Source organism: Dendrobates tinctorius, unplaced genomic scaffold (genome assembly GCF_039654945.1).
Source record: "Dendrobates tinctorius isolate UK_male_01 unplaced genomic scaffold, ASM3965494v1 ptg000062l, whole genome shotgun sequence".
NCBI classification, from domain to species: domain Eukaryota; kingdom Metazoa; phylum Chordata; class Amphibia; order Anura; family Dendrobatidae; genus Dendrobates; species Dendrobates tinctorius.
This window is the reverse complement of record NW_027361730.1, coordinates 27,311,362-27,555,154: the sequence shown is the minus strand read 5'-3', so window position 1 is coordinate 27,555,154 and position 243,793 is coordinate 27,311,362. Positions and strand designations below refer to the sequence as shown.

General features: G+C 43.8%; 1 protein-coding gene across 11 annotated transcripts; it reads right to left on the bottom strand.

Moving 5' to 3' along the window:
* Nucleotides 1-20,033: 20,033 nt before the first annotated feature.
* NEO1 (neogenin 1) lies at nt 20,034-205,112 on the bottom strand. 11 transcript variants are annotated; one of them, XM_073579448.1, is made up of 29 exons: nt 204,845-205,112; nt 102,539-102,856; nt 83,261-83,536; nt 80,326-80,479; nt 63,597-63,733; nt 57,354-57,508; nt 56,165-56,285; nt 54,828-55,044; nt 54,297-54,451; nt 54,028-54,176; nt 53,562-53,700; nt 53,417-53,466; nt 46,877-47,021; nt 46,699-46,809; nt 40,059-40,256; nt 37,140-37,235; nt 36,538-36,761; nt 36,282-36,420; nt 36,089-36,196; nt 35,791-35,985; nt 34,014-34,043; nt 32,601-32,657; nt 32,362-32,506; nt 31,939-32,177; nt 31,311-31,403; nt 30,747-30,848; nt 25,789-26,046; nt 25,584-25,714; nt 20,034-21,069 (listed from the first exon to the last, which is right to left on the bottom strand). In XM_073579448.1, the coding sequence occupies exons 1-29, from the start codon at nt 204,954-204,956 to the stop codon at nt 20,986-20,988; spliced, it is 4,338 nt and encodes a 1,445-aa protein (XP_073435549.1). In that variant the 5' UTR covers nt 204,957-205,112; the 3' UTR covers nt 20,034-20,985. The 11 variants fall into 11 exon arrangements, with proteins under 11 accessions (XP_073435549.1, XP_073435550.1, XP_073435553.1 ...); XM_073579449.1 differs by having other exon boundaries at nt 25,584-25,696; XM_073579452.1 differs by having other exon boundaries at nt 36,538-36,713.
* Nucleotides 205,113-243,793: the final 38,681 nt, after the last annotated feature.

The window sequence follows — 243,793 nt, the reverse complement described above, 5'->3', positions numbered from 1 at the left end:
GGTTTTGGAATGCAGACTTTGATGGAATGGTCTGCGGGTGTCATGTCGCGTTTGGAGAGCCTCTGATGTGCCTAAACTATTGAAACTCCCCACAAGTGACCCCATTTTGGAAACTAGACCCCCTACGGAATTTTTCTAGATGTGTGGTGAGCACTTTGAACCCCCAAGTGATCCACAGAAGTTTATAACGCCCGGGCGTGAAAATAAAAAAAATCATTTTTTTCCACAAAAATGATATTTTTGCCCCCAATTTTTTGTTTTCCTAAGGGTAACAGGAGAAATTGGATCCCAAAAGTTGTTTTGCAATTTGTCCTGAGAAGGCTGATACCCTATATGTGGGGGTAAAACACTGTTTGGGCGCATGGCAGAGCTTGGAAGGGAAGGAGTACCATTTGACTTTTTCAACGCAGAATTGGCTGGAATTGAGATCCGACGCCATGTTGCGTTTGGAGAGCACCTGATGTGCCCAAACAGTGGAAACCCCCAATTCTAACACCAACCCTAACCCCAACACACCCCTAACCCTAATCTCAGCCCTAACCCTAACAGGAAAATGGAAATAAATTCATTTTCTTTTAATTTTATTATTTTTCCCTAACTAAGGGGGTGATAACGGGGGGTTTGATTTACTATTTATGGCGGGTTTTTGTTTGCCAGCTGTCACACGCTAAAAGACGCTTTTTATTGTAAAAATAGTTTTTGCATCACCACATATTGAGAGCTATAATTTTTCCATATTTTGACCCACCGAGTCATGTGAGGTCTTATTTTTTGCGGGACGAGTTGACGTTTTTATTGGTACCATTTTCGGGCACATGACATTTTTTTATAGCTTTTTATTCCGATTTTTGGGACGCAGAATGGACAAAAACCAGCGTTTCATGAATTTCTTTTGGGGGATGCGTTTACACCGTTCCACGTGCGGTAAAATTGATAAGGTGGTTTTATTCTCTGGGTCAGTATGGTTACAGTGATACCTCATTTGTCTTTTTTTATGTTTTGGCGCTTTCATGCAATGAAAACTATTTTATATAAAAAATAATTATTTTTGCATCGCTTTATTCTGCGAGCTATAACTTTTTTATTTTTTCGCCCGTGACCGCCCCTGACACATTGTGCCGGGTGTCAGCTGTGATAATTAGCTGACACCCGGCCGCGATCAGCGGCGCTCACCACATGGGCGCAGCTGATCGCTTTGACATACTATCCCATCCCTGGGAATTAAGTCCCAGGGCACATGGACAGGATAGTACATCACATGGGATTAAGGGGTTAAGATTTGAACTTTTTTTTTTTTTACTGTGTTAGCCCCAATAGGAGACTTGAAGCTGCGATCATCCAATCGTCTGTGGCATGTATAGCAAAAATCATAAATGCTGGTCAAGGGCTGGCGTTCACAGGAGGATTGTGATTGCAGGCACAGGGGTCTTCTGCAGACCCCGGCTGTAATGACAGCCCATCGGTGTCTGGCGATCACATGACAGGGGCGCCAATGGGTGGGACTTATGATGACTTTCCAGCCAACACGTTAAATGCCACTTTCAGTGATTGACGGAGACATTTAACTGGTTAAAAGCCACAGTTTAATCCCTGATCTACCCACTGCTGTTACAAGCACTTGATAGTTGATTAAAATCAGCCATGAAGTACGTGGAAAGATGTGAGCTCAGCGCCAGAGCCCGCATTAAAGGCAGGGACATGGCCGGTGACGTAAATATCTGTCGTGAAGGGGTTAAAGTAGCAAGACATAAAAAAAATATAAATTTGGTATCACTGTACGCACAAGTGCTCTAACCCAAAGAAAAAAGCCATCTTATCACATATACCATATGTTGAATTGTGGGAAAATAAAAAGAATTGTTGAACTGATGTTAGTTTGCTCATTCTGTCTTCCAAAAATCAGTATAAGACCCAGTTCACATTTATCTGGTGCACTAGACTGATCACTTACATCAGGAATTCTGTCTTAAATTTCTGAAAAGATTCAGATGAAACACCTGATGGAACATTCACCGAAAGGAGGCAGATGAAGTCACTCATCTTCTAGTGGTTTCTTTCCCGGCAGTATCCCATTTCTTTGTAGACATGCGGAAAAGCGCTGTTGACTATGCTTCTGTGCAACTATAAGAAGATGGTTATTGGCAATACAGAGTTTATGGTATGTGTGCCTCATAGTGCATGTTCTGTTTGAAGCATGTATTCCCCAGATTTAGATGGAAACTCTGATGCAAAAAGCCCCCCCCCCCCCAATGTCCATCATCTGTCAACGAAAACATAGTGGGTTTCCACATTATTGGTAGCCACACAGCCACAGTGGCAACATCCACATACTGTATGTGGCATTACTCTAACAGGAGAGCTCACTTAAAGTTGTGCCACAAACAAAGGTATATTTTAACCCCTTCATGGCTTTTGACAAATCCATAAGTCCAACTGTATATTTATCAAACCTGGAACTGTGGATAATCATGGCGATTTTGCGTGCACAGGACCCGTACGTGAACACAATGCATGATCTAACTAACTTGTATCAGTGCAGCACTGACAGCTATAAAGTATGGCAATATCCCTGTATTGTATTGGTCTTTTCTTAACACTCCTTTCAAGGCTGCGGTTATCCCTTTGCTTGTGCACCTTTTCTACCACACTTTTTCCTTCCACTCAACTTTCCATTATTATGCTTGGCTACAGCATTGTGAACAGCCAGCTTCTTTAGCAATGACTTTTTGTGGCTTACCATCCTTGTGGGGTGTGTCAATGACTGCCTTTTGGACATCTGTCAAGTCAGCAGTCTTCCTCATGATTGTGGAACCTACTGAATCAGACTAAGGCACCTTTTTAAAGCTTAGGAAGCCTTTGCACGTGTTTTTGTTGATTATTCTAATTTACAGAGATGACTTTTGGGTTTTCATTGGCTGTAAGCCATAATCATCCTCATTAACAGAAATAAACACTTGGAATAGATCACTCTGTTTGTAATGACTATGTAATATATAAGCATCACTTTTTGCATTGAAGAACAGAAATAAATTAACTTTTTGAAGATATTGTAATTTAGTGAGAAGCATATGTATATATTTGTACCCATAAATATTTTTATAAAAAGTACACATTTCGTATCGCTGTAATCGAACTGACCTGAAGAATAAAGCAGTCTAATCAATTTTACTACACGCAGGACAGCATAAAAAACAATTCCTGAATTGTTGGTTTTTGTTTAATCTGCCTCCCAAAAATCAGAATAGAAAGCGATCAAAAAATGTCATGTACCCGAAAATGGTACCAATAATTACGTCAACTCATCCCGCAAAAACAAGCCATCACATGACTATCAGCAAAAATATGGAACAATTATAGCTATCTAAATATGGTGATGTTTTTGCAAAAAAAAATGTCTTAGTGTGCGACAGCAGCCAAACAAAAAAAAAAAAAATAATACAGATCAGGTATCGCTGTAATCTCACCGACCCAAAGAATAAAGTCGTCTAATCACTTATACAGCAAGAGAAATGGCGTAAAAAAATCAATAAGCCCAATTCTTCACATGCTGTATATTTGTTCATGCTATCTCCCACAAATCGCATTAAGGCTTGGCTCATTTATCCTGTGCTCTACAATGAGCGCTTATACCGGGATTTCCATGTAAATTTCTAAAATGCATGATTCAGACAGAAGGCCCAGCGGAAGATGCACTATAATGAGGCAAATGGAGGCACTGTGGACCCTGTCTGATTTGTGACCTGGCGGTGTTTTAGGTGTGCACAAAAGTGACATCAACCACAGTTGTGTGCACTTCTGAAAAGAACATTGCTTAACAAAGGCCAGATGGAGACAAGAGTAACTCTGCTTCCCCACTATAGTGAATGGATGCCTAGGGGGTTTCATCTGAATCACATCACTCAGAGATTTAGATGGAAACACTGATGTACGTGCTCAGCGTAGAGCACCATATAAATGTGATCCCAAATGTTCTGTAAAATGTTCCCAATAAAAGCTTCAACTCAAGTCACAAAAAAAAAGCAAGTCTTCACTCATGTCCATCATCTGTTGATGGAAATATAGGGGGCTTCCACGTTACTGGTAGTACAAAGGCTTTGGAAAAGTGCTATGACTCAAGAAATTCAGCATACTCTGTGCTCCCAAATGCAAATGCCCCCTCCCTTCTGAGTCCCAGTGTATCTAAACCACATTTAGCATCCACATGACTGGCATTTCTGTAGCGATGAGAGCCCTCCTAATTTACGGATGCATGCCTCCATAAGCATGAGCTGGGCACTACCACATACTGGGGACTACAACGGCAGCTTGCAACTTTCACTCAGCAACATCCACTGCTCCTTGTTTCTGGAAAACAACCATCGAGTCAAAATTAATAAGAGTCAGTGAAAAGCGCTCATAAAGGAGCGCTTAGGAAGCAACCCAGTGGCAGACAAGAATGTCAGTTCTCCACCACAGCTCCAGCCGAAAACCTCCAATGGAGGATAGTAGCAATGAGAAAATGGAAAACGGTATTAGGAGCGCAGGAAAGGGACTCAAACAAGAGATGGGTTTAAACCACAAAGCGTTTCGACGGAGGATCCGTCTTCATTAGGTGGAAGTTTCAAACTTTTACCTGATGAAGATGGATCCTCTGTCGAAGATATCCATAAAAAGTGTTGTTTAAAGTTTGCAACAAGCCACCTGGGAGACACACCAAACATGTGGAAGAGGTGCTCTGGCCAGATGAAACCAATATCAAACTTTTTGGCAACAATGCCAAACGATATGTTTGGCGTAAAGTTAACACAGCTCATCACCCTGAACACACCATCCCCACTGTCAAACATGGTGGTGGCAGCCTCATGGTTTGGGCCTGCTTTTCTTCAGCAGTGACAGGGAAGATGGATGGAGCCAAAAACAGGACCATTCTTGAAGAAAACCTGTTGGGAGTCTGAAAAAGACCTGAGACTGGGACAGAGATTTGTCTTCCAACAAGACAATGATCCCAAACATAAAACCAAATCTACAATGGAATGGTTTCACAAATAAACGTATCCAGGTGTTAGAATGGCCACGTCAAAGTCCAGACCTGAATCCAATCGAGAATCTGTGGAAAAAGCTGAATACTGGTGTTCACAAACGATCTCCATCAAACCTCATTGAGCTCGAGCTGTTTGCCAAGGAAGAATAGGCAAGAATTTCAGTCTCTCAATGTACAAAACTAATAGAGACATACCCCAAGTGACTTGCAGCTGTAATCGCAGAAAACGGAGATTAGACCTACCGGTAATGTTATTTCCAGGAGTCCATCCTGACAGCACCATGGGGGTTGTCCTTCCATCCTTCCAGGGACAGGAAATGCACGAGAGGTTAAAAGGTCCCCTCCCACACCACACTCCAGTGATTTTTCCAAGTACCACACCAGTATGATGCAATTAAATTTTATTTAGATTTAGTACAAGCATAATGATACCAATACAAATCATAGGGAGGGAACTACCAGTGCTGTCAGGATGGACTCCTGGAAATAACATTACCGGTAGGTCTAATCTCCGTTTTCCAGGACGTCTTATCCTGACAGCACCATGGGGAATACCAAAGTAGGAATTCGCTTAGGGTGGGATTACTGCTTGTAGCACTCTGCGACCGAAGGTCACCTGGCTAGCTGATAGAGTGTCCAACTTATAGTGTCTACAGAAAGTATTTGGTGTAGACCAGGTGGCGGCCCTGCATATCTGTTCTACTGAGGCACCCACCCTCTCTGCCCATGAAGTCGCTATCGCTCTGGTGGAATGAGCCCTAAGCCCTTCAGGTACCAGCAATCCCTCTGCCTTGTACGGCGAGATTATTGTTGTTATCCACCTCGCTAGAGTCTGTGTAGCCGCACTTCTACCTTTATTTTTGCCGCCGTACTGGACAAATAGTTTTGTGTCCTGTCGCCAGTCCCGGGTGACTTCCAGGTAACGGGCGACCGTGCGTCTAACATCCAAAGAATGAAACAATTTTTCTTTATCATTCTTTTGGGCTGGACAAAACGAGGGCAGGATTATTTCTTGGTTTAGATTCTGCGGCGATACTACCTTAGGGAGAAATCTTGGATCTAGTTTGAGCGTTATGTGGTCCTCGAAGATCTGAATGTAGGGATTCTGGATTTAGAGGGCCTGGATCTCACCTAAACGTTTAGCTGAGGTGATAGCTACCAAAAAAGCAGTTTTTTGTGTGAGCTTTGAAATGTCTATTTCTGAAATTGGCTCATAAGGGGGCCTACACAGCACGTTGAGTACCAGATTTAGGTCCCCTGGGGGGACAGTTTTCCTCAATGTGGGTCTTAGCCTCTGGGTGGCTTTAGTAAATCACGCTATCCAAGGATGGGAGGATAGGGAGAAATTAAAGAAGGTACTCAAGGCTGCTATCTGGACTTTGAGTGTGCTCGGGGTCAGGCCCTTATCGAATCCGGCCTGTAGGAAGTCCAGGATCCGAGGGATATCAGGCCGAGATAGGTCTAGAGGGGCACTACCACTTTCTGTACAGAATCTCTTCTAGATTTTACAATATATCGCTCTTGTCACCGGTTTTCGGCTGGCCTGCAATGTGGAGATCACCTGGTCCGAGAGGCCATTGGACTTTAGGATGTCCCTCTCAGGATCCATGCTGCCAGTTGCAGGCTTCCTGGGTCTGGGTGTAACACTGGACCCTGGGAGAGCAAGTCTGGTATTGTTGGTAGGTGGAGTGGCCCCCTCTGAGCCATCTTTCTGAGGAGGGAAAACCAACTCCGCCTGGGCCAAAAAGGTATGATCAGCATCACCCGAGCTCCTTCCTCCTGGATCTTCCTGAGGACCCTCGGTATTATGGCAATCGGTGGAAACCCGTATAGGAATCCCCTTCCCCAATTCTGGTCCAGGGCGTCGATTTCTTCCGGATGGTCCGCCGGGTTGAGGGAGTAGAACCTCTTCAGCTTGGCATTTTTCCTTGTCGTGAAGAGGTCCAGCTGGGGTGTCCCCCAGCGATGGCAAAGATCCTTGAAGATCTCCTCTTTTAGCTCCCATTCGGTGGTTCGGACTTCTTGTCTGCTTAGATAGTCGGCTATCCTGTTTTGGGAGCCCTCCAGGTGCACTGCTGATAGGGAGCGAGAATTGTTTTCTGCCCAGGTGAGGATGCGAGCTGCTAGCTTCTGAAGTTTCCCGTGCCTTGGGCCCCCCTGGTGGCGTAGGAAGGCTACTGTGGTCACATTGTCTGACATGATCTTTATATGTTGGTTCTGTAGTCTTGAACCGCTTCTCTTCAGAGTCTCCCAGACTGCTCGCAGCTCTCGGTAGTTTGAGGACTGGAAGCTGATATTCCTGGGCCACGTCCCTTGTAAGAATCTTCCTTCTAGGTGGGCTCCCCATCCTTCCCTGCTGGCATCTGTAGTGATGGTCACGCATGGAGACAGGATCCAAGGAACTCCCCGGCTGATGTTTCTGTTGCTGATCCACCATTTCAGAGATGATCTCAGCGCCGGAGACGGTCGGAACTTCTTGTCCAGCGAGGACTGCCGTCTGTCCCATTTCGTAAGGATCTCCTTTTGTAGGATTCTTGTGTGAGCCTGGCTCCACATGACACAGGGTATGCATGCGGTTAGGGTGCCCAGGACTTCCATCGCGGTCCTTATCGAAATCTGGTGTTGGCCGAACTGCCGCACCTTGTCCATGATGGGCTTCTTCTTCACCTCCGGCAAGAACGAGACCCTTTTTCTGGAGTCTAGCATTACCCCTAGGAATTTTTTCTTGGTGCTGGGCCGCAGATCTGATTTTTCTCTGTTTAGGATCCAACCTAGGCTCTCGAGGCTGAAAATTATTGAGCTGAGTTGTTCTTTTAATTCGGACGCTGACCGGGATATTACCAAGAAGTCGTCTAAATAAGGCACGATGATTATGTCTCTTTGTCTTAAGTTTGCCACGACTTCGGCCACCAGTTTTGTGAAAACACGAGGTGCTGATGCCAAGCCGAACGGAAGAGCCTGAAACTGGAAGTGGTAGTGTTTGCCTCTTTTCTCTAGGGTGAAACGCAGGAACCTCTGAGATTGAGGATGGATGGGAACGTGATAATATGCGTTCTAAAATCTATAGTGCACATGGACGCATTCTGGTCTATTAGCGGGATGGCGGTTTTCAGGGATTCCATTCGGAACCTTTTGTAACGAACCCATTGATTCAATGGCTTTAAATTTATGATAGTTCGGCTTTCCCCCGATGGTTTTTTTATTGTGAAGAGTGTAGAATAGTGGCCCTGACCTCTCTCTACCTTTGGGACAGGAATTACTACTTCCGTTTTTAACAGGTGTTTTATGTCTGCCCATATAGGGTCTACCATGGCTTCGGAACAGGGTTTTGTAACCACAATTCGTGCTGGAGGGGATCTTGTGAACTCGAGGGTATAGCCCTGGGCAATTGTACTGAGGACCCATGGGTTCTGGGAGATGCGCCGCCATGCCCCTGCAAAGTGTTTTAGGCGCCCCCTACCGGCATGGCGTCATTGCCTTCTGCTCCTGGAACTTTGTCCGGAGCGAGACGGGAGAGCTCTACTTCTTCCCCCCTCTCGAGTACTCCCAGCGAGAAGATTTCCCTTTCCCTCTATATTCCTGCCTCTGGTATGGGCGGGATCTCTGAAAGGGAAATTGCCTTTTTGGTTTTTCCTCTGGAAAACCTTTTTTGTCGTCGGAGGCACTCTCTAGAATTTTATCCAAAGCTGGCCCAAATACCTTCCCGCCTGAGAAGGGTATGGAACATAATTTATTTTTAGATTGGTAGTCCCCCGACCAGGTTTTCATCCATATGGCTCGACGGGCCCCGTTGGATAGGGAATTATTTCTGGCCGCAAACCGTACCGATTCTGCAGAAGCATCTGCCAGAAAACCGGTCGCGATTTTCAACAGGGGAATACTCTCAAGGATATCACCCCTAGGGGTTTTATCCTTTAACTGTTGTTCCAAGTGGTCGATCCATAGGTGCATGGATCTAGCGACCGATGTAGAGGCAATATTTGCTTTTATCACTGCCGCTGAGGCCTCCCAAGCTCTTTTTAAGAGCACGTCGGCCTTTTTGTCCATGGGCTCCTTGAGACTGGAAGAATCTTCAAAAGGAATCGAAGTTTTTCTCGACACCTTGGCCACCGGTGAATCGATCTTAGGCACCTCGTCCCAAGTGCTGATGTCCTCCTGGTTAAATGGAAGTCGCAGCTTAAAGTCTCACGGCACGATCAGTCTTTTCTCCGCATCTTCCCATTCTTCCAGGATCATTGCCCGGATATGGTCATTAACTGGGAAGACCTGACGAATCCTGGCTCTAAGTCCCCCGAACATTGTGTCCTGGATGGATTGTTCTTTCGGGGTTTCCTCGATCTGCATCGTACTTCTTATTGCCCTGAGCAGCTCTTCCGTGTTTTCTGATGTGAAGAGGTACCTCTTCCCTGTTTCTAGGGGTTCCGAGGTAATCTCGCCCTCTTCCTCCGAGTCCGTGCCCCGTATCTCTTCTTCCGATGATAGGTCGGACTCCCATCTAGGTCTTTTGGACTGGGACCGGCCGGAAGACTGAGTAGGTAGTATTCCGGAGACCGAGGCTTGAACTTCATCTCTGACTACTGTGCGCATCTCCGTGAGAAAGGCTGCCTGCTCGCCTCTGACGACTCGGAGTGTGCAATCTTCGCATAGGGGCTTCTGGAAACAGAGGAGGCGCTGATGAGAGGCAGGAAAACAGGGCGAGCGGCGAGAGGACAGCGGAGGCCTCGTACCTTCCATGCGCTCGGCAGTTTGCTGGCACAGATGGGGCATTTAGGCTTGCCTGATGTCCTGGCTGTTGCTGGCGCTGGTGTCGCTTTATCCTAGAAAGACAGGAGACCTCCTGGCCCCGGTAAGATCCTCTAGCTTCTTCCTGTATGCCGCGGCTGCGGCGCTCCCGTGCCTGTCCTTACAGGGCCAGGAAAGACACTGGAGTGTGGTGTGGGAGGGGACCTTTTAACCTCTCGTGCATTTCCTGTCCCTGGAAGGATGGAAGGACAACCCCCATGGTGCTGTCAGGATAGGACGTCCTGGAAAAAGGTGGCGCAACAAAGTATTACGTTAAAGGGACCGAATAATATTACACTCCCCACTTTTCAGTTTTTGAATTTCCACAAAAATTTAAAATAACCAATAAATTTTGTTCAACTTCACAATTGTGTCCCACTTGTTGATTCTTCACCAAAAAATTACATTTGGTATCTTTATGTTTAAAGCATGATATGTGGGAAAAGGTTGAAAAGTTCCAGGGGGCTGAATACTTTCGCAAGGCATTGTATACGCGGAAAATCTATGCTCCAAGAGGCAAACAGCACTCTATCCTTATTTTTTTTTCACTGACCAATGGTATAAAATTCTGTGAGGCACATGTAGTGTGAATATGATCACTGCATCCCTAGATTAATTCATTGGAGGATGTTTTTTAAAACCACATATGGGGTATGCGTGTACTCAGGAGAAATTACACAACAAATTTTGGGTTCCATTTTCTCCTGTTAGCTTTGTGAAAATGAAAAATATTGAGATCAAAAACATTTTTGTGGGAATTTTTTTTTTTCATTTTCACAGATCACCACTGTAAAATTCTACGAAGTACCCGGGGATTCAAGGTGCTCACCACACATGCAAATTTTTTAAGGGGTCTAGTTTCCAAAATGGTGTCACTTGTGGGGGGGGGGTTTACAATGTTTAGGCACATCAGGGGCTCTCCAAAGGCGACATGACTCTCGCAGACCATTCCATCAAAGTCTGCTTTCCAATTCATCACTCCTTCCTTTCTGATCCCTGTTGTGCGCCAAAATGGTAGGTTTCCCCAACATATGGGGTATCTGCGTACTCGGGAGAACCTGCGCAACAAATTTTTTGTTCATTTTCTTCTGTTACCCTTGCCAAAAAAAAAATTGGGGCTAAAATAAAATGTGGGAAAAATGTGATTTTTTTTATTTTCACACATCGTTATAAACTTCTGTGAAGCACCTGGAGTCCAAGGTGTTCCCTACACCTCCAGAAAAGTGTCACATGTACCTGTCCTGTGTGAAACGACCCACAGGTCGGTAACTAAAACAAGACTGTCACGTATACCTGTCCTGTGTGACATGACCCACAGGTGGGTAACCAAACAACAAGACAAAAGGGGAACACCGGGGAAAGTTACAACAGTGGGCCCTGCAATAGGGAACGGGGACGTGGAGACCTCCTGCACTCCCCTGAGGCAGTGTCCCTGAACACCCCTAACGTCCCCTATACAGGCTCTTCACCTGTCGCCGACCAGGATACCTGAATCCCTCACTAGGCCTGCACCTATCCCTTACTAGGGAACTGGATAGTGCGGACACTGGTCTCACCGCTGCACTAATACACACGAAGGAAAATACACCAAACGGGGGAAACAACAAAACACTTATCTTTCTCTGCTGCAGTCACCGGGTAGCAGAGTTCATCACCGGATTAGCTTTCAGCAGTGGCTCGACACCTCAGAGCCAGCTGCTACCTTCACCATCTTTCTCTGCTGCAAACACCGGGCAGCAGAGTTCAGCACATCAGCTTTCAGCAGTGGCTAAACACCTCAGAGCCAGCTGCTCACTTGACTGTGGTTGGAATCCACCAAGGACCTGCTATAACCAACACTAGCTGATACACCAGGTGACCTTATATAGCAAAGGAGGAGTGGTCACCATCAGCAGAGAAACCAAAGACATGTAATAACCCCAGTGACCACCGGGGTAAAAGGTAAAGCAAAGAAAACTATCAGACATGTAATAACACCTGTGGCCACCAGGGGCAAAAACCCATTTTAAGGCCCCAAAGACCTGAAAGGAAAAAAAAAAAGGTTTAAATGAGGGAATCCAGAATCTGACACAGATCCAAGAATTGGACTGTGACAATAAGTTCCTTGAGTATTCTAGTTAACAAAATGGGGTCACTTGTTTGGGTGTTTCTAGTGTTTAGGCACATCAGGGGCACTCCAAATGCGACTTGGCTTCCGCTCTCGACTTCAGCCAATTTTGCGTTCAAAAAGTCAAACAGTGCTCCTTCCATTCCAAGCCCTGCTGTGCATGCAAACAATACTTTTCCCCCACATATGGGGTTGCGGCGTTCTCAGGAGACATTCCACAACAAATTGTGGGGTTCATTTTCTCTTATTACTCTTGTGAAAATAAAGAAATTTAGGTCTAAAATAAAAATTGTGAAAAAAAGGTAAATGCTCATTTTTCGCTTCCAAATCTCAAAAATTCCTGTGAAGCACCTGAAGGGTTAATAAATTTCTTAAATGTGGTTTTGAGCACATTGAGGGGTGAAGGATTTATAATGGTATCACTTTTGGGTATTTTCTGTCATATAGGCATCCCAAAGTCACTTCAAATGTGATGTGGGCCCTACAAAAAAATAGACTTGTAACTTGAAAATTTAGTTGGAAAAATGAGAAATCACTGGTCAACTTTCAACCCTTCAAACTTCCTAACAAAAAAAAAAATCAGTTATTACAGAAGGGGATCACAGCCGATTCTGTTTGTCAGTAAAACAATTCCCTTCCTGGTTTAAACAATATTTTACCTCAAAGAAAGAATCACCTGTGATCCCATGCTGTTCTGTCTGTATACGCTCTTTTTCTCCCTCCCCTGACAAGTAGAGCTGTGGTATAACAGACTTATTCCTGCACGATCAGACACAGCCATTATACAGTACACAGCAGGGGAACATTTATAAGGTTACACGGTGTTACCAAAGTTTTGACCCTCTGACAATTTTGAGTGTTCCTAATAGATTTTTTCATGCCGATTTCAGAAATGACTCATTCGGTTGACCATGTACGGAGCATACCACATTTCCTGGGCAGGGGAGGAATCAAAAGACAATACTGACATACTTAGAACATAGCTGAATGGATCACGACCTTCAATGCCGTTCGCTGTCCCAATGATATGGAGAGAGCAGAGAGATCATGTAACAGATTGCTACTTCTGCCCTACAAATGTGACAGGATATTCAGCAAAGAACAAGAAATCAATAGAATATCCTAATCTTCCTTCAGCCATAAGACCAGTGCCACAAGATGAAAGTCTTCGTGTTCCAAAGCCGCCCAAAGTATGGACAATGGAGGACGACGAAGATGAACTGACAATTTCAGTGGAAAATGAAACTGCTGCAGACCCAGACTTTGAGCCTTCTACATCTAATCCACATCTGTTCAGTCAAGCTGATCTGAGTGACTTGGATGTTTGAAATTGTCAAAGAGGCAGGCAGAGTTATTGGGATCAAGGCTACAAGAACAGAATCTCTTATTACCAGGAACAAGAGTTTCTGTTTTTCGCAGTCGTCAAGACCTTAATCAATTTTTCAACCATGTCGATTGTTTAACCTTTTGCAACAATGTCTTGGAGTTGTTTGGTGCTCTTGGATGCGAATATGACATGAAGGAATGGCGACTGTTCAATGACTCATCAGTTTTAAGTCTGAAGGCTGTTTTACTACACAATGGAAATAACTATCCTTTTATACCTATTGGACATGCAGTACACCTGAAAGAAACGTATGAGAATATGGAGTTACTATTGACCCACATTAATAGAAATTATAACTGGAACATATGTGGTGACCTACAAGTTGTTGCACTTCTTCTTGGATTGCAGCTTGGATATACCAAGTATTGTTGTTTTATTTGTGAGTGGGACAGTTGTGCATGAGAAATGCACTTTCAGAAAGGACTGGCCACTCTGCGAAAACCTGCTTGCTGGACAGAAGAATGTTAAACATAATTCTCTTGTTGATCCAGCAAAGATATTTCTCCCTCCTTTGCATATTAAATTTGGGCTTATGAAGAATTTTGTCAAAGCAATGAACAAAGAATCGGAAGCCTTTTATTACTTGCGACAGAAATTTCCAAAAATAAGTGATGCAAAGATTAAAGAAGATATATTTATTGGCCCACAGATCAGAGATGAAATGAATGACAGTAGCTTTGATGGTTTTTTTGCAAGGTGCTGAACAAGTGGCATGGAGAGCCTTTAAAGATGTGACCTTCAACTTCCTTGGCAACAGCAGGGCACCGAACTTTGAACAACTGGTGGATAACATGCTCACAGCATATCATTTGATGAAATGCAATATGTCACTAAAAATGCATTTTCTACATTCTCAAACTCTAATGTAATTGTCTTGTTGCTCAGTTGTACAGAGGGGCCTCCCACTTCTCTTTCTACTCGGGTTAGAGCCTGTTCGTGCTCTCCTCTGAAGGGAGTAGTACACACCGTTGTAGGAAACCTTCAGTTTCTTGGCAATTTCTCGCATGGAATAGCCTTCATTTCTAAGATCAAGAATAGACTGTCAAGTTTCACATGAAAGTTCATTTTTTCTGGCCATTTTGAGAGTTTAATGGAACGAACAAATGTAATGCTCCAGATTCTCAACTAGCTCAAAGGAATGTCATTTCTATATGTATATTTTACATTGACAGCGGGCATTTAAATGCAGTTCCAGATGCCGGTCCGTCACGTGATTGGGGGTCATTGCTGTGCTGCCATCACAACCAGAGGTCTCCTCGAGACCTCTATGGTTGTTGATGGCAGATTGCTATGAGAGCCACCGTGTGGTCGGCGATCATAGCAAGCCTGTAATTCTGCTGCATAGAGGTGATCTGAGCATCACCTCTATGTAGCAGAGGTGATCGTGCTATGGCAGCTATTGAAGCATGCAAAAAGTAAAAAAAAAGTGTTTAAAAATATAAAAAAAATTAAAAAAACATAAAAGTTCAAATCACCCCCCTTTCGCCCCAATCAAAATAAAATAAAAAAATCAAACCTACACATATTTGGTATCGCTGTGTTCAGAGTCGCCTGATCTATCAATAAAAAAAAAATATTAACCTGATCGCTAAACGGTGTAGCGATAAAAAAAAAATCAAAAAGTCAGAATTACTGTTTTTTGGTCGCCGCGACATTTCATTAAAATGCAATAACGAGCAATCAAAAGAACGTATCTGCACAAAAGTGGTATCATTAAAAACGTCAGCTTGGCACGTAAAAAATAAGCCCACACCCGAACTGGGATCACGAAAAGTGGAGACGCTACGGGTCTTGGAAAATTGCGCATTTTTTTTTTTTTAGCAAACTTTGGAATTTTTCTTCACCACTTAGATAAAAGAGAACCTAGACATGTTTGGTGTCTATGATCTCATAATGACATGGAGAATCATAATGACAGGTCAGTTTTAGCATTTAGTGAACCTAGCGAAAAAGCCAAACAAAAAACAAGTGTGGGATTGCAATTTTTTACAATTTCACTGCACTTGGAATTTTTTTCCCCGTTTTCGAGTACACGACATGGTAAAACCAATGGTGTCGTTCAAAAGTACAACTCGACCCACAAAACACAAACCCTCACATGGCCATACTGATGGAAAAATAAAAAAAGTTATGGCTCTGGAAAGAAGGGGAGTAAACTAAAAAAAAGCTCCGGTTATGAAGGGGTTAAAACCTTACGTGATACAGAGCTTTGGAGCACATATTTGTGTTCAGCATATCAAAATCTATAAAATACAATAAAATTTTCTCAGGGGACAAGAACTTCCCTGAAATTTGTTGCACAGTGTCATCTCAACACAGGAACATTTTTTTTTTTAAACATCCAATTGTGGAGTTTATTTTACTCAAAGATCTGTTGATTAAAATATACTTTCGTGGTACAACCCCTTTAATGTACAGGCTGAATGTCTCCAGAAGCATAAGCTGGGCATATTTGCAAATCTCAATCTGAAACATCAACTTGTGTTTATTTTTGGAAACCAACTGAGACCAAAATAGTCACTGCCCCTGTATATGAATTCATCGAGAGTTGCAATTTCCAAAATGGGGTAATTTTTAGGGATTTTATGCTGTTCTTGAACCTGAAATTCTGTAAATCACCTCTGGATTCAAGATGCTCACCAAACATCAAGATGAATTCAAGATTAATTCCTTAAGGTGGGGCTTCCAAAATAAGGTCACTTGTGAGAAATTTCTGCAGCTTTGGCATGCCAGGGGTTCTTCAAATGCAACATGGAGCTTGCAACCTATTCCAGACAAAATTGTGTGCCAAAAGTTAAAAAGTTCCCTTTCCTTTTCAAACTCTTTCGTGTGGCCAAACAATAGTTTATAAAATTCTGTGAAGCACCCGTGGGTTCAAAACGCTTACCACACCCATAGATTAATCCCATGACACGGTTATAATTTCCAAATGTGGGGTCACTTCTAGTGAGCTTCTGCTGTTTTGGCACCCCAGGGCTCTTCATATGCGAGATGGCATCCACAGTCTATCACACTCAAAATTGCATGCCAAAAGTCAAACTGAGCCTACGCTTCAGACCACTGTGTGCCAAAAATGTACTTTTTGAACACGCATGGAGTATCTGTGGACTCGATAGAAAATGGATCCAACAATTTGTTGTGCAAACTGTTCTGTTACCGTTAGGAAAATTAAAAATTTGGGGTAAAGGAACAGGTCCATGAAAAATTTTTTTTTTTCTTTTTTTACATCTTAATTTTATAATCTTTGATGAAGCACCTGTGGGCCCTATAATGTTGGCTACACCACTTGATGAATCCCTTGAGAGGTGTAGTTTCTAAAATTTCTTAATTATGCATCATGCCTCCCTCTGAAGAGCGGCAACGTCAGTAACGTCTCTTCTCAGACGTTCCTGGTCACTCTGGACTACGTCGGACATGTGGGGGAAATTTTTTTTCTAATAAAGAACGATGGATAGTGTCCAGTTTTTATTTCTTTGTTTTTCCAGGTTTCCATTTGGGGACTAGGACTCCATGGACTGTGATGGACTTGCTTAGGAAATGCTTTTAAATAAATTGGTGAACAAGGGATAGTGTGGGGGAGGGTTTATTTTAATAAAGTATTTTTTTTTCTTTTTTTTAGTACTGGGTTAGTTATGGGTCTGTCTGATAGACACCTCTCCATTACTAATACCAGGGCTTGATGTCAGCTGTTTTTGGACAGTACACCGCTGAAATCAACCCTAAGCCCTATTACCTCGATTGACACTGCACCAGGGCAATCAGGAAGAGCAATGGCAAAGCACCACAATTAACGCATCTAATGCGATGCCCCACTTATGGGGCGGCTGCGGACTGGCATTTTTAGGCTGGGAAGGGACCAACAATCATGATATTTCTAAGCCTGATAATATCTGCACTCCGTTGTCTGCTTTATCTATACTGGTTACAAAAAATGGGAGGGACCCCAGGTTATTTTGTTCTTTTTATTTAATTATAAAAAGCTGTCCAATAAGCTCAATATGGTGCAATTTTATAATATGTCGGGGGGTTGTTCAATTATAAGTTTGTCTCTATGTCTGTCTATATCTATTATTTACAGTGGGTACGGAAAGTATTCAGACCCCTTTAAAATTTCCACTATGTTTCATTGCAGCCAGTTGGTAATTTCAAATAAGTTCATTCTTTTCTCATTAATGTACACTCTGTACCCCATCTTAACTGACAAAGAACAGAAATGTTTGCAAATTTAAAAAAAAATGAAATATCACATGGTCATAAAGTGCTCACTCATATTTAATAAGTCACTTGCTGTCCTTTTCCTGGTGATCCTCCTTGAGATTGTTCTACTCCTTCATTGGAGTCCAGCTGTGTTTAATTAAATTGATAGGACTTGATTTGGAAAGGCACACACCTGTCCATATAAGAACTCACAGTGCATGTCAGACCAAATGAGAATCATGAGGTCAAAGGAACTGGCCAAGGAACTTAGAGACAGAATTGTGGCAAGGCACAGATCTGACCAAGGTTACAAAAGAATTTCTGAAGTACTCAATGTTCCTAAGAGCACAGTGGCCTCCATAATCCTTAAATGGAAGAAATTTGAGACCACCAGAAGTCTTCCTAGACCTGGCTGTCCAGTCAAACTGAGCAATCGTGGGAGAAGAACCTTGGTAAGAGAGGTAAAGAAGAACCCCAAGATCACTGTGGCCGAGCTCTATAGATGCAGTAGGGAGATGGGAGAATGTTCCACAAAGTCAACTATCACTGCAGCCCTCCACCAGTCGGGTCTTTATGGCAGAGTGGCCCGACGGAAGTCTGTCCTTAGTGCGAGACATATGAAAGCCCGCATAGAGTTTGCAAAAAAAAAACATAAAGGTTCACCTTCCAACAAGACAATAACCCTAAGCACACAGCTAAAATAACATAGGAGTGACTTCAGAACAACTCTGTGACCATTCTTGACTGGCCCAGCCAGAGACCTGACCTAAACCCAATTGAGCATCTCTGGAGAGACCTGAACATGGCTGTCTCTCCTGGAATATGACTACTGTACCATGCAACTACAATAACAAAAAAACTGGAGTAAATCGTCCACGTAAAAAGTATCACAATTTTTTATTAAGTTAACAAAGTACGTAGCCAAACAAATATAATACATAATTTGCCACAATCAGTAGCATGAGTCAGGTGTTAGAAAACATGACACCAATTAACCATTCTAATCTGGGATGAGATGAGCATAAACTATACTAAAGTGCTAAAAGATATTCAACTACCATACCTGCTATTTCTGCAGTCTGCATTGTGCTATCTTTATGCACTATGCAGATTGCATATATAGCAGTTATGGTAGATGAATATCTTTTAGCACTAGCAATTTAGTACAGTTTATACAGGTTTATGATCATCCCATCCCAGATTACAATGGTTAGTGGATGTCATACTTTCTAACACCTGATTCATGCTACAGATTTTGTTTAAATATATATTATATAGCTGAAGAGCCCGGCGCTGCCCGGGCATAGTAACTAACTGTGGTTAGTTATAGCAAATTATAATTATCCTCCATCCCATAGTCCAGTGCTCATATACCCATCATACATATCCACGATCCCATAGGCCCGTTCCCATATACCCATCATACATATCCTCCATCCCATAGGCCCGTGCCCATATACCCATCACACATCCTCCATCCCATAGTCCCATGCCCATATACCCATCATACATATACGCCATCCCATAGTCCCGTGCCGATATACCCGTCATACATATCCTCCATCCCATAGTCCAGCGCCCATATACCCATCACACATCCTCCATCCCATAGTCCCGTGCCCATATACCCATCACACATCCTCCATCCCATAGTCAACCATTATGACATGAGCGGCGGAGCTTGCAACCTATGAGATCAGTGTCGCCATGGCAACCATTATGACATCATAATGAGGGGGTGGAGCTTGATACACACACTTTTTCCCCATTATGTAGAAGGGGCAAAATTGTTTGAATTGGAACGCGCGGGGTTAAAATTTCGCCTCACAACATAGCCTAGGACACTCTCGGGGTCCAGACGTGTGACTGTGCCAAATTTTGTGGCTGTATATATTAGATTGGTCTATGTACTTTGGTAAGTTAATAAAAATTGTGATACTTTTTACATGGACAATATACTCCAGTTTTTTGGTATTGAAATTCAAGTCTGGAAGTGTTCATGACCAATATCTATTGGCCCTGATACAGTTCGGAATAGGGCCTCATTTACGTGGTTGTACTACTATGTACTCTGTTGTATGGATATTGTTTCAAAATTTGCAATGCAACTACTTGCTTATTTTCATGCTAATTGAAGCAATTGAACAATTTGAGAATACCCCTTAGAGAAAAGTTTGAAAATACTGCAAAATGTCAAATTTCTGATATTTTCATAAATAAAAGTCAAATCAACCTACAATTTACCACATAAAGTACAATGGCTCATGGAAAAATTCTCAGAATAATTGGGACATGTGAAGATATTCTAAAGTTAAAGCCACGTCACATTTAATTTGAAAAATTTGGCCTGGTCAGGAAAGTGAAAACAGAGTTTTGCGGGAAAGGGCTAAACTAGCCACTTATAAGCTTATGAAGTTGTTTGGCTCAAGAACTATAGGACATACCTAATGCTTACCTTGTAGGTACGATTGCTCCCGATAGAGGATTGTCCACATGTTAGGCTGTCATGATACAACAGCATACAAGAACATGGAAATCAATTTGATTGAATAAAAAAGTGTATTGAAATCCAATACCAAATAATAATCATGATGTTATAAAAAAAAGTCACAATAAAAAGATACATTCTAAACACTACAGAGAAAGCAATAAAAAAATGAATTTCTGTACAGAAAAGACAGGGTGTAGTAGAGAATAGGACAATATACAGCAGGATATGTGGGGATGGTGGATTTCATTTACAACACAAGGAAGTCACACAAGATGGAAAATTTGATATGCGAAAGTGCTGAAACCAGCTTTGTTAAAAGAAGGCTCCTTTATGTCTCTTCGCGAAGCCACTAAACATGTATGACCAAGGGCTTCTCCGTGTTAACAAATGAGGAAACCGTTCCGTCTTTAGAGCTCACATGTTCTGCACAGATCTGAGCCTCCATATAGCTGCAGCAGTTCAATACAGTTACCTCATTAGGTCTCAAGCCTTCGAAATGGACGGAGATGTGGAAAAAACATCTAGCCAAAATTCAGGAATGGTGGGGGAGTAACACTGTTTTAAGTCTCACAGAGGCTGGAGGGGGAGTTGCTGCCAACTGATGTGCTCTGCAGCCTAGAAACACTGCACAAAATACAACCGTCCTTTTGCATTCCTGCTGGCCACAACGTGGGGCGTAATACTGAGCCACAGCAACAGGGTGATGACCCATCCGCGGTAAAAAGAACAAAAGCAATGGCAATACACAATATTCCTCCATGGATTACATAAAATTTCTCTTTTTTGTTTCATATAAACCCAGCAAAAATCTTATAAATCAGAGGAAATAAGGTACAGAATACCAGGCCTCAGCCCTTGGTGGTTGCCACAGTAGAAACTGCCTGGGCTCCCCACTTGCTTCTAGTCTGTACATTTTGGTGTGGCACTAAAGGCCCTTGAAGGGCTGAACTGCCTCTGTCCATACAGTGTCAAGTATGCCTCTGTGGTGGGGATGTGTTCTTTCATGCTGTGGTTATGGCATTCAGATCCTTCATCAGGCCTTCAAGGTGAGCCATCTCTTTGCTTAACTCGTCTGGTTCATAGCTCTAAGAGGAAAAAAACAACAAATAACCCAATGTGGTTTGGTCACATCTTAGTACTAAACAAGACGCAAGCATCAGCAACTGCAGGGAGAAAACTTTTCTAGTACAATACTAAAATTTTACACAGTAGTGGTAACAATGGTATAAAGTAAGAATGCTTTAAAAAATAGAAGTTAATAGATTATTTTTATCAGTTAACATAGTGCAAAATGAATGAACCAAAGAATATAAATCAAATCAATATTTGGTGTGACCACCCTTTATCTTCAAAACAGCATTGATTCTTGTAGGTACACTTTCATATAGTTTTAGAAGGAGCTCGGCAGGGAGGATGTTCCAAACAGAACTAACCACAGATCTTGTGTGGCTGTAGGCTTGCATAAAAACTTCTGCCTCTTCATGAAGACTCAATGATGCTGAGATGAGGATTTTGTATTGGCCATATCTTCACTTTTAGGACTCCTTGTTCTTTACACTGAAGATAATGTAACAAAATTGGCTGTATGTTTGGGGTCAATGTCCTGCTTCAGAATAAATTTGGAGCCAGTCAGATGCCTCCCAAGTATCTGCCTGTATTTCTCAACATGGAGGACACCAACAAAATGGCAACGTTCAGATTCAGTGGTCGGCCAAAGAAGAATAGTGAAACCAAACTTAGGCATGTGCTTAACTTCCCTTGGACATCAGAAGATGCCCAGCTCAGAACTGGCAGCAATCATTGGGACCCAACTAAACCAATTTACTGTTCGGAGAAATGATTTTATGCATCTGGAGTCCTGGAAGTGATGATCTGGCCTCCAAACAGTGCTGAACAACATTGAGTTTGTGTGGGATAACATAAAGAGACAGATGGATTGGCACAAGTCTTCATCCACAGAACAACTATGGTTAGTTCTCCGAGATATGTTTGGAACAGCCTTCCTGCTGGATTAATTCAAAAACTGCGTGCACGGTAACCTAGAACAATTGTTGCTGTTTTGCTCGGCAATGGTTGGTCACATTGAATATCAATTCGATTCAGAAGTCTGCAACATTCTTTACACATACCCACAAATTTAAATTTAAAAATTTTAGAATGTTAAAAATAATTTGTCAACAGCAGTTAAGAAAATGAAAAAAGTGTCAATGGATAAAAAAAGAATTTGAAGAAAATTTGAAAGATACTAACTACACTTCCTACATTTACTATTGAAGAAAGGAAACACATTTCATTTTTTTTTACGTTAATTATATAAGTATTACAAAAGCATCATTTAAAGAGAATGCATTTTTTTCAGTTTTTGCAAAAAAACCAAAAAAACAAAGTACTAATGTTTTAATAGAAAAAACACAATTTTTTTAAATTGTATAAAATACAAAAACATTTCTATATTTATCTATATTTATAATTGAGGACTCTCAATTCTAAATATTCTTCTATATTTTCAACTTCTAAACACTAGGGGGAGCAGCTGTTGAAATTTGCCATGAAAACCTAGTGTAGTGCCAGCTCGCATTATCCCTTCAATCAAAGTGGGAACAGATCTGTTCCATGTGTCTGATGTCACTACTCCCCTCTATTTCTGGGTGTTTGCAAAAGGATAAGGGAGGATGAAGTTTAGGATCACAGTGTGGAGCCATTTTGTAAAGTGATAGTCTGTGAAACCACCAAGTCCTTTTTTTAATGGATACTAAATAAAAAAAAGTTGGAAATTTTACAAGTGGATGAACCCGCTGTTTTCTCTGTATCCCACAAGGCAGGATTACCTATACGGCTTGTGTCACGCGATAGCTTAGATACAGTCATATGTAAAAGTTTGGGCACCCCTATTAATGTTAACCTTTTTTCTTTATAACAATTTTGGTTTCTGCAACAGGTATTTCAGTTTCATATATCTAATAACTTATGGACTCAGTTATATTTCTGGATTCAAATGAGGTTTATTGTACTAACAGAAAATGTGCAATCTGCATTTAAACAAAATTTGACCGGTGCAAAAGTATGGGCACCCTTATTTTCTTGATTTGAACACTCCTAACTACTTTTTACTGACTTCCTGAAGCACTAAATTGGTTTTGTAACCTCATTGAGCTTTGAACTTCATAGCCAGGTGTATCAAATCATAAGAAAAGGTATTTAAGGTGGCCACTTGCAAGTAGTTCTCCTATTTGATTCTCCTATGAAGAGTGGCATCATGGGCTCCTCAAAACAACTCTCAAATGATCTGAAAACAAAGATTATTCAACATAGCTTTTCAGGGGAAGGATACAAAAAGTTGTCTCAGAGATTTAACCAGTCAGTTTCCACTGTGAGGAACATAGTAAGGAAATGGAAGAACACAGGTACAGTTCTTGTTAAGCCCAGAAGTGGCAGGCCAAGAAAAATATCAGAAAGGCAGAGAAGAAGAATGGTGAGAACAGTCAAGGACAATCCACAGACCACCTCCAAAGACCGGCAGCATCATCTTGCTGCAGATGGTGTCACTGTGCATCGGTCAACAATACAGCGCATGCATAACGCCTTTTTGTATGACCAAGCAACTCAATCTTTGTTTCATCAGTCCACAGGACCTTCTTCCAAAATGTAACTGGCTTGTCCAAATGTGCTTTTGCATACCTCAGGCGACTCTGTTTGTGGCGTGCTTGCAGAAACGGCTTCTTTCGCATCACTCTCCCATACAGCTTCTCCTTGTGCAAAGTGCGCTGTATTGTTGACCGATGCACAGTGACACCATCTGCAGCAAGATGATGCTGCAGGTCTTTGGAGGTGGTCTGTGGATTGTCCTTGACTGTTCTCACCATTCTTCTTCTCTGCCTTTCTGATATTTTTCTTGGCCTGCCACTTCTGGGCTTAACAAGAACTGTACCTGTGTTCTTCCATTTCCTTACTATGTTCCTCACAGTGGAAACTGACTGGTTAAATCTCTGAGACAACTTTTTGTATCCTTCCCCTGAAAAGCTATGTTGAATAATCTTTGTTTTCAGATCATTTGAGAGTTGTTTTGAGGAGCCCATGATGCCACTCTTCATAGGAGAATCAAATAGGAGAACTACTTGCAAGTGGCCACTTTAAATACCTTTTCTCATGATTTGATACACCTGGCTATGAAGTTCAAAGCTCAATGAGGTTACAAAACCAATTTAGTGCTTCAGGAAGTCAGTAAAAAGTAGTTAGGAGTGTTCAAATCAAGAAAATGATAAGGGTGCCCATACTTTTGCACCGGTCAAATTTTGTTTAAATGCAGATTGCACATTTTCTGTTAGTACAATAAACCTCATTTGAATCCAGAAATATAACTGAGTCCATCAGTTATTAGATATATGAAACTGAAATACCTGTTGCAAAAACCAAAATTGTTATAAAGAAAAAAGGTTAACATTAATAGGGGTGCCCAAACTTTTACATATGACTGTACATGGCTCGGCAGGCTGTGTAACATGACAGGATTAGATACATGGCTCAGTATACGGCATGATGGGCTTGGGTACACTGCCCAGGGGACTGCATCACACACAACAGACTTCGATACATGGCTGCTTCACACATGATGGGCTTAAATACACGGCTCAGCAGACTGCATCACACATGACGGGGCTTAGATACGTGGCTCTACTCAGTCAAAGTAAAACCTCATTTAGAGGTCTAATGTAAAGATTTCTGATTGAGTTTTTACATTGACTGAGCATAGCCAAGTCAGTGATCAGGGCACAGCAGCATGATCAATTTTTTTTTTTTACTGTGCTCTGAACACTGTGGTGAGCACAGGTCAGCAGTCTGACATTGTACCGCCAGCGTCAGGCTATCAAGCTGTCCTCACTCTGGTAGAAGTGAACACCGTAGCACTGTTCTCACTTCTCAGAGCAGCTCACTAGCCTGACATTGTACTGCTAATGTCAGACTGCCAACTTGTGCTTAGCACTCTAATGCTCTGCTCACACCACTGTCCTGCACCACCTGTCACCGCTCTCTACTGAACCCTGAGCAGTGACAGGGGGAAAATTGTATCAGAGTACAACTCTGGGCTCAAAAAATGGCACCTGGCTCCCCCCAAGCTTTGGGACTGGACAGCCCAGTTCGCAGCTAAGGCGGCCACAGGGTATGAGGTGCGATCAGATGCTGCAGGCAGTCTCCTATGGCCTGGGGCTGCTGGATTTGCGACGTGTGAGTGACGTGGTCAGACAATTAAACACCAGTAGATAAAAATGGCAGCCTCAGCGGCTGCAGAAAGATAATGAATGCATGTGTATTATTGTGTTTAAAATAAATGATTATATAATTATTAAAGCAAAAATAGAAATTGTAATATTCCTTTTAGAGTGAAATCTTATCAATAATTCTTTTTATTGCTATTGACACTTTTTTGGTTTTCTTTGCAAAAACCTGTTGTTGCCATCAAGAAGTACTGACTAAAAGCCTCTGAAAGATGTTATTTTTAATACAATGTGACTCTGATTTGTGCAATTTTTTAAATATGCTTAATATTTAAAAAAAAAAAAAATGCTCTAATTAAAAGGTAGTGGTGGAAGAATATACGTACACATTCTGATCCCTCAAGCATCCTGCTGGTCTCTAGTGGTTCAGGTGCACTGGGCACCGTAACCTGAAGTGGAGGACGTACTCTTCCCAGGGTCCCAAGAGATGCAGTTTTCACTGAGAGAGCAGAGGGAGCTGGAAATACAGCAAAATGAATCACACAAAGACACAACTGGATAAGCAAGCATTTGGGAATTCTTTCAATTTACCTTGTTGTGCCAAAAGTGGAGAACTTGGCAATGGTTCATAGGCTGAGCCAGGCACTGGAGCAGGAACAGCTGGCACTGCGAAGCTCTTCAAGGGATGAGATGGTCTGATATGTGCGGTAGGAATACCGGGACCAGAATCCTCATCCATTGAACCAGGCAGAAAACTCCCTCCTGGGGGGTCTGGGTCTTCAGGACCAGTCTGTGAAGAGGATGATGCAGCCACTACTGTATCACAGCTGGGAGTGTGACGGACAGACTCTAAATAGTTAAAAGAAAGGCGTGTTAGTCCAACAATATGACAACAGGTATATATTCCCAAGTGTTGTGATGTAGATTTAAAAGTGGTATAATTGTCAAACACAGGTGGGGAAAAGTGGAGGCATAACAATACTGAGAAACTGACTGCAACCAGATCCAGAGGAGAAGGAAGCCCACGGGATTTCCCAGGAACATATTGCCTTTAAAAGGGGCTGTCAACTACTATTATTTTATCAGGGCCAGGCGAGGGGTAAATCAAGAAGTTGTCCAAGTAGTAGACAACTTCTAACTGTAGCTGTATTGTCAGAAAGTTGACACAGTTAAAAACTGTTGCAGACCAGACAGCCCTTGGTGCCTCTTACTCTGGTAAGTCATAGACTGCTTTAGATCTGCGGCATACCAAAGGTCAGGAGTGCACAGGATTCAGAGAGGAGGAGGAGTACCTCAAAGATTGTTGTGGAAGCTTGTTTTTAATTTTCCTTACTAAAAATCTGAGCATGCAAGGACTCAAAGGGAGACGATCATTGTGTGGGGGCATAAGGAGGACTTACATATGGTATGGGTGAAAGAAGGTGAACACGAGTATTGTATGGAGTCACGAAGGAGACAAGATTATTGCATGAGAGCACAAAGGGGACATGATTTTTGTACGTAAATTAGTAAAAAAAAAAAAACTAAAACACAGCACCAAAACAATTGCATTAAAAAGTTGAAGTTACTTTGCATGTTTGCGTTGGATTGCATACACACAACATGACACACAAGGTGTGTCATATGCAGTCTCCCCAAGTCTGATGAAAGCTCATGATGATTAATTTAACCCCTTTCTAACATCGGCCATAATAGTACGCCAATGTTGGACACCCTCCATTTCATGTTGGCTCCGGTGGTGCACCCACATCTTTTCCGGCACATGTCAGCTGATTTGAACAGCTGACATGTGCCTCAAACAGCCACGGGTGTAATCGCAATCCACCTGCGTATGTTAACCCGTTAAATGCCGCTGTCAATCTGACTGCGGCATTTAACACGCGCTTCCTGCAAGCACGCCGGAAATCCATCCATCGGTGACCCCCGTCACATGATCACGAGTCACCAATGGGTTGGCATGACAACCTCTATGGCAAGTCTGCTACATACAGGCGATCTGATCATTGCCTATAGCAGAGGCGATCGGGTTATGGCAGCTCCTAGTCTCCTAGACTATTGAAGCATGCCAAAAGTAAGAAAGATTTTAAAAATATATAAAAAAATTTATAATATATATATATATATATATATATATATATATATATTCTAAGCGCCCCCCTTTCGCCCCATTCAAAATAAAAAAAAAAAAAAAATAACCCAACCCGGGATCACGAAAAATGGAGACACTATGAGACACTACAGGTATCGGAAAACGGCGCAATTTTTTTATTAACAATCTTTGAAATTTTATTTCACCACTTAAATAAAGAAACTAGACATGTTTGGTGTCTGTGAACTTGTAATGACCTGGAGAATCATAATGGCAGGTCAGTTTTAGTATTTAGTGAACATGGTAAAAAAACAACAACCAACAACTGTGGAATTGCACTTTTTTTTCCACAATTTCCCCGCATTTGGAATTTTTTTTCCCGTTTTCCATTACAATATATGTTAAAACCAATGCTGTTGTTCAAAAGTACAACTCGCCCCGCAAAACAAGCCCTCACATGGCCATGGCTCTGGGAAGGGAGCAAAAAACGAAAACGCAAAATCAAAAATACCTCCGGTCATGAAGGGGTAAAATTAGCCATCATCGTCCTCTAAAGGAAGAGTCAGAAAGGAATAGTACTCGGGGATGGGCAATGCTCGGACTGGCCAGCAGCTATCCCCACCCGAGCGACAGCATGTATTTCTATGCAGCTGTCATGTTCTGGTCGCGATAGCCGCTGGCCAGTCAGAGCACTGAGTTGTGATCCTTGTCTGAGTTTTACTCTTTCCCAACATCTGCCGATTAAGCAGAGCTCCCCCCGCGGCTGTTAACTTGTCAAGATTCGCTGTCAATCTGACAGCAACATTGACAGCATGCCTGTAGTGGGCAGGCTATTCTATGTGCCAATTGGTGTGTCAGTGACATGGTTGCAGGGCAGCGATGGGTTGCCATGAAGGCCATGTGTCTGCTGAAGAACCCTTTGCTTGTCATGACAGTGCTCATGTGAAAGCCAGCTCATGACTAGCCTTCATAGGAGATCACAATTTTTACTCTGCACAGCAATACCATAGTATTGCTGGGTACAGTACAAGTGATCAGGCAATCGCAAGGTCAACTAACAAATACTGTGAAAAGTTGTTTTTTTTTTTTTATCTGTGAACTAAGGAGTGGCACACGACAGTTTTATTGTGTCAGCTAAAATCCGCGAAAATGGCGGAAAGCAGATCCGTTGTTAACTGATGCCAACGGACCGTTTTTTTGACGGATCCGCCGAATGAAGAATTGGAAGGGAAGGGAAGGGAAGAGAGAGAGAGAGAATTTTTTCTGTCCGCCAGAAATGATTTCAGGGTTAAATTTCCTCCTGACTTCATTCCTCCGGGCATGCACACTGTAAAAATGTGGATCCTGCAGCACAAAAAAACATTACATGGTCCGTCCAGGCATCTCGGCGGACGCAAAAAAATTGACGGATCCGCAAAAAAACGGATCCAACGGATGGCCATCCGTCAAGATCCGCCGGTAATTCAAGTCAATGGGGGGAAAAACGGATCCGCCAAAAAAAATGGCGGATCCGTTTTTTTGCAAAAACGGCGGATTTTGACTGATGGTCAAAAACGGAAGTGTGAAACAGGCCTTACCGTGCACCCTTGCATATATACACATGGAGTGCCATGTTGCTTTTCAGCATGACATCTCAATGGAGGCACAAAAGGAGACAATTTTTGTGAGGGGGCACAGAGGGGACATGAATATTGTATGGGTGGGGGCACTAAGAGGTCATTATTATTGTGTAGATACACAAAGGGGAAACTTACAGTATGAAGCAATAAAAAGAGGGAACTTTCTGTATGGGGCACAAAAGGACACCACTACTTTAGAGGGTGACACAAAAGTGGGGTACTTTCATTGTGTATGTAATAAGCTTGGTTTATTACGGCTAGATTTGCATAAATACATGGCAGGCATCAGTGGATGAGAGCTGGATCTTTGGTCTGTGCCGTGGATATGTTGGTGGATCAATACAAGGATTCTCCTAACTCTGTGGTTTTGGATGAAGCAAATTTGCAGCTTTTCTGTTTCCATCGTAGAGAAGAATGAACAATATCTGTTCTCACAAATTATTTTTTGTGGTGTCTTCGGTAGTTACATAGCGTAGGGCTCATGGCTGCGTGGTTACACGGGTTGTCCCATTTGCCTTTGGGAACCGCAACCATCTAAAGAACGGCCAGGTCGCCTGCTGTCAGGAATATGGAGGTGGCAATACAGGTGTATAGTTTTAGAATGTAGTGCATCATGATAACTGCGGAGCGTATAGGTATCTTTAATGTGGGCACAGTTAGGATTACTGCCTAGGTAGTAGTGTGATATACAGGCCTGGCTGCCACATGCGTGCCCAAGGGAAAAGATATTTAACCGCTTCCTAATTTCATTTTCTAAAGCACTGCAGGCAAAATGGTTGGTGACAATAAGAGGCTTATAGTTTTTGTAAATCAGTTTTTCTTAAATCCAGATCTCAAGTAGTTTCAATGAATCATTTATAAAATCGGAACTGTTATACTCCGCTGTTGAACCCCGTCTGCTCTGTGTCCTAATACATACAATGATCTCCCATTCCTTAGTCTGCTGTATTCACGTGGGGACGAGCTTCCCATCCCAGCAGTCATTGATGGCTGCCACGTATACATGCAAGCCAGCAGTCACCGGTGAGAAGGAACCACGACATGAACATGGCACATAAATATCGAATACCAAGCACAACACGATCCGGAGTCATTTACCATTTTTACAGAAATATTAAATAACTAACAACTTGCTTCCAATAAAAACATTGGTCCTACTAGTTGTTTCTAACATAGGGAAGGAAACTAAAATGTTACGAAAAGTATTGCAGAATTTTCAGCAACACAGTTAGCAACCAAATACATGATTCCCTATAGTGCTTTTTTTTTTTTAAATACTTCTCACCAAATTTTCAGCCCTTAAAGTAATCTGTCACCAGGCTTTTGCTACGCCATCTGGGAGCAGCATAATGTAGGAGCAGAGACCCTGATTCCTGTGATGTATCATTTACTGGGCTGTTTGATGTGACTTTTAAAAGATTACTGTTTATCTGCTGCAGATCTAGCAGTTCACTGAATGCTGAGCTCTGTATAACCCTGCCCACACCACTGATGGGCAGCTTTCTGTGTACACTGTGAATAGGTAGAAAGCTGTTAAACAGATGGAGTGGGGATATGCAAAGCTCATGAATGTAGAAGACTAAAATGGCAAGAGATTTACTAGACCTCTAGGGAATATCTTGCTGATAAAGGTTTGTTTTTTTCAAAACTAGAGTAAGCAGCCCAGTAAGTGAAACATCACTGGAATCAGGGTATCTGTCTCTACATGAAGCTGCACTCAGATTAAATAACAAAAACATGGTAACAGATTCCCTTTAAAATACAGCGGAAACCCTCAAACGCCATGTGCGGAATCCACAAAAAGGGATTCTCAACTAATATCAGTATTTTTTTTCTCTCACCTGTAGCCTGAGGAGCACCACCCAGCACGTGCAGCATGAACCCAGGTACAGAACGGAAATGAGAATTATCGATGGAATGAATGGGATGGGCACTGACAACCGCTGAAACAGAGACAGAATGGTGAATGCTTGCATAATGCAGTGATGTAGGGGATGGTAATATGGTAACCAAGACAATAGGAGCTGGTGGTTAGAAACTGATAGTGAAAATCACACACAAGTATGGGATCAAAGACACAAGAGGGAAACAAGAATATATGGAACTATAGATGTAGACGACCATATGGTAGGATTTGCAGATGACCCTATGACTGTAAAAATATGTGGAAGACACGATCATAATGGAGAACATCCAACACCAGTTACACAATAATGAATACCACTATCTATTGGAGCGTCTTTAACAACTGCTTATCGACGGGCAAAATTTCATATATCACTTTTCAACTCCGGATCTGAGAATTAGCCTGATGTTAGACAGCTGCAGTTTAGAAGCAGATATTTGACAGATGACTGCGGCAGGCATAGCAAACTAAGAGACGTGTGCCTTATCCAAGTACTAACGTTGAGGAGGTTGCGAGTCAAACGGCATCATTATTTTAGGTCTCATCCCTCGTCGGCCAGCAAGTGAGGACACAGAATCCTCAGATTCCAGGCCTAGAAAGAAAAATTGGCCTACAATTAAACATCCATGTAGCTCTACGTTTTCATCACCATCATCCTCATCAGAAAACACAATGAGGCTTATTTATCAATGGTCTAATCCTCAGACAACACAATCAGACAAGAGAAGTCTTAAAATGCACCATGTTATTGGATAAATTGGTCTAATTTTAAGAGTCTGAAGTCTAAGTTTACACCACTTTTTAGTTGGCTTACTATGTCCTAGAAATATGAGCCACAACTCTGGCGCACATTTTTGTGCACCATATCGCCCATTAAGCTCCGCCACATTTCCGATCAGCCATAACTTTTTCAGCACGACAATGTCCTTTGACAGACAAGTTGTAAAAAATGTCTAACACATGTCATAAATAAAGTGCCTGTCATGAAAGACTGGTGCATTTAGCTTGATAAATATGTCTCAATGTGCGCCGTGTTCATAGAATAATAGAGTTGGAAGGGACCGCCATGGTCACCGCGTCCAACCCCTTGCTCAATGCAGGATACTCTAAACCATGTTTCTCATCACCTCTGTATGAATTGCTGTGCTGGTGAATGCTGCCTTCTGTGGTGCTGTCTCCTGGGGTGAGGTCCTGTGGTGATCGAGGCAAGGTGCTGTCTGTCAGCATTGGGTTAGTCTCTGGAGATTTATCCACTGGTTTTAACTCCAATCTCTCATGGTGAATCCAGAGGTCAGGAGGCTTTACATCCTTTGAGTTACCCTTGTATTTATGGGATCCATTCACCGATTTACATGCCGCCCTTTTCCTTATAATCAAAGTCAATACGAAAAGTTAAGGGGTTCAAGAAATGTACTTTTCAACAAACGTAAAATATATAGGAGCACATTTCGGAGTTGTCAAAAATATCATGATTCATAACAAAGATTTAGAAATGACTGCAGTCCAAATGTACTAATTATGGATCCATACAAAGTAGCTATATAACTCACTTTTTATGATGGGAGCTGGAGCGCCGAGAACATATGGCTGCGATGACCACAGCAACTAAGACCATTATAACGCCAAGAGATACAATGATTGTCAGCAGCATGTTCTGATCCAAGGAGGTTGGACTCCCATGTGGACTATTATTGCCTGTAAAAGTTTAAATATGGTTACTTCCAGAGAATTAGGACTTCTGTTCTAGCCTACTGGTTATAAAAAAGAAAAAAGTCAGATAAAATGCTACCTCCAGGAGGGGGTCCCAAATCAGGAGTACGGCTTCCTTTTCCAGGTACACCTGATGCTGAAAGAAATAATACCACTATGAGATGAGGCATAAAAGGGATGGTTCAAGATGGTATATTGTAGAATATAACAAAAGTCTTCTCTCGAGCACTTGCAAGCACAAAGTGAAAAGTGTGCAAATAAAGTAACAATTGGTCTTTGAAAACTAAGACTCAGAACATAGTTTTAACTTATAACACGAAAGGTTATTAATAAGAAAACTTTCAATTTTCAGTTTTACTAAAATTAGTTGATGGAAAAAATGAATACACCCCACATCAAAAACATCTCCATCTAGTATTTTGTATAGCCTCTCTAATTTTTAAGGAAATCACTAAGCCTTCTAGACATGGAAAGAACAAGTTCATCTTTTAGGAATAGAACAGTTATGTTGTTATGTTGGAAAACTGCACGTCTACCAAGGATATGGGGTAATGGTATCATATTCTCTGTCAATATAGAGCTGTACAGCTGTAAAATCATGATGCCATCAATGAAATGTAGCTCACCGACACCAGCAGCACTCATACAGCCCCACATAAGGCCACTGCCACCACCATGTTTCACTGTAGGCACCATGCATTTAGAAAATTTAACATGGTGGTGGCAGTGTCCTTATGTGAAGCTATATGAGTGCCGCTGGTATAGAGCAGCTACATTTCATTGATGGCATCATGAATTCATAGATGTCATGCTCTATATCGATAGAGTCGATGCAATCATCACTCTGTGCACTTGGTAGACGTGCAGTTTTCCAACGTGACAATGATTCAAAATGCACTGTTGTATTTCTGAAGGGTGAAAGTGATTCAGTGGCCAAGTATGTCTCCTGTTCTGAACCCAATCACTTATGAATTCTGAAGAGACAAGTTGTCATCACTCTCCATCCAGCATTGAGATTGTTCTTGAAAAATGGAAAAAATATAGATGTTACAATGTTGACAACTTGTTGATTCCAAGCCTAGAAGACTTGGTGCTGTCCTTAAAAATCTTTGAGGTCGTACAAAATACAAGACCTAGTAGTTTTTGAAGTGGGGTCATTCATTTTTGCATCAAGTAACCTGAGCAAAACTGAAGATTTTGTAATGAAAGCTATATTTCCTTATTAATTTCATGTTTTCGGCTAAAAAAAGGTTCTTTGCCGCTAAACTCAATCTTGCCAAAATTTAGCAAATTGATCTTGCATTCAGTGAGATATTAAAATCTTATAAATCTTACTTTTCATAAGGGGTGTACTCATTAATGTTGAGCACCATAGAGATATATATATATATATATATATATATTTTTTTTTTTTTTTTTTCTAACTATGAAAAGCTACACAACAATTGCAGCAGGATTTTCCATTTCTCATAATTTACTAACAACCTTTTACCTTGATTATTAGGAATGTAGGGTGTTGATTCTGCCATAGGAAGGCGTTAATAAAAACAAGCATAAAATGTCAGTAAAGGTTTAAAAGACAATTCAGAGTGCGATACACAAATCGGATAAGAAAATGTCTAAAAATCTGATATATTTACATTTCATTTAAACATTAATAAAAAAGTTTTACTATCAGGTTTTAATTTTTAACTTATTAATTTTCAATAAGTAATTTCAATTTTTTTATGAATAAGAAGACTGCCATCGTGCCTGCGCCGCTCGTAGCATCAATTAGAAGTATGAGTTGTAGCAGCAGCTGCAGTCTGGAAATGACCATGGAAGAAAAAAAGCTGAATGCATGCTGTGTGATCTGCGCAGGCTCGCTGCGCAGGAGGGGCGCTGTAACCCCACCTATTGAGAACGGAGTGATTCTAGATTTTCTATATCTTGGCGATACATTTCCTTCTAGTATTGCACGTGATGAAGTCTACTGTTGTGAGCTCTACAGACTAGGAAGGATCAGCTAATTAGGCCTCATTCAGATTTCTGTTTTTCTCATGAATAGGACACGTCCCCTTTATAATCTTTGCTGCTAATCACATGTTGGTGTTCCTCCACAGACTGTGTGCCATGCAAAACCATGCAGACATGACAGTTTTTTCCCAGCAGAATGGCTGAAAAATTCCAATATAAGTCTATGGGTCCATGAAAAACGAGTATAGCACACAGATGGTGTCTGTATGCTGCAATGTATTTCACATTACAAAGGTTAGGAAAAGTCAACTTATTAATATGTGAAAAACTTTGATACTGACCAAACACAGATGAAACAAGTTCCATTTTTTTTTTGCATATATAGATATAAAGCTGAGTGTGTATCAAGCCCCACCCACTCTACATAGCCCCGCCCACTAGAGAGCAGGGTTGCAGAGGGAAAGTGCGGGACACAGGTGGAGAGCGGAGCTGCGAGGGAAAGAGTAGCGGGAGAGAGTTGGGCTGCGGAGGGAGAGAGCGGGACGGCCAGTGGAAAGCGGGGCTGCGGAGGGAGAAGGCGGGGCAGTGGATGGAGAGTGGGGCTGCTGAGGGAGAATGTGAGACGGCAGGTGGAGAGCTGGGCTACGGAAGGAGAGAGCGGAACGGCGAGTGGAGAGCAGGGCTGCGGAGGGAGAGAGCGGGACGGCAGTTAGTTACTATGCCCGGGCAACGCCGGGCTCTTCAGCTAGTACTTGATAAATACTGACGTCTGAATGAGGCCTTATTAGAATTAGTAGTCAAAGTGACAATTGCAAGATTCCTTGATGTCTTTTTTCTTTTTAATATTTAAATACAAAACTGTCTTACTAGACGCAAACATTGTTACATGCATTGATTTATCCCAGTAACATCAGGCCTTGCATATGATCACTGAACTCTAAGGGTGTGCGCACACGCTGCGGATTCTGCTGCGGATTTGGCACCGCAGATCCGCAGCAGATTCTGCTGCGTTGTACAGTACCATTATAATCTATGAAAAACAAAAAACGCTGTTCACATGCTGCGGATTTTTCCGTGCTGATTTGCTGCGGGTTCAAATCCACAGCATGTCAATTGTTTGCGCGGAATCCGCAGCGGTTTCACACCTGCTCCATTGTAGAGGTGTGAAACCGCAGGGCTAAACCGCAGGCTAATCCACAGGTCTTTTGACCTGCGGATTTTGAAAAATCTGCACGGAAAAATCCGCAAACCAATCCACAGCGTGTGCAAATAGCTTAACACACAGAATTAACCACAAGGCTGACACTTCTCACCTTTCGGAGTGCGAAATGCAACAGCTTCGGACATGGGGCCCATTCCTTTGGAGTTTCGAGCCTGGATCTTGAAGTAGTAAGGAGTGTCTAGTGTCAGCTCCTGGATTTGGTGCGTCAAACGGTTACCAACAACTGGTTCTATAACCCAATCATGAAGCACTGCTTGAACGTCAGTGCTATAATATATAATGTAACCTAGAGAGAGAAAAACATAATTCAGGCAGCGGAATGCATGCAATTACTTCGTAAAAGTTAAATAAATCTAGAAGAAAAAAAAGTTTTGTTCCTAATTATTCACCTGTAATCTTGCCGTTGGCTTCAGATGGAGGCTGCCAGTTGACAATTATGGTACGTGGTTTCCCTTCTTTGCTTACTACAGTCACATCCTTAGGAGGAGAGGATGGCACTGATACAAAAAAAATGGAAGACAAGGTTGATCTTGTGCTCTCGATTAGGTACATTCCAAAGAAACCTGAGGATTGATGACATACTTGACTCAAAGGTAGTGCCATGAGCGGTCATGCTCCATGTACTAGACCGTCGACCTTTAGTGACCATAACAGAGAATTCGTACAGTGTATTTGGTTTCAAACCAGTGACCAGGTAAGAGAGCGTGGTGCTGTTGGCCAGCTAAGAGGAGAAAGAAAAACGTTCAGGTAAACCTTAAATTATATGACTTGTTCACTTATCAACCATCAAGTCAAAAAGTGATATCTGAAGAATTCACAGGCCCTCCTAGGTGCTCACCTTATACTTTGTATTAGCAGGAATATTCGTCTTCCACCTTGCTGTGTAGTATCTGGCATCTGTGATCTTTTGGTTCTTAGGTAGGGAGTTGTCGGCCCAGGTAAGGCGCACTGCATCACTGCTGAGGATAGCAGCTTGTACCCCCACAGGGGGCAACATAGGGGTAGGCTCTGGAACTGGGGTGTATGAGGCATGAACAACATAAACGTCAACCTCAGAAGTGTCTAGGTCATAGAAATGTTGCAAAAACAAAGTTGGCGAACGCAATATAACAAAGGTGAATAGAAAAGGAATGAGGAAAATAAAGAGTGAAAAGGAAACAAATAGATGCAAACAAGGAATTAAGAAAAAAAATCAATGGTACAAAAGGTATAAACAAAGAATTAAATAAAACACAAATTAAAAGATATAGAAATACAGAGATGTAAAGGAGAGAAATATCAATGTAAGAAAAGGGGAAAGGAGAGAAAGAGAGAAGATATTGTTAGTAAGAAAAAGGCTCATTATTAACATCGAACAAAATAACCACAGAGACTAAGTCCACGCAGCAATGGCAATATCATTCAAAGTCCGCAATGCACAATGCATAAATTGGTGATTACCTGTGTGCTGGCGAGTGACGGCACTTTCATATAATGGTATACCTTCTCCCACATTGTTAAACGCTTTTAGGGAGATGACGTAGTGTGAGCTTGGCTCTGCAAACAAGAAGAGTATGTGAGTGTAGTGAAACATTTACCCAGTCCTAGTTTACAAAATCTACATAATCACATTAGTTAAGGTTATAATACAACAAAATCGGTAGCACTCCACAGGAGATAGCAAACAAACTGCGGTCTTTATTCATCCGTGTATGTGTGCCGTTTCAGCTCTTCAAACTGTGCGTCTTTCTTAAGCCAAGAGTTGTGGGTAGAGAAGAGAGAATAAAGGTACTGTCACACTTAGCGATGCACCAGCGATCCCGACCAGCGATATGACGCGGTCAGGATCGCTGGTACATCACTAAGTGGTCGCTAGTGAGCTGCCACACAGGCAGATCTCACCAGCGACATCGCTGGGGACGGGGATCGCTACTTACCTGTCACACTAGGCGATCCTGCGTCCTCCCGCCCGACTCCATTCTCGTCTCGCCGCAGGAAGCTGATGACGAGAAACAGTCCTGGACGTTCTCGCGCGATTAGCGATAACCAGCGGGGGAGCGGGTCGTAGGTAAGTATCAGACACAGCGATATCGCTAGCAATATCTTTATAACGTCACAAGTTATAGCGATATTGCTAGAGATATCGCTTAGGCCTGTTTCACACATCAGTTTTTTTTGTGTCAGTTAAAATCCGCCAAAATGGCGGAAAGTGGATCCGTTGTTAACTGATGTGAACGGATGCCATTGGACCGTTTTTTTTTACGGATCCGCCGAATGAAGAATTTTAAAGGAACCGCTGCCCGGGAAAAGAGAAAGAGAGAGAAAGAGAGAGAAAGAGAGAGAAAGAGAGAGAAAGAGAGAGAAAGAGAGAGAAAGAGAGAGAAAGAGAGAGAAAGAGAGAGAAAGAGAGAGAAAGAGAGAGAAAGAGAAAGAGAGAGAGAGAGAGAGAAAGAGAGAGAAAGAGAGAGAGAGAGAAAGAGAGAAATAGAGAAAGAGAGAAAGAGAAAGAAAGAGAGAGAGAGAGAAAGAGAAAAAGAAAGAGAGAGAGAGAGCACTATAGAAATGTGGATCCTGCAGCGCAAAAAAAACGTTACTTGGTCCGTCCAGGCATCTCGACGGACGCAAAAAAATTGACGGATCCGCAAAAAAATGGATCCAACGGATAACCATCCGTCAAGATCCGCCAGTAATGCAAATCAATGGGTAAAAAAACAGATCCGCCAAAAAAAAAAATGGCGGATCTGTTTTTTTGCAAAAACGGCGGATTTTGACTGATGGTCAAAAACGGAAGCGTGAAACAGGCCTTAGTGTGACAGGCTCTTAAGTTTACAGAACACTGTTCCAGTGTGGACGTTGCTGGATGGGGAGCCCTGTGAACCGCCTCCTACCTGTTGGAATCCCCAAAGTCTTTTCTGATATGTAGGCCCAGGGCAATGACTGTTGTTATGGTCTGATACACCCATAGTGTCACACAGGGCCTACTAATTAGATGTGCCAGGAACGCTGGTAGGTAATAGGCAGTTCGCAGGGCCTCTAGTCTGACGCTGGTAGGTAGGAGGCGGTGCGCAGGGCTCTAGTCTGACGCTGGTAGGTAGGAGGCGGTGCGCAGGGCTCTAGTCTGACGCTGGTAGGTAGGAGGCGGTACGCAGGGCTCTAGTCTGGCGCTGGTAGGTAGGAGGCGGTGGGCAGGGCTCCAGTCTGACGCTAGTTGGTAGGAGGCGGTGCGCAGGGCTCCAGTCTGACGCTGGTAGGTAGGAGTCGGTGCGCAGGGCTCCAGTCTGACGCTGGTAGGTAGGAGGCGGTGCGCAGGGCTCCAGTCTGATGCTAGTTGGTAGGAAGCTGTTCGCAGGGCTCTTGTCTGACCATGTTAGGTAGGAGGCGGTGGGCAGGGCTCCAGTCTGACGCTAGTTGGTAGGAGGCGGTGCGCAGGGCTCTAGTCTGACGCTGGTAGGTTGGAGGCGGTGCGCAGGGCTCTAGTCTGGCGCTGGTAGGTAGGAGGCGGTGCGCAGGGCTCCAGTCTGACGCTGGTAGGTAGGAGGCGGTGCGCAGGGCTCCAGTCTGACGCTGGTAGGTAGGAGGCGGTGCGCAGGGCTCCAGTCTGATGCTAGTTGGTAGGAAGCTGTTCGCAGGGCTCTTGTCTGACCATGTTAGGTAGGAGGTGGTGGGCAGGGCTCCAGTCTGACGCTAGTTGGTAGGAGGCGGTTCGCAGAGCTCTTGTCTGATGATGGTAGGTAAGAGGCTGTGCGCAGGGCTCCAGTCTGACGCTGGTAGATAGGAGGCAGTTCGCAGGGCTCCAGTCCGGAGGCCACGGAATACAGAAGTGGACACTGGACCAGGTTCCTGCAAATTGATTCTATCATCTCTACTTGTGACTTTTCACATAACATGGTAAAAACGTACAGAATTTTTATTCACATTTTTGCATTAGACAGTTTGTGAAAAGTGACCGTGACCTAAAATGAACTACAGATAACATTTTTCAGACAATAGTAGAATATGTGATTTTGGGTTAAACATTCAGGTTACTATAAAAATTGCTCTAACAATGCCACCAGCATTTCAATAAGATGGCAAACTTGGTGACAGACTGGACCTTGTCTTATTTCTAGCACACTACCGTCTAGAACACAAAAACTATATCATTTTCCTGATGAGAGGACAAGTGTGGGGCTTCATTTTGCATCACAGGTAATTCCATGCTGGATGGCAGACACTCACATGTCCACAGGAGGGCACTGCTGTCTACACCATTTAGTGTTACATTACAGTCTATAGATATACACATATTCTGTATATCTACACTGTGACACCCGATAGATGAACTTTTGATTTGCCTCCAAATAAAAGCAACTGTCAAAATACAGGTAAAATAGCACTTACCTAAGTTTTCAATGGTGTAGTAGCGTTGCTTATGGTCAACACGAACCGTCTGGGCATGAGGGCTCCCAAGACCATAACCTATGGCATACCCTCGGACCACCACTTGATGCTGATTTTCAGGGGGTGTCCAACTTACAACAATACTTGTCACCAATGGGCGCACATGGAGAGAGCTTGGCACATCTGGAACACGGGACTCTGTAATACAATTTATCAAAAAGCATTATTAGTAGAAACTCAAATATCAGGAATAACCACAAACTGGCTCAAAAACAAGACCAAAGGCTTAAAGGGATCCAGCCATCTGAATAATGGTGCCCTTACGCTAAAACACTGCAGCCGTGCAGTGTACGTACTGGAAAGCAGGCTTGGGACTGTGTGTCTTGGTTGACGTGGCAGAGGCTGACCTCCAGCGGCTTCTCCCTGCCCCACAGGGTTCTCTCTATGCAGACATATTCAGGGAGATCTGTCAATCTAAGGGACCAGGGAGGAGGAGCAGCAGTCGGGGACCAGGGAGGAGGAGCAGCAGTCGGGGACCAGGGAGGAGGAGCAGCAGTCGGGGACCAGGGAGGAGGAGCAGCAGTCGGGGACCAGGGAGGAGGAGCAGCAGTCGGGGACCAGGGAGGAGGAGCAGCAGTCGGGGACCAGGGAGGAGGAGCAGCAGTCGGGGACCAGGGAGGAGGAGCAGCAGTCGGGGACCAGGGAGGAGGAGCAGCAGTCGGGGACCAGGGAGGAGGAGCAGCAGTCGGGGACCAGGGAGGAGGAGCAGCAGTCGGGGACCAGGGAGGAGGAGCAGCAGTCGGGGACCAGGGAGGAAGAGCAGCAGTCGGGGACCAGGGAGGAGCAGCAGTCGGGGACTGGCCTTAGACTAATCAGGTGAGACACACAGCCCCCTCAGCATTGCAGAGGAAAATACATACAGATGCAATACCACAGCCTCACTCTGTCGCATGCTCATGGCATGGGCTGCGTGAGTCAGACAGCTTCCCCTTAGGGCCCCCATACACAGACTAAATTTGTATGAAATCACAGTCTAATCTTTGTGGGGGTCTCTAAATTTTACCCCCGACAGAAGATGTCAAGGAAGAGAAGGATACAGCTTGTTTACACAAAACACAGAAACTCTTGGATGGCGTAGCAAAACCATGACGACACAGACCCTGATTCCAGTGATAAATTACTTATTGGGCTGCACGGTATTTTGAACATAATCAGTTTTCTCCGCTGCAGATCTACCTGTTCTCTAAATGTGGAGCTCAGTATAACCCCGCCCACACCCCTGATTGGCAGTTTTCTGTGTACACTACGCACAGGCAGAAAGGTACCAATCTGTGTCTGGGGTGGGGGTTACACAGAGCTCAATAATATGGAGGTGTACATGGCAGCAGGTCCACTAGTCCTCTAGTGACAAAAATCAGTATTTTATCAACAGAAAATGATCAAAAATACAGAAAGCAGCCCAATAAGTGACATTGCAGAAATCACAGTGTCACTAGATTATGCTGCTCTCAGATTAGGTGGCAAAAACCTGGTGACAGATCAAATTTAAGAATTTTCCTCAAGATTTCAGGATTAGAGTTTTAAATACAGAGTGACAGACATCTTGAAAAAAAGTGCTAGTAAAGCAAAAAAAAAAAAAAAAAAAAAAAAAACCATACTAAAACAAAAAAAAAACCTTGTTTGCAGAATAAGTAGTCAACAAAAAGCTAGTGTATAGCTAGACAAAGGTTTCTAATGTGGCGCCAAATTTTTTATCCAGCATGTTTTACCGAACTGCTAGATGTTACAAAGCCACCGACCATCTATTTGGGTTCCCAAGAGAGAACTAAAGAGTGGGCATATTGAATTTCAACAATTCTATGGTTTACAAAGGAGATGAGGATGCCACCAAAGATCTCTGGCAGATCACCACCCTCTTCATTTGGTAAACACATGCACGCTCAGGTAAATCAAATGTGCATCTGTGCGAGAGGCTCGCTAGAAATAGCTTTCTGCCTTCTGAAAGTGCATCTCCAGAATAAGATTTGCTGCTATTGTGTTAGAAATGTCAGAGGGGGTTATGACCGTAACTTTTATTATGAAAAATGTAGCTTAACCCCTTAACCCCCAAGGGTGGTTTGCACGTTCATGACCGGGCCAATTTTTACAATTCTGACCACTGTCCCTTTATGAGGTTATAACCCTGAAACGCTTCCATGGATCCCGGTGATTCTGACAGTGTTTTCTCATGACATATTGTACTTCATGTTAGTGGTAAAATTTCATTCAAATAACTTGTGGTATTTGTGTAAAAAATGCAAATTTGGCGAAAATTTTGAAAATTTCGCAATCTTCCAACTTTCAATTTTTATGATCTTAAATCATAGAGATATGGCACTCAAAAAACTTAAGTAACATTTCACATATGTTTACTTTACATCAGCACAATTTTGGAACCAAAATTTTTTTTTTGTTAGGAAGTTATAAGGGTTAAAAGTTGACCAGCGATTTCTCATTTTTGCAACACCATTTTATTTTTACGGACCACATCACATTTGGAGTCACTTTGAGGAGTCTACATGATAGAAAATACCCAAAAGTGACACCATTCTAAAAACTGCACCCCTCAAGGTGCTCAAAACCATACTCAAGAAAGTTTATTAACCCTTCAGGTGCTTCACAGGAATTTTTTGAATGTTTAAAAAAAATGAACATTGAACTTTTTTTCACAAAGAAATTAATTCAGGTCCAATTTTTTTTATTCAACCAAGGGTAACAGGAGAAATTGGACAGCAAAAGCTATTGCGCAATTTCTCCTGAGTATGCTGATACCTGATATGTGGGGGGAACCACTGTTTTGGCGCATGGCAGAGCTTGGAAGGGAAGGAGCGCCGTTTCACTTTTTCAATGCAAAATTGGCTGGAATTCAGATCGGACACCATGTCACGTTTGAAGAGACCCTGATGTACCAAAGCAGTGGAACCCCCCCCCCCACAAGTGACCCCATTTTGGAAACTAGACCCCCAAAGGAACTTATCTAGATATGTGGTGAGAACTTTGAACCCCCAAGGGCTTCATAGAAGTTTATAACGTACAGCCGTACAATAAAAAAATCATATTTTTTCCACAAAAATGATCTTTTCACCCTCAATTTTTATTTTTCCAAGGGTAACAGGACCCCAAAAGTTATTGTGCAATTTGTCCTGAGTACGCCGATACCCCATATGAGGGGGTAAACCACTATTTGGGCGCATGGCAGAGCTCAAAAGGGAAGCAGCGCAATTTGACTTTTTTGGCTGGAATTGGACGCCATGCTGCGTTTGGAAAGCCCCTGATGTGCCTAAACAGTGGAAATCCCCCACAAATGACACCATTTTGGAAACTAGACCCCCCAAGAAACTTATCTAGATGTGTGTTGAGCACTTTGAACCTCCAAGGGCTTCACAGAAGTTTATAATGCCCGGGCGTGAAAATAAAAAAATCGTATTTTTTCCACAAACATGATCTTTTAGTCCCCAATTTTTTTATTTTCCCAAGGGTAACAGGAGAAATTGGACCCCAAAAGTTGTTGTCCAATTTGTCTTGAGTACGCTGATACCCCATATGTGGGAGAAAACTACTGTATAGGCCACACGTCGGGGCTCGGAAGGGAAATAGTGATGTTTTGGAATGCATATTTTGATGGAATGGTCTGCGGGTGTCATGTCACGTTTGGAGAGCCTCTGATGTGCCTAAACTGTTGAAACTCCCCAAAAGTGACCCCATTTTGGAAACTAGACCACCCACGGAACTTATCTAGGTGTGTGGTGAGCACTTTGAACCCCTAAGTGCTTCACAGAAGTTTATAACGCCCGGGTGTGAAAATACAAAAATCATTTTTTTTTCCACAAAAATGATATTTTTGCCCCCAATTTTTTATTTTCCTAAGGGTAACAGGAGAAATTGGACCCCAAAAGTTGTTTTGCAATTTGTCCTGAGTAGGCTGATACCCCATATGTGGGGGTAAAACACTGTTTGGGCACATGGCAGAGCTTGGAACGGAAGGAGCACCATTTGACTGGAATGGAGATCAGACGCTATGTTGCGTTTGGAGAGCACCTGATGTGCTCAAACAGTGGAAACGCCCTAATTCTAACTCCAATCCTAACCCCAACACACCCCTAACCCTAACCTCAGCCCTAACCCTAGCCCTAACCCTAATGGGAAAATGGAAATAAATACATTTTTTTAATTGTATTATTTTTTCTTAACTAAGGAGGTGATAACGGGGGGTTTGACTTACTATTTATGGCGGGTTTTTATTTTTGGCAGCTGTCATACGCTAAGGCTGTGTGCCCACGATGTGATTTTTAAGCGTTTTTGCAGCGATTTTCGGCACGAAAACGTTTAAAAATCTTGTAAAGAACGCACCCCATGCATTCCTATGGCATTCCGCACATGCTGTGCTAATGCTGCGCTTTTTTCCGCGGCGGAATCGCATCACGGAAAAAAATCGCAGCATGCTCATTCTTTTGTGCCGAATCGCAAAGAATTGTCGCGATTCCGCACCCATAGGAATGCATGAGAATCGCTTACTTCCCGCATGTGGCTATGCCCACCATGCGCGAAGTTAAGCGTCTCATGTGCGGTTGGTACCCACGGTGTGGAGGAGAGGAGACTGTCCTCCAGGCCCTGGGTACCATACCCCTGTAAAAAAAAAAAAGAATAAAAAATAAAAAATCGGGGTACATTTACCTTACGGCTTCCCGCACTGCCATCTCGGGCCTCAGTGTTCCCAGTAATGCCTTGCAGCAAGGTCCTGTCATGACAGTGTCGCGTGAATCTAGCGGTCTCGTGAGATCGCTATAGCAACGCGAGACCAACGTCATCACAGGTCTCGCAAGGCATCGCTGGGAACGGGAGCGTCGCTGAGACTGCGCAGCACGTCGGAAGGTAAATATACCCTGATTTTTTATTTTTTATTATTTTTTACATTCTTTCTTTTATTATTGATGCCGCATAGGCGGCCTCAATAGTAAAAACCTGGTCACACTTGTCAAACACTATGCTTGACGAGTGTGACCAACCTGTCAATCACTTTCCAAGCGATGCTTCAAATCGCTTGGAAAGTGCTTGAATATCGCACGCGAAAATCGTGGCAAAATCGCAAACATAATCGCAGTAAAATCGCGGGGGAAAAAAATGCGATTTCTGAGAAGGAGTCCGGTTTTCAGTGTCCGGATTTAAACGCAACGTGGGCACATAGCCTAAAAGATGCTTTTATTGTAAAAATAGTTTTTGCATCACCACATTTTGAGAGCTATAATTTTTCCATATTTTGGCCCACCGAGTCATGTGGGGTCTTATTTTTTGCGGGACGAGTTGACATTTTTATTGGTGCCATTTTCGGGCACGTGACATTTTTTGATCGCTTTTTATTCCGATTTTTTGGACGCAGAATGAACAAAAACCAGCATTTCAAGAATTTCTTTTGGGGGGTGCGTTTACACCGTTCCGCTTGCGGTAAAATTGATAAGGCGGTTTTATTCTTCGGGTCAGTACGATTACAGCGATACCTCATTCATGTCTTTTTTTACGTTTTGGCGCTTTTATGCAATGAAAACAATTTTATATAAAAAATAATTATTTTTGCATCGCTTTATTCTGCGAGCTATAACTTTTTTATTTTTTCACTGATGACGCTGTACAGCAGCTCGTTTTTTGCGGGATAAGATGACGTTTTCAGCGGTACCATGGTTATTTATATGCTTCTTTTTGATCGCACGTTATTGCACTTTTTGTTCGGCAGTATGATAATAAAGCATTATTTTTTGCTTTATTTTTTATTTTTAAAGGGGTTCGCTAAGGGTGTTAACTAATGGGACAGTTTTATGGGGCGATTCGTTACGGACGCGGCGATACCAAATATGTGTACTTTTGTTTTTTTTTATTTCTAAAAAATGAATTTATTAGGGAATTTTTTTATTTATTTATTTAGCGATTTTTTTAGAAATTATTTTTCATTTTTTTTTTTTTAACAACTTTATTACAATGTCCCAGGGGGAAAATAACTGTCATGTGATAGATCGCTGATCTGTCACATCACAGATCGCCGTGACAGATCAGCGATCTGTCACAGGCAGTGCTGCAGGCTTCCCCGTGCCTGCGCTTTGCAGGCACTAAGGAAGCCGGCACCCTGCAGGCCCCCGAAGGTCCCCGCCGCCATTTTGGATCCGAGGACCTGCAGGGAAGGAGACCCCCGCAGCGGCGCTGCACATTGCGCTGCTGCGGGGGTCGCAGGGAAGAACAGAGGGAGCCCCCTCCCTCCCGATGCTTCCCTAAACCCACGGTACACAGCGATAATGTGCCAGGGGTTAATGTGTCGGGGGTGGTCCGTGACCGCCCCTTACACATAGTGCCGGGTGTCAGCTGTGATAATCAGCTGACACCCGGCCGCGATCAGCGGCGCTCACCACGTGAGCGCCGCTGATCGCTATGACGTACTATCCCGTCCCTGGGAATTAAGTCCCAGGGCACATGGACGGGATAGTACGTCATATGGCAGAAAGGGGTTAAAAAGCTATGAGCTACCCGCAAAAAAATCAAGAGGGAACTGAACTTTCCAAGTCTTTTAACGAGCAGAGAAAGAATTTTTACATACTGTAGATAAACAAGACCTTACCGTCAAGATCATTTTCAAAAGTTTCTGCAGCTAGCCAATCTGTAGCTGGCCCGCTCCCATTTACAGTCATGGCCACTACCCGGAAACTGTATTCAGTGTCACGATCAAGTCCTGGAGAGAAATGGGTCATTAAAAGTCAGAAATACAATAAAAACATCTCATATGTTGTGTCACTCACCATTGACAAGTTGGGACAGCTGAGCATCTACCAGGATCTCATTTGTATCAATCTTCCTTGCAGTCTTGCGGAAACGCAATTTATACCCTACAATCGGGCCATTCTGGGTTCCTGCAGGAGGCGGTTGCCACTGCACGAAAATACTCTGTGGAGGTAAGGTAATACAAATCTAAAGTAAAATATCAAGCACTGAATGCCTAACACAACTTCCATCAACAATGAACTAACTCAAGAAGGCCTGATTTAGATCTGAATGCTTAAACTGAAATTATAAGAACTAGCTTGGCCCATGCAAAATTTTCGCACATTGATCGTCGGGGCTGCAGGCAATTTCAGAAAAAGCAAGCTGGTCAAATGTAAATGCATTTCATGAGCTGATGAACACAGACAGGTATTTATATATGTAGATTGGTAATACAATAAATTGTTTTGATAAGTAGAGGCCAAAAAATGTTTTCCGGTTGAGGTGCCACCTGCAGGTCATTGTGTCTTTCTGCAGTTTTATGAAAATGAATGTTTAAACTGTATTTAGTGATAAAATCGTGAATGTGTGGTTTGTTTGGCTGTTTTCTTCCTGAAAGGAGCAAGTTTACCTTTCAAATGGTGTATCCTGTGTGTGGAGCGAAGTAATCAGCTAAAAAAGCAGTGCATGCTTACAAATGTATTGGTAGTGTGCTTTGGGATACTGTGGTGCCACCTGCAGGTCATTTTTCCTTACTGCAGGTTTATGAAAATGAATGTTTAAACTGTATTTTGTGATCAAATCGTGGATGTGTGGTTTGTTTGGCTATTTTCTTGCTGAAGGGAGCAAGTTTACCTTTAAAATGGTGTATCATTTGTGTGTGTGAGTGCAGTATGAACGGGGATACAAAGGAATCACCAAAAATCAGTGGTTAGAAATAATAGAATAGATTTTCAGAGCTGTACTTACACCGGGTGAAATAAGTGTTGAACACGTCATCAAATTTCTAAGTAAATACATTTCTTAATGTGCAATTGACATGAAATCCACTGATTCTGCACGTTCTATGAAATCAAACTACAGATGCCCATAAATTAAAGGGGTATTCCGAACTCCAAGATCCTATCCCAATAAGTGGAAGGTGTAATAATTAAATTAGCAAATATCTCCAATTAGAAATGTATAGTGTTTTTGTATTCGCTATGTTTCTTTCCTCAAGTACAGGCATTGCAGGACCCTAAGTACCCATGGTTATGATCACTATCAACTAGCTGTCACGTGGACACAACCACGGATACATAAGGTCCTGCAATGCCTGCACATGAGGAAAGAGACATAGTGAATAAAAAAAAAAAACTAAATTAGATATCTTATTGGATGTATTTGCAGATATTATTACACTTACTATATATTAGGATAGGATCATAGAGATGGGAATACCCCTTTAAAGTTGTGTGTAATAATGAGAAATGACATAGGGAAAAAGTATTGAACACACTTTCTGAAATTTAATTGAATACTTTCTACGAAAGCCTTTATTGATGATGACAGCTTCAAGACACCTCCTGTATGGAGAAAGTAGTCACATGCATTGTTCAGATGTGATTTTGGCCCATCTTTGCTGGCCGTGAGATTGGGATCATTGTGTTGCTGAAAGGTGCACCCTGGTTTTAGCATCATCCTGGCAGATGTCAGCAAATTTTTATCAAGAGTGTCTTGGTACATTTGTCCATTCATCCTCCCCTCAATCATATGAAGTTTGCCAGAGCCGAATGCTGAAAAACAGCCCCACTCCATGATGTTTCCACCGCCAAACGTCACTGCTGGTATGGTGTTTTGAGGGCGACATGCAGTACCTTTTGGGCTCCAAACAAGGTCTGTACTATGGCATCCAAAGAGCTCAATTTTGGTTTCATCTGACCAGACTATATTCTCCCAATATTTTACAGGCTTGTCTAAATGTTTTTGAGCAAATTTTAAACACACTAGTACAGGTTTTTTGTTCAGCAATGAAGTCGTCCGTGGTGAACGTGCATACAGGCCATAGAGGTCGAGTGCATGACTTGTTTTCTTTAATACAATTGTAACTGCGGATTACAGATTTTTTTCTGTAGCTCTCCAGAGGTGGTCCTTTGCTCTTGGACAGCACTTCTGATAATTAATATTTAAACTTTTCTAGGAGCACCTGGTCGTGGGCGGTTTACTGCAAAATTATTTTCTTTCCACTCCCAGATTATGGCCCCAACAGGGCTCAATAGAACCTTCAGTCATTTTGAAATTTTTCTGTAACCAATGACATCAGTATATTTTGCAATAATAATGTTGCGAATGTCTGGAGAAAGCTCACTGGTTTTACCCATCATGAGATGTTTCTATTTTTTATAGTAGAACCAGCTGATATTTTTCACTAAGTGGCAGGATTGCTTTCTAATTGCTGAGAGATTTCAGCTTGCTTCATGACTTTCCAAGGCTATTTGTACCTCTCTTTCTTCACATGTTCAATACTTTATCCCTTTGTCATTTCTCATTATTACACTTATCAATTTATGGACATCTATGGTTTGCTTTCTTTGCCTGTGCCTGTGTGGATTGGATGGGTTGTTACAGACATCTGGTGAGAATTTGATATCAATAGCACCTTTAGAAATATATTTGCTTAGAAAATTGGTGACATGTTCAATACTCTCTACACCAGCTGTATAGCCATAGATTTAGTGAATAGAAACAAGAAACCTCTTACCTACCCAAAAATAATTTAGAAATTTTAAACAGTTAATAAAATGATCGGTTTCAAAAAGCAGCCATGTAGTGATTAGTACTATCTAACAAATTATTCTAGTAATCCCAGTGTGAACTGAAAAAAGTATGTAAGCTGTACGAAAGCAAGAGCAATGAATAATCAAGGCAGAAGATCAAAAGCAATTAACAGCTAACAGCAATTTTGTGTGAAGAAAACTTCATAATGGAGTCAAAGTAGCAGATTTATTGTGGGTACCAACCTTCTAAGAGTACACTTACTAACATATTGGCACTTACAGACATGGCTATAATTGCCACTCTTCTGGTAAACCCGCAACAATCTTTGAAATAACTTGATAAAAGTATTTTTTCAATCTAAATGTATTAAATATCAATGAATGAATGAAAATGAGACATTACTTTTGAATTTTGGTTCAACTGAAAAATTGGGACTAAAATGATGGAGCCCTGAACTGAATTTTTCTGCACAACGATTTCTGTAACTCTCAATGAGACTTCTGCACCTGTCCATAGATATTTTGGCCAACTCCTTGAGAGGAAACTGCTCCAGCTGTCTCAGGTGTCAAAGTTGCCTTCTACAAACTGCAGGTTTTAGCTCCTTTCACAGATGTTTAAAAGGGTTGTCCGGGCTTTTCACATAATCTCAGTACATATCTGGGCTGCAGAATTATGACAATAAGTAATTTACTTTCTGTCACTAGTTTGCACGGTTTTCTAGATATTCTTAACAGAACGTCCAAGGGGGGGTGTTATGGCATTGAAATGAGAACTAGTCGTAACCTCCTACTCTACTCCAAACATGCCCTCTATAGCAACAACCCCTCCCTCCATAGCTACACACCCTCCCCGTCCACATGAAGCAGCCCTCATCACACAGTAACAAATTCTTCCCCTCCAGCAGCCTCAGTGCAGAGAGCTGCTCCTCCCCCAGACACACGCTGAACAGTTATCTATGGAAAGTGAACCTAGTGAGGAGGAGGGAAAATCGTCCTGTATTCTGGGCCACTCCATGATTAAAATACATAACTCATTATCAGTAATTCCTTCCCTCACTGTCCCAGGCTGCTGGCAGCAGTGAGAACAGACTGTGTGATGGCCAATGATGGGGGTCTGCAGATTCTAATCTGCACAGGGGATGGTAGTCACTGATGTAATCTGTTGTGTGACAAACCCTCTGCTGTGTGAATGAGACAGCTCTGTGTCACTGATGTCTTCACACAGCAGCAGATTTGGTGCAGTGTATGTGAGCACTGTGTCTCTAATAATAACAAATACTGATGGGAGCTGCCTGTCACAGAATACAGGATGATTTTCCCTCCTCACTAGTTTCACTTTCCATAGAACACTGTCCAGCGTGTGTCTGGGGGAGGAGCAGCTGGGTGGTCTGCTCTCTGCAGTGAGGCTGCTAGAGGGGGAGGATTTGTTACTGTGTGATGAGGGCTTCTTCATGTGGACGGGGAGGGCCTGTAGCTATGGAGGGTGGGGTTGTTGCTATAGAGGACATGTTTGGAGTAGAATAGGAGGTTACGACTAGTTCTCATTTCAATGCCATAACACCCCCCACCCTTTGGACGCTCTGTTCAGAATATCTTGAAAACCGTGCAAACTAGTGACAGAAAGCAAATTAGTTATTGTCATAATTCTGCAGCCCAGATATGTACTGAGATTATGTGAAAAGCCCGGACAACCCCTTTAATATGACTTAAATCAGGCAACTTTAGAATAGTCGAATGATTTGCTCTTTGCCATTCTTGGATATTCTTAGCTTGGGTGTATTGGGTTATTAACCTGTTGGAGAAACCATGACCTGCGACTCAGACCAAGCTTGGGGATACTGGGCAGCACATTTCACTCCAACATGTCTTGATGGTCTTGAGATTTCATCATACTCTGCACAGAATCAAGACATCCTATGCCAGATGCAGCAAAGCAGCCCAAACCTCGTCCATGTTTCACAAAGGTACAATGTTCTTTTCTTTGTATGCTTTATTTTTGCATCTGTGAACATAGAGCTGATGTGTCTTGCCAAAGTTCCAGTTTTGTTTCATCTGCATCTGTCCAAAGGACACTCTTCCAAAAGCTTTGTGGCTCGTAAGTATGCATTTAGGCAAATCTAGTATCACTTTTTTTTTTTAATTATTTGCTTTCAACCATTGTTTTCTCCTCGGTTGTCTTCCAATGAAATCCACTTTGTCCAAGATAGCGACGGATGGTGGGACTGAACACAGACCTCGGAGTTCACTGCAAACCTCTTTGGAAGTTACTCTTCGTTCTTTGGTAATCATTTATATTATCAGCCCCTTGAATTTGACATCAATTTTCCTCTTGCAGCCACATACATGGAGGTGGCTACAGTCCCATAGACCTTTAACTTTTTAATAATGTATGCAACTGTAGTACCAGAAACAGCGAGCTGTTTGGAGATGGTCCACTAGCTTTTACCTTAAACGTGTTTGTCTATAATTTTCTTTCTAATCTCCTGAGACAACTCTTCTTTGGTCCATATTCACTGTGGTACACACCATGATAAACAGCACAGTACACACTTTTCATCTTCTATGGGTCACACCACAGTTTAACATGCTCCTATGGTCAAATAATTTTCAATCTTTTCTAGGGGTACCATCATTTTTGTCCAGGCCATTTCCTTCAATTTAATATTCTGTTTTTCTGTTGAACCACAATGTAAAAGCAATTTCAGGTTTTTATTTGTTGACAATCAGCTAATTTAGACTGAAAAAGACTTTTGCTCGTTTTAAGTTAATTTAGTGACCATTGTGGGTTTTTCTTAGTATTTAACAAAAGGGTACTAACAATTATGTCCACATCTGTGTATGAAAGTATGATATTTTTATTTAATTTTTATTACCAAGTACAGTGGTGCTTGAAAGTTTGTGAACTCTTCAGAATCTTATATATATCTACATAAATTTGACCTAAAACTACATCAGATTTTCACGCAAGTCCTAAAAATAGATAACCAAGTAAAAAACGAGTAAAAAATATTAAACTGACTTTTTTACTGAGAAAAATTATCCAAAATCACATATCTGTGTGTACAATAGAAAATGAACCTTTAGGAACATAAAATAATTTAAAGATGAGATTTCAGACTGGTGTTTTCAAACAATGGGAAGTCAAACATAGTGGAAGACCGGTTTTATTTAAAAGGACAAGAATGTATCAAAGTCTGATCAAGTGGTCTGCGAGGTCAAAATGGCACCCTGCATTACAACACAAAACTTCATGGGAGAAAATCCACCAACATCACAGCATTGAGGCAGTGTTGTAAGGCGGAATGGTGTATATCATCTCCAAGCCAACGAGCAGGACTATCAGTTACTGGAATAATTTAGAGGCATTTATTGCTGCACAATGGGGTCATTCAATACAGGTTTAAAATCCCACTTTAAAAAAAAAAAAATGATAAAATCTAATATTACTCATTTACTTGCTTTATTTTTATCTACTGTATATTTAGGACCAGTGTAAAGAATTATGGTAGTTTTGGGTCACGTATATGCAAAAACTAGTATTTAAAAAAAAAAAAAAATTCTTTACCATTAAGAGGCATAACGAAAAAAAAAAATTGCAGTAGTGTAATTAAACAGATTGTCTAAACCACACATGAAGGGGGGGGGAGGTGTATAGGACTAGTTCACTCAAGGGCTAAACTCTGGGCAGGGCTTTAAGCTTAGAAAAAGAGACAAAATGTATTTGTAAAAGCCAGGACTCTTCAGGCAGAAAGAACAAGTAATCTAGATACGATGTAGCATTTAGAAATCGGTGACCTTAAGAGCCTACAATATAAGCCGTACCTGAGAGCTGCGCACCTCCAGGGTGAGGTTCTGAGGAGCGGCGCTGGGCACTGAAATGGAAAAAAAAAAGATTGCCAATGAGGGACTGAAAAGTGACTGGTGACAGCATATTTGTAATACATATCACAGGAAGCTGGATACAAACCATCAGATAGCGTCCTGACTATAACATCGTGTGTTGACACTCCAGGCCCATGCTTATTAATTGCTACTACCCGAAACGTATACTCTGTGTATTTCTTCAGATTATTTACAGTATATGAAAGCCCCGAAATGTCAAAATCCTGCAGATAATACAGAATAACATCAGAAAAACATTTAAAAACACATATATACCAATGGCGGCATACATGAGATGACAAGCAGCTAAGACTTTTCAGGGGGATTGCACATTGTACTCATGTCTTTGAACCTGAGGTTTCATTCATTTCGAAAGCTCTGTGGATAAGATTCTAAAAAATTAAATGGTGCTATGCTGTGCAAGTGCATTATAGTCACATACCAGAATACAGCGCTAATCCTGTAACTCGGAGTAAACGCGTCTCTTTCAGATGTCAATTTAAAAAAAAAAAAAAGGGACTCTAAAGTACAGCTAGATCAGATGGGTTTACCTGCTCGTTTCCGCCTCCTTTCTCCATATAATAAAGCTTATAGTTCTGAATTTCCCCATTTCCAGAAAGCGGCAATTCCCAGCTTACACTAACAGATGTAGCGGAAATGGCTGTAGCTCGGAGATTTGGGGCTGGACCAGGAACTTGAACTGAAAAGCGACAAATCAATGGACTCAATACATGCTATCACCAGACACACTGCATTCTGAAGACATGGCTATGACGGATTAAACGCTTTTTGCTTAACAAACCCTACAAAATTCTCTTACCCTCAGGTTGAGTCTCCACCTTGAGAGGAGGTGAACTTTCACCAGTACCATAACTATTATGAGCCACCACACGGAAGTAATAGACAGTTCCTGGTAGCAGGTTCTGGATGGTGACCTGCAATTCTCCTGGACGGCTGGTGTTCTCCACACGCTCCCTTTATTCAATACAAAAGAAAAATGCATCCGTGCAAAGATCAGGACTACATGTACACATCAATGAACTGCTCTAATAATAAATGTAGATGTTTTCCACTGCAGCCTTCCATAGACATGCCACAATACTAGTGTAAACCACGAACACTAAGGTGAAAAGGTTTTAGAATAGTGACGTATATTACATTATATTACGTTACAGGAAGGTACATTTACATAAATTAAAGGGTTTGCTTGCTTCGAATTGTGTAGGTCCAACCATTCTACGGATAACATGAGTTATGCTTTTCCTATACAACATATGTCGAGCAGGGTCTTTACTATATGTTTTAGTGGTAAAACCTCACATCAATACATGATCCAAATTGTAAGGCTTACCTGTTCATTCCCTCTTTGCTGTAATATACTTGGTAGGTAAGATTGTCTCCATGGGCGTCAGCAGGCACACGCCAGGTCAGCTTGATGAAGCGCGTTGACACCAAAGAGGCCACAACATCCCGCGGGGATGAAGGAAGGGGACCTCCTGGTGTGGCAGCTACATGGTGAGCAGTGGCACGGGTCAGTGAGGGGGCAGGAGAGGTTGGGACGGTAACACCTTGACATGGTTGAGTTGGGAAAGGTGGGGGGAGGACAAGCACAGGCACACAGACACAGAGCGAAAAACAAGAACAGAAAATAAACAAAACAAACCAAGCACGGCCTCCATGCAGACATGGGCCACCTAACACCCAGAAGGACACCACTAAGATAAGGAGTCAAACAGCAATTCATTGAGACTGTGATGAAATCTGAACCTTGACCCTTTGAGCATCAAATGGTATCACCTCTGGCTGGCAATGTAGCTCACAAACATGCAAAACAGAAAATGTATCCCACAAAATAACCAAGAGACCAGCAGCGCACAGCCACAATGGAGGTCTCCTGGCTGTAAAGGGGTTCACTTGCTTAGTACTACATCCTGAAATGATAGAGCCCTTCAAAATTCCAATATATAGAATTATTTTAAGATGTCAGAAGAAAATCTTTTAATGCGTCTGAATGTTTTAAACTTTTTTTTCTGTATTTTAATGAATGTGCAAACCTACACAACGTGACAGCAGGAAGGACTGTATCATTGGCAGTCATATAACATTGCATGCAAAACCTGAAAATGTAGAACAAAAGTCAAAACACATATGGATGGGCAGAGCTGCAAGGCACACTTTGGGTAGAAGGTAGATATTAGTTTAGGAAATTTACAAGACCTCTATGTTTTCATTGGTTTGATAAAACTATCTATTCAGGAGACCTGCTGCGACATAAGATCATAACCTCAATGTCAGGAAGCTATGGGGCACTTTCCATGACATAGAAAGCAGCAGGCTACATGACGCATGAAGAGAAGGACGCTATGCAGGGGGCACTGGAAAGGAGAATCAGGAAGAGACTAGGTGGGGGACACCAAATAAGGGCCAGTGGAACAATACCCTGCAGGTGGGACTACAAGGGAAAGTCCGCTCTCAGATTAATTACAGAACAAAAGGTCAATGCTTTTTAATGGCCAAATTGTTCACTAGGTCTATAAAGTCTGCCAACAGCACACCCTCAGTTACTAAACTATGGAAATATTATGATATGATAACTATTGAAAATCTGATGCGGGACACTGGGAAGGGACAGGGAGAGTAAAAAAAAAAAAAAAAAAAAAAAAAAAGTTTTTTTTTGACACATCTTACCAGGTTCTACGATAATGAGCTGAGCTGCTGCCTGCACATTTCCCACCTCATTCTCAGCGATACACTGATAAAATCCTTCATCTGAGCGCACAAGACCAAGAACCTGAAGATTATGATCGTCCTGAACAAGAGAAAACGGTGGTGAACTTTTACCCAGAGCAGTGTGGTTTATACGCCGTTTCTATGCCATTCAGCGATTGCCTCTACTCAAAGGGAATCTGTCTGCAGTTTTTTTACACCTCAAACTAATGTCTATGTAAAGTTGCTTTAATGTTGATTAAATCCATAGATCTGTTGTAGAAAACCTTGTTTCAAGCTTTGAGAAATCCATCAGCAAATTTTTATGCAAATGAGCCACAAGCTCAGTGTGCTTGGCACTGCCCTTACAGTTCTCCGGCCTCTCTCCCTAGCTCTCGTCCGTCTGTCACTCTTGCACCCATTAAAGACAGCGGTCTTCAAATCTCCCCATTAGTGAGGAGCTAACGTGCTCAGAAAAAGCATTATCCGAGCATGCTCATGTGCTAACTGCGTGCTTGAATATATGTTCAAGTCCCGGCGCCTGTTCAAAGCCGCAACACGATGGGATTTCCCTTTTGTTAGTTAATCCCTGCATGTGTTGCAGATGCCGAAAAGCCGTGAAACATGCAGCTGCAGGGACTCTAACATATTATTCGAGCACGCCAAAGTCACTTTGTCAGTACACGAGCATGCTCGAGTAACACCTTGTCTTATAACACCTGATCATCACTAGACCCCATATAAGTAAAATGTAGAGACGTTTCAACCTCTCTGGTTTTTCTCAAGGTACCAATGCAGCGTACTGATGCAGTGTTTATAAAGGCAACAGATCTGTCAATTAACCAATCACCACAGTTAGATATGCCACAAAAATTACATCATGTAATATATATTCTGAATATCAAAACTATATTTACAACATTATATACATGGAGTCATTCCTTTAAAGATGATGTGTAGTCAAGAACAACTTTTAATATGACTTGCTAGTATATAGTTTTATGGAAAGAGGGTCCTCGGTTCTATGTGGCACAGGTATTATAGAGATCCTGCTCCAAGTAGGTTAGATGTAAGGAATAGAAATGCATACAGTAACACATTAAACATCTAGATTACCATGAAATCCTTACTGAACCTCCACACTACGACTGCACTCCACATGTTCACTTACCACTATTTTGAAGTAGTCACTTGGGATGACCACATCTCCATTCTTCACCCATTTGACAGTAGGGGCAGGTCTTCCTCTAACTTCACACTCAAACACAATATCCATAGATTCATGAGCATGTGTGTTTGATGGTTTAACATAAAATACAGGAGGCACTGCAAGAGGGAATGCGTTATATTTCTTACATGGGTGCATACAGATGTGCAAATGTGGAGATGCAAATACATTTCTAAAGAGATACTTGAAACTAGATTATTAAACCTACATATGTATGGTAAGCATGGGGTACCATACTCCATGGAGTGGCCTAGCCAGTCTCCAGACCTTAATCCCATAGAAAAATTATTGAGGGAGTTGAAGCTCCGAGTTGCCAAGCAACAGCCTCAAAATCTTAATGATTTAGAAATAATCTGCAAAGAAGAGTGGACCAAAATTCCTCCTGACGTGCTCAAACCTCATCATCAACTACAAAAAAAAGTCTGACTGCTGTGCTTGCCAACAAGGGTTTTGTCACAAAGTATTAAATCTTGTTTGCCAGAGGGATCAAATACTTTTTTCTCACTGCAAAATGGAAATAAATTTATGTAATTTATACAATGTGATTTTCTGGATTTTATTTTTGATATTCTATCTCTCAATGTTAAAGTTAACCTACCCTTAAAATTACAGACTGTTCATGTCTTTGCCAGTGGCCACCCTTAGCAGTAATAACTGCAATCAAGCAGTTACAATAGCTGGCAATGAGTCTTTTACAACACTCTGGAGGAATTTTGGCCCACTCATCTTTGCAGAATTGCTGGAAACCCTCCAATGTAGCTGAAGTACGAGCATGAGCTGCCTTTTTAAGGTCATACCACGGCATCTCAAAGGGATTAAAGTCATGACTTTGACTAGGCCACTCCAAAGTCTTAAGAAAAACAAAATTAAGCCATTCAGAGGTGGAATTGCTGGTGTGTTTTGGATTATCGTCCTGCTGCATAACCCAAGTGCGCTTCAGCTAGAGGCCATGAATAGATGGCCTGACATTCTTCAGGATTTTTTGGTAGAAAGCAGAATTCATGGTTTCATTTACGACAGCAAGTCTTCCAGGTCCTGAAGCAGCAAAACAGCCTCAGACCATCACACTACCACCACCAAATGCTATGTCACTTCTATGCCAGATGTAATGGGACATACACCTTCCAAAAAGTTCAATTTTTGACCCATCAGCTCACAGAGCATTCACCCAAAAGCCTTGCTCAGCAGCAGTTTTCATCTTTGAACTCTGCCATGCAGGCCATTTTTCCCAGTTTCTTTCTTATGGTGGAGTCATGAACACTAATCTTAACTGAGCCAAGTGAGAATCATAGCATCGTAGAGTTGGAAGGGACCTCCTGGGCCATCTGGTCCAACCCCCTGCTCAAAGAAGGATTCGCTAAATCATCCCAGACAGATGTCTGTCCAGCCTCTGTTTGAAGACTTCTATTGAAGGAGAACTCACCACCTCTTGTGGCAGCCTGTTAAGGCCCCTTTACATTTAGCGATGCACCAGCGATCCGACCCAGTCAGGATCGCTGGTGCATCGCTAAATGATCGCTAGTGAGCTTCCACACAGGAAGATCTCACAGTGATGCAGCAGCAACGCAGCGCACGATACTCACCTTTCACACACAACGATCCTGATGTCCTCCCGCCCGCCTCCACGCGTCGCTCGTCGTCACAGCAGGAAGCAGACGACGAGAAATGGAGCCGCGCGATCAGCAATGGACAGTGGGGGAGCCGGTCGGAGGTAAGTATCACACATAGCGATATCGGTTGCAATATCGCTATAACGTCACAAAATCAGTGACGTTTTAGCGATATTGCTAGCAATATCGCTATGTGTAAAACCCCCTTAACACTTAATAATCACTCTGTCAAAAAGTTTTTTTTAATATCTAATCTGTGTCTCCTCCCATTCAGTTTCATCCCTGAAGTTCTTTGGATGTTGTAGTGGGATCTTTGGTGATCTCTTTGATGGGTCGTTGCTGCACTCTTGGAGTACTATTTCATGTTTTCGCCATTTGTAGATAATGGATCTCACTGTGGTTCGCTGGAGTCCCAAAGCTTGAGAAAGGGCTTTATAACCTTTTCCAGACTGATAGATCTTTGTTTCTCATTTGATCCAAAATTTATTTGGATTGCGGCATGAAGTCTAGCTTTTGGGGAGCTTTTGGTCACTTTGTCAGGCAAGTCCTATTTAAGTGATTTCTTGATTGAGATCAGGTGTGGTAGTAATCAGGCCTGGGTGTGGCTAGGGAATTTGAACGCAATTTCCAAAAGATGTTATAAACCACAGACAATTTATGTTTTTTTTTGGGGGGGCAATCACTTTTTCACACAGGGTCCTGTAGGTTTCAATTTCTTTTTCCCTTAATAAAGACTTTCATTGAAAACTGCATTTTTCGTTTTATTTTTTTTTTTTAATTTAAATTTGTTTGGTGATCTGACACTTAAGTGTAACAAACATGGAAAGGAATAGGAAATCAGGAAGGGGGTAAACACTTTTTCACACAAATATATAGTGAAGATGCACAGTGGCATAGAGTTGCCTCACCAGTCAGGAGAAGAAAAGCATCCGACGCACTTTTGCACCTAGCGTTATCTTGTCCATCATTAAGTTGTCATTCATCAGTCTTAACAATTTGGGGTCTCACATGTTATGTATACCTTTTTAGTCATTTAATAAACTACTTTTTTTTTTTGTCTTATTGTGCCTTGCACTTATTCTTATATGTTTTCTTTGAAACTGGATTAGCAGATTAAGAAATGGGAGGAAGATTATGAGCATGGTTCTTAATTTACAAATGATACAAGGCAAAGAATCCTATTCAACATCATTAGTAATATGGTGCATGTTACCTAGAAAATGGAAAAAAAACAATATAAGGCAGGCCCTGATTGACTATCTGCCTCACCGGGCAGATTCCTGGTGGGCTGATCGAGTCTGGGCTGCTCTGCTTGGCAATTATTTGTGCACAGCACCACGTTAGCACCGCCTTCCACTGTTCACTGGATTGCAAACACAGGCCAGGCAAGTACAGCGGAGCTTGTAATCGACACTGGACATGCCTATACATCAGCTAGTAGGAAATCAAGGAGCTGAAGAAGAGAATACTCGTCGTCCCTGCAGGAGCAGAGGGAGGAAAGGAGAAGATTGAAAATAACTAGCAGAGCAAGAGAGAAACATATTAGGAAAGCTAGGAGGGGTGTAAATTAGAGTAGAGAAACAGTTGTATAGGAATGGGCAGGAGTTTGGAGCAGACAGAAGAAAAGAAACACTTAGGCTGCGTTCACACGTCGCGTTTTTGCCGCGAAAACACAAAAAAACAGCATCACAGGGGGTGTTGGAGAGGAGACTCTCCACCAGGCTGTGGGTACTATATCCCTGTAAGGCTATGTGCACACGTTGCATTCCGATTTTTCATTTTTTATTCTATTTTTTTACAGGGATATGGTACCCAGAGCCCGGAGGACAGTCTCCTCTCCTCCACCCCCTGGGTACCATCCGCAAATGTTCTGCTTACTTTTCGCATGGTGGGCACAGCCACATGCGGAAAGTAAGCAGAACAATGCATTTCTATGTGGGCGGAATCCCCGCGATTCCGCAAAATTAATGAGCATGCTGCGTATTTTTCCACGATGTGATTCCGCCGGGGGAAAATCCACAGCATTGTGGAATCCCATAGGAATGCATGGGATGCTTTTTTGCGTTTTCGCGGCAAAACCCGCGTTAAAAACCGCCGCGAAAACGCGAAAAAACCTCGATGTGTGAACGCAGCCTAAAAATTAGAATAAAAAAATCGGGTTATATACACCTTCAGGCGTCCCGCGCAGCCTTCCCAGGCCTCAGCGATGCTCCCGTTCACAGTAATGCTTTGCAAGACCTTTGATGACATCGCGGTCTCGCGATACTGTAGCGGTCCCTATTCCTCGCGAGATCGCTACAATATCGCGAGACCGCGACGTGAATATAACACGATTTGTTATTTTATTATTTTTAACATTAGATCTTTTTACTACTGATGCTGCATAGGCAGCCTCAATAGTAAAAAGTTGGTCACAATCATCAAACACTATGATGAGTGTGACCAACCTGTCAATCAGTTCTCCAAGCGATGCTATAGATTGCTTAGAAAACGCTAGTATTCTGCAAGCTAATTACGCTTGCAAACCGCTAGTTTTTCTGCGGGAAAATCGCGGGAATTTAAAATGTGATTTTCCCGCGGAATGGAATTCCCGCGGAAGTTACCGCGGGAATTCAGCAACATGTGCACATAGCCTTAAACACAGTGGTGCAAAGCAGGGGTGAGAAAGAAGAACGTCAAGTACTGGGAGCATAAGAAGGGAGCAGTTACTGCTCACAAGTTTCTCTAAACCAATCAGTAAATGTTTTCTTATTTTTTCCCACTATTGGGACTGGGGCTTATGTGAAACATGGGCAGAAAATCTGGGATCTTTTCACTGAATCAGTAAGTGAGCCCATTTTTAATGTAATTTTGAATTAAATGTAATTTTTTATATAGTAGCATGGACTCTATCTTCTTTTTCTTCATGATTCTTTGAGTCACTACACTTATTATCTCCTGATAACTATGTTGACCTGGAATACTTTAAGAAATATTTGCAAAGCCTAAGTGGTCTGTGGGCCTGGTGATTATTATTGCAGGGGCAGTGAGGGGGGAGGTTGCTAGTGTCATACCAGCAAAAAAAACAGGTACTATGGGTATTGTAGCATGGAATGAGTTTGGATTTTGTACAGCAGGTGTGTGATGTGTGTGCCATCTGCTCATCTTCTATGCGACCCATTAGGGCACCGCTGTACATGTGAAAAGGGGTTACATGCAAAATACAAATATAAACTACAATGAGTAAACTAACAGTGACATAACAGAGAGGAGAGAGCCCTGACCTTGCGGGCTTACAGTCTACAGGATGAGGAGGAAGGAGACAGCAGGTTGGGGATATATATATATATATATATATATATATATATACATATACACACACACACACACACATATATACATACATACACGACATGTGACACAGCACTATATGTAGGTTTCGGAGCCGGAAGTGATACAAATATCTAATGTGTGAGTGACGTGTGTATGTCGGTCGGTCATGTATCTAATGTGTGAGTGACGTGTGTATGTCGGTCATGAAACCAATGTGAGTGACGTGTGTATGTCGGTCATCTACCTAATATGTGAGTGACGTGTGTGTCAGTCGGTTATGTATCTAATGTGTGAATCACGTGTGTGCATCTATTTTATGTGTTAGCACTGTTGCTTTGCAGCGCTGAGGTCCTGGGTTAATATCCCATTAAGATCACCATCTGCAAGGAGTTTGTATGTACTCCCCGTGTTTGTGTGGGTTTCCTCCAGGTTCTCCGGTTTCCTCCCACACTCCAAAGACATACTGATAGGGAATCCAGATTGTGAGCACCAATGGGGACAGTAATGATGTATGTAAAGTGCTGCGGAATATGATAGAGCTATATAAGCAAAGCATAATAAATAAAACTAACAAACTAAATAAAACAATACAGAAATTGCAGATTGGGAGTTTCCTTTCAGATGTAACAAAGTAAAAGGTTAAATGATTCAAAATATGGACAGCAATAAAACACAGGGTGATACTAGAGAGAAGCACACCACCCGATCAAATATGATAAAGGTTTAATAAAAGGCTGGTCCAGCAGTACACCATAGGGGACATCCTGAGGATGTGCAATCAACAAAACCTCTGTTGGACATGGAAGGGAGTGACCCAATTCATCTCTATCTGCCCCTCTTATCACCTGGAAGGAAGTGGGACAGGGAACACAACATTACATCCCTCTTCAGAAGGGCAAGAGAAAATAATTGAGCGTCCTAGTGTAAACTCCATTGGGAGATTTCATTAGGAACCTACATGAACCATAGAACACAATACAAGTCCAAGTGTTTCATATGGTTCTGTGGTATAAATAAGTGTTTTATATGAGAAATGATATAGTATAGTCCAATGTCATTACCAATATTCATGTATTTTAATATTTTTAGATAATATGTACAATCCTTTAAATGGAAGTCATGTTCTGTACCAACTACAATATTATTTATAAAGGTCAGAATTCCACGCTTTCCCAACAATAGGGTGCAGTTTGTTTCCATACACAGGTAAAGCATAATATCTGTGTCAGACACATTTCCCACTACAATTATTTTTTTTTCATACCTTGCACAATGAGCTCAGCCTGGGCACGGATCGTTTGGTTCCCATTGTCCGCCGTACATGTATAGATCCCAGCATCTTCCTCCGTGACATTGCTGATCTGCAGGCTGCCTCCCGCCAACAATGCCAATCTGTCCGAACTGGAAATGGTGAGCACAGTCAATGGACACGGAAAGTCAGGCCATCAAGGTATGCATTGTACCTAACAATGACAGCTACAGGATAGTGGTGATCTTAGCTGTATTGATCTTCCTATATTACTGAATGAAGCTTTGTGGAACAATCTCACCACCCTACAGGGTACAAGTGTTTGTCTGATAGTAACAATTCCATACACGCCATAGTAAAGAATAGAGATGCCAAAAATGTCTCTCTAAAAGAATGGCCGCTACAACGGAATATTCATTTAAAAGAACAAAAAAACAGTAACATAGGAAGAAGGAATCAGAGATGATCAGTCCATTTTCTATTCTAGTATGCTACATCACACGGCTATAGACTATGAACATGTCGGGCACCAAGTCATCCACTTATTAAATAAAAACAGGAATTTTAAATGTAGCAATCATGAAGCAGATCTGGAAAAACACTCAACGATTACAGGGCTCACATCAAGAATCTACTGATGAGAGCGGAGGAGGACAGATAACTCATCAGCCCATTCAATGAGAACACATTTAGCATTTTCTAACTGATTGTGTAATATAAAATAAATGTAAATATCTGGCATTTTACCATATTCTTCGTATTTTAGCAAAAATCCAAGAGTCTAGCAGAATACCCAGATGTGTGTCTGGTACAAGAAACTAATCAAAACGTAAGGGTCCCGTTTCACATAGCGACGCACCAACGATCCCGACAATGATACGACCTGGTAAGGATCGCTGGTGCGTCGCTACATGGTCGCTAATAAGCTGCCAAACAGGCAGATCTCTTCGACGTCCCAGCGATCCCGACAACGATACGACCTGGTAAGGATCGCTGGTACCTTGTCACACAGCAGCTATTCTTAACTATTCCAGCCTGCCTCCCTGAGTTCTGCGTCGCCAACGCTGACAATGAAAAAATGGCCCAGGACATTCGAGCACGATCAGCGATATCCAGCGGGGGGAGGCGTCGCCATTATGTCCACATGTAGCGAGATCGCTGACGAGATCGCTGTTGAGTCACAAAATCGGTGACGCATCAGTGATCTCGCTATGTGAGACGGAGCTTAATACACGAGTGCGCTAGCGAATTGCTACTTAAAGTTTCTTGCTGCCGGTTATTTCACACCTATGCTAATTAAGAGACAGATGTTCTCCAAAATTAGAAAGTTTTTTAGGCTCTGCCATTGCACTACCTTCCTTGATTAACGCCAAGCATCATCTCCTGCAGTCTAGTAGGCAAGATACAGAACGGTGGTGTACATGATTGGCCATTATTGGCCATTTATCAATTTACAATGGGGACTGCAAAGCTGCATTCTTGGGATTCGTAGGAGTCCTGGAGGTGGGACCCTCGGCAATTAGCATGCTACCACCTATGCTATGGATATAGTTTGACAACGATCATCAACCCTAGTTAGATTTTCCCATTAGCTTTACCAGGTATAGGAATGGTTTTAACTAGAGATGAGAGACTTTGCCTTTTTTCTCAAAAGTCGGGTCGAACGAAATCGGCCGATTATCATGAAAAGTCAAAGGCCGACTGAAACACGAAACCCAATGCAAGTCAATGGGGAACCAAGGTCGGCAGTGAGTGGAGGACAGGAAACACACCTACAGTGCCCATTTTAATGCCAAAAACGTCAATTCTTATTACTTAAGCTTGTCAACCTTAATTTACTTTATAATAGTTAGGCATTGAAAACTGGGGGTTATTTGGCTAAAGTTGTGGGGGGGAGTAGGGCTGGCTCCAGATTTTTGTGGGCCCTGGGCCAAAGATTGTCACTGGGCTCTTTTAACACATGCCACAATTCATGATCCTCTGATACGGCAGAGAAATAGCTGTATAGTACAATGAAAAATACTTCACTTCTTACATCTCATGACTGATATCCATTTTAAATTCTCCAATAGCTCCAAAAACGGACAGTATATTACTCCATACAGTATTATGGACACCGCATAGTACGCTATACAGAGTAATGAGGCCCATATATTTCTCCATACAGAACCATACAGAATCATTGGTCCCATATAATGTTTGAAACAGTATATGATGAGCTCCACATAATGCTACAGTATATGTTGGTCCCCATGGATGAAGCTCCACTGTGTTATGGGCCCAAATAATGCTCCATATATAATGGGCCCCATTTCTATTGCTCCAGTGCATAATGGGCCCTGTAAATGCTGCTCCAGTGTCTGATGTCCACCTTTGGAATGCTCCAGTGTATGGTGGGCCTCATATTCTCCAGAGTATAGTGCTCCCCAAAAATAGCTGTCCCAACATTGAAAACAATTACATAAGTCCCCTCGTTAGGGAATCCCTGTACTAGTCTGGACTCTTCGTCGTCCCCATCTTCTATCTCACTGCACTTGGACTGTTTAGGCAGAGGGCGTACAGACGTGATGTCATCGTGCTCTCTGACCAGAATGTCACTGTCAGGAAACACAAAAGACGTCACGGCGGTGGAGCAGGGAGAGGTAAGTATTTCAACTTTGCAAGTGCTGTGATCCTGAGCAAGCTGGGGGGGCCCACTCATTGGCGACGGCTCTGGCACAGGGCCCCTCATAGTACGGCGATGTGTCTGACAGCGGGTGGGCCCGGCCCTGTGTCTGACAGCGGGTGGGCCCGGCCCGGCCCTGTGTCTGACAGCGGGCCGGGTTGGGTGGGGTGGGCCCGGCCCTCCCACCGGCAGAGACACTTTTGCTTACTATGAGGGGCCCTGTGCCAGGGCCGTCGACCATGAGTATGCCCCCCCCACCTGCTCAAGGAACCTGCACTTTCATCTGCACCTTCCTCTTTGTCACCGTGTAAGGTGGTATAGTATGCGGGAAGGGGAACCTGAGTTTCATCAGGGTCAGATTCTGGCTGTGTAGAGTGCGAGGGGAATGTAGTGGTCTGGGTCAATGTACCAGCAGAATCATCTAGCAGTGGCTGGGCATCAGTGCACTTGTGGCGCCCCCGGGAGTACGGTCGCCACAGTGGCACTACCTTCCTCCTCGGGAGTGTGATGTCACGCTTGGGAGCAACGAAGGATCTCTCTAGCAGTTAAACCAACACACAACACAGTTCCCACTCCAGGCCAGCAGGGAGACCTCTGAACTTGACTGCTGAGGAGCTGCTCTCTGTGGTCGGGAGAAGGTAAGTTAGGGCAGTCTGTGAAGGGAAGGGGAAGTGGAGGATGAGCAGAGTTAACGCTCACTCCTACCTGGAGCACATGGCCGGGATTCCGGTCTCCGAGTTTGTAGGGACACTGAAGCAGAAACCGGAGGAAGTAGCAGCTGGAAATGCTCTGTTCCCAACTAAGGTTCGGAGGCCCCAGCAGCGATGTGTGTGAGCCAGAAGGAAAAGGCTATGGCTGCCTGCCATACGAGAAAGTTCCAAAAGAGAGTCAACAGGGGGAACTTCAGTGAACTCAGTACCGCGAGTACCTCAGATAAGCGCTAGAACGGAGGCCACACTACCTATCTGCAGAGAGAATTCCAAATTTGCTTCCAGGCTGACCAACTCCTTCTCCATCTGTACTCTGGGTCCTGGACGGCACTTACCAAGTACAGGTAAAGTAACTGCACGACTGTCTGTCATCTTTCTCCTGCGCACGGCTCTGCTACATCCTGCACTGCACACCATCTACCAACTCTTTCATCTGCCCTGCGACTACGGCCCTACCTGCGCAGGGCTTCTACATCTTAGCTGCACCACAACATATGCCCCAGAGAAGCGACACTGCAGCGCGGGTCAATGTGATCAGAAACCACAGGTGGCGTCATGTATCATTCACCTAGAAACGTTATTCACCCGTTTGCATGGACGCCCAGGGCCACGGAACGAGTCATCACCACCGACGTGACACATCCCTCTGAGACACCGGCCCGGTACCGATTACCCACACTGCCCTGGCTGGCCACCCACACTCCATGTTAGATTAATCTTGGACTGGGGAATTCACGATTTGACTTGATAACCCAGGCATGGTATGATAGAAAGAGCTACATGGACTAATGTGAAGTGTGGCCTGCTGCATCATTCACTTTTGGTGGGGGTGAAGGACACAAGGAAAGGGGTTCTTCCCGACCAGGAGCCAGCACTTGACGACTCAGTGCTTGCATTTTTTGAAACTTCAGAAGAGGAGTGCATATTTGCTGGAGTCTGTTTCGGCAATGTAAGCCAAAACCAGTTCCTGATGCTCCGGCTTTAAAAGCGATTAACCTACTCCCAGAAAAGGTAGCCTTTCAGGCGTTCCGGAGCCAGACCATGACGCAGGCTCAACACCTCCTGCCTTAGCTGCTATTGTGCTTTTGCCACTACCAGCAGATGCACCACCACCATCAGCACCAGCTGGCCCCCCCACGTCCACATCCGCGGCCTCTTGCACCAAACTTCAAAATGTTGCAGAACATGAACCCATAACAACATCAGATATATGGTACTGTATCAGAAGCGTACAGCTCTATACAGTCAAAGGATGATTGTCAATCTCCCTATATATGGATATGAAGAGTACTGGATAATGGATCTGAAGAGTACAGCTGTAAACAGTGTATGGGTCAATGTTGTCAATCTCAGTACTTATTTTCACAGTCAGAAAATAACACTCACTTGGTCAGTTTGGATTAGACCAGAATATAAAAAGCAGTAAATGGGTAATGTATCAAAAGCGTAGAGCTGTATACACTAGTGTTGGGGTAATTTTTAAATGTACATCTAAATTGCAGGAGTAACCCACAGACTGTCACACGCTCAGGATGGATCACACCACAATATAACAAGAAGATGCGCAAGAAATAATCACACATGTGGGACAATGTTCCAGGTGTCATTGATACACTTAAGAGTGGTGGGTGGAGGAGGCAGAAAGGGTAATAATAATAATAATCTTTATTTATATAGCGCCAACATATTCCACAGCGCTTTACAGTTGAACAGTTTCAAACACAACAGTCATAAGTAATAACGTTAACAATACAATAATTAAAGCGAAATAAGACGACCCTGCTCGTGGGAGCTTACAATCTTGAATCTACAATGAGGTGGGGGCGATACAAAGCACAGGTTTATATTTACAATGATGGTCCAGCCATCTTCAGGGGGTGGGGGATAGATGGAGATAGTGAATGGGCTACACACACACAAGCATAAAGTGACTTTGATTACTGAATGTGATAGGCCGCTCTGAACAAATGTGTTTTGAGCGAGCACCTAAAACTATGCAAATTGTGTATGGTCCTAATATCTTGGGGTAGAGCATTCCAGAGGATTGGCGCAGCACGGGAGAAGTCTTGGAGTCGGGAGTGGGAGGTACGGATTAGGGCAGTGGTTAGTCGAAAGTCATTTGCAGAGCGCAGTGGTCGGTTAGGCCGATAGACAGAAATGAGGGAGGAGATGTAAGGGGGTGCCGCACTGTGGATAGCTTTGTGGGTGAGAACAAGTACTTTGAATTGTATCCTGTAATGAATGGGCAGCCAGTGTAACGACTGGCGAAGAGCGGACGCGTCCGAGAAACGTTTAGCCAGATGGACAACCCTGGCTGCTGCATTAAGGATGGACTGGAGAGGGGAGAGTCGAGTGAGGGGGAGGCCAATTAATAGAGTGCTACAGTAGTCCAGGCGGGAGTGGACCAGGGCGACAGTGAGGGTTTTTGTTGTTTCCATGGTGAGAAGGGCGGATTCTAGAGATGTTCTTTAGGTGTAAGCGGCACGAGCGGGCAAGAGATTGTATATGGGAGGTGAAGGAGAGATCGGAGTCAAACATAACGCCCAGACAGCGCGCCTGCTGTCGGGGTGTTATTATGGTGCCACCCACAGAGAGGGAAATGTCAGATTTAGGGAGGTTAGTAGATGGCGGGAGCAGGAGAAGTTCAGTTTTGGAGAGGTTGAGTTTCAGATAGAGAGCAGACATGATGTTGGAGACTGCAGACAGACAGTCAGTGGCGTTCTGTAGTACAGCGGGGTAAGGTCAGGGGATGATGTGTATAGTTGTGTGTCATCAGCATAAAGATGGTACTGAAAGCCAAATCTGCTGATGATCTGTCCAATTGGGGCTGTGTAGAGAGAGAAGAGAAGGGGGCCAAGGACTGAGCCCTGAGGTACCCAGACAGTGAGAGGAACAGGAGATGAAGTGGAGCCAGAGAACAGAACACTGAAGGAGCGGTCAGAAAGATAGGAGGAGAACCAGGAGAGAGCAGTGTCCTTAATGCCTAGTGACTGGAGCCTAGAGAGTAGGAGAGGGTGGTCAACAGTGTCAAAAGCTGCAGAAAGGTCGAGAAGAATGTGCAGAGAGTGGTCACCGTTACGTTTTGCTGTCAGAAGGTCATTGGTCACTTTGATGAGTGCAGTTTCTGTCGAATGTAGGGGGCGGAAACCGGACTGTGAAGGGTCCATGAGGGAGTGAGTGGAGAGGTTACGGGTAAGGCGGGAGTATATCAGGCGCTCCAAGAGTTTAGAGATGAAGGGGAGATTGGAGACTGGTCTGTAGTTGTTTGTGCAGGATGGGTCGAGGGTGGGTTTCTTTAGTAATGGAGTAATGATAGAGTGTTTGAAGGAGGAGGGGAAAATGCCAGAGGAGAGGGGGAGATTAAAGATTGTAGTTAGGCGAGTTGTGACGACTGGAGAGACTGGAGGAGATGTGAGGGAATGGGGTCGGTTGTGCATGTAGTCGGACGAGAAGAGGAGCCTGGAGACGACTTCTTCTGTGATGGGATCGAATGTGGAGAGTGAGCCAGGGGAAATGTAGGGAGGGATGGGAGTCACTGAACTTGGTGATTGGGAGCGGATTTCCTGGCGGATATTGTCTATTTTATCTATAAAGTGGGAGGCCAGGTCATCAGCACAAATGTCTGATAGGGGCTTGTGCTTTTGGCCGGAGGAGGGAGTGAAAGGTGTCAAAAAGTTTCTTGGGGTTGTTGGATAGTGAGGAGATCAGGGTGGTGAAGTAGGTCTGTTTGGCGAGGTGAAGGGCAGAGTTATATGTCCTTAACATAAATTTGAAGTGTATGAAGTCTTCTGGTGTGCGTGTTTTCCTCCATAAGCGTTCAGCACACCTAGAGCATCGCTGGAGAAATCGGGAGAAATAGGGTACAGTATCACCAGATACCAGGTATATATAGCATAGTTTAAACATTAAAAATGTACGTCTATATATTCAGAAGTAGTGTTGAGCCACTCTGCTAGAGTTCCAATTCGTTTTGGTTCGTCGAACATGAGGCAAGTTCGTCGAATGTTTGTCGAACGTTCGACGAACAATGTCGAACACCATTGAAAACAATGGCAGGCAAACACAAACACATACAAACACATACAAAACAATTACAAAACACCTTAAAAGGTGTCCCAAAGCAGACAAAATGCTCAGAATACAAAAATAACACATGGAAAACGGCAACTACATATAGAAAAGAGGTGGAGGAGGAGGAGACACAGATATAGGCATGTCATGCCCTTATGAAGTCAAAAAAGGCTGGAATAAAAATGTAAAATACCAAAAAAACAGTAAAAATCTGAAATCGAAGACGATCATATGCCGTCGGACTTCCCACCATAAATTAGGCCAACTGCTGATCGGGCGGCGTTATTCCCACGAACCACCGAACAGCGTCCATGAAGGCAAAGTGTTTGGCTTCCGGGGGCAGTATAGTTGCAAAGCTGAACCTTAAAGGAATGTCTAGAAGGGCACCACCAGGAGTGGAGCCTGTGGCTTAATTCGACTCCACCCGGGAAACCTCAACCATGCCAGCTACAGATAAGATTGACAGATTGCAAGCTTTGTTGATTCTGTGGGTGGTGGTGGATGTCCGTTTTTAGTTGTGCTAGCGATTTGTCAGCTCAATTCCGTTAACGAACGAGACTCCGGCATGCCCCCGCGGTACGGGTCAAACTTACTAGATGGACACGCGAGGCTCTCGCACGCGAGATCGATCAATAACAGGTCTGTCATGCCCTTACATGTCCGGGGCTGCATGCGTGCTACACTGAAAGGTCCAGCGTGTGTCACTTACAGGTGCAGATAACCCACTGAACCCCGTTAGTGATGGGGATCTGGGATTACAATTCTTCCCCGCGAACGAGGATTTCCCAGTAAGTGCAGGTCAACCGGAATTCCGGAATTAGGCCTAACCACAGGTGCTGTAGCTTGCTTAACAGCTGGGCTCCTATGCTGAGTAGAACGCAGTTCTTACATAAACAGGCATCATAGCTTGGTTCACTGGTGGGCTTCTCTGCTGAGTAGCAGACAGTGCTACAAGGCCCAAAAGGATTTTCTGGACAAGATGCGGTAAAAAATAATTAGAAACACACACGGTGTAGCTCCTTGACAGGTGTACTACACCGCTGGTTACCAGACACCGCTACTATGCCATGAATCAGTCTATTAACATTGAAAACCATTATTGATGTGAAAATGAAGTTACGCTTTCGGTGAACGAACCGTTCTCGAACGGAACCTCGAACAGCCGAATTTTAAGCAAAGTGTTCGAGTTCGATGAACGACTCCAACACCGCCCAAATAGCTGGAATTTTAACTTGGCGAACAGGTCGACTCGAACACCGCTCATTTCTAATCAGGAGGCAGACTCAGACATTCTCAGGCCCAATATGGATTCGACAAGATTGTAGAGAGTTGAGAAAGGGTACAGTATCACCCGATAACAGGTATATATGTAGCATAGTTTACACATGAATAACCTATGTCTATATATCAGGAGGCAGACTCAGAGGGTCTCAGGCCCAGTACGAATTCGACGTGATTGTAGAAAGTTGAGAAAGGGTAGAGTAACACTAGATAGCAGGTATATATAGCATAGTTTAAACATTAAAAATCTGTATGTATATTTCCGGAGTCCGACAAAGACACTCACAGCCTCAGTATGGATTAGACAAGAATCTAAAAAGTAGAAAAAGGGTTATGTATTCGAAGCGTACACCAGTATACACTGTTGGGGTATTTTTCAATCTTCATATATATTTCAGTCTCAATAAGACAGTCCAGACTCTCCGCAAGAGGAAACGAGATGGATACAAGTACAGACGGAAAGTCGAGTGATTGCAGAAATTTTAGAATTACTAATCATGGTAAAAACTCCCGGGAGAATTCTCAGAGGCGATGCTGACCCTCAATTACTTTGTCTGTGGAGACAGCGAAAACAGTTCTTGTGAAGAAAGGTTTGCTGTATCGCAGTACCGTGGAACCCATCACCGTTACTCATCTCCATCAAATTGTGATCACAGGGACAGATGTAGACATTGTCCTCACTGCCTATCATGATTTGTCAGGTAACTTTGGAGTGCAAAAGACACAAGCCACAGGCCATATACGATTTATTGGATTGGCATGAGAGGACACATTTAAAAATGTGGGCAGGAATGTCACACGTCTGTGAGTTGGAAAACCGTGAAAGCTGATGATAAACCACCACTGCATCTCATTGTGAGTCGACGTCCATAACAAATGGAAGCCATTGATCATCTGAAGATAGAGCCCAGCAGGACAGGGCATAGCTACGTCTTAACCATCATCTATCAGTTCACCAAATTTGTATTGGCAGTCCCAGTGAAGTATTAACAGGCCAGACTACACAGTGGTGGAGCAGGGAGAGGTAAGTATTTCAAGTGCTGGTGCCCTGAGCAAGCAGGGGGGGTCCACTCGTGGGCGGCGGTAATGGCACAGGGCCCCTCATAGTACGCCGATGTGTCTGACGGCGGGTGTGCACCCCCACCGTCAGAGACACTTGCTTCTACTATGAGGGACCTTGTGCCAGTGCCGTTGCCAAAGAGTGTGCCCACCCACCTGTTCAGGGCAACGGCACTCGCACGGGTGCGTGCGCCAGGTGGTGACCCCGGCCCTGTGGGGGGAGGCAGCCCAGTTAGGGAGGTGGAAAAAAAATGGCATATGTTGATGTTGGACATTCAGCAGCTGAAAATGGAGTAATTGGAGATGTCCGCGGAAGAGGAGGACAAAAGCAAGCTATTTTTCTGGCAACCTACGTGTCAGCAGGGGAGGGTGGGACAAAATCCTTTGAAACCCATGCATGGTTGATTTTAATGAAGGTTAGATCATCAACATTTTGGGTCGACAGACGGGTCCTTTTTTCTGTCAGGATTGATCCCGCAGCACTGAGGACTCGTTCAGATAACACACTAGCAGCAGGGCAAGCGAGCTCCTGTAAGGCATATTGTGCCAATTCAGACCAGGTGTCAAGTTTACTGGCCCAAAAGTCAAAGGGGAATGACCGGTGAGGGAGAACATCGATATGGGAGGAGAAGTAGTTTGTTACCATAGTTGACAACTGCTGTCTCCTGTCACTTTCGATAGATGCAGTATTACCAGTCGTGTGAGCGGTACTTGAAAAATCAGTCCACAACATGGTGATGAAACCCGTGTCCAATGCCACTTCGGCTGTGTGCACCACGAACACCTCTTCCATGTTGCCCCCTACGGCTCGTTGGAAAAACATCACCACCGCTGTGTGCTGGGAATGCCGCAAACAAACAGTTTACCAGAGTTGCTTGTTTGTTAGCCAATATTAGCTCTAGGTTCTCCTGTGGCATGATGTTTTGGAATTTGCCTTTATAGCGTGGATCCAGGATGCTGGCCAACCAGTAGTCATCATCGTTCATCATTTTGGCAATGCGGGTGTCCCTTTTTAGGATCTGCAAGGCATAATCACACATGTGGGCCAATGTTCCAGGAGTCAATGATGCACTGCGAGTGCTGGGTGGAGGAGCACTTTCTGGCAAATCCAGTCATGCACAAACCCTGTACCTGACCTTGCCACGCCATCATTTTTTCTTGCCCCCTGAGAAGCATCCTCCTCCCCAAAATAATCATCCCCATCATCCTCCTCCACCTCGTCCACGAGACTTCCCTGAGCAGACAATGGCTGACTGTCATCAAGGCTTCCCTTCTCCTCTTCCTCCTCGGCTGCAGACGCCTGCTCCTTAATGTGCGTCAAAGTTTGCATGAGCAGACGCATAAGTGGGATGCTCATGTTTATGATGGCGTCGTCTGCGCTTACCAGTCGTGTACATTCCTCAAAACACTGAAGGACTTTACAGAGGTCTTTCAGCTTCGACCACTGCACACCAGACAACTCCATGTCTGCTTGCAAACTGCCTGCCCGTGTATCCTCCCACAAATGAATTACAGCCTGCCTCTGTTCGCACAGCCTCTGAACCATGTGCAGGGTGGAGTTCCACCTTGTTGCAACGTCGATAATTAGGCGGTGCTTGGGAAGGTGGAGCAATCGCTGCAGCTTCTGCATATGACTGGAGTGTACGGGCGACCGGCGGATGTGCGAGCACAGTCTTCGCACCTTATGGAGCAGGGGTGTTAACTCCAGGTAATTTTTGAGGAAGCACTGCACCACCAGGTTCAAGGTGTGAGCCAGGCAAGGTATGTGTCTGAGTTTTGAAAGGGCTATGGCTGCCACAAAATTCCGGCCGTTTTCACTAACTACCTTGCCTGCCACAAGATGTAGACTGCCCAGCCATGACTCAGTTTGTCGCTGCAAGTAGTCGGCCAGTACCTCAGCGGTGTGTCTGTTGTCGCCCAAACACATCATCTTCAACACAGCCTGCTGTCGCTTACCACTAGCTGTTCGATAGTGGGACAACTCGTGTGCAACATTGGCAGCTGCGGATGGAGTGCTCGTGCGACTGCGATCTGTGGACGAGCATTCGCTTCTGGAGGAGGAGGATCGAACGCCTACAGCCAACTGTTTCCTATACCGTGGGCTAGGCAGCACTGTCCCACCGCTGCTGTCCCCTGTGGACCCTGCATCCACCACATTAACCCAGTGCGCAGTGATGGACACGTAACGGCCCTGGCCATGCCTACTGGACCATGCATCTGTTGTGAGGTGCACCTTTCCACTCACTGATTGCTTGAGTGCATGGACAATGCGGTCTTTCACATGCACGTGGAGAGCTGGGATGGCTTTTCGCGAAAAGAAGTGCCGACTGGGTAGGTCATAGTGTGGTACTGCGTAGGCCATGAGCTCGCGGAAAGCTTTGCTTTCAACCAACCGGTAGGGCATCATCTCTAATGAGATTAGTTTGGCAATGTGGGCGTTCAAAGCCAGTGTACGCGGATGAGAGGATGAGTACTTTTTGTCCTACTCAGTCTCTGGTAGGGTGAGCTGGACTTGAGAGCTGCATATGATGAAACTAGCGGTGGACATGGCGGACAGACAGGGTTGGTGACGGTGTTGGTGGTGTTGCAGATGGCCTAGATTCAGTTTTTCGTAGCAATAACATTGTGATTCCATGACGGCTTTGCCCTTGCGACGACACCTCGACATTTGCTGCTGGTGGTGTGCTAACCGGTGGGCTTACAGTGGGGGAAGCGATGTAGCGTTGCTGACTACCTTCATTCGGAGCAGGTGCACATGTGGTACGTGAAGTTTGGTAGTCCGTCCACGCTTTTAAGTGCATGGTGGTTAAATGTCTAAGCATGCAACTGGTATTCAAATTTCTCAGATTTTTCCCTTGGCTAAAGGTCTTTGCGCACTTCTTACAGATAATCCTAATGATCAGGCAAAGGTTTTGTTCAAAAAAGTGCCACACTGCACTCTTCCTACTAAGGAAGACATTTTGAGACCTTGCACACTGTGCTAATTTGACCGTCTGGCCAAGCTGTCCTGCAACTCTTTTGGTTTTTGTAACACGTTTTTGGACTGCTACGGTCATGACAGATAACAGCTGTTGCGATGTTGTTGCCTGCTGCGGATCCTCCTCTTCTCAGCTATTGGCAGCGGCACCCTCTTCCCCCAATGGATGCCAATCTGGGTTAACAACTGGGTCATCCATCACCTCCTCTTCAATTTCATGTGCACCTTCCTCTGTCACCGTGTAAGGTGATATAGTATGCGGGAAGGGGCACCTGAGTTTCATCAGGGTCTGATTCTGCCTCAGTACACTGCGAGGACAATGTAGTGCTCTGAGTGAATGTACCAGCAGAAAAATCTAGCAGTGGCTGTGCATCAGTGCACTCCATGTCAGATTCATCTTGGACTGGGGAATTCACGATTTGACTTGCTAACCCAGGCATGGTATGTGAAAAGAGCTCCATGGAGTAATCGGTAGTGTGGCCTGCCACATCCTTCACTTTTGGTAGGGGTGAAGGACACAAGGAAAGGTGTTGTTCCTGACCAGGAGCCTCCACTGACGACTCAGTGCTTTTATTTTTTGAAACTTCAGAAGAGGAGGCGAGAGAGCTGGAGGCTGTGTCAGCAATGTAAGCCAAAACTTGTTCCTGAAGCTCCGGCTTTAAAAGTGGTTTACCTACTCCCAGAAAAGAGAGCCTTTGAGGCCTTGTGGAGCCAGACGATGACGCAGGCTCAACACCTCCTGCCTTAGGTGCTATTGTGCTTTTGCCACTACCAACAGATGCAACACCACCACCACCATAGGGACCAGCTGGCAAACCCCGCCCACTTCCATGGCGTCTTCCACCATACTTCCTCATTTTTGGAAAAATGTACCCAAAATACCACCAGCTATATGGTACTGTAAAACAAGGTAGAAGGTGTATCTACTATTGGTGAGAATTTGAATCTCACTAGAGATTTGAGGACGCTGAACTATTGTCTCAGGCCCAGTAGAGATTACACCTCAATTTAACAGGCTGAAATTGGATGGTAAAAAACAAATCTGAGCTGAGAAAAGTAAGTTAATGTGTATGCACAATGTAAGTGCATTTTAACACATGACCATTAACCAGAGAAAACAGAAAGCAAAAAACACAATTATCCTGAACTAAAAGTAAAAAATATACTGCAAATAATGCATAAAGGTAATAATAATAATAAGGGTATTTGGTAAACAAACATTATTTGCAGTATATTTTTTACTTTTAGTTCAGGATAATTGTGTTTTTTGCTTTCTGTTTTCTCTGGTTAATGGTCATGTGTTAAAATGCACTTACATTGTGCATACACATTAACTTACTTTTCTCAGTTCAGATTTGTTTTTTATTCATTTCATTGTGCATTCAGTGCATATAGGGGTGTGACCGCCCTTTTTCTGAGCTGGGAAAGCCATCCAGTCTGGCCTAAGCTGTTACAAGTGGTTCAGCCGCTCGACCCTTATTCACATTCACGCCACTTGGCAAGTGATAAGGTTTTAAATACTAGAGTAGGGACTGTCCCACAAGGGTTGCCGTGACGTGGCGGGATGGCTTGTACATTATTTTGATCAAAATTATGTTTACTAAATACCCTTATTATTATTATTACCTTTATGCATTATTTGCAGTATATTTTTTACTTTTAGTTCAGGATAATTGTGTTTTTTGCTTTCTGTTTTCTCTGAAATTGGATGGTGTATGACAAGGTGGAGGGTGTCTATAGGATTGGTGAGAATTTGGATCTCACTAGAGATTTTAGGACGCTGACAATGATGCTCTCAGTCCAAGTATGGACGCAGGCAGCCTAATAAGCAGGACTGCTGCACACAAAAGGGTGGAAAAATGAACGCTTGGTTACTGTGCAGAAAAGAGGAAGAAAAGTATTTTTGCTTTCAAAAAAGCAGTTTGCACAGCAGTGTGCAAACAGCAATGCAGCTATCAGAGAGTCTTATAAGGCAGCCTAATAACCAACAGAGATGATGCACAAAAATATAGCTTCCCCTGTCACTGCACACAAACGGTTGTGCTGTACAGTGAAAATTGCTACCAGCAGAAGCAGTTTTTTTCTTCTTCCCTGCCTAACGCTCTCCCTTATTCTGAATCTGCAGCAGCCAGCAACCTCTCCCTAATGCTAAGAACGGCAGAAGTAAGATGGCGGTCGGCGTTCACGCTCTTTTATAGCCCCTGTGACGCCACTCAAAGCCAGCCAATCACTTGCATGCTCTTCTCAAAGATGGTGATGACCGGTGCCTATGTCATCACGTTGCCCACAGTGTGCGTCTTCCATCAATGGCTGAAAAAGGGGGCTGGAAGCATCATTTGAAACACGACTTTGGCGCTCGGGTCACCGACCTCGTGGCCGACCTCACGCTATGGTCGGGTTTCGTTTCATGAAACCCGACTTCAGCGAAAGTCGCCGACTTTTGCATTTGACCGACCCGTTTCGCTCAACTCGTTTTAGGCTGTGTGCACACGATGCAGAATTCCTGCGGATCTGCAGCGGATTTAACCGCGCAGAAATGCTGCGGATCCGCAGTGTGATTTACAGTAGCATGTAAATCAATTAAAAACAAAACCGCTGTGGAGACGCTGCAGATTTTTCCGCGCGGTTTTCCTGCGGTACAAAATCCGCAGCATGTCACTTCTTTTTTCGGCGCGAAAACTTTTAAAAAATCGTGTACAGAACCCCCCCATGCATTTCTATGGCATTCCGCACATGCTGTGCTAATGCTGCACTTTTTTCCACGGCAGAATCGCATAGCGGAAAAAATCGCAGCAGGATCATTCTTTTGTGCGGAATCGCAAAGAATTGCCGCGATTCCGCACCCATAGGAATGCATGAGAATCGCTTACTTCCCGCATGTGGCTATGCCCACCATGCGGGAAGTTAAGCGTCTCATGTGCGGTTGGTACCCACGGTGTGGAGGAGAGGAGACTGTCCTCCAGGCCCTGGGTACCATACCCCTGTAAAAAAAAAAGAATAAAAAAATCGGGGTATATTTACCTTCCGACGTCCCGCGCTGCCATCCCGGGCCACAGCGTTCCCAGTAATGCCTTGCGGCAAGGTCCTGTGATGACGTGGTCTCGCGAGATCGCTATAGTAACGCGAGACCAACGTCATCACAGGTCTCGCAAGGCATCTCTGGGAACGCTGAGGCCCGGGATGGCAGCGCGGGACGTCGGAAGGTAAATATACCCCGATGTTTTATTTTTTTATCATTTTTAACATTCTATCTTTTACTATTGATGCCGCATAGGCAGCCTCAATAGTAAAAAGCTGCTCACACTTGTCAAACACTATGTTTGACGATTGTGACCAACCTGTCAATCACTTTCCAAGCGATGCTTCAAATCGCTTGGAAAGTGCTTGAGAAAATCGCGGCAAAATCGCAAACAGAATCGCGGTGAAATCGTGCGGAAAAAAACGCGCGATTTCTGGGAAGGAGTCCGGTTTTCACTGTGCGTTTTAAAATGCTACGTGGGCCCTTAGCCTAAAAATGGAAGAAATCCGCAGGAAAAATGCAGGTCATTTGACCTGCGGATTTCTTCAATTCTGAGCGGAAAAATCTGCAGGGCAAAAAAGTATGTGTGCACTCAGCCTTAACGTTTTCTTACCCCACCTGAAAGAATCTAGCAGGAAAATTCATCTCCAGCAACCCCATAAACAATATGAATAACAGGGAGAATGAGTCTGCCATAAAAGACATTTACATCATTGAATAGATCTTGAAATATTTGATTCTTCATCAATGAGTAACTCATAAATAGAATAAATTATTAAAATCAGATAAAGGTATGTAACCTATGGTAATATTAAGAGCATAAAGACTCCAAACTATGAATGTTTTGTCACAATTACTACAGGAAAACATTAGTGACCAGTCACTGGCTCAATGAAAAGATGGATTAACATTTTGCATACTGAACATTATTAAACAATGTAGAGAGAGAGTCAAGAAATTACCTCCCAAAAATGATTTCCTCTTTATTATGACTCCAGACCACACCAGGGGTGGGGTAACCAGATAAAACACAAGGAAAGACTGCCGTTTGTCCAACACTGCTTGTCAAAGTGTAAGGCTGACGTAGAAATATTAAAGGGCGATTCTCTCCCGTTTCTGACAGAGGGTCCAGTTCATATGGGAAAATGGGACAAAATAAATGAACGTTAAAGAAAAACAGGAATAGGCAATTTTTTTTTGTAATTCGAGATTTAACATTTCTATGAATGCTAAAATCATCATCACCCCATCAACATCAGCGTTTTGCATTTTTCACAGTCATTGAATTAGGGAAGGAATGCCGTATAAGAATCTGTCCATGTACTACCAACTTCAGTAGCTTCCCTTAAGACATGGCTACAAGTAGCTACATATGGACAAACCTGGTCAAGATTTTGCATCCTTCCTTTTACTCGATATGCAGTTTAGAAAATTATACCTGATGTTACCAGGTATGGAAGAACATACAGAGGGGAAAAAAGCTTTTAGTCAGCCACCAACTATGCAAGTTCTCACACTTAAAAATTTGAGAGAGGCCTGTAATTGACATCATAGGTAGACCACAACTATGAGTCAAAATGAGAAAACAAATCCAGAAAATCACATCTTCTGATTTGGCAAGATTTATTTTTAAAATTATGGTGGAAAATAAGTATTTGGTCATTAACAAAAGTTCATCTCAATATTTTGTTATACATCCTTTGTTGGCAATGACAGAGGTCAAACGTTTTCTGTAAGTCTTCACAAGGTTGACACACACTGTTGGTGGTATGTTGGCCGATTCCTCCATGCAGATCTCTAGAGTAGTGATGTTTTGGGCCTGTCGCCGGGCAACACGGATTTTCAAAGCCCTCCAAAGGTTTTTCATGGGTTTGAGATCTGGAGACTGGCTAGGCCAATCCAGGACCTTCAAATTCTTCTTACAAAGTCGCTCCTTTGTTGCGCTGGCGGTGTGCTTGGGATCATTATCATGCTGAAAGACCCATCCACATTTCATCTTCAATGCCCTTACTGATGGAAGGAGGATTGCACTCAAAATCTCACGATACATGGCCCCCCCATTTATTCTTTCATATTCACAGATCAGTCGTCCTGGTCCCTTTGCAGATAAACCACGCTAAAGCATGATGTTGCCACCCCAATGCTTCACAGTAGGTATGGTGTTCTTTGGATGCAACTCAGCATTTGGTCTCCTCCAAACACGACAAGTTTTGTTTCTACCAAACAGTTCTACTTTGGTTTCATGAGACCATATGACGTTCTCCCAATAATCTTCTGGATAATCCAAATGCTCTCTAGCAAACTTCAGACGGGCCTGGACATGTACTGGCTTAAGCAGGGGGACACGTCTGGCACTGCAGGATCTGAGTCCCTGGTGGCGTAGTGTTTTAGTGATGGTAGCCTTTGTAATGGTGGCCCCAGCTCTATAAAGGTCATTCACTAGGTCCCCCCGTGTGGTTCTGGTATTTTTGCTCACCGTTCTTGACACCATTTTGACCCCACGGGGTGAGATCTTGCTTGGAGCCCCAGATCGAGGGAGATTATCAGTGGTCTTGTATGTCTTCCATCTTCTTATTATTGCTCCCACAGTTGATTTCATCACACCAAGCTGCTTGCCTATTGCAGATTCAGTCTTCCCAGCCTGGTGCAGGTCTACAGTTTTAATTCTGGTATCCTTTGACACCTCTTTGGTCTTCACCATAGTGGAGTTTGTATCCTTTGACACCTCTTTGGTCTTCACCATAGTGGAGTTTGGAGTGTGACTGAGGTTGTGGACAGGTGTCTTTTATACTGTTAACAAGTTCAAACAGATGCCATTACTACAGGTAATGAGTGGAGGATGGAGGAGCCTCTTAAATAAGAAGTGACAGATCTTTGAGAGCCAGAAATCTTGCATGTTTTTAGGTGATCAAATACTTATTTTCCACCATAATTTTAAAAATAAATCTTGCCAAATTAGACAAGGTGATTTTCTGGATTTGTTTTCTCATTCTGACTCTCATAGTTGTGGTCTAGCTATTATGTCAATTACAGGCCTCTCTCATCTATTTAAGACAGAGAACTTGTACAATTGGTGGCTGACTAAATACTTTTTTCCCCACTGTACCATCTTTTTCAGCAGATGATTGCTTAAAGAGGACACTTCTGTTCACAGACTTTGGAACAGTTTTTATTTTTATTTTCTGTGCCCAACCACTCCAAAGATCTGTCCCCAGTAATAAAGTAGTAAATGTTCCCTTGAACCAACTGGGGACATACCACTGCACGTCTGTCAGAGGAAAAAAAGCAAACCACCACACAAAAGTGTTATAGTATACGCCCAGTTGTTAGAAGGAAATTTTACATCTTTAACACTGGTAGAGGGATAACTTTGAAAAAGAGGGGCACGGTGGTGGGGGGGGGGGGGGGGGAATAGTTCCAGGGTCAGTGGAAAAGTAGTGATTGGAGGAGATGCCAAGTTTAAAGGGACTGCGAGTACAAAATGACTGTTCAAACCAAGTACAGATGCTTGGTGCACCTTTGTTGTGGCCAAACATTTAGGTGTGCCATCACACCAACTTGTTTTCCCTCTACCTTCACCCCTTCTTTGATTGACATCTCTGGCTTTAAAAATCCAGAGAAGGGTGGAGATCGATGGAAAACAAGTAGGAGGGAAGGTGCACCTAAATTTTTGTCCCCAACATGATGTACCGAGTGTACTTGGTTTCAACAGAAATGGAAAACTATCTACAATATGAGAAATCTACAATTAACAGGTCTTTAAAGACCCTACTGGATCTTTCTCTAACGGCCAATCGGCTTGTACAATAAAGCTACTGAAAGAAGAAAAATCAGCAAGTGAGTGCCTATATAGCTGAAATCTCCCAGCATTTATAATATGTAATGCAGCCTTTTTACCTGCTAGTATTTTGACTTCCGCCTCTTCACTGTACTTCAAAGCTGCTCCGCTGCCCACACCACAGCGATACAGGCCAACATCGCTATCATTGGCATTGCTTATAACCAGGCTGCCATTCGTCAATATAGAGATTCTATCGTCTAACTCCCTCAGCGAACGATTCTGCTCCCAGTGAACAAATGGAACAAGTTCTGGACTGATATCACAACCTAAAACAAAAATATCACCAACATACACCGATGAGGCTTCAGGCTGGCTGGCAAATCTGGGAAGGCCTAAAATATGAAAAAAAAAAAAAAAAAAGAAGTTATTAAGGAAAACTATTGACAAACAAAATGCATTAAAAAATATAAACGTTGAGATTTTCCAGTGGTTGATATCTTTTCATAGTGACCTAAAAAGGAGACAAATAGCGAGTTTTCAACATGACGTAGGTCTACATCAGCATAAGCGGAGCCTGACAGCAGATACATGCCGATCCATGGGCAGCATGTATCACTGTGACTGCAGGATTCCAGCCATACATGTCCGACTCTGAAATGATGCGGCGTTTCAGACAAAGGTAGAGTTTAATACCCGCCGAGGATCGACTTGCGCTGGAGACTATACAGACAGGTGGGACCCCAGCGGCTTCATCCCGCACGCTGCCCAAGAGTGACAGGTCTCTGCCTAAGTGACCTGTCAAATTCAACACTGTGCAAAGATAAATCTCAAAAAATTTAAATCACTGGAAAGCTTATAGGAAATATTCTCATGACGACTATTTGGAATTCACAGAATCTGTATTTTGGGGGTTTTCATTTGTAGATATAATGTAGAACAGACAACTGCTTTTTCTTTTCTCTTATCTAAATCATACTGTTGAGAAGGAGGTAGTGAAGAATTTCCCACAGGAAGCTTGAGTGCCTGCCAACAAAACACCTTTCTTAATTCATGCGCGCCCACTTATTATTTCAGACTTGGCCTATAGGCCTCCAATCTTGCTCAACCCAGAAAAATGTTTACTTGATACCAATACTATCAATTTCTCAAGAATCCTCAGTACTTTGGTAAAATATCATTATGGATGGTTATTTGGGGTCATTCCCCAAGGACCTAGTAAAACTTAGATGCGTACGGTATTTGTGCTGTCACCACTCCATTCTTTTGTGCTTGTTGGTTTTCGTGGTAGCTACAATAGTGGTCTTGGATTAGAAATAGCATCACTCTTACCGAAACACTAATATTGCATGTAATGCCTCTCATGCCAATCCTATGTCAGGAAAGCAGTCGCACAAAAAAATTATCAAAACAAAACACAGTCAAACTATTTCGGGGCACATTTATTACTGTATTGTCTGTATATATCCAAGACCATTGCTAGGATTTTTGCTGAGAGCGTGCAGTTTACTGGGCATCTGTGCACAGATTATTCCCAATGTCACTCAATGAGCCTAAACCGCAGTTTTTCTTAGAAGATGCTACAGAAAAAAATTGCATGCCATTTCTGTTTCTTCTGGGGTGGTGGTAAAAATCTGCCTGTTATTTTTCCCTCGCATGTAAAGGCGGATTCAAAAACTTCACTAACGAAAACTAAGATTGTAATCGACATCTCCCTTAGCACAAGAACTATTTTACAAAACTGTTTCCTAGAACTTTTTTTTAACCCATAACATGAAAGTCAGGCTAATATATGCTTCATTACAAAATATGCCTCTTTACTAAAATTAGTGAATGCAGAAATGAATAAATCCCACATCAAAAACTACATCTAGTATATTGTATGACCTCCTTGATTTTTAAGGACAGCACCAAGTCTTCTAGGCATGGAATGAACCAGTTGGTGACATATAACATCTATGTTTTTCCATTCTTCAAGAACAAACTCTTTTAGGGCCTGGATATTGAATGGAGAGCGATGGTAAACTAGTCTTTTCAGAATTCCCCATAAGTGTTCGATTGGGTACACATCAGAAGACATACTTGGTCACTTAATCACTTTCACCTTCTTTTTAAATAATGTAATAAATGTGTGTTTTGGTTCAGTCATGTTGGAAAACTGCACCTCTACCAAGACCACAGTTATGGTCGCAGTTTCTCTTTCAAAGTAGAGCACTACATCTGTGAATTCATTAATTCATGATACCATCAATGAACTGTAGCTGCCCGACACCAATAGCACAGACCCACAAAAGGTCAATGCGACCATGTTTCACTGAAGGCACCATGCATTTTAATGTGTACCCCTCACCATTGCGACACTGTACAGCTTTATTATTTTATTCACTTACAGAGAGGAAAATAAGTATTTCATACACTGATGATTTTTATTGTAGGTACACTTCAACTATGAGAAACAGAATTTAAAAAAAATAAAAACAAGAAAATCACATTATATGATTTTAACATAATTAAATTGCATTTTATTGCATGATATAAGTATTTGACACAATAGAAAATCAGAACTTAATATTTGATACAGAAATCTTTGTTTGCAATTACAGAGGTCAGACATTTCCTGTAGTTCTTGACCAAGTTTGCAAACACTGCAGCAGGGATTTTGGCACACTCCTCCATGCAGATCTTCTCCAGATCTTTCAGGTTATGGGGCTGTCGCTGGTCAACATTGAATTTCAGCTCCCTCCAAAGATTTTCTATAGGGTTCAGGTGTGGAGCCTGTCTAGGCCACTCCAGGACCTTGAAATGCTTCTTACAGAGCCACTCCTTAGTTGCCCTGGCTGTGTGTTTAGGGTTATTGTCATGCTGGAAGACCCAGCTATGACCCATCTTTAATGCTATTACTGAGGGAAGGAGGTAGTTAGCCAAAATCTTGCAATACATGATGCCATCCATCCATACATACTCCCTTCAATATAGTACATTCATCCTGTTCCCTTTGCAGAAAAGCACCCCTAAAGTATGATATTTCCCCACCATTCTTCACGGTTTGGACAGAGTTCTTGGGGTTGTACTCATCCATCTTCCTCCAAATACGGCGAATGGAGTGATAGGAGTCTTAAAGTTCTATTTTGGTCTCATGTGATCACATGACCTTCTCCCATGCCTCCTCTGGATCATCCAGATGGTCATTCGCGAACTTCAGTTGGGCTTGGACATGTGCTGGTGTGAGCAGGGGACCTTACGTGCTCTGCCGGATTTTAATCAATGAAGGCATAGTATGTTACTAACCGTATTGTTTTAAACTGTGGTCATTGAACAGGTCTTCCCGTGTAGTTCTGGGTTGGTTCATAACTTTATCAGAATCATCTTTACCTCACAAGATCTTGCATGGAGCTCCAGACCGAGGAAGACCGACCGTCATCTTGTGTTTCTTCTATTTTCTAATAATTATGGGAAACAGTTGTTGCCTTCTCCCCAAGCTGCTTGCCTATTGTCCTGTAGCTCAACCCAGCCTTGTGCAGGTCTACAATTTTGTCCCTGGTGTCCTTAGACAGCTCTTTGGTCTTGGCCATGGTGGAGAGGTTGGAGTGTGATGGATTGTGTGGACAGGTGTCTTTTATACAGGTAATACAGTAATTCAAACAAGTACCATTAATACAAGTAATGAGTGCAGAGTAGGAGGGCTTCTTAAAGGAAAAATAACAGGTCTGTGAGAGCCAGAATTCTTGTTGGTTGGTATGTGATCAAATACTTATTTCAGGTTATAAAATTAAAATTAGTTATATAAAAATCAAACAATGTGCTTTTCTGTTTATTTTTAGATTTTGTCTCTCCCAGTTGAAGTGTACTTACAATAAAAATTACAAACCTCTCCATTCTTTGTAGGTGGGATAACTTGCAAAATCGTCAGAGTACTTTAGAACATTTTTACACATATTTGAAACATGGACCATGCTCAGATCACAATGTCCAAACAAGCCTCTGGGTCTACCAACCTGATCTAACTACTTCATAGGCATATATGAAATGGTTCTCTCAGTTAGGCTAGTTTCACATTAGCGCTTTTGAGCGCAGCGTCGGCCTGCGCACGGCCGCCGCTAAGCCACGCCCCCTGCAGCACCTCCGCCGGTAGCTCCGCCTACCGGCGCATGACGCTGCATGCGTCCTGCGTCCCCTATCACTGGGGGAGCAGGCCGTGCGCAGTATGCATTTGGCGGCGCATGCATCCTTTTGACGGTGCGCCGACCTGCGCCAAACGCAACCTGCTGCAGTTTGGTTGCGCTCGGCGCACCGTCAAAAAGGCGCATGCGCCGCCAAACGCATACTGCGCACGGCCTGCGCCCCCAGTGATAAAGATAGGGGACGCAGGACGCATGCAGCGTCATGTGCCGGTAGGCAGAGCTACCGGCAGAGGTGCTGCAGGGGGCGTGGCTTAGTGGCGACCGTGCGCAGGCCGTCGCTGCGCTCAAAAGCGCTAATGTGAAACTAGCCTTAAAGAGGTATTTTGTTAGACCTGTTTCACACATCAGTTTTTTCCCGTCAGTCAAAATCCACCAATTTTTTAAAAAATGGAGACGCTTTTTCCCCCATAGACTTACATTATTGGCGGATCTTGACTGACGGCCGTCCATCCCACCCGTTTTTGTACGGATCCGCCAACATTTTAGCAGCTCCCGGGCGGATGAGACGGTCCCCTGCAACGTTTTTTTACTTTGACGGACCGCTATTCCGAGGTGCGCATGCCTGGCCGGGAGGCATTTTAACCCATACATGCCGTCCCGGGAGCCGCTAAAATCTCTCTCTCCCTCTCTCCTACCGTCGCCCCGCTCTCTTCTCGCGGCTCGTCCCGGTCCCGCGGCCCCGCTCTCTTCTCGCGGCTCGTCCAGGTACAGCGGCCCCGCTCTCTTCTCGCAGCTTGTCCCGATGCCCCGCTGCCTCGGCGGTACTTTTTTTTTTTCATGCCTGCGGTCCCTTTAACATCCCTACATCGGCGGATCCCGTCAAAGCAACGGTCCGGTGGCACGCGTTGGTGTCTCGACGGACACGGATCCGTTCTCCGCCTTTTTGGCGGATGGCAACTGACGGGAATAACGTAAGTGTGAGACAGGCCTTATCAACATTTAGCGATGCGAGCCAACAAGCAACAGTATGGCACATGATGTCTAAGGCCACTGACCGGCTGCAGCAGCCACAAGCCGCCCCTTGTAAACAAAGCAGATTATAGAACGGAGCATAATTTTGTATTTTGTAATTTTATACCTTTTGCTAAAGTTTTTTTTTGTTGGGTACAAGGCAATGGTTAGTGAGGCGTTTGCGTTTAAATATTCATATAGGCGACTTAAACCCTGTAAAAATCATACCAGTTATATACTTTTTAGTGGTGGAGCTAACTTTTAATCCTCTTTGTACACCCTCCGATTAGCATATCTATTATTGTTATTATTTTTTTTTTTTTTAGAGTGCCGTTGATTCCATGGTGCCATACATGAGAAGGAGACAGAGGCGTAAGTAGGAGAGGCAGCCGAGGCATGTGCCGGGGGCGCAGTTGGGCCACCTAATGCGGCGGTCTGCAGTGCGCCGGCTCCCAGGGAACAATTGTACTCGCATCTTAAGGCCCAGTCACACCGCGAGATCGCTAGTGAGATCGCTGATTTTGTGACGCCACAGCGATCTCGCCAGCGACATTGCTGTGTGTGACACACATAATCGACCGGGCCCCCTGCCGGGTATCGCTGATCATGCAGGATCGTCCTGGGCCATTTTTTGATCGTTGCTCTCCCGCTGACCAGCGCGCATCGCTGCATGTGGCAGCGGGAGCCAACGATCAGCGAGGCTCCCAGCGCTCTACGCAGGCGCTGGGAGCTGGTATTTAAGGTAAATATCGGGTTACTAAGCGGCGTGCGTCACTTAGTTACCCGTTGTGTACCTTAGAAACCTTCGTGCTCGCAGCTCCCGGAGCTAGCACGCAGGTTTCTAAGATACACATCGGGTACCTAAGTGACGCGCGCCGCTTAGTAACCCGATATTTACCTTAGATACCAGCGTCGTCGCTGGTGCTGATCACTGGTGAAGCTGTTTGGCAGCTCACCAGCGATCATGTAGCGATGCACCAGCGATCCTGACAAGGTCGTATCGCTGTCGGGATCGCTGGTGCATCTTTAAGTGTAACTGTACCCTTAGACGCGAGTACAACTGAAGCTATGACGGCCGGGTCAGAGCGATGCCAGCAGCGTGATCAGGTCATGTGATCATGCTGCTGACGTCACTCGCCCATGCTGCAGAGGTGCACATTGATGGTAAGACACCGAAGATTAAGTGCATGGGGGGATTTAATGTGTGTGGGGAGATTTCAAGTTGGGATGGGGGATTTAATTTTGTGTGCGGAAATTTTGAGTGTGAATGGGTGGAATTTAATGTGTTGGGGGAGATTTGGAGAGGAGTTGGGGGATTTAATGTGTGGAGGGATTTGAGGACACAAAATGAGGAGCAAATGGGGAGATGCAGGGCATGTATGAGGAAACAGTATGGGGGAATGGGGGGCATGTATGAGGAAACAATATGGGAGATGGGTGCAGACAGTATGAAGAGCAAACGGGGGAATGTATGCCGACACAGTATGAGTATTGATGGGAAAAATGTATATGGGCACAGTATGGGGAGTGAGGGTGATAGGATGTGTGCAGACACAATATTTGGAGTCGGGGGTATGTGTGAGCAGGCAGTTTAGAGAGTGAGGGGGTAAATACATTAGTTTACAGTACGGTGAACAGGGGGATGTGAGAACAGACAATATGAGGATGGAGGGGAATAGTGTGAGAAGACAGTATGGGGGAGAAAAGTGAGTGGGCAGAAAATAGAGACTGAGAAGTGGGAGCGTAGCATGGGGGACAGTATACTGAAGTGTGATTAGAGGACACAGTATAGAGACTGAGCCCTATAGGGAGGACACAGTGTGAGAGGACAGTGTGAAAAGGGGTCCCAGCGTGGAAAGGAGAGGTCAGTGTGAAGAGCATGTACTATGAGGGACAGCGTGAGGGGCAATTATTATAGGCACCGTCACTCACAGTGATATCGCCAGCGAGATCGCTGATTTGTGACGCCACAGCGATCTCGCCAGCGATATCGCTGTGTGTGACATGGATCAGCGACCGGTCCCCCTGACGGGTATCGCTGATCGCGCTCCATCGTCCTGGGTCGTTGTTTGATCGCTGGTCTCCCGATGGCCAGCGGCCATCGCTGCGTGTGGCAGCTAGAGACCAACGATCAGCGACGCTGGTTTCCAATGTAAACATCGGGTAACTAGGAGCCGCGCGGCTCTTGGTTACCCGCTGTTTACCTTGGAAACCAGCATGCACGCTGGTTTCTAGGGTAAACAGCGGGTATCTAAGAGCCGTGCAAGTTCTTAGTTACCCGCTGGTTTCCAAGGTAAACAGCAGGTAACCAAGAGCCGCGCTGCTCCTATTTACCTGATGTTTACATTGGAAACCAGCTTGCTCACTGGTCCTGATCACTGGAGGGGCTGTCTATGTGACAGCTCAACAGCGATCAGCCTAACGATGTCCCAGCGATCCCATCCATGTCGAATTGTTGGTGGGATCGCTGGGACATCATTATGTGTAATGGGGCCTTTATTCAGGGGCTCAGCGTACAGCAGATATTTTTATTCAGGAGCATTATAATGACACTTCTATCTTTTAAGGGCATCATATGGAGATTTGCTGCAGAAGACCAGAGAAGATGGAAGTCTGCAGAGACGGCTATGAATGAGAAAACTCATCATGGGGTCTGGACAAGATGAAGAAAAGAAGGGAGATTGACTCCAGAGACGACGTCATCTATAAGGTACCTGGATGTGAATTTTATTAGGGATACTGACTAATTCTCATGCTTTTATGTTAGGAGCATTAAAGGGGTTTTCCATGTTTGTGCTGAGTCTACAGTCATTCTATGTGACTGCAGACTTCTGAATTCTCACAGTGCTCACTGCACTCTGTTAGGATTCTCTTGTGCTGATGATTTACATACATGCGGTCACATGCTGACTAGATTTGTGGCCTCACTCAATGAAAATGAACTGATCGAGGCCGAGCATGTCTAGCTGGAATGTGGCCAGAAGTATATAAATCACATGCTTGTGCTGACATGACCGTGTACTCTTGCCACCGGCAAGGGAGAACCCTAAAAAGTGTGCAGTGCCTTCCTTGTGAGAATTCAGAAGCCTGCAATGTCAGGATTCAGCTCTGCAGGTTCCAGTAGTCATCACATGGACACTTCACTCATATGCGACGTTCATACTTGGGGTATGTGCACACGTTGCGGATAGCTGTGCGGAATTTTCCGAGCGGAATCTACATATTTTGGCAGAATCTGTAGGTCAAAATCTGCGTGTTTTTTATGCAGATTTACTACTGATTTTGTGTGGATTTCACCTGCGTTTTTACACCTGCGGATTCCTATAATGAACTGGGTGGAAAAACGCTGCGGAATCTGCACAAAGAATTGACATGCCGCAGAAAATAAATCGCTGCGTTTCCGTGCGGATTTTTCCGCAGCATGTGCACAGCGGGGTTTTTTTCCCTCATAGATTAACATTGTACTGTAAATCACTAGCCGATCTGCAGCAGTAAATTTACAACTTGTGCACATACCTTTATGGTCCTGTGATAATGAGCTTCTCTTCCTGCTTCTCTAAGCTTTTCACTGAACATTGAAAGTATTAGGGAGAGCAGCTCGCTGGTACAAGACTAAGGGTACTGTTACACTTAGCGCCGCACCAGCGATCCCGACAACGATACGACCTGGTAAGGATCGCTAGTGCATCGCTAGTAAGCTGCCAAACAGTCAGATTTACCCAACGACGCAGCAACGATCCACCAACCCGTATAACGACCTCGGCGGTCATTGGGACCTTGTCACACAGCAGCGATTTTAACGACTCCCGCCTGCGTCCATGATTTATGAGTCGCTAACGAGGTCTGTCGTCAGTGTGAAACACAGCGATGCGTGCTGACCAGCGGGACACCAGCGCTCAAAAAATGGCCCAGGACATTCGAGCACGATCAGCGACATCGCAGCGGGGGCCTGGTTGCTGCCAAGTGTCACGCGTAACGAGATCGCTGGCGAGGTCGCTGTTGCGTCACAAAATCGGTGACACTTCAGCGATGATCTCGCTAGCAATCTCGCTATGTGAGACGGCGCCTTTAGTGTGCAAATTGCATATGTGCTTGGGATGAGGGGGGAAACACCAAACTGAATTCTTGCCCCGGGTGCCTGAAAACCTAGATACACCTCTGGAAGGAGTCACATAAAGACGAATATAGATTACAATGAACAAACTAACAATAACAGACTGGTACATAAATGAGAAGGTCCTGCCCTGATGGGCCTCCAAGTCTAAAGGATAATGGGCAAGGACACAGTAGATTGGGGGATTGTGACATTTCCGGTGGTGGTGAGGTGGCAGAGGATCATTGCAGACTGTAAGCTTGCTTAAAAAAATGGATTTTCAAGTTCCGTTTGAAAGTTTTGATCGTGGCGGATTATCGGACACAGAATTCCAGAGGATGGGGGATATTCGTCAGAAGTCTTGGAAGCAACTGGGTGAGGAATGTACAAGTGTAGAGGAAAGAAAGAGGTCTTTGGTAGGACTGGAGATTACAGATGGGAAGATTTCGAGAGATTAGTTTAGGCTGGTTTCACACTTGCGTTTTTTTACGCTGCTTTTTAGAGCAAAAAAAGCATGCGTTTTTCCCCCTATACTTGGGTATATACATATGCGCACGTACGTGTTTGTATGCGCATGCGCTTTTTGCAGTATGCGCTGGGCGCACAAAATGCATCCTGTTGCATTTTTTGTGTGTCCGAGTTGCCCCAAAAAATGCATGCGCACGCAATGCGTTTTTTTACAGCAAAACACCCATTAAAGTCTATGGGTGCGCATACGTGCACATTGTAATGCGCACGTATGCGCAAAAAAACGCATGCAGTTTTTTTTAAAAAAAATGCACCAAAACCCGCAAAAAAAACGCACACAAACGCATGATGCGTTTTTTACATGCGTTTGTGCGCGCAAAAAACGTGCAGCGAAAAAACGCAAGTGTGAAAGTAGCCTTACAGATATATTGGGGAGACAGGTTATGAATGGCATTGTAGATCAGTGTTAGTAGTTTGGAATGAATAAATTGGGGAATTAGGAGCCATTGAAGGGGCTTGCAGCAGCGAAAAGGAGATCAGTAGTGAGGAGATAGGTGGACTAATCATTCAGCAGAGTTAAGGATGGACTGGTGAGGTGCGTGATTATAGGAAAAGGAGGATATTGCAGTAGTCGAGGCAGGAAATGACGAGAGCATGCACAAGCATTTAGTAATTTCAGGATTGAGGAAAGGATGGATTCTGTAAATATTTTTGAGTTTGAGGCAGCAGGTGGGGGAAGAGCTTGGATCAGCGGTTTTAAAGACAAGGCATGTCGAACACTTTCCCTGAGCTTGATTAACAGTCCTCATTTTCTCATAGCAATCACTCCCTAAACTCAAAGCCCTGTTCTTACGCTTGCAAAATGACACTGGAAGAGCCTGGCAGCATGTTCATTGTGTCAGGGTGAAATCTCTTCTCTAAAGCCGCTCGCATGCTACACTTCCATGCACGGTGAGCGGCATCCACAGACTAGCAAGATCTCAGAGCATGCGGTGTGACTCTGATCTGTCTCTTGCATTTGACGGCAGCTGCTCAATATATCCATAAATTTATGAAGACAGTGGCTTCAGAGAGAAGTCAGAGATCAGAGTGAGCTCGCGGCAGCAGAGCCACCATCAGGGCATTACTACCCTTTACTGCTGTATGGGGCCTAGAGAGCAGAAGCAAAGAGGGGGGGGGGCGACCTGGGTGAGATTCTATGGCAGCAAGCCTCCCCCTCTTCTGCTTCTGATCCCTGGCCCCAGGGGAAGCGTCAGTCAGGGGCGTCGCTAAGACTGGGCTGACAAGAGGGCTCCCTGCGCTGCTGATTCCTAACTACATGACTCCCTCTTTTCTGTGTATGCATCTGTGTATAGTGTATTTGTGCAAGTTGTGTGTTGTAATGTGTGTATTGTGTGTGTGCTGATACAGATAGATAGTAATTTATAAAGTATGTCCTTTTCCGAGTTGCGCAACTGCGATCTCGGTGAGCCAGAAGTCTCTTTTACAATGTAAGTCTATGAAGCCTCATTCTGACCCTCCATAGACTTACAATGTAAAAGTCATTCCGAGTCACAAAACATCAGCGTGATGCAGAGAGTTGGCAGAGGGGTGACGTCACTGAGAAGGGGAGTGGAACTGTGCTAGATATTGGGGAAGATGCCAGTAAGTGTATTTAATACAGTGATCGCACACTACAATCACATACACAAAGGTTTAAGAGAAAATGTTATTGTGAGGCCTCTTTAAAGGGGTGGTCCAACGACAAAGTCATTTTCTTCCTAAGGCCGGGATCATAGTAGCGTATGGTATCTGATACAAGAGCACCAGATACAATATCTAATGACACTCGTCTCCAGCTCTGCTGGTGAGCATGAGCCGAGTATCATGCTACTGCAATCCAATCCTCTCACATCACAGAATCGTAGCACAGGTAAGGAGAAGGAGAGATTAATTTCTCCATCTTCGCCATTGCCGTCTTGGCTTACATGAGACTGCACTTGGATGACATTCAAGTGTAGTCCGATGTTTTGCACACACCCATTAACATTAATGGGTGCACACTGTGCGAGATACGTGGCTAATTGCAGCACGCTGTGATTTTGTTTCTCATGCAGAATGGGCATGAGAAAAAGAAAATCACTGATCTGCTCTGCCTCATTGAATAACACTTGTCAGAGTGAATGTAAGATTTACTCGCATTGCACTCCTCTGCATTATACACCAGTGAGAGAGACCCTTAATCCCTGTCTTTCTGATGCCTTAATCTAAACAATTTTCTAACATACTTGCATTAATAATTCCCTGTCCTTCCCTCACTACATTAACTGGTGAGTCAGTGTGCTACCTGTACACTAACATTATACACTGTATACCATATACAGAGCTCCTGTGTATAATGGCACCTATGGTAATATTAGTATTGTGCTTTTTTATTACAGATCAGTAATGTAGTAATCTGTCTCTATGTGGTGGTAATATGTGGTCCGGTCATGACGTGGAGGAATTTGTCCCTTGTATACAGCATTATTCAGTCACTATGTGGTGGTAACATAGTCTGATCATGGTATGGTGGTATTTGTCCCTTGAATCTGGTACTATTCTGTCACTATATGCTGGTAATGTGTGGTCTGGTCATGGTGAGGCGGTATTCCTTGTATGTGGTATTATTCTGCTGCTATGTGATAGTAATATGTGGTCTGGTCGTGGTGTGTTGGTAGTTATCAATTGTATACAGTATTATTTCGTCACTATGTGCCGGCATTAGTTCCTTATTCAATCACTATGTGGTGGTAATACATGGTCTGGTCATGGTGTGATGGTATTTGCTTTTGTACTTGGTATTATTTGGTCACTATCTGGTGGTAATATATGGTCTGGTCACGTGTGGTGGTATTTTTCCCCTCTATGTGGTATTATTTGAGTTTGGGGTGGTAATATATGGTCTGATCATGGTATGGTGGTATTTGTTCCTTGTATGTGGTATTATTCAGTCACTATGTGGTCTGTTCATTGTGACGGTATTTGTCCCATGTACGTGGTATTATTCGTTCACTATGTGGTGGTAATATGTGATCTGGTCAAGGTGTGAAAGTATTTATACCCTTGTATGTGGTATTATTGGTCATTTTAAAAAATGTAAGTGACACATTCCCATAAAAAAAGTATTGGATATTTTAAGATATTTTTAATAGGTTAGAGTAGAGTAGAGCCCTGCGAAAAGCGTCTACCTAGTCTTGGTGGCAGGCTTAAAAAAAATCTTCTGGCCAAAACAAAAGCTGATAGCTGTGTATGTGGTATGGGGTTCAAACTATTAGTGTGAGATTGGTGAGGATGTGGTGCAGAAGTGTAGTTTATCCAAGAGTGGGTGGTGGGACTGTGGAAGGTTCGAATAGTGGAGCTTGATTGGAGTCTTAAAGGGGCCTGAAAATTTTGCCACTATGGGGCACTGAAATTCCTGGTGGCAGCCCAGGCTGCCAGCACTGACACCAAACACACCACTTCAAGTGTCAGTGAGCAAGAGTAAATAGGATATTTTGAGTTTAGGGAAAGTTCGTTGCGAGAAAGTGAGCAACGTCAATTAAGCTCATGGAAAGGGTTAGGCCTGTTTCACACTTCCGTTTTTTGCCGTCAGTCAAAATCCGCCAATTTTTTTTAAAAACGGATCTGCCAAAAATGGAGCGGATCTGTTTTTTCCCCCCATAGACTTACATTATTGGCGGATCTCGACGGACGGTCGTCCGTCCCACCCTTTTTTTTAAGGATCCAAGATTTTAGTGGCTCCTGGGCGGATGAGACGGACCCTGCAACGTTTTTTTTCTTTGACGGTCCGCTATTTTGAACCGCGCATGCCTGGAGCCGTAACTCTCTCTCCCGCCCGCCACGCGATCTCGGCTCCAACTCACACCCGCCGTGCGATCTCGGCTCCAACTCACGCCCGCCGCGCGATCTCAGCTCCAACTCACGCCCGCCGCGCGATCTCGGCCGACACATGCCTCGGTCGCTTTAAATCTCGCCACTTGCCTTCTCCCACAGATCCTTACTCCAACGTGGACCGCTGACATCCATCCGTCACTCAACGGAGACGGATCAGTTGCTACTAACCTTTGGCGGATTTCAGCTGACCGCCAACGACGGAAGTCTGAAACAGGCTTTAGATATGCAAATCGAAGAGCGCAATGGTGCATTGAGACATTGGCAACTCCAAGAATGCACCGAAGTGCATATGGCTCACACATGAATTAGACTGCAACTACACAGCTAAAATATAGGTTACTGGAAAGTTTTTATTATAGGGGCCAAATCCCATATTTAAATGTTTAAAAATCTACTTTTGCAGTTTGGAAGGACACAAACTCCCTTTAAGAATCCATCAAACATGATATAACAAAATCAAAACGACGATGATGGGATTTATTTAAGGAATAATACATGTATGCCTTCAAGGGACCGTTAGAAGTGAAATCGCACAGGAAAAATGGAGGGGGTGTATAAATCAGGATTATGGCATAAAAAGCAAGGCAAAAACTACAGAAAGGATGATAAAGCTGAAAGAAGTCAATGACAGATTTAGACAGAGAGGCCATACAGGGTGTGAATGTGTAGTCTCTTCACTGACTTGTAGCCGTAACCCTTCACCTTGCACAGCCCATACAATACAATTAGTGACACCAACACATCTTGTCGAAGATCAATGTTCTGTTCATTAAGAGCCTGCAGGCAATGCACCCCCAGCCTCCCCCGCCTGCTTCTCAGCTCCCAATGAATCACTCAGCGGCAGTGCCACATTCTTCTATCGATTGCACCGCACTGTGAATAATCCTGCACCGAGCGATAAAGGAACAAGAATGAGCCTTACCTACAACTTCATTTTATAAGTAAAATCAACCCCTTGATGAACAGGAGAGGGGTCCTGTATGTAAACCAACCATTGACCACATTGATGTAGATGGGGAATAAAAGCACTATGTTTAATAAGCCTAAGACTGCCACAAAGTACCTGCAGAAAGCGGCCATGTTTATGCAAATAATGATCTTAGAAAGAAGAGAGCGCAAATGTCATTGAATAATCTATCTTACAACACAAATTCTGTCTTCATTTACACTTTAGATATTAGAAGGGACTGTAGATACGTGCCCTATGGGACATACAAACGCTATACATATACATATATATATATATATATATATATACACACACACACACATACATACATACACAGTACAGACCAAAAGTTTGGACACACCTTCTCATTCAAAGAGTTTTCTTTCTTTTCATCACTATGAAAATTGTAGATTCACTCTGAAGGCATCAAAACTATGAATTATCACATGTGGAATTATATAATTAACAAAAAAGTGTGAAACAACTGAAAATATGTCTTATATTCTAGGTTCTTCAAAGTAGCCACCTTTTGCTTTGATTACTGCTTTGCACACTCTTGGCATTCTCTTGATGAGCTTCAAGAGGTAGTCACCAGAAATGGTCTTCCAACAGTCTTGAAGGAGTTCCCACAGATGCTTAGCACTTGCTGGTTCTTTTGCCTTCACTCTGCAGTCCAGCTCACCCCAAACCATCTCAATAGGGTTCAGGTCTGGTGACTGTGGAGGCCAGGTCATCTGGCGTAGCACCCCATCACTCTCCTTCTTGGTCAAATAGCCCTTACACAACCTGGAGGTGTGTTTGGGGTTATTGTCCTGTTGAAAAATAAATGATGGTCCAACTAAACGCAAACCGAATGGAATAGCATGTCGCTGCAAGATGCCGTGGTAGCCATGCTGGTTCAGTATGCCTTCAATTTTGAATAAATTCCCAACAGTGTCACCAGCAAAGCACCCCCACACCATCACACCTCCTCCTCCATGCTTCACGGTGGGAACCAGGCATGTAGAGTCCATCCGTTCACCTTTTCTGCGTCGCACAAAGACACGGTTTTTGGAACCAAAGATCTCAAATTTGGACTCATCAGACCAAAGCACAGATTTCCACTGGTCTAATGTCCATTCCTTGTGTTCTTTAGCCCAAACAAGTATCTTCTGCTTGTTGCCTGTCCTTAGCAGTGGTTTCCTAGCAGCTATTTTACCATGAAGGCCTGCTGCACAAAGTCTCCTCTTAAGGCAAAGTTCACACGTAGTGGAACACTCGCGGAAATTACCGTGAGAATTCCGTAATTCCATTTCGTGGGAAAAATCGCATTTTAAATTTCCGCGATTTTCCCGCAGAAAAACTAGCATTTTGCAAGCGTAATTAGCTTGCAAAATGCTAGCGTTTTCCAAGCGATCTGTAGCATCGCTTGGAGAACTGATTGACAGGTTGGTCACACTCGTCAAACATAGTGTTTGACAAGTGTGACCAACTTTTTACTACTGAGGCCGCCTATGCAGCATCAGTAGTAAAAGTTAAAATGTAAAAAAAAAAAAAAAAAAAAAAAAAAGGTGTTATTCTCACCTTCTGACGTCCCGCGCAGCCTTCCCGCCTCTCTCCACGCTCTCGTTCCCAGTAATCCTTTGCGAAAATGCCCGCGATTACGTACTTTCTCGCGGGATCGCGACGTCTCGCGGTCATTCGCGATGACGTCGCGCGAATGACCGCGAGACGTCGTGATCCCGCGAGAACGGACGCCATCACGGGCATTTTCGCAAAGGATTACTGGGAACGAGAGCGTGGAGAGAGGCGGGAAGGCTGCGCGGGACGTCAGAAGGTGAGAATAACAATATTTTTTATTTTAAATTCTATTTTTTACAGGGATATGGTACCCAAAGCCCGGAGGACAGTCTCCTCTCCTCCGGACCGTGGGTACCATCCGCAATTGTTCTGCTTACTTTTCACATGGTGTGCACAGCCACATGCGGGAAATAAGCGGAACAATGAATTCCTATGGGTGCGGGATCGCCGCGATTCCGCAAAATTAATGAGCATGCTGCGGTTTTTACCGCGAAACGATTCCGCCGCAGTGAAAACCGCAGAATTAGCACAGCATTGCGGAATCCCATAGGAATGCATGGAATGCTTATTTTTTGCGTTTTCGCGGCAAAATCGGCTGCGGAAACGCAAAAAAAATGCAACGTGTGAACTCAGCCTAAAAGTTGTTGTAGAGATGTGTCTGCTGCTAGAACTCTGTGTGGCATTAACCTGGTCTCTAATCTGAGCTGCTGTTAACCTGCGATTTCTGAGGCTGGTGACTCGGATGAACTTATCCTCAGAAGCAGAAGTGAATCTTGTATTGCTTTCCTGGGGCAGTCCTCATGTGAGCCAGTTTCTTTGTAGCGCTTGATGGTTTTTGCCACTGCACTTGGTGACACTTTCAAAGTTTTCCCAAATTTTTGGACTGACTAACCTTCATTTCTTAAAGTAATGATGGCCACTCGTTGTTCTTTACTTAGAATTTGTATTATGCCAAGAAAAAAGTAGCCAACAGTCTATTCAGTAGGACTATCAGCTGTGTATCCACCAGACTTCTGCACAAGACAACTGATGGTCCCAACCCCATTTATAAGGCAAGAAATCCCACTTATTAAACCCGACAGGGCACACCTGTGAGGTGAAAACCATTTCCGTTGACTACCTCTTGAAGCTCATCAAGAGAATGCCAAGAGTGTGCAAAGCAGTAATCAAAGCAAAAGGTGGCTACTTTGAAGAACCTAGAATATAAGACATATTTTCAGTTGTTTCACACTTTTTTGTTAATTATATAATTCCACATGTGTTAATTCATCGTTTTGATGCCTTCAGAGTGAATCTACAATTTTCATAGTCATGAAAAGAAAGAAAACTCTTTGAATGAGAAGGTGTGTCCAAACTTTTGGTCTGTACTGTATATATAGCAAAAAAAGCATGGGGCGAGGCTTCACAAAATGTCTATTTCAACATTTAGCCTAAATACTTTCCTTCTCTATAGAGGATAAAGAATATTCAGAAGCATTCCACTACAAAGTAGCCACCTGGGAAGAACATGCTCTGCAACAGGGTCACCTTTAGGCTGTGTGCACACGCTGCGGATTCACCTGCGGATTTTTCCGCATGGATTTGCAGGTAAAACTGCAGGTAAAGCGACCTACAGTTTTCCTGCGGATTTGCCAGCGGTTTTCCCCTGCGGTTTGACACCTGGACAATGGAACAGGTGTCAAACCGCTGCGGAATCTGCAGAAAGAATTGACATGTTGCGGAATTAAAACCGCAGCAAATCCACACGGAAAAATCTGCAGCATGTGCACTGCAGATTTGAAATCCCATTTGCTAACATGGTACTGTACAATGTCTGCGGAACTGCTGCGGATCCGCAGGGCCAAATCCGCTGCGGATTTGCAGCAGAATCCGCAGGGTGTGCACATACCCTTACAAGTGATGCAATTTTTGCTGCCTTTATTTATGTCTTTTTATTTCCAAAAAAGCTTCTCTAGGGCAGCTGTATTGTTCTGCATTATCTGTACAGACATAGCAGCCGGCAGAAAAGTGCTGTATGGCGGCAACTATGAATCAAAGAAATTCCAAAGACTGACAGCTTCCAGGAAGTGATGGACCACCAGTCCTCTCCTCCAGAGACCAGGGAGTGCCAGGGAAGTCGCAAGCAGAATCTTATCTGTGTGCATCGTGTTCTCATCCTGACTTATTTTGGTCCTCTAGCATTAAAATCCCACCTCAGATACTCATGTTTGATATATGCGGGTTCTGTCTTTGCTCAGTTGTTTATGGAACTCCCTTAGGCCTGAATGCAGAGAGAGTGTATGCAAGACCACCTCTGCACAGCCGCATAAGACGGAGCTCACTTCTATGGATAGGTGGGGGATCTTTAAGGTGGTATGTAGAAATGTCAGTTGAGAATACCCCCAATCAATACCACCTCCCCTGGCTGACACTTCTACAGTCTACACAGCAAACAGAAGTTGCAGATTACAGCACATGCCAATCTCCTGGAAAGACACTTGGTGCAATATGTTGTGTATAACACAGGGAAGCTTTTTTGGGTTTTCTTGATTTTTATTCCTTTACACTGTCTTCCATTTCTTTTGCTATATAAGGTCTCATTCAGACGTCCGTTTTCCACATACGTCTTCTCTCACTGTGACTTTCATGGATAGAACACTTACCCATTCGAGTTTATGGGGCTGTTCACCCTTTGTGGGGTTTGGGTTTTTTTGCAGACTGTGTCCATATAAAAAAAATCATGCAACATGTCTATTCTTGATTGGTATTGTGGATCAAAATTACCACAGCCTATGGGTCTGCTAAAATCATGGACTGCACCAGTAAATAATATAGGAACTGTTCATGATTAACACGGGTATGGATAAGAGAAGGCTTGTATTTTATTTTCTTCATATGTGAAAAAGCGCTGATGAAGCGCGGATTGCAACAATGGATACACTGATCAAATGTGGATCCAAAACACTGTTGAAGCTTGAGCCATTTATTGCATACGTGAAAATCACTGACGTCTGAATGAGGCCTAATGTAGAAAAATGTAAGGCATAATGGTGGGAATAAGGACGCTTTGGATACTGTTATATTATACCAATTTTCCCTATCAATTCTTTGCTTTTTACCGTACACCAAGTGATCATCCCACAATTTTTTCATTAGCCAATATTTTGGGGGGCCCCATATTCTAGAATAATTCAGCAAAACCAATGAAAGAAAATATCATATATTATTAAAAATTTGAGCAATGGCACACGTCACACAAAATCAGTATCACACTCTGCGCTTTGCGATGTGCAGCACTTACCTGCGACAGAAAGCCGTGCTGTACGGCTTACTATACTGCCTAAGCTGTCCACTGTTGCCACACACTGATAGATCCCCTCATCTGGCTTGTTGTGCTTTGAATGCACCACACTGGTGATGAACAAAGACCCATCTGGAAGTAATCTCCGCCGATCATCTGATACTAAATTAAGAAAAGTCCCATCTTTCTTCCATTCAATTTTTGCTGCTGGCTCAGCATACACGGAGCAGTTTAAAACAGCGGGCGTTCCACGTAGTGTTACAGTGTCTGCCGGTTCCGTCAGGAAGTAGAAGGGGGTGAACGTCCTGAAAGCTGAGCCTGCAAATGATACAAAAAAATGTTTAGGAGATCGCATTTTTAAAGCAAAAACTCTAAAATATTATAAGAAAGTGCAGTAGTGACTATACTCCTCGGCAGTAAGACCTGTGTGCATATTTCTGCCCCCAGCGACCCTATATGTACGATCTTAATAGACACCAGCCAGCCATCTGCAATGCATTACAATGACCCTATGACCCCTACTCACTGCCCATAACAAGTACACAATCAGGGATCATCAAGTCCTCTTCCATGCTTTAAGCTAGCAGCAAACATTCTCAATACCAGTACTTTGCACAATACAACCTATACAACAAACCCTACAGTAAGCAAAAAAAAAAAAAACCCACAGTGTACTTTATATCAAGTGTAAAAGCTGACTCACTGAGACAAGGTGTACCCAGTCAGGATGGGCCCTACTCTAGTATCTCACACCTTTGCGCAGGCCTCAAAATAGAGGGACCTGGGCCTGACCGTTTTAAACCTGCCAGTAGAAAGCTGGAAATGTAATGGTGCACCGAAAAAAGGAGACGCCACACATTCAAAATGTACAAGAAGCTAAAGGAAATCCAGAACTTGGGCCAGCAAACCTGATAGTATGTTAATAACCACATTGTGAATGTATACCTACATGTTAAGCTTAAACTAACAGGTATGCTGGCCCATGTTTTGGGTTTAATATCACACATTAACCTACTAGGTCTAGTTAAACATTCAGAATTTAAGAATTACTATTTTTTTTTCAAGACGGACATTAAAAACTATTAGAAATCAGATCACAAAACAAATCTGGATAATCGAAGTTCTGCATTTCTTGAAAAACTACATCCTTATCAATAACTTTAGCTGCATACATTTTTTAAATAAGGGCGGCACGGTGGCTCAGTGGTTAGTACTGCAGCCTTGAAGCACTGGGGTCCGGACAACATCTGCGAGGAGTTTGGAAGTTTTCCCCATGTTTGTGAGTTTCCTCCAGGTTCTCCAGTTTCCTCTCACACTCCAAGACAATACTGATGGGGAATTTCATTGTGAGCCTCATTGGGGAGAGCAATAATAATGTATGGAAAGTGCGGCAGAATATGATAGCGCTATATAAGCAAAGAATAATAATAATAAAGGGAAGTATTCCATTCTGAGGAAACCATTGGTTCATATTAAAGCCAATTTCACATGTTCAGTATTTGGTCAGTATTCTCAGTATTTGTAAGCCAAAACCAGGAGTGGAACATTCAGAGGAAAAATATTATGGAAACCCGTCACCACTTCTGGATTTATCACCCACTCCTGGTTTTGGCTTACAAATACTGAGGTAAAATACTGACCAAATACTGAACATGTGAACGTGGCCTAACACAGATGCTCAAAATATTGCCCCAATCATTCTTTCTTGGTGAAATCAGATAATATCATTTGGACTATGCCACATTAAGGCTATGTGCAGACGTTGCTTTTTTGAAGCAGAATATTCCTGAGCGGAAATGCACACCCTCATCCCGGGAAAAAGCATGCGTTTTATGAAGCGCTTTTGTAAGCGCTTTTGTGAAGCATTTTAGCTTGCGTTTTCCTAAGCGTTTTTGCAATATAATTGTATGTATGTGGAAACGTGAACATGCTGCGTTTTTTTCTGCTAAGCGTTTCCGCAGTGGAAAAAAACGCACCATTAGCACAACATGTGCGGATTCAATTATGATTACATGGGATGCTTTTCTTAAGCGTTTCCGCGGCAGAAGCGCTCGTCTAAAAGCGCTGCGTAAATGCTTAAAAAAAGCAACGTGGGCACACAGCCTAAGGCCTGTTTCACACATCAGTTTTTTCAAATCAGTCAAGATCCGCCGTTTTGCAAAAAAAAACGGATCCGCCATTTTGCTTGGCGGATCCCGTTTTTTTTCCCCATTGAGTTTTGGCGTTCGCCGACATGCCTGGACGGACAATGCAACGTTTTTTCGGGCGGCCGGATCCACATTTTACATTGCGCATGCCCGGAGGATTTGCCTCGGCCGCAAATTTAACCCTAAACCCAGATCTGGCGGCTGAAAAAAATTCTCTCTCTCTCGGCAGCGGTTCCTTTAAAATTCTTCCTTCGACGGATCCGTTAAAACAACGGTCCGGTGCCAAACGTCGTGGTCAGTACAGGGACGGATCCGTTGTCCGCCATATTAGCGGATTTTAACTGAGGAAAAAAACTGATGTGTGAAACAGGCTTAACACAACAGCTTGAGTTCCAAAGGAATCCAAATGAAGGAGGAAGGAGAAACAGGAGAAATGAGGAACAGATTCCTCTTAGGACAGGACAAGATTTTATTCTGTATGGCCTGTCTGCAGAAAAGCACCATATGTAACTGAACAGTCCCAGCATGAACAGAATGGATGAGAAAGGCTGATGTTGCTTTTGGCATTCGGAACATCTGTTCAGCAAGGAAAGTAGGAACAGATAACACTTAAACAGTGCAATCAACAGCAAAGAAAGAGGATGGTACAGCGGCACAGCGCCAACTCACCTCTCCCCACCATGAAAAATCCGCTAACTCAGCAGCTCGCCCATAACCAGTCTCTGTAAGCGCAGGCACACCGTGTCCCTTCCTTCCTCACCCGCTTTCCCTCAGCATTTCCTCTCACCAGCATGACAGTGGTTAGATAGATCTGGGAGAAGAGCTGTCACACTGGAACATGTCACATAATCAATTCTTATTTAATAAGACAAGTAACGGCAACGTCTCAAAAACTGCTTATTTAGACAGAACAATAATCATTCAATCATGCCATACAGTTATAGCAATAGCCTCTCAAAATCCACAGGGTGACACACAAAGCCCCGTGCAAGTACCACAAAGACATTCATGTGAAGGTCACATAAGCACATTTCACCTCACATAATAATTACGGTAATCATTAAAGTCTTTTTAGGTGACCAAGAAAAGGGGAAAATAACAGAACAGCTGAAGACTCCATTGTCCATGGTAAAAAGCATGCTGAGAAATTCACACATTATCACATTTTTTTCTGACATTGCTACAAGAATTTGTGTGTTAAAAGTAAGGCAACCATCATGAAGGGCTTTTTCCAGGTTTACTCCTCATAAATTGAAAGTGCAACACCAAGAAGAAATCGTCTTGGAGCTGCAAACCTTGCAGGATCGACAGACATGTAAAAGATAAGAAACTGCTAAAAAAAAAATGGAAACAATATTTTCCAAGCATCTCCATTTATTCAGTATATGTATGCGCCACACGCAGGCAACTGCCTTGGCATGTCATCAATCTCGGTTCCCTCAGAATGGACGTTCACCATCTATTCACAGTGGGACTCCACCAATGACTAGGATGGGAATGCCGATCCCAAACGCTCCTTTACTGCATGGTAATGGGCTGTAGGAGACAGCCAAGTGATGTACTCCGCTATAGCTGCCTGCTCAATGGGCAATAAATGAAGTGCAAGCTTGAGTGCCACTCAATTCATGCTTCTTTTCATGAAGAACGGTTTCGGGACGTCAAATATAGTGATTAGCGGGGATCCTCAGCAATCAGATATTTATCAGTTATCCTGTGGATAAGCAATAAACGTCCATTGTGGGGAAAAGTATTTGCCAAAACGGGTAAACAGGTATGACATCGATATCCTCTCCGGCAAAGTTCCATTGTACAAGAAGTTCATTAAGCGACAAGCTTTTTTAAGGCAAACCACCCGCCATTCATTCTCATCCACTTCTCTTGCTGTTGCTTTAAAGACTCAACATTTTTAGGTACCCTTATAGAAGACGAAAGGCGAAAAGTTCCCCAGAAAACCCCTAATCAATTTTTCGATCTTGTAAGACTGTATGCCATGATTTTTCCATATATACTTTTCTCCGCATATATTATGCCTAGCACATACTAGACTACTTATCAGTGGAGAGGTCACCTTCATCCCAGTTTATGATGGAAGAAAACTGCTTGTAATAACGCGCTTACATATTTACAGATGATATCAACACAACGTACATCAAGCATTTCATTGCACTGCTTAATGGCAGCTCTGAATGCTCTGCGACTGTGTGATAACTAAATAAAGGAGACCAGGAATTCAGGAGAAAAAAGCCAAGGAGCAAGAAGGAAAAACTGCACTCCAGCCTCTACGCTTGCCTTCAGGAACACTCGGCCGACCATCCCCAAGATGATAAATGCTAAGCTGGTACACATATCTTGGGGTACGGCCTTCTCATTCACACAGCAGATACTGAGGCCCACACAACATCAAGGTAGAGAGGAGAATGAGATCCGGCAATGGAGAAAGAAGGCAATCATGGAGAGCTGAAGCTTGTTTCGACAACCTGCTGACAGAATACAGGCACCAGAGAGAACCACCACAGGGAACTTCGCTTCCCAAGGCCTCTCTCCTTAGTTGATAGATCTCTCCAGCTTGATAAGGGAGTGGATGGGCCACCAGGTGCCTATTACGGAGTCGGTGTGCATTCAATCTTCATATATAAGCAAAGGGATAGAACAAGTATTATAGTGAAGAGAAAATTATTACCTCTCGTTATACACGGTGCCGTATTCTGGGTATAAATAACCTAGCGCGCCAGGAGAATACATTATATGGGCAGATCCCGATATATAACCGCGTCATGAATATGACAAATGAGATATCCCCTGCACCATAATAAGGTGTATGGTAGCCCCTAAATATGGATAGGGTTTGGCTGACTCTTGGATTTCCTTTACCAGTTCCTGAATAAAATCTTTTCACCAAGCAGGTAGGACGCACCTTATTGTAAGATCAAAGCGACAAACCAGCACATGGCCTGTAGTCAATATGGAAATGAAACCTCAGCACATTAAAAGGGACAAGCAAATAAATGCAATCCTGAGGCCCAGCCGGACTGGTTGATTCCTGGTGATATATGGCGCTTCTTCACCCTGTATAATGTGTCAGCTTCCCCCCATCCATCAGAGAGCTGTTGCATACCCCCAAAGCACAATAACAGCCCCCCTGCTACCAGCTACACGCCACAAATCACACGCCCCCTCCTCAGACATGTGTATAATAGAAGGGGGGAGGGCAGTCAGGAGTCCCATGCCACTCGTTTCCATGGATACCCAGGGCTCAGCAAGTTGCATTTCTAAGGAGCACACTGTGGGTATGTACAGTGCTGCACAGTGGGGGAGGGCGAGGAGCACATGGTGTCAGGAGGGTCCTGGGCCCTACTGTAGAGTCAGCAGATAGTGAGGCACAAGTTCAGCACAGACCTCCAGGATCAGTGCCACAGCAACTCCAGGGCTATACAGAGCCACGTCATGGCCAATGCTTCACGGTATGGGCCCTTGTGAGGAGCCTCCATAAAAATCACAGGTACAGGACCACAGAGCTGCAACAACAGCACAGAAACGCTAAGGCCTCTTTACAGATGGGTTTTTTCAGCAATAATGCCTGCAGCTTCCGAGGATTCAAGGCTTTATTTTATAATTCAACTAAAATATTTGACACTACAGGAAGGTAGTTGTGCACGCACAATCGCTTAGCAAATAAGTTATCGAACGACACATATAGAAATCACAATGTAGTTTTCCTCCATTTCCCGTCCTATGTAACAGCCAGCATCTACAGCATGTGGTGAGAGCTCAGCTCCAAAGACCCCACCGCACACCACGCCGTGACCCCTCCGAAAAACGACGCCGTGACCCCCTCCGAAAAACCACACAAAAAAAATAAATAACTAAATATGTTCCATTAACAAATCACAATAGTTTTGTCAGTGGCTGCAGTTACTTTAATACAGCATAATGGCCACGGTCTTGGCATTTTTACAGAAAGCTGTGCACAAATTTTAATACAACAGGCAGATGTCTGGGAGCATGTGCAGTAGGAATATTCCACGGCTTCATGCGTGCTTCCAATGAATAATACTAGAGATACTAGGGGCACTTAGGTAAGGTAAGAAGAGGCCGTTCGAACTGCTGTCCACCCTGTATATCTGATCTAATACTGGGTATACCAGGGTGCGGAGTTAAGAAGAAACTGCTCACACACTGCTGTCCACCATGTCTTTCTAAACTAATACAGGAGATACCAGGAGTACTAAGGTAAGAAGAAGCTGCTCACACTGCTGTCCATCTTTTCTTTCCGACCTAATAGAGAAATATGCAAATTGACTCCCAGAGGAGCATTGCGGCTATAAGTATCCTCATCTCAGCATGCTTTGCATGTCAATCTCCATGCATGTGTTCTGACAGCGAAACAACCACGACACATGCAGATGCAGTGCCAAACAGCTTATCAGGAGCGCTCCAGGTATTCAGGTTACCGATGCAGCTGTTCGGGAAACGCTATAGCTATTCGGATAAGCACTTATCAAAAGGTATTTGATCATCCCTAGTGCTGAGGTATGAATAGGCTGCTTACATTGCAGTTCACCATGCCCATCTGTTGTAATGCTGTAGATACCAAGGGTGTTGCAGTATGAAGAGCCAGCTCACACGGCTTCTACCATTGCTTTCTGAGCTAATACTGGAGAACCATGAAGGTACTGAGATAAGAAGCTGCTCACACCACAAAGTCTGTCTAATCCAGTACTGGAGATATTAGAGGTTCTGAGGTAAGATTAAGCTGCTCACACTACTGTCCATTCTGACCATTTGATATAGTACTGAAAATAGCAGGCGTGCCAAAGTAAGAAAAGGCTGCTCACACTGCTGTCCATCTGATCTAATACTGTACCGTAGTTAGCACTGTTGCTTTGTAGTGCTGGAGTCCTGGGTTCAAATCAACCAAGGACAACATCTGCAAGGAGTTTGTTTTTTCTCCCTGGGTTTGTGTGGGTTTTCTCTGGGTCCTCTGGTTTCCTCCCTCAATCAAAAGTCATACTGGTAAGGAATTTAGATTGTGAGCCCCAATGGGGACAGTGATGTCTGCAAAGTGCTGTGGAATTAATGGTGCTATATAAGCATAATAAATACTGTACATACCAGGAGTGCTCTGTTAAGAAGAGGCTGCTCACACTGTAGTCTTCTAGATCAGAGGAGCTGAGATAAGAAGATGCCCCTCACATTGCGGTTCATGAAGTCTATCTGATCCAATACTGGAGAATGATCAGGTAGAAGGCAGAAAGACATCCAGAAATGTAATGGAAAGGACTACAAAAACCTTATTTCTTATACGAAGAAATAATGTTTCTATAGCCTTTCCATTGCGGTTGCTGGAAGTCTTCCTGCTTTCTACTGACCTATAGTCTCTTTTTTATGAACCACACCGTTCTACCCGGACAGGGTGATCTCATGTCATTTTTTTTGCCTTGTTCAAAACTGGAGACTACCAGGGGTGCTGAGCTACTGCTCACACTACTGTCCACCCAGCTTTTTGTTTTTTTCTAATGTAATACTGGAGATACCAGGGGGTGCTGAAGTAAAAAGAGGCCACTCTCACACTGTTGTCTACCCTGCCTTTCTGATCTAATACTGAAATTCCCAGGGATACTGATTCAGAAAACACCCTGTCTGAGTCTAATGCTATGAAGAATATCTTTGCTTCACAAGTCATCAGGGTTTCTCAGCTTGTGTCTAGATTTCTGTCTTATACATGGCTACTTTTTTCCCTTACAGTAATATTATGATGGGACTTTAACCACATATTTTCTCTAGGCACACTTATTTCCTCACACACTGCAAAGACATACTGATAGAAAGATATGAAACCTAGCAAACAGGCAATTGGTCACATGTTACAGTATTTTAAGTGGGGTAGTTGTATATAATTTCATGATGTTCTATCCCTGGTAGAATTTACAATCCACTTCCCGGAAAGCAGTACAGACTAGAGCGGGGTTTTACAAAGGATAACTAAAAAGTAACATACAGGTTTATCCATAACCTCTCAGTATGTTAGCACATTTTACAAGCCTCTAGTAGCTGGAATAACCATTGCAGTGTGACTCGGTGAGCACAACTAAGCGCTACATCCTATGACCTAACCACATACATTTATGTGATTTATAGCAAGTACAACACAAGTCCTTCAAGCATTGCTGATGATAAGGAAGAAAAATAGAGTATGCTAGAGGACTAAAATAAAGACTTCACACTTAATGAACCAAGAGTTCACAAACAGAAAAGGACTGTAAAGTTTTACTACACTGGCCCATCGTTGAGGATAAATGTCATGACCAAAGGAGCCTTTTACCTTTTTTTTTGGAAACAATGTGTGAAAATCCTTCAACCCCATAACCCCTGCAGTGTGGACTTGTATGTCTGTCCATCAGCCCTTTAACTGACTTACAAGGAAAGAGTCTCATCCTGTCTCATGTGGAGGAGACTATCCATGAAAATTCATTGGAGAATTGGCGCCAGGAGTTTTTTCCCAACTCCTCTATAATACAAGCAGAGAACAAAGGGAAATAAGAATCCCTAAGGGTATCTGTCCCCAGCGACAGAATGGTAACATTCAATATCAGTTTGACTGCAGACAAAACTAAGAGGAAGAAAAAGGCTAAGACTTGAGAGACCTTCACATACCGTAGGTCTGGCCATAAAGTCACTCATTTTATTCCCACTCCAAGTCAAGCAAAATCGAGGTGGTAGTGGTGGTGGGGATGGTCAAAGATCAAAATATGCTAACCCTGTATACGAGGACAGTCGAGCAGCTGCTCTCATACACATTAGGCCTCTTTCACACTTCAGTTTTTTGCATCAGTTATAATCCGCCAAAAAGGCGGACAAGCGGATCCGTTCTCAACTGATGTGAACGGATGGCACAGGATCCGTTTTCAGACGGATCCTGAAAATGAAGAAATTTAAAGGAATCGCTGAGAGAGAGAGAGAGAGAGAGAGAGAGAGAGAGAGAGAGAGAGAGAGAGAGAGAGAGAGAGAGAATTTTTTTTTTTTTTGTCCGGCACCCAGAAAGAAATTCGGGTTAAATCAGTGTTTGCAGGATCCGCCAGAGAAAAAAACGTTACAAGCTCCGTTTTGAAATTTTTGAGGATGGTGACGGACAGCAACTTTTGGCGGATCCTCACAAAAAACGGATGCAACGGACAGCAATCCGTCACAATCCGCCATTAATGCAAGTCAATGGGAAAAAAACGGATCCTCAAAAAAAATTTGAGGATCCGTTTTTTTCAAAACCTGGCGGATTGTGACTGATTGTAAAAAACGGAAGTGTGAAAGAGGCCTTAGACTACTGACAAACCCTACCAACATTTATCTAGCGTGTATGATTTGTTCTAGGATTTACACAAAGGATTACATGGCTACAGGAGATCAAAAATTACAGGCGGTATTTATTGCATTCTAAAGACTACTAGGTTAGTCGCGGAGCATGATACATGATGATAACCCTACTAACCGCAAATCAAAATTAATAACGCATTCATTTAGAATGGTATTTTATGTATTTCTTATATTTGCCATTGAAAGACATGTATGTATCTTTATTAATCAGTACACACAATATGTGCTGATTTTACATTGGCAAGAGGTGAGCTGGGCTCATGCCTTTCACCGGCCGACCATCTATGGGTGATTTACAGATGGTAAATTGGAAAAAGGCAGGGACTAGTCTTTAAAATATCACAATTTTATTAACCTATTTGTTCTAAGCACACACAAAAAAACTTCAAACTGAGAACTTTTCTAAAAAAAATAAAAATAAAATAACCCGTTAAAGGCTCACAGGATTGATAGAAATGTTAGATATGCAAATAATCAACAAACTTTTCCAAACATCAAGCGCCACACGCAGAAATAAACAGACTCGCACATCTTTGCATGCTATGAGGTTATTAGTTGTTGTCTGATGAATGTTCTACCATGCTGAATGTACTTGGCCCCACAAATCATCAAGATCCACTGCTGGCAGCTCCCTTTGCAATAGCTGACTTATGGCACGATGGGAGACAAGTCTGGAGAGGCTGCAGGCCATGCTGGCATTTTTAGACCACACAGGCTGCTCACAGAAGCATGAGGAACATGGGGGCCTAGCACAGTGTTGAAAATTGGGAGAAATGGCCATACTACTGGCTCCATGACCAAATCAATTTAGCGTCGAGCTGTTAGTGTACCTGGAATAAAGACTAAAGATGTACCATAGATGCCACCGCACACCAAAACCCCAAGAGTACGACCGGTGTGACTTCCCTCATGAAGGCCTCTTAAAAGGAGTCTGTAACCAGGTTTTAGTGAACTTGTCAGGGTTATGCATATTAAACTAAAGGCATACTCAAAATGGTGCTGCCATGCTGATTTAATACATATATTCAGTTAAGAAATCATCATTAGAAATTTGTCAACATGCATTGGGGTGGGACTTGGTGTAAGGTCTTCGGCTCTGCCATGGTCCCGCCGCTGCCTCTGGTGTCTTTAGCCTTTTCCTAATTTAAATGTCACGCCTGTGCCATCCTAGCCGCGGGCTGGACTTGCGCAGATTGATCTCTGGTAAACTTCAAGAACGATTGTCAAAAATTATATCAGTTTTTCTCTGACACACAGGAAATAATTTTTTCGACAGTCAGTGAAAAATAGACAGTACACGGATAGCATCCGAGTGGTTTGGTTTTTTTTAATTGAGTCATGAACTTGCATTTCTGATATCAATCCGACACTTGGATGTATGTCGGACATGTCTCAGCGAAAAGAAAAATAAAAGGATGTTAAAAGCCACATCAACTATACTACTTGTGAGTGATATCCGTGAAAAACTCTGATCACACTTGTACGAGAAAAACTGGAGTCTGAATGAGGTCTAACTAGGCTTTGTGAAATTTTGAAAAAAAAAAATAAAAATCACTGTTTTATCAGTAGGAGATCATTAGAGAACTAGTGAACCTGCTGCCATGTAGTCCTCCATATTCATGAGCTCTGTAACCCGTCCTCGTCGCTGATTGTCTGCTTTTCGTGTACTCTGCACATGGGCAGAAAGCTACCAATCAGTGATGCCGTGGGATTATTCAGAGCTCAGCATACAGATAACGGCTAGATCTGCAAAACAGTGATTTTATGAAAATTGCAGCAAGCAGCTCAATAAGTGACACAAAACTAGAATCGGGGTCTCTACCCCAACATTATGTGATTCCCAGATGGAATAGCAAAAACCTGGTGACAGATACCCATTAATGGTGCTGCCCACATGGTCTTCACATCAATCTCCAATTACACAGAACAATAAAAAGAAAAAGAAAAAAGAAAGAAAAATACAGATGCCAAGGTTTTAGAAAGGATATAAGGGTATTTTTATTGTGATGAATTAACAAATCCTATTACTTTGGCTGAATTGGTTCTAGTCTTTCACATAATTCATCCATGACAATAATGCTTTCCTCCAATGTGACTTGTGAGTGACAAATGCAATAGCTTTTGGTCTGTCTTTTGACTCTTTACTTTAACAATGTTTAAAGTATTGAAATATCCCAAATAAATATTTTGTATTGCAATCGGAAGGCTTACAGTGCTATAAAAGCAGTTTTTAAGCCATAATTCTACTGTAATTAAAGGGAACCTGTCAGCAGGATTGTGCACAGTTACCTACACACAGCGTCAGGTCGGCACCATTATACTGATTACAATGATACCTTGGGGGTGATCACCGAGAGCTGCTACTGCGCAGGGGGCCCCAGCTTGGAGGAGCAATTTTTTTTATCTCAGAAACTAGAGCCAATCTGGCAGAATACAAAGTCATATTCTTAATCAACACCATAAACTTGATATAAAACTGTTCAGACATTGTTGGCACCAAAATGACTCTATACCAGTGTTCTCATTGCATCCAAGACAAAAGCAGGGCTCACCACGAAAGAGGATAGACCTCCATTCCGGCCTCCATTGCAGTATTGCTTTGCACCATTATAGACTTTGAGAGTGGTGGCAAGAGGTCAATGGAAAACTTGTAGATGGATGTCTGACTCAAAGCACAATATTGTACCAATGTCTTCTCAAAATGTCCAGTTTCAGTACAGAATGGAACAATCGTGGAGCAAGTGGTAAGGCCATTTCTCCAAGGTTTCCCAAGAGCTGTTTTTCGACATGGTGAAGCCAGGCCGCAAGCATCTCTGGTCCTGTCTGCCATCTGGGTGTCACTGGATGGCAATTGCAAAAGGAGCCGCCAGCAGCAGATCTTGATGATCTGCGTGCTCAAGTGCCTTCAGCGTAGTAGAATACTCATGCAGACAACCACTAATAACCCTGCTGATAGCATGCTTAATTCTAGGACTTTTCCTTCTTAGTGTTACAATTTCAATGTTGAGGAGTGCAGCTAGACTATCTTTAAAAGAGACGCTGTCACCAGTCCTGACATGTCTGCGTTAATAAATCCAAAAGATATCCATCAGAGGCACCAGCGAGACCCTTGTAAAAATCCAATCTTTATTCTAAAATATATAACATCACAGCAGTGAGGAGACCAAAGTAAAGCAACGTTTCGTCAAAATGGCCTCACAAGCCTAAAATTCAGCCATTATATATGTCTGTTAATAAATACTTGAAATGGCCAGTAAATAAATCCTGCAGAATCTTTTCTCATAACCATAAAAGGTATCGTTCCTCTGCTATTTCTCCTAGAAATCATTTGCTTTGTCAAAGGGGTGTGAGCATACAGTTTGACACTAAAGCACCAATTGGACACTGTCAGGCTATGTAGGGTCTCCCGTACTGTAAAGTCACGTCTCTACCTCTTGTACCCCAAAGTTGCAGCATCAGAGAATGAGACACTTGGCGGCAATCGCACAGCCAGACTGATTCATGCTGCTCGGGCTTCGGGCAGCATGAATCTACGGACAGGTAAACCACCATTATACGGTATATACGGCACTAATGATTCCTGAAATAAAGCAATCAGGTCTGCAATGCATGTGCTCTAGGAAGGAACAGGTTAAATCTATTGGAGGTGGCACTGAATACCACGGCAATAAGAGGCAGCGGTGATTCTGCCAGTCATTGATCATCACATTTGATCAGGATATTCATTATCTATGTACAGTTATCTGTTGCTGTATATCATATGAAGACAACAGGGCTTTCTTATGGCTAATTGACAGTTATGTATTGTCTGGCACGCAGAGGAACGACAGCAAGAAAAGCACGATCATTGTGCCAAAGCGGCCAATACTGACGCAGATTGGGGGTCCTGGAAAACGGACAACCCCTACCAACAATATGAGGAGTGGCGCCACCCTCTGGTATGTTACAATGCAGACGTGCTGGTCCATTTGCTTTGGGGACGGTTTCTAAATAGATGCTATAATCAGAAAGTTACCTTTTGTTAACAGCAGAATTTTTCGTTACCTGCATTTTCATTTTAAAAAGTTGGCTTTTTTTTCTAAATCACAATCTTTATTAAAAACGCTAAAATTTGCCGTGTTCGCAGCGGCAACGGAGGCTTTTTTAGACTCACATTTTCTATCCTTTCAGAAAGGGGTTTACAAGAGTTTCCTTATCACACAGGTTGGCGATGAAAGGTAAACCTTAACACGGCTGACAACCTGGGATCAACCAAACACAATAGGCAACGTCACACCGGACCCTCTTCTCCCACCCCTCACAATCGCCTTTGCACACGCTCATTAATGTTTCAGCCCAAAAAATGGGGTCTGAGTCCTATCATTGCAACTAATTTACATGTGAATTTCCTGATGCAGGGAAATAAAAAAAAAAGTTTAAAAATTGCAAGAGATTATATACGTACACACACTATATACATGATTTAATTATATATGTGTGTGTGAGTGAGTGAGTGAGTATATATATTAGCTGAAGAGCCCGGCGTTGCCCGGGCATAGTAACCAACTGTGGTTAGTTATAACAAATTATAATGATTATATTGCACATAAAAACATTTCACATCATATATTCAGCACTACAGATTTGCAACACAAATTAACTAAATGATTACCCAATACTGATAGTATTTTATTTTGAACTCATTCAAGAGCCTTTTGATAAACAACATGTGTATCTGTGTATCTAACCCTATCCTGTGTGATAATGTCTCCTGAGCTGTGTACCTAATCCTCTCCTGTGTGCTACTTTCTGCTGAGCTGTGTATCTAATCCTATCGTGTGTTACTGACTGCTCAGCCGTGTATCTAATCCTATCCTGTGTGATGCTGTCTGCTGAGCCGTGTATCTAATCCTATCCTGTGTGATGCTGTCTGCTGAGCCGTGTATCTAATCCTCTCCTGTGTGATGCTGACTGCTGAGCCGTGTACCTAATCCTATCATGTGTGTTACTGACTGCTCAGCCGTGTATCTAATCCTCTCCTGTGTGATACTGTCTGCTGAGCCGTGTATCTAATCCTATCCTGTGTGATACTGTCTGCTGAGCTGTGTATATAATCCTATCCTGTGTGATACTGTGTGCTGAGCTGTGTATCTAATCCTATCCTGTGTGATACTGTGTGCTGAGCTGTGTATCTAATCCTATCCTGTGTGATACTGTCTGCTGAGCAGTGTATCTATTCCTATCCTGTGTGATACTGACTGCTGAGCCGTGTATCTAATCCTATTCTGTGTGATACTGACTTCTGAGCCGTGTAGCTAATCCTATCCTGTGTGATACTGACTGCTGAGCTGTGTATCTAATACTATTCTGTGTGATACTGACTGCTGAGCCGTGTATCTAATCCTATCCTGTGTGATACTGACTGCTGAGCCGTGTATCTAATCCTATTCTGTGTGATACTGACTGCTGAGCCGTGTATCTAATCCTATTCTGTGTGATACTGTGTGCTGAGCTGTGCATCTAATCCTATCCTGTGTGATATTGTCTGCTGAGCCATGTATCTATTCCTATCCTGATACTGACTGCTGAGCTGTGTATCTAATCCTATCCTGTGTGATTCTGACTGCTGAGCTGTGTATCTAATCCTCTCCTGTGTGATACTGACTGCTGAGCTGTGTAGCTAATCCTCTCCTGTGTGATACTGACTGCTGAGCTGTGTATCTAATCCTATCCTGTGTGATACTGGGCTCCCCCTGCAGTCTGTGTCAGAGGGTGGTCTGTGTCGGCACGGTAATAAATTGTGTTATTTCCAGCTTTACAGAAGGACGATAACACCATAGAAATGATAAGAATAATAGGCAAAATTGTTTGGTGAATTGGAACGCGCAGGGTTAAAATTTCACCTCACAACATAGCCTATGACGCTCTCGGGGTCCAGATGTGTGACTGTGCCAAATTTTGTGGCTGTAGCTGCGACGGTGCGGATGCCAATCCCAGACATACACACGTACGTATTGTACAAACACACATTGAGCTTTATAAATTATATATATACACACACACGTGTGTGTGTGTGTGTGTGTGTGTGTGTGTGTGTGTATATATATAATTATATATATATATATATTTATTAGTCCCAGTAATCACTATCCATAGGTGTTAATATAAAAATGCATACAATAATACATTAAAGACTGAGTAATCTCTTTTCTTTCTGCTTGAAGTCAAGGGTGACATAAGGAGGAAATGAAGTGGCTGTGCATTTGGAGGAGGGTAAGGAAGATCAAGATGCTGCTTGTTTAGCTAAACCTTTCTATTCTGGCTTTTCCATGGCAACCTGGCTGTTACAGAAAGAGGACATTACTCAAACTGCCGAACAAGGCTCCATCCAGTGACAAGAAAATCAGTGTATGTATAGGCAGGAAGCTTTCATCACGCCGAGAGCTTAAAATATCATTTTCATTCATTGATTTCATCAGCTCTATAAAGGGGACAATGGTATTGTTCAGGTTATAGATATAGTAAGGGGGTAAAATTAGGGGCAAACCCCCCCCCCCTAAAAAAAAAAACCCCACTTGACTGAATCAGGCACAGACATTATATCATTACACAGCTATGATATCACATAACGACTGTTGTAATGTAAGACACAGGGCAGATGTGAAGAGGACAGATCTTCGGAAACAAGTCATGATTTTAGGAGATGTTCCCCAATTATCTTAGGGCACACGTCGGGTATTTGCTGCAGATCTTTCTGCATGAATAAGGTTTCTCTTGGTAGAAAAAATGCGGCATAAAGAAAAACTCACATTCATTAGAAAAACATTGCAAAAATGCTAAAAAAAAATTGACATGTGAAAATACATGACACGTAAAATGACGCAGCTTTCGTGGCAAAAAATGCAACGTGTGAGCTTACCCTTACGGTAAAAAAAAAAAACAGGGTTCTATGAAAAAAAATAACATTTAGTCAACTTGTAGCTGCCCCGCAGCTCCACTGGCCTTTCTTAGCTGTCTGCCAATGAGGACATTGTGAATATTTGCACGTGACCACCAAAGCCAATCACTGGCATTAGTAGTGATGGTACCATGGTTGGAACGTCGCCTTTAAAGAAAGTGATTAGCTGCAGCGGTAGTCAAATAAATCATTGTAGGACAGCTCACCAAGACTGGTGGGACTAAGGAGGTGGTGGATTCTCACAACTTCCCTATATAGATGAAAAGCTCAAGTTCTGAATTATTACAAATAGTAAAAACTACTGCTGAGACTCCGCAAAAGGCCCAGCTTGCCCGGGTAGGTGTCTGGCGCTGCCATGTCTCCCAGGCGCACATCATGTGGCGAGGACATTTCGAGCCAAGTTACTCGCTCGTCTGTTTATTAGAATGTCACATCTCTCCTCTCCCGTATGTCACCAGATTAGCTGCGAGTTCCCGAGTGATAATTAAGACGCCCTAATTAAGTATGTATTAATTAGACAATGCAAACAAGTCTGACCCGCTCTCCATGTCAGTGTGTAGAACAGGCCATATGCTTCCTGCACCCGCTTCGGGCTGGATTAGCACATTATTAAGCGTGGGGCAAATTTAGGGACAATAGAGTTCAAATATCAGGATACTTCCATGCTTTCTGCACTCTGAACAACAACTTTGCAATTTTAGTACATTTAATATAATCTGCATATTACTGCTAAGGCGTAGAAACATTTATACAGACATTCTCTTTAGTTTCCGACATAAAATAATATTTATGTTGTCAGTCACACATTACATATTACAAGAATTTAAATTTATATACATGCTAACATGATTACAGGGCATCGGCCACCATTTTTCATCTGAGAGCAACATGAGGTAGGGACAGAGACCCAGGTTCCAGCAATGTCTCACTTACTGGGCTGCTTGCTGCAGTTTTGAGAAGATCACTGTTTTAGCTGCTGAAGATTAGCAGAGCTCTGAATGCTGAGCTCTGTATAATCCCGCCCACACCACTGATGGGCAGCTTTCTGTGCACTCACAAGATGACCGAGTCCTAGAGGAGGAGACCCCAACACTTTAAACAGACTTGATAGAATGCTAAAATAGAAGTCAGGACCTATCCAGTCTCAGGAGCCAGGTGGCCAACGCATCTAGGAGTTTGCAGCTGGGGCCATTTTTTTTTTTCTTCTATTGATGTAGAAAAAAACAAAAGTGGCTCCAGGAGAGAACGGTGATTTGTCACCCCTGGATACTTTTTATGAAGCCCACATTTCTTCTCTGGTAATGTTGATCAAGCAGCTTTTGAAGAACCAAAGGCGATGTGCACGTATAATAAAGCAAACAGTAATGATCAACAAAACAAAGACCAAGTGGACAGCAAAACAGCACGATGTCCAAACCCAACATGAAAATATTATTTCTCCTTTGTAGACCGGAGGTTTCAATAGAACAGTAGTAGGTTAGAAGCGACCAGACCCTTCTACAAGAGGTTCTCACCCATCCCCCGACAGACGATCAGCTGTCACTGGAGCACTCCAGACTCCGGCTGCTAATTACACTACTGAACTCTCGTCTCCATTAAGGTGGCAAACAGACCATGGCTAATTAATAACATCAACAAAAAACACTTGTTACAGGATGCGTTATCATCTAGCTATGTGCCTCCTTGGTGGTGGTGGCTGCCTCCCGACAGAAGACTTCATTACCTATGGTTTAGGGTTTATTCACACATCCGTATGCCAAAACCAGGAGAGTCTCCGAAACACCGAACAGGTGGCAATCTTTCACATAGCTTTTCATGGTAAGATCTACTCCTGGTTTTGACACTGATGCAAAATACTGACGTGTGAATGAGGCCTTATGGATAAAAGAAAATAAAGCAATGGCTATTGTTACTGCTTCATCAACACAAGAAAACGACACAGAATGCCGATATAGTCTAAGATATAGTCATATGTCTTCCATAGCATTTATCACATTGGTGCCAATTATAAATAATGTGTAAAACATATAGCGGCCGAACCACCTGCGTGTTTCAGGAGCGCCGGAGTGCGATGATATATGTCCTCCGGATTTGCAGCTTTCTGGTCACAAGTGGTAGTTACTGGAAGTCTGCTCTGGGCCAGATGCCCCGGCCGGGCTGGGGACGTGCTGCTCGGCAGTGAGGCGGTGTACATTACACAGCGGTGACCTCCTCTGACATCTACAGTTCAAATAACACACGATTCAGAAATAGGAACCCTATCCCCGGAGAGGCAGCCCCCCAGGTCACACACCCATCTGCTCCACTTCACATTACTGCGGGGAGACTCGGCCGCACAAAGACCACAATCATCGGCTCAGAAAACAACAGATTGCTTGCCCAGCAGAATCTAGCCAACGACATGGCGATATAGAAAAGCACTAGAAAGAAGCGTTTTCGGGCCAGTAGACATTAGGATACATATATATAGCTCATCTTCATTGTACGAGCGTCTTATATGTACAAAGCATGCCGGGGGAAACACACAGATATTAGAGGCTGGGCCCATATGTGCCAGTTGCTGAAACGGAATTATTACGTAGGATTCCCTAGTATAGAAGTGGAGGGGTTTTTTTAAGGAAATCTGTGTGATTTTGGTATGTTGTGTTTTTGATACTTAGAGAAAATGTAATTCTAAGTCCACACTAAAAATGCATAAATAGGGAAAAACACAGGTGTGCCAGAAATCCACAAAAGGCAGGAATCCGACAGAAAGCCTCAATGGTGTCACCTTAGTTTTCATATGGTTACAGGTTTGGTTTTTTTTTATTAAGAGTGTTTGCCACGTTTTTGTTTGAAGGGACTGCCAGCACAGAGTGACTGTTCAAACTAAGTCCAGCCGCTCGGTGCTTCATGGCGGGGCCATCACTTATATACACCTCCCCATCTGTGTGCTCTCCTTCCTCCCTCTTTGAGTGACAGCTCAGGCTTCAGAGCCAGGGAAGGGTGGAGATGGATGGAAACCAAGCAGGTGGGAGGGTGGATATAAATGATCAGCCCCGCCACGGAGCGCCTGCACTTGGTGTACAGTCATTCTGTGCTGACAGAGTCCCTTTAAATCTGAAAAACGATGAACACCATGTCTAAAGTGACTCTTCAGCCTCAATCGTGCGTGGCTGTGCCGGGACTTCAGTTACAATCCTTTTTCTGGGATTCGGATTGAAACCCTGATGCAGAGTGTTGTGTGGATAAGATAGTCTTACAAGCTACATATGTAAAATCTTCCCTAGAACGGCAAAGGAATAAGTACAATAATCCCAAATGCAGCGATTGTATTTCTGGCTGTGTAGGCATATACACCGGTGGAGGTAGTAGGCCCAGGATAAAACGGAGGGTGGTCACGGGGGCTCCAAATAGTACGTGCAAGAGAAACCAACCCCTAATTCATCATCACATTTTACAGAATATTTAGTCATTAACCGGTGTGATTTTGAGAGGATTACAACCAGGAAACTATAGTGTGCTCAAGGACAATGCAGGATCAGATCATTTCCTAGATATTACAGCAGATTGGACGTATTAAACCTTTCATTCCTACCAGCAGGGATTAGGTAATTAACACATAGCACCCATATCAAAACAGATTGCTAAATTAGAGGGTTTTTCTTAAATAAGGTGCTTAAAGCAACTTTAAAGTACACAGCAAGCACGTAAAAAATTTATTTGTATTAACAGTTTTCTAAATACTAAAAACGTTATTTTTGCAGCTTATTGTGTTTCGCATATGCGGGATACAAACTAACCGGCCACCATTTCTCTTATTTTTCGCTTGCTCCACTTCAGATTTCCTCTGCTAAATCAGTGCAGAGAGATGATTACACCGTGGGGGACCCCATAAAACACTTGCAGGCCTGTGCTAGGAGCAGTGGGGACTGATCTGCATAAGAGGGCATGATATCAACTGTTTGTCCTGTAATTAGAGTCTAACGGGGAGAGACGCCGCCAGCAGACGGGACAAGTCCTAGGAGACTTCAATGTCCTGGAGGCTGACAAATGTATGAACGGTTCCGGAGCCCTTTGGAGGCTGCACATGAGTTCTTTTAATTAGTAAGCGGCGTCCTTCACAGCTCAGGCACACAATGCTTAGGAACACAGCGGATCATCCATATCAACAAGCCTGCCATCGTCTCACCTGCTGGAAAACATCACAACCTGTTAAACGATCGGCTTCACAGTGGCCACTTAGTGAGGTTGCTATGGCATTTCTGAATGTTCGCAAAACAAAACCGTCTACACAACGGCACCCAAAGGTCACGAGCGTCCTTCACATTGAAGCTATTAGAAGAGATTGTGACCACTAATGCAACAGCTAAACTTGAGAATCCATTTATTACTCAGGTATTTAAAAAAAATAAAAAACAGATACTAAAAGAAAGAAATGCATTTGACTATCACGATTAAGAGTCCAGTTTGGTCCTGCATGGTAGTAGCACAAAGGGCAGTGTTCAGATTGTGCAGACAATGCTCTGCCTGGCACCCTGGGTGCCTACTAGACCCTAGCCGACCGGGGCAGTCCAACGTTTCTTGCCAATTCTAATTAGGATGTGTTCACCAGGGCTGGGAGTTGGTAAGCCCTGCTCAATTTCCATGACACCGAATCCAACTCCCTCATACCAGGGGCTGTGGAGTCTATGAGCCAAACTTCCGACTCCTCAATTTCCATGACATCGACTCTGACTCCACCAAAATGAGCTCCAACTCCACAGCCCTGGTGTTCTCAAACACCCCTAGCAGTATGGCGAAACGCAACACCATTACTTGAGCACAATCAGATTATTATTGTTATGTTTTAAAGCACCACTCCAGCGTTTTTTTATTTCAATGCTGAGTGGTGCACCACAAACGCAAGTTCCCTGACCCTAGTATTAGGCTGTCTTCAGTTGTTCCCAGAGCCACTCCGGTCCCAATCTTGTGACCGCAACTTCTCACTGACCAGAGGTCAGAGGTAACGGTCAGAAACTCTCAACATAAATCTTTGATGGCCTTGTTCTGGTCCTCATAGACTTACATTGAGTTGTGACTTCCGGCTAACAGTGGAAAGATCCGGCAGGCCACAACATGCAGAAGACCCTACAGAGAGGCACTAATAAATGATAAAGATGGTGGCTCGTACATATTAGACTAAGGGGTATTTCACACAGGGCAGGGAACTTAGATTAGCTACACCACAAAATTAGCTGCGCCATAAAATAAAACTAAAAAAACCCGCTGGAGTGGCGCTTTAAATAAATGGCTAAAGAAAACGCTCACGCAATGGCCGCCATAAAAAGGCCATTGAGGACTGCTAAAAATAATTGCTGGAAAGGCAGCAATAAATAGACAATATAGAAATAATATCAATCACAGCTAAATATCTGACCGTATAAGCTCAGAGGATGAAAAATCAGATATTCTAACATTAGAAGAAAGAAACCTTTGTGCTGCCCACTTTTTTTCATGCAGGTGATGTAACCCCTGTCATGATCAATGACCTACTTATATCCAAGCCAAACATGGCATGTGTCTATAGGTAGAAGGGAACATATTCCTTCAGGAAGTCCTAAAAAACGACAATGAAAAGGAAAAAAATCTATAGGACTTTCCCAACCACAAGAGGATCTGCCACCAACATGTGCCACATCAGCACTAGAATATCCGAAAAGCAACCTCTACCCGTGTCCTATACATGCCACACATCTGAGGATATTTCCATCCTAGCCGGCACACGAATGAATTCCTATGGATTCGGAAGGTAAGCAGCCCTATAATGCCTGGATTACTATGGTTACCCTTACTAGACACATCAGATGCAAGCTATTTATGAACGTCTGCCTATTTTATGGTGGGATGTGGTTTCCTTACATCACTAAACAAATAACCTTCAGCTGGAGAAGGGGAGGCAAAGTGAGACAACTGGTAGAAGGGAAGAGGACTAGCGAAGAGAGATGGAGAGAGGGGGAAGGGAAGAGCAGAAGTGATGAATAATTCACAGCAGGAATCTGCTCCATGTCTGCGTCCATGCTTGTGGAAGTGATATTTATGAAGTCCCCATGGATGCTCCTGGAGAAGTTAAAGATGGGAGTGTGGAAAGGACTGACGGCGAAGAGAAGCAGAAGTGCAACAAGACTGATGGGCAATGCACAGCCAACGGCAACCAGCAGCAAGGCTCAACTTTCCGAGCTTAGCAACATCTTCAGAAAAGCAAAGTGATAATTACCATGCAAACCAGAGCACAATTACATGATTCTATAATTATAAGTGTCCTCCTACAGTATGTGCGTAATCACTGCTTCAATCAATAGAATTAATTTACCGTATGTTCCTCGCTCTCTGCTTGAAGCAGTAAACAGCGAAGACAATGGATACATACATTTCATCACTGGAAAAAAAAAATAGATGCATATGTATAAAACTACAGGGTACCCAGATTATTGTACATAATATATATATATAATTAAAATGTGTGTGTATATATATATATACATATATATATATATATATATATATATATATATATATATATATATATATATATATATATATATATACACACACACAAATATATATACACAAACACAATTTCCAGTTAGATCACCTTATTTTTCACCTAAGGAAAAAAAAAAGAGAAAAAGTAGATGCTGTGCAATGGGCTAGGATGTAATAATAAGCAATAGGGCAAGTGGAGCCAGAACGCATTACTGTATGGCCCCCGTACATGACCCTGGAGCGACATCTTGAGCCAGCAGAGAATTCTATGTGGCACCCTACCACCGTTGTTTTACACTAGTGTCCATATAATGAAGGTATTGCTTCTGGTGGACGATACCTCCATATACACAACGTCCATTGGAGGGTTTTTAGTCTGTGTGATAGAAAAGACTTCTTTATGCCTTGGTATGAAACTGGCTATATAACAAAAAGGTACAGCAGAGCAAAGGGCTCATTTATCATGATGTACCAAACATGTGCACAGAGTGGTAGTGCCCAACATTGTGCACTAACAACAATCGCATGGCTAAAGTGAATGTTCTAGGAGAACTTAGTGGGAGCTCAGAGGTTCTAAGAGACTGGAAGAACATGGCACATCGTGATATTATCAACCCCAATTACAACAGAAGGACCTTTCATGCCGACATGCATGCAGCTCTAGCCATACAGAAAAAAAACATGAAATGGCTGCATGCTTCATCAGATGCCATATACTCAGCTGCAAACCTTCCAAAAAGCAGCGTTTATACAGGAGAAAAGATAGGGGCACTCAAGGTGTGACGCAAATAGTTGTAACAGTGGGGACCCCAGATCAACAGAACTGCACGCACACAATTTCAGTGCAATATCTTATTAAAGGGTTTTCCGAGCTCTAGACCCGTTTCTGCAGTCACTTTTTGAGCTGAAAAGTAAATGCACCAGATGCTCCTACACACCTTTTTGCATACATATAAAGAGAAGAATACTGCTTCCTAGAAATGCAAATACACTTTTCTGAAAGGTTGTTCTGACACAGACCAAGAGCATGTGGGACAGATCCAGGAGTCTGGGCTTTATGTGCAGCACATACAGCAGGAGATTTTCCCGACGTATGCACCAAACGAAAAGACCAAAGCAATATGAAGAGTCTGAAGTTTAAATATATATATAAATATCTAATTTTATTATCTTTTTCATGTGTTGGCCTCCAGCTCAACATAAATCAGATTAATGGAATCAATGCATATTACACAATTTTAAAAGTGAAACATACGGAGAAACCCGGATCAGAAACTTTTGTCCTAAGATGCAAAACCGTTAAAAGCCTTGGTCTTAAAAAGCTCCGAACGGAGGAAAGATCAGATTTATAGGCGCACACAGGCACATGGTAAAGGTTAGGTGTATCTCCAGCGGCTGGATCCGGCAGCCACCCTACAACCATTACACCATATCCCCTATGACCTTCTACGCATTACAAACCGCAGCACACTTCATTTTCTGAGCTATGACTACGACGTTCTGACAACCATGTCATCTAAATGGAAAGAGGTCAGAGCCCTACTAAAGAGTAATTAAACACAATTTATAACTATTTCATGAGCAGTTAATTAAGAGCAAGCAATTCTTCCAAACTTGACACGGTTCCAGGAAGAAACCCATAATTTACATGGATTAAGAAGACTCATGTAATTTCTAGGAGAGCTACAACTAGGTATATTCCGGTGTGGTCTACACGGCACCTCCTGCCGCCCAATTCTATATATAAAAACGTAAAAGCTCCCTGCTAAAAATGTCTTTGTATCGCAATAGCTAATTGAAGGGTCAGCCGGTCTGAAGCCTGAATGGAAACGCTGAGGAATGAGGCACTTGAGCGCACGCTGCGAGACCCTCCTGTGAAGCAAAATAGACATCTTTATTTTGCACTGTACTTTCTATGCCGGTTACAATAAATCAAGCCATCAAATGTCCTGGCTGGAAGCGGCGCACCGACGGCCTCCAGCTGTTATGAGTGGAGGGTGCTCACACAAACGTGACAAACGCTCCGAACGTGCCCCCCGTCTGTAATGGGGAAAGTGTGCAATCAATTCTAACACCTGACAATTCTGTTCCTAATCTCTGCAATTACAAAGGTTTAATATGTGTTTCCTTTATAGCTAAAATTGTGTAATATGTAGTTATAACTGCTAAAGAGGGCAAATAATGGGGGCTAGGGGGGGAGTGCGGACTGGATTGCTGCATAGCTAAGCGTGACAGTCACATCTCAATATTACTGTATATACAAAAACTGAAAGAAACAGATGGCACGCACCGGTTATAAAAAAACTTCTTTACTCCTCCAATACTTTGAAACATCGGTGTCGGGAGGATGGGAGCAGGAGTGGAATGGACATCAGCCGTTTCGCGCTGCAGTGGCGCTTCTACTGGTTACCAGTAGAAGCGCCACTGCAGCGTGAAACGGCTGTTGGAATAAAGAAGTTTTTTTAACCGGTGAGTGCCATCCGTTTCTTTAAATTTTTGTATCTATTGTGGCTATTTTCTTTGGAGTGGCACCCCGACTCACGGAGCACTTACTGCTATATAGATGCCTGCAGTATCAGTTCACGCAATACCTATGTAATGAGTGGGCTTCCCCGCTGTGCGGATTTATACTGTGTCATCAATATTACTGTATGTACACATGCACTATCATATATATGGGATATAGAGAGCGCGAGAGAGAGAGCGCGCGAGAGAGAGCGCGCGAGAGAGAGCGCGAGAGAGAGAGCGCGAGAGAGAGAGCGCGAGAGAGAGAGCGCGAGAGAGAGAGCGCGAGAGAGAGAGCGCGAGAGAGAGAGCGCGACAGAGAGAGCGCGACAGAGAGAGCGCGACAGAGAGAGCGCGACAGAGAGAGCGCGACAGAGAGAGCGCGACAGAGAGAGCGCGACAGAGAGAGCGCGACAGAGCGCGCGAGAGAGAGCGCGAGAGTGAGCGAGAGAGTGAGCGAGAGAGTGAGAGCGCGAGAGAGTGAGAGCGCGAGAGAGTGAGAGCGCGAGAGAGTGAGAGCGCGAGAGAGTGAGAGCGCGAGAGTGAGAGCGCGAGAGAGTGAGTGAGAGTGTGAGAGAGAGTGTGAGAGAGAGAGTGTGAGAGAGAGTGAGAGAGAGAGTGTGAGAGAGTGTGAGAGAGAGAGAGTGTGAGAGAGAGAGTGAGAGAGAGTGTGAGAGAGAGTGTGAGAGAGAGAGTGTGAGAGAGAGTGAGAGAGAGAGTGTGAGAGAGTGTGAGAGAGAGAGAGTGTGAGAGAGAGAGTGAGAGAGAGTGTGAGAGAGAGTGTGAGAGAGAGTGTGAGAGAGAGTGTGAGAGAGAGTGTGAGAGAGAGTGTGAGAGAGAGTGTGAGAGAGAGTGTGAGAGAGAGTGTGAGAGAGAGTGTGAGAGAGAGAGTGTGAGTTAATTTTAAAGTTGATTTTAATGAATAGATCTTGGAATAATAAGTTCCACAATTGGATGTGTTGAAGTAAAATGCTCCTGTGCTGAGATGATCTTATACATGTGCCCCTGCTGTGTAATGGCTATAGAGGACACAGTGGGGGCACATATATTTAGAAGATTATCTCAGCACAGGAACATTTTACTAAAACACATCCAAATGTGGAAATTATTATTCCAAGATCTATTTATTAAAATCAACTTTAAAATTAACTTGTTCATGGGAAAATCCCTTTAACAACCTAGAGCATATTATTTTGTAATAATTAAAGTTATATATAATTTTTTTGTAATCTCTTAATGTAGATTTTTTTTCTTGTTTATTTAAAAATATTTCTACTGTATTACTATTATAATTACTATTCTATTATTTTTAAAGCGCTGTACATAAGAAAACAGGGATTAGGGAACACAATAATTTAGTAATAAATAGTAAGCGTGTGGGCTTACAATCTAAAAGGGGGGAGAAGATGATAAGCAAGTAGAAGCTGATGATATGGAAGCGAGCCGGCAGCAGGGAACCTGTAGGCTATAGATGTTCTTTAAGAGATGGATTTAAAGGTTGCATTTGAAGGTTTTGAAGATCTGGGAGAGTGATTGTGGAGGTGGCGAGTTCCAGAGTATGTGGGAGGCACAGAAGAAAAGGGGCAGACCGTTGTGTGAAGAACAGACAAGAGGAGAGAAAAAAAAAGGTGTTGTGAGGACAGGAGACGAAGAGTGAGGAGGCATCAGGAGACTAGATAAAAGCTGTACGGAGCGCACAATACGTTGTATGGCATTGTTAGTATTCTGAACTGTATTCTTCGGGTTGTGGGGAGCCAGTGGATATACTGTCAGAGGGGAGAGATGCATTAATTGGGCAGCAGAGTTAGGGTATGTGCACACGCTGCGGATACTGCTGCGGATCCGCAGCGGATTTGGCCTCTGCGGATCCGCAGCAGTTCTGCAGTGTATAGTACAATGTAAGTCTATGGGATTTACAATCCGCAGTGCACATGCTGCGGTTTTTCACTGCGGAAAAGCTGCGGTTTTGAATCCTCAGAAAGAATTGACATGTCAATTCTTTCTGCGGATTCCGCTGCGGTTTGCCACCTACTCCATTGTCCAGGTGTGAAACCGCAGGCCAATCCGCAGATCATTTTACCTGCGATTTTACCTGCGGATCCGCAGATACAAATCCGCGGGTGAATCCGCAGCGAGTGCACATAGCCTTAAGGCCCCTTTACATTTAGCGATGCACCAGCGATCCAGACCACGATATGACCCGGTCAGGATCGCTGGTGCATCACTAAATGGTCACTAGTGAGCTGCCACAGAGGCAGAACTCACTAACGATGCAGCAGCGGTCGGCGGTCGCACTTACCGTTCAGACGCAGTGAGGGTGTCAGTCTTCCGCCTGCGTCCATGGCTCGCTCGTCGGCGCCAGCAGGAAGCAGACGACGAGAAATGGACAAGGCCGATCTCGCGCGATCAGCGATAGCCAGCGGGGGAGCCGATCGGAGGTAAGTATCACATGTAGCGATATCGCTAGCAATATCGCTGCTGCGTCACAAATTCGGTGACGCTTTAGCGATATCGCTATGTGTAAAGCCCCCTTTAAGGTGCATAGGAGGGGTACAAGAGTGCCTGATGGGAGGCCACAGGAGTATATCACAGCAGTCTAATAGAGAGACAGTGATGGCATGCATTTTGTTGCTGAGAAAAGAGCAAATTTGAGATCTTTTTTCCTTCCTGTAATTGACTATGGAGATAGCCATCAAGCCTGAGCTTCTGCATTTAGTGATGTGATTAAAGCCACATGGTGTATAGATAGCAATACACAGGCTCTGACTCACTGAGTTTATGGGAGAGTTTACTAGGCATGTTCTGTGACTTGTGTAAATACAGAGGAGAAAGAAGTAAACTATGTCCATCACCTACTGTGAATTGCGGGATCCGATGTTATCTATAAATGTAATCCTGCCATTGATGATAATGAGATTACTGCTGAAGTCATCTCTACAAAATAGAACATGTAAGGGTCCCGTCACAATAACCGATGCACCAGCGATCCCCTATCCTCCCCTGCCCCAGGAGCTGTGGTGTGATCAGACCATGTTCCTGTACAGTCAGGCACAGACAGTACACAGCAGGGGCACATTTATAAGATCTCAGCACAGGAACATTTTATTTAAACACATCCAATTGTGGAACTTATTATTATTCCAAGATATATTGATTAAAATGAACTTTAGAATTAACCTTGTTCACAAGAAAACCCCTTTAAGCAAGAAATACTGGGATAACTGGGAGGACGAAAACTACTTATGTAAAACAGACTGGCACAGGCACGAATGATCCAAACCATTCTGTGCATCAGAATATACAAGAATAAAAAGGAAGAGTGAAGTAATGGGTAATGCAAGTATGTGTTCACCCAATGATCATGCACTACTCTACACGACACGTATCCATACCATGCTCTGCCGTGCATTATGGAGAAAACATGGCTCTTAAGATAATAACGGTTAGTCCATTAAAATTGCAATATGGACAAACTCCACATGACTGGAAGAAGATGCCAAAAGCCAACAATAGTGTTCTTTGTACAAAAGTAGCAAGGTAAATTCTACTCATTCCAATGTTCATTACATATCCTCCACCTCCTCCTAAAGGTTTACTCTAATTAAAGTAAAAACAATACAATTCACCCTAAAGACATTTCCTGGTATATTTGTGTGCCTTGCCAAGCGTGGAGGAGGTATGGTCGGCGGCCAAAGAACAGTTTTCACCCAGCACAATATTCGTTAGATTAATATCAATGCATGAAATACACGTCTCCAAACACTATTCACTTATAAATGCATTATTGAGGCTACGCATTTCCAAGCCCAAGAATTTAAAATACTATGATAGAAATAAATATGCATAAATATATTTCTATATACAGATATATATCTATGAGATTACGCTCTTGTGTAAATATACTGTATATCACACACACACACACACACACACACTATATACTGTATATATGTAAAAAGGGGAAAAATTCACGTCTGCTTCGCTGCTGAATCAACTCCAAATACTGGCACAAAAATCTCAAAAAAATGTCCTGCTGGTTAAAGTAATTACTTGATGTCTAGTGGGACCTGAGGATTAGGAAAGCTATCAGAAATCAGCCATCAGGCTTTAGACACAGAGAGCCCTGACATGACCAGAAGGGGGGCCTCAGTGTGAGCCACACCATCATTCCTGGAATTATAAAATGGATGGGATTTTTATAATTGACCTGGGAGCCACTTTACATTGAGTTTTCTTTGGGTCATTTTTCAGCCACTTCTGCTTTCATTGAATGCATGTCGATACAAGCCCTATTGACAAGGGGGCAGGTAAAGCCCAGTTGTCACTTCATACATGTAAACACACGGCCAATAGCTTGCTCAAGCCGGCGTAGGTCAGCAGCACAATGCAAACAGCGAATGTGCTGATGATGATGTGCATGCTAGATCACCCTGGGCTTTAAATGAGCGCTGATCAATTTGCACACAGCTGAGCAGCGCTTGTTTAATGGGCAGAAATCCGCCAGTGTGAACGAACCTTTACACCAGCTCGTAAGACTACAGTCTTTAGACAGCCACTGAAGATCACATAATACAGGTCTTCCCGCACAGAAGAAGGAGGTGAACTGGAGGAGATGCACACTGGAGCTTGGCTTCCCTTCGGACCTCCCTGGCTGGCACACTGGAGCTTGGCTTCCCTTCGGACTTCTCTGGCTTGCACACTGGAGCTTGGCTTCCCTTCGACCTCCCTGGCTTGCACACTGGAGCTTGCCTTCCCTTCGGACCTCCCTGGCTTGCACACTGGAGCTTGGCTTCCCTTCGGACCGCCCTGGCTTGCACACTGGAGCTTGGCTTCCCTTCGGACCTCCCTGGCTTGCACACTGGAGCTTGGCTTCCCTTCGGACTTCCCTGGCTGGCACACTGGAGCTTGGCTTCCCTTCGACCTCCCTGGCTTGCACACTGGAGCTTGGCTTCCCTTCGGACCTCCCTGGCTTGCACACTGGAGCTTGGCTTCCCTTCGGACCGCCCTGACTTGCACACTGGAGCTTGGCTTCCCTTCGGACCTCCCTGGCTGGCACACTGGAGCTTGGCTTCCCTTCGGACTTCCCTGGCTTGCACACTGGAGCTTGGCTTCCCTTCAACCTCCCTGGCTTGCACACTGGAGCTTGGCTTCCCTTCGGACCTCCCTGGCTTGCACACTGGAGCTTGGCTTCCCTTCGGACCGCCCTGGCTTGCACACTGGAGCTTGGCTTCCCTTCGGACCTCCCTGGCTTACACACTGGAGCTTGGCTTCCCTTCGGACCTCCCTGGCTTGCACACAGGAGTTTGGCTTCCCTTCGGACCTCCCTGGCTTGCACACTGGAGCTTGGCTTCCCTTCGGACCTCCCTGGCTTGCACACTGGAGCTTGGCTTCCCTTCGGACCTCCCTGGCTTGCACACTGGAGCTTGGCTTCCCTTCGGACCTCCCTGGCTGATGCCTGTTACTAACATGCCAGCTGTATGCACCTTGGCTAATCTTATATCTGATTGAAGCGGTATCAAAATGTGATCGTGTGACATGGTGTAAAGGCCCTTTAAAAACATTCGATGAAAGTCATCCAAACCTGACGATATCAGTGGGATATGCCAATCATCTGTGCATGGGGGCCTTCTGAATGTCCTCCAACATTGTTCGGAGGAGATGAGGATTGAGTAGTTGGAGCTCAAAAGGCCGATCTTTTCTTTTAGCTGAGAAATAAGTCACTGCCACAGGTGTCTGGCAGCAGCTTTCTTCTTTTGGTAATGAAAATACATGGAAGACTAAGTTGAGTGATAATGAATTTGGGGGATTTGGGAGCAACAGATTTTTGGCCAATTGTGGGTTCAGCCAATTTTCATCTAAAGTGTATGGGCACCTTAAAGAGGCAGTCCACTACCCCGGCTATTACTGGTTTTGCCATAAATGCTTACAAATAATGCCTTTAAATATACCCATACACCTTTTCTGTCCAGGTACCAGCTCCTTTGTTACAGTCATTACTTCCTCTTCAGATTCATCTGCCGTCTCCTTACTACATTTCCCATCATTCCTTGTGCCGTGTTGTAAGCTAGCAGTGAGCACGGCCCTGTAATGCCACCTACACCCACTCCCACTCCAGCGTTACACAAAGCACCAGCACAATCTCTCCTAGAGGACTCTGGCACAGGGAATAGAAGTAATACACAAAGCACCAGAAGAGCAGCCCTGACAATAGATGGCACTGACATGGATGGAATGGAGGGGATGGATTTATAGATGAATGGATTGATAAGATGTTGAGAGATCTAAATTATTCACATTATAAAGGGAATACAGCGAATTGTATATACATTACACAAGATATCCAGCAGCGTATTCATATGTATACAGATACAATGGGGGCCTAGTCTGTAGAAGTAGCACTCACAGAAACAGTGCACTCTGCTGAATACAGCCCCTCCCACTCATGTGGGAAGCCCCGCCCACCAATCCACTCCCATAGACGGGACCTGGGCTCAGGTCCAGGTGCCGTACTCACTAGATACTGTAGACAGTCTAGTTGTCAATTTATTCATCTAGCAAATTATCCAGTGACATGAACGCGGCTGATCAGTGCACAGAGGCACATGAGACATTTATTTCTACCTTTTCCTGGTAGAGATAATTTTATGTATAGAAACCGGTGATCTTTTATCCGCTGATACGGATATGGTCATCGCACTGATTTCACCATCTCCTTCACCGTTAAATATAAAGATGCAAAGAAATGAACACGCTTTTTTATTGACTTTACAAATATTGACCAATGCATAGGAAAATCCTATTGACGTCAATAGGGTCATTGATAGCGTGGATTAGTAGAACGTTACACCATTTTCCAATGTGCTTTTCAAATCAATTCCTGCTTGTAGTCCCACAATGGAATCCTTTAGGGTGAACGCGCACAGTGAGTACTTAGCTCAGATTTTTAATTCACATTTTCATGCATTAAATCTGCAGTGTAGTTTTTTTTTAAAAATCTCATTTTAGTTTACAAACTGTAGAAGTTTTCCATGCGGAAACGGAGCTCCAACACGGATGCTAAAATCTGCAGCGAGTCACCTCTCTACGAGGAGTTCAGCATTTTGAAATGCATAACGTGAAATCAGCAAAATAAAATCTGCAGCCAACTCCAAGCGGAACACACGCAGCCTCGGCTGCAGAAATGGTACGTAGATCCTGTGGATGCCGGTGGAAAATCGGCAGCAAATCTGCAACGTGTGCATTTTGAACACGCCTGGGTGCTAACCGAGTACCTTCGGCGTGCTCGAATAATATGCTCTAGTCCCCGCAGCTGCATGTCTCACAGCTGTTCGACAGCCACAACACATGAAGGATTGGCCTTTTAAGTAGGCAATCCCTGCTTGTGTTGTGGCTGCTTAACAGCTGTGAGACATGCAGCTGCGGGGACTAAAACATACTATTCGAGCACGCCGAAGATACTCTGCAAGCACCTGAGCATGCTCAGATAACACCTTATCCGAGCACGTTCGCTCATGACAAATGGCCGCAGGAATTCTACAGCTGGTCAGTCCAATATGGACATGCCCTTAAAGTGCAGGTATCCAAGTTCTGTCTTATATCATGCACTTGTGTGAAAAGTCACACTAAAAACTGTATAGCTTTCCATCATATAATGAATAGCTTTTATTTCTTGGACATTTAATACATCCACGGAAACATTCCTCCATGTTTTCCTGTACAAACAACAGAGCAGTATCTTAGCTTCCACCGCATATCCAGCATTTTCTAACATTTGGGGTGTTCCCTGGCTTAATACGGTCATTATGTGGTTTGCATTCTACAGTACGCGGAGCCTGGGCTTACCACCATTATAAATGCTATTTTAGGCCTACGGTTCCATTACGGATAAGACAAGACCCTCTCAGAGGATGAAGATGGTGACAGCTGATACATTTTAATTCCAAAGCTCTTGGGTGCCTTTCACCTCCATGATAGACAATGCGGCTGCCCTGCCGATAATCATACAAATCTTGTGCAATAATCTAATTGCATGAAAACAGTAGGAGCGTAGAATCATTTTTGCACAGAACACAAGGCCATTACTGGAAAAAAAAAATGGCTTCTGGCTCCTCAAAAACGAGCTGTGCGTGAAATCCTGGCTACAGCGCCCACCAGCCAGGATCCAGGAGCAGACGCTCAGCCGTGACTTTCACTGACCCTTCAATGCTCCCTGCGATGCACGTGCTGCAAAACTCATTTCGCACAGATTGGAGACGCGCACGATAAAGCTTATATTTTATTTATTGCATTATGGGTTCCGTGCAGCTAAGCCGCTTTAAACGCTGACCTGAAATGAGATGAACTAATCCCGAAGTCAACAAAGAAAGCTACAGAAGCAGCTTGCTTCCCATCTTTTAGGAAATGATGCTAATTCTGAGAGATACGTTCAGCGCCTCCGTGCCTCATTCTGCCAGGTAATCACATAAAGTGCTCAAACTAGCAAAGCAAATATTGGGGGGGATCGGATTATCTGCTATCTTTACAATCATCTCAAAGCTTTGCTGAAATCGCATCAACATTCAGGGGGCCGAGCTAAAAATCTGGTAATCTCTCTCTCTAAAAAAAAAAATCACATTCAGATTCAGTATCATTACTAATATTGTCCTAAAAAGGATTATAGCGATCATCAAGTATTGGCCCAAAAGGCTGCTCCTGCCTCCATACAAAAGCATGGCAGATTAAACTGCTCCTATTTGGCTACACACGCAACAGTTCCGAAAAGATCATCTTTCCAGCCACAAGAATAAAACAGTAACGATGAAATGGTTAAAGGGGATGGCCAGTCTTACTGCAGCTTTACTACCAGCACTTCTGTCCATAACATGGAGGAGCACATGACATGACCAGTCCATCAGTCTCCGCCAACTCTATAAGGGAGGGGGTAAAGAGGGTGCAGGGAGGGAGGGGGTAAAGAGGGTGCAGGGAGGGAGGGGGTAAAGAGGGTGCAGGGAGGGAGGGGGTAAAGAGGGTGCAGGGAGGGAGGGGTAAAGAGGGTGCAGGCAGGGAGATGGGGTAGAGGGTGCAGGCAGGGAGATGGGGTAGAGGGTGCAGGCAGGGAGATGGGGTAGAGGGTGCAGGGAGGGGGTAAAGAGGGTGCAGGGAGGGAGGGGGTAAAGAGGGTGCAGGGAGGGAGGGGGTAAAGAGGGTGCAGGGAGGGAGGAAGGGGGTAAAGAGCGTGCAGGGAGGGAGGAAGGGGGTAAAGAGGGTGCAGGGAGGGGGTACAGAGGGTGCGGCGAGGGGGGTAAAGAGGGTGCAGGGAGGGGGGTAAAGAGGGTGCAGGGAGGGGGGTAAAGAGGGTGCAGGGAGGGAGGGGTAAAGAGGGTGCAGGCAGGGAGATGGGGTAGAGGGTGCAGGGAGGGAGGGGGTAAAGAGGGTGGAGGGAGGGAGGACGGACCAGAGGGGGCAGGGAGGGAGGACCAGAGGGGGCAGGGAGGAGAGGGACAGAGGGCTAGGGTAAAGGTGGGAGGGTGAAAAAGGGAGAGGGAGAAGTTAAACGAAAAAAACCTGGTGGTGACAACCTACAAGTCTTTGTGTTTGTTTTTTTCTTTCACACTTTTGAACTGTTTTTTTTTTTTTTAGTTTCCTGGTAGCTATTTTCCCAAAACACCCATGCTTTAGGTATAGATGTTTGTATAAGAAGAAAAAAAAAAAGCTTCTACTATCTTTACCACATGAAAATTATGTGTTTTTTTACATGTCACTAAAAAATAATCAGTTTCTGAAAGAAGCCTAAAGGCCCTTTTGCATTTAGCGATGCACCAGCGATCCGACCCGGTCAGGATCGCTGGTGCATCGCTAAATGATCGCTAGTGAGCTGTCACACAGGCAGACCTCACAGCGATGCAGCAGCGACGCAGCGCACGATACTCACCGTTCACACACAGCGATCCTGACGTCCTCCCACCCGCCTCCATGCGTCGCTCGTCTCACACAGCAGGAAGCCCAGCAGGAAGCAGACGACGAGAAATGGAGCCGCCCGATCTCGCGCGATCAGCGACAGACAGCGGGGGAGCCGGTCGGAGGTAAGTATCACACATAGCGATATCGCTAGCAATATCACTATAACGTCACAAAATCAGTGACGTTTTAGCGATATTGCTAGCGATATCGCTATGTGTAAAACCCCCTTAAGAGTATATGCACATAATGTGTTTTAGATAATGGCATATTTGACTAATTTGATGAACACCCGTCAGTAAAACACTGGCAATGTTTTTACTAAAGTGTCTTTTTGGCAGCTCTTTTGCAGTTGGTGCTTTTTTTTGTGTTTTTTACATTATGTATATAATTATTAATTTATATATATAGCGCCATTAATTCCATGGTGCTGTACATGGGAAGGGGGGCTACATACAAAGTTATAGATATCGTTAACAGTAAACAAATTTACAATGACAGACTGATACAGAGGGGAGAGGACCCTGTCCCTGAGGACTTACATTCTATGGGATAGTGGGGAAGAGACAGAAGGTCGGGGGTGCAGCAGCTCTGGTGGTGATGAGGCGGCAGCTCAGGTGGTGGTGAGGCAGCAGAATGGTTATTGCAGGCTGTAAGCTTTCCTGAATAGATGGGTTTTCAGGTTCCGTTTGAAGGATCTGAGGGTGGTGGATAATCGGACGTGTTGAGGCATGGTATTCCAGAGGATAGGGGATATTCGGGAGAAATCTTAGAGGCGGTTGTGTGAGGAACGAATAAGTGTGGAGGAGAGTAGGAGGTCTTGGGAGGATCGAAGATTACGTGAGGGAAGATATTGGGAGATTAGTTCAGAGATATAGGGAGGGGAAAGGTTGTGGATGGCTTTGTAGGTCAGTGTTAGTAGTTTGAATTGGATTAGTTGGGGAATTGGGAGCCAATGGAGGGATTTGCAGAGGGGAGAGAAAGGGGAGTAGCGAGCAGAGAGGTGGATTAGTCGGGCAGCAGAATTGAGGACAGACTGGAGTGGTGCAAGAGAGTTGGCGGGGAGGCCACAGAGGAGAGTGTTGCAGTAGTCAAGGCGGGAGATGATGAGGGCATGTACAAGAGTTTTAGTAGATTGAGGGCTGAGGAAGGGACGGATTCTGGAAATATATGAGTTGGAGGCGACAGGAGGTGGCAAGAGTTTGGATGTGTGGTTTGAAGGACAGGGCAGAGTCGAGAGTTACTCCGAGGCAGCGGATTTCAGGTGCAGGAGAGAGCGTGATGCCGTTTACCATAATAGATAGATCAGGTAGGGAAGATACGCGAGATGGAGGAAAGATAATGAGTTCAGTTTTGTCTACGTTGAGTTTTAGGAAGTGAGAGGTGAAAAGAGGAGGATATGGCTGATAGACACTCCGAGATTCTGGACAGCAGAGAGGTGACATCTGGACCAGAGAGGTAGATCTGAGTGTCATCTGCATACAGGTGGTACTGGAAGCCATGGGACTTTATGAGTTGTCCTAGGCCAAGAGTATAGATGGAAAAAGTACGGGCCCCAGGACAGAACCTTGGAGGACACCAACAGAGAGGGTGGTGGGATGAGGAGGTAGTGTGGGAGTGGGAAACACTGAATGTGCGGTCAGAAAGGTATGAGGAAATCCAGGACAGGGCAAGGTCTTTTATGCCAAGGGAAGAAAGAATCTGCAGCAGTAGCCAATGGTCAACGGTGTCAAAGGCAGAGGACAGGTCAAGAAGGAGGAGGATGGAGAACAGTCTGTTAGCTTTGGCTTTAAGTCATTAGTAATTTTGGTCAGGGCAGTTTCAGTGGAGTGGTGGGGGCAGAAGCCAGATTGCAGGATGTCAAGGAGGGAGTTAGATGAGAGGTGGGAGGAACGTTGAGCATGGGCATGCTGTTCGAGGAGTTTGGAAGCAAACGGGAGCAGTGATATGGGGCGATAGCTGGGCATAGCAGTTGGGTCAAGGTTTGATTTTTTGAGGAAGGGTGTTATGGTGGCATGCTTGAAGGCAGAGTGGAAGGTACCAGAAGTTAGGGATAGGTTGAAGAGATGGGATAGGGCTGTAATGATCACGTTAGTGAGGTTGGGGAGCAAGTGGGAAGGGATGGGGTCAAGTGCACAGGTGCTGAGGCATGATTTGGAAAGGAGATGAGCAAGCTCTCCTTCAGTGATGTTGGAGAGGGAGGTTATTAGGGAAGGGCAGAGGTCTGTTATGTGGAGCGGTTGGGGTGGTGGAACTGTAAAGGTTTGCCTTGTTTGGTCGATCTTGTTTTTGAAGTAGGTGGCAAAGTCTTCAGCAGAGATGAGGGGAGTTGGAGGTGGCAGTGGTGGGCGGAGGAGAGAGTTAAATGTGCTGAACAGTTGTTTAGGGTTGTGGTATAATGAAGATACAAGGTTTGTGAAATAGGTCTGTTTAGCAGAGGTGAGGGCTGATTTAAAGGCAAGTGTAGAAGTGTAGCTTGTTTGAAAGCAGTGAAGTCGTCTGGCCGGCGCTCAGCGACCCTGGATGCTTGTCGAAGTTTTTTGGTGAGGCTGTTGTGCCAGGGTTGCCTATTGGTTTGTCGCACTTTGCCATGCATGAGAGGAGCGACTGAGTCTATGGCTGATGTGAGGGTGGCGTTGTAGAAAGCGGTGGCACTGTCCGTGTTGTGGAGTGAAGAAATGGAGAACAGAGGTAGAAGAGAGTCTGAGAGTCTGTGGATGTCTAGGTGTGCGAGGTTTCTGCAAGGATGTGCTAGTGGCTGGACATGGGGGGCAGGTAAGAAGGACAAGGATGAGAAGGTGAGTAGATGGTGGTCAGATAGGGGGAAGGGAGAGGTTGTGAGATTAGATAGGGAACAGAGGCGAGTGAAGATGAGGTCTAATGTATGTCCATCTGTGTGGGTGGCTGTGGAGGACCACTAAGTCCAAAGGATGAGGTAAGTGACAGGAGTTTGGAGGCTGCTGGCTGGTGGGTATCAATGGAGATGTTGAAGTCCCCCATGATGATGGTGGGGATGTCAGAAGAGAGAAAGTGGAGGAGCCAGGTGGAGAATTGGTCGATGAAGGCAGTGGCTGAGCCCGGTGGTCGGTATATGCCATCTGGAGATTAAAGGGAGAGTAAATACGGACAGAGTGAACCTCGAAAGAAGGGAGAATAAGGGAGGGTGGGGGTTGGATAGGGTTGAAGGAGCAGTGTTTAGAAAGGAAGAAACCCACTCCTCCACCTTGTCTGTTGCCAGGGCGAGACGTGTGGGTAAAGTGGAGGCCGCCATAACTCAGTGCAGCTGGGGAGGCCGTGTCAGGGGGTGCCAGCCAGGTCTCAGTGAGGGCCAGGAAGGAAAGTTTGCGGGAGGTAAAGAGGTCGTGGATCATGTGGAGCTTGTTGCAGATGGAGCGCGCATTCCAAAGTGCTCCAGAAAGAGGGTGCGGGAGGGAGGGAGGTCAGTGGCACAGGTTTTACGTTTGAGGGATTGCGGTAGTTTCTCTTAGTGTGAGAAAGATAGGGGTGAGGATTAGTGGGATGTATGAGGCAGGGGGGCCAGGATTGAGGGATATGTCACCAGGAGTGAGAAGAAGCAGAGAAAGGGAAAGCAAGCAGGTGGGTGAAGGAGAGTGATCCTCTTGTATTGTATTTTAGTAGGAGAGGTCTGAGGTTAAGGAGTATGTCTGCAGATGAAGCGAGGTGGGGGGGGGTAAGAGAGAGGGGGAGATTGTTATTTGGTTCAAGGTGGCATAATGAGCAGCTTCCAAGCAAAAGCCGTATGAAGACTAGTCAGATCACTTTATTAATGATGAGTGTATGTGCTGGGATAAGGAGTTATACGAGCATGCTCGGGTGCTAACAGAGTGACTTCGTTGTGCTCGAAAAACATGTGTGAGCCCTGGCGGGTGCACATCTCGTGGCTGTTCAACAGTCGCAACTCACGCAGGGATTACCGGTTTGTTAGGCAATCTAACTTGCTACTCGAGCACGCCAAAGTCACTCAGCACACGAGCGTGCTCGGATAGCACCTTATCGAAGCCTGAAGCAGCTATGGGAAGCTATATGACAGAATACCAAGTCGTTTTGACGACTGGATATGTTCATTCTTTTTAGCATTATTAAGCACTTTTTTCAGGCAGGTATCGGCGCAAACCCGTATGAAAGATGAGTGAACATACGCTTAGGGTGGGCTTCACACAGTGTTTTGGGGCTCACATGTCATTTGTAAAAGTGAATTCTTTAGTTTTGTCATGTGACTACATTTTACATATATTTAACATACAGTATATATTGCAGCCTGTTCAAGTAATGGTATATTTTTCTTGTGTTTTTCAAATAGCCTTCTGTTTAGGACAGAGACATCAGATGATAAAATGGTTACAGGAAAGAAAATAGCAAAAAAAAAAAAAAAAAAAAAACTGGAGGGAAAAAAAGGTTTTTGACCTGAATGTATTTAGAGCGGGAGAATATATTTCTGTTTGATAAGTTAATGACAGCTAATTGTCAGGACTTGTACCAGATTATAATATTAGTCCCATGAGGTCGCTTGAATCACAATCCTCCGATTCACACTCATTAACGCATTTTTTTTTCTAAACACATACAAACTGAAACATTCTTCCAATAACAGACAACTCTACTTACACCCACAAGGGTCTAGACCAGGTTTTGACAAATAATATTCAAGAAAACAAAAAGACCTCATAAATATGGAAAACCTCTACGAACATATGGTCTCCTGCAACACCACATGAATGGAAAAGTTTAGTATCCAGTTTGCTATTCTGTATAATACGTCTAAACGAGAAAAAATTCACAACAGGGCAAGTGATGCTGCGCCCCAACCAATCACCCTCTAAAATAAAAAGTTTTTAAAAAAGCTGGTTTTTTTGCATTGCAGTCACAAGATGTTTTTGAAGAGCGAGACAATGCTCTTGTGACTTTAAAAAATTAGATGACTTGTTTCGTTATTAATTAATTCTCATTCAGAGAGTTTCGTCTTTATTTCCAAAGCATATGAAACATGTACATCTACGATGGATTATCCATTACCCCACTCCTGGCTTCCCCCTTAAAGCAGATTACAGCCTTTCTAATCTGACTTTGAATAACAGAGTTTAATGGCTTATCCAGTAAACCGGGGAAAAGAAGTCTGAGAATTAATGTCGGCATGATATTTAATTGCTGGGTAATTAGAGCACAAGGGTAGATGGGAAAACACAAATCTGTTATGAAATCACCCCCTCTGGTGCAGCAATCAGTGAATGCCTAGATAACATCGGCCTAGAGAAATGTTAATCCTAAAACAGGGAAATCCATATTAATTCCTCTCTCCTATAGCAACATAAAGGTACACACACGCAAAAGTAAGAAAGCAAAGCTTATATCCAACTTTTGTTCCAAAAATCTGTAAAACAGAAAAACAGGCAGGTAGTTACTAACAGATGCAACTCAACCCAACACCGGAGCAAAAGAGACACCGACCGCTCCTGCAGGCGATTCACATGCTCCATAACAGAGCAGCTCTTCTTTTTCTGGGCTGCTCGGTCGACAGGATGTGACTGCCGATGTCATTCTGTGACGGTGGCTCCCCACTGCCTTACCGCGGTAAGCCAGCTGTCAATCAGCATGACGTCGGCAGTCACATCCTGTCGACCGAGCAGCCCAGAAAAAGAAGAGCTACTCTGTTATGGAGCATGTGAATTGCCTGCAGGAGCGGTCGGTGTCTCTTTTGCTCCGGTGTTGGGTTGAGTTGCATCTGTTAGTAACTACCTGCCTGTTTTTCTGTTTTTAGTACAGACCTAAAAGCTAAGTCTATACAAAAAATAGAAGGGGCGGCATCCAATCCAGGTGAAAAACAAAACTTGATCTTTATTTCACCATAATGCAACGCTGCGACCACTGTAGGACTTTTTCAAGCATGAAAAAGACAGACAGTGGTCGGAACGTTGCATTATGGCGAAATAAAGATCAGGTTTTGCTTTTCACCTGGATTGGATGATGCTTCCTTCTATTTTTGGTATAGACGTTTTCCAATCGGGTTTATTGGATTTCGAACGTGCATCCCTACATTTGAAGTGCTGTCGGCTGCTGCTTTTGTATATACTAAAAAACTAAGTCCTGGACAACCTCTTTAATTTTGCACCATACATCCACAACACTGGAAAAAACTATTTTGTAATGCAATACAAAATATATTTCATAAATAATATTTTAGAGAAATTACAAGCATAGCTATTTTAATTACTATTATAGTACACCATATTAACCCTAACCACTGGCTTTACGATGTACCGCCTCATGGAATAACACCACTATAAAAATCAATAAAAAGCATAATAATGATGCACAATTCATAGCAACAGAAGCCACAGTGCTTAACATCTCATTCCCGTACCACTCACGTGACTGACAGCTACACGTCTTACTGAGACAGATGGTAAGTAACATGTGCCATCCTCAGACAACCCGACAGTGAACACCAGCCTTCCCTATCTACGAGACTAAGGACGGATCGTGTTAATCACAAGATTTGTCCAGGATGATGAAAAAGCTCAACAACATACTGACCATTCATCACACTAGCAAATACACCAATCAGCCCTAACATTGAAGCCACCGACAGGTGAAGTGAAGAACATTGATTATCTTGTTACAATGACACCTGTCATGGGGTGGCAAATAAGGCAGTCAATGAAGTCGGGTCTTGAAGTTTGTCACCAGCCCCCTTCTAAACCTGCCCCTGGTTATCCGACAAACAGGTGAAACGCTTGCTTGTCGACTGAATTGTTTATGCAGGACTAAATGTCAATGATGTTTGCAGCACGTTCTCCATGTAGCTAGCAAGGCATGACAATATACAAACTGTATGTTGCCCAAACAATGTTGCCTGTATGATCCGGTTAGGCCATCCCCAATTCAATGGTTCGTGCCCAACAAAAGTGGGGTAAGTAAGGATGGACAACAGATGAACTGGCAATATGGTCTTACATGCCCAAGGCTCACTGATGTGCACTGGGAGCAAAGGATCACTCTCACAGCAGGTCTACTGCATCACAATTTAAAAAAATAAATAAATAAATGCTGGCTAGGAGAGAAAGAATTCAGAGGACACCGTCCATGCAGAATATGGGGCTGCATAACCACAGAATGGTCAAAGTGCCCATGCTGCCCCTGAGCAACTCAGAAAGTGACTAACAAAGTCATAGGGGAAGGTGGGCTAGTAAATGATTCATGTCAAACACATGTGAGCATCTCTTAACAACGGAAGAGATGGCACCATAATGCACAGAGGCAGGCATGCTGGCAGACGCTTCAGAGACTGAGCAGAGCCTCGCGTGCATGAGGCAGTTGGAAGAGATAACTGTCTGCTTAAAGCACCACTCCAGCTTTTTGGTTTTATTGCAGTATTGGAATGGTGTCACTAGGTTTAATTTCCTTGCCCTAGATAATACTCACCAGCCACCTTCTAAGGCAGGGATCACACTACCGTGTGTGATACGAGAAACTCGCACGCGTCTCTCGCATCAACAAATACATGCAGCCGCAGCTCCGGTCCTGAGTGCTGACGACAGTGCCGGGTGTTGATGCAAGAGACTCGTGTGAGTTTCTCGTATCACACACGGTAGTGTGATCCCGGCCTAAATCTTTTATTGGGGCCGCTCCAGTCGGTCTTCTGCAGGTTGTGACCTGACAAATTGCTCCAGTGCTTGTAGAGCAAACTAGAAATCACAACACAATGTGAGTCTATGAGAGGCAGCACGAGGGTCTCCCAGATAAACATGGAGTGGTGCTTTCAAAAATTTTTATCCGACGACTGTCCCATGTGCATGGCCAGGGATACATGCCTGCGAGGAGAAATGCATGCAGTTTTGCAGCTTTTTAAAGACAGCTGGGAATCTTGCTGCAGCACAATTTCAACAACGAATTGTAATATTGTGCATGGAAATTTATACTTGCAGAAACAATCCAATAATGGGTGTAAGCAACCCCTAAAAATGCAATTGTAAAAGAATTCCACACTGGCCCAATGTAAATATTCACTGAACTAAGAATTATTTCACGCATAGTCCAGACCGACAGTCAAGACAGAAACGAACAAATCAGGAATCTTGCTTTAAGACCCTTTTACATTTAGCGATGAATCAGCGATCCGACGAGCGATCCAACACGGTCAGGATCGCTGGTGCATCGCTAAATGTTCGCTAGTGAGCTTTCATACAGAAAGACCTCACAGCGATTCAGCAGCGACGCAGCGCACGATACTTACCTTTCACACACAGCGATCCTGGTGTCCTCCCGCCCGCGTCCAGCGTCTCTCGTTGTCACAGCAGGAAGTCTCAGCAGGAAGCGCCCGACGAGAAATGGAGCCGGACATTCTCGCGCGATCAGCGATGGACAGCGGGGGAGCCGGTCGCTGGTAAGTATCACACATAGCGATATCGCTAGCAATATCGCTATAACGTCACAAAACCAGTGACGTTTTAGCGATATTGCTAGCGATATCGCTTAGTGTAAAACCCCCTTTAATAGAATCTGCAAGGCAGAGACTTTTTTTTTTTTTACACCCAACATTTTAAATCTAATATGAAACAAAACTAGTAAAGAGACTAAAAAAAAAACAACTTAAGCTTTAAAGTCAATATGTGAGTCATCCAAACATAACCAGTACTGTGCAAAACACAGATTGAAAATTGACTAACCTTCAACAATGACAGGAAGGTTTCCTGTGAAACCACTTTCCTTTTATCTGCATATACAGAAAAGCCACCATTCATGCACAGGAACTGCATCATTTACAACGACTTCCTGATCATTCCACTATTGCTTCCTTTCAGGAAACCCCAATATCATGGCTGGAGAGCCACACACCACGATAACTACAGACAAGATGAGCACGATTTACAGCTCTGACAAAAATTAAGAGACCACTTTCAAACATTCACTTTGTCTTATTTTCCTCTTTATAGGTATATTTTTGAGTAAAATGTAAATTGTTCTTTTAGTCTATAAACTTCTGACAACATGTCTCCGAATTTCCAAGGCAATAAATTTTGTATTTTTTTGTGACAAAAAAATGGTCAAAATTAAAAAGAAAACCCAGTGCTTTCAGACCTCAAATAATGCAAAGAAAACAAGTTCATAATCATTTAGAAACAACAATACTAATGTTTTACCTCAGGAAGAGTTCAGAAATCAATATTTTGTGGAATAACCATGATTTTTAATCACAGCTTTCATGCGTCTTGGCATGCTTTCCACCAGTCTTTCACACTGCTTTTGGGTGACCTTATGCCACTCCTGGTGCAAAAATTTAAGCAGTTCTTCTTTGTTTGATGGCTTGTGACTATCCATCTTCCTCTTGATTCCATGCCAGAGGTTTTCAATGGGGTTCAGGTCTGGAAAATGGGCTGGCCATGGCAGGGTATTGATGTGGTGGTCTCATAATTTTTTGCCAGAGCTGTAGCTCCACTGGCAGAGAAAGTCAGATTCAACAAAATGGAAAAGTACAGGTCAGCCAGAAGTTCCAGCTAAGGAGTCACACGCAGACATTTTATTTAGGCTATTTTTTGCATCTAGTTCTGATCTTGGCATAATATATACTGTTAACTTGAGCAGCCTTATATTTTTAAAAGCAGGCAAAAATGTTTTTCTTCTAAGTAAAGAAAAACAATTAAAGGGTTAATTACGTTTTAAGTGATGTTTTATATTTAAAGGATATAGATACAATTGACATGGAAAAAATACATTTTGACAAATTTTAGTGGTTGCTTTTGCTGTGTTCAGGTTAGGAGATTCGCAGTCAGTCCGGATCTTGTGTTCCTGACTGTCCATGTCAGTGTGCTGCAGCATTTCTCCACACCCAGTGTCAGATTGTAGTCATTTTTTAATGGGGTGGTGCCATCTTCTTCACTCTCACCCACCTTTCTGCCATCTTCTCCACTCTCACCCACCTTTCTATCAGTGCTGTAGCCTTTGTATTACTACCTACACAAGGATTCAGCATCATGACTACTAGCCTCTATGAAAGAGTGGCCGTTACATTGTCTGGGCAGCTTTTAACTTTATAGTTGACTTTATTAAGATCACAACCTCCTCTGGAGACGGGAAGCCACGTTTCGAATCGGCAATAGAGATCCAGGCTTGTAATTACCCAGTGAAATCCTTACTGTAATAACAAAAGTCATTATTTCACCATTAGTCCCATGAAGTTATGTCATGGATGAGTTCTAAGCAATCAGTGATTCTGTGAACGGAATTTCAAATAAGTGCATATTTAGGAAAGCGTAGGCTTGGAAAAATAAATACATGAGGTGTAATAAGTGAAGTGTAATTTTAAGTTCTATTCTATAAACACTGCGTTATAGGGATAAATACGGAGACATGCAAAATATAAGAAAAAAAGCGGGTGGTCAAAAAGCAGATCCCAATTTCAGTATGTTGCATGCCCACCTACTTAGCACAAGGCCTTATGTTACGGCCAGGCTTGGACTAGCCAACAGGAGAACAGAAGAATCCTCCGGTGGGCCCCTATGCAAGAGTGGGCCATCGCCCTCTTATATGAGCAGTACTTGGCACTTTATACTTCAATCACTATCTACAGACAAAGAAAGCATCTTATTCATTTACCAATCTACCCAATTCATTGTTATAGACATCTGTGATTGATCGTTATGTCATTTGCATGGACTTGAAGAAAGTGGGGCCCTGGAGTGAGCCGAAGGTGGGCTCTTGGCACCCAAGTACGATACTGGTTCCAGCTATTGGAAAGTACGCCAAGGCTTGTCCATGGACAGTATGACAATGACAAGGATGAGTAAAGGGCCCCGGGATTAGTTTGTGTAGAGGGACTTTGACTTGGTTAATGGTTCTCCACGATCCTAAACCAACTCTTATTTGCCGCAATTATTTATGCTCATCTCACCAAACTGCAATTGTTCCATAGTCAATCACAACGCCAAGAAACTGAAAATTACAAAAACTGGAGGTTCACGTTACAAAGACTACTGATGCACATTAACTCACTTGTAAAGACAAAAAAAATGATTTATTCAAGTAAACCCACAAATGTGCTGTAGGTGTTCTCTTCCTAAGGTCAAAAGTGAATGTCTATGATACTATAATACTGAAACCGGAGACATCTCCCTACATATATGACTGTCTCCTGCTAGCACGGGTCACACACTAGACTTTCATGTCCTGTAAGATTACGTTACACATCGGGCCACGGCATAGGATTCCACCCATCCTCCCCGTAATTAAATGTAATCATTCCCTAAAGGGTAGGCGTAAACTGGATATATGGAAAAACATTACAAATATTACACAAATAGCCCGAGAACAAAAATGCTAAAATGATTAGGATAAAATTACACATAAACATCTTTAGTGGAAACATGGTTTTTAAGTGGATGGAAAAAAGTCGAGAGACGATTGTAAAACTCAATGAACAAATAAATATATACCTAAAAGGCTATCTTCTGACAATATCGCACGTTAGTATTTTGAAAGTATTTGGGAAACATGAATGGTCCAAAACATGAATGTTTTTTTCTATGTAGGTCAACTGTGTTGTAAAAGTGGTTGGAAAGTACTGCTCAGAATGATTCCCACTAATTATATGTAACTAGATAATTGGTTTATGTTTGGGATAAACCAATTAGCACCCAAATGCTTTATTCCATGAACTTTAATTACCTATCCACAGGATAGGTGATGAATACATTATTGGTGGGAGTCCACCACCAATCCCAAGAATAGGCTTCCCAAAGCTGTGCGTTGGTGCTGTAGTGTACGTGTGTGGCCACCGGTTGCTTTGCTTCTATAGCAGGGGGCGTCCGTGAGCACCATTGACCACTGCTCCCACAGACATTGAATAAAGCAGTGGTCAAGCACTTGCACTATTGCTCCAAACATCTAGGACCCCTGTTCTTATCAGTGGGGTTCCCAAAACATGTACCCCCCATAACTAAGCATTTATTACCTATCTTGTAGCTTGTTGGGATAATCCCTTTGAGGGACCTTTAAAGTGCACAGACACCACCAGCCCTGTAACAATTACTACCACATCACATGAATGAGAACTAATGTAAGTGTATAATCTACAAGGGTCAAGAGATTATTATAGACTGTAGAAGGCAGTCCGACCACTGCACTTTTTTTTAGTGGTGAAAGAATACGTTTCGATAGATATCGATAGACAACAATACAAAAAATTTGGCATCAGTCACAGTCTTAGTGGCAATCACTACTTGGCTCCTTGGGAGTTGTCCAGCCCTGCTGAGAGGTAAATGACCCTGAACATCTGGTGACATCTTATTTTCTTGTAATTATGGTCAATATCAAATACCAGAAATTATGTAAAGACGTACAATGAATAATGGCTACAATAGCAGAAGTAAAACGAGCATTTCCACTTTCACGTGAATTACAAACATTCCAACAAATGCCGCACAAAGCCATTGTGGGAATAGTGCAAAAGGAAATGACACTAATGACTTTAGTGTTTATGGTGGATGAAATTTCAAACCCAACATATAATATTCATTCTGTTGGGTCATAAAAAAAAAAAAAAGAGAGGAAATGTACAAGGCTAGGAAATGCAGAGACGCAAGTAATGATGTTAATCAATATGGTTGGAGCTCAGGCCCATCAGTGATAACATCCATATGTCACTGCTTCTATAGCCGCACACGCGACACACACAAGTACCCACATGTGTGCAGCCGACAACGGATGGGACAATCTGAGATGCTTTATTCATATATTGGGCGATAATAGGCGGCTCCGCTTAAATCCTGTGACGTACAGCTACACCCCAAAGTGTAAAGCTAGCCATACTTCGATCAACGCTGGCAAAGGCGGATCCTCTGTTCACACGGCTGTTGCTCCAAATTTCCTGCATTGCCATAAGGGATCTAGAAATAGAGAGAATCCAAATTGGTGGAGGACCCTCAACCAGGGTTGTCCCGAGGCAGCAGTAGCCGCTCAATGCAACTGCTTCACGTCACCAACAAGTTGTCCTGTGGACCGGGTCTGTTCAGAAAAATCCCTGTAAGTAACGAAGAAATGACCATCAAATTTAAGTAGCTTAATTTTTTTTAATTAACCCCAGAAAAAGGTTATACATGAAATTTCTCCAGGAAGCCATCTCGGTCACACACACACACGCATTGAGCCATATGTGATAAATCAGCCTAGGACTGCTCAGTGAGAAGCCAGGGAACAACACAAAACTCAAAGGGTATAGGGACACGTGGGCAGGCTTGTTGCGGAAATTTCTGAAAATTATTTTTGGAAATGTGATACATCATGCACATGGATTCTTGCAAATCAACAAGTCTGCCTAGTGTGAATATACCACAAATGCTTAGACACAGGTTTAACCTGGCAGCTAAGCTTATCAGAAGAATGGAGTAATATTTGGGGGGGGGCCACATTGCCCCAGGTCCAGCGATATTAAGACGCCCAATACAGAATTTTATTTCTAAGTACACATTAGTCAGCACAGAGTGAGCAAATAGGTCTGTGCCTTGTTATCCGCAAAAAGCAGCAAAAAGGCTCATGTGACCTTGGACAAAGCAATATAAGAACTGCACTAAATGTATTTTCTATGACACTACTACGCCAGCAGTTTAGCCTTCGCGGGCAGGCTAATTTCAGTATATAAATTTGGCTGGAGAGCTTTTCTTTTTAACAAGCTTTTTGTTTGCCTAAAGGCAGTAAAGAGTATAAAATAACACAACATCCATTACTTACCTGACAAATACATTGCTGCCCCAGGGCTCTCTAATGGTCTGTTTACTTTTTTCAGTGGACACTCATCATCTACCTACATGACCGCTGCAGCCAGTCACTCTGAGATTGCCTGGCCAGATGACTAGACTACTGCAGGGAAGTAAAAAGAGACTTAAGAAGAACTGGAGCTGCTAGGGATTCATTAGGTAGTAATGAATGTTTTATTATTATGTTACAGGCAGCACGGTGGCTCAGTGGTTAGCACTGCTTCTTTATGGGCCTGGGTTCAAATCCTACCAAGGACACACTCTACAAAGAGCTTGTATGTTCTCCCTGTGTGCGTGGGTTTCTTCTAGGTATTCAAGACATACTGGAAGGGGATTTAGATAGTGAGCTCCATGGGGACCGTGATGATAATGTCTGTAAAGTGCTGCAGAGTATGATGGTGCTATATACAGTGGCTTTCAAAAGTATTCACCCCATTGGCTTTTTACCCATTTTGTTACATTACAATCTGTGATGACTCCTGGAGTGGACCCTCTGGGTCGTGGCACCAACCCTCCCAGGGCGAGCTGACCTAGTGAGGACCACCCCCTATACAGGGAGTGTCAGGGGCAAGCCCAAGGGGGTAAGGTACCACGACTGCTGGCACCAGGTGGCCGGCTCATAGGAGACACGAATGATCGTGTCTGCAGGAACGTGTAAAGCGTGGACACAGGGACACGTGGTGTACAGGACGGTACAGGGTGTACTCGGGAACACAAGGCATGTACACGGGAGTGCGCTAGATACAGAATAGTGCAAGACGGGTACACGCGAGCACATATGGCGTGCAGCGACTAGTACATCCGGGTGTGAGCAAAGCAGGATGCGTGCAAAGGAGCACGTCAGAGTACTGAATTAGGCAGCAGGTGTGTAACAGAGTACAGGATCAGAGCGTGTGCCAGGAGGCACAACTGAGCATAGGACTGAGCACAGGATCAGAGCGTGTGCCAGGAGGCACAACTGAGTATAAGTCAGAGCACAGGATCAGAGTGTGTGCCAGGAGGCACAACTGAGTATAAGACAGAGCACAGGATCAGAGTGTGTGCCAGGAGGCACAACTGAGTAGAAGACAGCGCACAGGATCAGAGTGTGTGCCAGGAGGCACAATAGAGTGCAAGACAGAGGACCCGAAAACAGCGCACAGCCAGGCAGGGAAATGGCAGACCAAGCCAGGAAGTATAACAATAAACAGGAACCTCCCATAGGAAGAGGTAGCCTGATATAGCACATGATCACTAGGACTTCCGGGTCAAGTCCTCCAATACCATAGAGAGGACAGGCCTGGACACAGAACTGAGAAGAGCGTGCGTGCGCACACAGAACATAGTGCACACAAGAACCTAAGCACGAGAGGTGCGCCTGCGCACCCGACGGGACCCCCGGAGCGGCCGCGGCTCCGGAAGAGGTGACGTCAGGACCGAGGTCCCGCCCCCAGGTCAGCGCGGCGTGACAAAATTGGTGTTTAAATATTTTTGTCACATACTTAGTGAAAGGAAGTCCGCCTGTGTGCAATCTAAGCATCACATGGTCTGTCAGTATATACACACTTTTTCTGAAAGGCTGCAACACCATTAAGCTAGAGGAACCACTAACTACACATTACCATGAAGACCAAGGAGATTTCCAAACAAGTCAGGGTCAAAGTTGTTAAGAAGCACAAGGCAGGATTAGGTTATTAAAAAAAAAACAAAAAAAACATCCCAATCTCTGATGATCCACCATCAAATCCACTATCATCAAATGGAAAAAACATGGTACCACAACAAACCATTTAAGAGAGGGTCGTCCACCAAAACTCTCAGCCCGGGCAAGGAGGGCACTAATCAGAGAGACAGTACAGAGACAGGTAACCCTGAAGGAGCTGCAGAGTTCCAAAGCAAAGACTGGAGCATCTGTCCATACGACCACAATAAGCTGTACACTATAGAGGTGGCCTTTATGGAAGCGTGGGCAGAAAAAAAGCCTTTACTTACACACAAAAAAATTATACAGCTTCCTTTTGAGTTTGCCAAAAGACAAGTGGAATACTCCCCCAAATATATGGAGGAAGGTGCTGTGGTCAAATGGGACCAAAATTTAAACTTTTTGGCCACCAAGGTAAATGCTATGTCTGGCGACAAATAACACAGCTCATCACCCCAACACCACCATTCCCACAGTGAAACATGGTGATGGCAGCATCACGCTGTGAGGATGTAGAAGGGACAAGGAAAATGATCCAAGTCGAGAGGAGAATGGATGATGAGAAATACATGGATATTCTTGAGACCTGTTCAGGCTGTCGGTGTTTTCAGACTGGGACGGAGGTTCACCTCCCATCAAGACAATGACCCAAAGCATACTGCTCAAGCAACCCTCGAGTGGTTTAAGGTGAAATGTGTTTTAGAGTGGTCTAGTCAAAGTCCAGACCTTAATCCAATTGAGAATCTGTGGTCAGACTTGACAATTGCTGTTCTCCAGAAAAAAAAAATCTAACTTGAACGAGCTAGAGCAGTTTTGCCTGGAGGAATGGGCAAACATCCCAGTGGCCGGATGGGGAAAGCTCATAGAGACTCATGCAAAATGACTTAAAGATGTAATTGCTACAAAAGGAGGCTCTCCAAAGTACTGACTTTAGGGGAGTGAATAGTTTTGCACACTGATGTTTTCAGTTATTCTGTCCCATTTGTTGTTTGCTTCACAATAAAAAATAGAAGCAAATGTTCACAGTTGTAGGCATGTTATTTACATGAACTGATGCAAACCCTCAAAAAACCCAGTGAAATTACAGGTGGTGAGGTTGCAAAACAAAAAATGCTAATACTTTTGTAAGCCACTGTAACCATAATAATATGTCATTTGCTGCTTTTAGAAAAAAAAAACAATTTTGATTATTCTTGAAGGCCCCCTTACAAATGTTGGCTATACCCAAATAAATGTTTTACAGACATCGGTAATACCATCAAGGATGGTCATATAGCCCAGCGTTAATTACCCACCATTTACTGACCTCTAACAAACGCCACGTTGCTCTATATTCATATTAACCACACCAGCCTCTTAAACATCTACAATCTGATATGAAGACAATTTATTGTGCAAGTCAAACAGATGCATAAAACTTAAACTCGGCAAAGAACATGGTGCTCAAGGGGGTATTGCGTTTCAGTGAAACTTCCAAGTGGTATGGAACTATGAAGTGGAGCATAACACAGTTTTACTATTAAATTTGATGTGATGATTGCATTGGTTCTTTATTATCTACTATTGCAACCTCCTGCTCTGTGGCCACCCCTCTAACACTCTCGCACCCCTCCAATCTATTCTAAACTCTGCTGCCCAACTAATCCACCCATTCCTCTGCTTTTCCCCGGCTTCTCCCCTCTGTTAATCCCTTCACTGGCTCTCCATTACCCAAAGACTCCAGCTCAAAACCTTAACCATGACATACAAAGCCATCCACAACCTGTGTCCTCCGTACATCTGTGACCTCGTCTCCCGGTACTTACCTGCACGCAACCTCCGATCCTCACAAGATCTCCTTCTCTACTCCCCTCTTATCTCCTCTTCCCACAACTTCACACTAGATTTCTCCCGAGTATCCCCCCTACTCTTCAGCTCTCTACCCCAACATATCAGACCCTCGCCTACCATGGAAACCTTCAAAAGGAACCTGAAGACCCACTTCTTCGGACAAGCCTACAACCTGCAGTAACCACCGATCCACCAAACCGCTGCACGACCAGCTGTACCCTCGCCAATTGTATCCTCACCTATCCCTTGTAGATTGTGAGCCCTCACGGGCAGGGTCCTCTTCTCCTGTACCCGTCGTGACTTGTATTGTTTAAGATTACTGTACTTGTTTTTTATTATGTACACCCCTTTTCACATGTAAAGCACCATGGAATAAATGGCACTATAATAATAATAATTATTATTATAATAAAAAATCTACAAAGCAAGAAACACATATGAACATAGTAGTTGTGACGTGCCACTGAAGGACACGTGGACAGTGTACTCGAAGAATGGGTTGACATGTTAGCATTTGGATACCTAACTCTTATAGTACTATAAAGCATAGGGCACTGTTATTTTCGGAACCATGAAAGGTAGGTTAGTATATTACTCAACTAGGGTAACAAACATTGAAAAAAAAAAATCCACAATAGTCGAGAAGTTAAGAATTCCTGAACAAAGTCTTGACTTTGCACACCTCTAAAGCCTATCCATGCAGCACAATAGCTGGGCCTCTGCTTTGTGTGGCCACCTAAATGATACCATATGGGGCCTCCGGTCTCTGGGAGAGTTTTCTTTGGAAGCCTAAATGAAGACATTTGTGTTCGCGTCCCCACCCCCTCTACTCTCGGCCCTGGACTAAAGTACACACAGCTCACACAAGCTACCTTGTGCTCTCCCCCTTTCTGTTTACGCCTTTCCAGAGCTTTGAAACGGGTCCTTTATGTCCCCACAGTGGAAAAACACTCTGAGCCACAGCTTCGCTCACAATGTACGCAGCCAATTAAACAGGAAAGCAATACCTGCTTCAAAAGTTTGGCTCCCTAAGTGGCACATTCCAGCAGACGGGACGGGGGCCAGAGAAATATCAGCTTACGTTGAGGTCGCAAGAAACCAAGTTTTATTTTATTTCACTCTTCTCTTTTTGTGGCCATATTTAATTACATAAAAGCAAAGGTCAAATGAATAAAACCATATTTTTGAACAGGAACATGCAGGTGAAAAACACCAAAACTACATATGCACGATTCTTCATGAAAGCCATAATTACGTTAAAGTATAATGGAAAAATAGCTGCAAACAATTTTCTATAAATTGTACATTATCAATAGACTTCGAGGAGGACACTGCATAAGGCTAAATACAAGAAAGCAGCCAGGCAGCACGGACCTGTAGTTATTAGGTTTGGCTTTATATGGAAGTGGCATAACTCACTTTTTGGTACAGTTTGAGCATTCCAGACAGAGCCGCAAGGTTACATTCATTAATTACAGTACTCAGGTATGTGACAAACTTACTCTAAAATCATATCTAATTAAATATCTGATTTAATTGCATCTGTTATGTGTCTCATGAAGACTACAGATGAGTGAACTTTACCTTAAAAATATGGGTTTTGTACTGAACAGGTTGTGTCCGGTGGTAAAAACCGTAAATGGACTTCTCCAGAAAGTACGGTGCAATGTTCGGAGTTTTGGGGAAGGAGACAGGGAGAATTTTTCCAGCTCAAAAGTTCTGGTCCTCATTGTTTTAAATGGGGTTCAGGTTCTGGTTCAAGTTTGGGTAAAGTTCTGGTACCCAAAACAAACTTTGGAAAAAAGTTAAGAGTGGGGGGTCCCAGAACTCAAACATCCACGGGTCTGCTCATCCCTAATAAAAACACTAGGGTCTCGATTTATCAAGAGCTTTCTAGTGTTTGTGTAACTCAAAGCTGTGCAACAATTTTACAACTTCTGTCACACCCAGCTCCAACAAAGTGGGTAGAGTTTGAGAGGGACAGAGTTGGCGAAGCCCATCTGGCAAATTCATCAAAATTTACATCAGTTTAGTAGTGTAAATTACGCCAAAAATCGACTCCAGTCACTGACAAGAGTAACAATTCTGGAGGAGGCACACAAAGTATAAAACATGCCTAAATTCATTGAGAAGCTTGCGCCTCTTAAAGAATAAGACGCGTCTTACTCCAGCGGTCATTGCAATAAGATTGGCTTGCACAACACTAGTCATAATCAGGCACAGGAAATACAAAATTGGTAGCGGACTCCCGTAGAGTTCACAACATCTTTAACACAACAGATACTGGTCCGCTGACCTCTCCCCTAAAGTCAAAAGGCTCGGACTTTTGTCTTAAACCAACCCGATCTTTTTCTCCCCCAACATCATCTGTATGGGAAGAGGATAGGAAGCCTTGGCAGGACTGGCAGACCATCTTGGTAATTCCCTACGCAGGTTTGTATGAACACGCACCAAGACTGGAAGCAGCTTAGATTTAGCAAATAATCAAAGTGTTTAATTTTGCGACCAAGTCAAATTTTTTTTTTCCTTAAACGTGTATTTGTACATGAATGCTGCCCAATTGGATGGAAATGCGCTGCTTCTACATTGAGTTTACCAAGTCATTTCCTCAGTAAAACTGTGTGCAAACATTTCTCTTTCCTCCAAAAGAACAGAAAAAGTAATGACATTTACACTTCTGCCGAGAACTGAAACACTGCAGTCTTTAATGAATAAAAATACATGGAATGCCACTTTTTGGGGGCCTCGTTAAGATGATATATAGATTTTAGGCTTTCCACAAGGATGACTTAGCCGGACTGGCTTATAGTGACCCAGCACGTCACCAGAAGTGCATCATTAAAAACCTGGCATCTGATTTACCGTGCTTATTTTACTCACTTCTATAGCGCCATTAATTCCACAGCGCTTTACAGTCATTATAATTAGTGATGAGCGAGGGTGTTCAGATAACACGTTCTCAGAGTACCTCGGGCATGGTCGGGTAATATGCTCGAGTCCTTGCGGCTGCATGTTTGGTGGCTGTTAGGCAATGTGTTGCACCTGTCTATCAGCCGAGAATCATGCAGTCGCACGGAATCGAACAAATTACCCGACCAAGTCCAAGAAACTCAGATAACTCATTATCTGAACACGTACGCTCATCACTAATTATTATCACTGTCCGTATTGGGGCTCACCATCTAGATTCCTCATCAGTATGTTTTTGAAGTGTGGGATGAAACTAACGCAAACACGGGGAGAACATACAAACTCCTTGCAGATGTTGTCCTTGGAGAGATCTGAACCCAGATGCCCAGAGCTGTAAGGCTACAGTGTTAACCACTGAGCCACCGTGCTCTTTTTGTTCTGGCCCAAACTCCTCCGATTTTCAGTCCTCTTACTGTTCGATAAAATCATCTTCCGCTATCCACAACGTGCTTTGGAAGTCAAACTCTTTGCTTTGGGCGGGTCCATCAATTTTGGAACAAAATATTGGTATAACGTAAGGAATTATTGACACAACAGGGTTTGTTGTGACAAGTGACAGCATACGCATAACAAAGACATGATATTCCCCAGAGGTATCCACATGTCAGTGGTTATTTTTACTAACCGATGATCCACATTAATTAAAAAAATGCCTGACGCGGGTCCATTTTGCAAGCAAACCTCATTCATCCACTCGATTTTCTTGGCAGACGAGAAAGACGCATGACATATGGAAGGTAAACGCAGACAAGGAACAAAAGCTAATGAAAAATGTTCCAGAACACAGATGAAAAATTGTTGTTTTTGCTGACAAGAAAGATTCACTGACATGTATAATAAGCTTTAGCTTCGATACAGCAAATTACATAGTATTTGCCACCGTGATAAATTTGATGTCTTCTCTGCCTACCTTTTACTATGCGTGGGTTTAATACACCATGTGTATATATACATATATTAGACCATCTCATACAGCTCTGGCAAAAATTAAGAGACCACTGCAAAGTTTTAGAAAAATCAGCTTCTCTACGTGTCTGACAGCCATTCCATTCCAGTGTCAGTTGAATTCCAACCAGAGTACACCTCATTCTACTTAAAGGGAATCTGTCACCCCATTTTAGCCCTATAAGCTGCGGCCACCGCCATCAGGGGCTTATCTACAGCATTCTGTAATGCTGTAGATAAGCCCTCGATGAAACCTGAACGATAAGAAAAACACGTTAGATTATACTCACCGGGGGGGGCGGAGTCGGGTGCGGTGGGTATCGCGGTCCGGTCCAACGCCTCCCATCTTCATACGATGATGTCCTCCCTCCTTGCTTCTCCCTCGGCTACTGCGCAGGCGTACTTTATCTGCCCCGCTGAGGGCAGAGTAAAGTACTGCAGTGTGCAGGCGCCGGGAAAGGTCAGAGGTCCCATGCCTGCGCACTGCAGTACTTTACTCTGCCCTCAACAGGGCAGATACAGTACGCCTGCGCAAGAGCCGAGGGAGAAGCAAGGAGGAGGACATCATCATATGAAGATGGGAGGTGCCGAACGGGACGGCAACACCCATCGGACGGGACTGGACCCCAGGGTGAGTATAATCTAACTCTTTTTTCTTCTTTCTCAGGTTACATCGGGGGCTTATCGACAGCACTACAGTATGCTGTAGATAAGCCCCTGATGGCGGTGCCGGCAGCTGATAGGGCTAAAATGGGGTGACAGATCCCCTTTAATGTGCTTTTGATTAGGTGATCAACTGAAACAAATCTTATTTTATGAAGTATAAAAAAAACCCTGCTGTGGTGCTCACAATTCTCTTGCAATAAGACAAGCTGGATGGCAAAACAAGTGCTAGTAATATCCCAAAAGTAATAGGAATGAAAAAATAACTTAACCATGCCAAAGGAGTTGAAAAGAAAAGTCTTGAATAAGGAAAAGAAGGGGTCAATTCTGGCTTTACTAGCAGAGGGATATAGTGATCGTCATGTTGCCTCCATCCTTAACCCCTTCGTGACGGGCCAATTTTTTAAATTCTGACCAATGTCACTATGTGGTCATAACTCTGGAATGCTTTAACAAATCCCAGTGATTTTGAGACTGTTTATTCATGGCACATTATAATTTATGATAGTGGTAAATATAGATTGATATATTTTGTGTTTATTCATAAAAAAAAATCAGAAACTTGACAAAAATGTAAAAAAAATTGCAATTTTCAAACTTTGAATGATTATCCCTTTAATCCAGATAGTCATACCACAGAAAAACATTAATAAATAACATTTCCCACGTCTGCTTTACATCAGCACCATTTTTAAAACTCTAATTTTGTTAGCCTTTTAGGAGGTTTAAAAATGTAGCAATAATTTTTCATTTTTTCAAGGAAAGCTACAAAATTAATTTTTTTGAGGGACCTATCCAGGTTTGAAGTGACTTTGGGGGTGCTATATATTGGAAAACCCCAAACATGATACCATTTTAAAAACTGCACCCCCTGACATATTGAAAACTGCTGTCAGGTAGTTTATTAACCGTTCAGGTGATTTTCAGGAATTAATGCAAAGTGGTATAGCAGCAATGAAAAAATGTTTGTTTACCAACTAAATGTCATTAACTTCTAAACTGGCCGCTGTAGCCGTGAGATAAAGGCCCTTTTACATTTAGCGATGCACCAGCGATCCGACCACCGATCCGACCCGGTCAAGATCGCTGGTGCGTCGCTAAATGATCGCTAGTGAGCTTCCACACAGGAAGATCTCACAGCGATGCAGCAGCGATGCAGCAGCGACGCAGCGCACGATACTCACCTTTCACACACAGCGATCCTGACGTCCTCCCGCCCGCCTCCAGCGTCGCTCATCTCACACAGCAGGAAGCCCAGCAGGAAGCAGACGACGAGAAATGGAGTCGCGCGATCAGCGACAGACAGCAGGGGAGCCGGTCGGAGGTAAGTATCACACATAGCGATATCGCTAGCAATATAGCTATAACGTCACAAAATCAGTGACGTTTTAGCGATATTGCTAGCGATATCGCTATGTGTAAAACCCCCTTAAGGCCGCTATTTGGCCATGAATAGCTATAGCAAACATCAGGCCCACACAATCATGATCTCGGTGTGTCGATTAGATTAAAGTGCAAGCCCCCATAATCTAGTAACCATTTATTTGATGTAGTCACTTTACTTTTGACAGCAGCAACTAAGGGGTTAAACAGATATGGATGGTGCCAACACCGATCATTTGTGATACAGCAAGTTGTCAGATATAGTGGACAGCTGAAAGTTACTGGATTGTCACCTGTATGGGGATGCTATTCCCTTATATCTCAGGTCAGTAAATATACGTATTGGCTGTTATGAAGGTGTTAAAATATCAAAGACGGCAGTCCATTACAATACGGTCAACCAGCAGACATTAGGGACAACAAAGCTACAGACCGGCAGAGGGCGAAAACAACTCTCTACTGACCGGGATGACCGTATCTTATTAGAATGTCACTCAGCAACTGCAGGATGACATCAAGTGACCTACAAAAGGAATGGCAAATGGAAGCTGGGGTGAAGTGCACGGCAAAAGCAGTTCATAAAATGCTACTAGAGGCAGGGCTCAAGTCTTGTAAAGAAAGAAAAAAGCCTTTCATCAATGATAAGCAAAGGTGAGCAAGGCTGAAGTTTGCCAAAGACCATAAGGATTGGACCATAGCGGACTGGAGTAAGGTAATCTTCTCTGATGAGTCTAATTTTCAGCTTTGCCCAACACCTGGTGGTCCAACGGTTAGATGGAGGCCTGGTGAGGTGTACAAGCCACAGTGTCTTGCGCCCACTGTGAAATTTGGTGGAGGATTGGAGATGATCTGGTGATGCTTCAGCAAGGCTGGAATTGGGCAGGTTAATCTTTGCAAAGGACGGATGAATCGAGCCACATACAAGGTTATCCTGGAAAAATAGTTGATTCCTTCTGCTCAGGCAATGTTTCCCAACTCTGAGGACTGGTCTTTCCAGCAGGACAATGTGCCATGCCACACAGCTAGGTCAATTAATGCGTGGATGAAGGACCACCACATCAAATCCCTGTCATGGCCAGCCCAATCTCCAGACCTGAACCCCAGTGAAACCCTGAAATGTAATCAAGAGGAAGATGGATAATCACAAGCCATCAAACAAAGAAGAACTGCTTAAATTCTTGTACCAGGAGTGGCAAAAGGTCACCCAAAAGCAGTGTGAAAGACTGGTGGAAAGCATGCCAAGACACATGAAAGCTGTGAATAAAAATCATGGTTATTCCACAAAATATTGGTTTCTGAACTCTCCCCGAGTTAAAACATTAGCATTGTTGTTTCTAAATGATTATGAACTTGTTTTCTTAGCATTATTTGAGGTCTGCCAGCACTGCATTTTTTGTTCTTTTAATCATTTCTCATTTTCTGAAAATAAATGCAAAATTTAGTGCTTGGAAATTTGGAGACATGTTGTCAGTAGTTTATAGAACAAAAGAGCAATTTACATTTTACTCAAAAATATACCTATAAAGAGAAAAATCAACTGAAAATTTTGCAGTGGTCTCTTATTTTTTTGCCAGAGCTGTATAGTCTCCTGCAAAATCATATGTATGGAAATATTCGGTACCCAGTTTGCCATTCTGAATAATAAAATTCACAACATGGCAAGTGATGCTGTGCCCCAATCAATTAACTTCCAAATTAAAAAGTTTTTTTTTAAAAAAAAAAGCTGTTTTTTTTGCATTGCAGTCATAAGATGTTTTTGGAGATCGAGACAATGCTCTCGTGACTTTAAAAAATTAGATGACTTGTTTCCTTATCAATTACGGTAATTCTTGTTCAAGGTTTCGCCTTTATTTCCAAAGCATATGAAACATGTACATTTACGATGGATTATCCATTACGTGGACATTTTATAAATTTTTCACTTGTTTTTCCAGTGCATACGTTGGTGAAGCCTCATGCTGAATTTCTGATTAGATGCGACAAAAAAGCCACGTTAAAACTTTGTTTACATGAGTGGCAATTACCCAGCTTTAAAGAGATGCCGATACCCCAGCGAGATCAATAGCTTAGCCTCCACGGCTTTTTGCCATTATTGATCAGTCACGCTTGTTACTTAAAAAACCCAAGTGTACAGGCTGTTTCTCAATAGGAATTCATGATGGCTTTGCACAGCAAAGAGCCACCATTACACATAAAAGGAACGGCTTCTACAGAAGCTGCATGATTAGATTTCGCTAAAATTGCATTTGTGTTTATTTCCACCATTCAAGATAACGTGAAAACAAAATTTAAAAAAAAAAGCATCAGCTGCCTCTGGATCGCTGACAGCACACATGCAGGCATACCCAAATGCAACGATGGTGCTTACGGGGAAAGATGATGGAGAGCAATCCTATGTATATGACCGCATGATATTGGGGGGGAATACTAACCTATAGACGTCTGGATTTCAAATAGAAAGTCTCAATAGCCCATTTATGTTTGAGGGCAGATTACTCTAGACAGATCTTCACTCTACTACAAGATTTATCCTCATCCCTATAGCCCCCGTTACACACTGCGATATCGCTAGCAATATCGCTGTAAAGTCACCGATTTTGTGACGTTGCAGCGATATTGCTAGCCATATCACTGCATGTGATACTTACCTCCGACCGGCTCCCCCGCTGGTTATCGCTGATCGCGCGAGAAGGTCCTGGACAATTCCTCGTTGGCCACTTCCTGCGGCGCTTCCTGTGGCGCCGACGAGCGACGCGTGGAGCCGGGCGGGAGGACGCAGGATCGCCGCGTCTGACAGGTAAGTAGCGATCCCCGTCCCCAGCGATGTCGCTGGTGAGATCTGCCTGTGTGGCAGCTCACTAGCGACCACCTAGCGATGCACCAGCGATCCTGACCGCGTCATATCGCTGGTCGGGATCACTGGTGCATCGCTAGGTGTAACGGTACCCTATCATTAGGCCTCGCTCACACAAGCATACGTCACAGCCGGATGCTATACGGTGTGACTCCAGCCGTAGATTAAGAGATGTAGCTCAGAAAAGAGATGATGGTTACACATGGGTAAATATATACCATTTATAGCCACATTCACACTATCACTATATGGTCAGAATTTGGTCAGTATTTATAAGCCGAAACCAGGAGAAGGTGAAAAATGCAGAATTGGCGATGCATTTCTATTGTACTTTTCCCCTGATTGTTCCATTCCTGTTTCTGCCTTACAAATACTAATGCAAAATACTGATCATATACTGAACTTGAGCACGAGACCTTAAAGGGAATCTGTCATTAGGTTTTTGCTACCCCATCTGAGAGCAGCATAATGTAGGGGCAGAGACCTGGATTCCAGTGATGTCAATTGCTGAGCTGCCGATCTACCAGTTCGCAGAATGCCGAGCCCTGTATAACCTCACCCTCACCACTGATTGGTAATGATCTACCTGTGTCCAGTGTACACAGGAAGCCACCAATCATTGATGGGGCGGAGCTATTCAGAGATCAAGAATATGGAGGACTACAAGGCAGCAGGTTTACTAGTCCTCTAGTGTTCATCTCCTACTGATAAAACGGTGAGTTTATCAAAACTACAGCAAGCAGCCAAGAAAGTGATACATCACTGTAATCAGAGTCTCTGTCTCTACATTATGCTGCTCACAGATTAGGTGGCAAAAATCTGATATCAGCGTCCCTTTAAAGCTGGTTCATGTAAAGAAAGGCAACGGATGCTATGATATAAATAGGTCACTGTACAAGACAGTCACTGCCTCAATACCATATGGATTTAAAAGTGGCAAAAAAAACCCTCTAAACTAGCTGACTCTGGGTAACAGGAATCCCTTGGCTCTACATAATGCATGGAGGAATCGCAAGCAACGTGCAAGGTCAGCATAAAAATATGATAGCATAAAAGGCTGTGAATAGAAATGACTACCACAAAAAATATATATATTTTCTAACCTGGTGTCTTCTATTATTCAAAGAAACCAAATATTGGGGTTTCTAATTTGTATCAATTAGAACTGCTAATCAGAAGGAAACGAATAAGGGTTTGTATTACTTTCTTATATGGTGCCATCTTATTCTGCATTGGAATACAAGACATCATCACTGTCCCCATTGGGACTCGCAATATAAATGACCCCATCTGTATGTCTTCAGAGTGTGGGGAAACCTTCAGTAACCAGAGGAAACCCATGTAACTTGGAGAGAACGCTGAAGCGCGCCAGTGCTAACCACTGGCCGCCATGCTGTTCATGGCCAAAGATCGGCAGTAAAGCCCATTGTAGAGAAGGTGCGGCTTTTGAGACACTTTCATATAGTGAAGGAGTGTTCTCATCACAAACGGAAAAAATCCTAACGTGCTTGCAAAATGTCATTTTTCAAGTAATTTATTATAAATTCCTGAGTTCTTGAGAACAGAGAAGATTTTTAATTCTATACTCTACTGCTCGCAGCCATGGTTACCGGCCACTGCTGCAGTCTACTAGCACTGGTGGGGTGGGTCTCCTATTTTAGGAGCGCAGTGCTTACACAAACTATTTTCTATAGAGCTTGTAAGGGCTGCTTTGGAGATTACTGGATCCAGCTAGCTTTAGTGGCCCGGTGTTCCTCTGATGCGGCAGCATTGCAGAGCGCAGTGCACATCCATGCCGCTGGAACCAAGTTTTCATTAATCAGCACCACCCCCAAGGCAGGTGGGAGGCAGAGGAGTGCTGTGCTCCTGAAGATTGATGCTGCTACTGTATGAGCACTGCAGAAAAAAATAGATAGTTACAGAATAGACAATGCTGCAAAACTGCATCCCAATTCTGATATACAGGGCAGTTTGGGGGATACTGAATCCTTTCAGAAGCAATCCAACGACATTGCAAAATCCTAATCCTAACATTAAAAGTTTTCCAGGCTGAAAACCTAGCATTAGCGTCACCAAAATCAGATCGGAGGGGTCCGATACCACTGATTCTAACCAGTCATCTCTATGGCTCGTTTCCTGATAGGATTCATTCCAATAGGAGCTGAGCCACCACCGGACTATAAACCAGCTATATTGATTGGGGGGGGGGGGGGGGGGGGGAGTGTGAAACCCCAACAATAGGAAAACGAGGGCCTATCCTGCGGCATTTGTGTCTGGGCATGGTATTGAAATCTGACAGCTTTATAGCAGTCCACAAAGACCAACTTCAGTAACCTGGGAAACAAACATTGAAGCTGGAGAGAACCTTCTTTATGCTCAGGGAGGAATAAACATATTTCGTCACATATCACAGCCATGCTTCAGGCAGCCAACTGAAACGCGTAGACTTTATAACCACTAAATACTGCATTTCAGCCTCTCTCTACAGTAAATGTGTGGGATCCAACCTGCAGCGCAAGGAAAACCACCTGATTTCTGCAGTTTAAAGGGGTATTGCCATCACCAAGATCCTATCCCAATGTGTAGTAGGTGTAATAATAATAATATTAGCAAATATCTCCAATTAGAAATTTAGTATAGTTTTGTCTCTTTCTTCACGTGCAGGCACTGCAGGACTTTAGGTATCCATGGTTACGACCACAGATATAGTGACAATTAGTTGCTAGTGGTCATAACCATGGATACCTAAGGTCCTGCAATGCCTGTACATGAAGAAAGAGACATAGCGAATCATAAAAACAATACTAAATTTCTAATTGGAAGTATTTTCTAATATTATTACTACACATAATAGGATGGGATCTTGGAGATGGGAATACCCATTTAAGGAAAGGTTATCACATAGTGAGCTCATTGAAAAGGGGTTTTCTCAATCATAAATGGATAAAATTGCAAAATGCTTGGAAGAATAAGCAACTTTGCAATTTACCTCTTAAATAACCTCCAGGTCCTAAGAACAGAGGGATGAGAAATGCTAATGTGCACAACGCACTGCCTAGGTTACCGGACACTTCTCCAGTCTATCAAAAGTGGATGGTCTTCTAAACAAGGAATATGTGCTTGCAAGATCTTGGCCACAGAGCTTGTAAGTGCTGCTCTGACAATGCTCAGACTTCCATGTACAGACTGGCCAAGGGTCTCCTGACCTAGGCATATATGAGGCTGGCAGGAGACCTGCGACCAATCTGTGCCCCGGGGTTCGTACTTGGACCGTGATACCCCGATGTCTGGATGAGGCCATGTTTAGACACATAATGGATTTCCATTGTTGCTCTATGCAAAATGTGAGGTTTGCAATGTCGGATGAAAGTCAAAATGATTGTGGCGTGCTTTCTGTACCGCAAATACACTGCAATTTACAGTACAATGCACGTGGATAGGGTTTTCAAAACCGCATCCAAATGTATTAGGAAAAATATCCAAAAATAATAAGTGCAGGCTGCTGCACACTAGAAATCTATGGGTGTGTTATGGCGCGTCTGTAGGTTATGGTATACGGCCTACATAGACTGGTGGAAGGTGGCCAAACAGGTGACGTCAGAGGTTTAGAAGGTCTTCTGCTACCATTAAATGTCACGAAAGGTGGAGTCTCAGCCTAGGACAGGTCTACTGAGATTTAACAATGCCTAACTGGTGTAAGGAGAGACCGCCAGCTGAGGGGAGGGAAGAGCAGAGGAATCCTATTAGCAGCAGAGCTGGTGTTTATACACCATGGCCTCAGGGAGAGGAAGTGCCAGCATTCCTATGGGGAGCCGACTCCACTCTGTTTACATACACAAGAAACAAGCTGGGGTCCGAGTGCACAGGCCGCCCCCCTCCGCCATCCCAGGGGCTTTCATTTACCCTTCCAAATAAACATCATGTGGGAGGCTCATCCATAACAGTATAACTAAAGCCGAGTTATAGCCACATGCCTACACAACAGCCACACATAAGAGGGCATGTTACCAAAACGCAGAATACTCCAGGGGAGAGGCTAGAGCGACAGAAAGCAAATGTCCTGCTAGCCTTTGCTGCCAATGTGCATTAAAACGTAGAATACTTTAGGTATAGAGCAAGCAACTTTCATTCCTTGGCTTCCTCTATACGAGGGAGGGGAAAGTGGAAATACGAACATTTAGCAGAAGAAAAAAAAATCACGGCACAAACAAGTGTTTTTTACCTTAACCTCCTTTACACACAAAACGAATGGCCGTGAGCATTCGGCTTCTTCTCCGCTCTGGTCACCTCTCGGCTGGCTTACTTCTTACCATTACTTTACAAATGTGTCTAGTAAGGCGCAAACAATAAACGTGTTGTTCTTTCCTTTAGTGCAATCCGACTAGTAAATCAGCACCAAAGTGAGAAATTAGATCCGTCTCTCAGACTAAAGCTCAACTTTGCAAGTGCACTCTGAAAACGCATCTTCAAGGATGCTCATCGGATTACCTAAGTGCAGACACTGACTCTATAGTCCTTGGATCAGCAGAATCTAACCTAAGGCTCCTTGTCTTAACCCTGGAAAACTGTGTAATCCGTCTGTTTAGCCCCCATACCTGCTCTGCAGTGCCTTACTTTGCCAGCACAAACACTGGGATATAACTATACAAGATCCAACACCACAATACTCACTATGGTTGAGCAAAACCATGGTCTAGTGCTCCCAGCACAGTCATTGTCTGACAGACTGAAGTTCTACTGCCCTCCCCGACTACCCCCGCCAGCATCCCGGGAACCTTTTACAATTAGTAGGCCCGGTGCAACGTCATGCCACAACGATGATGTCACAACAGACCTATCAATCAGAAGAGGTGCTTGGGATGACAGCATGAATGAAGTTTGCAGAGCTCTTGTCTGGCAGCCATAGACTATGATGTGGTCATTGATACAGGGTCCTGCAAATCTTTACTCCACTATTACTCAAAAGTAGAGTCTGAAAGGGAATTTAAAGGGAATCTGTCACCCCCTTAGACGTACATAAGCTATGCGGCGCCTGGAAGAGAACTCCTGCCTCCTGTCTTCATTTGCCTGCCTATTGCCTCCCATCAGCGTCACAAGGCCCTGTGACATCTAGTGGTTGTCCCACTCCTACAATTGCGATATTCCAAGTTACTTTTCGACCCTTCTATGGGCATTGGCTTCGTGTTTGTTCTGCAGAGGCGCCGGCACCTGCGCAGAAGAAACAAGAAGCCAATGCCCACAGAAGGGCGGAATATCGCAATTGCATGCGCGGAACAACCACTACATGTCACGGGGCCTTGTGACGCTGATGGGAGGCAATAGGCAGGGCTGTGGAGTCTGTAAGCCAAACCTCCGTCTCCTCAATTTCCATGACACTGACTCCACCAAAATGGGCTCTCACTCCACCACTCCAACTCCACAGCCCTGGTGACAGGCACACACATGAAGACAGGAGGCAGGAGCTCTCTTCCAGGCAACGCAAGCCCAAGAGCCTGGAAGAATGCTTTAACATAAAGGATTAAAAGATGACTTCTGAAAAACAAGACAGCAGACATAAGGCATACAGGTATGACCATTTTAAGTATTCTAGAAACTGTTTGGCTATATTAATAGCTTAAGTACATCTAAGGGGGTGACAGATTCCCTTTGAGTAAGAGTTTAGCAAAGATTTTGAAGAACCAGGTTCATTGACAGCGTCATAGTCCGTGGATTCTGGATCTATGCCCTGGGAACCTCCCACCTGCCGGCATCCCAGGCGCCTCTTCTGATTAGTAGATCTGGTGTGCCACATGCCTGATATTGCACTGGGTCTATAAATCAGAAGACAGATGCTGGCAAGTCGGAGGACTCCAAGGCTCTGGTCTGGCAGTCATGGACTATGACATGGACCAGAGTATTGAAAATCTTTTTACTCAATCCTATTACAAACTTAAAATTCCCTTTAGCTTTCAGATTTGACTTTTGCCAAGTTGACTTGAACTTTCTAATATCATGTAGTAAACTTGACTGACAAGAAATCGAGCAACCCTTCCATCAGATGTACATAAAGATTTATATATATATATATATATATATATATATAAAAAAAAAAGCTAGTTCCTAATATCCTATGAATAGTGGGGCTGCAGTATGGAGGCTTAACGTGAACATTTTAGCTAGGCATAATAACGTAAGCGCTTTACAATGTCTGCCATATTAGACATTCCTTCTTTTCTAGATGAGCTGGTTCAGACGCTAGCTGGGTTGAGCCCTTGACTTTGAGCCAACATTGGCCTCTTCATAAGTCTTTATTTTGCTTGTGTTGGAACCACAAGACGGAAAGTAAAAAAAAATTATGAGCACACTGGGCATTTTGCCTAAATGTAACTTAACACAAGGTGGAATTGAAAGCAAAAGTGCGTTAAACTCTACAAGGATATTATCAGAAATCTATGCAGGTAGAAAACAAGCAACTTCTGTCCATTTCATTGCAGCACCGGCATGGCTTCTCTCCATCCACATACGTCTCCATCCAAGAAAAGCAGAGGAGGCCTGATGGCGACAGATTTCGAAGGCTGCGCATGGCTGCTTCTTTCAGCTGGCACGGTATAGGTTAATGATTCCAGCTTGTTATATTTGGGAATTAAGAGGCTGGGGGTGGGGAGCTGCTTATTTTGGATTGGCGAGCCTACAGTACGCAATTATCAGGTTCCAGGCTGTTACTAGAACATTATCGGCTTGCACAAGACATGATAGAAGGAAGATTGCGACTCAATTCTCTCCTAATTAAAAAGGTGTGCCAGGACTTTCACATGCTGGGGATAATGAACAGCTGCTTTTTTGTTCTTTATTTCACTTTAGGGTATCTTCCTCTTTATGAAAATCTCTGTAATCTAATTAGGTTTCTTCCCAGGTTTAGGTTAAACGCATTTTATCTGTAATTTAGACACAGCCGCTGGTGGGAAAAATATCATATTCAAGAGATGCAGAATTGATGAAAGGTCAACATCTCTCTCTTTCTGGAGAATTTAATTCATGTAATGGAACCTGTGGTGCAATGAAGGGTAAATGAATTACATCCTATAATTACTCTTTTTGCTGCTATGGATTTGGATCCAATCAATCACACAATACGACAACTCAAACATTATTTTATACTTTGCCAATTTTCCCCAGGCTGCGACACTTTAGCCCTCATGTAGATTCGAGTACTAAGGATCCAAACGGACGATTTTTTACAGAGCTTTTTTGCAATCAACATGGTTTATACATTTTTTTTTTGCCACAACAACAGTATTAGAGAGAAATTCTTCCCTGCAAGTATTGTTTCCACGGGTGAGCATTACTGTACACCGGCGGCACACTGAGCTGCGCATTACTGTACACCGGCGGCACACTGAGCTGCAGATTCTCCGTATGCCTCAATGAACACGGCTCCGTAGACTGCAGGAATCCTTATACATCATCCCAACGTTGACTGTTGACACATTTTATCCAGAAAAGGGGGGGGACAGGGTGTGGACCAAGCTCACATGAAGCAATGAAAAGATTTTTAAAGGGGTTGTCCGGCCTTTGGGCAAAAGTGAGCAGTCACCATGTGACTGCAGACTTTAGGATCTTCACATCACACCAGTGCTGTGGAGTTGGTGTCCATTTTGGTGGAGTCAGAGTCTGTATAAAATGGACCGACTCCCAAAATCTATAATAAATTTGGTACAGAAAATCAATGCCGTATTTGTGGAATATTTTTTCATAAGAATTCGGGAAAAGTTATGAAATGTCCTATACATAACATAGTAACATAGTTTTGAAGGCTGAAGGAAGACCTTATGTCCATCTAGTTCAGCCTATTTTTAGTGCAGCTGTTCTGCATTGTTGATCCTGGGGAAGGCAAAAAACCCACAGAGTAGAAGACAATTTTCTCCATAGGGAAAAAAATTCCTTCCCTAAGCTGGGTCAACCATCTACCTATAATATTATGTTATTCGATGATGAAGAGTATTGTTTGACAATCATTAAGTCCATGACTCAGAGACTGCAAGCTGTTATAAAAGCCAGAGGTGGTCCAACAAAATACTAGTGATGTGTTGGAGTGTTTTTTTGTTGGTTTGTTTTTCATGATTCCATAATTTTTTTCCCCTCAGAATTGAGTGATTCCATATTTTTTTCCCTATGCTTGGTTTAAAAAAGTAACCATTACTGACGACCGCATTTTTTGTTCTTGATCTCTTTTTTTGTTTCTTAAAGCCAGAACGTTGCCATTTGAATTGATTTAGTTTTGTGCCATGTCAGTGATCTTTTTTTCTACAAAATTAAACAACTGAATGAACATCCTCCAAGGCCGGTGATTCCATAAGTTTTGCCAGGGGTTGTATATCTATGGAGCATCTTATGGGGCCATCAACCTTTATGGAGCAGCATATGGGGCATATTATTCTATGGAGCATCTAATGGGGCCATCAATAACCTTTGCACAGCATTATATGGGGCATATTTTTTGTATGGGGCCCATCATGAACTTTATGGAGCATTATATGGGGCGTATTTTGTATGGAGCATCTTATGGGGCCCATCATGAACTGTATGGAGCATTATATAGGGCTCCTGATTCAATATGGATATTCAAAAACATTTAACCTACTGATATCTCAATTAATTTTATTTTATTGGTATCTATTTTTATTTTTTAAATTTACCAGTAACATAGCTTTGAAGGCTGAAGGAAGACCTTATGTCCATCTAGTTCAGCCTATTTTTAGTGCAGTTGTTCTGCATTGTTGATCCTGGGGAAGGCAAAAAACCCAGCGTAGAAGCCATTTTTCTGCATAGGGAAAAAAATTCCTTCCCCTAAGCTGGGTCAACCATCTACCTATAATATTATGTTATTCGTAACCTTCTATACTGTTACTCACAAGAAAAGCATCCATTCCTTTCGTAAATTCATTCATTGAGTTGGCCATCACCACTTCCTCAGGAAGAGAATTCCAGAGCCTCACTGCTCTTACCGTGAAGAACCCTCTTCTATGCTGGAGCATAAATTGTCTTTCCTCCAAACTAAGAGAATGCCCCCTTGTTCTTGTCACAGTCCTTGGTACAAACAGTTCATTGGAGAGATCTCTGTATTGCCCTCTGATATACTTGTACATATATATTAGGTCTCCCCTAAGTCTTCTCTTTTCTAGAGTAAATAGACCTAATTTTGATAACATTTCTGGGTATTGTAGTGAACCAACTCCATTTATCATTTTAGTAGCCCGCCTTTGAACCCTTTCAAGTTCAGTAATGTCTTTCTTGAGCACCGGCGTCCAAAATTGAACACAATACTCCAAGTGTGGTCTGACGAGTGATTTGTACAGAGGGAGAATTATGTTTTCATCTCGTGTCCCCAGACCTCTTCTAATGCATCCCATGACCCTATTTGCTTTGGTGGCAGCTGCCTGACACTGGGCACTCCAATTTAGCTTCTTATTGACTAAGATGCCTAAGTCTTTTTCCATGTCTGATTTCCCCAGCAGTTTCCCATTTAGTAAGTAATTGTAGCATCTGTTTCTCCTTCCCATGTGCATAACCTTACACTTATCTGTGTTAAACCTCATTTGCCATTTTTCAGCCCAATTCTCCAATTTACTCAAATCTGTCTGTAGTTGCAGACTGTCCTCCTTTGTGGTAACTACCTAACATAGTTTTGTATCATCTGCAAATACTGATATTTTCCTGTGTAAGCCATCTACTAGATCATTACTAAATATATTAAATAGTAGGGGGCCCAATACAGAACCCTGTGGTACCCCACTAGTAACCCTGGCCCAATCTGAGTATGCACCACTAATAACCACTCTTTGTTATAGCCACTAAGCCAGCTACCTACCCATCTACACACATTTTCCCCTAGCCCAAGCTTTCTCATCTTACTTACCAATCTTTTATGTGGGACAGTGTCAAATGCTTTAGAGAAGTCGAGATAAATGACATCCAATGATTCTCCTTGGTCCATTTGAGAGCTTACATCCTCATAGAAGCTGATCAGGTTAGTTTGACAGGAGCGATCCTTCATAAATCCATGTTGATATGGAGTTAAACATTTATTAACATTGAGATATTCCATAATGGTATCCCTTAGAAACCCTTCAAAAATTTTACCCACAACAGATGTTAAGCTTACCGGTCTATAGTTTCCAGGTTCCCTTTTACACCCCTTTTTGAATATTGGTACCATATTTGCCGCCAATCAAAAGGAACAGAACCTGTTTCTATAGAGTCTTTAAATATAAGGAATAGAGGCCTGTCTATCACATTACTTAACTCCCTTAATACCCGAGGGTGAATGCCATCAGGGCCTGGTGAATTGTCAATTTTAATCTTACTAAGGCGGTTCTGCACTTCTTCCTGGGTTAGGCAGGTAATACTTAATGGGGAGTTTACATTATCACTGCATTTCCCCTGGCAAATCCTTTTCCTGTGTGAACACTGTTGAGAAAAAAGTATTTAAAACATTTGCTTTTCCCACATCTCTCTCTATGATTTCACCCTCATTGTTCTTTAAAGGGCCGACACCATCAATTTTAATCATTTTCCTGTTTATATAATTAAAGAATAGTTTGGGGTTTGTTTTACTTTCCTTAGCAATGAGTCTCTCAGTTTCCACTTTTGCTAAATGTATTTGTTTTTTTTACACATTTCATTTTTTTTTCTATAACTTTTTAATGCTTCTTCATTGCCTTCTGGTTTTAGCTTCTTAAATGCCTTGTTCTTGTTATTTATTGCCCTTTTTACATCCTTATTTAGCCACATTGGTGTTCTCCTGTTCCTAGCCCTTTTATTTCTGTACGGTATGGCTAGCTCGCAGTGGGTGTGTAAAACTGATTTAAATATTTCCCATTTATTTTCTGTGCTCCTATTTTTGAGGATATTGTCCCGATCAATTCGGCAAAGGTCCTCTCTAAGCTGACCAAACTGAAATTCAGCGTTTTTCTGACCCCCTTCCAGGGCACCTTACTGAAGGACAAGTGGAATTGTATTATATTGTGGTCACTGTTCCCTAGGTGCCCATCGACTCGTACTTCTGTTATTCTATCTGGCCTGTTGCTTAAAATTAAGTGCAGAAGGGTTGTCCCTCTAGTTGGGCCCTGCACAAGTTGTGACAGATAATTATCCTTGGTCACTGACAGAAATTGGTTTCCGTTCTGAGATACGCAGGTTTCAGTTTCCCAGTCTATGTCGGGGTAGTTGAAGTCCCCATAATAATCACCTCATTGTGATTTGCTGCTTTGTCTATTTGTTTCAATAATACATTTTCAGTGGTTTCTGTTATATTTGGTGGCTTATAACAAACCCCTATGAGGATTTTATTACTTTTCCCTCCTTGTCTCTCCACCCATAGAGACTCTGTTCCTGATCTAAGGATCTGGGCTTTTGAGATGAATCTGTGCTGCACTTTATACACATGCTCAGTAGTGAAGCTCCTCCTCCAATGCTGCGTAGTCAGAGGTTTGGCTTACCGACTCCACAGCCCTGCATCGCACGCATTGTGAGCTCTAAGGATTCTCCTGCGTCGGCGCTGGGAACTAATCGGTGCGTGACCACAAGTTTGTGATTTGAATAGATGCGGTCACGTGCCAACTAGACATGACCAGTCTCGCTCACTGCAAGTGTATTTGGCAAGGCTGGACATAGTCTAGTTGGAATGTGGCCGGAGTAAGCAAATTGCATACCTGAGGTCACATGAAAGCATGCCGTTAATGCCAGAGAATTCTCACCGCGCAAGCGATGTGAGGATTCACAAGTCTTCAGTCACATATAGTGACTGGAGACTTGTTTTAAAAGGAATTGTCCAGCCTTAGGTTAACAAGGTTGATATTTACTTTGGATACCAGCGTCCTCGCAGGTCCTGATCGCTGGTGAGTCTGCCTGTTTGACAGCTCATCAGCGATCATGTAGCGAGGCACCAGCGATCCTGACAAGGTCGTATCGTTGTCAGGATTGCTGGTGCATCGTTTAGTGTGATGGCACCCTTAAGCTCCTGGGCAGGAGAGGAAGCAAAAGAGAATATACAGACAGGACAGCGTGGGATCACAGCCGATTCTTTCTGTGAGATAAAATATCTTGTTAAAACAGTCAGGGAAATGTTTTACCTCACAGAAAGGGGCAGCTGCAATCTAATGCTATCCTGTTTGTATACTCTTGCTTCCTCTACTGGCCAGGAGATGTAGTATGATCAGACCATCACAGTCAGACACATCTACACGGTCTGATTAAAATGAAGTTTGTTCGTTGGACAATCCCTTTAAGTAGGGCTTATTCTCACAATCGCATTGTGGCCTTTTTCTATGGGTTCATGTTATGTTCAAAATTTCTGGCCAGACCATTGGTAACACACCCTGGAAAATATAGCAGATACACAGGCACATGAATAAGACCAAAGAAGAAAATCGCAACCCATTCGTCATCACATTACAGCAGAGAGTGCTATGTCTCCCAGCAGCACCATGAACAACCTGAGGTTTCTGGTTTACCAGGCAGTCGAATTGTATTTTATTTGCAAACTTAAGAAAATATTCTTTTCCTGCCTAGAAGGGAATGTATTTGGTTTCTGACGCCTTTACAGCAGCCTATAAATCATCTTTACTGCTCTTCTGCTTAGTGGCAGAAACTTCTAAAGATCATTTAATGTTATACACGTGAGATGTGGAAATTTATTGAGGAATGAGGCTTCTGTGAAAGCACTAAGGATTTTATCAGTTTCCCCTCCCTGTAGACTTTATGCATTAGTTACATTCTCGGAATACAGCGATCGCAATACTGCGCCGTAAACGGATCAACAAGCAACATGAAAAACTAATGTTGATCGAAGTCAATGAATGCGCATGTGCAACAATCCAAAACAAAGACTCAGAATATTCTACTTATAGCAGTAACTTTGTATTATAATAGTTTTTAAATTGGTTGTCCCATCTGGGCTATTTGAGGTATATCCACAGGAAATGCCATGAATGTCCTGCATCTTTTTTTGTGACCAGGAATATCATGACTAAACTGCCAGGAAAGGAGACGTGGCTGCGCATGCGCGGCTCTCTCCATTCACTTACAAAAGCATTCTAAGAAAAACAAGATAGCAAAGCAAGTGAGATCGCCAAGTTTCAGAACTACCACACAAATGAACAGACGGTGCCACTCATGTGCAGCCATCTCTGTATTCCAGGCAGGGTCCTATAGGGACTACTTCTCCAAATAGATGGGGGTCCCACCAATGGGACCATCAACATTTATGGCATATCCTATGCAAAACTGCTTGCAATGCTACGTAGGTAATTTTTATTTCTTCTACACATATCCTTTCTGTAGGGTTTAGCAGGAGCATGAATGGGAAAGTGACGTTTTGATCTGTTGAACAAGGCTCTTACAACCCCCCTTTCAAAAAAGTTGGGGTGCCGGGTAAAACGAAAATAAAACAAGATTGCAACTATTTGGGAATCTCTTCATATTTTACTCACAATAGAACACATCAGAAGTTGAAAATTAGACATTTTTTCCCATTTTGTTTAAAAAAAAAAAAAAACTCCTCCTTTAGTAATTGATGATAGCAAAACATCTAAAAAAAGAAGCTGAAACGGGGCTAAAAGTAATCCTGGAAAAGGAGGTATTAATAAAAAACAACTGGATGGTCAATATTCAACAGTCATATGACTGTATAAAAAGCATGTTAGAGAGGCAGAGTCTCTCAGAAGCAAAGAAGGTTAGAGCTTCATAAATCAATGAACAACTATGTTTAAAAATTGGAGAACAATTTGAGACAAATGTTACTCAACATAAATTTGTCAAGACTTTGAATATCCCATCATCGACAGTGCATAATAGGAAAAGATTCAGAGATTCTGCAGCCATCCATTTGCACAATGGACAAGGCTGATTGTTAAAGCCTCTTTCACACTTCCGTTTTCGACAGTCAATCAAGATCTGCCAATTTTGAAAAAAAACGGATCCGCCATTTGTCTTTGCAGATCCGTTTTGTTCCCCATTGACTTTCACTATTGGCGGATCCTGACTGATCGCCGTCCGTTGCATCCGTTTTTGTGAGGATCCGCCACAATGTTAGTGTCCGTCAACATCCTCAAAGATTTCCAAACGGAGCTTGCAACGTTTTTTTGGCCGGCGGATCCTCCAGACACTGAATTAACCCCAAATTCTGTCTGGGTGCCGGACAAAAAAAAATTCTCTCTCGGCCAGCGTTTCCTTTAAATTTCCTCATTTTCAGTTCAGTTGAGAACGGATCCGCTTGCCTGCCTTTTTGGCGGATTTTAACTGATGCAAATAACTGAAGTGTGAAAGAGGCCTAATAATGAATGCTTGTGATCTATGGACATTCAGATGGCACTGCATTAAAAATAGGCACGATTCAGTTGTATAAATCACTATATGGATTTGGGAATACTTCATGTAGTTATTATCTGAACACTGGTCACTATGCAATCCACAAATGCAAATTAATGCTCTACTGAGAGAAAAACAGCAAAATAACACAATTCAGAAAAGCTGCTGTACTCACACTAATCAAAATTTGAAGTTTCTTATGGAACCAACGGATGTCGTGTGCTGCAAACTCAAGAGAAAAGGGACCATCCAGCTTGTTATCCGCACACAGTCAGAAGCCTACATCTCTGATGTTGTGGGGTGCATTAATGTTTATGGCAAGGGCATCTTACACATCTGGAAAGGCACAATCACTGCTGAGTACTATATAGGTTTTAGAACATGATATGCTCCCATCCAGAAGTCCATTTCAGGTAAGGCCTTGCATATTTCAGCAAGACAATACTAAACCCCATGCTGCTTGCACTTCATACCGTTCACCAATACAGCGAATTATGATGAAACAAAAAAATCTTATCAGACGACCAAGGACTATTGAGCAACTGGGGTTGTACAAGTATCCAGAAGACAGTGCCTAATGCTGATGTGCTCTGGGCTATCTGCAGAAAGGGATCCACATACCTCCCCCCTCTGTTCGAGTGATGGCCATTGTGCCGAACCAGAAGCCAACTACCGCCAGCACTCCAAACAAGCAGGAGGAGTTGTGTCACAATACAGAGCCAATGTCACCTTAGCATTATGGAGTGCCTTCTTGGCATATGAGGAATGGGTATGCTCCAGATTAAAACGCGCTCATCCTTGTTGCTGCTAAAACCTTACAGGTCTCCCATCCAGTGCTGTTTTACATGGTCAAAACTTCTAATATGCGTCTTCTGAAAGCTTCACCACCACCAGTGATTTTCTCGTATGCCCCCAAGAAGATGACAAAATTGCAAAGCTTTTCCTACACATTACAATGTTAAAAGAAGATAATGTGTGCTGTCCCGAGATTTTCACAGACCTATAGACTCAGAGGGTGATTTTGATCTCTGACCCAGATGAAAAATGGACATGTCACCGTGAATTTTTTGCAGACACACGTTACACTAAAAAAAAAAACATGGCCATGTAAACAGCTTCAAGAGACTACTATGGGTGCCTGTTCAATTAGTGAAAAATATGGCTAGAACAAATATATGAAAAACAGATGGAGGCCCAACAATATGCTAAAGCATTCCTGGAGCTTAGTGTCCTATGATCCAGGGCTGTGGAGTCGGAGTCGTGGAGTCGGAGTCGGTGCTCATTTTGGTGGAGTCGGAGTCGGAATAAAATGGACCGACTCCGACTCCTAAAATATATAATAAATTGGGTACAGTAATTCAATGCAGGATGTGCTGAATATTTTTTCATAGGAGTTTGGGAAAGTTATGAAATGTCCTATAAATGGCTGTTATATTCCTGATCTAAGGCTACATTCACACACAGCGTTTTTCCTGTGTTTTTTGAGGATACGTTTTTCAGCTGCAAAAGCTGATCATCTTTTTAAAAAACTGCATCACCTGAAAGGTTTTTGAGCTCATAGATAATGTTTTCAATAGCAAAAGCAGATTAGAAATCTGCTCTATCTATCCATTTATCCATCCATCTCTGTCTATCCATATCGTATCTGTACCAAAAAGAATGAAAACCGGGTAGTACACCAATATATATTCTGTTCTATCTAAATATCTTGATTATTGGATCATAAAAATGATTAAATGTCTGAGGTTCACATTGTACTACAATAAATTTTTCACTTAAATATAAGCAATATGTGTGGGAGTCGGAGTCGGAGTTGGAGTCGGAGTCGGTGTAAGGGAAATTGAGGAGTCGGAGTCGCAGGTTTGGCTTACCGACTCCACAGCCCTGCTATGATCTGTGCACCTATCGGCTGGGCACAGTCTACTAGGATGGTATGTTCAGTGCCGATTCTGCACGGCACCTACTCACTCAGAAAAAGACCTCATGGGGCAGTTCTTACAATATGGGATTTCCAGATAGGTCTGAGTCCTCATCTGCTAAAAGGCTTTATTGAAAACTTTAGTGTACACAGTCAGCATTTCGGAGTTGTAGCCAGTCATTACACCATGGAATGTGGTCCAGGGCTGTGGAGTCGGAGCCTATTTTGGTGGTACCACAGCTCTCTGTGGTACATCACATTAGTGCCCATCTTGCCCAGAAGCAATACTTCTAGGTGGGAATAGGAGGTGTATTACAGAGCAGGTATCAGCAAGCATTTGTACTCAAGCTGTTGTGAAACTACAACTCCCAGCATGCCGTCAGGGCATGATGGGAGATGTAGTTTCACAATGGCTGGAGAAACAAAGGTTTCTGATCACTGCTATATTGCCTCCCACTCGTCAATTTACTGATCTGCCGCTAACATCTTGGAGCCATATGCCAAGGAAAAATCTTTTAGAGGCCTTATGAAGTCCATGACAGAATTACATACAAAACATACGCATGTATATATCATATACTAAGGCCCCGATTAATCAAGACTGGCAATGTTCATGCCGGTGAAGGGTCGTACTGGAGTCAGAGTCTCCGGATTCATGAAGAGGTGCACACATCTTTGTGAATAAGGACAGTCTGATGAGTGGGGTATGCCATGCCCGGAACACCAAAGATAGTCATAAATTAGATGAAATGTGCATCACACCCCCCGCTATGACCCTGTGTCCCACCCTAGATCTGCCCATTTTGGCAGAGCTGGGAAAAACTAGTGGTGAAAACGCCCAAACTCGGAGTTGCACCCAAATTCTGCGACTTTTCAAAAAACTTTTACTCCAGAATTTGGTCATGAAAGTTTTGATGAATTGGGTCCTCGGTCTTCAGACCAGGAGGCACGAAATTATGCCGCATTAGTCATGGAGTGATGAAGGTTTCTGCATCTTCATTCAAAGCATTTAAGGAACTGTAACAGTTAATGGAATTAATTAACTAACTACAATGGTAGCTAAGCCATTTCAGGAGACAAAGTAATTAAACGAAATGTCAGGCTACATATGGGGCGGCTATAAACACAGCTGTCAGAGATAAACATGTTCAGAGGCAGAGCAAAGTACGTTCACTTAATACTTTGGAAACCTCTGAATGCTGGGTATTAAAGATTTGGGAACTTTAAGCCATTTAAGTCCACTTTAGAATAATAATGTAATAACACAAACATTCGAGCACTACACGTCACAATGTAAAATTAGGCCATGATCTTTAGGTTTGAAGATTTAGGAGTAAGGTGAATATTATTATATAAATGTAATATTATGCATAAGGCCATCATAGACGGAATATATCCACACCCGGCAATGAGACTAATCAGAACTCTGGAACCAAAAGAACAATGTATAATAAATAGTGATGAGTGAATGTGCTCGAATAAGGCGTTATAGGATAAGGTGTTATCTGAGCATGCTCGGGTGCTAGTAGACCATGTTCCAGTCCCCACAGCTGCATGGCTCATGTCTGTTAGGCAATCCCTGCATGTGTTGCGGCTGTCGAGCAGCCGCAAGACGTGCAGCCACGGGGACTGGAACATAGTATTCGAGCACATGGCAGATAATTTATTAGCAATCGAGCATGCTCAGATAACACCTTATCCTACTTATCCTATAATACCTTATCCGAGCACACTCACTCCTCACTAATAATAAAACATTTCATTTAGTGCAAATCAGTGTGTGGACATAGAGGCATAGGATTAGTGTAGTGAGGATTATTCTTGCAATGGACTGGGTCACGTAGCTATGTTCTGCTTAACTACAGAAATAAAAGCCAATGATTTTCATATCCTGCTATAAATGTCTCGATGACAATAGAGCTGTAGTCATAGCAGAGACAGCAGCCTACCATGCTTTTCCTACAAAGCAAACATAGTCGCCCCATTATTATTTGAAAAGGATTGTTTCTTATGGAAATAAAGACAAGTTATGCCGCATTACAGTCAGCAGGGAGAAAGCAATAAGGACACATCAGGGACAGCAAACGATGCGGCTGGAAATCCAATCCTCTATTACATCATGGTACTTGGAATTCCTAATACGATCATTCTATAGGGAAATGGCCCTAAAAGCGCTCTCTGTGCTGGACCCACTACTGCTGGGTGCACGGGCTTCAAGGGCAATGTCGGGGCTACTGCTCTTTAGATCATACAGTTCAGGGGAATTGATTGGTCAGCAACAAGTCTCTTTTACTCCCCAAGAAATTTATGAATTGACAAATGGGCGTTAACATTTCCTTTTGTCAAGGTACGTGTTGGACATTTATTTAGTAAATGGGCACGGAAACATCCAATTGTGGCAACAAATAGCACAATGCAAAGATATGAGAAAAAATGCTCCAAAATAATTGCTTTATGGAGAATAAAAGTATTAACTAAAACATACAGTACATGTTCGGAGAGCGGGTATAGTCTTTCTTTAAGACACTGCCCACCCGGCAAGAACATCGTACATGATGTTAGGACTATCGAGGGCACATGTGAAATATACATGGTCCCACTCAATGGCGAGGATCAGCCCATTCATTCACACGGTCAGATGACCGATCCTAGATCGATCGAGTGATCTACACTGGAGGCACGAAGGAAATCACACCCAACGTAGACGGACGGACGGACCGTGATTTCAGCACATCACTGTCACCACTTCTTTTTAGATTTTTAGGGTTCCAGAAGTCACAATGTGGAAATGAAAGATTCTTGTATAAATCCTTTCGTGACATCAGTTGTTAGAAAGTGTGATATCTGGTAGAAGTGTTGATACCGTCTGGCAGCTTCCTAGTCACGAAACGAAGACGGGAAATACAGCCAAAAGGAAACGTGTCAGCGTTCACAAGTCATGCAACGTGCCTCCTATATGTAAAAACAGTCATTTACTAATTATTGAGCAGGAAATTATTAGCACTTAAGCTGTGAGACGTACATTGCAAAAAAAAATAAAAATTCTGAGAGCACATACATTCATTAATTACAGCAAGTCAAAGCTAAATTTCCAGCAATGGAAAACGAAATAAAATTATGCGTGATCGTAACGCCATTATTTGCATGAGGCCCACGTGAAAGAATGGCATTACTAAAGCTGGGCTCAGACGGGCACATAGTGTCGTAATAAATGTTTAGTGCACATGTATGGGATATATAGCTTTGGTGCTGGGAAAACCAAAACTTCAATGGGTGTAAAAAAAATAAAACTGTTCCAATCATGCGCTAATGATTCCGACTTCCAATTAATCAAGGGTCCAGTTCAAATGAGAGTTTGAAAAGCGGTCGATTTTTCAGCCATATGTCCGTTGGTTTTTTTACATCCATATGGCAGTTTTATACATCAGTTAGAAATCTAGTAACAAGGCAAATACATTTCTCTGTATTAATAATTGCAACAGATTTATATAAAACCTATAGATGCGGGATGGATGGTGTCCAAATGAAATTCATTTAATGCCCCTATTGAGTTTAACAGGCAAGTGAAAAATGGATCCGAATAGTGCTTGCAGCTATTTTTTACATGCGGTGTATAACGACGTTCATGTGAACTACGCTATTCACTAGCACTGGTCAGCGTGTGGCTTGGCATACAGGCGGCACATGGAAGAATAACATGGTGAACGAGGGTGGGGTGCGGGCGACAGCTAAAAACTATACCGAAGGATAAATGCCATCCTAGAAAAATGCCACCCAATGTGATGTAAACGTGTGGCGAATAAAAATCTGGCGTATTTTAGGCTTGTCGGTTTGTGTTTTCATTGAACTTTTACATATAAATTAGTTTGACATGGCGTCATACAGTCAAGCTGCCTGCATAACGATATGTGATAAAAAAAGTTTGAAAAATATGGAAATCTGGTCCCTAGGGGGTGCGTTATTGGTACGCCAGCCGGCTCGGACAAGCATCCTTCACGTAAGCAAGATCATTGAATTACATGCACGCAGGGAATAGCAGTGGGGGAAGGGAGGACGCACACTACAGTACATGGGGAAGAAGCCAGGGCTCAACGCACACTACCCAGGCCACACTCACATCTAGCTGGGATTCTGCAGGAACATTTCCTAGACAGATGGAACGTGGTCATTAATGGAGAACTAGGTTCACGGGCCGAGGTACAGTAGAGCTGATCCATGCATACTAGATTTGCAGTTATGTTCATTTATCTCACAGGGAGCGCCACTTCCAGGTCGGCTAGTTTACAGATGGATTGGTCTGTTCCTTAATTTAAATCGCAAGCTCACTTTTTCCAAACTAGCCCTGCTTAAATGAGTTGTCCAGGACTTTTACATTGTTGGTCTATCTTTGGGGCTGGTCATCAATATCAGATAAGTGGGGTCAGACACCCAGCACCCCCACCAATCAGCTATTACCATGTTCCCCTGGGTCAAGAACCAAATAATGTATGGAGCAACACCTCTCTGTACTGCAGCTGTGTCTGTGTACGCCAGGTAATGACCAGTTTTGTGTCCTGCAGCTCTGTACGCCAGGTAATGACCGGTCTCGTGTACTGCAGCTCTGTACACCAGGTAATGACCGGTCTCGTGTACTGCAGCTCTGTACACCAGGTAATGACCGGTCTCGTGTACTGCAGCTCTGTACATCAGGTAATGACCGGTCTCGTGTACTGCAGCTCTGTACACTAGGTAATGACCGGTCTCGTGTACTGCAGCTCTGTACACTAGGTAATGACCGGTATCCTGCACTGCAGCTCTGTACACCAGGTAATGACCGGTCTCCTGCACTGCAGCTCTGTACGCCAGGTAATGACCGGTCTTGTGTCATGCAGCTCTGTACACCAGGTAATGACCGGTCTCGTGTACTGCAGCTCTGTACGCCAGGTAATGCCCGGTCTCGTGTACTGCAGCTCTGTACACCAGGTAATGACCGGTCTCCTGCACTGCAGCTCTGTACACCAGGTAATGACCGGTCTCCTGCACTGCAGCTCTGTACACCAGGTAATGACCGGTCTCGTGTACTGCAGCTCTGTACACCAGGTAATGACCGGTCTCGTGTACTGCAGCTCTGTACACCAGGTAATGACCGGTCTCGTGTACTGCAGCTCTGTACACCAGGTAATGACCGGTCTCCTGCACTGCAGCTCTGTACACCAGGTAATGACCGGTCTCCTGCACTGCAGCTCTGTACACCAGGTAGTGACCGGTCTCGTGTACTGCAGCTCTGTACACCAGGTAATGACCGGTCTCGTGTACTGCAGCTCTGTACACCAGGTAATGACCGGTCTCGTGTACTGCAGCTCTGTACATTAGGTAATGACCGGTCTCGTGTACTGCAGCTCTGTACACTAGGTAATGACCGGTCTCCTGCACTGCAGCTCTGTACACCAGGTAGTGACCGGTCTCGTGTACTGCAGCTCTGTACATCAGGTAATGACCGGTCTCGTGTACTGCAGCTCTGTACGCCAGGTAATGACCAGTCTTGTGTACTGCAGCTCTGTATGTCAGGTAATGACCGATCTCGTGTACTGCAGCTCTGTACGCCAGGTAATGACCAGTCTTGTGTACTGCAGCTCTGTATGCCAGGTAATGACCGGTCTCGTGTACTGCAGCTCTGTACACTAGGTAATGACCGGTCTCCTGCACTGCAGCTCTGTATGCCAGGTAATGAACGGGCTTGTGTACTGCAGCTCTGTACACTAGGTAATTACCAGTCTCATGTACTGCAGCTCTGTACACCAGGTAATGACCAGTCTCGTGTACTGCAGTTCTGTACACCAGGTAATGACCGGTCTCCTGCACTGCAGCTCTGTACACCAGGTAATGACCGGTCTCGTGAACTGCAGCTCTGTACACCAGGTAGTGACCGGTCTCGTGTACTGCAGCTCTGTATATCAGGTAATGACCGGTGTTGTGTACTGCAGCTCTGCACACCAGGTAGTGACCAGTCTTGTGTACTGCAGCTCTGTACACCAGGTAGTGACCGGTCTCGTGTACTGCCGCTCTGCACACCAGGTAATGACCGGTCTTGTGTCCTGCAGCTCTGTACACCAGGTAATGACCGGTCACGTGTCCTGCAGCTCTGTACACCAGGTAATGACCGGTCACGTGTCCTGCAGCTCTGTACACCAGGTAGTGACCGGTCATGTGCACTGCAGCTCTGTACACCAGGTAATGACCGGTCTCCTGCACTGCAGCTCTGCACACCAGGTAATGACCGGTCTTGTGTCCTGCAGCTCTGTACGCCAGGTAATGACCGGTCTTGTGTCCTGCAGCTCTGCACACCAGGTAATGACCGGTCTTGTGTCCTGCAGCTCTGTACGCCAGGTAATGACCGGTCTTGTGCACTGCAGCTCTGTACACCAGGTAATGACCGGTCTTGTGTCCTGCAGCTCTGTACGCCAGGTAATGACCGGTCTTGTGCACTGCAGCTCTGTACACCAGGTAATGACCGGACTTGTGCACTGCAGCTCTGTACACCAGGTAGTGACCGGTCATGTGCACTGCAGCTCTGTACACCAGGTAATGACCGGTCTCGTGTACTGCAGCTCTGTACACCAGGTAGTGACCGGTCATGTGTACTGCAGCTCTGTACACCAGGTAATGACCGGTCATGTGCACTGCAGCTCTGTACACCAGGTAATGACCGGTCTTGTGTCCTGCAGCTCTGTACACCAGGTAATGACCGGTCTTGTGCACTGCAGCTCTGTACACCAGGTAGTGACAGGTCATGTGTACTGCAGCTCTGTACACCAGGTAATGACCGGTCTTGTGTCCTGCAGCTCTGTAAGCCAGGTAATGACCGGTCTTGTGCACTGCAGCTCTGTACACCAGGTAATGACCGGTCTTGTGCACTGCAGCTCTGTACACCAGGTAATGACCGGTCTTGTGCACTGCAGCTCTGTAAGCCAGGTAATGACCGGTCTTGTGCACTGCAGCTCTGTACACCAGGTAATGACCGGTCTTGTGCACTGCAGCTCTGTACACCAGGTAATGACCGGTCTTGTGCACTGCAGCTCTGTACACCAGGTAATGACCGGTCATGTGTACTGCAGCTCTGTACACCAGGTAATGACCGGTCTTGTGTCCTGCAGCTCTGTACACCAGGTAATGACCGGTCTTGTGCACTGCAGCTCTGTACACCAGGTAATGACCGGTCTTGTGCACTGCAGCTCTGTACACCAGGTAATGACCGGTCTTGTGTCCTGCAGCTCTGTAAGCCAGGTAATGACCGGTCTTGTGCACTGCAGCTCTGTACACCAGGTAATGACCGGTCTTGTGCACTGCAGCTCTGTACACCAGGTAATGACCGGTCTTGTGCACTGCAGCTCTGTACACCAGGTAATGACCGGTCTTGTGTCCTGCAGCTCTGTACGCCAGGTAATGACCGGTCTTGTGCACTGCAGCTCTGTACGCCAGGTAATGACCGGTCTCGTGAACTGCAGCTCTGTACAACAGGTAGTGAGTGGTCTCGTGTACTGCAGCTCTGTATATCAGGTAATGACCAGTCTCCTGCACTGCAGCTCTGTACACCAGGTAATGACCGGTCTTGTGTCCTGCAGCTCTGTACACCAGGTAATGACCGGTCTTGTGCACTGCAGCTCTGTACACCAGGTAATGACCGGTCTTGTGCACTGCAGCTCTGTACACCAGGTAATGACCGGTCTTGTGTCCTGCAGCTCTGTAAGCCAGGTAATGACCGGTCTTGTGCACTGCAGCTCTGTACACCAGGTAATGACCGGTCTCGTGTACTGCCGCTCTGCACACCAGGTAATGACCGGTCTTGTGCACTGCAGCTCTGTACACCAGGTAATGACCGGTCTTGTGCACTGCAGCTCTGTACACCAGGTAATGACCGGTCATGTGTACTGCAGCTCTGTACACCAGGTAATGACCGGTCTTGTGTCTTGCAGCTCTGTACGCCAGGTAATGACCGGTCTTGTGCACTGCAGCTCTGTACGCCAGGTAATGACCGGTCTCGTGAACTGCAGCTCTGTACAACAGGTAGTGAGTGGTCTCGTGTACTGCAGCTCTGTATATCAGGTAATGACCGGTGTCGTGTACTGCAGCTCTGTACACCAGGTAATGACCGGTCTCGTGAACTGCAGCTCTGTACAACAGGTAGTGAGTGGTCTCGTGTACTGCAGCTCTGTATATCAGGTAATGACCGGTCTTGTGCACTGCAGCTCTGTACGCCAGGTAATGACCGGTCTCGTGAACTGCAGCTCTGTACACCAGGTAATGACCGGTCTTGTGTCCTGCAGCTCTGTATATCAGGTAATGACCGGTCTTGTGTCCTGCAGCTCTGTACACCAGGTAACGACCGGTCTTGTATACTGTAGCTCAGTTGTCATACAAGCGGCTGAGAGACGAGTAGCAGTAGCGGAGAACAGTGTAGATTTTTATATACTAGAGGGTTTATCATTGGCCAACATGGGACAAGCTAAAAGGTTGATCAGTGCGGGGAGCGGATATTAGGAATCACCATCCACACTCCATCTCACCACCCTTAATTCTATATTCATTACTTAAAACTCTGCTTACTCTGTTCTCAAAATGCCCGTCATAGGAATATGCCAGGAAGATTTCCAATGTGGATCTCTCAGAGAAAGCTCAGACATATGTCACTGTAGAAGCATACATGTCCACTTCCTCTAACTGTAAAGGACTGCCATGCTTTCCTATACAGAAGATGGAGAAAAACGGCGTGCTGAGGCATACTGCTCAGTCCAATGGCTGAATGGAGACCTACAGAAATGTTTGATGTTGCGATCAGACAATGAGCACAGAGCCTAGAAAGCGACAACTAAAGAGCAAACAGTAACAGCAGCACCATGTGAATGAAGCCTGCTCATGCCATTTTGGCCCCTGGGAGTCCCCACAGCGCTGGTGCTGAAGAAGTGCACCATACTCCAGAAGGTATTGTCCTATCAAGGCACAATAAGGAACAGTATGGTCCACAGATTGCTATGCATATTGTGCGTAACGCTCCGGATAACTTAGAGAACATCAAAAAATCCATGTGCAAGGTCACTTAATGAGAAAGAAGTTACGGTAGTTAGTATTTGTCATTTATCCATTGGTATTAATTCAACCGCACCAGCGGCTATCATGGTGCTTTATTCTACAGGACCATGTAAAAAAAAAAAACTCCATATTGTGCTGTTTTTTGGCAGTTTTTTGTTTTTTTAAATGTCAACATCCTTTCTTTTTGTAGACAACACCAAATGTGAATTAAGTAGGTTCCCAAACTGGAAAGTGACTCCGCGTCATCTCTATACAGCGATCCTTGTACTCCACTGTCTCTATACAACGATCCTTTTACTCCACCGTCTCTATACAGCGATCCTTGTACTCCACTGCCTCTATACAGCGATCCTTTTACTCCACCGTCTCTATACAGCGATCCTTGTGACTCCGCACCGTCTCTAAACAGCGATCCTTGTGACTCCGCGTGATCTCTATACAGCGATCCTATAATACGCACACCTTTACATGCAGTGAAAAACGCCTGCTCAAGTATCACGGGTCTAGGAGACAAATGCCCTGGCGCACACTACAGAGGTAAGCACACAACTATGCAGACATGGATTACACGCTCATGGTGATGGCAGCAACAATGAAGCACAGATTCCTAACAAGCACTGATGAAGGACGGACTGTCACGCACATTTTGGGACCAGTCGCAGCAACAGACATTTTACATAAAGCCAGTAAAAAGAAACAAAATGCATGACTGAAACTGTTTGAAGGCAAAATTGTAAATTTTCAGAGAAACAACCATTGTAACCAAGATCTTCAAAGCAAAGTCTGTAATTGGATCACGTAGGGTACAGAACGCCTCTCTGGTGAGACCATTCAGTATCTGAAGCTACACAAGCACTGAAACCCACCAGCCAATCTTTTCTTGGCCTGACACTATGAACTTCCATTGGGATCAATGCAAAAGAACAAAAAATAAATGTGGCCGCGGTTTGTAATTGGGGATTGTACTTCCTTGCACTAAAAATAGTCGGAAATTGAAGTGGTGAAGCACAGGAGACATACTGGACCCTATGGGCCAAATTTATCGCGAACGTTATCGGAGTGGATTTTTGTGCTATGTAAAGCAGTCACCGGTTTCCTAAGGAATATCCCTTTAAAAGGACAATTCTGGTCTAAAATGAAAAGTATGTTGACTTCCATTGAGAGAAGCCATGTGACTTGTCAACATGTAACAGCAAGTAGCAAATCCCATACATGTGGTCACATGATCAACCACTAACATGCGGTTTACAGGGGAGTCGTGACAATGTGCGCACTACAATATGTCACGTAATGACAGCCTATGGACAGAGTGGCTACAGACTTCTCTGCTGAGCCCAGGAAGCCCCCCCAGTCAGCGTTGGCGTAACCGTGCCCGCCTACTGTCGAATTAAGCATGAAGAGTAAGTCAAGGCTGCAGCTCACCGCGGATTTCCTCTTCATGTTCGAAAGAAGGTGGGTCTCGTGTCACAACAACCGCATGCCAAATTTTTCACACACCAGTACATTGAAAAGTTCCACTCCATTCGAGTTTTTTCAATCTATGACCCTCCAGCCAATAGGCGGCATTGAGTGAATCAATGAAATTAATTTTTGTCTGATTCAAGATAATCCTAAAGCCCCATGATCCTGCTAATACCGTACATGTTATGTAATGGATAATCTGCAAATCGACCAAAATCATTAGTCTAAAAAAAAATGTTTAAAATTAGGAAATGGCTGCTTATGGGAACAAGATGTCAACTTGGCCACGGACTCCGCGTTCATACGTAGTCCAAACGTTGTTTCCTAAGGCCTCTTTCACACTTCAGTTTTTTGCATCAGTTCAAATCCGCCAAAAAGTCAGACAAGCGGATCCGTTGTCAACTGATGTGAACGGATGGCACAGGATCTGTTTTCAGACGGATCCTGAAAATGAGGAAATTTAATGGAAGAGAGAGAGAGAGAGAGAGAGAGAGAGAGACCAATTTTTTTTTTTTTTTCCTTTTCATCCAGCACCCAGAAAGAATTTCGGGTTAAATGAGTGTTTGGAGGATCCGCCAGAGAAAAAAACGTTGCAAGCTCCGTTTTGAAATCTTTGAGGATGGAGACGGACAGCAACTTTTGGCGGATCCTCAAAAAAAACGGATGCAACGGACGGCAATCCGTCACAATCCGCCATTAATGGAAGTCAATGGGGGAACAAAACGGATCCTCAAAAAAAAATTGAGGATCCGTTTTTTTCAAAACCTGGCGGATTGTGACTGATTGTAAAAAACTGAAGTGTGAAAGAGGCCTAAGCTGTAAAGTGGCCTCCTCCTGTCAGAAAGGCAGACGTACGGAACATCAGGTGCAGCGCAGCTTTAGAGCTCTGCCGCCGATCACAAAAGCAGAGCAGGACGGAATACACCGCTCAGAGTCTTACACATAAGACGACTGGCTTTTGGATGATAGATACTTCAAATTAAGAGATTATCTCATATTCTCCTGGTGCTGCAGGTAAGGAGAGCAGTCACACTGTCTTTGAAGTAGAGAACTGGATTTAAATCCCGCTGCCTGCTCGCTTTGTAACTGTAGGCAAATCTACCATTATCTGAGTACTTCAAGCAATAGAAGCGGTAAAAAAAAGTAAAAATAAAAGGAAAGTCTTATTCAAATATATTTGATTTTCATAAAGACACAAAAGGGAAAAAAAAAAAGAAAAACACAAGGCAGTCACGACAGCGCAACCAACGTAAATGCTTAGGTATCGAACTTTTCACGAAGGATCCGTCACGGATGCCGTAATGGCTGCCATGGTGTCATCTGTCACTCACTCTATGGCATGTTATAAAGAGAACATGACGTACGCACTAAATAGGGGCCAGTGTTGGGCATTTGCCACTGCTTCCATATAATGCGCAGCATATCGGGACCACCAAATATACAAAATAAATGAAATATGACCAAATCCTATCACATTTTTACCTATAGGGTTCAGCTCTGTTTTCTTCAGGAGCACACTGCCCCCCCCCCCCCGCCCCGCCTTCCTGCTCCCCAGGGGGCAATTAGCCCCTGGTGATTGACAGTTTGGATCATCAATATGGTTGAGCTGCTGGCGCAAACCGTGCACTCTTGGAGCGTGCTAGCAGAGCATCGGAGGAGCCGGCCGGATCAGAGCAGCGCTAGAGCAAGAAGCATGCAAGTGCACGCACTTATCCTAGGGAACCAGTCCCTGCTGATAGAACGCAGAGATGGCGGGTAACCTAGTCAATGGGCAGTAAAATGTAGAATAAGATAAGCCCTTTGTTCTTGAGCACAGAACGCTTTATCTACAAGCACTTTGCGATTTTACCCGTATATAATTTTATATAAAATTAAGAGTTTAGGGAATATCCAAATTATATACCGCTCTGGCAAAAATTAAGAGATCACTGCAAAATTTTCAGTTTTTCTGATTTTTCTCTTTATAGGTATAACCATGTCTTCAAATTTCCAAGCACTAAATTTTGTATTTATTTTCAGAAAATGAGAAATGGTCAAAATAACAAAAAAAAATGCAGTGCTTGCAGACCTCAAATAATTCTAAGAAAACAAGTTCATAATCATTTAGAAACAATACTAATGTTTTACCTCAGGAAGAGTTCAGAAATCAATATTTTGTGGAATAACCATGATTGTTAATCACGGCTTTCATGCGTCTTGGTATGCTTTCCACCAGTCTTTCACACTGCTTTTGGGTGACCTTATGCCACTCCTGGTACAAAATGTAAGCAGTTCTTTGTTTGATGGCTTGTGACTATCCATCTTCCACTTGATTACATTCCAGAGGTTTTCAATGGGGTTCAGGTCTGGAGATTGGGCTGGCCATGACAGGAATTTGATGTGGTGGTCCTTCATCCACGCATTGATTGACCTAGCTGTGCGGCATGGCACATTGTCCTGCTGGAAAAAACAGTCCTCAGAGTTGGGGAACATTGCCTGATCAGAAGGAATCAACTGTTTTTCCAGGATAACCTTGTATGCGGCTTGATTCATACGTCCTTCGCAAAGATTAACCTGCCCAATTCCAGCCTTGCTGAAGCATCCCCAGATCATCACCGATCCTCCACCAAATTTCACAGTGAGTGCAAAACACTGTGCCTTGTACGCCTCTCCAGGTCTCCGTCTAACCATTAGACGACCAGGCATTGGGCAAAGCTGAAAATTAGACTAAACAGAGATTACCTTACTCCAGTCCTCTATAATCCAATCCTTATGGTCTTTGGCAAACTTCAGCCTGGATCTCCTTTGCTTCTCATTGATGAAAGGCTTTTTCCTAGCTTTACATGACTTGAGCCCTGCCTCTAGGAGCCTGTTACAAACTGTTCTTGCCGTGCACTTCATCCCAGCTGCCATTTGCCATTCTTTTTGAAGGTCACTTGATGTCATCCTGCGGTTGCTCAGTGACATTCGAATAAGATGATGGTCATCCCGGTCAGTGGAGAGTCGTTTTCGCCCTCTGCTAGTTTGTAGCTTTGTTGTCCCCAATGTCTGCTGCTTGACCTTGTTGTAATGGACTGCCGTCTTAGAAATTTTAAGGATGGAGGCAACATGACGCTCACTGTATCCCTCTGCTAGTAAAGCCAGAATTGAGTCCTTTTTCTCAACTCCTTTGGCATGATTTAAAGTTATTTTTTCATTCCTCTTACTTTTTGGATATTACTAGCACTTGTTTTGCCATCCAGCTTGTTCTATTGCAAGAGGATTGTGAACACCACAGCAGGATTTTTTATACTTTCCTTCGTTAAATGAGATTTGGTTGAGGTGATCACCTAATCAGAAGCACATTAAGTAGAATGAGGTATACTCTGGTTGGAATTCAACTGACACTGGAATGGAATGGCTGTCAGACATGTAGAGAAGCTGATGTTTATAAAACTGTGCAGTGGTCTCTTAATTTTTGCCAGAGCTGAATGTTCTAACGACAGTCAAAGGCATTGGATATTTCTATCGTATCCTGACAAAACCGGGTAGGTCCACACGACCGTTTTCTCTCCAAACGGTCCGATTATTCTGATTAGAGTGGCATCAGTTTTTCTCAAAGGTGAAGAAAAGAAAAAAAAAAAAAAAGTTTATAGCTCTCTCTATTCTGTCAGTCCATGAAAATCGGACTGCGCTCAGGAGGTCATCTGGGTGCAGTCTGACGTTTTTCAGCCTTGCAATGCCGTTTTTTATCTGGCACTTGGATCATAATCAGACAGGTTTATGATTTTTTACTAGGACCACTTAGTCCAAGGTAAAAATTGGACAAGTGCACAGCCCCATAAAATATCACTGGTACGAGTGTTATCTGTAAAATCCATGGATAGCACCCGTCTGATAATCGGTTGTGTGCACGAACCCTTTAGTGGTGATCCACCAAAAAAAATCTAATGACATCTTGCCGGATGCAAAGCAACATAGGGTTAAATTAAAACTTGACCGAATCCATGCGGTTTTCTCTGGAACAAGCAGCTCATCTCCTCCCTAATGAAAGAACATGCAAAAATGGTTGGTACCTGCAGAATATCCTACAAGCAGAAGACATTCAAGTGTTAGCAGAACCAATATTTCCAGGATTCATTATCAATTATTCACAACTATTTGCCCAACACTACAGCCTAGAAAATGTGTTATTGCAAGCTGGTGAGCGCGGGGTTTACTTCCGTCACAATAAATTAATTACAGTGCCCACTTCAATTGAGATTATACCACTCAGCACAGTTTACAGCTTTTAAACGCCTGACTATTTATTTATTAAGGCTCCTCCACTTTCCCTGCAATTCCATCAGTAACGCAATGAGCTAGAGAACAAAGCTTTAGTTAAATGGCAGCCTCGAGGGAAATACATATGCCTGGGAGGGGGAAGGTTTATTTTCCTATACATTTAAAACACAAAAAAAAAGTGCTGATGAGGAGAATAGAGCCCATTACCCGTACCACCACACTAAATACGTCAATGCCCACCATAGCGTGTCTGGAACCTCTCCGTGCTGCACGTAAGAACTAGGTTCGTTGTTTTAAATAAGGTTTTCAACTACATGTTTTCTCTAATCCTTTCTAATATTAAACACAGACAGCACATAGACGCAATCCGGGTGCTGCACCTGCTTTTCACGGACCCGTAGACTTCAATTGGACCTTTTCATCAGTGATACCAGAAAAAAAAGAGAATTCTCTGTGTGTTTTGCACAAACGATCCATAAAAAAAAGGACATGTGAATAGCACCATAGATAGATACAACCCGTACATCTGAATGGTTCCTTTTACATTAATAGATGCACACTTCTTAATGAATGAAGTGCACCCGTTACTCTAGTCAGGGACTGGAGTAAATTAGGGAGGTAAATTTTGATGAGTTTACCTTTGCCACATTCAGTCCAAGCTACACCCATTTTTAGATTCAAGGGGTTATTTAAAAAAAAAAGTTTCTCTGTAAACTGCTATTACTACTTGCTAGATCACCTACTGTGCTATAGAAACAGACGTCACACATCCAGATTTCACGGTCCGTTTATGGACAGGCCCAAACGCAACAGCTTTATAACTGCTTAAGAGGTTATTCCATTCAGGAGACCCCAAGGGCCAGTCTGGAAATCGCGGCCCATAGATAGACCGTGAAATGTGGGCAACATGACGCTGGCCTCACTAAAGTCAAGGATGCGGAGCTTCTTGAAGTCACATCCTAGCACGAAACTCATCCAATCAGACTTGACATCCCTGGTGAGTGTACGCCGTCTCAAAAAGTAGTCAAAACAGTGTGCTTGCGCTATTTTTTTTTTACAGTCCGGGCTCATGCACTGTAGAGATGGGTGTCCCAGCTTAATTTGTGCCTCACCTTTGGGTGCTGCACCCTGCCCCCCCACAAGCCAGAATGAGCAGATCTTGCAGATTTGGGGCAAGGACTATGATTCTCATCTCACCTCCTCCTCCCCTTTGGTAGAGCAAATTAATTCTAAAGGGACATTATATCTCTACCCGTCCTGCAAGTTAAAGATACTGATTCTACCTGGGAAAATCAGTGCACTTTTACAAAGCACAGTGGGCAATCTAACAGGTAGTGGGTTGCAACTCAAAACCCTCTGATGAGTTCCCTAAATCACAAAAAAATCTGCAATAAAACTGCCACATGTGACCAACAGACCCAAAAAAAAGCAACAAGATCAAGAAGTCAGTGACATTTCCACAGTATGAAACAAAATCCGCACTGAATAGAGCTGTACTTTGTAACAATCCACATTACATTTTCCTCCATTTTCGTATCCGCTGCTTTTGACAAAGAAAAATCCTGTAAAACTGCTTCGTTAGCATGACCTAATTGAACAATAAATGCTTCGTATCAACGAGCCATGAGACTTTATATAGAAAGGATTCACTGAAGAAAGGTTTAATTACCATTTACGGGATGGTTTAACGAGGAATGTTACTTAAAGGGCTCAATTTACATGAGATCCCTCTATCTGCAAGAAGCTTAGCAAAGATTAATGATAACACAAGCCATGGTGTCCAATCATGGTTTAAAAAGGTCACATCAGAATTCATTAGCCTTCCACTAGATTCACCCATTACACTGGTAACACCGTCCGAGCACAGTTATGATACCGATGGAATATCAGATTTATAACTCCACTGGTGATGAAGATGAGGGGGGGGGGGGGGGGGGGGGGAGTGCTCATCCTGGGGTAAACCGCTGAAGAGTCCAGATGAGGGGTGGAAAGTGTGCATCTAGGGGTAAACCACTGCAAGAGTCCAGATGAGGGGGGAAAGTGCGCATCTAGGGGTAAACCACTGCAAGAGTCCAGATGAGGGGGGAAAGTGCGCATCTAGGGGTAAACCGCTGCAGGAGTCCAGATGAGTGGTGGAAAGTGTGCATCTAGGGGTAAACCACTGCAAGAGTCCAGATGAGGGGGGAAAGTGCGCATCTAAGGGTAAACCACCGCAAGTGTCCAGATGAGGGTGGAAATTGCGCATCTAGGGGTAAACCACTGCAAGAGTCCAGATGAGGGGGGGGGGGCGGGGAGTGCGCATCTAGGGGTAAACTGCAGTAAGTCAAGATGAGGGGGGAAAGTGCTGTGAGAGTCCAGATGAGGGGGGGAAAGTGCGCATCTAGGGGTAAAGCGCTGCAAGAGTCCAGATGAGGGGGGGGAAGTGCGCATCTAGGGGTAAAGCGCTGCAAGAGTCCAGATGAGGGGGGGGAAAGTGCGCATCTAGGGGTAAAGTGCTGCAAGAGTCCAGATGAGGGGGGAAAGTGCGCATCTAGGGGAAAACAGTCTAGATGAGCAGCGGCTGCTTTACTCTCTCAAGAGGAACCAAGGCATACAGCAGTATCCAGTATACGGTACGACACACATCCATGTCATTACAAAAATGTACAGTCTGTACTAACCAATACCAAGAATTCTGGCTATTCACCTTAATTAGCCACAGAAGGCAAAGTACATCTCATTTATAGCCCAGGACAGAACAAGGACCTTACTGAAAAGCCACCACATTATACCAAAATATCATCCTGCTTCTTGAAGTCCGGAAGTAGACATAAATAATTTGCAAACAGTCAAACGTTAGTGTGACCAGCGAGATTACCTGAAAAATCAGCGGTGTTATATAGTAGTGGCGAGGAGTATGTGATTCTCATTAATCTCACGCACAGGCTGCAAAACTATCCAGTGCAAGCAGCAGATCTGACAATTTAAAGGGCATGTCCCCTTACAGAAATGATTGTCCGATAAGGGAATGTACACACCACATCTCGTAGGTGCAGTAGACATTTGCGAGAGGAGAACATTCTTTTTCCAAGTCTTTTGTGTTGCTTCTTGCCTGAAGCTGTGAAAAGAAGCTCAAAATGACTCAGATGCACAACAAGTGGTTTGCAAATCGCAGTGCACAGGCCTATTCTGCTTCCCCAGGTGGGCTCCACAGCAGACACAGTGTGCACATACCCCAAGGAATGTTGGTGGAGGGGGGACACTATGCTTTACTTATCCTGCCCGGGAAGGTCCAGCACGGAGTGCCCACCGCAGCTCCCGATGTCCACTGTCGTCAAAACATGACAGCGCTGCAGCTATCAGAGACCTCACCCGCTTGGGCCATGCCAAATTTCTGAAGGGGGACAATCCTTTTAAGGCCTGTTTCACACATCCGTTTTTCCCCATCGGTCAAAATCCGACGTTTTGCAAAAAAAAACAGATCCGCCATTTTTCTTTGCAGATCCGTTTTTTTCCCCATTGACTTGTATTAACGGCGGATCTTGACGGATGGTTATCCGTTCGATCCGTTTTTTTACGGATCCGCCAAGATTTTGCCATCCGCTGAGCGGACAGGACCGACAATGAAACGTTTTTTTCCCCGGCCGGATCCGCATTTTCTATTGCGCATACCTGGGAGAAATGCCTGTGTCGGAAATTTAACCCTAAACTCAGTTCTGGCGTCTGTAAAAAAAAAAAAAAAAACTGTCTCTCTCTCCCCTCTCCGGGCGGAGGTTCCTTTAAAATTCTTCCTTCGCCGGATCCGTTAAAACAACAGTCCGGTGGCAAACGTTGTGGTCAGTACAGCAACGGATCCGTTGTCCGCCATTTTAGCGGATTTTAACGGACAGAAAAAACTGATGTGTGAAACAGGCCTAATGTAGATTTCACCCTTTCTTTTTATGCAGTATTTCCACTAAAGGGAGCCCATGGTGTAAAAGCCATTTGAATGTCTTCAAACTAAGGCAGAATACGGAGTAAAACTCCATTTATTTCAGAAAGCGTGTCACCACAGAGTTACTGGATGCAAGGCGGACCTGCTGGCCAGAAACACAGAGAACACCATCATCGTCCATAAGACACTGAGCATGTAAAATAGATGCATAGTTTCCATAGAAACCAGTCATTTCCAATATCACACACTGGACACTAATACTACAAGGAGAGATAAGGACTATTCAGGATTTCATGCAGAACATCACCTGTAATATCCAGCGAAGAATCACACAGAAATTCATCTGTATAGTGTAGAACAATGTCCATTCAGTATAAGGTCACAACAGCTAATCACACATTTATACAGGACATGTAATACTACACAGAGTGACTGGCAGTACAGGCTATCCTCAGGATGGGGGTGGGATGTCCAGGCTATCTTCACCATGGGGGTAGGGTGTCCAGGCTATCCTCAGGATGGGGGTAGGGTGTCCAGGCTAGCCTGATGATTGATGATAGGGAGGTGGAAAGGTTGACCAGGCTATCCCCACAATGGTTTTGTCAAGGATATCCTCACGATAGGGGGAAGGGGTGTCCAGGCTATCCTCATGTAGGGGGTGGGCTGTCCAGGCTACCCTCATGATGGGGGAGGGGTGTCCAGGCTACCCTCAAGATTGGCGTGGAAAGGTTGACCAGGTTATCCTCACAGTGGTTTTGTCCAGGCTATCCTCACAATAGAGGGGGGATGGGGTGTCCAAGCTTTCCTCAGGATGGGATGGAGGGGTGGGGGTGTCCAGGCTAGCCTAATGATGGGGTTGAAAGGTTGACCAGGCCTTCTCCACAACGGTTTTGTCCAGGCTATCCTCACGATAGAGGGGGGTGAGGGGTGTGCAGGCTATCCTCATGTAGGGAAGTTGTCTAGGCTAGCCTCATTATGGGAGGTCCAAGTTAGGATAAGCGAAATATGTAAAAGTTTCATTAACGACAGCCTGAACTCAAACTTACTGAGATTAGCACTAACAGAACCCTATACCAAGGTTTAAATCCCATTAAGTTGTTTTATTAATTAAATATGTATGTAATGTAGCGTAAGAATATTAATATACTCGCCTACCGCTGCTCTCTCCTGTGTCCGGCACCATTCTGCTCTGCTTCTAAGTGACTTTACCGAGCTTCAGACTCTCCGGGTCAAACTGTGTTCTGCGTGAATTTTATGTAAGCCCAAGGATCATCAGAACAAAGCTCCATGGACTAAAAAGACTTCCGGCTCATAAACAGGTACACAGTGAGCTGGCTAGTCTGAAGAGTGGTGATGTCACTGAGGAGAATGGCACTGGACACTGGAGGAACAGTGGAAAGTATATTCATACACTCACACTACATGCACATTTAATGAATAAAGAACGTAATGGCAGGGTTTCTTTAATCATCACCAGGAGGATGGCACAATAGTTCACAGTTATAAGTCTACCATTGGTACTTAAAATGGGCATGGAACAGGGATAAATATGAACTTCTCTTGAAGGGATGAGAATCACCTTTCCTGGTAAGATTTACGTACACAATTGAGATTGAAATCCTGCCCCTCAGATTCCAGCTAGAAATTTGCTGAGGATTTAGAGTTTGCATTACTGCAGACCCACTTGAGAATTAGCCCCACTGTCATTCAATGGCACAAATTCTTGGCTTTTCCATGCTGAATGCACCGGAAAATAGTAGCATGCCATTTATTTCAGTTGCAAATTTTGGGATCGTGGCATGACAAATTTGTGCAGAAAGTGTCTAAGGGCCTGTTTGTGGGTTACATCTGATTCCCTCAAAAATGGGATTAAACCGAACCCTTGACGGTGCCATAAACTGCTATGACTCGGCTTGTGCTTTTCTCTTAAAGTGTACGTCTTTTTAGAGGGGTACAGGAATGTAGTCTGGAACCACCTCAGACGCTCTAGAAATGCACAGTGAACAGGGTCTAATACTTGTGGACAGAGCTGCAGAAATCCCACTTACACGCACAGGATGAGGATTGTTGTTCAATTCAGTTCAGACTCTGGTACGAAATCCATTCCAAATTGGATGTTCGCAATACCCTATGGGTATGTGCCCATGATCTGGACGTAGCAGCATTTTGGATGCAGCGTATTTTCGCTGCCTTCTATTCAACGCAGGTAAATTCGCATATGTTCACTGAACTGGGCGGATTTACCGCATCCAATACATTCTATTGTGGACATTTCCGTTACAAAGATTAGCGTCTTTCCAAGAGAAATTGACATGCTGCGGATCTAAAAGATGTGCCGCACGTCAGTGTCCACGGGTGGTCCGCGAGCACACATACACGCATATTGGGCATGGGTTTTCTAGAAATCCCATCCACTATGCTGTAACATCTGGCCGCTGCATTATTGATGTTGCAGAAATACGCAGCGTCCAAACCGCAGAAAGTCCTGAACGTGGGAACGTACCCTAAAATACTCAGCTTGGCGCAACATGTGGCAAATGACTGGCAGACACTGTATCAAATCTATGTCAACAAAGAGTACCGTCACCCACAGAAGCTCCAAGGCATTTTTTCCACTTCTCAGATCAGAGAATGAGAATTGATGTCGGATTTGTAGCTAAAGACATCAAAGCTTTTTACTCTTTAAAGTTTCAAAGCGCCATGCTGACTAATACTCTGCACAGATCTATCACCCTACTGTCACCTGACAGATACCAAGGCGAGCGTTGTATCCAGCGGCCCATCTAATGGTTATAAAGGAAATGATAGTGGTCCGTTACTATACTTTAGGCTGACGAGATCCAAAATAGTCATTAGGACAGCCAACATGTTTCTGCAGCACCAGCATGTACTTCCCATCACTAGAAACACTGAATTCAATTCCAGACGTATCCGCAGCCGGAGATCCACCACATCACAATCACAGGAGAAAACCACAAACATCAGCAACGCTGCATATGGCTCCTATTAGACGCAATGTATGGCTCCGTTTTGTTTTTCTCTCCTTTGTTACCAAACTGATTCTGTGGGTGCATAATCCTGAGGCTCGGCGTTATGTGCCGCCGTCCTCATCAGCATTCTGAGCAGCTCGCCGGCAAATATGAGGAATTACCGCACAAATATGTGAATTTTCCATGAATTATTAAGCATGTACTTTAGTCCAATGTTTACACATCAGTGCCTTAAGAAAATCAGTTGCGTCTGTAATGAAAGGGTAATTACACAGAAAAGGACAAATATTCCACATCTACTGAATGTAAAATTATGGGTGTTACACGTAGTCCTGCGATTCATGGGCAGCGCCTTTATAGCACGCAACTGTCAGAAATGGGGGGAAAAGGCAAAAGTATCAAAAATCACATTGGAAAAATGACAGCACCGATAAGCCTGGCATGAGTGTTTAGAGCAATCCATGAACATGGCCGAGCACGGAGCACACAGAGCGGCGGACACAGGGCTTCCACCAGTCCTAGAAGTCACAGAAATAGGAATTGCTGGGGTACAGCATATGTGAGAGCTGCTCCTGGGAGCATTACAGACATGTGGATTCCATTGCATGTGTATATACTACGGGTACACACTGGTGCGCGGCTCCTATGTGCCGCTGATTGGGCGATTCACAGAAAAATGCTTAGGAAGGAATAAAGATGGAATTTATGATTAGTAGGGCAGGTTGGAAGATCCTTATCTTCTGTGTAGAAATCTAATCCCATCCACTACGAGGGAGGCCGGGGGCCCAGATGGTGCCAGTCAGCATGTATGTGTGTATGGGGTACCGCTAGGAGGGAGGCCGGGGGCCCAGATGGTGCCAGTCAGCATGTATGTGAGTATGGGGTACCACTAGGAGGGAGGCCGGGGGCCCAGATGGTGCCAGTCAGCATGTGTGTGTATGGAGTACCGCTAGGAGGGAGGCCGGGGGCCCAGATGGAGCCAGTCAGCGTGTGTGTGTGTATGGAGTACCGCTAGGAGGGAGGCCAGGGGCCCAGATGGAGCCAGTCAGCGTGTGTGTGTGTATGGAGTACCGCTAGGAGGGAGGCCAGGGGCCCAGATGGTGCCAGTCAGCATGTATGTGTGTATGGGGTACCGCTAGGAGGGAGGCCGGGGGCCCAGATGGTGCCAGTCAGCATGTATGTGTGTATGGGGTACCGCTAGGAGGGAGGCCGGGGGCCCAGATGGTGCCAGTCAGTATGTATGTGAGTATGGGGTACCACTAGGAGGGAGGCCGGGGGCCCAGATGGTGCCAGTCAGCATGTGTGTGTATGGAGTACCGCTAGGAGGGAGTCCGGGGACTCAGATGGTGCCACCCAGTCAGCATGTGTGTGTATGGAGTACCGCTAGGAGGGAGGCCAGGGGCCCAGATGGAGCCAGTCAGCGTGTGTGTGTGTATGGAGTACCGCTAGGAGGGAGGCCAGGGGCCCAGATGGTGCCAGTCAGCATGTATGTGTGTATGGGGTACCGCTAGGAGGGAGGCCGGGGGCCCAGATGGTGCCAGTCAGCGTGTGTGTGTGTGTATGGAGTACCGCTAGGAGGGAGGCCAGGGGCCCAGATGGTGCCAGTCAGCATGTATGTGTGTATGGGGTACCGCTAGGAGGGAGGCCAGGGGCCCAGATGGAGCCAGTCAGCGTGTGTGTGTGTGTATGGAGTACCGCTAGGAGGGAGGCCAGGGGCCCAGATGGTGCCAGTCAGCATGTATGTGTGTATGGGGTACCGCTAGGAGGGAGGCCGGGGGCCCAGATGGTGCCAGTCAGCATGTGTGTGTGTATGGGGTACCGCTAGGAGGGAGGCCGGGGGCCCAGATGGTGCCAGTCAGCATGTATGTGAGTATGGGGTACCACTAGGAGGGAGGCCGGGGGCCCAGATGGTGCCAGTCAGCATGTGTGTGTATGGAGTACCGCTAGGAGGGAGGCCAGGGGCCCAGAAGGAGCCAGTCAGCATGTATGTGTGTGTATGGGGTACATCTAGGAAGGAGGCTGGGGCACCCATTCAGCATGTATCTTTGTATGGGGTACCGCTATGGACCCAGATGGTGCCAGTCAGCATGTATCTTTGTATGGGGTACCACTATGGACCCAGATGGTGCCAGTCAGCATGTATCTTTGTATGGGGTACCGCTCTGGACCCAGATGGTGCCAGTCAGCATGTATGTGTGTGTGGGGCACCGCTATGGACCCCGATGGTGCCAATCAGCATGTGTGTATGGGGCACCGCTATGGACCCCGATGGTGCCAATCAGCATGTGTGTATGGGGCACCGCTATGGACCCCGATGGTGCCAATCAGCATGTGTGTATGGGGCACCGCTATGGACCCCGATGGTGCCAATCAGCATGTGTGTATGGGGCACCGCTATGGACCCCGATGGTGCCAATCAGCATGTGTGTATGGGGCACCGCTATGGACCCCGATGGTGCCAATCAGCATGTGTGTATGGGGCACCGCTATGGACCCCGATGGTGCCAATCAGCATGTGTGTATGGGGCACCGCTATGGACCCCGATGGTGCCAATCAGCATGTGTCTGTATGGGGCACCGCTATGGACCCCGATGGTGCCAATCTGCATGTGTCTGTATGGGGCATTTGTGCCAGGAGGGCAATGGTAAAGTCTATGCAGAGATCCTGGATGGAAATGCGTGCAACAGCTTGCCAGTGTAGATGAGGAGCTGCCCCATGGCACGCTGCTGTACAACTGGGCACCAAGCTGCCACCACCACTCAGGACTAGCAGCGCCCAGGGGCCATCAGCAGTCTGCGGGCAGTAGCACCGGGCATTGTATGTGGCCATCTGTCCCGTGCAGCAGCCCACCCCCGGCCGGCTCGGGCCCGCCACTCTCACCTGCAGTCCTTGCAGCTCCAGCCGGCTCCTGGCCGAGGATGAGATAGATGGAGACCGCCAGCAGCCCCCGGGTGATCCGGACACCCAATCCCGGGGGAGCCCAAGCCGCCATCCCTCACCTTCTCACCGAGTCCCCCTTCCCAGCATCCCTGGAGGACACTCGCTCCGCAGCCCCTTCCCTTCTCTGAGAAACTGCAGCCAAGAGCGACCACGGAACAAAATCAGACGAGCGAACACCGAGCACAGTGCGCGCTCCCAAGCCCTGCGCGTCCGCGTACCTGCATCACTCGGGGCGGCGCGATTGCGACTCCGCCCACCCAGTGCCTAAAGGCGTGCCCCGCCCACGCTGCCAGGACGCGCACTACTACAGACACGCCCTCAGCTCCGTGTGCACCGAGCAGCTTCAAAGAGCCAAAGCCGCCCGGCAGCTTTCATGTGACGTCATCTCTCCTCTCCCGCAGTGGACATGGAGGAGAGGGCGCCCGCTGCTTCACCCGGAGGCGGGGCGCTACGTGTGTGCTGTGCTAACTACGGAGCTCTGGTGTGCAGTGACGCACTGTGCACGGTAGGGGGAGCGCGCTACATGGTGATGGACTCTGTATGAACCGCTTCCTTCCCATTAGTAGCACTGACTGCACGTTCATGGCCAATGCAGCACGGGAGACTCGGTACAACCTGCAGGTGTAAGGCGTAACTGCCCGGTCAGGCCGTACAGAGGCGGTGCCGAGGGTTACTGGAGGGGCCCGGTGGTATCAGACCGCGATCACAGCAGCTATAGGAACAGACAACTGATCATGTGCTGGACGTTACCGAGGCCTCATCCAGCAGCTGACCGGTAACAGCACGGGGCTGAGAAGTCCGCACTGGCGGCAGAGTTCGACTGTGCGAGTCCCGGGTGTCTGCCCCACCGATCTCATGCAGAATTTTGTTTCTCTTGTTCTAAAAATTGTTTTATCATTCTGTTTTGAAGTTGGGCCAGCTTCTACCTCCGGAGATCCACAGGATTGCTGATTGGTCTGGGTCGCCCCCGCGGGCTTCACCCAGGGCAGCGGGGTACTCGGTACCGGGCCGGTGTCAAGGTGGGAATGTGTCACAGCAGCGGTGACCCAGTCCGTGGCCCTGGGCGCCAAATATCAATGGCGGTGATGTTAATGGTGTTAAAGTTTATATGAATGGTTCGTGACACCACCCGTGGTGTTTGGCAAGTAAGGTGGTAAGCCAACGCTGCATACAGATCCGCTGGGACTGATGGTGTGGTGCAGCAGAGATGGTATAGCTCCCCACAGGTGGAGCTGTAGTCCCAGGGCAGTGTAGGTGCAGTGGATGAGGAGAGGTGCAGAATGGTATAGATGCTGGTACCCAGGTGTAGCGGTGCGGGAATAACTGGAGGACACCAGAGTATGCGGTTCCAAAGCTTTACTCACTGTTTGCAGTTCACACAACTGCCTGCCTCCGTACTGTGTTCTCCAGGTCAGGGCTCCAGGCAGGATAGGATTCTCCCTTCCATACTCCGCCAACATGTACCTTACTGAACGACTCCTCCAATGCGCCTTTAGGTGCGAAGCACTCCAGTACTTAGTTACCCTGGAATGCCTCTCTCTAGATGTTCCTAGTCTTTACTTGTATGACAGACAGCTGTAGCCTGCTTCGGGGACTCCACTCTGCGTCCCAGCTATCTATCCAAGTGCTGTTGTGTCCCAAGTCTATGATGGGAGCAAGGCATTAGCGGCTCACTACTCCTCCGGTGTCTGTTGCCGGACATAAAGATCCAATCAACCTCGGGGACCGCTCTCTGGACTGGAAGGGTTCTCTCTCGTTCTCAACCTGCTTCCCACCGTCCTTCTATTCTCCTTCGTTCCGATCTGTTCTCTCTCTCTTATGGAAGGTTAGGTTATCAATCTTATCAGTCTCTTTCTCTGGTCTTTCTCGTGCCTGTAGCACGTCCCTCAGACACCCATCTCTCTCCAACCAACTAACCCCTAACTTTCACTCTTCCCACTCTTTTGTATCATCTCTCTCCACCCGCCTCCCAGCACATCTCCTGTTACGAAGCAGGGTTCCACGAGGGGTGCTCTGCTAACCCCCAGCATGAAGCTGTTAGGTGGCCCCACTGAACTATCCTGTGTGTGGAATGCAGGTGTGGAGCGTGGTCAGGAGTTCCCACCTTACCTGGATTGTGGGGCACTACACCTTAGGAGAAGGTGCAGTACCTATGTGGCGACTGAAGCCTCAGGGGCGCCACAGGTCCAACGGCTAAATGTGTAGAGAATAAACCACATGAACCCATATTGCCGTTCTTTGCCATCCACAGCGGGAGCGCGGACTCTCACCCTCATTTTCCCACCTATTGCTCGGTGTAACGAGATTCCCATTCTGTGGGTGCAGCAGCTGAGCCATCTTGAATCCTGTGTTGTGGGTTACTACTTCCCCGATAGGTGAGCAGATCCCTATTTTTCACCCAACATATATTCCTCCCTTCGATAAGACACTATTGCACTTGGTGTCCCCTTCATTTTCTTGTTCCAAAAATGGACATATAAGAACCTAGACCAGGTGTGGGGAACCAATGATAAGAACTGAATGAGTTAAATGAATTCTGCTGAACTTTATCTTTTCTTCGAGGAGATGTCTCAGACATCTCCCTTGTGAACCAAGGTCAAATATTTCCTGCTTACATGGCAAAGCTGTTGTAGAAGTAACTATTTTTCTTTTCTTTATTGCGCATGTCTGTAAATATCTAAATTCCTTATCATAAAAGGGGAAAGCTTGACTAAGGGGGGCAGAGGCGCTCAGCAGGCATCCCGAGTTGTATCATACAGCTTGTGTCTGTGTAATTCTTCTCGACGGGGCAATCAATTAGAGACATATGGTGTCCTACACCCAAGAACATCGGTCCTTCAGATGAAAGAAGTATCTGAGGGATCCCGACAGTTTCCTGGCGCCCGAACAGGGACCTGAAATAGGCACCTCTCCGAGACTACCCGACCTAGGGACCACTCCGGTTACTGATGAAATTGTGAACAGCAGACCTAAACACCTGGCCAGGTAAGAGATCAATTCTTCTCTTCTCTGCCCTTCATAATCTATCATTATAACTAAGGTCCGTATCAAGGGGAATCTAGTAGAGGAGGGGGCCGTAAGATCAGGTCCATATAAGAACGCTGAGGAAATCGGGTGTGACACGCATATGTAACTTCTGCTCGAATGAGAGGTTATTGTAGATTCTGCCTGTATACTGCTATCTTTAGGAGAAGAGCTGATGCAAATCAAAATGGGTATGGTGCATGGACGTTTGCGGGAACAGTCCCAGGGTTGAATATACAAAAATTTCACCACGTACGTAAGGGAGATGAATGGTGGATATTACTAGCATTAAATACACATATCCCATTGAATGATACGTTGAGAGGTCTAACATTACGGAATCTAAGGCTGGGTGAACAGTTCATACTGCGCAGCCCGGACGGACAAGTTTTTCACAATAGACGATTCCGCGTTAGGAATCAAGGAGGTCGTTGAGTGGCTGCTTTGATCTGAAAGATTGTGGAAAGTAGAAAAATAAGCTGCACAGTAGGTATTCGTTCAAAGAGTGGTGATATTGCCTAACTGGGTTATGTGACAGCGTCCTTTCGGGGAGGTCACCGCCTAAGCTTAAATCAACACCCTTTACGAATAAACCTTGTGACAGATAAGAGTGTGACCGAATGAGCACAGGACCACGAAATGAGCCTGTGACAGGATATGATTGAAGAACCCCAGTAGATGGACACTTTATTTATAATCCTGTGTGTTGTGGGAGTGTTACTGTTCGGATGCTACCTAGCATATAAGTACACGAGTCACGTAGTACAAGAAGGAACAGACACCCCGTTTAACCTGTTGGCACCTTCGGAAGAAGGTAACGAGGTATAGTAGAGCTTAGTCTTGAGCTTGCCCAATACACCACCTAAGGCAGGGGACCAATAGGAAAGAAACAAGAAAAACAGGATAAGAATAAAAGATAAAATGGGGAACAATCAGGGAAAGACACCCGAAGAAGGAGACCGGTTATGTGATATAATTGAGGATAGATATGGAAGTAGTGCAGCAAAGAACCTGGAAAAAGTATTAATCAAATCCAAAGTGCAAGATAGTCAGGCTGTGTGAATCCTTGTATATATGTCTATGAGAACCTCTGAATAAGATGAGAGATGAGTAATTGAGTAAAAAAAAAAAAAAAAATCAGTGAATGAGCACGTATGAATGAATCATCACACATCATTTTTGTGTCAAGAGATTTGTGACCTTTCTAGTTGTGGTGGAATCCCGGACAGATGCGTTATAGATATTTCAAATCTACATCTGAGACTGAATGAATTGAGTAATGATATAGTTCGTGTTATATGTGGCATTACATTGTAAAGTTTCCTGAATGCATTTGGCCAGAAAAAGGGCAAGGCATGGTTAATCTCATTATACAGTTATCTGCCCTTACAGTGAAATCCCGTGATTTTGAGTTTCTTTGTGGAAATTGATTTTGATAAGTCTAAAGAACTACAGAATTCTGTGAAGGACGACGCTGCATTCTGACGGGAGGGGGGGAAGGATGGCGCTGCGCAGTTTTTCTTCTCCCTTCGCTCTTATCTCTGCTGAGTGTGAGCTGTGCTCAAAATTCTCTGTAATTCTATCCGTAAGGTACGCGCTGAAAGATTTGTGCATTTTAAAGCAACAGTACTTAATTGAAGATTGGAAGTTAAAAGTAAGATATGGTGCCTAATTTAGAAGGGAATTGTAAGTGATTGTTTGGTCATTGTAAGTGATTGTTTGGTCATTAATGTGTTTGAACCTGCTTCTAGTTGTGTGATTGATTTGTATAGCAAATTGTGTCAAATTACAAAAGACAGAGAAGGAAGGAAGCAGTAAAACAAGTGGGACAAATATTGAAAAAGGCAAAAATACCAGAGTGTGAATGTTTGGATGTACAAAAAGGCACAGACAAGGGAAGAAAATAGCAAGTGAATAAATGATGCTTGAGAATGTGCAGCAGTATGGAAGGTGTATTATGAATGTTTGATTGACAAAGTGTAACCAGAGACCCAGACAAAACAGATGGACTTGTAAACACTGTGGTCAGACTCAGACAAACCCAGACTGAATAGCTACTTGTGTGACCTGTGCTACTGACCTAAGCGAATTGCACTAAATCCTATCCAGACAAGATCATAAGAAGCTGACATAATAGTGTGGGTAGTGGGGACATTGGCCCTTGAGGAGTAAGCTGACAGTAGACATCAGACGACCAACCCCATCAGGACCTAGAAGTGTGACTAGAATAAGAAAGATGCAGGTGTATTATCCCTGGAGCCCCTCTGACCAGCTAGCTTTGCTGAAGCAGCTGCCTGACCCTGAAGACCAACCATTCCCGTTTTACAGACACATAAAGGAAGTACAGCAGACATATAAGTGTACCTGGGCAGACCTAGAGAGGTTGGTGAGTTTAAAGGCAGGTGACGCACTAGATCATATAATTAAGACACATACAGATGTGACAAAGAATCAGGCTTGGGGCATGGATGATAAATCTGCACGATCTGGGGAGACGTACTGTGAGTCACTAAGACAATGGGCTATAGTGGAACAATCAGAGCAGTCTGTACTCCTGACTAATGTGACACAGCAAAAAGGAGAGAGTTTAGAGATGTACTTTGGACGGTTACAGCTGAAATGGGCAGACATGGGGTACATTTGCATAAACCCACTTGATGTTAGAATACTGGTGAATGCATTCATTGACGGTATGAACAAAGACTTAAGAGACGCAGTACAGACAGCCAGACCTGAATGGAGACATGTAGATCCGAAAGACCTCCTTAAGGTAGCTAAAGAAATTGAGCAAACAAGGACAATAAGACGACCTGTCATGTATGCTGGAGCACAAGGAAAAAAGTGGAGACGTAATAGGGAAGGCATGTGAGATCACACTGACGTTTCTTTTGACAATCTATTCCCCACATGACATCCATGCCATACTCCTACAAGTTCAACCAAAACATCTGTCTATGGCCAGACAGCTCCGACTTGAGTGTGCTCTACTAATTCCTGAGTATGTCACTCCTCAAAAGATGTAACGTTCTGAATCCAGCCACCCTCCTGCCTGTGGATTCAGAAAAGGGGGAATTGGTGACCGTATTAGCAAGTGAGGAAGGATACTTTGACATGACGCATGAACATGTCTGCATAGAACTGATGAGTCAGGAGACAGTTGGGTTTGCACACATTCATGAAAAACCTGTTCCTAATGCAGACTTTGAGTTTCTTTTTTGTAGATGGCCCCAGATACCACCAGGATGGACGATTCTACACTGGATATACAGTAGTATCCTCACATGAGGTAATCCGAGCGGAACCACTCTCTCCTCACATTTCGGCGCAGGAGGCAGAGTTGAAGGCACTCACTGAGGCGTGTAGAGCCGCTGCAGGTAAAGTCGCTAATATTTTCACAGATTCGAAGCCCATTAAAAATGCAGAGCTGGTGAAACAATTGATGGAGGCATTGATGTTACCAGTCCAGGTTGGCATTGTCAAGGTAAAAGCGCACACAAAGGTGACTCCGTGGAGGTAGAGGGCAATAGAAGGGCGAACGAGGCTGCTAAAATAGCACAAGGCGGCCTAGAGAGAGCAGTGGACGGTGGCGGGGAGTCAGCGTATTCCAGCCACATTGGGTCTAGATGTCCTGAAATCCCTCCAGCATAAAGCTGCCCAAACAGAGAAGGTACACCGGGGGAGACTGGGAGCTGAGCTGAACTCAAATGGAGTATGGGAGAATAAGGATAAAATGTGCCCACCAAAGTCCCTGTTCCCAATCATGGCGCAAGCAGCACATGGCCCCAATCACACCTCAAAAAGTCACATGTGTGCCATGGTAGATGCCTTCTGGATCGCTCCTGGTTTCAGTTACGCAGCCGCGAAACTTGTACAATCATGCCTCATCTGTGCACAACACAACCCAGGTAAAACAGTAAAAGTCCCTAAGAAAGCGACACCTAGGCCTCTCTACCCGTTTCAGAGACGGCAGATTGACGACATACAGCTACCAAGGTAGGAGTGTATGCAAATATCCTAGTATGTGTAGATCTCTTCTCTGGGTGGCCGGAAGCCTATCCGGTAAAATGTGCAAATGCTAAAATGACTACAGACAAACTGATGAAAGAACTGATCTGCAGGTATGGTGTCCCAGAAACCAAAGAAACAGATAGGGGTGCACACTTCACGGGAGAAATAAAGAGGGAAGTCATGCAGGCCCCGGGTGTACAGCAAACATTTCATACACCATATAGGCCACAAGGTAGTGGGAAAGTGGAAAGACTAAATGGGACACAAACTGAAAATTCAAAAGGCCATGGCAGACACAGGAAAGAGCTGGGTGGAGTGCTTGCCTCTTGCACTCTTTTCAGTCAGACACACTCCAAATAGAAACACAGGCTTGTCTCCTTCTGAAGTCCTGAGACTTAGAGATCAGTATGATAAAGACAATGATCGTACTAAAGATGGTTGGTGGTCAGACACTTTCTCCTTTCTTAATCCAGCTAATTGGTTTAAGGGTATTGGAGGCTGGATAGCTGGGATTATACTAAGTTTATTACGTATTGCCATTTGTCTCCTTATAATATATGTGCTATTGAAACTTGTTTTTTGGTGTATCTCTGTATGCAAGAAAAGATGTAGAAATAGATAAGGAAGTTTGACTGTAAACAACAAGAATTTAACTATTATTCCTGAGTCCTAGATTGACATCTCATTTCTGGCATGAAGGAGCGTACTCTTGCAATGATGGACGTGGCTTCAGTATCTGGGGGATGGAGAAGGTAGAAGACCTGTCTCCCTTGGGCAACCCGTTGGCCTGGGATAGTACCTGGTGAACGAGCCACTATCCGCTGTTGTTGCAGGATCCAGTGTTCCAGATTGTGGAAAATGAAGATGTCAAAGGGGGGAATGATAAGAACTGAATGAGTTAAATGAATTCTGCTGAACTTTATCTTTTCTTCGAGGAGATGTCTCAGACATCTCCCTTGTGAACCAAGGTCAAATATTTCCTGCTTACATGGCAAAGCTGTTGTAGAAGTAACTATTTTTCTTTTCTTTATTGCGCATGTCTGTAAATATCTAAATTCCTTATCATAAAAGGGGAAAGCTTGACTGAGGGGGGCAGAGGCGCTCAGCAGGCATCCCGAGTTGTATCATACAGCTTGTGTCTGTGTAATTCTTCTCGACGGGGCAATCAATTAGAGACATATGGTGTCCTACACCCAAGAACATCGGTCCTTCAGATGAAAGAAGTATCTGAGGGATCCCGACACCATGTTTTCTCAAACCAAAGCCAGCTCACACACCAGACCATCAGGTGCACGGAACTCCATCCTGATGCGATGTCATCTTGTAATAAGAGGGGAAAAAATAAGTTTTTTCTACCTCCTTTAAAAAATGTAATCCTCTAATGATTCCAAAAAAGTTTTCACACGATTAAAAACTCCACAGACAGTGTGCAAATATGAGTGCAAGCGACATGTTTCCATCTATGACAGATCTTTCTCAAAGCTCTGCACTTACTGACATACTGAAACACTTAAACCCTGCACTTGCCAATCAGGAGGAGCTCTACAGCATTACAATTATTCTACAGGTGTGTGATTTTACCGACTCTGACTAAAGGCCCCTTCACACTAAGCGAGATCGCTAGCAATATCGCTTAAGTGTCACCAGTTTTGTGACGCAGCAGCGATATCTCTACATGTGAAACTTGCCTCCGACCGGCTCCCCCGCTGGTTATTGCTAATCGCGTGAGAACGTCCTGGGCCGTTTCTCGTCGGCCGCTTCCTGCTGGCACCGGCGAGCGACGCGGGCGGGAGGACGTCTTCATCGCCGCGTCTGACAGGTAAGTAACGACCGCCGACCGCTGCTACATCACTGGTGAGATCTGCCTGTGTGACAGCTCACTAGCGACCACTTAGCGATGCACCAGTGATCCTGACCGGGTTGTATCATGGTCGGGATCGCTGGTGCATCACTAAGTGTGACGGGGCCCTAATAATAGATTCCTGATCTGCTTTGGCAGTAGTGTTTTAAGACAGACAAAATATATAACAATATATACATAATAAAATATCCCCTATTAGCTTTAATAGTGAAACATTATTTTGTTGCGTTTGTTCATGCCGCTGCGCACTCTGGTGTTCAGGTAGTAGATCCAGAAGGCTTCACGTGTGAGGAGACGTCTTTTGTCATCACCTCCACGTTCAGACCTCTGGATCTATTCTATGACACTGATTTGGAATGATGGCAGATTTCCTCCATGTGCTGAGATGAAGTGCCTTGCCGCTCCTGATATGTTGCGGTTTAGAGTGGTTTTTATTGATATCCCTAAGATGCTCTGTAATGCGCGTTTTTTCTTTCTCGTGGTGCAGCCTATATATGATAGGTTTTATATGGAGCAATTTATTTTTTATACTACATTTTTTGAATTACAATTGATGTATTTTTTAATATTAAATTCTTTTGTTTTTTTTCCTGATTTGTGAAGGTTTTTGTTACTAGCGCTTATTTACATGTGGGACAGTTTTTGCTACCACTTTTATAAAAGCCTTGAGTTTCCAGCCAAGTTCGTTTTTTTTTTCTAGATCTATACACACTATTTGATACATAATTTCCTATAGTTTTACCTCTTCTTGCCACCACATTTACGCCTTCATTTAATATATCTGCCAAGATTTTATCCTCATATAGGATTGGCAAAAATGTATTTATGATGTATTTGATTTGTTCAAATTGTGCACTATATTGCAAGGACACATAGGATTTATTATTTTTATTTTTCTCCTCTTTCTTGTTTTTATTTTTTTCATGGTTTTCCTTTTTAGTGGTTGTGGAGGTTATTAGTTCCTCTCTTATTCTTGTATCTGCTATGAGTTTTGCTCTATTTAGCATCCCGGTGGGATATTTACTTTTAAAATTTTCAGTAGCCATATTGAACTCAGACGGCACATAAAAGAAATTATAGTGATGGAATTTATGTCTAATGAACTCTCCAACTGGAACTGCTTTTATTGTATGTTTTTAAGTATTTATGAAGATCATGGCGGAGGTAGTAGCGTCCATTGGAAACATCTTCATCATCCCCTACCTTGATGACTTTCTGGTGATAGCCCCATTGGTTCGAATACTCGAACAACATATGCAAAGAGCCCTTCATATCCTGACATCCCTGGGGTGGCCAGTGAATAATCAAAATCAGACCTAGTCCCACCAGGAAGATATTCCTGTGGATTCTGTAGGATTCTCAAGATCAAATATCCCGATTATCGAGAAACAAACATCCAGTGACGATCCAAAGTAATAGCCTTACGGAATCAGAAACAGTATGGGTCCTGGGCTCTGGGCCCCGGTAGCTTGGGCTCAGGGCCATACAAGAATCCTACAGACTCATATCCTATCTTGGGACAGATCGCCAAACAGGACAATCCAAATAAAAGCTTCACTCATCTGGTAGCTCAATTCAAAAAACTTGAGCAGAGGCGTATCCTGGAATCAGAATCCTATCAACCATCACAACAGATGTCAGCAAAAGGGGATGAGGAGCCACAATCTCCCAGGCCTTGTTGCGGGGAATATGGTCTTAAGACATCGGTCTTTGGTCGTCTAATTTCAGAGAATTGAAAGCAGTGGAAGAAACCCTAAAGGCTGCAGCGACCTTGGTGCAGGTTAAGGCCCCGTCACAGCGAGATCGCTAGAGAGATCGTTGATTTTGTGACGCCACAGGGATCTCGCCAGCGACATCGCTGTGTGTGACACGCGACATCGCTGTGTGTGACACGCGCCAGCGACATCGCTGTGTGTGACACGCGCCAGCGACCGCCCCCCGCCGGGTATCACTGATCGTGCAGGATCGTCCTGGGCCATTTTTTGATCGCTGGTCTTCCGTTGGCCAGCACGCATCCCTGCGTGTGACAGCGAGAGACCAACAAATCAGCGATGCTGGGAGCTGGTCTCCAAGGTAAACAGCGCGTATCTAAGAGCCGCACGGCTCTTAGTTACCCGCTGTTTACCTTGGATACCTGATCGCTGGTGAGTCTAACTATGTCCCAGTGATCCCATCCACGTTGGATTGTTGGTGGGATCGCTGGGACATGGAAGCGTGTAACGGGGCCCATACTCATGTACAGTACAGACCAAAAGTTTGGACACACCTCATTCAACCTCTTGAAGCTCATCAAGAGAATGCCAAGAGTGTGTAAAGCAGTAATCAAAGCAAAAGGTGGCTACTTTGAAGAACCTAGAATATGACATATTTTCAGTTTCACACTTTTTTGTTAATTATATAATTCCACGTGTTATTTCATAGTTTTGATGCCTTCAGAGTGAATCTACAATTTTCATAGTCATGAAAATAAAGAAAACTCTTTGAGAAGGTGTGTCCAAACTTTTAGTCTGTACTGTAAATATATATTCATACAACATGAACACAGTAGCTCACCTACGCCACCAGTGAAGCATACCAACATGTTGTCTCCCCATCATATTCCCAGGAGAATGGATCCTAAATACGGAAGTATTTCAAATGTTAGTCAAAAAAACAGGGTTCCCCAGAAGTAGACCTGTTTACAGGCCATCAAAATACAAAAGGCAGAATACTCTCTCTAAATCAGAACAACGCTTGTTTAGCAGTAGTCTCGCACATCAATGAGATTTCAAACTAGCGTATGCTTTCCCACCATTTCCCGTTCTGCCAAGAATGTTACAGAAAATCACAACAGACAATCCTAGTGGCACCTCTCTGACCAAAGGAGATGGTTCTGAACATTGAACAGCCTAAAAGTAGAAGGTCCCGATTCTCTCATTAATCAGCAACCTTCTTCACTAAGTGCTGAATTATCACCCAGATACTCAAGCCTTGAAACCTGGCTTCTGAGTCAGTCATCCTAAAAGCAAGTGGTCTCTCGGACAAGGTCGTAGATACTATGTTTCAGAAAAGTAAAAAAAAAAAATTCCATCTATAACAAAATATGGGAATCTTTTATTTTCTGTGTGGCTCTACCACTACGGATCCTCTACCTGCAAATGTGGCCCAAATTCTAGACTTCCTGCACAATGTGCTGTAAAAGGTTTTAAAGACTAGCACTCTGAAAGTCAAAGTTGCAGCCCTTCGTTCATATTTTGATCAAAGCCCGGTAGATAATCATTGGATCAGAAATATTATGATCGCAGGTTCTCGATTACAACCAAGAGAATCTAACTTGGTCCCAACATGGGATCTGAATGTGGTTTCAAAAGGTCTAATGATTCCACCATTTGAGCCTATAGACACTATAGACTTAAGGGCCCGTCACACTAAGCGATATCGCTAGCAATATCGCTATAACGTCACTGGTTTTGTGACGCAGCAGTGATATTGCTAGCGATATCGCTATGTGTGACACCTCCGACCGGCTCCCCCGCTGGTTATCGCTGATCGCGCAAGAACGGCCTGGGACGTTTCTCATCGTCAGCTTCCTGCCGTGGCGACGAGCGACGCGTGGACGCGGGCAGGAGGACGTCTTCATCGCCTCGTCTGACAGGTAAGTAGCAACCGCCGACCACTGCTATATCGCTGGTGAGATCTGCCTGTTTGGCAGCTCACTAGCGACCACTTAGCGATGCACCAGCGATCCTGATCGGGTCATATCGTTGTCGGGATCGCTGGTGCATGGCTAAGTGTGACAGTACCATTAGCCTGTCCTGGAAAGCCGCTTTTCTGGTGGCAATCACGACAGTGATAAGAATCAGTGAACTGAAGATCCTCTCAATTAGATAACCTTATTTAAGAACTCGAGGATAGGATCATTTTCCGCTTTTCACCCATCTTTTCTACCTAAAGTAGCCTCAGAGTGCCATATGTCTCAAGAAATCATTATACGTTCTTTTTGCCAAAATCCATCTAACAGAGAAATGGAATTCCATACACTGGACGTACATAGAGCTATTCTTTTCAGTCTCCAATGATCAAAATCCTGGAGGAAGGATCAGAATATCTTCATCCAACACTATGGACATAAAGGTAAAAATGCTTCAAAAAGCATTATCGCAAATTGGATTAAAAAAGCAATTTGCGGACCTTACAAGAACCCAAACTTGGTACCTCCAGAGACGTTCACAGTGCACTCCACCAGAGCTGTATCTGTCTCATAGGCTTCCATCGAGCAGATCTGCATAGCCGGTAACTGGTCCTCGGTCCATACCTTCTCTAAACATTATAGACAAGATCTAATGTCTAATACAGATTTGTGCCTTTGGGAGGAAAATTCTCCAAGCTATTGTTCCTCCCTAAACTTATTCTTTGGCATTCCTCCTGTGGTGCTGTCGTGGAGGGTGTCTTGAGAAAATAGTATTAGACTTATCTTTAATTCTGTTTCTAGGAACCCTCTGTAAATTACTGGGTGGTGTAACCACTGTGCCGTGATCCAAGGAGAACCTGGAGGGGAACCATACCAAGTCTGACCTCGAAAAGATGGTGGCTTAGGATACTGTGATCTGAGGAGAAAAAAGGGATGCAGAACCAGGTGCTACACCAGGACTGACCTCGGGTGGATTGCAGCTGACCCTCAAGGGACAGGAGGCAGGCACGGCAGATAGGTATACAGGATTACGAGCGCTGGGACCTGAGAACTAGCAAGCGTGTTAGACACAGTACACAGTATTGCACAGGAACCTCCTGGTTGACTGTGAGAAGTGACTCAGCGTTCCATTGGGGCTGTAATCTGGTTGTGGGTTCCCCACACTTGACTTAGACCCCATATTTGTCATTTGTTCCATATGCGGTTTGCATTAGTTATGCAATGGATCAGATTAACTTTTTTGTTTGTTCCTAAAATTAGTACGGAGATGCAGAATGTCTAACGGCAAGTGTGAACACAGCCTTACAAGGTCTCCAGCTCTTGTTAGTGCAGCTTGCGGTCTACATAGTGGCTGCTGATGGACGAACATGTGACCACATCTGTCCAGCAGCCTCCTCCAGTAGAAATACACTGCATATCAGAAAGCTATATTTCAATATGAGGAGGTCGTGTCACATACTCCATCATCGGCCGTATTGACAATATGAGATCTGCAACCACACACTTAGGCTATGCTCACACACAGCGTTTTTTTAGCTGTATTTTTTGCGGTTTTGCCAATAAAACCGCTAAAAATAAGCTTCCCAGTCATTTCTATGCATTTTGCACTTTTTGTGCATACTGATGCGTTTTTACTGCGAAAAAAACGCATTCCGGTAAAAAACGCAGCATGCTCATTAATTTCGCAGATTTTTCTGCGTGTATGGCTATTTCTATGCGTTTTGAAAACGCGCGGAAAAAAAGCCTAAAAACCACGCGGAAAACGCGCAGAATAAAACCGCGCAGTTTCTGGGAAGGGTGTCAGGTTTTCCAGCAGAAATTTTCTGCTACGTGTGCACTTAGCCTTAGCGTCTCCTACTCCAACACAACCTCCTCATCCCGCCCTCTCTCTGGAGTCCCTGAGGCTCTGTCCTAGGACCCCTACTCTTTTCTTTGTATACCCTTGGCCTGGGACAACTCATTAAGTATTATGGCTTCCACTACCATCTGTACGCTGATGACACTCAGATCTACCTCTTCGGCCTAGACATCACCTCTGCTGTCCAAAATACCAGAGTATCTATCAGCTATATCCTCCTTATGGCTTCTTCAAACAAATCTGGACTCTTCTTTTTCTTCCTTCTCACGTATCTTTTCTACCTGATCTATTCATCACACTTTCCCCTGTAACGGAAATCCGCTGCCTAGGAATAACCCTTGACTCCGCCCTGTCCTTCAAACCACACATCCAAGCTATCACCACCTCCTGTTGCCTCCAGCTCAAAAATATGTCCAGAATCTGTACATCCCTCCACCCTCACTCTACCAAAATGCTTGTGCATGCTCTCATCATCTCCCGCCTCGATTACTGTAACATTCTCCTCTGTGGCCTACCTGCTAACTCTCTCGCACCTCTCCAGTCCAATCTTAATTCTGATGCCCAAACTAATTCATCTCTCTCCCTGCTACTCCTCCACTTCCCCACTTTGCAAATCTTTTCATTGGCTCCTAATTCCCCAGTGTGTCCAAGTCAGACTGCTAACACTGTCCTACAAAGCCATTCATAACCTTTCTCCTCTGTACATCTCCGAACTAATCTCCCGTTATCTTCCCTCACATAATCTCCGGTCCTCCCAAGACCTCACATCCACACTTAAGGGGGTTTTACACTAAGCAATATCGCTAGCAATATCGCTAAAACGTCACTGGTTTTGTGACGTTATAGCGATATTGCTAGCGATATCGCTATGTGTGATACTTACCAGCGACCGCCTCCCCCGCTGTCCATCGCTGATCGCGCGAGAATGTCCGGCTCCATTTCTCGTCGTCTGCTTCCTGCTGGGCTTCCTGCTGTGTGAGACGAGCGACGCTGGACGCGGGCGGGAGGACGTCTGGATCGCTGTGTGTGAATGGTAAGTATCGTGCGCTGCGTCGCTGCTGCATCGCTGTGAGATCTTTCTGTATGAAAGCTCACTAGCGATCATTTAGCGATGCACCAGCGATCCTGACCGGGTCGGATCGCTGGTTGGATCGCTGGTGCATCGCTAAATGTAAAAGGGCCTTTATTCATTCCTCACTCAGTCGCCTCCAAGACTTCTCCCGAATATCCCCCATCCTCTGTATTTCTGTGCCCCAACATTTCCAATTACCCACTACCTTTTGGATCCTTCAGACGGAACCTGAAAATCCATCTCTTCAAGAAAGCTTACAGCCTGCAATGACAATGCTGCCACCTCAACACCACCGGAGCTACAGCAACCCCCAACCTACTGTCTCTTTCCCCATCATTCTGTAGAATGTAATCCCGCAAGGGAAGGGTCCTCTCCCCACTGTATCAGTCTACCATTATTAGTAACTCTACTGTAATTGATATTTGTATTTTGTATGTAACTTCTGCTCATGTACAGCACCATGGAATCAATGGTGCTATGTAAATAAATAATAATCTGTGAAGGATCTATAACGAGTGCAGAGGAGAACCTGCAGTAGCATACAAGCGATCCCAATAGAACTTGTAAGTGCTGCTCTGGAATGCAGTGTTTGCCAGCTTCAGTGCATTTGCACTTCTCTGTTGCTGCAGAGGTAAAGCTGTCTCATGCAACAGTATCACAGACCACACATTTTGGGTTATGTGCACGATGCTGCTGCTGCCCTGAACAGTCAATCAAGCAGGCACACACTATACCTGGCAAGCATGAAGGAACAGCGAGCTCCTGCAGAACAAGATGAGAAAACCCCCTTCAAAGAGAATCTCTTACATTTATAAATGCTGGAATATTCATACACCATATTCCCTAGAACTGAGGCTGTTTTCACGTCCTCTATAGAAATAGTGGCACTATTGTGAAGTTGCCATTATTTTTCAACTCAAAGCATTAACACTGCGGTATGTTGGCATTGGCGCAGAAATAAAATTCAGAAAGGAATGACATCTATTGCTTATAAATATTTTAGGATTTTACAACCAGGACTGTGGAGTTGATAGAAATGTTCTGACTCCAACTCTGACTTCAAAATAAAAAGCATTACGTAAAATATTTTATTATTAATATAGTCGATTTTGAGCTTTCTGAATCTTTACATTTATAAGAATGAAAACAAGTTTAGACATTTTAGTCATGGTTTGTCAATCTAATGTTAATCCCCTTCACCCCCAATGCTGTTTTCACCTTCATGACCAGTCCAGATTTTACAATTAAGACCAGTGTCACTTCGTGTATTATAACTCTGGAACATTTCAACGGATCCCACTGATTCCGAGATTGATTTTTTTTCGTGGCATATTGTACTTTATGATAGTGGTAAAATTTCTTTGATATGACTTGCGTTTATGGAAAAAAATTAAATTTGACAAATTTTGAAATTTTCTAACTTGAAATTTGTATGCCCTTAAATCAGAAAATTGTCACAAAATACTTAAATAATATTTCCCATATGTCAACTTTACATCAGCACAATTTTTGAAACATAATTTTTTTTATTAGGAAGTTATAAGGGTTACATTTGACCAGTGATTTCTCATTTTTTTTCACCAAATTTACAAAATCATTTCTTTTAGAGATCACATTACATTTGAAGTGACTGAGTGGCCTATGTGACCCTCAGGTGCTTCACAGGAAGTTTTGAAATGTGGAAGGTAAAAATATTTTTTTCACAAAAACTTTACTTAAGACACAAATTAGCTACGTCCTAGGGGATCAATTGTAAGTGAAGCTAAGGTGAAACATGCGTCGGGGCACCACACTGCACCAACCAGGTCATGTATAATTTACTTGCTTGAATAGCTCTTATTGCCTCTCTTTTGCCTGCCACTAAAAATAAGCACTATTGCTGGATGTGCTATATTACATTGGACTCACTTTTTGGCTTAATGGCACTTTCACAGCTTATAAATTGTACTATGTGTTCTTGCTTGAGAAACTTTTCTTCCTGTGGAATAGATATATGTATCTTTTATAAGGTAGTTACCAATTAAATGAATGTACTACTGCTATTGGACTGAAGGTTTATTCTTGCATGAATTCCCATAGAAACTAATTGTTTTGGAATAGAGGCAGTACAATTTGTACATAGATTCTTAAAAGCACCAATTGTTCTTTGGACATTACTTTCTTGGCTAGCTTAGCTAGTTTTTTATATAATATCCATACTACTGTTAGCCAGTAATTGCCTCCTGAAGTGAATTTTTATATTCATGGATATCCTAAGCACTAAGCACTTTATGCTAAGAATATTTCATTTTATATAATGGAATGCATATCATTTTTTCTCATTTATTATTTCTTTTACACTCCCTGACAAGTTATGTCGCTTATCCATGTTATGTAAATAAAAGCTTATAACCTGACGTTAAATTCATCCATTGGTTGTATAAATTATTCTTTTGAAAGCTGAAACCCTCCGAAATGTGATTTAGGTTAAGAAAATAAATTGGCATCAATGCAGAAATATTGATCATTTTAATGGACACAGAATGGTCAGATTTTGGCAAGACAAAAGTTTTGTCACCTGGTCATATAATGCATCCAATCCTAGTTTAAATCCATAGCTGTGCTCAGTAAATGATCGGTTAATTAGTGGGTGTGTATAAAAAGAAACTCAGCACCCCAGACATTCACTTGAGCTGCAGTTGAGCTCTGACAACATGCCAAAAATCCACCCTGCGACCAAAGCCTAGATTATCAAGAGGCTGAAGACCAGATCCACTGCAGAGGTGGCTGGCTCCTTTAATGTGTCTCAGCGTCAAGTACAAAGAATTAAAAAAAGATTTGTAGAGACTGGAGATGTGTTTGACAAGCCCGGCAGGCCCCGCAAGACAACTGCTCAGAAGGAACGTTTGTTGGTTAGAAAATCCAAAGCAAGCCCCTCTTCCACTGCAGCAGAGCTCCAACAGGCCTGGTCACCTCAAGTCCCTGTGTCAACTAGAACAGTTTGTAGGATTCTGTCTCGAAATGGCCTCCATGGTCGAATCAGTGCCCAGAAGCCAGCACTAAACAAAAGGCAAATAAAAAAAAGTGTGGCATTTGCAAAGTCCCACAGCCTGCTAAACAGATGGATGCTGGAAAAGTGGCAGAAGGTGGATTTCTCTGCTGAATCTTCAGTAAAATTACACCACAGCCGCCGCAAATACTGTAGGAGACCTCCTGGAGCCCATATGGTTCCAAAATACACCCAGAAAACAGTTAAATTTGGTGGTGGAAAGATCATGGTCTAGGGTTACATTCAGTATGGGGGTGTGCAAAACATTTGCAAGGTGGAAGGCAATATCAATAGCCTAAAATATCAAGAAGTATTAGCTACCTCTTATATTCCAAATCATAAAAGGGGTCAAATTCTGCAGCAGGATGGTGCTCCACCTCATACATCCATCTCTACAACAAAGTTCCTCCAGGCAAAAAAGATCAAGGTGCTCAAGGACTGGCCAGCCCAGTCACCAGACATGAACATCATTGAGCATGTTTGGGGTAGGATGAAAGAGGAAGCTTGGAAGACAAAACCAAAGAATCTAGGTAAACTCTGGGAGGCATGTAAGACTGCATTCTTTGCTATTCCTGTTGACTTCATTAGTAAATTGTATGAATCATTGTTGAACCACATGGATGCAGTGCTTCAAGCTCATGGAAGTCACACAAAATGTTAAATGACTCTAATAGCACCACAACTTCATTCACCAATGTTATGCAACATATATTTGTATTTTAAGTTAATTGTTTGAAAATCACATTACTTTTGTCTTGCCAAAATCTGACCATTCTGTGCCCATTAAATGATCAATATTTCTGCATTGCCGCCAATTTATTTTCTTAAACCACATTTCGGAGGGTTTCAGCTTTCAAAAGAATAATTTATACAACCAATGGATGAATTTAACGTCAGATTATAAGCTTTTATTTACATAACATTGATAAGCGACATAACTTCTGTCAGGGAGTGTATGTATGGCGACTCTCATGTGAAATACAATCTATTCAAGCTTCCAGTAGCTAAAATATACCATTTATGAGTCTCCACTCAATTCTCAACTGACATCCTATTATAATGGCTATCTATTGAAAGAACTGTTTACGCTTAAGGGTTACTTTTTTTGTCCGATTTCAGCAGTTTTCTATATGACCTTTTGATATATACTAGACTTTGTCTTGTGCAGTTATTTTTTTATTTTCACAAGGATAGCAGGAGAAAATGGACTAAAAAATGTGTTGTGTAATTTCTCCTGAGTACACCAATATGTGGTTGAAAACTACTTTTGAGGCAAAGTGCACAGCTCAGAAGGGAAGTGCCATATGGTTTGAAGGTGCCATGTCACATTGATAGAGCCCCTGAGGTGCCAGGACAGCAGAACCCCCATAAGAGACCCCATTTTACAAACAACACTTCTCAAAAAATGTGAATGTGGAAATACCCCATATTTGGCTGTACAGTACTGTTTAGCCACAGGGCAAGATTCTGGAGGGAAAGAGCGTTATTTGCCTACAGGAGCGCAGATTTTCCTAGAATAGTTTGCAAACTCCATATTCAGAGCTCCTAAGTGCTAAAAGAACAGAATTCCCATTCAAATGACCCCATTTTGGAATTGCATCTCCCCTGGCTCACTATCCACATTTGATCCTATCACAGAAGACGACGAAGTCTCCAGACTCCTCTATTCTTCTCGTCCGACTACATGCACTACCGACCCCATTCCCTCACATCTCCAGTCTCTCTCTCCAGTCGTCACAACCCACCTAACTACAATCTTTAATCTCTCCCTCTCCTCGGGCATTTTCCCATCCTCCTTCAAACACGCCATCGTTACTCCATTACTAAAGAAACCTGCTCTCTCCTGGTTCTCTTCCTATCTCTCTGACGGCTCCTTCAGTGTTTTGTTCTCTGGCTCCACTTCATCTCCTCTTCCTCTTGCTGTCGGGGTACCTCAGGGCTCAGTCCTTGGCCCCCTTCTCTTCTCTCTCTACACAGCCCCAATTAGACAGACCATCAGAAGATTTGGCTTTCGGTACCATCTTTATGCTGATGACACAACTATATACGTCTTCCCCCTCTGTACTACAGAACGCCAGTGACTGTCTGTCCGCAGTCTCCAATATCATGTCCACTCTCTATCTGAAACTCAACCTCTCCAAAACTGAACAACTTCTGCTCCCGCCGTCTACTAACCTCCCTAAATCTTGAATCCAAAGGGAGTTTGTAGCTATATTTCGCGCTGCCGCTTTAGACAAATTCCAGGAGAATGCTGTATGATTGCAGTGGTTTTATTCTTCGCGTTTCAGGGGTCTCATGCCCCCTTCATCAGGAAATACCACCTGAAAATCAGGTGGTATTTCCTGATGAAGGGGGCATGAGACCCCTGAAACGCGTAGAATAAAACCACTGCAATCATACAGCATTCTCCTGGAATTTGTCTAAAGCGGCAGCGCGGAATATAGCTACAAACTCCCTTTGGATTCATGATTTCTTTGGTCGCTGAATCATAGAATCATAGAATCGTAGAGTTGGAAGGGACCTCCTGGGCCATCTGGTCCAACCCCCTGCTCAAAGCAGGATTCGCTAAATCATCCCAGTCAGATGTCTGTCCAGCCTCTGTTTGAAGACTTCCATTGAAGGAGAACTCACCACTTCTCGTGGCAGCCTGTTCCACTCATTGATCACTCTAACTGTCAAAAAGTTTTTTCTAATATCTAATCTGTGTCTCCTCCCATTCAGTTTCATCCCATTGCTTCTAGTCTTTCCTTGTGCAAATGAGAATAAAGTTGATCCTTCTACAATGTGACAGCCCTTTAGATATTTGTAGACAGCAATTAAGTCTCCTCTCAGTCTTCTCTTTTGCAAACTAAACATTCCCAAATCCTGCAACCTTTCCTCATAAGACAGGGTTTGCAGACCGGTCACCATTCTGGTCGCTCTTTTCTGAACTTGCTCCAGTTTGTTGATGTCTTTTTTAAAATGTGGTGCCCAAAACTGGACACAATATTCCAGATGAGGTCTGACCAAAGAGGAGTAGAGGGAAATAATGACTTCACGTGATCTAGACTGTATGCTTCTGTTAATACATCCTAGAACTGCATTTGCCTTTTTTGCTGCTGCATCACACTGTTGACTCATATTCAGTCTGTGATCTATTAGTATACCCAAGTCTTTTTCACATGTGCTGTCACTTAGCCCTATTCCTCCCATTCTATATATGCTTTTTTCATTTTTATTGCCCAGATGTAGTACTTTGCATTTCTCCCTGTTAAAAACCATTCTGTTAGTTACTGCCCACTTCTCCAGTTTATTTAAATCTTTTTGAATCCTCTCTCTCTCTTCTCTAGTATTAGCTATCCCTCCTAGCTTTGTGTCATCAGCAAATTTAATCAGTTTACCCTCAATTCCTTCATCTAAATCGTTGATAAAGATGTTGAACAATACAGGGCCCAGGACAGAGCCCTGTGGTACCCCACTTGAGACATTCTTCCAACTGGATGTGCAGCCATTTACGACCACTCTTTGGGTCCGATCACTAAGCCAGCTATGAATCCACCTAACAGTTGCCTTGTCCATTCCATACTTAGTCATTTTTTCAATAAGGATTGTATGAGAGACTTTGTCAAATGCTTTGCTGAAGTCAAGATATACTATATCTACAGCATTTCCTTGATCCACCCAATCAGTGATACCGTCATAGAAGGAAATTAAGTTAGTCTGACATGACTTATTAGTTACAAACCCATGCTGACTCTGTTTGATCACTTCATTCTTATCCAGGTATTGACTTACATGTTGTTTAATAATTTGTTCAAAGATCTTTCCTGGTATAGAAGTCAGACTCACCGGCCTATAGTTGCCTGGGTCCACCTTCTTCCCCTTTTTGAAGATAGGAACAACATTTGCTCTTCTCCAGTCTTCTGGCACTTCTCCTGTTCTCCAAGAATTTTCAAAGATTATGGAGAGTGGTTCAGAAATTTCTTCTGCTATCTCCTTCAGTACTCTGGGGTGTAATTCATCTGGACCTGGAGACTTGAATTCATTTAGGTTAGCTAAGTGTTTCCTCACTATCTTTCTGTTTATAGATATCCTGGATTCTTCTATTCCCTTAATAGGACAGTGGTTAACAGTTGGTGTTACATTTCCTTTCTGAGAGAAAACAGATGCAAAATAGGAATTTAAAAGTTCAGCCTTCTCAACATCCTGTCTTACCATTTCATCATTTTCATCCTGTAAAAATCCTATAGCATCTTTGACTTTTCTTTTACTTTTGACATATCCCCAAAATCCTTTATTATTGCTTTTGACATCTCTTGCAAGCCTCAATTCATTTTCAGCTTTAGATAATCTGATTTGTGCCCTGCAGATTCTGCAGACAGCATTATATTCTTCTTTAGATATGCCTCCCTCTTTCCATTTTATAAACATTTTTTTCTTCCTTTTTAGCATGTGCTTAAGTTCTGTGTTCACCCATCCTGGTTTCCTTAAATGCTTCCTATTCTTCCCTCTTTTCGGAATTGTTAACAACTGTGCTTTGAGAATTTCATTTTTCAAGATTTCCCATCCTTCCTGGACATTTTTGTCTTTAAGGATATCCAGCCATTGGATCCCTCCAATTATCTTTCTGAATCCCTTAAAATCTGCCTTTCTGAAATCTAACCTTGACGTCTGAGTCTTCACAGGTCTTCCGCCTCTAGTTATCCAAAATTCTAAAATAGCATGGTCGCTACCTCCTAGGGTTCCAGCCACTTTTACCTCCTCAACCATTTCCTCCCTGTTTATAAGGATTAGATCCAAGGTAGCAGTTCCCCTTGTTTTCTCCCCTACCTTTTGGAAGATAAAGTTGTCAGCAAGAGAGGATAAGAATTTCCTTGACCTGTTAGTTTTGCCTGAGAGAGATTCCCAACAAATGTCTGGATAGTTGAAATCTCCCATGACAACTATGTCATATTTTTTGGAGAACTTGGCCATTTGATGCATAAAGAGTTCATCCATATCTTCAGCTTGCACAGGCGGCCTGTAGTAAATGCCTACAATGGTGTCCTTTCCATTGTTCTGTCCTTGTATTCTTACCCAAACAGTTTCCACAGAACTCCCAGTCTCTGAAGCTTCAATCTCTGTGCAGATATACGCGTTTCTAACATACAATGCAACACCTCCTCCTCGTTTATCAAGTCTGTTTCTTGCAAATAAGTTGTATCCTTCTAGTCTTGTATTCCAATCATGTGTATCGTCCCACCAAGTTTCAGTGATTCCAATGACATCATATTTCTTTTCCTGTGTTAGTAGTTCCAATTCTCCTTGTTTGTTGCCCATGCTTTGTGCATTAGTATAGAAACATTTTAGTTTGTGATTGGTTTCTCTTTCTCCAATATTTTTATTAATTAGATTCTTTCGTCTTTGTTCTTCCTTTCCACTTCTATTAGCAGAGTTCTCAATAGCATTTGTCAGGTGTATGGCTTTATCTGGTCTTTTGCTTCCCTTCCCATGTTGTTCTAGTTTAAAGCTCTCCTTACAAGTGTAGCAAGGCGACTTCCAAATACATGCTTTCCAGTCTTCGTAAGGTGCACCCCATCTCTAGCAAGTAGTCCATCGTATAAGTAGTTCACTCCGTGATCCAGAAATCCAAATCGTTGCTGACGGCACCATCGACGTAGCCAGTTGTTCACCTGCAGAATCTTATTCCACCTCCTTGTTCCATGGCCATCCACTGGGAGGATGGAAGAGAAGACCACCTGCGCTCCCAGTTCTTTCACTTTCTTGCCTAAGTCTTCAAAGTCTCTGCAGATGGTTTCCAGGTCGTTTCTTGCGGTGTCATTTGTCCCCACATGTAGTAGCAGGAATGGGTAGTCATCTGTAGGTCTGAAGAGTCCTGATATCCTGTCAGACACATCTTTAATTTTTGCACCTGGAAGACAGCACATTTCTCTTGAAGTTATATCCGGTCTGCAGATAGCGGCCTCTGTTCCTCTCAACAGGGAATCCCCCATGACCACCACTCTCCGTTTCTTCTTCACAACATTTTTCTTTCTCCATCCAGGAGGACTCTGAAGGCGTACAAGGTTGCTGTTTGTTGGCAAAGTCTTATCCTGATGTATTTCTTCATCATTTTCCTGCGTGAGAGCCTGGTACTGGTTTCTGAGCAGTATGGGTGCTGACTTCCTCCTGATCCTCCTGCTTCTCTGGGTCACATGTCTCCATTCCTCTGTTTCTTCAGGTGCACTTCGAATTTCTTCTCTTTCTGTAACATGAAGAGATAATTTTGCTCTGTCCAAGAACTCTTCACCTTCCTTAATGATCTTCAACGTAGCCAACCTCTCTTCGAGATTTTGCAACTTTTCCTCCAACAGGGACACAAGCTTGCATTTGTGGCATGTGAAATTTGGCTTTTCCACTGGTAAGTCTGTGAACATGTAGCAAGAAATGCAGCTCACCAAATGGCTCCTGGCCTCTTCCATCTTGAGATTTCTTAAAAACGATGAAAGATGAGCCAAAATTCGGCGCGCGGTTTTTCCGATTTCCTCTTTTCAGCTGCAACGGCCAAAACCCAGTGATCGTAGAGCTCGCGGAGACTCTTCACTTATCCCAGAAGGCACTGGGAATATGCAAATGATCTCCTCAAGACTCTTCCCCTGGTTTAGAAGACCTGTGGATCTGCAGCAGCAGCTACCTACACGCTCTTATCTCATCCTAACCAGGTGAGCATATTTCATGATATACTGTCTTTTGTAACGTGGATAAGACCCTATTGCGCTTTTTTGTCTCCCTAAATCTGACATTTCCCTCTCCGTGGGTGGTACCACAATAACACCCCGGCAGCAGGCGCGCTGTCTGGGTGTTATGTTTGACACCAATCTCTCCTTCACATCCCAAATACAATCTCTTGCCCGCTCTTGCCGCTTACACCTAAAGAACATCTATAGAATTCGCCCTTTTCTCACCATGGAAACAACAAAAACCCTCACTGTAGCATTGATCCACTCACGCCTGGATTACTGCAACGCTCTATTAATTGGCCTCCCCATCACTCGACTATCCCCTCTCCAGTCCATACTTAATGCAGCAGCCAGGGTCATCCCATCTGGCTAATTGGTACTCGGACGTGTCCGCTCTTCGTCAGTCATTAGACTGGCTGCCCATTCATTATAGGATCCAATTCAAACATGCCCTCTATAGCAACAGCCCCACCCTCCATAGCTACAGGCCCTCCCCATCCACATGAAGAATCGTCCTGTATTCTGGGACAGGCTGTTCCCATCAGTATTTATGCCATTAGAGACACAGTGCTCACACATACACTGCACCAAATCTGCTGCTGTGTGAAGACATCAGTGACACAGAGCTGTCTCATTAACACAGCAGAGGCTTTGTCACAGAACAGATTACATCAGTGACTGCCATCCCCTGTGCAGATTAGAAGCTGCAGACCCCCATCACTGGCCATCACACAGTCTGTTCTCACTGCTGCCAGCAGCCTGGGACAGTGAGGGAAGGAATTACTGATAATGAGTTATGCATTGTAATCATCGAGTGGCCCAGAATACAGGACGATTTTCCCTCCTCACTAGTTTCACTTTCCATAGATCACTGTTCAGCGTGTGTCTGGGGGAGGAGCAGCTCTCTGCAGTGAGGCTGCTGGAGGGGAAGAATTCGTTACTGTGTGATGAGGGCCGCTTCTTGTGGATGGGGAGGGCCTGTAGCTATGGAGGGTGGGGTTGTTGCTATAGAGGGCATGTTTGGAGTAGAGTAGGAGGTTACGACTAGTTCTCATTTCAGTGCCGCAACACGCCCTCCCCTTGGACGTTCTGTTCAGAATATCTAGAAAACCGTGCAAACTAGTGACAGAAAGGAAATGACTTATTGTCATAATTCTGCAGCCCAGATATGTACTGAGATTATGTGAAAAGCCCGGACAACCCCTTTAAATAAGCTGTTAAGATCTATGGGCCGGACTTAGATCTCCCTGAGAATCTGCCTCCAGAGCTGATTTTAAATGAAAGGAGTCGTTACCAGTGTGAAACGTGATGACTGACATTTTGCTCTCCTGATCTACATAGTTTACACTGGTAATTCCCCCTGGTATTTTGGCGGGTGAAAGAATACTTTTAACAACCAATGTGGAAGATAATAAAAGGAAATCCAGCACATCAATCCGGTAAGTTTAACAGTAGTGTATTCTTTATTTAAGTCTAATTAAAATGAACAAATCCATGTTCATTTTTAATGAAGCGTAAATAAAGGATACACTATTTTTATACTTAGCGGATGGATGTGCTGGATCTCCTCTTATTATCTTCCACGTTGATTGTTAAAAGTATTCTTCCACCCCTACCCCCCCCAAAAAAAAAACCTTTTAAACTGTACAGTGATATAGAGGTCTTCCCTATAAAAAAGTCATACTAGTACTGAACCATCAGAGCACGCTAACCTACATGAGTTGATAATTTTACATAGTTATCTAATCTATTCTAGAGCTTTTGTTAAAGTAGTTTTTGAAACGTCAGAATATAATGCTCGGCATTTGCTTACAACTTGCAGGACATATTGCTTTTGTTCTTCATCTTTTGTCAGAAGGTCGTTAAAGTCGGTTACTTCCTACCTCTTTTAATTTTTCTTTCCTAACTTTTGGATTTACAACCCTAGCGTGCTCTGATGGTTCATCTGTGCTACTGAGCAATTTATTAGCCATTAACAACTTTTCATTGTCTGTAATGGTGGGATCAAAAAACGATAATTCCACCAACTCTGCATTCAAATACCACAAATGGTTCGAAAATTTGTTCAGGGCTATTTCTGCAATGTTGTTGTCACATTCTTTATAGTCTAACAGACTATGCAAAATACCTAAATCTTAAAACACCTCAATTTGGATTTTTTCAAACTTTGAGCGACGAGCGGCACGGGTTAACGTCGTTTGATCGAGCTCAAATTTTGGCTATCTCAATATCTGGAAAGGGGAATCGTTTTGTGGGGTTCAGACGGACAAAATTCCGACATCGATTTTTTGCGGTCGCCCTAATGCACACTAATATTGGCTATGCGTACTCCTACCTGGCTCTATGTAGACACTGCTCACTTCACTTCCGAGTGTACAAGCAGAATCAGCAGAGCCGAACTAGGAAGGAGAATGTGCCCAGCCGTGTTCCTACAGAGTAAGGCTAGCTTCACATTTGCGTCTTTGTGCGCAAGCGCATACACATGCAAAAACGCATGCAAACACAGCGTTTTTTATACGCATCATCATACGCATGACGACAAAAACGCAGCGTTTGCGTTTTTTATGCACATGCGTTCTCTAGGTGTCACATTTCACAGGATGAAAATCCTTGAAACAGACTCCACTAATGGGACACCAGTGGGCGTGTGTCATGGGAATTCTTTATATAGACCCTGTTACAGCTGAATTCTTCAGATTTTGCTGCTGTTTCCTCTGTCACCATGGATCTGCGTTGGGAGAGTTTTCGCTTCAACTTGGATCTGGACATCGCAGTGTCTCAGGCTTTTGCATTTGCTTGCCAGCAAGAAAGGCAGAGAGAGAGAAACCGAAGACGGCAGCGGCGGCTTTTTTGGAGACATGCGATTATTGAAGTCCGGGATAGCCATGGAGCGTACCACACCCTTTACAGCGAGCTCCAGGCAAACCCGACGAAATGTATTGACTATACCCGGATGTCCCAAGAAACTTTCATATATTTGCTTGGTCGTGTTCAAGGAGCCATCCGGAGGCAGGACACACAGCTCCGTCATGTGATTCCTCCTAAGGAACGACTCCTGGTCACATTACAGTGCATAATATTTAAAAACCAATGCCTGCATAATTGTTTTTCTTCTGCCATGTACTAATCCAAAGCCTGCATAATTATTGTTCTGCCATATAGTAAACAAAAGCCTGCAGAATTATTGTTTTGCCATGTACTAATATTTTTTTCACTTCAGTGTTTTGCAAAACCCTAGACATAAATATTTTTTTTTTCTTTCTCTGTTTGGCACATTCCTGGCTACTGGAGAGAGTCTGTCATCACTCCACTTCCAGTATCGGCTTGGAATCTCCACCTTGTCGGGAATAGTTGCGGACACCTGCTGGGCTTTGTGGGATGTTCTCTGTCCAGAATTTATGCCCCTGCCCACCGCGGAAAAGTGGATTGAAATAGCTGAACAATTCTTGACAGTCTGCAATTTCCCCAACTGTTTGGGAGCGGTGGATGGGAAACACATCAGGATAACTAAACCCGCAAGAAGTGGATCGGAGTACTATTAACTATAAAAAGTACTTTTCTACAGTACTTATGGCCATTCCGGATGCAGACTGTCGGTTTGTTGTGGTGGACATTGAGGCATTTGGCCGGGGCAATGACTCCCAGACTTTTAAGAACCCGGACATGGGCCGTAGGTTGTATGGCAACCATTTTAATTTCCCCCTGCCACGGCCTCTTCCCCACACCGAAGGTCCATCACTGCCATTTGTTATGGTTGGGGATGAGGCCTTTCAAATGTGCCAAAACCTGCTGAAATCCTACACCAGTTGGGACTTGGACCACACGAGAAAAATATTTAATTACAGACTCACAAGGGCACAAAGAACTGTAGAGTGTGCCTTTGGGATTCTTGTGTCCAGATGGCGCATTCTCGGCACAGCCATTAATGTTAAACTGGAAACATTGGTTGAGGTGGTGAAAGCATGTGTGGTTCTTCACAAGTTTGTTATGGCTAAAGAGCGCCCTAACTTTGAACTACACTGGGTGCAGGATTATGAGGCAAATTAGTATTTTGATCACATCATCCTTTTTATACATGTCCTACTCCAAGCTGTATAGGCTTGAAAGCCAACTGCCAATTATGTAAATCGGGTGATTTGCATCTCTGTCATGAGGAGGGGTGTGGTCTAATGACATCAAAACCCTATATAAGGTGTGCAACTTCCTTTCCTTTGGCAAAATGGGTCAGAAGAGAGATTTGATGGACTCTGAAAAGTCAAAAATTGTGAGATGTCTTGCAGAGGGATGCAGCAGTCTTGAAATTGCCAAACTTTTGAAGCGTGATCACCGAACAATCAAGTGTTTCATGGCAAATATCCAACAGGATTGCAAGAAGCGTGTTGATAAAAAAAGGCGCAAAATAACTGCCCATGAATTGAGGAAAATCAAGCGTGAAGCTGCCAAGATGCCATTTGCCACCAGTTTTGCCATATTTCAGAGCTGCAACATTACTGGAGTATCAAAAAGCTCAAGGTGTGCCATACTCAGGGACATGGCCAAGGTAAGGAAGGCTGGAAAACGACCACCTTTCAACAAGAAACATAAGATAAAACATCAAGCCTGGGCCAAGAAATATCTTGACTGATTTTTCTAAGGTTTTATGGACTGATGAAATGAGAGCGATTCTTGATTGGCCAGATGGATGGGCCCGAGACTAAAAAAAAAACACTCCAACTTCCAAAAATATTAAGCTTTGATATCTGAGTCTTTTGGGTTGATTGAAAACATAGTTGTTATTCAATAATAAAAAGAATCCTCTCAAATACAACTTTCCTAATAATTCTGCACATGGTGTAGATGAACCAGCTGCCAACCCATTGCCTGATTTCACTCAGCACCCTCTCAGGTCATCAGTTGAAGTTGGCCAATTTGCTGCATACTTTATCTCTGATGTAGGCCGTGTGGCATGGCAAGATCAAATGGTGTAAAATTGTTTTCTTGTGTGTATGTAAATAAAAAAACTGTTTTGATACCTGTATCAAGTGCACTCTGTCTTTATAAACTCCAATACAATAATCACCTGCCCAAGTGTCTAGTGAAATTAGGATGCTGTGTTTTGTGCATCCTGACTTTACTAGGACTTCTGACCAGGTGAGTCTAGATATAAAAGTTGTATGACCTTCATCATCTCTCCTCCAGTCTGTTCAATAAGGCAGATTGCAGCGATGGTGGAGATAATACAACTAATATTTGTATCACCTGGCCTGATGTTACAAGTAGTGATTTTTGGATGCACTAGCATCCTTCCCTCTTTATGACATCTGACCATGTGACTATAAATATTAGTTGTAGTATCCCCACTGTCACTTCAGTATGCACACAGACTGGAGAGATGATAAAGGTTTATGCAACTTCTACAATCCCCTGGCCTGGTGTCATGCTGAAGTGAGGATGCCAAAAAAACATCATGACTTCAGAATTTTATGACAACTCGGCATGTGAATACACATATGAGTAACCTCCAGCATCTCTCCAGTCTTCGTGCAATAGATAATGCAGACTGAAGCGACGCTGCAGATGACAACTCGTATACTAGCCAGGCCAGGTGTGCTAAATAGTTATGATACCATGCCAGGGTATTGTAGATATGACATGTATTTTTTACATCATTCTCTTCAGTCTATTCACCACAGACTGAATAGATGATGTGATTAATTACAAGGTATATCTAGAATCCCCTGGCCTTGTGTCACAAAGAGTGAAATGATGATGGACAAAACACATCATCCTCAATTCACTCTTTATCATACCTGGCAAGGTGAGAATAGATATGCCTTGCACTCACCACCATCCTCTATTGAGTCTGACCAATATTAGGAGACTGAAGAGACTGGTGGTGAAAATACAAGTCATATATTTGTGTTTTTGACAACACATAGCTCTAGGACTGCCACAAGAAACGTGTCAGTACTGGTGCTATGTGGTGGCAAAAACGCAAAGTGTACGGCGTAGTGTGTATAGGCGGCGAAAGACACAATAAACCAAACAGTAGGGGAAAACCAAAGGACATTTATTTAAAACCACAAAAAAAAATTACTGGGAGCGACATTTGGGGGAAGATGGCAACTTGTGGGTGTGGAGGGACGAGGAATGGCTTAATAAAGGCGATGAAGGGGTTCTAAGGGAAGGGACGACGAAAGTAGTGGGGGAAGGGAGCTCAGGGATGGGACTTGAGGCATGGGGTGGGTTAGACACAGAGGGAGGTGAGGGGGAGGAAGTGTTAGTCTTTCTTTTTTTGTGGCCACTTTTATGGCTTCTTCTGTGGCCTGTCGGCATGGTGTCCTGCCTGGAGTGCCTGGTGCTGGTGGACATCCTGGAGCTGGGGGACCATCTAGCAGGATCCTCTAGCTGTTGCGGCATGCTGGTGGTGGTGGCGATCTTGCCAGGGTCTGTGGTGGTGTATAACGAATGTGGGTCCCCCAGCTGCTGCTCAGTGGTGGCGGTCCATGCAGGGCTGGTGCTGGCGGTCCAAGCAGGAGCAGCACTTGGCATGGTGGTGGCGGGGGAGTGTCCAGCTGCACTCGGCCTTGGGGTGGTGTCTGGCATGGCTTGGAATGCAGGTGGCCATGCAGTGGTATGCAGCAGAAGTCGGTAGTGAGGTGAATCCAGTCAGTGGTGGCACAGTTTTAAATGCCACCACTGGCTGCTGCACCTACTGACTCTGCTGCATAGCCTGCATGTACGCAGTGCTGCAGGCCTGCATCAAATTCAGCTGGAGCTCATGACTAAGGTGTTCCACTATGCCCCGTTCGATTTGGTTAAAGAAATGGTGCGCTAGTTTGTTGAGGTCGGCTTCCAGATAGTCAAGGCGACTGTCAACAGCCTGGAAGTGTGTTTCCATTAGTTTGAAACCGCTTGCCAGTCTGTCGCCCAGCGCCTTGAGGCCATTCTGAAAGACCGAGCTCAAGTGAAGGAACTCTGGCATGACGGTCCTGTCCGAGGCCTTCTGCCACTGGCGGGAAGTGCCCGCAAAACCAATGGCAGAGACCTGGGACAGGAGAACACCTGATGGACCAGCTTCCTGGTCTCCAGCTGTCTGTGGTACCAACCCGCAAGCTGCTTCTTGGCTGTTGGATGGCTGGGTTGGGTCCGAGGCAGCTCGATGAAGGACCGCTCCAGGACCAGGTTGCAGGGTGCTGCTCCAGGTGCTGTGAAAAGAAAAGAAAAACATTAGCATCATGCATTTACAATAGCCAAAGCGCCAACTTCTGTGAAATAGAAAAACACAGAGTAAAACACAATACAAAACAGCAACAAAATACTTACAATCTGGTGGCAAGGACCGGTCTGAAGAAGGCCAACACCCGATGGTAGCGGTATTTTGTTGAGGTCCTTGCCGCAGCACCACTGGGAACCCGGTTCTCCTATCTCAGGTCCCTGTTGAAGCGCTCCTTCATCAAGCGCCAACGGGTTCTGACTTTGTTCACTGTGGAAAAAACAAAAAAAATTAGACAATGCACTGTAGGCCGGGATAACACAAATGTGTGTGATGCTAGAAACTCGCAGGAGTTACTAGCATCACACACAGTTGTGTGATCCCGGCAAAGGTCACTGCCGCACCACACAGCATTGAAATACTTACGAAATACCTTGCGGACCCGTGGAGAAGCGTTGTCCCAGTCATCCATCAGCGCTGCGGCCACCTCATTCCGGAGCCGCCAGAGCACCACGCTGTCAGAGTGCAGTGGATCACGGCTGTCCCACAATGGGACTCGCTCCTGGACTAAACGGATGAGGGCGTCATTGTCCAGGGCGAGTTCTTCATCCCGTTGTGGAGCCTAGAAAAGAAAGAAAAACATTAATCTTGTAAAGATTTGGAAAATAAAAAGATAGAAAACAAGACAGAAAAGAAGCAAGATTGAAGAGGAAAAACAGCCAAGAAAAAAAGTCAGGGAAAAAAAAAAGTACAGCCAGTCTATACTTACATGCTGTCTCCCCACCTGCACTTGCACTGGCTGCTCCTGCTCTGCGTCCGCTGCCGTGGATGATGATGTCTGAAAAAGATAAAAAAAATAATTTGTCGCATGTGTATATGCGACAGTGAATACTTACCAATCAGTAGGGAAGGAAGGTACTCACTTCACTCTCCACTTGTGCCAGTTCACCAGGGGCTGGTTGGTATTCCTCTCCAGAAGACATGCTGCAATAAAAAAAGAGAAACATATCAACCGTCCTGATTCTCATGGGACAGTCTCATTTTTTACTGCACTGAGCTGCCACGCCCCCCCATGCACCCCATCCTCACCCTCCCACAGAGACCCACCGCACTGACAGCAGCCCATCGCTAGGCTGTTTTCTGCAATGTTCACACAGGACCTGTGATGAGGTCACAGGAGGGGAGGAGTCAGGGGTCACATGATCAGGGCTTCGTGTCTGCAGGACTCTGCTGTGCTGGTTGTCATGGTGCTGGATGAGGTAAAGTTTATGTGTGGGGTCAGGAGGGGTTTACAGTGTGGATGTAGCAGAGCTGTGTGTGTATGATGTGAGCAGAGCAGTGTGTGTATGAGGTGTGTAGAGCCGTGTGTGTACAATGTGTACGGAGCAGAGACATGTGTAGGAGGTGTATGGAGCATAGCTGTGTGTGTAAGAGGTGTGCCGAGCTGTGTGTGTACAATTTTGAACGGAGCGGAGCCGTGTGTAGGAGGTGTACAGAGTGGAAACGCGTGTGAACGAGGTGTGCGTAGCCGTGTGTACGAGGTGTACAGAGCGGAGATGTGCGTGTATTTAAGCATGGGGGGGCTCCATTTGAAAGTTCTCACTGGGGCCCTTAACTTTGTAGTTACGCCACTGCTCATAGATATCTATTTATCTATAGATGCACCCTTCTGAGGAAAAATAGTCGAAACGGGCGTAAAGAGGTCACACTGCTGTAGTTTTGAGTTTGGGTAAATATGCTTGTCGCATTTCTTTAAAATGTACACTGTGTAAACAATGCATTATGTGATATCTTTTCTTCTGTACCTTACTCCTTGTCCTGGTCTATCTGCAGAATGATAGTATAGAGATATGCTACAAAAACTTTATTGAATGTACCTGGTTCATTTCACCTTCACTACATGCCAGGGGCAAGCTCCAGCACCCTCCAGCATGACTTTAAACCAATAAGCACATAGCACTTTCAGCTTTTTTTGCACCTTAAACATGTTTTTTTCTTTACTATCTGAAGTGTTTAATGTATGATGTAATCTTTCAATAAATCAAGGACAGAGGGACTATCCATACTTTAATTTGTATGGAGTAATAACCGTATTCATATGTTCCCTATATACCCTCTTGGCTGACTAATAGCATAGAGGTTTATGTTATATGACATCATGTTTAATATTTAAAGCCCACTCCTAACCAAACTCCTACACAGTGTTTGTCTTTTTCTGTACAATTTGTGTTGTCATGTCCATTTTTATTAATTGTTTTTATGCTTGGATTGTTAATAAAAATTAATGTTTTTGAATACTACTCTTGGTTTTTGTACGATCCCTTTTTATTATATTGGTTTTCTTCTCTCATGGTCCTCCGTGTTACTCTTTAGGGCACAATAGGCTCTTATATATGTATATCCTTGTACATCTTTAACACCTTAACCCCTTTACCCCCCAAGGGTGGTTTGCATGTTAATGACCAGGCAATTTTTTACAATTCTGACCACTGTCCCTTTATGAGGTAATAACTCTGGAACGCTTCCATGGATCCCGGTGATTCTGACATTGTTTTCTCATGACATATTGCACTTCATGATAGTGGTAACATTTCTTTGATATGACTTGCATTTCTTTGTGGAAAAAAATGGAAATTTGGAGAAAATTTAGAAAATTTCGCAATTTTTCAACTTTGAATTTTCCACTATAATGAAACAGAGGTTTTCAATGGGGTTCAGGTCTGGAGATTGGGCTGGCCATGACAGGGATTTGAGGTGGTGGTCCTTCATCGACACATTGATTGACCTAGCTGTGTGGCATGGCGCATTGTCCTGCTGGAAAAATCTGTCCTCAGAGTTGGGGAACATTACCTGAGCAGAAGGAATCAACTGTTTTTTTTTCCGGGTTAACCTTGTATGCGGCTTGATTCATGCGCCCTTCGCAAAAATTACCCTGCCCAATTCCAGCCTTGCTGAAGCATCCCCAGATCATCACCAACCCTCCACCAAATTTCACAGTGGGTGCAAGACACTGTGGCTTGTACGCCTCTCCAGGTCTCCGTCTAAACAGCAATAGCACAAAAAGAGGACTTAAAAATCCTCCAAAAATTCACAAACACAGCAAAAAAGACAGATATGCTTACCTGCAGTGAACCCATATAGTTAAGATGGTGGCAACGCAGGTGCAAAAATACCGATGAGACAACCACTCACAGCCTACCAATACATGGAGGGGGCAGTTGCTTGGTATATTAATGCACAATGAAGACTTGTATGCGGTGCTGCTCACACTATGGCAATGCACAGCATCAAGGTTAACAGCCTATTAGTTACACCCTTCTATTAGATCAGGCGGGCTGCCCAGCACTATCAAAATGCATCCCATGAGAACAGACACCACAGTTTACAAAACCAAATGGGCCCAACTGCACCCTGAGAAATTAAGTGCATAAAAAAACAAAAAATGTGAGGTATTTGTTGATATTTTGGCCAAAATACGTAAGCATGTAACCCTCGTCATGGGTCCCCATGCTTACGAGTCCTAACACTAAACAGTAATGGCACAAAAAGAGGACTTTTGGAAATATATGGGGACTTCCACGTTACTCACAGCACAAAGGCTCTGGTAAACTAAAATGACTCCTTGCCTCTCAAACCCCCCCCCCCCAAATAAAGTAAGCAAATTCTGCGCTCCCAAATCCAAATGCACCCCTCAGTTCTGAGCAGCACTGTGTGACTAAACCGCACACAGGTGTAGTGACGATTTTGACTCCATGAGTGTTTTCCAGAAACAAGCAGCAGTGGATGTTGCTCAGTGAAAATTGCAAACTGCCGTTGTAGTGACCAGTACGTTATGCCCAGCACATGCTTCTGGAGACACGCACCAGTAAAATAGATGGACTCATTGCTACAGATATACCAACCACATTCTTAAAATTCCTGTGAAGCAGGGTTAATAACCTTCTTGAATGTGGTTTTGAGCACCTTGAGGGGTGCAGTTTTTAGAATGCTGTCACTTTTGGGTATTTTCTGTCACATAGACCCCTCAAAGTCACTTCAATTATAATGTGATCCCTAAAAATGAAAAGTCAACTTTTAACCCTTCTAAATTCCTAACAAAAATTATGTTTGAAAAATTGTGCCCATTTAAAGTAGACATGTGGGAAATGTTATTTATTAACTATTTTGAGTGGCATAACGCTTTGATTTAAGGGCATAAAAATTAAGTTTGAAAATTATAAAATTTTCACCAAATTTGTTTTTTTTTTCACCAATAAACGCAAGTCATATCAAGAAAATTTTACCCCTATCATGAAGTACAATGTCAAGAAAAAACAATCTCAGAATCAGTGGGATCTGCTGAAGCATTCCAGACTTAATACCACATAAAGTGATAGTGGTCAGAATTGTAAAATTTGGCCTGGTCATGAAGGTGAAAACAGGCTTGGGGCTGAAGGGGTTAATTCTCAAATTATGGTAATTTTTCACATAATGTTGGGCAGAATTAAGTCTTTTGACTACCTGGTACAGATAGTACATGTTACATTTATTGTAACATGGATTCTCATCTCTAGAAGCTAATCAAAATCATATAATTTACTGCTTTTTATAATGTCACCACAAAGCTCCCCACAGAGTATATTCCCAGACTGCACCCATACAGTATGATTTCCCAACGAGCACAGGCCCTGCTAGGAACAAAGGGCCACATTTTGCCTGCAGACCGCACTTTATCCAGGTCTGACCTACAAGAGTACCTTTAGGCTATGTGCACACGCTGGGGATTCACCAGTGGATTTTTCCTTGCGGATCCGCAGGTAAAACCGCAGGTAAATTGACCTGCGGATTGGCCAGCGGTTTTCCTCTGCGGTTTGACACCTGGACAATGGAATAGGTGGCAAACCGCAGTGGAATCCGCAGCTTTTCCGTAGTGAAAAAAAACCGCAGCATGTGCACTGCGGATTATAAATCCCATGGACTTACAAGGTACTGTTCACTGTCTGCGGAACTGCTGCGGATCTGTAGAGGCCAAATCCGCTGCAGATCCGCAGCAGAATCTGCAGCTTGTGCACATACCCTTAGATTGTAGTTTTAAAATCTGCGCTCCAAAACCAAATGATAGTCTTTCCTGATCACTAAAGTGGGCCCAAACAGCAGTATAAGTCCACAATATGGCATTGTTGTACCCAGGAGAACCTGATAAACAGGTTAATGGCTATATCTTGCAATTTTCTCTACTGCGCACTACTGTCTGAAACACTTGTGGGGTGAAATTGCTCACTACACCCCTTGATAAATGCTTTCAGGACTGTAGTTTCCAAAAATTTGGTCATTTATCGGGGCTTATTTTTATTTTTTACCTTTAGAGCCTCTGCGATTGTGGTCCAGTGCTTTGTAAATTGCAAAATTAGGTATCAAATGCCCCGTCTAAAAACAAATTAGGATCATGTAGGTTGTTTCTAAAACCAGGAAACGGCATAACATTAAAGAGCAGTATTATCACAGCTGCACATGCTTGACTCAATATATTGGGCACCGACATGGTACAGTGGGTATGGAAAGTATTCAGACCTCTTTAAATTTTTCACTCTTTGTTTCGATGCAGCAATTTGGTAAATTCAAAAAAGTTCATTTTTTTCTCATTAATGTAAGCTCTGCACCCCATCTTGACTAAAAAAAACAGAAATGTAGAACTTTTTGCAAATTTATTAAAAGCAAAAATTAAATATCACATGGTCATAAGTATTCAGACTCTCTGCTCAGACCCTCATATTTAAGTCACATGCTGTCCATTTCCTTGTGATCCTCCTTGAGATGGTTCTACTCTTTCATTGGAGTCCAGCTGTGTTTAATTAAACTGATAGGACTTGATTTGTGAAGGCACACACCTGTCTATATAAGACCTCACAGCTCACCAGTGCATGTCAGACCAAATGAGAATCATGAGGTCAAAGGAACTGGCCAATGAGCTCAGAGACAGAAATGTGGCAAGGCATTTCTACCACACTTTTTCCTTCCACTCAACTTTCCATTAATATGCTTGGATACAGCACTCTGTGAACAGCCAGCTTCTTTAGCAATGACCTTTTGTGACTTACCCTCCTTGTGGAGTGTGTCAATGACTGCCTTCTGGACATCTGTCAAGTCAGCAGTCTCCCTCATGATTGTGGAGCCTGAAACAGACTAAGGGACATTTTTAAATGCTTATTAAGCCTTCCCAGGTGTTTTAGTTATTCTAATTTACTGAGATAATGACTTTTGGGTTTTCATTGGTTGTAAGCCATAATCATCTACATTAACAGAAATAAACACTTGAACTAGATCACGCTGTTTGTAATAACTCTATATAATATGAGATTCACTTTTTTGTATTGAAGAACTGAAATAAATTTACTTTTTGATGACATTCTAATTTTGTGAGAAGCACCTGTATAACTATACCCCAGTACGGTCACTGCCAACCACAATAAGAAAAAAAAAAAGTAACCCCTATTAG

What these genes read in the sequence shown, in the direction of transcription:
- NEO1 (XM_073579448.1), bottom strand. Translation starts at nt 204,956, where the DNA reads ATGGCGGCTTGGGCTCCCCCGGGATTGGGTGTCCGGATCACCCGGGGG. An exon ending in CGTCACTCGCCAGCACACAG is followed by an intron (nt 36,762 to 37,139) that starts GTAATCACCAAT and finishes TCTATGACCTAG; the next exon opens with ACACTTCTGAGGTTGACGTT. An exon ending in TGGCACTACCTTTGAGTCAA is followed by an intron (nt 36,197 to 36,281) that starts GTATGTCATCAA and finishes TTTTTGTATCAG; the next exon opens with TGCCATCCTCTCCTCCTAAG.